Below are 220,601 nucleotides of genomic sequence, written 5' to 3'. Positions count from 1 at the left end.
GTTCACTCCACATAGAATGTGCATTGTAGCTTCATGAAAACAGAGTGTACTGGCCACTTCCGTACTTCCAGCACTTAACATAGGGCCTGGCCTAGAATAAATACCTAGGGGTGCCTGAGAGTGGTCACATTACCACCTGCCCTCCTGAGGCTCCCCATCCTTGAGCCAGATGTAAACTAGAGTCACAAATAGAGACAGATTCAGAGGCTCAGTCTGAAAGGAGAACAGAAAAGGCAGAGAGCTGCACGATGCACAGCCCTAGGATGGCAAAGATACGGATAGAAATGGGAACACACAGAGGCCTAGTGGGGGAACACTGGGGGCTGGGCCTGGAACCAACCCAGGCCGCTGACCACAGCAGGCTCTGCAGGGCTGAGCTTGCAGGACTGAGGAGTGACTCATGGGGCCCATCTCTGTGGCTCTGCTGGCAGCAAAATTCACTCACAGCAGCCTTTTCCACTGAGATCATAAAATGGGGTTGGGCCTCCCTCCCCTGCCCCTTGCCCAGCCTTCCCTCAGCCTCCCATTCCTTGCCAACATAAATCAATCAAAAATAAGATGGGGGCTGTGGGCCTAGTGATAAGAGACCCAAAGTCATTGCACGTACTCCACCCCAAACCTTGCACACTCTTCAGTACTGCCCCAGACAGCAAGGGTGATAATACCCCAAACTTTCCAGACTTTTCTCACTTTTGGCCTAAGTAAACTCCAAACTCCATACTGGCCTAGAAAACTCATCTGATCACAAATCTTGTCTCAAACGTGTCCATCTCCCCTGGTCAAAATCCTTCTTCCTTCAAAACCTGGTTGCAGCTTAGGTCACCCCGAAGGCCATGTCCATCATCTCATCCAGTCAGGTGGTGAGCCATGGATGAGCTCCTGACTTGCTCACTCTCCTGCATCCCACATGCCTGCCTCTCCCCCAGCTGTGTTCACCTGCTTTCTCCCCCTCCGTCTCTGACTAACCCTGTCTTCCCAGATGTCCAACTATCCTTAGTTACCCAGCACCAAACCCAGGAGCCCCTCTGCACCCCTTCCTCCTGCACCTTGAGTTGCCTGATTGTGTGGATTTCATTTCTACCACCTTTCTAATCTAAAAATTCTCGAAGAATGTCGTCTTTGTGATCTCCCTCACAAGGAGCCGCTTAAGATTACAGATCTCTGGGTCCCCATTGCTCTGCTAAGTCAGAACCTTGGGGCAGGCCCAAGGAATTTACATGGCTTTTTTTAAAGATTTATTTTTAGAGAGAGAGGGAGCGAGGAGGGGGAGGGGCAGAGGGAGAGGGAGAGAGAGAATCTCAAACAGACTTCCCGCTGAGTGCAGAGCCCCGACATGGGGCTCAATCTTAGGACCGCGAGATCACAACCTGAGCCGAAACCAAGAGTCGGATGCTTAGCTGACCGAGCCACCCAGGTGCCCCAGGAATCTGTATGTTTGACAGCTCTCAGTGATTGTGACCCTAAAGTCTGAGAATGGCTGCCTGCCCTCTCCAGTCTCTTTACGTCCCTAGGCTGCTTGAGCAGAGCAAACCTCCTGTCTCCAGCCTTCCCCTCTACCAGTCTATCCTCCACCCGGGGTTTCTTTCATTCCATCTGGCACCAACTGCCTTTGAGCTCCTTAAAGCATATCACTGCCCACACCACTCCCCAGATCACAGTTCTCCCAGGCCAGCTCTCTGCCACCTCCACAACTCAGCAGCATCCCCCCACCCTCACCCCAGCCTGTGTGTCTCTGGCTGGTTTCTCCAGGGCACATCACCCACTGCTCCTACCTTTTTGCCATGTGTGCTCTGGGCATGCTGCTCTTTCTACCTGGAATGCATCCACCCAACTTTGCCTGTATTGTCTGAACCCCTACACACACACATACACACACACACACACACATTCACACCCACCAGCTCCTCACAAAGCCTTCCCAGATCTCCTCGGAGTCCCACAGCACTTTCCTCGCTCCTTGCCTTGAAGTACAAGACCTGTAATGGTAAACATTAACGATCCCTTACTGTGGGCCATGCTGTATACTAGGTTCTTGTCGTTTTTTTATTTCATCCTGACAGCAAATTTATAAAATAAGTATACTTGCTATTCCGTCTTAGAGATGAAGACACTGAGGCTCACAGACAGTATGTAACGTGCCTAAGCTGCCATGGCTGGTAAGTGACAGCTGGACTGTTAGCTATTAGGTCCTGTCACTGTCAGCTCTAAACGATGTGAGGGCAAGGCCCAAGTCACTCCTCTTTCCTTCCCATTTTCCCATTCGTAGCCCAGAGAAGGTAAGTGCTTATTGACTACCTGTGTAACCTTCGCAGTGTCGAGAGTCCTTCAGATCTATAGAGACAGAAAGTAGGTTAGTGATTACCTAGGGCTGGGCAGGCAGGGGATGACGAGTGACTGCCAATGGGCACAAGGTTTCCTGGGGATAATGAAAATGTTCTAAACTTAGATTGTGATGAGGTTGTACAACTCTGTGAATATATTAAAAACCACTGAACTATACATTTTAAATGGTTGAGTTTTGTAGTATATGTGTTATATCTCAATAAAGATGGATGTCTTATTAAAAGTCCTTCAGACACAGTGGGAATTGAATCTGGGGCTGCTATTGTCTAAGGGTTTGGGTCCCTAGATGTTTCTGGACCCCACACTACCCACTTTATAGTGTAAACTCGAGTGGTAAGCAGCTCCCTTGAGATTGCCCTCCCACCTGCCATGGGCAGAGGACTTCTGTTTATTTGGCCTACACCTGCCTCCAGGTTTTCAAGGAAGGCTTATCTGATCCCAGTATGTGCTGGCTGCATCTTTGGGTACCTTGGGACCTATGTTCTGGGGTCTCTTTTCCTGCTGGCCTCCCTATTTTAGAGTGGACTCCCAGTTTTGTGACCCTGTGCCCATACAGCAATCCCTGGACAGCCACTGCAGGCCCCGCACTCAGGGGACCATGTTGGGAAGGTATGAGGGAGGAGGGAAAGAGGGCCAGAGGGCCTAACAGTCCTTCCCAGGATCCCCCTCCATTCTCTCTCCTAGAAGCCCCAGGGCAGGCAGTTATAAGGTTCTATTTCCCTCATTAGATACCCCAGTTGCCCCCGCACCCCTAGGGTCCCCAGACAGATGGACACAGGACACCCATTCATCCGAGAGATGTTTAATGTGTCTTAGGTTCAAGATACAAGACACAGGGCAGGTGCTAACCCCAGGAAATTTACCTGCCACCCAGTCAGCCCCCTTCCCACTGCAGCCAGGCATCCCAGCCCCCAGAGCAGTGGGACGGTGGCCCTTTAATACCTGGCTCCTTTCCTATTTGGGGAATGTCAAGGTGGTCGTGGCCCAGAGGCCACTATCTCCCCTCCTCAGAAAATCCAGACCCAGGAATCTGAAAGATCCAGACTTGGATACAGAGCAGCTGATCTTCAGAGTGACCCCTGCCAAGAAACAGCCCTGATCTGAAGCCTGGCCCAGCCCTGTGGCCTTGATCCTGGAAAAGGAAGAACTATGGCCCCAATAACTGGCAGCAAAGGGAAGGAGATAAAGCAAGAATTGGACACAGGTTCCCACTGCCCCCCCTGCCCCCCGCAAAATTGGCTGTAGAAGCTGACCCCACAGGGCAGCAAAGCCTAAGGTTGAGGCCTGCTCCACCTCCCACCCCCATCCCTCTGAGGACCAGCCCCTCGAGGAGCCTCAGTGCCAGGGCACTGTCCTTGAGCTGATGCTGGGGAGTGGGTGGAGGGCAGGAAAGACCAGCATCAGCTATGGAATGATGCCCTTGCTTTGGGGGCAGGAAAAGCTGCCAAGAGTGACCATAGGGGGACCCACTGAGGAAAGGGCATCAGCTTCCCAGTGGCTGGGCCTAGCCCCTAGAAGTTCTGGACTGGGTCTTGAGCCAGGGTAAGGGCCTTACTGAAAGGGAAGGTGGTGAAAGGGTCCCTGTGAGGACCAGTCCAGGATACCCTTCTGACCTGCCCCAAGGAAGCCCAGTTGCTAGTTCAGGCTCCTCTGGCTCCTTGTCAGGCTAAGTGGGCTCCTCTGCCCATTGCCCAGGGAAGACTTCCCATGGGCATCCAGCCCCCTGCTCCTCCTTGAGTCCGTGGGCTACAGCCGGCCACCTTTGTTGAACTGGATGCACCAGTGGGAGTTGGCTGCGCGTGGGCTAAGGTGGGTGCGGTCCTCGTGTCCCATGAGGGGCTGCAGCTCCTGCTGCTGGGGGATATCAGCGCTGCTCTCACTGCGAGAGCGGCCCGCTTTGGCCAGGCTTGGGGGAAAGGCGAAGCTAGGGCGTGGATCGTAAGGCAGGTCGAAAGGGGGCTGGGGCTCTTCAGCGGCCAGCGGGCAAGGAGGCAGGCGGGTCATAGTCGGGGCCTGGGTACAGGGCGGGGACGCCAGGCTCTCCAGGGACGAGATGCTCTGGTTCCAGCCCGCCTGCATGTCCACGGGCACAATCTTGGTGGTTTCCGAGGACACGTAGACTGCCAGATCTCCCTGCCCACTCTTCCAGGGTAGCTCCTTCTCTGCACAGGTTGGGGAGGGGGGGATGATGCGTGGGCTTGGGCACACCTCAAGGCTCCCTGGGGACAGAGAGTACATACGCACTCATTAGTAACACAGTGGAATCCTTTTCAAGTATCACCACGTTGTCGTAAATAAATTCATTCCACATTCGCCCTAATACATCCTTATGTGTGATTAGTTGATGAGGGAAAGCTCTCCATTGTATATCCCCAGCACCTGGCACAGGGCTGGGCACAGAGTAGTTGCTCAGCAAATACTGACTAAATGAATGAAGATAACTCAAGAGAAAAGAGGCGCCAGGCAGGAAGAAAGCCCATCTGTGATCAGTCCTCATCGACTTGCAGCGCTGGCCTCAGAAACCACATCCTGCCAGGCCCTGTCCCAGAGGAGACAGCATCGAGGGTGAGGGAGACCTCGAGGTGCCACGCCAAAGGCTTTGGTGCTGGACGCCCTGCCTGAGCGCCCACCACAGCCCTTTGGTGCGACAGAGCCCACGAGAGTGAGCTCATGCAAACCCCAGAGCAGGCGAGACGCTGTGCCGCAAAGAGGACCTGAGCCAAGGAGTCCCAGCACTGCTGGCAGCCGGCATGGGAGGCCGGGCCACTGTGTGACAGGAAGTCCGAGGTTCTGAAAGAGGAGAAGCCCCCGGCCACCTCCCGCACCCTGCTCTCCGAAGTCAATACAATGCCTTGCATATACCAGGTGCCCGGTCCGTACCTGCTCATTGATAAAGTCCTTCGCAGTCGCGTACATTATGAAATGTTTGGAAGTAAAACTCCCTCTCTTGAAAGACCTGGAATATTAAATTTTAACCACCACCACCACCACCAGACTAAAACAACAAAATTCAGTCTTCACCTTTGGAGGAGGCTTCATTGGTCTGAAAACTGTTACGTGAAAGGAAAAAAAAATCGAGCATTCATCTATTCTTTCCTGTATGAACTGCCCCTCAAAGTAATGAAGGCACTGATGTGAAGTTTTTTTTAGAGAAGAAGTGCTGGTAACGCAGATGACAAAGGAGATGGAGAGCATGACCACTGTGCAGCCCCGGATGCAGTGCGGGGTCAGGCGATGACCATCAGCGGCTAACGCTGCTGAACGGCCGCCGGCGGACTTCCCAGCGGGTGGGCCAGGTTAGCACCGGAGCCCAGTGATGGACAGCAACCTCACAGAAGGCAGACCCCGGAGGGGATGGGCGTCCCGCTGCGACGCGGTACAAAGTGCACCATCACCGCCACTCAAGGGTTCTTAGCAAAACATCTAAACTGACATCTGATCGAGATTTAATGACTGGTTTAAAGGAAATATAAGGCACAGTGAAACATATTAAAATGATGCTTTGGGGATTCCGTCAGCAAAATCCAGACAAGGAAAGACTGTGGGACAAATAACCAGACTATTTCCATAAATACATGGGAAGGAAAAAAAGGGGGGGACCTGTAAATCAGGGTTTCTCAAACTTGACATCACTGACAAGATGGAACAGATATTTTGTTGTAGGCTGTCCCATGCATTAGCGGACACTTAGCAGCGTCCCTGGCCTCTAGCCGCTACATGCAAGCGCGCCTCTCCAGTTGGGGCGACCAAAAATGGCTCCGGGTATTGCCAAACGTCCCCTGCAGGCAAAGTCACTCCACTACCACCCCCTTGAGAACCACTGCTGTAGGATAAAAGAGACTTAGCAACCAAATGTCATGTGTGGGCCTTGTATGGATTTTTATTTGAAATCTACTGTAAAAAAAATTTTTAAGACAATCAGGGAAATTTGAACATGTGACAAAGACTTTAGATATGATAATGATATTGTGAGTAATATTTTTTAAGAAGAATCCTTATCTTTTAAAGATACATACTTAAGTATTTATTGATAAGGTGATATGATATCTGAGATTTGCTTCAAAAGAACCCAGTGAAGAGAGGGGCATAGGTGAGGGGATAGATGAAATAAGATTAGGAGTAGGTAATTATTGAAGCTGGGTAATGGGTAGATGGAAGTTTACTTTATTATTCTGTCTCTTGTATATTTTGCAATTTTCTATAATAAACATTTTAGAAATGACACCTGAGGATGCTGGAGCCAACTAGCAGTGATATTATGAGTAAGTTAGGTCTCCACATACGGAAACACATATATATAAGTTTTTTATCCACAATAATGCCATTTTGATGAATTCAGACTCCTTCCCCAGGCCAGGCTGCCACCCTCCCCAGGGGCTCTACCTGAGGGCAGGTGTGCTGAGCATGGGTCACAACAGAGCCTGGTGTTTGGTTTGCTTGTCACCTCGTATGCCTCGCCAGACTGTAAAGGGACAGTGACAAAGCTGCAGGCTTTGGAGTCAGATGGGTCAGGTTCAAATTCTGGTACTGCTGTGGGATCCTGGACAAATCCCAAGACCCTTGGGCTCTATGAGCTCAGTTGCCCGATCTTGGTTGTTGTGAGGATTGAATCAGATCAGGCATGTCAGACGTCTGACTATAAAGGAGATGCTCAGTAAATGCTGCTTGGTGAATAAGTGAGGAGGAAAAGGGAGTTGTCTGGAGGGAAGGCCATGAGTGAAGAGGGAAGATGGCAGCTGCACAGCTCCAACCTGCCCGAGGGGGAGGGAGGCTGGGAGGAAAGCATTACCTGAGACCTTGCCCTCTTGAAGAACCTCACTGGTGGCCCGAGCCACAAAGATGATCCCCTCGTCGTCCTCCTTCTCCGTCTCTGAACTGTCACTCTCCTCCTCCGACTCCGACTCCACAGTTAAGATCACAGCAGCTGGACGGGGACAAGAACTGAGTGGGGATGGCCAGCCCGGCAGCTGCCTCTTGGTGCCGCATAAGCCCAAGCCAGCTGTCTACCCAGGCAAGAGCCCACGGCTGGCACAACCCCCCACCTTCTCCTCTGGCTATTTCAGCACTTGCCTAGGGGTTGGGGCTGGAGAGGAAGGGAGGTGGGGCTGCAGAGCCCCTCCTCAGAGGAAGCCAGTGGGGAGGTTCTACTTTCCAGCCCCTCCATCCTGTTCTCTCAACCCCGGAGCCCATCATCAACTGAAAACATGAGCATCTGGAGAGGTGGAAGGCCCATCAATGCTCAGCTCATCCAAACTCCTGGTTTTGCAGACAGGACACTGGGCTAGGGACACCCATCCTTCAAGCTCCCCCCTTCTCCATGATACTTTCTCCAAGTCCTCGGGGCCTATAACCTGTAGTTAGCTACCAGACACCTCCTGGCACAAACTGAGAACTGCTTAGAACATGGCCAACTTTGAAATCAAGTAAGCCCATCAGGTCCCTGAAGGGAGGAGCCTCAGCCTATGGCACTGAATGCAGCACAGAGGGGATCCTCCAGGTTTTGGTTGATGGGCCTCTGCCCTCCCACCCCATCCTCAGCCCCACCCCCCACTCCCTGCTTGCCTGTGTCCTGAAAGCCCAGGTCTCGAGGTTTCCCATTTGTGGCCTCAGTGTTAGCCAAGCCATCCTTCTGAGGACCAAGAAAAAAAACCCTAAGCCTCTGATCATGGCTCGAAACCCCAACCCTGTTGTCTGGTAGGGTCTCCCTGACACAGCGGGCCTGGGAATCTGTGTCAGTCTCAGTGGTTCCATCTGCCCGGGGCGCCCCAGGCAAGTGTTATGGAGTGTAAGTAACCTATGCCCCAGCAAGGGCTCTGGATGCCTCAGCCTGGGCTGAATTAGGGACTCATGGAGCTCTGCCTGCTCCTGCCCCCAGGAACCTGCCTTTCTCTTTCTGGGTTCATTTCTGGTAGGAAGTCCTGCTGCCTCCCAGCAGGTGACCGCCCACATGGCAAGAGGCAGATCTCCCCCAGAAGGCCTCACCTTACCCTTCTGGAACTCCAGGAAGATGCAAAAAGGAACACAAACTATTGCACCCACCAAGGTCTTGAGGATTATCCAACTCAGGGTCCCCCTGGGCTGGATTCCAATACTTGGGAGCTTGAAAACTATGCACCATCAGCCTCCAGCCCCAAACAGAAGTCCCAGAGAAAGCACGTGCCTTCTTGCGACTGGTCTTGCGAGGTCGTGGCTTGCTCTTATTGAGGCAGATGTTGTGCTTGGTGGACTTAAAGGACTCTAGCCGCCGCTTCATGTTCTGCTGGAAGATCTCCTTGTCCTGCCGTTCCTGAGCATCCTCTGAGATGAAGTGGCGGCTGCAGCTGGCTTTGTACTGGCAATGACAGCCCCGCCCTGCCATTGAGGCTGGGAGCCTTGGCCTCCCACAGGAACCCAGGCCACAGCACCATGTGCACCATAGGCCCTGCCAGCCCAGTTTTTCCAGAACCAACCATGGATTAAAAAAACAAAAAATACGATAGGAACCCAGCCAGCCACTCTGTATTCTCAATTCACCGGAGGAAAAACTTCTTTTTATCACGAACCCATTCCCCCCAAATCTGGCTGTCCCTATCCTCTACTGCCCTTCCCAAGCCCCTCTGACTTGAAGTAACAAGAGGCAGGGGACCCTGTATCTTGTCCCTCAGGGCTACTATGAGACTGTGGGGGACATTTCCTTCTTAGCACTTCCATTTAGGAGCCTGGTCCCTGTGCCTGTCCCCCCCCCCCCCCCCCGGTACACAGGATTCTCCCTCCACAACGAACTCTCCAGCCAGCCATTTCTGCAAAAACTTTGGACTTCCGGAACTATCTCTCCCGACACCCTGGACCCTCCTGGTCCCAACAGCCACCTGCACCCAATTCAGGACCACCCCTATCATCTGTTCCTTCCCACTCTTTCTCACAAAGACCAAGCCCACTACATAGCTACCTAGACTGCCAGATAGAAGTACTGCCATTTGGTCTGAATCATTTCATCTGGGCTCACCTCCCCAGTACGATCGATCTTTTCCTATGCCTCCTATTTTCTGATGCCCTGAGCCAGTTCTAAGAGCTCCCTTCAAGTCTCCCATCTACCCTCCTCTACCTAATCACCCAGAGGGACCCCTCTCTCCTGGGGGTGCCGGAATCAGCTCCCTCACAGGCCTCCCCCTGAACCCTGGCCCCTGTTTTGCTCAGCCCACTCCTTCCTGCCTCCATCAGCTCCTGGCTCCCTCCCGTTCCCCCTGCCCCAGCACCTTCCCTCCTCCCCTCACCACGCCCACCCCCTGCCTTTAAGCATGCGGCTGCCCATACTCCCCTGAAGAAAGCCTTTCCACTGAAGCCACTGCTTCCCTTTTGCTGCCAAACTTTTATACTGTGATTCTGACACTTTCCCTCATACCCATTACTTTCTTAAAAACAGAAATATAACTCCAGGGTTCACGAGTCCATGGTGCTGCCTTCTCCCTGGTCACCAGTGCCATGGCATGGCTTCTGGTTAGGCACTGAGCTGACCTCTGTGGAGCATCCAGCTGTCCTGCCCCAGGCCTCTGAGACACCACCTGCTACAGCTCCTCTCCCCTCCTTTGCTGGCTTCCCTTCCTTTTCTCCCATGTGGATTCCTCACAGTGTTGTCCTTGGCCCTCCTCTCTCCCCTCCAAATATTCTCCGCAGTGAACTGGCCCTTCCCCCAGCTTCAGCTAGCCTCATGATAGAGACCATGACGCCATCAGACCAGGTGCGTTTGAATCACCTGGACAATTTACTAAGCCCACAGATTCTTAGTCCCTTTCCATACTACAAAATCAGAATCTCCAGGAGGTGAAGCCAGGAATATGTATTCTAGCAAGCTCCCCCAGGGGATTCTGATGTTGCCAGGTGAGGAAACCTCTGATGATAAAGATTGCTTATAAATCGTTGGTTCTAGGGGCGCCTGGGTGGCTCAGTCGTGAAGCGTCTGCCTTCGACTCAGGTCGTGATCCCAGGATCCTGGGATCGAGCCCCACATCGGGCTCCCTGCTCAGTGGGAAGCCTGCTTCTCCCTCTCCCACTCCCCCTGCTTGTGTTCCCTCTCTCCCTCTCTTTCTCTCTGTTGAATAAATAAAATCTTTTAAAAAAATCATTAGTTCTAGCCCTTATCTCTCAAACTATCATCTCCTATTTGTAACTGCATACTAAACACTTCTGTCTCTTTCTGATGACATTTCTCTCTCTCTAATGACATTTCTGTGAAGAACACGAAGAATTACAGATTATGTTATGGTATAACTAAGTGGACTCAGAACTAGTTGAGTAACCATACCCAAAAATGCTTGATCCATGTCAGTCTGGAGGAAAGTCTTTGGTAGCATGCCACAGGGCTCTGTCCTCAGCTCTATCCTGTTCAACATTTTATGTTGATTTGGATGAATACAAAGTTAACAGGCTTAGTTAATTTTCACATGATGTGAATCTGAACAGATATTTGGTGCCAGACATGGGATCCAAACGATGGAATGATAGGCTAAATCAAATAAGATGACATTTAACAGAGATAAGCACAATCTTACTCCAGTTTTTTTTAATTGACTACACAAGAATTGCACCCATTGACCAATCTTACGTACACACATCCATAGACAACCAATCATTACATACATCCTGATGTGATACAATAAGAAATACATAGCACACCTACTGAATGTTCCTGAATCTGACCAGGCCTCTAGATTTAACTACCAGGAAATACAGGGGATGGAGGTACATGTTAAACACCACCACTGGAATACAATCAGCAAAATCCATAAAATGGGAAATTCTCTGAGACATAGTATCCAGTTTCTTCATAAATAAATAAGCAAGTGGGTGAAAAGGAAAAGGAACTATGAGAGATTTCGTCTTTAATAAAGAGACATATTTACCAAAGGCAAAGTGTGGACTTTATTTGGATCCTGGTTTAAACAAACCATCTGGAAAAAAGATGTTTATGAACACTGGTTGGATATTTCATGTGAGAAGGAATTATTGTTATTTGCTGTGAGTGATAATAGTACTACTATTATATATATATGTGTATATATATATAAAATATACATATACATGAATACATATAGAGAGTTCCTGCCACATAGAGACACATATTGAAATATTTAGAGGTGATATGATATGATATGTCTGGAGTTTGCTTTAAGATAATAAAGTGTGGATGGAGTGAGGTGGGGGTACAGCATGTTACAAGATTAACCATGCACTGATAGAGGAGCTGAGCAATGGATACATGAGAGTTATTTTATTCTGTCTAGTTTTGTGAATGAGTAAAATTTGCCTTGAGAAAAAAGTAAACAAAATGAAACACAAACCCCACAGGTTGGATAAGACAGAGTTTAACAGTCATTAACTGAGGAAGACCATGGAGGTGTGTCTAATTGTAAGGATAATATGGAGCCTCAGAGTGGTAAAACAAACCTGGGGGGATTCTGAGCAGCGGGAAGAGACTGGCAAATTCTAGAGCTAGAAATGTAAGAGAGCCCCTATGCCATGCCCTGACCAACCACAGCTAGAGGAGCCTTCTGGGCCTTGTTTCTTATGACCAGAGAAGACACACCAGGGAGAGGCGATGCTGACTTGAGGGCAAGAAGGCCTGTGTGAAAGGGAACTGTCTTGGAACCTTTGAAGGCTTATTCTGCAGAGCTGCAGAGAGTCAAATTAGGACCAGTGCCACCGAGTTAAGGGAAGCCAATTCCGTCTCAATGATAGAAATAACCTGGACTGTTTCAACTGCCAGGAATGGTAACAGCTGCCTTCCCGGTTCAGAAAAGTTCAATGTAATGGCTTGCTGCCCCCTTGTGGGGTTGCAGCAGATTCCCTCCCGGATAGGCTGGGCCGTCTAGCCCCAAAGCTTCCTGACCTGCATTAGACTAACATTATCTAAAAGAGATGCCTGCCTTCCCCATGCTAAGCTGGTCCCACAGGCTTCCTCAGCACTTCTGCTTCTGTCTGGGACCCCATCAAGCCCTCTGTAGTCTGTCCCCTCCTCTCCCCTTCAGGACAACCACCCAATCCTATGTGCTCCTCTCCCTTACCACCACCCAGCTCCGATCTGGTGTTTCAATCCAGCCTCCCAACTGGCTCTCCCCGTCTCTCACCTCACCCCTCCAATTTGGTCTGTGCTCTGCTACCAGAAGAAGACATCTTTAAACAGTGCTTGTATCAGGCCAACCCTTTCTCAAAAAAAAAAAAAAAAAGCTAAAAGTTATTACAACAAGATGAAGCCCACGCTCTTCAACTGGGTGTTTTTAACTCTCCACTAGCTGGCGCCAACTGCCTCTTGAGCCTGTAGTCATGGCCTCCCCAGACCACCCTTCCCCACCCCCCGCCCCAGCCCCCCTTGGAACTCTCACACCGTGCCTGCTCTCACCCGGCGGCGTGGCTTGTAGAGGCCTCCACAGAGCAGATGGTGCATCACAGCATCCTCACGGTCCCGGCCGCTGCGCACTGTGTCGATCACCTGCAGATCCAGACACGCTCCACTGCCACTCTCCCTCCTGCAGGAGGCAGGGAACATGTGTGCCGGGGAGGGGCCGGGAGGCACAGGCCAGGGGGAGGGCAAAAAACAAAGGCGTTCACAAATCTTCCCCAAAAGGGATGCATAGAGAGGGGCCAGTAGAGAGGAGCTTGAGGAATTGGAAGGGGGCTCAAGGACTTACAGCAGGTTGGTGACAGAGGTCTCTGCCACAGAATTGCGGCTGGGCATAGAGGGCAGAGTGAGCCCTGTGGAGGACAAGATATGGCCTCCCTGCAGGGGCCAAGACAGAGGTCAGACGGCAATCAGATGGAGGGTGGCCCAGTCAAAGGGTAATAAAAAGAACAACAGTTAACACTTATTCTGCTCTTTGATCTTCCAGGTACTGTGCTATGCACTTTAAATATTGAATCCACAAAACTCCATGACATAGGTATTCTTATTCCTGCTTTCTTACAATTAAGGAAACTGAGGCTCAGAGAGGGTAAGGGACTTACCCAAGATCACAAGCCTGTAAGTGGTAAGAATTGAACTGCATCTGCTGACTGTAGAGCCCAGCTCTTTCTCAGCTTTCTCTACTGCCTGCCAGACTCTGAATTTAGCATCAGGTCAGGCTGGTGCCTGCAGCTGCCACTTTACCAGACCATGGAGTCTGCTGGGAATTCCCAACTCCCTGCTCAGGTCCTGCCTGCTTGTCACCCCTTCCTGCCTTGCTCTGCTGGCTACCTGCCCACCCACCACTGGCTGCTGGCCCACCTGGTCCACGAAGCTGATGGCATCCCGGATGTTGAGTCTATAGTACACATCCCAGATCTGGTCCCGGATGCGGTAGGCTGACCGCCGCATCAGCAGCTGACTCAGGTACTTCTTGTCAAACTGCTCCCACCTACAGAGGACGTCAGGCCCAGCCCTGAGTGCCATCCCCAAAGCCCAGCTGGCTGGCCCTTCCTCAGATGGGGCAGGGGCACGGCCAGCACTGGCCTGGCTCTCTTGGTATGGGCCGCAGCCGGGAGAATCTCAAAGCTAATCCCGGCCCTTATGGAACTTACAGCATTAGGGGAAAGCCTGATATTAAATTGAAGTTATTGCAAACAACGAAAATTGCAACCATAACAAGAACTACAAAGGATAGAGTATGATAGGGATTTGTCCTAGTCAGGGAGGCCAGGGAAGTCCTCCTTAGAGAATTGATGCCTATGGTGCGATCTGAAGGATGAATAGGTTAAGTAGGTGAGAAGGAGGCAAGGGAATGTTCTAATACACAGAATATGGGCAAAGGTCCCAGCGGCAGGGTGGGGGAAGCAGAGTGGGTCCTGAGGTTCTAAACCAGGATCCGTGTAATTAGCAGGCAGAGAGTCAAAGGCAGAGCAGAGCACGATGAGGCCGGGGTCTGGCGCCTGCAGTACCACACAGGGCCAGGCAGGCCTCCCTGGGAAGACTTGTCTTATCCTGAGAGTACTGGGATGCCACTGAAGAGCTCCTGGCAGAGGTCACCCAGCCCAAGTCTGGCTGTGTCCCTTCTCAGAAGCGTGGCACATCCCCAGTGCTGCCCTGGCTGGTGGGGCTGCTGCTGCTGAAGGAGCCTTGGGGGAGCTCCCTCACCTGTCCCTCCAGTAGTGATAGCCATGGTGCCCCACAACGTCCTCCACTGCAGCCAGAATGTGGTCAAAAGTCTAGAAGGGGGTGGGTAGGGGGACTGGATCAGGACTCTGCTCAAAATAGAAGGAAGAGAGGTATAGGTGGAGGGATGGGGTTCTGGTACCCACGTGCTCATGCAGCTCCTGGTTCAGGGTGGGTTTGTGATGCTCACTCCTCTTCACCTTCAGCCACTTGACCAGTGGCTTGATGGTTAAGCCCTATGGACAGGCAGCAGGTGAGCCCTGCCCTATCCAGTTCCCTGCTGCCCTTCTCGCCCCATAATTAGACCTCAGCTTCTGTACCTCCACCTTACTGCACTCAAGGTCTGGGAAGTCAGGTCCCTATCCCCCAAAGAGAAGAGCCCCGGTCCCAAAGGCTCCATGCCTCCCCCAGGGCCTGCCGGACCCTCTCCCTACCCAGCCTCCTGGGCTCTCCCACCTGCACAATGACTGTGAAGAAGACCACCACAATAGTGGTGGCCACAAAGTAGTCCTTGGCAGGGACCTTGGTCCTGTCCAGTAGGATGACGAGAGCGAAGGCCACAGCCCCCCGCAGGCCCCCATAGGACATCACCACCTGGTCAATCTTGTCCAGAGGGACCAGCCGGAACTGATTCAGCACCCACGTCTGCAGGACTACGCCTACAGCAGGAGGGAGGCCAGTGGGAGCAGGGCGTTGGGAGTGGAGGACCCAGGAGTGGATGGCACCAAGTATCTGGGCTAAGGTCTGACAGGGGTTGGGAGGGGTGAGCAATGGGGCGGGAGGGGTGGGGCTTAGGAATAGACAAGGATGTGGACTCAAAGTGGGGGATGAGCTGGGGCAGGGCAGGAAGGACAGTGGGAAAGCAGAGGGTGCTGGCAATACCGAGGGCTCGGAAGAACAGGATGAAGAAGAGGGTGCCCAGCACCAGCCCAGAATCCCAGGCCCACTTAGAAGAGTCCACAGCCGAGATGCCAAGCAGCATGAAGATGACGGTCTCAGCACAGCTGGCTAGAGTCTTCATTGTGTATTTGACAGCCGTGCGTGACTTATGGGAGATGTTGGCCTCCACATACTTCTTACAGCCCAGGCCACACATAGTCACACTGGGAGAGGAATGAACAGACAGGGCAAGTAAGGAGGGGTTGCAGCCTCTGGGGTTTGAGCGTGCCGCAAGAGGGGTGTTGCCCATCACAGATGTCAGACCGTCAGAGCTGAAGCCCAGGGAGGCAAAGAGACTGTCCCAGGATAGCTAGTGGTGGGTGGTCTGGGGATAAGGGTCCAAATCTCCAGGTTCCCACTCAGTGCCTCCTGGAAGGGAAGCTGCGAGAAACATGCTCTGACTAGCATCCTCTCCGAGGCACTTTTTAAAGTGCTGTGGCCATTAGAGCTGGTGGCACCAGGACCTGAGGTCCACTTCTAGCTCAGCCTATACCCCAGAGAGTGCTTCAGGCAGAGGAAGATTGGGTTCTGAGGTGCCTAGGGCAGTTCTGGAGGCAGATCCTGAAACATTACCTGAGGTTTGCCGTCTCCCCAGGGGAGTTTGAGGCTCCCACTACCACAAGGGCTCAGGGAAGCCTATTGCCTCCTCAGGGTCCTGCTTCTGTCCATGTAAGGGGCAACCATCTCCAGTGCCCCCTCCCAGCTGCCTACATGCAAGGCCCCCACGACTCACGCAAGAATAGCAGAAAGCGAGGCCATTTCAGCAGTGAGGTAGGCTGCATAGGCGAGGAGGAAGACCAGCAGCGGCTCGATGATGCGGACCCGCTTGGTGAAGCGTGTGGTCAGGGCCAGGAGGAAGGCAAAGACTAAGCCCACGGCTGCCCCGCCCAGACTGACCAGAAACAGGGAGGCTGGGGGAGGAGTGGGTTGTCAGCATGACCCCAGGCCTGGACCCCACCCGGGCAGACAAGACTGCTGCCTGGCAGGGAGTGGAGGACAATGCCCACTGTACTCCCCGGGGGTCAGGATCCCAGAGCCAGGATCCCGGGAAAGCCCTTCCTTCTCAGGTTCTCGGGATCCCATTTCTCCATAGTGGAGGGAAGGGAATGAGGCAACTCAACAGCCTCCTCTGTCCTGATGCAGTTGGGGGCAGGGACTCAGAAACCCAGCCAAGAGGGGGAAATACTGACCGACTCCTTTCAGGTAGTCAGCAGCCTGCACGTTGGCAGAGCCCATCTCCACAAAGGAGTTGCAGACCTTGTACAGCACCTGAGTGAGAAGAGGAGAGTCAGAAGCAAAGAGAGGGAAGGCCCAACTGGGACTGCCAGGAGGAGGTGAAAACTGAGGCTGTATTTCTTCCCCAGGGGACCCAGGGAAGGGTATGAGCATGCTCAGACACCCAACTAGTCAGAGCATGGTAGCGGGGGTCAGGGAATGGCAGCCAACTGAGCACTCTCACCACGGTGACGGCATCATTGAGCAGGGACTCGCCAAAGACGATGATAAAGAGAGTGTCGTTGACGTGCACCTCCTCAAAGACAGCCAGGACGGCCACGGGGTCCACTGCTGAGATGAGGCTCCCGAACAGCAGAAAGTCCAGCAAGCTGGCCTGCACTCGAGGGGCTTTTGAGGGACAGATGGGGGACAGCAGTTGGTGAGGTATCTGGTCTCCCACAGCATTCCTTGTGACAAGCCCTGGCTCCCACCACCACCCCCCGCCCCCGCACTGTGGAAACAAGGATGCCCAGAGAGGACTTGGGATGGTGAAGACAGTGTCAGCCCGCAGGTCAGGAGACTTGAGCCTAAGGCCTGGCTTTGCCACTTACCAGCTCTGTGATGTTGGCGCTGTCACTGTCACATGACTTCTCTTAAGCCATGCCTCCTCATCTGCCTACCTCACGAGATTGCTGCAAAATCAACCCAGGAGATGGCTAAGAAAGTCTAAGTAACCTGAAAAGTTAAGGTGACGCTGAGAATTGCAACTGCAGTAACAAGAACCACTAGCAGGTGGAAACTGGCTGCTGACTGGCTTTATCAGGGACAACAACAAGAGAGTGCTTTCTCCCACACTTGTGGTTCTCAGCCTAAGGGATGTGACACAATTGTCAGCAGGAGGGGGAAGGGCTGTCCATCCACGAGGGCTAAGTATGATAGGAAAAGCACCCACCATGGGGAGAACTTGAATATGACATAGAATCTCTGTGAGCCTCAGTTTTCTCATGTATATATTGGGAATAATAACAGTATCTCCCTCAAAAGGTTCTTTATTTAGCCAGAGTCTCATACATAGTAAGCACCTAATAAATGTTACTTATTATTATTGTTGTTGTTACTGTTATTATTATTATTATCTGATGTTCTCCCTTCCCTTCCTGCCCCAAAGAGTTCACTCATCCATTCGGAAAACCAGGCTGGAGTCCTCAAGTAGAAACTGCAAACCTCCCCTTGTACCTTGGAAGAAGTCTGAATTATCAACGTTCAGAGTTGAATGGATTTGGGTACAGGAAATGAGGAAGAAGGGAGTAGGAAGGCAGCCTAAGGGCAAGGATCCCCAGTAAAGCAGACCTCTCCTACTAACCTTGAACCTGTTATCAAATGAGTTCAAGGCCTTCTATTTCCTCATCTATTAAGTGGGACAAATTATACCCCAACAGGGTTGCTATAAAGAGTCCATGGGATAAGTAAGGAGAGAACACTCAGTGTAATGTATTGCATTCTGTCGATGTATAATATAGATTTATCTATAATAATAATAATAACAACAGGGGTGCCTGGCTGGCTCAGTCATAAGAGCATGTGACTCCTGACCTCGAGGTCATGAGTTCAAGCCCCATGCTGGGTGTAGAGATTACTTAAAAAAAAATTCAGGGGTCCCTAGGTGGCGGTTGGGCATCTAACTTGGTTTTGGCTCAGGTCCTGATAGCGTCTTGAGATCCAGCTGCACCTCGGGCTCAGCGCTCAGCAAGTGTGCTTGATTCTCTTCTCCCTCTGCCCCTCCCCACTATGTACATGCTCTCTCAAATAAATGAATGAATCTTTAAAAAAAAATGTAAGGGGGTGCCTGGCTGAACAGTGGCTGGCTCAGTGAATGAAGCATGTGACTCTTGATCTTGGGGTTGTAGGTTCAAACCCCATGCTGGGTGTAGAGATTGCTTAAAAACAAAATCGTTAAAAAAAATCTTAATTAAAAAAAATAATAATAATAATAACAGAAAACCACCCTGATGTGACCTGGGCAGAGCCAGGATGGTTGGCCCTCACGGAACAGTGAATTGTGCCTCAGGGGAGCAAGACTGGCAAGTGGCAGTGTGGTAACAGAGGGCAGGAGGCAGCAGAGTAGTAATGCAGGCTTCCCAGCCTCGGCAGCCCACACACAGCTGGGAGCCAGGCCTCTGCTCAGCTGTCATGCTGCAGAAGCCCAGACTCAACTGGCAGAGACCTAAATGAAGGCTGAAGGCCCATCTGGAGTGTTGCCTTGCACTCCAGGTGGGAGGGACCTAAGACGGAGCTCTCAGGGCATGGCTCTTGCCAATATGGGATCTCCAGAGCTGGAGAAGGGACCTGGGTGATGAATCTGGCAAAGCCTCCCTCTGCCAGTCCAGGGCCTAGTGTCACTCACCCACAAGTCCAGCCTGCTGCAGGCCCCAGAGGGCAGCACCTGTTGTGAAGGCATTCCAGAGTGTGCCCACCACGGCATAGGTGAGGATGGCACCCAAATTGTCAAAGAACAGCCGGCTAGGCATGAAATAGCCCGAGTCCAGCACAATAGGAGGCAGCAGGAAGAGGAAGAATGTGCCTGGCTCCAGCTGGTACTCAGCTTTCTTGGCCACAGCCAAGACAATGCCTCCAAGCACCAGTCCCAGCAAAATCAGCAGGCAGCTCTCAGGGACCAGCGATGTCACCTTCCGCGACAAGTGAAACACTACAATGCAAGAAGAGGGCAGGATGTATCAGCTTATGGGACACACACACACACACACACACACACACACACACACACACTGGCCTTTAACCTCCCAGTCTTAAAATGTTATCTAAGGTCAGGAACCCTGACCCTGGGACCAAGGAGGAGAAAAGAACGGCAAGACTGCTAGAATCTCCAACTTGCATGGCTACAAGCCCTCCACTGCAGCTAAGGTTGTCTGTCTCTTGGTGCTTCTGTCATGGTAACCTAGGCCTTTCTTGCTCTTTCCATTCTGGAAATGCCCCCTCCTCTCTACTCTTATCCTCAGGGGACCTCACCTTTCTCTGATCTCCCCTATTCATAGCTATTATTTGAGCCTCAGCAAATGTTAGCTGGTATATTTTTATGCATAACATAGCTATTAAAATCAGGGCCTCTAGAGTCAGGCTGCCTGGGTTCGAAGACTAGCTCCTCTATTTACTAGTTCTGTGGCCTCGGAGCACATAACTTCACCTCTCTTTCAGTTTTCTTGTCAGCAAAATGGAAATAAAAACAGTCATGATCTCATAGAATTGTTGTGAGGTTTAAGTAAAACAATCTACTCGATAGCACTTAACCCAGTGCTCTATCACAAGCACTCAATAAACGTTACCTAATATATAGCGTCTTGCTCCCTAGCCAGACCATAACACGTATTATATCTCCTAGCAGCACTGTAGACCTCCTAGCCCAATGTGCTTCTCATTACATAGGCTCAACTAATGGCACAATCGCTTAAAAAACATTGGGTTTAGCAGTAAGAAGATCTCCAGTTCTTCTGGCTCCATCACTTTCTAACTGTGGGATCTCAAGCTATTTAATTTACCTGAACTCTGGGGAAGGATGCCTGGCTGGCTCAGTCAGTGGAGCATGCCACTCTTGATCTCGGGGTTGTGAGTTCGAGTTGTGTATAGAGATTACTTAAAAATAAAAGACCTTTAAAAAAATGATTCTGGGGGAAAATATTGACAGACCTGCCCCCAGGAAAAGAAGAGGAAGTATGAATTGGGTTTCTAGCATTATCGCCATTCCTATCTTTGCCCACTAAAATAAACTCTTTTGGCTTTCCCCTAGGCCCTGAGATCCTGAGTAAACACTTCTCCCCATACCTGGAGTGGCAGGTAGTGGAAGTGGCCTCCATGATAGCCTATGTGAGACCCAATGCCAAGACAGTGCCTTTTGGAAGCTATATGCAAAGGGCTTAGAACAGTTCCTGGCACACAGTGGGATCTACATAAATATTTGTCGAATAAAAGGGGAAAAAGGGCGCCTGGGTGGCTCAGTCGGTTAAGCGTCTGCCTTCGGCTCACGTCATGATCCCAGGGTCCTGGGATCGAGTCCCACATCGGGCTCCTTACTCTGCGGGGAGCCTGCTTCTCCCTCTCCAACCCCACTTGTGCTCTCTCTCACTATCTCTGTCTCTCTCTCTCAAATAAATAAATAAAATCTAAAAAAATAAAATAAAAATAAAAATAAAAATAAAGGGGGGTGGGGGAAATGTCCTAGCAATGAAGCTGAGGGAAGGTATCGCTGAGCGTCCTACTGATCTCTCCCATCCTCTGTGAGGACTTGTGTGTGTGTGTGTGTGTGCGTGTGTGTGTGTGTCTGATGAGGAGGCTCTCTTCTTCTACGTCCAGAGGATGTGACATCCAAGCTAGGCAAAGCACTACAATTTATTGGGGAAACTACAGTTGTTGCTACATAAACCCTAAATAAAACAAGAACTTTCCTGCAACTCATAGACTCCTCAGCAAACCCAATTCTCGGCTCCCAAATCTGGGCTCCTCCGTCTTGTTCTCATTGCTGCCAGGCCCTAAGGTAAATTCAGTCATAGATCTGCCCACACACATCCCTACCTTCAGTTCCCCTCTCCTCTCCTTCAGGGACTCCATTCCATCCTCACTTCCAGAGCATGCATCAACCCCAGCACTGCAATCCAAAACCCATCACCAAAGCCTGTTCTCAGGCAGAACTAGGTTCCCTGAAGGCCTTCAGGCCCCATTTTCCATTATTAATGGGCTGCAAGAACAGAGTGGAAAGTTCTGTTCCTGCCCAGCAACCCCACACCCCACCCCTAGCAGAGTCCCTGGGGGAGTTGAGGGGCAAATTCTAAGCTGTGTGATTCCTACAGGAAGACTGTATTGGTGAGATTGGAGTACAGCCTGTGCCAGCATAGCTGGGGAGTGAGTAGCAACGCTCAGCTATAATTAGTCACCCCCACAGCAGAGCCTGAACAACAGGGAGATGGAGGAGGGTCTCTGGCAGGAGGAGGGACCACTGGCTGCTCAGAAGTGGGGAGGAAGGGGCAAAGGCAAGGAAAAGCAGCTCTATTCAAGGTAAGGAATGTGAAGCACAACCTTTAATGCTGTGCAGACTGAAGGAGGTCGGATGTATGAAAGCACCCAGTGTAGGCAGCAGATAGTAAGTAAGGCCCTAAGAAATGAAAGGGGTTTTTGTTTGTTTGTTTTTTACCCTGAAATGGGAAGAATGTAGATCTGAATTATGGTAGGGGGTCCTGCTAAGCACACCTAAAGAACGGTGCATCTATAGGAGAGCAGAGGGGGGCCTAGAGGAAAAGTGGCAATCTAGTATCCCAAGAGAGTGGACACTTGTATGTGGTCTCCTGGGAAGACTGCTTCTGCAGATCCAGGATGCCTGGATTCGCTGGAGAACACTATCTCCACAACGTCTCCACACATCTTTGTTGCTGACAGAGGTTTCTAGGAGCCTGGAGACTGGTGGAGAAGAGGCCAGACCGAAGGGCTTACGGGGAGGAGGGGGGCAGAGAGGGCAAAGAGTGTAGGGATGGAGAGAGCTGGGGCAGCCCTCAGAGAAGGCCAATCCTCAGACCTCCCCCGCGGGGAGGGGAGGAGGGAGAGAGGGCGCAGGAACTCTGTGAGAGCCGGATTTGTGGAATCGGAACCTGAGTCCTGGCACTGTGCAAGAAGCCGGCCCAGATCTGGGCACTAGGGGTTGGGGGCGGGTCCGCTGCCGGCCGCCGGCCTGGCGCTCACACACACGCACTCACCGATTTTGGCCAGGCTGGCCACCAGGATCCACAGGGCTACCAGGTAGGGCGCCTCCACCTCGTGCCACTGCCAGCGGAAGAGCGCCAGCCCTGCGGGAGGCTCGCCCGGCGACCCCGGCTCCTGGGTGGGCTCTTCGGTGGCGGCCGCCCCCGCCAGGGGCAGCCCGAACAGCGGTAGTGCGGCGCGCAGCATCCTGCCGCCTGCCTAGCGGCCCTCCCGGCACCGCACGGCCGCCGGCCCCGCGTCGCCGCCGCGCCTACCGGCCGCCCCCGCGTCACAAGCACGTGGGGCCCGCTCCCCCCAATCCCAGCTCCGAAACCCCCAAGCCGGGTCCGGACTCCGAGACCGTGCCCCGGGCGTCCGGACTCTGGACCCCGCTCCTCCCCCCTCTAAACCAGTCTGAGCGCTGGAAATCCCCCAGTCCAGCTCTCCAAGTCCCGAAACCTATTCCTTCGAGTCCGCTCCCCCAAACCTTCCCCAAAGCTCCCCTGACCCGGTTTCAGAGCTGTGAGCGGCCACAGCCCTCCGGAGGCGCGGCGGCGTCCCACCCGCCGGAGTAGGTAGCCCGTCGCGGGAGCGGAGGGGATCTGCCGGGGGCGCGGTCCAGGCCGGAGGGGCGCATCTCCTTCACTGCTAGTGCCGACCCGCTGGAGCCGCCGGCAGCTGGTACTGAAGGCGCGGGCCCCGACGCTGCCCCGTGCAGACGGCAGGGGGCAGTGCGCCGCCGCCCTCCGGAGCCTAGGACCCCCTTCGGGCCCCCGCCCAGACCAGCGCTGCGCACGCGCACTGGGCCCTCCCAGAAAGCCGTGATGGACAACGCCGTCCTTCCTCAACGTCCCCAGAAACTCCAAGGCCCAGACTGACCCCAGCTCATTCGAGGCTGATGAGGAAGCTGTTCCTCTTTATCTCCCAAACCGAGGAGCACCCGGCCTCCCTTTCGGTCAAACTACAGGAAAGTCTCCTCACCTTTTCCATGAAAACAGAAGGGAACGTATCTTCTTTTCCTGAACTATGAGAAAACCCAGCCTATCGATTCCCTTCAAACTAAAAGGGATCCACTCACCTTTCCCCCCAAACCTGAGGGGCATTTGGCTTATCTCACCCCAAACTGAGGAAGACCGTCTCCATTTTTCATTCAAGCTGAGGGGCACCCATCCCACATCTTACCCCAAACTGAGAAAAACATGTTCTACCTCCTCACTCAAATTGAGTCATCACATCATTTTCCCAGAACTGAGGGGCACCCGTCCCTCTTCTTACCCCAACTAGAGGGAAATGATTCCACTTCTTCCTTCAAACTGAGTGGAATCTGTTTTCACTTCTTGCTCCAAATTGAAAGGGATCCATCTCCCTGCTTTCCCCAAACGACGGAATCCCATTCACTTCATCCCTCAAACTGAAGGAATCAGGACCATCTCGTCCCTAAACTCTGGGAGACCCGGCCGGCCACTATCTGAAGAAATTCCCGCCCCACCTGCCCGAATAACCCCTCAACAAGAACGCAGCGTCACCGCCACCAACCCCAATGAAAACCTCCCCGCTCTGGGCACGCTCTTGAAGGCGGGGGGTGGGGTGGTGGGGGGGTGAGCTCCGGTTTTCCCGCCGGCAGAGCCAGTGAACTAACGGGATCACGATCGCGCCCTCTGAGTGGCTGGCGGCAAGCCCCGCCCCCAGCAGTGGTTGCCCCTCCCGGCGCTTTCAGGGACTACTCTTGGCTCCACCCCCTTCCTCGGCCCCGCCTCCGCCTGGCTCCACCCCTCTTCAGCGGCGTCCGGTCAGCCCCGGCCCAGACAGCCGAGCTAGTTGAGTAGACGCCGCGGCGGGGCCGGGACCCTCCCGGAGGCGCGCGGCGCGAGCCAGTGACAGACGATGGCGGGCGAGGAAGACCGTGGAGACGGGGACCCGGTATCAGTGGTGACTGTGCGGGTGCAGTACTTGGAGGACACCGACCCCTTCGCATGTGCCAACTTCCCGGAGCCGCGCCGGGCCCCCACCTGCAGCCTAGACGGGGCACTGCCCCTGGGTGCGCAGATACCCGCGCTGCACCGCCTGCTGGCGGCGCCGCTGAAGGTGAGGGGGTCCGGAGAAAGATTGGGGGCGATCAAAGGTTCATGGCGCCATGAAAGCCTTTGGGAGGTATCCCTCGGGGAGAGGCTGGAGCGGGTGCGCTTCTGCGGGAAAGTCTTGGACTGGGGACTTAAGGTCCACGCTGCCCCGCTTTCGCGGGACGCCTCTCAAGTTGAGGGAAGCTGAAGAAGGGAGATGGGAATTTGTGGTCTGCGCCACTCTGGCTGCCCCCTCGAAGTGAGGCCCACCTGGGGAGATGTTCGGGGTCCACTCGCTGCCTGTCTGCCTGGGTAACCGATCTGGATAAGGTGACGGTAGATGTTTGGGTGGTAGCGGACTATAAAAGTTGGAGCTGGGGAAGCACCAGCTTCCACCTGCTTCAGGTGAGGTGGGGCGGGACCGAAAGGAGGGGCGGACCCGGGGCGGGCCACTGGGGGCGGCCAAGGCCTCGAGCGGTTTCTGGAGGCTGGATTAGGTCCTGCCGGATGGAGTGTTGCCTCTGTAGGTGCGGGCCCCGCTTGGGAGTGCCAGTAGAAGAGAGACTTCTCGGGGTGAGGTGAGTCTCCGGGAAGCGGTCCGGCCCGGGACACGCCGAGAGCTGGTGGCTGCACTGGTGGAAAAGCCCTTTGAGTCACCGCCCCCACCATCCCGTACTCCCGCCGCAGCCGGCCCACTGCTAGAAGGGAGGGGGCGGGCCGGGCTAATTTTAAACCGCCAGCCTGCCCTAGTTTGCCTGCGTCCCGGAGCCGACTCGTGCACAGTGCTGGGAGAGGCCCTTTTCCAGATGGTTGGCCCTACCTCCCCTCCGGCTCCCTGCGCTCAGCCCCCTGCAGGCAGCGCTTTCCGGCGCGCTGGGTTTCCGGACCAGGACTCTGGGAGGTGCACTACCACCCCCCAGGGTTCCCCGCCAGCCAGTACACACCGAGTGGTGAGGAAAAAGAGAGAGTTGGCGGGGGTGCCCTCCCCTGCTCCCAGCCTTAGCTGGGGGGCGAGTTACGCAAACTTGCCCCCTAGGCCCGGGGTCTCCCCTGGAATGTGCCCCGGGCGCCGGGCCCCCAGCCTGCATTCCTCGCTCTGCCGGCCAGCCCCGCCTCTGAGCGCGGGCGGGAGAGTTAGTGAGATTATTGGCGGGGGGAGTGGCGCGTGTCCGGGCAGAGCCCCGGCTTCAAGGCCACGGCTTGAAGGTTGTAAGTACACTGCCCACTTTAGTGTTTTGATGCAACCCCTTTTGTCCTGCCCTGTTCAAAGGGGCAGTCTGAGGTGGGCCTGGAAAGAGCACGTCCATCCCGAGGCCACCTTCAATTCAGGTTGGGCGCTGGAGAGGGGTGTTGAACCGAGTCTAGGTTCCTGCCTTCAGGCTCCTGGAACTCCTGGTGCTGAAATAAGCCTGGTGCATTACAGAGAACATAGTATTCCTCCCACCCCCCACTCTAGGACAGGACTTAGCCCTAACAGCCCTCTTCCCAATTAGGGGCAGATTTGGGAGGTCAGCAACAGAAAAGAACAACCCCTCTTCTTCCCCTCATTTAGGGACCCATCTCCCTGCTGCACCAGGTGCTCTGTACTCCTTAGCTAAAGACTACAGAGCTCAGATGGAGAATGTGTTAAGTGTTAAGTACTCCCCAGCTCAGACATTCCTGGTCTCCCCACCTTTAGGATCTCCCACTTGGTGTACCTCAGGACTACCATATCCCCCACAGGCAGGATATGCTGGTGGGCACACTGAGTTACCACTGTGCCTGTAGCCAGGATTCCCTGGGGCTGGCAGCTGTGCGAGGAATGGTCAGATACACTGTGATGTGCTCATCCCAAATATAAACTGTGACCACAGCCCCAGAATAGAAGGCTGGAGGAAGAAGAGCTGAGAATAGGGTAGGGGCAGGGACATCAGAGGGCTGAGAGAGGGGGAGCAGGGCTCCTCCTTGCAGGAAATGTCAACAGCTCGTCCCTCCCCTCCTCCTATAAGTGTATGCCCCAGGGGCACAGACATGACTCAAGCCTGCCTACATAGCCCTATAGAGGGGAGAGGTGGCCCAGAAACCCAGGCATTCCCATCCCAGGCCTAGAGCAGAAATAAGAAGGAGGGGATCACCACTCAATACATTATCCTCTGTACATCTGTCCAGTAGAGGAACAGGACACAGACAAGTGATGACATCTGCCCTCCCACTCTGGGCACTGACCTTCATCATCCCTGCAGACCCTGCTCCCTCCCTGGGAATTTAGGAAGGTCCAGCCTACTTTCTCTCTGGAGCTCCACCCCACATAACCCATTGGGCTGGGCCTAGCCACTAGAGTTCCCCTGGGGGCTTCCTTTTTAAACCGTTTAGAGCTTTCAGATCTGAGAAGGCCTGGCTCATTTCCTCCTAGTCTAGGAGGAAGCTCCTCGCCACAGCCTCTGACTCATCTCCTGGCCTTGGGTGGGAGTGGGAGGGGTGAAGGGGGTGGGGAGGGTCCTGGCAGTGCCTTGGGCCATGCCTGGTGTCCCCAGGGGAATATTAGGAATATCTGTCTTCCCTCTGTGCACAAGCCTCTCCCAGCCCAGGGACCTGCCCCTGTCCAGGGGAGAACCTGACCCTCTGGCCCTGCATTTCATCTCTTTACCCAGAGCTCTGCTACATTTTGGTCTTCTGGGCAGTGCCTCAGGAGCCCCTGTCTGACACCTAAAGGGCCTGCTACGTGTGAGATAGCATTGACTTCTCCCTGGGCTCTGGGCACAGAGACCCGAGTCCTGCTCTGACCCTGATGCAAAGGCCCGAGGAGCCCCCTACTTCTAGCAGCAGGGATAGCCCTAGAAATCTGTCTGTCACCAGTAACTGTTTCCCCAGCTGTGGCTAAAGATTAGAGGAGGACAGGGATGGCACTGTCCTGGGATGTTTCTTGACCTTGCACCCTCCCTACTCCAGCCTCAGTTTACCTCTCAGGAGCAGTTGTGGCAAGGGGGCTAAAGTGTGAACCTGATCTGCTGGGACAGGGACCAACTGGAGGGATCCCAGAGGAGGTTTAAGGGTAAGATGGGGTGCTCTGGTGATGAACTGAGCCCTTTATTTCCTTGATATGGAGGTCTTTTGCAGAGACTAGAAGTTTGGGATGTGGACATGAGTTATGGCCTTCTCCCAGCTTTCTCTGGGGCCACCATCCATGTCCAATTTACTGGTCATTCTGGGGTCAGGCTGGGATGCAGCCTGGTGAGGGACCCCAGGACCTAGATCCTTGCAGATGTAGGCATTGTGACCTTGGCGTGTATGATGCGTATGTGTTCATTTGTGTTCCCTTGCTACAACTGGGAGGACCAGTTCGGGGTATTTGCTGAGTCCAGAAAGCTGAGGGGTGGTCTTCAGCCCTTGGCAACACTACATGCTCCAGCCCCCCCCCCACCTCCCCTCCAGGGTTCCCTGGAGCACTTCCAAAGTCCATCCACCCAAGATGTAGGTCAGTTAGCCCTGGTTCCATTCCTGGTTGTGCAGCCTGGGGCATATTCACTGAGTTTCTGAGCCTTGGTTTCCTCACCTGTGAAAGGATTGTCAGGAGAGGGGCACCTGGCTGGCTCAGTTGGTAGAGCATTTGACTCTTGATCTCAGGGTTGTGGGTTTGAGCCCCAATTTGGGCACAGAGATTGCTTACGTAAATAAAACTTAAAAAAAAAAAAAAGGAATAGCAGGAGAATCAGACAACTAGGCAAGCTGGTATGTGACACAGGGGAGGCATAACTATTATGGGTTTCCCTCCTCAAGGCCCATCCATGGTGTCTCATCCAGGAAGTCATGGTCTAGTTGGAAACCCAAGATAACAGTAGAAGGAGGGTGTCATGTTTAAAGTTTATTTATTTGTTTGTTTGTTTGTTTAAGTAACCTCTACACCCAACGTGGAGCTTGAACTCATGACCCCAAGATCAAGAGTTGCATGCTCTCCAAATGAGCCAGCCAGGTGCCTCAAGGGTATCGGGTTTAGAGGACAGCAAAAGAAAAAAAAAGCAGTTAGCAAAATTATTTCCTAAAACGGGAGTCCTTCAGCATATAATTCTGCCCTCTTCTCCATCTTCTTTCCCTGCCCCTGGTGTGTTCATTCTCTCCTGATTTGCAGTTATGAAAAATATTGGGGAGTAGACACCATGGTCCCCTAAGTTTGGCCCTGCATTTAAAGCCATATGTAATGAGTTGGTTTAGGCTGTCAGAAGAGCCTGAGCCCAGAGAACCAAGAGAAAAGTGGGGTAGATGCTGAAGGGAGGGGCTGAGCCTGGGAAGAATGGAGAGGACTGTACTCCAAAACAGACACAGAGAAGCGTGCAAGACAAGAACCAGGAGGGAGTCAAGGATGTGGGCCTACACGGGCCCTGTGCTGACCCTCAGCACTGTCAGCAGGCTTATTCTGGCCTGGCCCAGCCCCAGGGTGTGAGAAACAAGCCCCAGAGGTTTGGCTCTCAGAAGGGTGACCTGAGCAAGGGGCCAGGGGTGAGGGACAAACACCACCCAGCTGGCAGGAAGTCTCTGTTCTTTGCTACCTTAGCCCACCCTCCCCCATCTCCACCCAGGACAGGCAGCTGGGTTGGGGGATACCATCCTGGAGGCTTTGGGCTGGCTGTTACCTCAGGACTCCTCTAGGGAGGCCACTGCTGCCACCATGGAGGGAAAGGGGTTAAACCTGCTCATCTGAGGAGGCTGGATGATGGAGCACTTGGCCTGCAGGACCTTACCCCAAATACATGCAGGCCTTCTGGAAGCAGCGGGCCGTTCTCTGCTCACTTGGGATTAGAGCACACAAGCGTGCTTGCAGGAGGGGAAGAGAGCCTGCTGGAGCCGAGCTTTCTGGGGATGTGCTTCTTGGACCTGTGCTCCAGCAGAGCATATATGTATACCGCAGACCATGAACCTGGGTGTGGAAGTACATACCAGGTTTAATCTGGTCACCCCTCCAGTGTTTAGCTTTACAGCACTCCACCCCTCTCCTTGCTTAGCACTCATGACCCTTGTACTTCTACATGTATTTGTGGCCTTTTTCTGAGGCGAGCCTGCCTGCCTCCCCAGCCGGGCTGGAAGGCAGGAAAAGCAGAAGCAGTATCTTCTTCCCCACTATGTCTTCAACACCTAAAACCAGCCTGGTTCATGAATGTTTGAATGAGTGAGCTAGTCTATGTATGTGTGATCTGGGGGATCCCTGAAGGAATGTGTTGCTCTGGGGCTAGGGCAGGGTGTGTGGAGATGTTTCTCTAGGGTCCCAGAATCCTCTAGTCCAAGGCGGAAGGAGATGCAGCTGTGCCTGGATGGGGGTGGGGTGGGCAGGCTGCTGAGTCATCATATGGGAAGAGGGATCAGGAGGAATGTGGGGCTGCCCTCAGCTGAGCTGGGCCAAGACGGAGTACCCCAGCCCTGGGGCCTTGCCTCCGCATCTCAGGCCTGTTCCTGTTAGGCCCTGGAGAAGATGACTCTGCTCCCAGGGAGGGGAGAGAGGCCAGGCCCGCCCAAGGCGCCCAAGGGAGGGCAGGCAGCCAGGCAGGAAGTGGGACAGAGAACAGGCTGGAGTGTTTGTCCTGTGTCCCATGTCCCAGGCGAGACAGGGTGGGGGAGGGGGGCAGGAGGAGAGGGGGTGTCACCCAAGGGCCTCAAGGCTGAACTGCCAGGAAGGAGGTGGGTCAGGCTCTCAGGCATGAGCAGGGGTGCAAAGCAGAAACAGGGGTAGGGGCAGGAGCTGGACTCCCTTCCCCCCCAAGGGACCAAATGCAGCTGGAAGCCCTTGGACTGGGCCCAGGGCAGGGCAGGGCAGGGCTGGCAGAACAGCAGGACGAATGATGGGATTGACTTCCCCAGTAAGAGGGAAGCCAGAAAACACCCTGCTTCTCCAGAGGTGGGCTCTCCCTGGGCCATGGTACGTCAAGGAGCAGGCCCACTCAATTCAAGGGGACTTTGTTGAGCCCTGCATACTGGCTCAGTGCTACAGGGGAGGTGTCTCGAAGAGGCACAGTGCCGCCCTCAGACTCTGGAGTCACTCCACTAGGGCCTCTCTACAGGTACTTCTTAAGAGGCCAGTGTCATGCCTGGTGGTGGTGGACGGGAGCCAGGCTGGAGGCGTGGTGGGGATACATGGGAAGCAGACAAGTGGATAGAACGTGTGCCTTGTACAATGCAGGTTTCAGGGACCCAGTGCAGACTGATGGAGTCAGACCCTAAAACCTGGTTTTCAACCTGGAGGCCTCTGAGGTCCAGCTCACTCGGGGCAGGGCAAAGACCCTTAGGCCTAGAGGGACTGACAGCCTATGGATTACCCAAAGCTCCTCACGGTCTCAATTCAGGGAGACACCATACACACACACACACACACACACACACACACACACACACACACCCTCCCAGCTGGGTTTGCACCAGCATTCGTTAACACGTTCTCCCTGGGCTTGACTGCTTTGTGGATGCAGCTTATCACCCCCAGGGCTGTGAACTTCCTCGAAAGCAGGAGCTCCCGCCCATCTTTATTCCCCTTCCTTATTCATGTTCATTAGCTCAACAGTGTTTAGTGAGCACTTTCTGTGAGCCAAAAGCTGTGCTAGGCTCTGCAGATACAGCATGGGGCAAGACAGACACGGTGCCTGAACCCAGAGAACTCATGGTTAGTGGGGAAGAAGAGTAGTGTATGGGACATTATCATGCTGTGTGGAAGGCCTCACACATGGGAGCTACACACATGGGGTGGAATGGGTCGCGTAGCATTGGCTAGAGGAGTCCAGGAGAGCGTTCCAAAAAACCATTACCTGATCTGAAACCTACAGAATGGGTAGGTGGTTAGCTGGAAGATATAGCATGTACAAAGGGCAAGAAAGCCTGGCCCCTGGGGTGCGTGGGCACTGCACATAGTAGGCCTGGGAGAGATGGCTGCCAACGGAATGCGTCGCTGCAGCGCACACCCCGTGGTATGCCACTCTGCCAGCTCTCTGAGTGGGAGGTGGGAGGGCATGGGGTCTCCGTACATACCCCTGCCACCTCTTTCCCCCAGCTGGAGGACTGTGCCCTGCAAGTGTCTCCCTCCGGATACTACCTGGACCCTGAGCTGTCTCTGGAAGAGCAGCGGGAGATGCTGGAGGGCTTCTATGAAGAGATCAGGTCAGAGCTGATGGGACCAGGAAGGCAAGGCTGGCCCCCACCCTTGCTTCCACCAGGGGCTGGCTCAGGTGTCAGCAGGCAAGACACCTGATCTCTAGCCTAGGCTGTGGGTTACCTCCTGCCACCCCAGGGGACTGTGCCAGGGGAATCCCAAGGCCTGGCCAGTGTTACCTGATGCCCGGGATGTGTGTGTGGGGTGGATGGGGGGCTCTTGCACATACCTGAGATACCTATGTTTGCACAAACCCTCTTGTTGGGGAGGAAGGAGTTGGGCCAGTGTTGGCATGTGGGGTGGTCTTTAGCTGCCCTGGTGTGGGGGCAGGGACTCTGAGGAATGACCTGGAAACTGCTGACTAGGCTGCTTGATTCCAGCAAAGGGCGGAAGCCTACACTCATCCTGCGTACTCAACTCTCTGTGAGGGTCAATGCCATCTTGGGTAAGTGTATGAGCGCATTGGAGTCCAGGAATCCCCCTTCCCACCCGTGCTGGCTCAGTTTCTTTCAGGCCTGTGCTGGACAGTGGACAAGGCACATGGGAGACAGGATGCGTGGCCCTCCCCATTCCTATCCTGACCTCTCTTCCCAGGGCCAGGGCTGATGCTGCAGCTAAACCGCGATGGGGGTTGCCCAGAGTCAGGGAGTGGAGGAGGAGGTTGGGGGTTCAAGAGTGCTAGAATATTCTTTGGTGGGGGATTGTGTCCCAGTAGAGGAGGGTGTCTGTGCCCCCTTGAGCTCTCCGTGCCCACCTACCCCTTGCAGAAAAGTTGTATGGCTCCAGTGGCCCTGAGCTGCGCCGCTCTCTCTTCTCACTAAAGCAGATCTTCCAGGTGAGGCCCAGAAGTGGGCTGGGGGTGGGCGTCCAGCCTGAGCCCTGCTTAAAGTCCCCCGTGGTGTCCCCAGGAGGACAAGGACCTGGTGCCCGAATTTGTGCACTCAGAGGGGCTGAGTTGCCTGATCCGTGTGGGTGCTGCTGCTGACCACAACTACCAGAGCTACATCCTCCGAGGTTAGCCCCGTCCCTCCCCCGTGACCCCTGCCTTCAGCGACCCCTTTCTGACCTCTTGTCCCTGTGTCCCCAGCACTAGGCCAGCTGATGCTGTTTGTGGATGGCATGCTGGGGGTGGTGGCCCACAGTGAGACTGTGCAGTGGCTGTACACACTGTGCGCCAGTGTGGTAAGTGGCCCTCCGCACGGCCAGGCACCCTTCCGCACTGCCTCGCGCTGACCTCCGCCGGCTCTTCTTCATGGTGGGCTGGACTGAGTGAGACTGAGGCTCCTCTGAGCCTAGGAGGCCCTCCAACACCTGGGCCTGGGGCCAGGGCCTTGCTGCCTAGACTCTCCTCTCTGGGTCCAGCCCCAGGAGCCCTTACCCCTCCCCAGCAGGAGCTAGCCCGAGTCTGGCCCAAGCCCCACTCATATGTGGTGACCCCTCCCCCAGTCCCGCCTGGTGGTGAAAACGGCCCTGAAGCTGCTGCTGGTGTTTGTGGAATACTCTGAGCACAACGCACCGCTGTTTATCCGCGCAGTCAACTTTGTGGCCAGCTCCACAGGTGAGAGACTGTCCCTTCCTCCCCCACCATTCAGAGCCCTCTCTCCTACCTGTCCCTGCGTGATCGCTCCCCTTTCTGTGTGTCAGGCTCTCTTCCTTGGGCCAATCTGGTGTCCATCCTAGAGGAGAAGAATGGCGCTGACCCTGAGTTGTTGGTGTACACAGTCACCCTCATCAACAAGGTGGGGGGGCCTTGAGAAGGGGGGAGAACCAGGTGCCAATTCTGGGCCCCTAAGGCTCCTAACTCCGGTCAGCCTTAGCCTCGCCCTCCCATCCCCACCCTCTAGACACTGGCAGCACTTCCGGACCAGGACTCCTTCTATGATGTGACAGATGCGCTGGAGCAGCAGGGCATGGAGGCTCTGGTCCAGCGCCACTTGGGCACCTCGGGCACTGATTTCGATCTGCGCACACAGCTTGTGCTCTATGAGGTAGGCTGGGCCATCTGGGCGGGACTGGAAGGGAGGGAAGAGGCGCAGTTCCCCAGCACCCCACCCTACCTATGCGAGTCTCAGCGGCTTAGATCTGGGTACACCTCCACTAGAATGCCCTGCGGTTGGAGGATGGAGACATTGAGGAAGCCGCTGCAGGTGGGCGGCGGGAACGCAGAAAGCCCTCTTCGGAGGAGGGCAAGAGGAGCCGCCGGTCTCTAGAAGGCGGGGGCTGCCCTCTTCGCTCCTCCGAGCCTGGGTAAGAACTTGCCTTTGCACAAGAGGAGGGGTGGATCCGCCTGCAGTGGCCTTGTCCGTTAACAGGCCCCGCCTCCAGCCCTGCAGGCCCTGCCTCTAGCCGCACAGGCCCCGCCTCCAGCCCTGCAGGCCCTGCCTCTAGCCGCACAGGCCCCGCCTCGCCGACAGGCCCCGCCTCGAGCCCCGCGGACCCCGCCTCAATGGTAATCTCCACCTACTCCGCTCGCCCGGCCCTGTCGACCGGCCTGGCTCCCAGCCCCATGAGCCCAGCTTCTGGCCTCTGTACCTCGGTGAACCTCTTTCCTGCCATCTCCGTGGGGCCCTCAGCCGACAGCTCCAGCGAGAGGAGCATCTACAAGTAAGTAGGGAGATAGAGGCTGCCCCTAGAGTCCTCTCTCCAGCTGTCCCTCCACTCTGAGCCCCTCCACAGGCCCTCCGCCTCCTCTGCCCAAACTCCTCTGCCCAAACGCGTGCTTTCTCTTTCTTTCCAGACTTCACCAAACTGCTCCTGTTTGGTAAGTGACTGCTGGGGGGTGGGGTTCTGCTCTGACTGGACCTCTTCCTCCTGCTGCTTGTCTTCATCTCTTTCTGGCATTCTGCCTGTCCTTGCCCCTTTGTCATCTATCCCCTTGCCCCCCTTCTTTGTTTCTCTGCTGCTATCTCTTGACTCTCTTGTTCTGCTCCGTCTTTGTCTCCTACTGCACCCTGTCCTGCTTCATGTCCGTCTCTCCCCTCCATTTCCAGTTTCCTCACGTCCTGCCTCCTCCACGCCTCCCCTTCCCACTGGGGCTGGGAAGGAACCCCTGGTACTACTGCCCAGCTCTGTGTGGGTACGAGCTGCTGGGCTTTGGAGTGGAGCAGGCACCACAATTACCATCTCTTCCTCTCATCCCCCCCCACCCAGGGCCCCAGAGAGCCCACCTGTCCCTCAGTCCCCTACTGAGCAGGCCAGGCTGGAGTAAGTACAGAGGCCAGCCTGCCAGGCTCGCCATGTGCTCAGGGCTTCAGCAATGCTTCGCTCCAGCGGGGGTTCCATGTGCCTCATGCAGCCAGAGCTGGGGGACTCTCAGGCCCTTCCTCTCCCAGACATATGCCTCCTCTGTTATCCAAGGGGAAGGGAAGCAGCTCATTGGGGTCATAGTGGTCCCTGTGCTTCAACAGTGACACCTTAACAGCTTCAACCAAAAATGAGGACACAGACTCCCAACCTGGGGCCCAGTCTCCCAGGAATATGGCGGGGGGGGTATCCAGGGTGCTGTATGGTGTGGGGGTAGAGGAGCAACCTAGGACTGAGGGCCAACAGAGGCTGGAGGGGTTGAAAAAAAGACACTGGATCACATTCATTATTTTAACATAAACTGAGTGCCTGTTGTGGTAGCTCAGTCAGTAAAGCATGAGACTCTTAAGCTAAAGCCTGTTGTTTACCGGGCCCTTTTCTAGGCATGGGTCATAGCTCTCAGAAGCTGCCAGACATGGGACAGCCTGGTGTACCCACTGGGACAGCTGTCCCCTTCCCCTGCTTTGAGGGTCCTTGTCTAGAATCAAGACAGTGAACATGAACAGCAGCAAGGTTGCAAGTTAGATGTTAAGCAGAACTTCTCTCCATATGTTGAACTGGGGATGCTGGGTTGGCATTGACCCTCCCCAGATATGGAGGATTGAACAGGGGCTGGCCTTGGGGGGTAAGTCCTGGGTCTGCTCAGCGCATGGACTGCTCCCTGTGTGTCTGTGTGTGCCTGCAGTTTGGGGCAGTGCCCAGGGCCCAGCAAGGCATGTACACCACCCTGGGCTGGGGTGTGTCAGACACCCTCACTGATGAGCGCTTCCCTCCAGAGCCCGGTTCCTGGAGAATGTGGCAGCAGCAGAAACAGAGAAGCAGGCTGCACTGGCCCAGGGCCGGGCAGAGACATTGGCTGGGGCCATGCCTGATGAGGCCGATGGACACCCAGGTGAGTAGGTGGGTGGGCAGAATCCACTCAGGTTGCCCTTTTGCTCCACAGAGGGCATGATGCTGACAGCTGCTTCTCTTTTCTAGATACCCGGGAACTATGGGGCTCCCCAGAACCAGGCCCTGCACCCAGAACCCCCGAGTGCCCTGCCCCCCGAGGTCTGCTCCGGGCCCAGCGGCGCCTTGAGCCAGAGCCCAAGGCGCCACTGGCCCCACCAAGCGCCAAGGCTGAGCCCATTCAGGAGTTTCCTGTCCGTGTACCCAAGCTCTGCATTGGAGACCTGGACTTCTCAGACCTGGGGGAGGACGAAGACGAGGACATGCTGAATGTGGAGGCTGTGGAGGCTGTGAAAGGGGTCCCACCCCCACCACCCCCACTGCCTATGCTCTCTGGAGGTCCCCTGCCTCCTCCGCCCCCACCTCCCCCACCCATCAAAGGCTCACTCCCACCACCTCCACCTCCAGCCGCCCCCCTTCCTCCCTCAGCACCTGATGGTCTAGCCCTCCCCACCAAGAGGAAGACAGTAAAACTCTTCTGGCGGGAGCTAAAGCTGGTTGGGGGCCATGGAGGCTCTGGGAGCCATTTTGGGCCTTGCCCCACCCTATGGGCCTCACTGGAACCTGTAGCGGTGGACACAGCCCGGCTGGAACACCTGTTTGAGTCCCGTGCCAAGGACGTGCTGCCTTCCAAGGTAAACCCACCCTCGTCTGCAGGGTAACCCCAGTGGAGGCAGGAGGCAGTCAGAGCTTAAGGGTCTGAACTGCCACCCATTTCCCACATGGGGGAACCGAGGCAAAGAAAGGCACCGAGTCTTGTCTGAGGTCTCTCAACAAGGTATCAGCAAAGCCCTAACTAGAATCTCAGCTCATCCCAAAGCCTTACACATCCCACCCCAGGTTGTGGGGTGACCGCACCATCTGGCCATTTCAAAGGGGGCTTTAAGAGTGCCGTCTTATATTGTTGCCCCAGCTAGTTCCTTTCCCAATCTCATACCACTCTTCTCCCCAACTTTAAAGAAAGCCGGTGAGGGCCGCCGGACAATGACCACAGTGCTGGACCCCAAGCGCAGCAACGCCATCAACATTGGCCTAACCACCCTGCCACCTGTGCATGTCATTAAGGCTGCCCTGCTCAACTTTGATGAGTTTGCTGTCAGCAAAGATGGCATTGAGGTGGGGATACCAGCTAGGGGTATTGGAGGGAGGTGGGAGGTCTGGCCCTCTCCTTTGGTCAGTGGGCACGGGCTTGGTATTTCTACAGAGCAGTCCCCAGACCCTGGGGATCCCCCAGATGACCTAGGGATGAGTCCAAACCAACTCCTGAAGCCTCAGGCCAGGACTGAGGGGACTATGTGGGGTGGTGGCTGCATCCTCAGAAACTGCTGACTATGATGCCCACGGAGGAGGAGCGGCAGAAGATCGAGGAGGCCCAGCTGGCCAATCCTGACGTACCCCTGGGCCCAGCTGAGAATTTCCTGATGACCCTTGCCTCCACTGGGGGCCTGGCCGCCCGCCTACAGCTCTGGGCCTTCAAGCTGGACTATGACAGCATGGAGCGGGTACTTGCATTATGGGGGGGCGGGGCAGGAACAGGGGCAGGTGAGCACAAGGACCAGGTAGTTTGAGAGTCCCTCATCTCCCACTCCAGGAAATCGCAGAACCACTATTTGACCTGAAAGTGGGCATGGAACAGCTGGTACAAAATGCCACCTTCCGCTGCATCCTGGCCACTCTCCTGGCTGTGGGCAACTTCCTCAACGGTTCCCAGGTGAGTAGGAGCGCACGAGGGCTGGCGGCCAGGGCTCTGGAGCCAGCCAGGCCCAGGCTCAGATGGGGTCCTTTCAGAGCAGCGGCTTCGAGCTGAGCTACCTGGAGAAGGTGTCAGAGGTGAAGGACACAGTGCGCCGGCAGTCACTGCTGCACCACCTCTGCTCCTTGGTGCTCCAGACCCGGCCTGATTCCTCGGACCTCTACTCAGAAATCCCTGCCCTGACGCGCTGTGCCAAGGTGAGCGCCAGCCAGAGGCTTGGCTGAGACCAGCCGCGGCAATGAGGGAGCGCTGCTTCCTGGGGCTGGCTCTCCCTCCCTGTCTGGGCTATTGTGCCAGAGTGTGCCCAGCTAGGTGTCTGCGTGGGCTGTGTCCTTGGCCAGAAACACTCTTTCCTCTGCTGGCCTGGCTACACACACCTACTGTCTTTGGGTCTCCATTTAGCCACCACTTCCCCCAAGAAAGCTTCCCTGTTCCCCATTGTCTCCTGCATTAGACTGTGAGCTTTTGGAGGGCAGGAGGCAGGTCTTGGCTAGCTGGGTCCCTAGGGCCCAAGCTGGCTGGCCTGGCAGAGGCAGCTCAGGTGGTGCCCTTCTGTGGGGGGACAGCATGCATACCCCCTGCTTTTCCAGGTGGACTTTGAGCAGCTGACTGAGAACCTGGGGCAGCTGGAGCGTCGGAGCCGGGCAGCTGAGGAGAGCCTACGGAGCTTGGCCAAGCATGAGCTGGCCCCAGCCCTGCGTGCCCGCCTCACCCACTTCCTGGCCCAGTGTGGCCGCCGTGTAGCCATGCTGCGGGTGGTGCACCGCCGTGTCTGCAACAGGTGGGCACACGGACCAGAGGGGCAGGAGCGCCACCACCGTCACTCAGACCCCACGCGGGACTCACCACCCCTCCCTACCCCGGCCTGCTCAGGTTCCACGCCTTCCTGTTGTACCTGGGGTACACGGCCCCGGCGGCCCGCGAGGTGCGCGTCATGCAGTTCTGCCACACGCTGCGCGAGTTTGCGCTGGAGTACCGCACTTGCCGGGAGCGGGTGCTGCAGCAGCAGCAGAAGCGTGCCACGTACCGGGAGCGCAACAAGACCCGGGGCCGCATGATCACGGAGGTGGGCACCCTTCCGGGTTTGGACTGCCACCCCCTGTGGCTTCCTTCCCCCGCTCCCAGCTCATCCTTCTGTCCTCTGCAGACAGAGAAGTTCTCAGGGGTGGCTGGGGAAGCCCCCAGCAACCCATCTGTCCCAGTGGCTGTGGGCAGTGGGCCAGGGCGGGGTGATGCCGACAGTCACGCCAGCATGAAGAGTCTGCTGACCAGCAAGCCGGAGGACACCACACATGGCCGCCGCAGCAGAGGTGGGACCTGGGGCCACTGGGAGCAATGGGCTTTGGGGTCACCTTGACCTGACTTCCCCATCTGGTCTCCCTTAGGCATGGCCCAGAGTGGCTCCCCAGTCATGCCGACAGCAATGGGGCCCTCCACTGCACCCCCAGAAGAACCCCCAGGCTCCAATTTACCCAGTGACACTTCAGATGAGATCATGGACCTGCTGGTGCAATCAGTGACGAAGAGCAGTCCTCGTGCCTTAGCTGCTCGGGAACGCAAGCGTTCCCGGGGCAACCGCAAGTCTTGTGAGTGCTCCCCAAATTCCCACTACCCGCCTTAATCCCATCAACCCCCTTCCAACCCTGCTCTGTCCCTGCAGTGAGACGGACACTGAAGAGCGGGCTCGGAGAGGACCTGGTGCAGGCACTGGGACTGAGCAAGGGTCCTGGCCTGGAGGTATGAAGGCGCCGCCTCCAGGACACCTACCTGTCGGGGCCCCAGTCTGCAGTACAAGAGACTAGAGAGTGAGGAGGGATCAGCAGAATTTGGGCCTCTTCTCAACCCCAGGGCCACTCTGTGCCCAGTGGACAGTGCCTTGAGCAGTATTAGCTGTGCGTGCGTGCGTGTGTGTGTTTGTGTGTCTGTGTGTGTGTGTGTTTGTGTGTGTGTGTACACGTACTTGTATGGGCTCCCTGAATACGTGGAGTATAATAAAGTTTTCCTAGCCAACCCAAGAGCATTTTCCTTCCTTCGAGGTACCCACCACACTTGGTCTGGAGCAGGAGGCTAATACTGGCTACAGTACCGCAGGACTGGCTCTCCCTGCCTCGCCCTGCATTATCACCCGCACAGCCGTTAGCCACATTCTGAGCCATTTATTCAACAATCCTATACCTTAGACTGCTTTTGGGCCCTGGACTAGGCAGGCCCTCCCTGCTCCTGGCATGGGACCATGCAGCCTGTGACCCAAACGTCAGGGGCTATAACCGCTTCATCTGCCGCCGCTCCTGTCGGCGCTGCCGTTTCTCATTGTGCTCTGGTGCCGGGGTGCCACCGTCGGCTGTGAACCAAGGGCCCAGCACATTCACCCAGAGGAGGTAAAGGGCCCGGCCCGGAGCCTAGGACAAAAAAGGTAACTTGAAGCCAGGTGCAGGAAATGAAAGAAGAGAAGGGTTAAATGCTCTAGCCCCTTCTTGGGAGCCCTACAGTCCACGCACCAGAAGCCAGAAGGACCAGATGTAGAGGGAGAAGCAGCTGAGCACCTGCACGATGGCTGTCAGTAGGATCACATCCTTAAGGTGCCTGTGGATAGAAGGGAGGCTGCAAGGGCCAAAAATAGTAGATGGGCCCCAGTTCATCTCCCTTCTACCCTCTTTAAGTTGCGGGCAGTTGTGGGTCTTGGGCTATCTGGGCCCCAACACCCCAGCCCCGGGGCCGCTCACCTGGGCTGGCAGCGGGGGACACTCACTCTGCCATGCCCTGCTCCATGTTGAGGTCCATTCCACCATCCATCAGGGCCCCATCCTCAGAAAAGGCTGCCCGTGCCATCGAGCTCATAGAGTGGTAGCTGGCCCCATATACTGCCAGACTAAAGGCCAGGGCCATCTGCAGAATAAGAATGGTATCAAAGGCCAGCCAGTAATCCTATATGCTTATCCACTTCCCAGGATAGGGGACACTTACCCAGGCCCAAAATGAGGCAGATGAGTAGAAGAACACCAAGGTCACAAGACAGTAAATGGCCTGTAAACAGATACATGATCAGGCTGGGATCAAAAGCTACCCTAAACCACAGGCCTTCCTTGACTCTGACCAAAAGTTAGGCCAGCTGGTGGAAAGAGACAGGCTGTTTCTCATAGGGTTGGTGGGAGAAAGGGGTCTGTTCCCTGAGTCCCTGAGTCCCTAGACTCCCCTCTGACGTGTCAGCCCAGGAAAGAAGGTCCTGTGTATCTGTGATGGGAAGGATGGGCTCAAGTCCATCTGAGACTCAAACCCTCCTTTCATTTTTGGTTGTTTTGTTTTGACTACTCAGCACTTTTGGGGGGCCAGGATCCATTCTCATTTTTTTTTTTTAATTTTTAAGAATTTTTTTAAAAGATTTTATTTATTTGACAGAGACACAGCGAGAGAGGGAACAGAAGCAGGGGGAGTGGGAGAGGAAGAAGCACGCTTCCCGTGGTGCAGGGAAGGACCCTGGGATCATGACCCGAGCCAAAGGCAAACACTGAGCCACCCAGGTGCCCCTCATTTCTTTTTAATTGTAGTTTTCTTCTGGAAAACTACACATGACTGTCACATACCACCACGCCCACCCACCCCCACCCCCACCAGAGCTGACTGTGGGATCTCGGGTGGGCACAGAAGCAAGGAGGTAGGTACTTACATTGGCCCCCAGTATGATCCGCAGATAGAACTTCAGAGTCTCTCTGTTCTCTTCAAATATCTGCTTCTTCCCTCTCGTGCCCACTTTGCCCTTGGGCTGCAGAGGAATGGTAAGATGCTGTCAGAGCCCTCCTCAGCCAGGGTCCTCCTTACCCTCCCCCCAAGTCTGGTCAGGTACAGAATTACACCTGCACCTGAGCCAGATCCCCACGTACTCAAATCAAGCACAATCCTTGGGATGCCCACCCCTCCTCCCGTCCATCCTGCTTAGGGCTGACACCATCTGTGCAACACCCCTACCGATGATCGCCTCCTGCTCACCCTGGAACAATCCAACACTAGGCTATCTCCTGGCTCCCCTGGTAAGGTCCAGCTTTGGGCTGACTACCCCTTCAAGGGGGACTCCTGAGTGGCGCTGAATGGTGCGCGCCTCCGGCCTCTGCTGGAGTAGTCCAGATCTCGGCTGACGCCCACCCCTTTCAGGCCCCTAAGGTCTCCGACCAGGTCTGGTACAGTCTGGTACTGACGCCCACTCCCCTCCCGCACCACTTCTGGTATGGCGGTGCGCCGCTCCATTCCCCCGCGCTAGCTCTAGTAGGGTCTGGCCACTGCATGGCGCCCCCCTCTGGCGGACCGCTTCCTTTGATATCCTTCCTCTGTTTCCAGTCTCCCGGCCCCGGGAATCCTCTGCCGTTGCGAACCCCGCCCTACTCGCCCTCCTTACCGCCATGGCGCGACGCAAACACCCAGCAAGGAAAACAAGGGAGAGCGACCGAAACCGCGGTCAGTAGGTACCACATCGGCAGCAGAGGCACTTCCGGTGCAGACCCAAATCGTCACAACTGTGACGGAAGTGGGGGGGGTCCACTTCCCTCCCAAGGCCCTCCCCCCCCCCAGTCGGTAGGACTACACTTCCCAGAAGGCCTTGCACGGGGGCGGAGGCGGCGGGGATGCGATGGCGGAGTCGCTGCCCCTGGAGGTGAGAGGAGGCCGCCCTCAGGCCTGGCTTGGGACAGGCTCCGCCCCCGGGGTCCCGGACTGGGGGGAGGGGCTGTCAGACAGCTCGCCAGGCTCCCCCCGCCTGGCGGAAACGACCTGCCCGAGAGATCCCAGGACCTGCAGGCTATGGGTAACAGCCCTGCCTTTGGGCCACCCCGTACCCTTAGCTTGGGGGAACCGTCCTCTCCTGCCCCGTCGGCCCCAGGAGATGGCTGCCCTGTCACCTCAGCGAGGACAGGGTCTCTGCCTATTCCCTTCTCTAGCGATGGCCGCCCCTCCCCCTCAGTTCTGGAAGATGACCGTTCCATCCCCTCGTCCCCGAAGGGTAATCGATCTTATCCTCCTTGGCCCCTTGAGATGATCACTCCATTCCCTCTGCCCCGAAAGACGGCTGCCCCCTTCCCCTGGCGGTGGGAGACAGATTGCCCCTCCCATCAACTCCGGCCACAGTCGCTGGATTACTTCACCCAGGACAGGTCTGTTCCCACTCCCTCGGTCCCTAGTGATGGCTGTCCCTACCTCCTTCACCCCATGGGATGTTTGCTCCTTTTCCTTAGCCTGGAACAAGACCACTCTCCCGCCACTGGCCGGAGAGAGAGAACAGATTTTGTTCCCAGTGGCCTCTTGGGATGGCCTCTCCGTCCCTTTTGCCTTGAGAGTTGGCAGCTTCCTCCCGCTGCCCACGGGAGACAAGCCACCCTTTCCTCATTGGCCCTGGAAGGTGCTCCTTCCCCTTAGCAAGAATAGGGCAGCTCCCACCCCCTTTAGCCCCCTACCATGCATCCTTTATCTCCTAGGCCCCAGAGGATGTCTACTACATAAATCCCAGGAATGACCAGTCATATCTCAGTTGTAGCCCCTTAGGATGGGGTTCATGGATGGTGACTCCATCCTTACCATTGCCTCCTCTTCCACCTAGAAAAGCCACCCCCTTCTCAGCTCAAAGAATCATGCTCCCTCTCCTCAGTGAGGACAGGTTTATTGTTTCGGTTGGTAGCCGAGCCCCAGAATACAGGATGGCCACTGTCTTAACTTGGCTCAGACAGGCTTCCCTGCCTCCCACAGGGTGGGGGCTTAGTCAGTCCCAATCCCATCAGTGTTCTCTTCCCCCTGTCTAGCTTTCCGGCCCCGAAGGCGGCTCTCCCCAGGCCTCTCAGTAATGATCTGTTTTATCTTCCCCACTCCTTCCCTGAGCAATCCTTTGGTGAAAATTGAGGTAGAGGGCTTTGATGAAAATAGAGATAGAGCACTGTCCATCTTTAATTCAAACCAGTAAGTATTGGCTGAGTACCTTTTGTGTGCTAGGGATCAAAGAAAGGAAGAAGAGGTTAGAATGGGCTGGTGAGGTCAAGGTTAAGAAAGGGCATTCCTGGAAAAAGGCCTACATAGGCAAAAGGTAATAGACATGGTATGGTTGTAGGACGTGGGAAGACTGAACTGAGGAAGCTCTGGGATCAGGGGTCCCGTCAGGCATAGGGCCTGGCAGGATCTTGCTTAGGGTCTTGCTGACCCAAGAGAAGAGATTTCGTCCTGAGGGTACTGAGGTACCCTGAAGGTTTTCATCAGGGATGTGCTAAGACTAAAAGCTGTTTTTTAAGGAAACTAACCTTGTTACAGTGTGCAAAATGACTAGCAAGGCTGAGCCTGGAGGCAAGGAGGTCAGGTGGGAGATTGTAGAAAGAATCCAGGTCTGGGGTGATAAAGGTCTGGGCTACTGAGGTGCTAAAATTTCAAAGGTAGAAATATTAGTAACAGCAATCCAGCAACCATTTATGGAACATCTACTAGGTATCAAGCACATCGTAACTATTATATATAGTATGGAAACTGAAGCTCAGAGAGGTCAGTTACCTTGCCTGAGGTCACATAGGTCACACAGCTTGGAAGTAGTAGAGCTGAGATCTGCATGAGTCTTAGTTACCCTGGCCTAAGCCTGTGCCGTACACCTGTATCTGACAGCAAGGGACAGAAGAGCATGAAGAGTACAAAGTATTATCAGGATCTTCAGGTGAGATGCACTATTGGCATTGAAGCTCAGGTGCTGGAAAGTTGGGAGGAAGGGATGCTTTGGACTGAGAATATGAATTTTGGTTGAGATGAAGGTGATAGTAAGACATTTAGATAATGGATCCTGTGGACGATTGGCAACACCAGACTAGCACATGAATGATGAGACAATATGCGGATATTGAATTGTTGCTTATTGCTGTAGAGGTAACTGTTGAAGCCATGCAAATGAATTTACTATCCTAGGAAGGAAACAGATTGAAAGACCCAAGTCTGAGCCATGGGAGCCACAGAAGAATCCAGAAACGGGGCAGTTGGAGTTGGAGAGTGGAGCCCTAGAAAACACAGTGTTACAAGAGTCCAAGAGAGAAGATTTCAGAAGAAAAGAATAGTTAATATTAGATCATTCTTGGCCTCACCAGTGACTCCCTCCCCAGTCCTCTATAGGGCCTCCAACCTCATGACCCCCAGACTCCTAGAGCATAGGTGGAGCGAGGGCCTGAGCACCTGGGCTGGGTCCTGCTGGGATCATATCTTAACAGCCAGCTGAGAAGGCGAGTTGACAGTGGAGAAAATGGGGAAAGAGGGAGGACCCAGAGCCTGACCTGTGAGGGAAGGAGGAAGGGGTGTGGTTTCCGAAGATCAGAGGAGGACACCTGATTTGCTGTCCTAGGTCTTATACTACGTTTTTGTTTTTGTTTTTAAAAGATTTTATTTATTTGAGAGGGAGAGAGAAAGAGCGAGAGCAGGGGGAAGCAGACTCCCCACTGAGCAAGGAGCCCAATGCAGGACTCGGTTCCAGGACCCTGAGATCATGACCTGAGCCGAAGGCAGACGCTTAACCGACTGAGCCACCCAGGCACCCCGACACTTTACTACGTTATTAAATTCTCAGCACAACCCATTTAAACCTCACTACCATTGCCATTTTACAGATTAGAAAAACAAGGCTCGGAGAGGCCAGTTGATAGAGTAAGGATTTGAACTTGGTTTATCTGGTCCTAATGCCCAGGCTCTTTTTACCAAACTGAGCGGGAAGTTTGCTTTTTATCAGTCAGTACAAACCTGCATCCAGGCGAGGCTCAGGAATGGTTTGTTCAGAGTAAAGATGCCTGGGGGCTGGAGAGGGGAAGTGAAGACCCCATGAAGCTTAGGATTCAAGATGAACTAGAAGCCAGTGTTCCAGTCCCCTCAGACTGACCGCACTATCAGCTGCAGAAGGTACCAAAGGCCCCCAGCTCTAATAGTTCCCAATGCCCTGTCTTTTTCCCTCAGATGCTCACATATATTCTGAGCTTCCTGCCTCTGTCCGATCAGAAAGAGGCCTCCCTCGTGAGTCGGGCTTGGTACTGTGCAGCCCAGAATGCCCTTCGGGAGGTAAGGTGGCCACCCTCACCTGGCCCATTCTCAGCCGTCTCTCACTCCAGTTTGCTCATGGCCCTGCTTCCACATCGTCCATTCATCCATGCATACATATACATACGTTACATTCATACACACTTGACTGTGGGTACAGTGCTGGGACTTTACAGATGAGTAAGATAGAGTCCCCTGCCCCAAGGAGCTCACAGTGCAGTGAAGGAGAAAGACAAGTACATGAGTGATGGTGATGTCGTGTGCTTGGTGCTGTGACACTCGAATGAAGGGTGCAACAAGAACAGGAAGAAGGACGTCCAGAGGAGACCAGCAGCATGAGGGAAGGCTTCCTGACGGAACAGGATGAGGCGGAAGGTTGGTCTTCCAGGACCGGTGGTAGGACAGGTAGAGGCACCAAGGTGTGAAATGGCTCTGTAAACGGCCACCCAAGTTCTCTCTGGCTAGAACTGAGATGTGTGTAGGAGGGGTGGGAGATGAGGCTAGAGGGGGCTCAGACCACAAGCTGGCACTGGTGCCAGGGCTCCATCCTGATTACCATCACGGAGCCTGGACAGGAATGTTAAGGCAGGGGAATGACGTGGTGTGATGTGTCTTAGAACTCCAGTGCCGAGGAGACTGGAGAGGGTGAGTCGGGGTGTGGGCAAACAGCCCAGCTTGGAGGTGAATGCAGACTTCTGCAACAGTTTGAAAGGCAAGCGGTGACAGCTCCTTGTTTTCATTCTGACTTCTTTGATCACTACTGAGGCTAAACAGTTTTCTCATTAGCTGACCATTTATATTTCCCTCTCTTGTTTCTGTTCTTTATCCATTTAACCATTGGTATCTTAGTATTTTTCTTATCCGTTTGTATGAACCTTTTATACATTAAAGAGATGGATCTTTTACATATTTATTGAAATATATTCCTAATATATTTGCCTTTGTATTTGATTTGTAGATATGTGCTTATTTCTGAGACACAGAGGTTAAATTTCTATGTTGTTGATTCTGAACATCTTTTGCTTTCTTATTTCTTCCACTGCTTTTTAAACTTAGAGACCCCTTGCCTCTTCAGTAATTTGATGTACACTCATATTTCTCTTCTGTTTTTTTTTTCACTAGACTCATTTTTTCAGAGAGGCTTTAGGTTCACAACAAAATCGTTTCTTCTGTTTTATGGCTTAAATTTTTATAGTAATTTTTTTAATTGGTGAAATTTATTTTAATCTATTCTTGCAGGTAAGAAGCTAAATTGATTAGTTTTCAAATAGCCCTAATACCACTTATATATAATCTTTCCCTTCCCTGCTGCATTGGACTCCTCCTTTGTCACATATTAAATGTGTATATATAAGTAGGGTCTACTGTCATGTTATCTATCCAGTGTCATTGAGCTTAGTGTCTATAGAAATTTGATTTGGACTTGTTGAAATTTGAAGCGTGCGGCTTCTAGATGGTGAGATGCAGTTGGTTGTTTGATTTCTGAGTGAGGAATTCAAGAGAAGTGTCTTGGTAATAAATACAGAGTTGGGTATCATTCAAGAATGGGTGGAGGTTAAAACCATGGATCCAAGTAACATCCCCCAGGCAGCACATGAAGAGCCCTAGGAACAGCAGGCCACAGAATGCCCCAGGGGAGTACCCCAGTCCAAGGGCATGGAGAGGAGGAAGCACCTACAGAGAAGGTCCCGAGGATCAGAAGTGGAGAGCATTTACAGTGCTGACTGGATGACTAACAGTGTCAAATCCCATGAAGAGTCCAGAAAATAAAGAACAGGTAGTGCCCATGATGTCTGATGTCCAGGGAGGTCCCCAGTGACTTCAGCAACATTTGGCATCTGAGGGGAAAAGCCAGGTGGGTGGAAGAGTGAATGAGATAAGAAGGGCCTTGTAGAGAGTGACCTATTTCCCCACGAGAGGAAGGAAATAAATAGGGCAATAATGAGAGGTTGAAGGGGACTCGACAAAGGATTTTCATTGGGAGAAATTTCAAGTGTGTTCATATGCTGAGGAGAGTCAGAGAGGAGTGGGTGAATGTGAATGCAGGAAGCAGAGACAGGAGAAATGGCGGAAATGGCGGATGCGGCCTGAGGTGATACAAGGCGTGGCCTTGGAGAGGGTGGAGTGGATGTCACCTCTCCTGCTCAGGACGTGGAGGGGAGCGGGTGGCAATGTGGAACGGTTTGCTGAGGAAGTTCCTCTGAGGCCAGTGGCCTCTTTGCTGGGTGAATTTGGAGGCCACGTTGTCTTAGGGGAGTGAGAAGAGAGGTAGAGGCCAGGGCCTCGGCACAGAGGCTTGCGCTATTCACAGGCAGAAGGCAGTGGGAAGGTTACCAGAGCTGCTCAGAGAGGCCTCGCTCACTCAGATAGGGATGTTGTCTGTCTGCCTAGCCCTGTGCTGGGCACTGGGGCTGCAGGGCCGGGGGAGGCCCAGCACTTGACAGTTGGTAGTGAGAGGTAGATAAGCATAAGCTAAAAGGAGTGAGTAGGGGTGCTGCACCGGGAGTCTTGTGTGGGGGATGCAGAGAAGATTCAGAAAAGACTTCATGGAGAAGGGGTTGCTTGCGCTGGGCCTAGACAGAAGAGTAATATTTGCTAAATAATGGGAGTAGGTGAGGGGTGAGACAGCCCGCCTGCCCTCCGCCGCCCCAGCACTGTGACCAAAGAGAAAAAGCAGCCAAGCGGAGGCATGGCAGCATGAGACAACCATCAGAAGTTGCCATGCCCAGAGCCAGGGCCGGGGAGGAAGGAGGGCGGGCATGGGAAAGCTGGGCTGAAGAAGGGCTGGCCCGGAAGCTCTGCTCCATCCCATGGAGTGGAGAACCATCGAGGGGTCCAAAGAGCATGGTCAGTTTGCCTTTTGTAAGGATCACCTGGTGACAGTACCAAGGCTGGATAGGAGCCAGAAAGACCGGGGGCCGGAACCCCCATAAGGAGGAAACTGCTGTGATGTATTTCTGAGAGACAGTACGGGCACCTGAACTAGGCTAGGAGCAGTGAGGCGGGAGCGGAGGGACATGCTGCAGTGTGTCAGGGACATGAGATGCAAGGGACTTTGGTCACTGGATGTGGGGAGTGAGGGAGGGGTCTAGAATGGCTCCCAGATCTCTGACTTGGGTGACTTGGTAGAGGGCACTGAGAGTTTAAGAGAAGGCCCAGTGTTGGGGTAAGACAGTGAATTCAGATGTAAGTATGTTGCATCCATGTATCTGGCGAGGTCCCTCAGGTAACTGGTTCCCAGGGTCTGCGTTCTGGAAAAAGATGTGGACTGCAAATAAAGCATTTGGAATGAGATGAAGTGCAATCTGCCAGGGTGCACATGAGGGCAACAGGGAGAGAGAGAGAGAGAGAGAGAGAGAGAGAGAGAGTGTGTGTGTGTGTGTGTGTGTGTGTGTGTGTGATGGGGTGGAACATACAGTTGAGGAACTCACTCCTCTATGGACTGGGTCTCTCTCTTCTTTGGTGGCCCCAAAAGAGGTTGATGGGGAGCAGGCTAGAAGGTAGGAGGAGAGCAGGCAGGCAGAAGCACAGAACCCCCAGTGGGAGGAAGCAGGGGGAGACTGGCCACCCACAGCAGGTGGCATGGCAGAAAGGACACTTGTGGGAGGTCTGCAGAGGAGCCCCAGATGTTGATGGCCTTGCTGGAGGGGAGCAGTTGCCAGGAATGAGAGATTCTGTGGGGGCAGTGATGGAGGGGTGAGTGGGTGAGGCAAGAGGTCTAATAAGGCGGCTAGCACCGTATGGGCGTGCCTACGTGCTTCCAAGAAGCCTGAGCGCAGAGGAAAGGGGAGAAGCAGGAGTGGTGGTGGTGGGGGGGGCAGGATCAAGGGAGGCCTTTTGTTAAGTTATGACTCTGAGGTATTTGTAAACTGGGGAAGGAGCTGTGGGAAGGCAGGGACTGCGGGTTCCTATGGGAGAAGGTGGGGGCAGGCCCAGTAGTTGAGAGAAGGGGATTAGGAGGAGGAGAGGGAAGGAGGTTAGGATGGGTCCTGCCAGGAGCTGGCTGGTGGACTGAACACAGCAAAGGGAGGGCCTTCCCACCGACGGCTGTGGCTTCTTTTTGAAACAGAACAGGTCGTCTCTGAGGTCGGAGTAAGGGGAGGCTGCTGCACTTGCGTCAGGGACTGGAGAGAATGGTAGGCTTGGAGAGAACCCTTGAGGGCGATGAGAAGAGAGCCAGGGGAGCAGGGGGGCAATGGGGGAGGCAAGAGGGGAGACTGCGACTTCCATAGGCGGAATTCTGTAGCCTCAGCACAGCGCCCTCATCATCCCTGGCAGGGCAAGAAGAATGGGCACAGCAGCGTGCCAGGGCCAGGGCCACAGGACCCTAGGGAGAGGCGATCAGCAGAGAGGTTCCTGGAGTCCAGCCAAGAAGGAGAGGAGAGAAGCGAAGTGGGCAGTCAGGAGTAGATTGGCACGGGGTGAGAGTGAGAAGGAGGCCACGGTCAGAGTTTGAGATCTAGAGTCCACCGTTTTAGCACCGGGGCTGCTCCAGCTGCGAGCTCCAGATAGGACGCTGACAAAGACCTGTTTGGTGTCTCTGCAGAGCTCGGCCCCACCTGGGCCGGGAGCCCTCGAAGGCCACGCCACAGGTACATGGCATCAGGGGCTCTGCTGGCGTCCCATCCCCACCATGTCCCAGAGAGCAGTTTGCAGCATTTATTAGCAGGAACCATCTCCCAGGGCCCCGACGTGGGCAGGTTGATAAGGAAGTCGTGCCCCTTGCTAGTAGGCGCTACCGAAGATTCTGGCTCGTGGCTGGGGTTTATGCCTCACCAGGCCAGCCTGGGATGCTGGATCGGTGACTTCTTATTCCCCCTGACTTGCTCCCACTTAATCCTATCTTTTCTCAAATAAGAAGGTAGACAAAGGCAGAAACCCCCCCCACACACACACATACCCAGGCTCTGCCCATTTCGGGGAGAGCCCTGGTTGCCACTGGGCTGGTCACCGTGAAGAAGCTCAGCTTCTGCCCTCCATGCCTTCTCCTGCTGGGGTATTTATAAAGGCCCAGAGGAGCCTCTGGAAATGACCCCCGAGGTCTAACTCCTCTCTAGAGACCAAAGCCCCTGGGTGTCAGCGCAGGTATTTTCTTCTGGAGAACAGGCATGTTAGCTTTGGATTCCTGTGCCAGCAGACAAGGAGAGCCATTTCTCCATCACGTGCTTTGCAAGCTGGCACCCAAGCCTGCAGTCTCAGCGCAGGGCTTCATGAGGTACAATGGAATCCTGGCCTCTCACAGTCAAGGGATATGTGTCCCTTTTAGCAGATTTGGGGTACTTCCCAAATGACTTGGCATTTACTCCTAAGAGGCCAGCATTGGAAAAGGAGGAGATGGGGGCTGGTTGGCTCCTCTGTGGATGGGACAGCTGAAGCTAGAGCAGATACCCTTGCAGTCCTCCTTTGGACCTCCAGAAGCATCTTCCTAGGGCCTAGGGAGGGGGACCCTCCTACACTGGGGCCAAAAACCATAACCCAGGAGCCTGCTTCTTCTGCTTGCTGCTCTGCTCCTCACGGATGACCAGTATCCCTAAAGGGCTGCGCCTGGGTGCTGCACTCTGAGTCCAGGGCAGACCACCTGGGTGATGGCTTAGAGGCTACCCCCTCCCCATCAAGAAAAACAGTGGGGAGCAGGGAGGCAGTCTCAAATCTCAACACACACACACTCTCACACATCTCCCAATAGCTGCTGGAAGTCCTTCAGACCAGGCCCTGCCCCTGTGTTTGGTGGGTTTTCCTGCTGCCAGTCGGCCCTGGACTTGGACTCTAGGCTGACTGCCAGTGTCCCTGCCCCCAACACACACACAGCTGTTCATCTACCTTGTTCATAGGGAGGCAGTGGGAGAAGGGGAGAACATGAGAACATTTCCTGGCCCCCAAGGCTCAGGAAGGAAGGAAAAGAAGGACTGTGGCTGCTGGAGCCTCGGGGGGGGGGGGGGCGGCCATGACATGATGGCAGGGGTGGTCCTGCGTCAGCAACGGGCCCTGCTCTGCACTTGTAGCCACAGCTCACTCTCCATCCTCAGATTGGCCCCTGTCAGCAGGGCCTGGAAACGGCTGGAGGTCTGCTTTAGCCTTCCTTTCTAAAACTTTTCCTCTCTGATCTTTTCATCACCTTGAATCACCTTCCCCACCCACTGGGATCTTCCCCCCTCCTTAAATCTGAGAGAGGGAGCCAAGCCCTTAGGGTTCCCACCACCCCACTGCCTCCCAGTGTCCACGAGGGGGAGCTGCGGGAAGTGCTCCTCTCATCCACAAGGACCACATCCCGGGAATGGGAATTGACCCCTGATTCCTGTGGAAGCGGTCAGGAGCTGGCCCCCATTTCTTACCACACACTCCTTCCCATGATGACAGCCATAGGGAGCTGCTTCTCTCTGTGGCAGAAGTCAGCCTGGTTTCTCCACCCAGGAATGGGTTTCATGTGTCTTCCTGGGAGAATCCTGTTGATAAGTATCTTGCCGGAGTGCATCTTATGTGTCATTCCTACTTTTCTGAATTCCTTTTGATGATGATCTGTGGGGCAGAAGCAGGGGACGTCAGCTTGTTCTTGCAGTAACTGACAGGACAGGTTTTTTAGAGGGCTTGCTTTCCTGCATCAGGATCATGTTGATATATTAAAACAAGAGCCTTTGGGTACTGCTTGCCTGCAGCCTGGCCATCCATCAGGGGTAGAGAAGAAGCCAAGCCTTCCTCTCCCTCCCCCACACCTGATATAACTTCCCTTTGGCACAAAATCAGGGACGCTTCTATGAAAACGGGGGCTCCCCAAACTCCTAGACAAGCCAGGCTGTCCCCCCACCAATCTAGCCCTGGGCTCACCTCCAGGCTCCATCCCACACCAGTCATGGACCCCCCACTCTCGTTCCCCTGTTGCCCTACAGCGGGGCCAGCCCCACACTCTTGGCACCTCAAGATTCATTCTCTTAGCAGAGTTCTGCCCACAGAAATGGGAGGCCTCTTCTTCCTTACCTGGACAGACAAGACAGACCCCCCCGGAGATGAGCCCTGAAGATCACAAGCACATCTTGAACTCTGGAGCCTGCAGGGCCCACATGCATTGGGGTACACACACACACACACACACACACACACACACACACACACAAAACACCCTTTTGTAAACACTCAAGTGGCTGAGCTACGGAGGCCGCCAGGGGACCTAGGCCTCACTGCCCGCCCTAGACCTCTGGCACCTGGACCACCCATGGTGGTGGTGAGTGACAACTGCTTCGCTTTTTACAGCCTTCAGCTGTTCTGAGGGCTATTTATATTCTCTTGAAAAAGTGGGGGAGGCTGATTGCTTAGCTAATGCTGAGCTCTGACTCCCTGGAGCAGGAGCTGAGTCCATGGGTCTCAGGGCCACCTTCTGAAAGCCCCAAAGTTTGGGATCCAGCATACTTAGTCCTTCTGCCCCCTGGGGGCTTCGCTGGCTCTCCTCCAGGCCACCTCAGCCCCCTGTGCCCAGCAGGCCAGCTCCCCCCACCCTGTCCCCGCCCCTCCATAGGCATCCAGTCCCATCCATTGCTAACCTTCCTGCCCTCCCCTCACGGTCATCCCCTTTGAGCCCCAGAGTGACTTGTCCTCCCACCTCCCACTTCCCACCAGCACCCCCTCAACCACACAGGACACCACACACCACAGTGGGTCCCCATCGGGACAGGGCCCTTCCCTGACCTGCCAGTGACTGGCCACCAGACATGACGGCCAACCGCCTCTGAAGCCAGAGGGCTGAGCCCAGTCCTGCTGCTGCCCCTTAGACAAACGTGCAGTACAGCATCCCTGTGTCCTCCGCCTCGCTCCCGGCCATCAAGAGCCTGGGCCTCAGGGGCATCACCTGCATCAGCCTGACCAACCTGGATGGCTCGCCAGCTTCGCACCAGGTGCTGGAGCCTGTTGCCTACCACCTGGGCCCGAAACCGCAGAGCTTGTGCCTCAGTGGGGGCAGCCCCACGCAGGCCTCCTTTGTGGCCTTGATCCTGGGCTGCCCGGCCCTGCGTATCCTTGACCTCAGTGGCTGCAACAGCCTCTTCGCAGGCGGCACGCTGCTAGCCCAGCCCGAGACAGCACAGCGGGTCCGGCAGGTGCTGCGTGGCCTCTGTGAGCTCCACTTGGCTGGCCTGCGGGACCTGACCGACCTCAGTTTCAACCGGCTCAGCAGCTGTGCCCCCGACCTGGAGCGCCTCTCCTTGGCCTACTGTCACCTCACTTTTGAACTAGGCCCAGCCCGGGGCTCCCTTGGCCCCCAAGACTCCTCCCCCTCCCAACTCTCCTTCCACAACCTGCTGCAATTCGTGAAGGAAAGGGCTGATAGGCTGCACGCCCTGGACCTGAGTGGCACTGGCTTGCTCCCCGAGGCCCTGAAGGCCCTGGGTCAGGTGGCCGGGCTGCAGCTGCAGGAGCTGAGCCTGCACGGCTGCCAGGACCTCTCCACAGAGGCTGTGGCCGCCCTTTGCCGTCTGCAATCGGGCCTGACCTCCCTGGACCTCAGCGGCTGCTCAGAACTGGCCGACGGAGCACTCCTGGCCATCAGCCGGGACCTGGGGCACCTGCAGTGTCTCCGCCTGAGGAAGCTGCAGCGGCTGACGGACGCAGGATGCACAGCCCTGGGGGGCTTGGGGGAGCTGCACAGCCTGGACCTGGCAGAGTGCTGCCTGGTGAGCGGGCGGGGCCTGGCCCAGGCCCTGGGTTCGGGGCACAGAGCTCCAGCCCCCTTGGCCTCCCTCAGCCTGGCCTACTGCTCCTCACTCAAGGTGAGCACACCATCCCCTTCCTTCCTCTCCAGGGCTGGGGCTGGGGGTGCTGCACCCGTGGCGGCAGAGAGGCCCTGCCCAGTGTCGGTGTCCAAGGAACAGCAGGGAGAAGTGAACTGAGGACACAAGGGGAAAGGAGCCTGGAAATACAGTGCTCCTGCCAGCACTCCTCCCCTTGGCCCCTACTGTGGGCCCAGCTAGAGGGAGGCCCAAGAGACCAGACCGGCCCAGCCCACACCTCATATACCAAGTGCTCTGTGCCCCCTAGGTGGGCTGGGTAGGGGCACTAATGGCAGGTGTTCTGGAGGCAGGGAAGATGAGAGGGAGGGTCTGCAGAGAATGGATACTGAGACTACACAAGGAGGTTGCTCGACAGGGTCTGACAAAGGTAATGTGATGTGGGAGTCATGGTCATTTCTCGGCTGCAGCCAGTCCCTTCAATAGGGCTCAGCCCTGTCCCTCTGGGTGGCGTCCCTAACTTGGCAATGACAGTCTCTCCCTCTTTAGTGGGTTATTCCTTCAACCTCTCAATGTGCCCCGGGCATTCCCAACCTGAAAACCGTCTCTCAGTCTCCTCCACAGGCGCTTTCCTTGCCCTGCTCCCCACTCCATCTTCCCAATAGCACAATGTGTCTCTTAGCTGCTCTCCCCGGAGTCCGGGGCCCGGGGCTCGTGTTCTTGTGTCTCTCATAAACCTCTTTATAAACCAGCTTCCTCTACTCTGCCTTAGCTCCTGCTCCTGGCAGGTGGCAGCCCTACCCCAATGGTGACCTCCCAGTTCTGCTTCAAATTCTAGAGGAAGCATACCTGATTGGCTCAGCTAGGGTCAGATGTCCACTGATGATCCAATAGGCTATGGTCAGAAGGCTGCCTCCGCCCACACCTTCAGCAGGGTCTGGGAGCACTAGCAGGACAGATACTTTAGAAACTTGCACCTGCATCCTTCCCGCCGTGGTCAATCTAGGCCTTAGTCCCCCAGCAAACTCCTCCTGGTGTCCCACCCCTACCTTTTACCAGCACAGGGACATTGTTGCTTCCCTCCGTGGACCATCTGGTGGCTCCCTCCTGTCACCTGTGGGGCTGGAACCTTGGCAGAACCTTCCTGGGGACCCCTGCACAAGCCACCTGCCCATTGCTCTCTCCCTTCTCCACTTCCCTCCTAGGATGCCTCAGTGTTCTCCCTGATCCCAGTGCTGGGCCTGAGCCTCAGGGTGCTAGACTTATCCTCCTGTGTGGCCCTCACCAACAGGACCCTGCAGGCCATCTGCGCCTACCTCACTCACCTCTCAGTCCTGCGTATGGCCTGGTGCAAGGAGCTCCAAGACTGGGGGCTTCTGGGGCTGGGGGAACCAAGTGAGGAGCCGATGCATGAGCCCCAGGTGCAGGTCATGGAAGGGGGGAGGGTGGTCCCTGGGCTCAGCTGCCCTCCTGCCCCTCCTAAGTGTCTCTCTCTAGGAATATTCGAGGGCCAAACTCAGGAGGAACCTGAGAAGCAGGAGCTTCTTCCCACAGCTACATCAGGAGCTGGAGCATCAGGCCTCAGGCCCCAAGGACCCTTCTCCCCATCCACAGGGCCCTTCCCTGCTCATGCTGCGGGCCCTGCGGGAGTTGGACCTCACAGCCTGCAGCAAACTAACTGACGCCAGTTCGGCCAAGGTGTGGGGCCGGGGGTGTGGATAGGCTGAGGAGCCTGGCACCGGCGTCAGGCCCAGGCCAACCCGCTTTTTGCGTGGAAGATGTTCCATGCCCTTTGGCTCCTGCTACTTATGGCCATTCCTCCAGCTGCGGGTGGGAGAGCCTGGAAGGGCCCTGGGCTCCAGCACCCTACCCCCCCACCCCAACTCCTCAGCCCGGTCCTTGCAGGTGCTCCAGTTCCCTGAGCTGAGGCAGCTGTCGCTGAGCCTGTTGCCAGCACTCACAGACCAGGGCCTGGTGGCCAGCACTCACAGAGCGCTTGGTGCCGAGTCACTGCAGTCTCCTCAGTGACGAGGGCTGGGCCCAGGCGGCCAGCTCCTGGCCCAGGCTGCAGCACCTCAACCTGGCCAGCTGCGGGCAGCTCACCGAGCAGTGAGTTGTCCGATGATGCCACGGTCCAGGGGCTGGGCTGGGTCCCCATGCCGGCTGGCGCTCATCGGAGGCCTCCCGCAGAACTCTGGATACCATCGGGCGGCATGCAAGCAGCTCTGGATGTTAGATGTGGCCATGTGCCCTCGTTCAGCATGGCGGCCGTCAGGCACTTCCAAGCCCAACTGCCCCAGGTGACCTGTGTCCAGTCCCGCTTCGTGGGAGGTGCTGACCTGACCGTAACACTCTAGGGCCAGGTCAGTAACCAACCCTGTGCCTCGGCCTCCGTTGCCCACCCCCACCCCCGAGTCCCCAGCCCTGGCCTCTTGACCTGATTCGAGTCAGTGCCTTCTGCCCGCCTCTGCCACATACACCAAAGCCCCCTCCCCAAGCTATAAACCCCTTTTTCTAGGACGGCGGGTAGGGCTAATCCGGGGCAGCCAAGGGGGCTTCCTGCCCCAGTCTGCCCTAGAGCCCAGCAGGAGCCTTTTCCAGCCATATGTCGCTGCCACAGGCCTCTGGAAATGCCGGCTCCTGCTCTCCTGGCCAGGCCTGGGTCCGGAGGCCAGGCCCACAGGTGGGGTGCATCTGGGGCTGCGGAGGAGACCATGTGCCTCCTGACCTGCCCACTTCTCCCACCTGAGGCCTGTGCCTCGCCTTATCCCCTATAAGGAGCTCTCCCGGCTCTTACTGGCACTGAGCTTCGGCAGCCAGGCCACAGACTTTGTTGTAAACCCAAACAAAATTAAAAATTCCAGATCTTACCTCCTTGTCTGAAGTTCTCAGACTAAAGGGCCCCCTCGTCCCCTCGACCTCAGTTGAAGCAGCCCAGCCTAGCCCAGGGACAATGTGGACAAAACACCAGACGCACATAGACAATTTCTTCCTTACACCTGACCCAAAGCCCCACAGGTGCCCCCAGCAAGTCCTAACTTCCTCCCCAGTATGGTGGGAGACTAGAAGCCTGGAGGACTCTCCCTGCTTGAGCCTCCAAGCATGTCCTGCAGCAAAGACACGTGCCAGCCAGGCCCTAGGAGCACAATGATTAAGGATGCAATGAGGCTGTCTTCAGGGAAAAAAAAGAAAGAGGACAGTATCTCTGGGTAGGGTCATTAGAGGTCCCCTAGTCCAACCTCCTAAACAGTGCCAGTGACTTCTCAACAGCAGCTCTGAGAAACTATCTGTCCACTCTCTTTGTCCATCTGCCCATCAGTTCTAGGAGCAGCTAGCATGGCTGCCTGAGTGCCCCCCAGGCACTGCACTTTATGTGGGGTTCAGAGGTGCCGAAGTTCTCCCAGCCCCCAGGTCAGGCAGGGAGGCAAATTAGCCGACAGACAGGGACAGTCCAGTGTGTGGGGTGTGCGTAAATAGAGAAACAAGCAGCTGGAACTGGGAGCCTAGGAGAGCAACGAACAGAGCCCAGAGAGATCAAGGAAAGACTCGAGGCAGTGAAAAAGGGGCAGAAGGGAAGAAAGAGGGCAATGAGAAAGGACCAGGGAGGTACACATGACAGGCCCGAGCTGGTGCTAGGAGGGCAGGGCGGGGCCCCTGGGCCGCAGGGAGGATGCTAGCTTGGATCAAGCACAGAGAACTCTGCAAGCCACAGGCCTTTTGTTAGACGTCCTAAACCACAACATGTCTCCTACCCATCTAGCTCTACCGCTCAGGCAAGTAACCGTGACCCTCATCCCACGAACAGAGACACTGAAAAATGCAGGATGGGGGTAGTGTGCATGTGTGTAATCAGATCAGCTTCATGTTTGAAAAAGCACTTGGGGTGTTAAGGACTGGAGGGGCAAGACAGGAGGCAGGAAGTCAGGAGATTCTTGCCAAGATGTTGGTGGCCTGGACAAGAGAATGGAGACACTGGGGAGGAAGAACTGATGGTATTAGAAGAGTTAACTGCATCTGGGATCCCTGCTCCTGATTGCCATCTTGAATTCAATAGCAAGTTGAACTTGAACTATTCCAAGGTGAGAAGCCTCTGAATACAGGGCCCCCTGGAGGCCTGAGTCAGAAGCACATGCTCCCCCAACACATTCTCCAAAGGAGATGCCATTTCATCAGTTTTCAAGGTAACATGTTGATGGTTAACACTGTTTAAAAAGGTATGTGCGAAGGTGTTGAGAAAGAGAAGTAGTGAGAGGCATGGAGGAGGTCAGAGAGGTGGCAGCTTTCAGCCTGCCCTGTGGGGCCTGTGGGTTCGTGTGCTAGCCTCTGAAACTGACCTCCAGCTGGGCCCAGCACCCCTAGCCACTTCCGTCCCCAGAGGCCTTGCCTCTCTGTGGCCCCCACCACACCCATGCTCCAGCAGATTTGCATCAGAATGCCAGGCTTCCGGCACTGAATTCCCTCTTATCAGCATCAGCCCTATCCTCCCAGCACCTGGGGTCATGTTTGGAATCTTAAGAGTTTGCCATTCAGCACAGAACAGACCCAACTTCACATCTGTCCCTCCAGACCTCTCACCAGAGGGCCTCCAAGTCTTGAAAAGGACACCAGGCAGGGCCAAGCAGGACTGAGGACTGGGCCAAGCAGGACTGAGGACTGAGTTCAGACTGTCAGGAGCCTTCTGGAAACTAGGCCCCTGTTAATGCGGCCCAGGAAGGCATCCACTTAGGGCAGTATCTTCTGCCCCACGTCCCTCAATGGGCTGCTACCCAGACCAGAGGACATCCCTCTCTGCAGGCCCAGCACCGAGGAAGGCTGAGGACTCATCCTGTAGAAGGACAATAGGGTCAGCTTGTCTCCAGCCCCTCCTTCACAACACCAGCCCCTCAACTGCGGCCGCCCAGGTTTGTGGCCCCAAGCAGTGACCTTGGCCTGATGCCCCATCTCATTTGCCAGCTAAATTTGAAGGCAGGCTTGGCCCACAGTTGCAGAACTGGCTCGACACACACCCAAGAGTCAAGCAGACTTTATTTCCGCAGCAGCCTCTGCTGGTCAGGGTGTCTGGGTTTTACCACCCTCCACCCTTCACGGTCACCAGTGCCAGCAGCTGTGGCCCACGGCCAACCTCACTGTCAAGGCTCAGTGATGCTGCAGTCATAGCAGAAGTTGAAATTGGTGGGGGGCGGGGGGATGGGAGGCGGCTGCTCGGGAATGGGCACATTCTCTAGCTCCAACAACCGCAGTTTGGTCTCCATCGTCAGCAGCTGTTCCAGGTCCAGCCGAGTCTGCTCACTGCCCATGGGACCGCCGAGCAGGGCGCTCAGCCCATCTGTCCACAGGTGGAACTGGGGACGGGGCCAGCTCCATGAGGGCCTGCCCACCTCTTCCCGAGCCTGTCTGCCCCACTTGGCTCAGCCTGGCCCAGACACTCACCTCCCGTTTGGATGGGGCGATGAAGTTGAGGTATGCCTCCGTCTCCCCGTGGTCATAGCCGATGGAGAAGGCTAACTCATAGAGATCCTGGGGGAGGCAGGCAGCGGACAGTGCTGAGTGGGGAACAGAGCAGGGCAGGTGCGGGGGGGAAGGAGCCCCTGGCCTCCACTGCACTCACCTTGTTCTGCTTCCCTGAGCCCTTCTCCCGGACGTGGGGGCAGTCTTTGCCTGTGAGCAGTGCCTTGATATCGGCCACAGCGACTGCGGGAAGAAGGCCGGGCTGACCACTGGGACCCAGGCGGTCCCCGGACAGGGGGTGGTCTCGGGAGGGCAGGTGGCTGACCCGGACCCCTGCCCCGTCCTCCTTACGCTGCTCAGGCAGGCTCTCCAGGGTGGGTGGGCTGGCGCCCTCCTCCACGTCCCCGTACTGCAGCACCTTGTGGTTGGGGGACAGGCAGCAGAACCACAGCTTGTCTGTGAGCAGAAAGGGAAGAGGGAAGGAGTGACGCGAGGGGCCCTGATCCCAACCCAGCCGCTCTCTGCCAACCCCTGCCCATTCAACCACCCTGGCGCCTCCGGCTGCTGATTTTGCGGAAGAGTGTCCCCTCGCAGAGGCGGAGCAAACGCTGCTGGCGGATCAGGCCCATGAGCTCTGGCTTCAGCTTTTCCCGTAGCTCCCTGGGTTGGGGGGCGGAGGGGGCAAGGGGAAGGCTTGCTGACTGGGACTGAGCTGGGGCAAGGCCCGTGGGGCACCGGGGCAGGTGGGGCCAGGACTGGGACCCACTCCCAGCAACTCACAGTATGGGAGGGGCCAGCGTGCCCTCCTGATGCAGCCGCTCTGTCTGCCGCAGCCGCAGCACCTCCCCATAGGGAAGCGCGTTCACCTTGGTTCGGAAAAGCTCCAGGGAGCTGGGCTTCAGGGCCAGCGTCCGGGCCAGCTGCTCCCGCACCACCTGCATGACCTGGAGCCACCCAGTTCCGCTCAGGGCTGTGCTCGGGGCCCCCACTCAGAATGGCCCCCGCCCTGGCCCGGGTCTCCTCCCTTCCACCCCAGCCACCTTGTCGAAGTCCTCCTGGGTGGCTCGCATCTCCTTCCAGGTCTTATTCAGCAGCTGGATGCTCACACAGAAGAGCTCATGGAAACTCTGGTCTTGGCCGAAAAACATGGGCGAAAAGTCCTGGGCTGTTTCGGAGCCTGGAGCAGGGGGGCAGGAGGGGCTCAGGGAGAAGGCGTGCGCAGCCCCTGGCCCTCTCTGCCCTTCGGCCCCCGCTCCCAGCCGCGCCGCGCCCAGGCCCGCTCACAGGGCTCCCCGACGCGGAGCAGCTCGCACAGCAGCACGGTCAGCTGGATGCTGCTCCGGGCAAAGGGGCACTCGTGCTTGTCCTCACGGCTGCTGTTCTCCAACACCAGCTGGGGAGGCAGAAAGAGTGAATGCGACGGGGCGCTCAGCTAAGGCCATGGGGACCCGGCCATATCCCACCCACCCGATTACCGACCCGGCTGTAGGCACTAGGTGCGTGTCTGGAGAAGTAGAGCATGTTGTCCAGGGCCAGCAGGCCAGGGGGCACGCGCTCTAGATCCTGGGCAGGGTTGCTATTCTGGGGGAAGCGGGACGGGCAGCTCAGTAAGGGCCCCAGGCCTCTGGAACAACAGCAGCCCTGGGTTGAGGCAGGGGTGGGGGGCTAGGGAGGGGTCGCTCACAGAGAAGCCCAGTTTTCGGAACTCGCGGGCACACAAGGAACGGCGGCGCTCCGCACTCAGCCCAGTGCCCAGAGACTCCCCCTCCGACTCAAAGGCAGCCTGGCGCAGGGCCTGCAGCTGCTCCCGCTGTTCCTGGGGTCGTTGTCGTGGGGTAAGCGGGTGTCAGGATCATAGACTCAAAGCCACGCTCTAGCTTCCCCAGCCTCGTGTTCCCCAAAGGCACCCACCTGGCTGTAGGGGTCCAGTGGCGTCCTCATGCGTGGCTCCAGCAGCCCCAACGTAAGGGCCTGCAGTACATACAAATGGTGAGCCATCTCGTCGCCCAATGGTATTGCACTGTGGATGATGTTCTGGAGAACAGCCAGTCCAGAGGTGTGAGCGGAGGCTTACTGGGGGAGGAAAAGCGGGGAGGGGTCTGCCTAGCCCAGTCCTTCCTACCTTATAGATGAACTGGCGAAGGTTTCTCTGCCACAGGTAGCCAAGCATGTGCTGAGGTAAGTGGGAAGGGGGCTTAGATGATTCAGCCCCACCACGAGCAGCCCTCCTGCAGTCCCGGGTTGGAGCGCAGTGCCCACCAGCTCCTGCGCAGGCTCCACCCCCCCACCCCCCACCCCTGCAGTCCAGCCACCAGATGGGACACTCACCTTGCGTTCAGCAGGGTTGGCCCCCTGGAGCAAGGCTGTCAGCAATGCCATAGCCTTGGTTTGTAGCTGCTGGTTCATCCTGGGGCAAGAAGAGGCGGGCTCAGCGGGCTATCCAGGGTCTGGCTCCATGCCCCTCACCTGTATTCCACCCCCACCCCCAGACACTTACACCTGGAGGTGGACCAGCAGCCTATCCAGTGGTACCTCACTCTTGACCAGCTGGCCCAGGGCAGGGCTGCTCAAGGTCACACTCTCTAGCAGCCTGAGGGCCAGGGGCTGCACAGATGCATCCATCAGGTTCATGTTCACGTAGCACACCACCTGTAACAGGGGTAGGGGCTTGCTACCACTTCACCGCCATGGAAGGCCAGATCCTGACACCACTCCACTGCCCCCACCTGCTGCCCTAGAAAAGCCAACCCACCTTCCTAACAAAGGGGATGCTGAGCGTCTCCCAGGACACCATGCCGTGTTCCATGAGCTCCAAGAAGGCCCTCAGTGCAAGGGTCAGCACCTCCCCTAAGCTGGGGGGACATCTGGGGCTGAGCAGGGCCAGACTAGGACCCCCAGCCCCACCATGTCCACCACAAACCACAGTCCTGTGCTCACTCATCCCCATCCTCAATGATGGTGCCTAGTCTCTGAAGCCCATCACGGCTGATGACCTCCTGGGCAAAGGTCACGTCCGGGGCCAGCAAGACGAGGTGCTGCAGAGCTTCCCGGCGCCTTTCACGACTCCCACTCTGCAGCCCACCCAACAGCCGCTCAGCCTCAAGGTCCTGGGCAGGGGTGGGAAAGGTGAGGAGGCTGGGTGGAAGTAAGGAGCAGGAACTGGAGGTGTAGGGACTCAGATGTCCACTAGGTGGGGCACTGCGGAGCTGGGGCCGGGGCCCTCCCGAACTGGGCAGAGAGGAGGGTGGGCGGCAAAGAGGCATAGAAGAAGGGCAGGGAATGCGGGTGGGGTCAGGAAGGGCATTACTGGGGCAGTGCTGAGGCACAGGATGCTGCCATTCTTGATCTCTGTGCGGTTCTGGAGAAGATGGAGAGAAAGGGGGAGAAGTCAAGAAGGGCTCTGAGGATTGGTTAATCCGGGTTGCTGGTGAGGGAGGGTTCGGGAGTCCGGAAAAGAAAGATCACATTCCAGACAGGGGGATGAGTCTGAGGGATCAAGATCAGGTGGGTTAGAAATGGCGGGTGTCGCACAGTGGGATATGGGCCTGGCGGGGGCGGGGGCGGGGGAGACTCACGTTCTCAGTGATGTAGCTCCTATGTCCATCAGCAAACTGCAGGGCGTAGCGTTCCGAGTGAACCAAGCTCCACCTGCGAGGAGCGGAGGCTCAGTGAGGCCGGTAGAGGGCGCCCCTCCGTCCTGCCCTCCCATCCCCCACCCCCCTCCTCGGCCTGGCTAGCCTGCACTCACGCGTCGCACACCTCCTTCAGCACAGCGGCCAGAGGCTTTGCCTGCAAGTGGACAGGTCACTCATGGGGCGGGTGTGGGTTGCAGTTGGGGAGGACCCTGGGGGTTCCGAGGGGAAGGGGGCCACCCGGAGGGGGGTGGTGCGGTGAATGGAGGCCAGACAGGCCGAGTGACCTGGTCCAGCTGGATGAGCTGCGGGATGGCGTCAGGCATCTGGACCGCGATCTTCACCACGTTCCGCGGGGGCGCCATGGTCCAGCCAGGGCAGGGGCGCCTGTAGTTTCCAGACCGTCTAAGCTCCGGCCAAGGGCGCGCCTGGTCTGGTGCCTCCGAGAACGAGGACGTCCCTCTGTTCAAGTCCTGGACCCCGTGGCCCGCACTCAGGGGTTAGGGTCCCGCTCCTGGCTAGGGGCCGCGGCCTTCCCAAGGGAGCCGAGACTAGTTCCGGGTTGGAGTCCCGTGGGTAGGCGCCTGCCCTGCCCCGCCCCACCCCGGCGGCCCGCCCAAGGTGCGCCAGGTGGGGGCGGGGGGGCGGGGGGGGCGGGGCGGGCGGGGTGCCAGAGCAGCCACACCTCCCTTTCCAAGAAAGGTAACCCGCCCGGTCCCACCACCAATCCAGCCGAATTCCAGGGAGGGGCCCTGAAAGAACGAGGTCAGAGATAGCCTTAGGCATGGTCTTTATTCACTTGGATACTGTACAAATATTACAATTTCCTTTTGCTGCAAAAAGTATAAAAATAATCTTTATATAGGAATCCGTTCGTTACTGCAAATCTTTCTAAATCTCTGCAAATGGCTCTAAATGAGGGCAAATGAATAAACAAGGGGGGGGCTACAGGGCAGCAGGAGATTGGGCCAATCCTCAGGGGCTCACCCGTCCAGATTTCTAGCTAAAGACCTCTCTGTTCCTTCCTGTTAGCAGCCCCCCACCTCACCCCCCACACCACCTATAGGTACTCTGGGCTAAGGGCCCAGCAGATGGGGGGTACAGGGGAGAGGTCCAGGGGGAGCTGCAGGGTCAGGGGTGGGGAGAAGTGAAGGAGGCTAGGGGTGGTGCTGGCAAGTGTCTGGCTCCACCCTAGGCTTCCCTCCTCAGAGTGGGAGGCATTGGCTGCAACAGGGCAGTGGGGCTGGACAAGCTGCCCTATGCAGATGATGGCAGGTCTTCAGTTCTGTGCCAGAGTGGCAGCCGAGCCTGGGCTCTGAGAGGGCATGAGGTGGGGGAAAGCCCCCGAAAAGGAGAGGCAAACACTCTGGCTCTATGGTGAAGGGGGCTGAGCCCCTTTCCCCTGCTTTCCTAGCACGGTACAGGTGCTCGTGCAGGAGTGGGAGTCGTGGTCAGAACTGCAGTGAGGGAAGACTGGGGAAGCCAGGAGTCTGTGGCTCTCAAGCTGTGCAGGGGTAGAGTGGGGGAGGTCCTCAGGCAGCCCCCAGGTCACACAGTCTGTGTCCCAGCCACACAGGGAATGTCCCTGTCAGTCAGAGATTGAGAACAGGCACATCGAAGAGGTCACAGACACCTTCACTCTCGTCCAGGTTGTAGATGTAATCGTGGTCTCCAGGGGGTGGAGAAAGGCGGAGGAGGGGGGCAAACACTGCAGAGAGCACCAGGCTGAGGCTCTGGGCCAAGGCCGCCCCCCCAGCAGTTGCCCAACCCCCTTGCCCACCCCCACCTCCCACCTTCCTGGGCTACCCACCTTCTGAGGACATCAGCTCCTCCAGCAGCTCTGAGCTCATGCATTCTGGGGAGGGAGGGAGAGCTCAGTTACATTTTGGCTCCTGGCTCTCCACCCACCAAAGCCCATGAAGGGGACCCCCCTAGCCACCCATCAGGAACTTTACTCTTTGCCCAGGTACCAAGCACAATCATAGGTCCTCAGAAGTGCGAGAAAACAACCGTAAGACCCAATGAGCTATGCCCTTACCCCATGGAAGAATGCAGACCTACCTCGTGTGGGATCAAAGATTTCTGACAGCTCTCTGGGGAGTTCCAGAACTGAAAGACAAGGAAGCCATACTCAAGGGCACAGAGATCCAGTCTGGTCCCACTCTAGCCTCCACCTTCCTCAGATGTTATACCACCTGTCTTGGGGCTCCACACAGCTGAGGAGATGGAGGCCCTGCCCCAGGCCAAGCTGGCATTGTCAGTCTCCCCTGCTAGATGTGAGTTCCTTAGTGCTGACCCCAGGGTACGAAAGGCCCATCGTAGATGACTGATACAGCCCTTCTAACTCAGAAGTTAGAGGGCAGTAGACCCTTCCCTTGATGGGCTCAGTAGGTATGCCCTGTCTGATGGTCTCTGTCTGGGAAGACTGGGGAAGCCAGGAGTCTGTGGCTCTCAAGCTGTGCAGGGGTAGAGTGGGGCTGGAAGCCAGCTCGGTATCCTCCTGGGGCTGGAAGCCAGCTCGCCTGTCTCCTCACTCACACCTGCCCTCGTTGAGCACCTGCTCAATGCCAGGCTCAAAGGCCACACCCTGGACCAGGGCACTTGGCAGAGGAGGAGGCAGACACTTAATAGGGGCTGGTGCTATGGGGTGACAAGTCTGCTACAAACGTCTGACTGGGAGGAGGCACATGGGAAGCAGAGGAAAACGAAACTGGAGAGGAGTGCTGGCGCACGAGGATCTCATATACCAGGTGAAGGGGCTGTGGTTTCATCCAGCAGGCCTTAAGAAGCGTTAAAGGTACTTTGCAAACACAGAAATGCCACACTCAACCTGTGTTGCAGACAGATCCCTATTAGTCGGGGTAAAGAGGAGGATGCTGAAGAATTTAGGGTAGAAGTAGCCAGCAGTGACCCTGAGTGTTGAGGATACATGAAGCCAGTGATGGGAGATGTCTGAGACAAAACTCAGTTAATTAATGCCAGATGGAGAGCAGGAAAAGCGAGGAGATGGAAGTGGAGAGACATGCGGGTGTCAGGCCTGAGGGACCAGGGCCAATAGGAGGGTACACACAGAGATAGCAAAGCAAGCTTCAGTTAATGATACAGGAATGAAGTGCCCATCAGATGTGCAGAGGAAAGCACACGGACACAGGTGTGGAGTTCAGACAAAGACCTAGGCAAGCCAGAGGCTAGGGATTCATCTACCCAGAATGGGGGCCCTCCACAGGTGTGCAATAGACAGAGACCTGCGACGCACAATGTTTATAAAGGCACGCAAGGGAGAGGACGGAAGAAGCCGGTGAGAGAAGAGCCAAAGTTGGCATCATAAATGCCAAAGGATCTAGAAAGCAACACCATGGAGCAAGAGAGCGCCAGAGCGAATCACCCAGAAACCTGCTGGAGGCAGCAGTCAGGGCGAGGCAATGTCTCCAGAGCAGCACCAGCGTCCCGGGGGGTGGGGGTACAAGGGTCCTGAATGCTGGAGGGGGACGAGGAGACCAAGACACGGAATGGAACAGAGATGACCTGCCCAAGGAGTCCAAACAGAAACAACACAGTGAACGTGAGAGAGGGAACACAGAGGACAAAGCGTCACTTAGTGAGAAGAGACTGAGCAGTGCTTGTGGGCCAAGGAGAACAAGTCCTGGAAGACGCAAACACCCAAATCGCAGGTTGGAAAGAAGACTCCAGGCAGATGATGTCACCTCCCCTGGGAAGGCACTGCCCCCACCTTTGGAGCCTGAGGGCCTTTACCACAGCCCCCTCCCCAGGATGGCAGTTATGCCTTCCTGACCCCTGAGTGCAAGGGGGGGGGGGCGGGAAGGCTTTGGGAGGGGCCCAGGAGTTGTGGGTAGCTCGGGAAGGGGGGCAAAGGGGCACCGGTGCTGAGCTGGCAGCCAGGCTCCTCACTCAGGCTGGCAGAGCTCTGGGGTCAAGGCAAGGGTTGCTGGGGGGCGGGGGGCGGGCTGGCCAGCTCTGGCCGAGGAGACAGGCGAGCTGGCTTCCAGCCCCAGGTGTCTCTGACCTAGCAGTGGCTGCGGCTGGGTTCTCCCTGTCCCTCAGGGGCCACACACTCACCTCCTGTGGGGTCTGCCTTGATGGGCTCAAAGGAGGTAGAAGGGTTGGGTCCGGATGGGCCGCTACTGCCGTCCAGCAGGGCGGAGGACTGCAGTGGCCGGGTGTCCAGGGCTCCCAGGCCTGGGGGCAGGGAGCCGAGCTCCCCACCGTCCTTGCTGTCCGGTCCAGGGCCACCGCTCACTGCAACCAGATCCCCCAAACCCAGTCACTTGGGAGCAGGAAGGAGGATACCGAAGCTTTGTGCTAGAAGCCACAGTCGGGATGACAAGAGCCCGGTTCCCAAGGAGAGAGAGGCACCGCCAGTCCCCCACGCAGAGGTAACCTAGAAATGAGCCCCTGAACACAGAGGCATGAGGCCTGCAGGAGCGAGACTCAAGGATGACGTGGCTGCTGTGCCAGGCTTCAAGACGGGCTGCCAGGGGAAGAGAGACCCAGGTGGACCCGGGGAAAACTATCCCCACTAATACCCCTTCATACATTCAGAGCTTCCCTGTTAAAAAGGGCTCATTCACGACCATAGCAAAGGGAGGCCAGCTGGAGACCAGGAAAAGGACAACCCCCACAAGGTCTCTTCCAACACTGAGTACAGAGGTGCTGCCTTTTGGGCCCCAGAAGTCACCCATCACCAGCTGCCTGTTATACGTCACCTGTGATCTCAGCTGCTGGACCGGGCACCCCCTGGGCTTCGGTGATGCCAGGGACAGGGGTGGGGGTGGTCAGCTGGGGACTGCTTGGGCGTGAGGCGTCCTGGGGCTGGGCCAGGGTAGGCTTGGGCAGAGGCGGAGGGGTAGAGACGGCAGGAGGGCTCTGGAGCAGATCCTCCGGTGGCGGCACGGGCACTGCCACAGGCGGGGAGCTCCACGCCTCCTTGTTCACCAGCAGCACCTCGATGGGGCCACTCACACTCTTCAGGTGAATCTGGTACTTCTTCTGTCCATTGAGGCCCTGGAGGTGGGGGATGGGGGACAGGTGGAATTAGAAGCAGGCTTGGCTCCTGCCTGACCCTGGGCCAGGGCTGCAGTGTCCTCTCCCACCCTAGGCTGCCCGTTCTTCTAGATAACCCCCAAACCCAGGCCTCCCCCTACCTGCCCCACCCGGGACTTATCGGGCTCCACAGCTAGCACCCGCCCTCAATCAACCCCGCCTGCCTGGGCTGAGCACCCACCTCTGGGATGGGCACCTCGAGGCTGGTGCCCGACGGGGCCCGGATGGCCAGAAGGGTATCTCCTAAAATGACAAGGATGGGTCAGGGCCCATGGGCTCAATCTAATCTGAGAATGGGGATGCCTATCCCTTTGAGCAAGGAAGGGAATCATGGTGTCTTAGGACAGTAAACCTCACCCAACCCCCCACTGGCTGGGGCAAAAAACTAAAGCTTTTCTCCTCCCAAGAGCCCAAGGGTCAGTAACCAGAAAATCTGGGTTCAAACATGTGGACTGAAGGATTGCTGGGCAATCTCACTTCTTGATTGATGGGGCTGCTCCCTAGGAGTAGATGTTCAGGCCAAGGCCAATTTTCCTTCCCCAAACCAGTCTAGAGAATGCAAGATGGAGAAGGAACAGTTCCTATATCTATAACGCAACTAACAACAGGTTGCAAGTGAGCACCATTGTTCTCTGGATACAAGCATGCAAGAGCGTACACACATGCTCTGTCCCCCTTATGCCTCTGTCATGCCTGAGAAGCCAAACCCAGGAAACACTGCAGATGGGGACTGACCCAGGGACCCAGCCCAGAATTCTTGTACCCTTTCAGTATGATTTGCCTCCATGGGGTCCCAATGACCCTCAAACCCAGGACTTACCCTGCCTGGTTCCTCTCTGGGCAAGCCCAAGGAACCCTCTTAAGAGACAAAACTCTCCTTGGGCACTGAGCCCACTGCTCAGGGCTGTGGCTCAGTCTAGCCCCACCCCCATTGCCCCCTACCCAGGCTCTGCTCACCAGCAAAGCATCTGCAGATGTCCTCATGAGTCACGTAGGCCAAGGTGTGGGGGTTAAGGAGAACGGCTGATGCCCTGCCTATGGTGACAGATGGCAGACCACAGAGAAAACCCAGCTCTTTAGCAGAGATCTGACATACAAGCTCTCAGAGAAAATCCTGGGGCCTGGGGTCTACATGGAGAAGGATCACAGGCCAAGAATGGTTGGGGAAGGGGCTTTGAGTCTGAGGAGGGAGGCCAAGGCAGGGACCTGGCCAGGAGCTGCAGGATCATCCTCCCGAGCAGGATAGTGTCTAGGGTACCACAGAGCAAACCCAACTGGACTAGAGGGCCCCTCTCGCCCACTCCCCGGGAGCAGGGACCACCAGGAGGATATCAGCTGTTCTGCACGTCCTCTGTGACATTCCGGATGCTCTGCTGCACCCACACCTTGTGCTTGTCCAGTTCTTGCTCCCGCTGCTGCAGCAACTCGATCTCAGCCTTGAGCTCAATCAGCTTGTCCGCAATCTCCCGGGTATTGCAGCCAGGCCCCACACCCCTGAGCCCAGGGAGTGAGGCTGAGAGGAGCTACCAGGAACTCTGGGTCCCATAGCCCCTGCTCTCTCCTGTGTCCTCCTCCCCACGCCCCTGACACTTCTGGGTAAGAGATGCCACTGCCCTCCCAGGCGCCCCCACTCACTTCCACTGGATGCTATTCTTGGATTTTTTCTCGATCAGCCCGATGCCTTCCAGCACGTTGGTAATGTCGTAAATCCGCCGCTTCTGACGCACAGCAAGGGTGTCAGCTGCCTGGCAGACAGAACAGAGCACAGGATACTCAGCCCCACTCTCAGGTGTCCCCCCAGCTACCTTGAAATCTGGTCTGGAAGTGATCTGAAAAAGGGGTGGCCTGAGTCCCAGCCCTCCTCCCAGGCGCCAAAGATCAGGACCGCGGGGCAGGAAGAGGCCTGGCACAGTCTGAACTGATGTTCTGATGCCTTCCCACACCAGCCGAGGAGGGCCACGAGGACCAGCACCTGCAGCCCAGAGCCTGGCACATAGCTGACGCCCAATGGCCTCGGCCGAATGAATGAAACAGTTCCCGGCCTCCCTCCTGTGAGAAAGCACACCAATGGCGGCTTGCTTCCTGAGGGCTCAGCTGGACGGCCCCAGGGGTTCCCACTACCGGTCCAGGCCTGCCTGGTCCACCATCCTCCCGGTCGCCTCTTAGCCCAGGCCGCACCAGCTTGAGGTCAAGCACGCCGTCCTTGGCCTCCTGCAGAAGCGACACGAACTTGGTGGTGAGAAGTCCCAAGCTCTTCTCGTGCCGGCTTGGGGTGCCCGGGGGCGGCGGCGCCTGTGGCCCGGCCTCCGCCATCGCTCCCGCCCGCCGCCTCCCCTCAGCCAGGCCAGGCCAGGCCGGCGCCGCCGCCACTTCCGCTTCCGTTCCTGGCCACCCGGCCGCCGGCGCCAGCGTCGCTGTTTCCGCTTCCGCTCCGCGCCCTCCCAGGGAACCCGGCGCAATTCCTCTCTGCAGACACGGCAGCAAAACTTCGGGGACCATCAGCAAATATCCAACCGCCGAAGAGGACGAAAACAATCCGTGGATCCCGGGAGAGAGGGCAGGGTGCAGGGAGAGGTGGAGGAAGTCGGTGGGCAGCCCCGGCAGTAGAGAAGGGAGAGCCACCAGAACCTTCCTGGCTGGCCAACCTGTCCCCATTTCAGAAGAGGAGACCACGCTGCCTGATGAACCCAATGTGTTTCCCCAAACCTGCTCCTAGAAGCTGTCCCAGTGTCTTGGGTTTACTGACCCTATTCCTGTCTCTCACTTCCTGCCAAACAGCAAGCACTAACTACATCGAGCTTGCCCACTTGTCTCCATTCCCATTCCCCTTCCCTGATCCCAGCCTCATCTTTCTCTTGTCTCAACACTGCAGTGCTCAGAGACCAGGGAGTCTAACAATTTTCCCACCAAGGCAAACATGCTTACCTAGGTGTACATATATGTAAAGCACTTAGAGCAGTTCCTGGAAGGTAGGAAAGATTATGTGTTGGCTAGTACCACGTTGTTATGTTTGATACCATCATTATTTATTATCGTTTATTTTAGGTCAAGATCTCTGGGAGGCCGACTTTGAGACAGGGATCTGCCTGCAGGGAAGTTTAATGAGGATCCATCCTTGTAAGGGAGTAAGACATGCAAAATTGGGCAGAAGGGGGAATTAAACTGTGATGCAGTTATAAGAGAGGCCTCAGGCCGTCCACTGAAACTGGGGTGGGCCTTCCAAGGTGGTCCATGTTCAGGCAAGTTTACCAGGCCTTTGTGCCCTAACTGTGACCGAGAGACTCAGCTGTGACACCTCAGCAACCTACGCTCCTGGCAGCTAGGGGAACAAGTGGTGTTGTCCTGAAGGGTGGATTTGGGTGGTAACCAGCGTCCACTATATTATTACTACCCGGTGGTCCTCTCCATGGCCCCCTTTAACTCTCAAGACAAACACAGCTTTCCTAGCCCTTCTACCCCTCCCTCACCATCACCCACCACACGCCTTCCTCACAATAGCCTGTGGCCTCTCACTTCTCTGCAGAAGTGCATTACCCTCCTCTGAGGAGCCATCAACACAGTTTTCCTACTGTGATGTTGTCTACACCCATATTTGCACACCGTTCTCCATCCCAAGTTGGGGCCGTCTAGTTCACGCCTGTGTCCTGAGCACGAAGAGGTCCTGGATGGGCTGGGCAGGACTCAGGGATTACAGGGAGCACACCCCCTCCCCCCAAGGAAGCTGCGCCCAGCCCTCCCCACCCCATCCCACATTGCAGATGCACTTTCCTGTTGGGAATAAAAGGCCAGAGACTCAGCTTCCTTCCTTTCTGGGCATTTGGCCTTGGATGGAGGAGGGTGCTCCTGGGCGGGGAGGTGGTAGAGAGGCTTCCTTGGGGAGAAGAATTCTGCTACATGCTGAGGTGTGGGCTGGAACCACCCAGGCCTCGTGAGCCAGTGAAGAGAATACCCAGCTCTGCCCTGAAGACTGGGGGAGAGGGCCATCCTCAAGGCCAAGACTATTTTCAAAGGAGAAAGAACTGGATGCCTGGCCAAGCCTGGTGAGTTCTGTACCAAACTGTCCTCTGCAATTCAGAGCAGGAGCTGGGGCCAGCAGAGGTCTGTGCCTACCCTGCCTCACTTGGTGTCTGCAGGGGCAAAACTGAGAAACCCAGTCTCCCCAACATTTCCTGAGGGGGCTGGACAAGAACCCCCCTCCTCCTTCTCAGAGGGGCCTAGCCTGAGGCTACCGCTCACAGGAGCACCCCCACTCCTACCTCATCTCCAGCTCCTCGAGGGACTGCCATGGACTCAGCAACGAAGGACGAAATGCAGCCCTCACTTCCCCCTGGTATGAGCCCTCTGGGTGGGCTGAGGGAGGGATGGTGGCAAGAAAGATGGGAATGGTGGGGTTGGATCCTCCTTGCCAGGGCTGGCCGGAGCTCTATAGCGCAGCAAGAGGAATGGGTCGGACTGCCCTAGGGGACAGGCTGAGAAGTAGGAAGGGGAGCAGGTTCGGGCCACTTCCTGTAGGCCCTGCCCAACTGACGAGGCTGCCCAGGCTCTTCCTGCCCAGGGCCTGAGTGGCCAGAGCAGGAGAGGGCGGAGCGGCTGGCCCGAGGAGCAGCACTCAAATGGGCCTCGGGGATCTTCTACCGGCCGGAGCAGCTGGCCAGACTGGGCCAGTACCGCAGCCGTGAGGTTCAGCGTACCTGTTCGCTGGAAGCACGCATCAAGGTGGGCATCAGGCAGGGGAAAGGAGTGCCGGGGACAGGCTGTAGGACTGGCCAGGCCTCACTGGCTGCCTCCCTCCCACAGTCGGTGGTGCAGTCCTACCTGGAGGGCGTGAAGACGGGTGTGTGGCAGCTGGCCCAGGCTTCTGAGGCCGTGCAGGGCGCCCGTGAGGCCCTGGGCCAGGCCCACGGGTTGCTTCAGGGTGCGGCGGAGGCCACGCAGACCCTCAGACCGCTGCGGGAGCAGGTGGCACAGCACAAGCAGCTGCAGGTCCTGTCTCAGCTGCTGCCCCGGCTCTGGGCAGGTGAGTGTGCGGGGGCCCTGGGCCTCAGCCCCCCAACCGTTAGTCAATAAACACCCATCACTGACCGAGGGGCTGGGGCACTCGTGGGAGATTGCATGGAGGGACACACCAGGGACCTTCCAGAGAGTACTTCAGGCTTCAAATGGCGTATGAAGCAGGATACAAATTGGCTCATTCTGGGATTCTCAAGTATGAGTTGTGTGAATCAGGACTGAGACTCAGCCAAGTGGCTCTGACCGCCCTGGTTGCTAACTTATTGAAGTATTTAATAGCCACTAGCATGGCCCTGCGAATTCCACACTGCCTTGCCTCCAGGATCCCTGGCTTTCTCTTGTTCCATCAGCTCAAAAATTTACACCTGGCCCGCCGGTTCTCTAGGCCCTTCCCTGGGTCCTTTCAGATTAGTCAGTGCTCTGCTGTACTGGTTACTGAACACTTTACACCTCACTGCAGCCCTAGGGCCTCAGCACCCACCGCTGCACCCGTCGTATTGGGGGGAGGTTTGAGACTCAGGGCTGTTTCCTCTCCTCCCTGTTTAGTGCCAGCCGCAGTGGCCCACGCGCGGAGCCTGATTGATGCCAGGCAGCTCTTGGAGGCATATGTGTGCCTTCGGGAGCTGGAGCAGCTGCAAGAGGAGACGTGGGCACCTCTGGGGGGCCTGGAGTTGCCAGTCTTCGAGGGGCTGGGCCCCCTGGCTGAGGCTCTGGGCCAGGCGGTGGAGGCGGCTGCAGGGGCCGCAGGGCGGCTGGCGCGGGAGGACCCAGCCCGGCTGGTGGCTGCCGTGCGTGTGGCGGAGGTGGATGCTGGCTACACAGCCTCCCTGGAGCTGGCCCCCAGGGGCTGGCGGCAGCGCTGTCTGCAGGCATTGCAGGAGGGCCTGGACAGGACCCACTTTGGGACGCCTCTCCTGCCTGAGCCGGGGGCCCTGGCAGGGTGGCTGGAGGCTTTGCGGGTGGCTTTACCGGCCGAGCTGGCCACAGCTGAAGCCCTAGTAGCGCCCTGCTGCCCACCGCACTACAAGGTGGTCCGGCTGTGGGCCCACACCCTGCACAGCGGACTGCGCCGCTGCCTGCAGCAGCTCCTGGGAGGGCCTGAGCTAGGGGCTGCTGAGGCCTTCACCCTGCTGCACTGGGCACTGCGTGTGTACCTGGGGTCAGTACCCTCGGGCCATCGGGAAGTGGGTGCCTCAGAGGCTGGGGGCTCACAGTGACACTGGGCTACCCATCTGCAGGCCAGAAATGATGGGGAGCCTAGAGTTGGGGCCCGAGGCTGACGTGTCTCAGCTGGAGCCCCTCCTGACCCCAGAGAACATTGAACAGCTGGAGGCAACATTTGTGGCCCAAATCCAGGTGAGTAGTTGGGGCCCAGGCACAGAGAAGCTCTGCCACCGGCTGTGGGCCTGTATCTGCAGAGTTGCATGTCTACCTGTCTCTAGCAACTGCTACATCCTGCCCCCCTTTGCCCCTTCCTCCAGGCAAATGTGGCCCAGTGGCTGCAGAAGGCACTGGATGGGGAGGTAGCTGAGTGGAACCGAGAGCAGGAACCTGGCACAGACTCTTCTGGCTTCTACCACTCACCTCTGCCGGCCATAGTGCTGCAGGTGGGTGGGAAGAGGCCAGGCAGGTGGGAGGCCCCCAGAGGGAAAGGGGAGGAGAAAAGGACTAGGACTCTGCTGATGGCCACCCGTTGCTGCCTGCAGATCCTGGAAGAGAACATTCGCGTGAGCAGCCTGGTCAGCGAGTCACTGCAGCAGCGGGTGCAGGGCATGGCGCTCTCGGAACTGGGCACATTCCTGAGGAGGTCTGCCAAGGCACTGACCCACGTCCAGCCCCTAGACCTGCTCCTGGGGCAGCCCAAGGGGGCTCTGAGTGAATAAGGCACACCAGGGGGAAAGGGCTTCTTCAAAACAGCGTCTTGGGTTTCTTGGAGGTGGGGCTGGAGTACCAGGGACTCAAGTTGTGGGGGCGCCAGAGTGACAGGTACAGGAACTACCTCTGCCCTTTGCAGCTTTAGTGATGCTCTGATCCGATTCTCCCGAGACCACGCCAGGGGGGAAGCAATGGCCCCTCATTATGTGCCCTACCTACTGGCCACCCTCAACCACCAGTCAGCACTCAGGTACCAGAAGCCTCCCCCACAGAACCCCTGACTGAACCCCAATTAGGTATGGACCCAGCCCACACTAGGTCATCAGAAATTTTAGACTCACATGGCTCTGAGAGTCCAATCCTAGTTCCACTAATTGCTAACTGTGTGACCTTGGATGAGTTACCTAATCTTTCTGAATCTCGTTTTTCTTATCAGTATTATGTGTAGGTAATAATGGTACATTCTGAGAATCATATAACAGGTGTGAAGTACCTATCAGTGCTTGCCTGACAGTACCAATTATTCATTCATTCATTTATCCAACACATACTTATCAAGGCCCTACTCTGTGCCACGTAATGTCTGAGGTTACAGTTGTGAACAAAACAGAAAAAAATCCCCTTCCTCTTGGGTCTTATGTTCTTTGGGGTGGGGGCAGAGAGAACAAACAAGTTAATGATGAGTTTGAATCCCTCCTGGCTGGGATTAAACTCTTCCCTTACCCAAACAGAAACCAAAAGACCTGATTTGCTCGAAGTCACACTGCGAACTAGAGGCAGGTCTGGTTGGGCTCCTTCTGGCTGTCTGAGCCCACCACTCCCATCCTCAGTCCAAGCCCCAGATCTACAGAAGTGCAGAGAGCCGCCATTCTTGCCCCCTCCCGCCACACACTTGCACCACTAGGTGGCGTCAGAGTGGCTAGACAACGGACGACCGCGAGGGCCTTGGCCTTGGTCCTGAAGCCTTAACTTTTGGTCCGTCCAGCTCCTCCGTGTCGGTCCTGCAGCCCGACGGGGCGGCTTCAGGAGCTTTGGCTCCGGTGGAGACAGCGCTGGACGAGTTGCAGAGGAGGATCTGCCGCCTGGTGTTGGAGGCGCTGCTGGCGGAGCTCCAGGTAAGGCTTCAAGTGGGGATTGGGGTGGGGGGAGGAGATGCAGCATATATGGGTGTGCATCTCTGCAGGGGGAATGCTAGTTCTGGATCGTTCCTTCAACCCCATTTCTGCCCCAACCCCCAGCCCCTGTTCGCGGCTCTGCCCTCACGCAGGTGGCTGTCGAGCCCAGAGCTGCTGGACGATGTGTGCGAGCGGACGGCGCGCTTCTGCCAGGATTTTAGGCGCGTGAGGAATCCTGCGGCCCAGGTGCGTTTAAGGGAAAGGCTGGGGAGTAGGGAAGGCCCATGGGAAAAGCATGCTGAACCCACTGCGCTCTCCGCAGCTGCTCCTGGCCGAGGCGGAACGTACGGTAGTACTGCAATACCTGCGTGCGCTGATGCAGGGCCGCCTGGTGTGCCGAGGAGCCGACGAGAGGACCCAGGCGGCCGAGCGCCTGCAGCAAGACGCGGCCCAGCTTCGGGAACTTTTCCTTGGCTTGGTGAGAGTTCATTAGGCGAGCAGATGAGCGGGAATATCAGTGGTTGGGTGGAGGTCGAGGGCGAACGCGAGACCTACCCCGCGGTGCTCAGGGCCTGGAGGAGAGTGTTCAGTGCGCGCCAGTGCTCCTCGCTCTGCGGGATCTGCTGAACCTCCGCGACCCCATGCTGCTTGGCCTCGAGGTGGCAGGCCTGCGACAAAAATTTCCAGACGTGAGGTGCGAAGAGTGGTTCTGGTGCGGGGAGGGGGGAGAGGGAGGGGAGGATGGATTCGGGAAGAGCGGGGCGGAGCTGACACACAGCTCTCTGGGGTCCCCGTAGCGAGGATCACGTCTCTGCCCTCTTGGACCTGCGCGGGGACGTGTCGCGGGAGCAGCGCCTGGCCGCACTCAGCTCCTTGCAGGTGGGCCCACAGCCCTCGCCCTCTGCCGGTCGCCGCGCACTCTTCAGCCTCGTCCCAGCGCCTGCTCCTGCGCTGTCCTCCTGCCTTCCCTCGGGGCCCTGTGCCTGACGCCCGGCTGCCCTCCGGATACAGGGACGGCCCCCGGACGCCTGAATTGTGTATTGGGGGAAGGGGGGATAAAATAAAAGTGCGATGATTAGGGGGTCCACGCTCAGTGAAACGCCTAAGGTATCCTGGCTCCAGTCCTCATATATGGGCTGCACCTCACCTATCCTGACATCAGCCCGGTATGGACTGGGTTCCAAGTAACCGAGCTTCTGCCGCCATAGGTGGACTTCAGCCCCATCTATCCGCGCCAGGGCAGTGAGCTTGTGTGTCGAGGCCCTGACTTTGAAGGCCGACTAGTACCTGAAGCGCTGAAACCCGCCGGGTCCTCGTGGAGGGGGCGGGCTTAAGATAACGCCGCGCCCAGGGGCGTGACTTTGTGGAGGACACCGCCCCCCTCTGCTCTGCCTGGGTCCACCCACAGCTGTGTTCTCGGGTGCTCGCCGCCGCCGAATTTGACGTGAATAGGCGCGCCTTCGCGTGAGCGTGCGCGCGCCCGAGTGCGTGCGTCACCGGCGATCGGCTCCCGCGGGCTGGGCGGCTGGCGACTGGTGTTGCGGAGCGGGAACGGCGGTGGCGAGAAGGGGAGCGAACAGGTGGGGGCGCGGTACGCGGACGGAACCCCCCCACCCCCTAGAGGCCGCGAAGGCACGCGACACGACCCCTACTCATCTAACCGGGAACCCCCCCCTCCATTGTCCTCTGGCTCCGCCCTCCATTGGCCACGCCCCCTGCCCCATCCTCCGCCACTTATTGGCTGCAGGTCACGCCCCTCCTCTATCTCCCCGTCCCCATTGGCTCCTCTTCCACGTTACCTCTCCGAGAGTTTTTTATTGGCGTAGGCCACACCCTCTCATTTGTCACCAGACTCCGCCTTGTGTCTGGGCTCCTCCCCAGCCATCTTTCATTCATTCCGCAAGTAGAGCTGGGTGCTCGGGACATGGGGGTCAAACAGATCCGTCCCTGCCCTGAGGCAGTTAAGGGGGTGGTGTGGGGACACGGATGTAGGCTCCGACAGTGACAGCTTAGGGTGGTAAAGAAGCCCCCTAGACCCTGGGAACCTCCAAGACGCCAGGAAGGCTTCCCGGAGGAGGTGAGACCTAAACCGAGCCCTGAGGAATGGTTAGGAGTTTGCTACAAGGAGACATTGCGAGGGCATTCTTGGCAAAAGAACCTGAGACGTGAAAGAAACAGGCGTATTCTTGGTAATTGCGAAGAGGTAGGTCGAATGAAAGAAGGGGGGTGGGGATGAAGGGAGAGGCGCAGAGACCAGTGAGGAGTCCAGAAAAGTGTAGTTAGTTGAGAAGAGTGAAGTCTGAGGCCTGAACTTTTCAAACAGCTGGTCACTAGGCAGAGGGAAGGGAGGTGGGGGCAGGGGATCAAAACTAGATATGGAAACATAATGCGGGGAAGGAATGATTCCAGTTCTGAGAAGGAGAAGTGCTCTTGGGTTCATCCATTTAGTGAGCAACTGCTCTGGGTCGGGTACTATTCTGGGATCTGGGGACACAGCTGTGAATATTCGAAAGGAGAAAGCAGATAATAATGACATATACTGTACTTCAGGTGGTGACAACTGCTTCAGAAACCAATAATGTGGAGAAGGGAAGATCGTGGTGGCGAGGAAAGAGGAGGTTTACTATTTTATAGAGAGTGTGTTAGGGAGACTTGTTTAATAACATATTTGTGCAGAAATCTGAGGAAAATGGGAGAGTGAGCCCTGCAGTTATCTGGGGGAAAGCATTCCAGATAGGGGACATGCTCAGTCTGAGATGCCTGTTAAGTACATTCAAGTAAAGATGTTGTATTGAGAACTGGCAACACTAGTCGGAAGTTTATAGAAGTCTGGGCTGATGTACTTAAAATCATGAAAGCAGATGAGATCACCCTGGGAGTAAGCATAAATGGAGAAAAGTAGAGACGTTTCCATAGAAGTTTCCAAGTCCACAGGAATGATGAGCAAGAAAGACCAAGAACTAACAGCCAGTGAGGTAGGAGAATATGTTTGAGTGTATTTGAGAAGCCAAGTGGAGAACATGTTTCCAAGATGACATGATTAATTATGTCAAGTGCGCCAATCAATATGAAGATCATTGATGACCTTGGTCAGATCAGTTTCAATGGAAAGTGGGGACAGAAGCCTAACTGGAGTGAAACATAAGAGGAAAAGAAGGAATCAGACTGCATACAGATGGATGTTGTGCTGCAATAAGGAGCAGCTGGTGGGAGATGCAGTGGGGCTAGAGGAGTGTGGGGTCAAGTGAGGGTTTGGTTTTGTTTTTTTTTAGGACAGAAATAACAGCATGTGTTTATGCTGCTGGAAAGAATCCAGTAGAGAGGAAGAGATTGATGGTGTTGGAGAAATGCTGGAATTGTGTCCCTGAGCAGGCAAAGGAGTTCAGATTCTGGAGCCTTCAGTCAGTCCCTGGGGAGAGACTGGATTGTTCTGAGCCCTAGTACAGAGCAAGGGGTGAACGTGCCAATGCCGGCCTTGGATGACCATTAGAAAGAGGCCTCTGATAGGAGACAGACCAAGGATTGGCTTGAATGTGCTGAAGTCTCCCTCTGCTCCCCCAAAAGCTGATTCTAATTCGGATTTAAACAGATGACCCAGAGGGGAGAGAGATCGTTCCAGGTGGAGGGACTAACATAAGCAAGGGGCATGCAGGCACTCAACCTGACTAAGGCCAACTGAGCTGGAGGAGGTGGTGGAGCCAGGTGGGAGGGGAGGGATGAGACTGAGAAAATGCCATAGTTGGAAGGCAGGTAGAAGGTAGTGAGGCCCCCTCATCCTTCATCCCAGCAGCTGGGGCTACACTATACCAGCTCCCAGTCTAGATGGGTGCTGAGCACAGGGATTAAAATCATGAGTAGGGGCTCAGGCCTTGCTCTCAGCAGCTCATAGTCCAAGGGGATTCCAGTACCACCATCTAGATGAGTGTATAAATTCTGCCTCCTCCTTTCCCCCAGTCCAGCTTCCTTGGGTAAGCTTGCTGGAGGGAATGGACACGGGGATGGGGGTGAGGGGCAGCTACCCAGACCCCTGGTGGCAGGCCCCGAGCCCACTAAGCACCCAGCCAGGGCAGTGTGGAGCACAAGGCCTGTTGGTGCTCAGGCCACACCCACTCATACTGGCCTCCACATGCCCTTCTGTGTTCCCAGAAGTCGACAGTGTGGGGAGTTGGAGTGACCCGGCTGGATGTGACCCCCAGGACAGAATGGTGCTGGACTCAGGGGCTCAAGTGTATGAACAGGCACCCCCCAGCCCACCAAGCAGTCCCTCATCCTTGGGCCATAGGCTGAAGCCCTCAGACCGAGATGGGACACTGCTGTACCCCTGGCCTCAGTCCCTGGCCTTGCCTCTGGCTCTGTCAATCCCCTCAGCCCTGCGGCCCCAGCCTGAGCTGCAGCCCTTCTCAGAGCTGCACTTGGGCCCCCGTGGCCACATGCGTCGCAGTGAGAGCACCTATACTGTAAATAGTACTGGCCGGCGGGGGGGTGGCACCCAGGGTCGGGGCCCACCTGGACGGGGACGGGACCCAGGCGGGGGCATCCTGCGGTCTGCAGCCTCCCTGCCTCACATTGCTAAGACTCGAAAGGATGCGGGCCATGGTGCCAGCAAGAGCCCTTGCATGTTGGTGGCCTTGAGGCCAACCAATATGGACCGAGAGCGGGACAAGTTCTTCCAGTCCCACTACACCTACAACCCACAGTTCGAGTACCAGGAGCCCATGCCCACGGCTGTGCTGGAGAAGTACTGTGAGGCTTCTGGACAGTTCATCCATCAGGTCAGTCCAGCCTGCCTGCCTCACCCTGGTCCTGATCACCCAAGAGGCCTGGTCTGACCAGCCACCGCAACCCTATGTGCAGGCAGTTGGCATCATTGAGGCTGTCCTGGAGAAGTTTGGTACCTATGAACACTTTGAAGCTGCAACGGGGGGCCAGCTGCTGACCAAGTGCCAGATCTGGTCCATTGTTCGCAAATACATGCAGAAGGAGGGCTGCGTTGGGGAGGTGAGCTAGCCCTGTCTTCGAGGCCCCTCTTCTGTGTGCCCCAAACCAGGCTACCAGGCCCAGCTCCACACCTGGCCAGCTCGTGATCCCAGGCAAGCCCCTGTCCCAATAAGGTGGCAGCTGGCTCTGAGCAAAGGTGGTGAAGGGTGTGTGGCCTGCCTGCCCTGTGGCATCAGTGGGTCCACCTGCATCCTGGTCCCAGGGCTGGTGCCCACGGCTTAGGTTCACTACCACCCGCAGGTTGTGGTGCAGCTGAGTGAAGACCTGCTGTCCCAGGCAGTGATGATGGTGGAGAACAGCCGACCAACATTGGCCATCAACCTGACTGGAGCCCGCCAGTATTGGTTGGAGGGCATGCTGCGGCACGAGATAGGTCAGGGTGTGGGTAGGTGGGTGGGTGGGTAGGATGAGAGGGGGGCTGGGACAGGGTGGGGGGCAGCAAGGGGCCCCAGTAACCCCACCCCCTCTCTTTCTTCCCCTTCCTTCCGGAGGATGGGCCCTTTCCCTTCGTGAGCAGCTACCTCCTCCCTCTGGCTCACAGAGGTAGGCCAGAACATGCCTGCCCACTCTGGGCTCACCCTCATCTCTTGCTCCTTTTGGGTATCCTTTCCTCCCTCTACTTCTCTACTTCCTCTCTGATTTCCCTTGACAGTGGGGACAAGGCTGCTGAGGCCCGGACAGGCCAGAGGGAGTACTCTGAGGGTCCCATTAGCCCCGCCAACACGGAGGCCCTCCAGGGTGGGTGGAAGGCCAGATCCTAGGAATGGAATTAGTTGAGGACACAAAGCCAGGTTTTAGGAGGGGATAGGTTGAGCTGAAAAGGAGAGCATGGGACATTAATTACTGTTCCTTTCTGTCTATCTCTCCTCATCAAGAATCCTATAGCTCTGGGCAAAAGGTGTTTTCGCTGGGGTCATCAGCATGACTGTCAAATTGATAGGGGCATGCAGGATGTGGGGCTGGGGTGGTTTGTGAGTTCCTGCACCTCTCCGAGGGACGTGGGGGGCAGTGTGAGTTTGGAAGAGTTGTTTGTGTGTGTAGCCCTGGATGGGTGGGGAGGGATTCTGGTGTGTGGGACTCTCAGTCTTTGGGTGTGAGTTCACCTGAGGAGGGTCTTCCCACTCCTGGGGTTGGGTGAGTATGTATTGGGGGCGGGGAGAACTTGCGGGAGAGCCTGAGTTGAGGGGCTGGAGTATGCGTGAGTCACCATGAGTCACCGTCACTGTCACCGGTTAGAGGTTCTGTAGGAGGTAGCAGGACATGGCCGCAGGCTGGTCCCCTGGATGGCCTACCCAGTGCCTCCTTCCCCTCGCCTTCCCCGTAGGCACTCACTACCTGCGGGGCGTGAACAACGCGCGGCAGCCGTGGCACAGCGCCGAGGGCCGGCTGCAGTACGGGCTGCGGCCGGCGAACCCCACGGAGGAGGGCTTGGCCAGCCTGCACAGCGTGCTGTTCCGCAAGCAGCCCTTTCTGTGGCGCGCCGCACTGCTCTACTACACCATCCATCGCGCCTCGCGCATGTCCTTCCGCCAGCTCTTCCAGGACCTGGCGCGCTACGTGCAGGACGCCGACGTGCGCTGGGAGTACTGCGTGCGCGCCAAGCGCGGCCAGACTGACACCTCGCTGCCCGGTGGGCGCCCGCGCCGGGCTGGGGGGAGGTGCCCTGAAGGAGGCCTGGGGGCGTGCGGGATGGGGGGGAGTGCCCTGAGGGGCGGGGCCCTCGGTGGAGGGGGGGGGCGCTGGCCTAGGGGCTCACAGCCCTCCCGTGCCCCACAGGCTGCTTCAGCAAGGATCAGGTGTACCTGGATGGCATCGTGCGCATTCTGCGGCACCGCCAGACCATCGATTTCCCATTGCTGACCTCACTGGGCAAGGTGAGGGGCCACGGACCTCTAGAGATCCAGCCAGCTCTCCTCCCGGCAGTGTTCCCTGAGCCTCTGATGGCTGCCCGACTGAGGATTAGGTGCCAGGCTTCTCTGGTGGGGAGACCTGGGTGGAGGTGAACAAAGGAGAAGTGACAGCCTGGCAGCCAAAAGTAGGTACTTGACCTAGACTGCGGGTGTATGTGTAGATACCACATCTCAAAGGAGGTGAGCATTCAGGCCAGGGGAGCAGTCAGGAAAGTCTGGGGGAGGAGGCTGGAGAAATGGCCAGGGACCAAGTCTCTGGCTCTGGGTGTCTGTGCCAGGCTGAGAAAGGTGGACTTCACCTGAAGCAACAGGGAATCTGCAGAGCTGCAGAGTTGGAGGGTGACATATTCCACGTCCCTTCCCTCAAGCTGACCTAGAGAACCGTGACGGGGGAACTGTGGGGCTGGCAGAAGCTGGCACCCCGGCGTTCAGCGGTGGGTGTGGGGTCTGCGGTGCCTGAGGGAGATCCCAGGGAAGGTGTTCAGGAGGCAGCTGGATACCTAGGTTTGGAGGTGAGGGAAGAAGCTGGGTTGGGGTTAGGAGAGCAGACACACCCAGGACTAAGCCTCAGGGTACATAATACTGGGAGTGGATCCAGAGGGAGGCATTCCAGGAGCAGAGGCCCATGAGCCATTGGTGGAGAGCTGGGGCCAGCTACCTGAAAGCCATGGCTACGTCTGGCTGCCCCTGAGGCCCAGCTTCCTTCCTGCAGGTGTCCTATGAGGATGTAGACCACCTGCGGCCCCATGGGGTGCTGGACAATACCCGGGTGCCCCACTTCATGCAAGACTTGGCGCGCTACCGGCAGCAGCTGGAGCACATCATGGCCACCAACCGGCTGGATGAGGCAGAGCTGGGCCGCCTGCTGCCTGACTGATGCTGGCGAGGGCCACAGGCAGAGGCCCTGGACGAGGGCTCCAGATCAGCTCCCAGAACATGAAGCTGACTTCTGTGCTTCCATGGCCTGGGTGTTTCTTGGGGAATTGGGAGGGCAGGAGCATCCCAGGAGGTAGGAGTGGCAACATCAGAGGCTTTGTGTCCCTTGCTACCCTCTCTGGTGCCCAGGGACCAGCAGGAGCATGCCAAGCAAACTGAGTCTGCCCTCCTACCTCTAGCTCTTTGTTGAGCGGAGGGGAAGCCTGGGGGCAGGAGGGAGGCTGAGCATGATGGGGATGGGGGGTGGTTTGGGAGTAGAAACTTGTTCTTGCATGAGATGGCTTTGGGTGTCTGCATACTCCAGTCTCTCCCTTCCCCCACCTGGCCCCTTGGTGCTCCTTCAGCTTTCACGCTGTCTACCTCTCAGTGGGTCCTGGTGGGGATCTCCCTTCTCCTGGGGTGACTGCCTGGGTCTGAGGGCCTGGCTTTCACACAGACTCAAGGGGCAGGGGTCCTGGTGGTAGAGACCCAGCTGGGCTGGGGTGTGCTTTCTAGCATTTTGCCTCTCCCACTGGCCATGTATTTATACCCTATTTACGTGCTCTGCTTCCTGGGGCTGGGGGGCAGCAGCTTCTGACGGTGTGGTGGAGGGAACAGAGCTCCTCTGGAAGGCACGAACTGCTCCTAGCCCCACTCTCATCTCTGTCTCTCTCTCTCTCTCTCTCTCTCTCACACACACAGTCCTTTAGGCCTTGTGGGTCAAGCCCAAGAGCTCACCTGGCCTTGCCCCCGGCCCTCCACTGGCCCGTGCTGTTCCTGTCTTTGCCCACACCCTCACAGCTGGCCTCTGGCAAAGGCTGGCAGAGGCTGGCAGCAGCCACACTTGAGCCTGGGGGGGCAGGCCCCTAGCTGTTGTCCCAAGTCCTGAGCCTCCCCAGACCAGGATGGTGTAGAGGTGGTTGTTGCTTCCGGTTTCACCTCAGACTCAGCTGTGTGATGCTGACCCATTCCCACTCTCACCCTTGCCCTTGGTTTTCCCATCTATAAAACTCAGAAATGCAACTGGAAAGTCCTTATTCATTTAGCCAGTGACTATGTGTAGAGCACCTTTGTGTGCCAGTTACTGGTCAGAACCCTCACGGAGTTCCCAGTCCAGAGAGAAACCAGACAATTAAAACAATTAGAATGAAGTGTGTGGGCTCTGTCTACCCAAGATCCCTTCCTCTTCCTCTCTCCTAATCTCACTTCCCAAGGCTGTGAGCTCTAGCCTGCCCTAAGTAGAAAGAAGTCTCCCTTCCCTGGCTCTCTGCACCAGGCCCAAGGGCTTCCATAAAGTGGGGCAGGTGACTACATAGCCCTCCTCCCCCCAACTGGTTCATGAGGGGGAAAGGTCTGTAGGGCAGGGCCCAGGGGTCTGGCCCTTGTCCCCCGGGGTCCTGGGACTGAGGGCTCCAGGGGGGTGGGGCTTGGGCTACTGAGGATGAAATGGGGCTAAGAACTGGACAGCGGGGCACAGAGCTTCCCAGGTTGCTGAGCCTCAGGGGCACGGACCCACACCCTAGTTCTGGGCAAAAAGCCAGAGTCACACAGAGAGCCCAGGCTGACCCTCCGGAGTTTATTCACTTCTAGTGGTACTGGGTCATATGGAGACTTGGTGGCAACCCCCTCTCCCCCCCCCCCCAATGCCAGGGCAGGATCCCAGGTCCTATCCGGCTTGGGCAGGGGCGGCCTGTCAGTGCTCAGGCATTCAGGAATCTAGAGATGATAGAGAAAAAGTGGTCAGTCAGGTGGGGCCCAGCCTCCCACCCATTCGGCACCGGGTTTGGGTAGCCTCACACCTTCAGACTCGTCATCCGCTTCGTTACCCGCCTCAGGCTCTGGCTCGGGTTCGGGATCTGGCTCGGGTTCGGGATCTGGCTCCAGTTCAGGTTCCAGTTCTGCCTCTGCCTCTGCCTCTGGTTCTGGTTCCAAATCCTGCCCAGCCTCATCAGAGGCCCCAGCTTCCAGCTCCGGATTGAGTTCCTCAGGCGTTCCGGATTGCACTGCCTCAGAGCCCCCGGGAACCCCAGCCTCTTCGCAGTCTGAAGCTCTGGGCAGTTCGGGGCAAGTGGTCCTCAAGCCAGGTGCCTCAGGTGTCCAGTGGCCAGGGCATGGAGTGTCGTAGCTGCGTTCCCGGTAGCCTGGGGCGGAGGTGGGAGTATCCGAGGCTCATTTTACGCCTCTGCGGTATCCTTGACACACACCCATTTGAGGGGCGGGGAGACTGCTACTCGGTTCCCCACTCTACCCTTCACGCCACGCCCCGTGCTCTGGCTCGGGCCCCGCCCCTGCGCGCTCACCGGTGCCCACGTGCTGCCAGTCCCAGGCGGGGTCGGGCGCCCGCGCGGTCCGCTGGGCGCAGTGCAGCAGCTCCTGGCAGGCGGCCTCGCCCTTGCTCTGCACCACCAGCAGCAGGCGGCGCACCCTGCGCTCGGCATCCGGCAGCGCGTCCAGCGCCTCGTACTCGGGCCCGGTGAGCACGCCCCGCGCCAGCAGCGCATCCAGCAGCAGCCCCGAGTCGGCCTGCAGCGTCTCCACCAGTCGTTTCCGCTCGCGGTCGATCGTTTCTGAGGGCCGCTCCTGCGCATTGCCCATGGTGGGGGCTGCGTGGGGGAGGGGGAGAGAGGTAGTGGGAGCCGGGACTCCCCGCCCTTGACCTCTCTCCCAGGCTCTCAGTGAACACTCGTGGTTGGGATTTAAGTTCACCTCGACCCCAGCAGCCGGACAGCTCCTCAGCAGAGGGCTTGTCCCAGTCTCCTCCCCAGGCTTCTCCTTGGGCCCCTAAATGTCAGCTGTGGCTGTCCTCTCCTCTATGCTCTCCCTGGGTCCTTATTTATTCTCTACTCCTCTCCCCAGTCAGCACGTCCCTCCTGAGCCCCGCGCTGCCTGTGGATCCTACATTCTATTCACACCCAGTTCATCCAAACTAACTTCTTTTTCCCAGCCTGCTTCCCCACCTTAACAGGCAGAAAGACCCACAACTGATCCCGCTGCCCAACACCCAGCTTGCAGTCGGGTCCTTTCCAGTCTATCTGCTGAATATTTCTGTCATCCTAACCTCTTACTTAGTCTAGCGTTTCATGTCCAGCTTAGACCCTGCGGAGCACTGAATCCCCTCTGCACCCAGAGCACAAGTGCTGAGAGCCTCTCCTCACCGACCGAAGTCCAGCCTCCTTACTCTGACCCTGAGGCTCATCTTTCCAGGACAGGCTCTGCCCCTGCAGCCTCTCACCAATGCCACCACTATGTCCTGGTTTCCTAATACCTGAGCAGGGTTACCTGAATTCTCTTGAGTCCTAGCTCTGACCAAGATCTCCTGACAGATATCCAACTGTCTCCTGCTGCCCTGGGAATCGTCTCTTGCTTCATCTTTAAATACCACGGACCTAACTCATAAAAGCTGCCAACAAGTGCTTGCTGAACTTTTACTGTTTTCTTCCATGGACCTTCCCATTTTGAGAGACTGTAGTAAGCAGCGGGTGTTAGGCAGAAATTAATCTGCTTTGTCCATTTATTAACAGCCAAGGACAATGGCCCATCACTTGTGGGGTGACCTGACCCAGGCAGCAAGGCCCCTGGCATTAAGGGGCAAAGAGGTCAGGCCCTAGACCACTCCCTCTCTCAGCCCATCTCCCCTAGCCTTGGCTTTGTCCACACAGCACCCTCCTGGGTTTCATCCTCCTTTTGAGGTCACTCCTCTACTTCTCTACCTGGCTCTAGGTCTGGGAGAGTGGCTGTGGTCCTAGCCCCCATCTTGCCTCCCAGGTCTCTCTCACTACCACCTGGTGTCATGCTATGCCTCCCTGGTCATTTCACCACTCCTGGCTATACTGAATTGTCAGCGCTTCCCCCAGACTACTGAGCAGAGACCAGAACTACCCCCTGCCCCTCCCTCTCCCTTCAGGTGGCATCTCTTGACAAATGCCATTCCTCTACTACTCAGTGGGTCTCCATCAGCATCCTCCCTCAGCCCCAGCATCATCACCTCATCTCCTATGACAGTCTCTGTAAGTACCTCTCACTTCCATCCCATCACCCTCACAGCACAGTGACTTTGACAAGTCTCTGGGACAGGATTTATTGTCCCCATTTTACAGATGAGGAGACAGGTACAGAGAGACCAAGTGGCAGAATTGGAATCTGACTTGCTCTAGCTTGAACTACAAGATCTCCTGCCAAGCAGAATATCAGCCCTAACTACTTGTCTCCTTTCCCCACTGCCCATCAGAGAGAATCAAGATTATGTGGCCTGGCCACTCAAACCACCTCCCACCCCTCTGGACAGCCAGGATTCCCCCACCTACTTCCCTCCACCGCACAGTGCTGGGAGAACCGTTCAAGCCCCTGGCACATCAGAACATTTGCAGATGCTGTTCCCTAAGCCTGGAATACCCTTCCCCTTCCTCCATGCTGTGGACCCATCCTCCAAGACTTAAATGTCCCCTTGTCCACCCCAGTGCCTGAGTGTCCCAATGATAGACTAGTCCCTTCTCTTGTGTGCCCCAGTAACAGCATATACTCTCACCACCACGCTGACATCACTGCACTGTGTTCATGTACCCTCTGCCCTCTCCAGCTGAGACGTCCAAAGACTGTCCCCCCAGTCAGGGGTGCAGGACCTGCTCAGTACAAGTGCGGGGGAGGGGGCGGAGGGGGGCAGATTGCCTTGGCCCCTCCTTCTCCCTCATTGCTCCGCAAGTTATTTTCATGGTAGCCTCCTCCCTGCAGTATGCCAAGTCCTGCACTTTGTCCTGTCTGGGGTGCAGAGACCCCAGCTGCAAGTCAATGCTCAGAAGTGAATACCGACGGAATCCCGGCCAGTCCTTCAAGGGTCACAGCCCAAATCCTTCCCGGAGCTTCAGGCGGCTCCAGGTGCGAGTCATCGAGGGAGGTCTCGGCCTCCCTCCCCGCCCCCCCCCTTCGCGGTCTCTTATGCTAGGGAGCGAGGGTCGTGGGAAACTGCGGGAGCCTTTGCGAAAGTGCGATCACAAGGCTCCCCTTACCTCCCCTCCACCCAGTCCCACTGCTTGAATCCCGCGGAGGGGCGGTGCTCACAGACCTCCTTCGAGCGCGACTGGTGGTGGGGGGGTGCGGATTCTGCCCAATCTCAGTTTCTCTTCCCTCCCCCAGCCGGGTGGGGTGGGGCTCCCGGTTCTATGCGTTCCGGGCGGCCCCACTCATGGGACGAGCCTCCGCGGGGCAGTAGATGACGAGGCAGAAAGGGCTGGGCGGGGTGGGGATGGGAGCAGCAGCTGCGGCGGGGGCGGGGCGGCCAGGGCTGCCGGGAACTGGGAGGGGGTGGGGAAGGGGAACTGGGAGGGGGTGGGGACCCGGAGGCAGGCCTCAGGGGCCGCGCACCCCTGCGCTTCTACGCGTAGTCCGCTTTCCCTCCCCACCCCGGGTGCACCGAATGAGTCAGGGAGGGGGCAGTTGGGCCTGCTGGGGCCTGGCAATTCCCAGGAGCTTTACATCCATCTTCTCTTTGAGCCCTCTCTGCTTATCCCAGATAAGGCTCAGAGAAGGGGACCGGCTTACCCAGGATCACAGAGCAGATGCATTGTGGAGCTGGATGTGACCCCAAAAGCCCCTGAGTTCCGGACGCTGCAGCGGCCACGTGCTAGCCCTGGATCCGGCCAGAGGACGGGAGCCTAAGCAGAACTAGGGGCTGGTTCCCCAAGCACCTCCACTCTCCAGGGGTTCCGCTATTAAAGCCTTAGCCTCTGGAAATTTCTATGAATGCAAAGTCGACCCCCCCCCCCCCCCGGCCAACCCATGACTTCTGTGCTCCCTGGTCGGTAGAGAAAAGAGACCAGAAACACAGAAAAAAAAATGCAGTTTATGTGCAGGGCTCAGTAATGGAGGACTGCAGAGTAGCAGGGTCTTCGTTCAGCCTCTTCCAGGGGCACCAGGAAGCCCCGAAGGGCGTGCTGCTGCAGGCCAGCCCCTCAGCTAGGCTGGCGTCAGAGTAAAGCGGCTCTCAGGGGGAGGGATTGGCCCCGGGGCCTAGGTAGGAGGCTCGGCTCTCAGGGGTGCTGTAAATGGTTAAAGCTCCAGGAAGGCCAAGAGCTGGGCCTCCCAAAGCCGCTTGGACATCCAGCAGGAGTGGTGCCCCAAGTGTGGAGTCCTTCCCTAGGAGGATTGGGCTGTGCTCAGCAGGGAGAGACAGGAGGGAGAGCCTCACCTGTCCTGCCCTCCGGTCAGTCAGGATGAAACATCCATTCTCAACCTGCCCACACTCACCCAATGGCGAGAGGATGGGTAGCCTTGACAGCTCTCCCAAGGGCCGCCTGAACTCTGGGGATTTCCCTCCAAAACACAAACTGCCCAGCCCACCCAATCCTGGCAGCTCAGACCAAGGTCCTGAGTCATTACAACTTACCTGGCCCCGGAGAATTTAACCCCTTGACCGCCAGCTCAGTCTCACTCCTCTCTGGACCCAAGGGCTGCATCTGCAGAGGAGAACCTCAGGAAGCAGCTGGGTGGGGGGAGTGGAGGAGGGGAGCTGGGGCTCTGGCTGAGGGCTTGGTTCAGTAACTCTAACCCCCTGCCCTCCCCCACCTTCATCTTACCAAGGACAGCTCCATGTCCAAGTCCATCAGGGTCCATTCTCGCCCTTGGTGGCTGGGGCCCAGCACCTGGGGGAAGCACTCAGTCAGTGGCGCCCTCCCCTCGGCTAAACAGACCCCACCGAGGGCCCCACCCCTCGCCCCATGCCCCTGCCCTGCTGAAGGTGTACTCACATCCAGGGGCCCTGCAGGCTCCACACTTTCAGGGGGGGCCCGAAGCAGCATGGGAGGTAGCAGATGCTCTGGGCTCCGCCGCCCCCTCTCCAGGCCCAGAGTTCCCCTGCACACAGAGAACAGCTGTCGGCCTGCAGCCCCCCCCCCCCCCCCCGTCAGGTTCCTAAGGAACCTGGATACATCAGGATCAAAATCAGACATCTACAAAATGGTAGGAGAGGATACCCCACACAGAGGGTGCTTAAAGAACGCCTCTGCTTCCTAGCCTCGACCTGAGGTTTGGATTATGGAACTGGGGTCTTGGGATATGTCCCTTTGCTTTGGAATTGTCAACACCACTGGTTCTTAAATTACTGTGGACTTTACAGTGTTTCCAGTCACCGAAATGAACTCCGTTACAATACAGATTCCGGGGCTCTACCCTAGATAGACTGATTGACCTGATAGGAGTTTCTACTTTCCAGGGCACTCTGATGCTGGTACTCTTTAGAGCAACTGAGAAATCTGGTCAGATCATACTGCCCCTCAGCCACAATGGGCAGGCAAGGCTGGGAAGTTAGTTAGCGGTGTTCTATCTGCAAAAGTGACCCACAGGGCTCACAGTCAAGAATGGACTCTGCTTACCTGTCAGGTAGCTCCCTGGGACCCCTTGGTTCAGGCTGTTGGGCATTCCTGGGCCCCTCGGGGCTGAAGTTCCCTTTCCCTTCCAGGATGGCCTGCACCACAGCCACGGGCAGTGGCGGGGGGGCTGTCACGCAGAAGTCACACTCGTTTGGGGCCAGGGCCAGCCCGGCCTCGCCTTCCCCCCCTGGGCTGGCCGGCTCTTCTTTGAGCAGTGCCAGGCCCTTCTCCCTGCACCAGAGAAAAGCTTCAACCAGACCCTGGCACTGACCTCCCCCCCTACCCCCACAGTTATCTGGGCTGCCAGGCCCTCCCCCACAAGCTCCCCAGAGGGCAGCCCAGTCTGTCTTACCTCCTGCCGCTGCTGCTGGAAGGAGAAAGCCTGGTCCCATCAGGGGATGGAGAGTCTTCGTGGATGTCAGAGATGATAGGGCCCCTGGCCCTGTGAGAGCTGCTGAGGCCCAAGGTGGTCTCTGGGAGGGGCTGTAAGTAGAAGACTAAGCCCAGTCCTTTCTCTCAAGCAACAGGGTGAGACAAAACCCAACCAGTACCCACATGGACCAGGTCTAAGGAGTAAGATTTGAGGGGGAAGGCTCAGTCCGTGCTGGGGAGCCTGGGTCTTGGGGGGGGAAGGCTAGCCTCCACCTTCTCTTCCTGTTGGGGAATGGGGGAAAGGAATAGGCTCTCCATAAGCCTAATTTGTGCCCTAGGGAAGGGAGGATGAGCAAAAACCTACCGACTGGATAAAGTAGGGGTCCTGCACGAGGGCACCAGGTAGAGGACAGGCATTGAATTTGGCCGGTGTTGGGCACGAGCCCCCCTCATCCAGCATCAGAGACCTGTGCAGGGGGCAGGGCAGGTTCATCCCCCATGCCTCTCAGCCTGCACCTCCCTCCCTCAGGCCCCAGCAGCCAAGTCAGCAGAGCTGAGGCCTGTTGCCAGGGTATCAGTCACATGCTGGAGGCAGAAGGGGCTCCCCCCAGAAATGGGGGCCCTTTGGGGATGGAGAGGGGAGGGAGAGAGCATGGTTTGAGCCCCAGACCCTCTGCTGTTGGGATGGTTTGGGGTGAGGGGGAAGGGGCTGCTGGAGGGGAAATTTGGGGCTAAGGTCCTGGAACACAGGGATCTGGGAATGGGGGTATTTGGTGGTAGAATTGAGGGGAGAGAGGGAAAGTCCTGGAGTAGGGACCTTGGGGAGATTGCCATGGGTTGAGGAAAACTATAGTGCAGGGAAGAAGAATGAGGATTCCTGGTGAGGGAGAAGGCTTCTGGAGGAGGAGTCCCTGCATGAGGCCTCTGGGAGGGAGGCTCCTGAAAGTGTGTGTGTGTGGCGGGGGAGTGAGGGTGGACATCCCTGACTTTCTCACTCACAGCTTTCTCTTAGCTCCTGCGCTGCTGGACCCTGTCTGAAGTGGCCCAAAGAGGCACTGGATCAGCTAAAGAGGAAGCAAAGTGTTAATTCATATTTTAGACCTTGTGCCCACCCAACAAACTTCCAGGTGGATTTGCCGCCTTGGGCGGAGGAGGTGGGTGTGTTCAGGAGTGGTAGAGAGAAGGGGGGTAGGGGGAGAGGAACACCTTGCCAATGACCCGGTGCTGCTGACCGTGGCTCTGCCGCAGAGTCACCACCTCCCTCCATAAGATCTCGTTCTGCCTGCGGGGAAGGCGTGGGAGGGTGCTGAGGCATCTGAGAGTCCGCCCAGTCACCACCCCCCACAGAACGGCAGGTCTAAACCCACGACCACTCTGATGAGCGTCCATCCACGCAGAACAGAGTTCCACAGCTCAGCCCATTTGTCTGGATGGAGGCACCAAGACATGAGCGAAGAAGGAGCTGTCCAGAAGGAGTGCCTGGCGGCCAGTGTCCTCCCGCCCAGACTCCCCCTCTCCCTCCCCACCCTCCTACGCCCCCTCCCCCGCACTGCCTGAGTTCCCGCAGCCGCGCCTCGGTGCTCTCCTGCACTCCCCGCAAAGCCTGCACCTCGCCCAGCAGCCGGCCCAAGTCCTCGGGGCGCCAGCGGCCGTCGTCGGTGCGCAGCGCAGGCACCTGCAGGGGGGAGGCACCATCAGTTCAGAGTCATCTAGGAAGGGCCAGCCGTCTCGACACCTCCACCCGGGTTTGCTAGTTCCTGAAGGCCGCCCCCACCTTGCGCCGCACACGTTCCAGTAGCTGTTCTCGGCCGCGTACGAAGCTCGGGTGCTGGAACTCGACGTGGTCGCGCTCCGGCCTGAGCAGGCCGCCCTGCTCGATGCTCACCACCTTCCGAAAACCGTCTGGGGAGGAGGAGCGTGGGGGCGTAAATTGCCCCATCCCCGCGCACCAAGGCACTCGCACCCACTTCCCGCCCCGGTCCTAGGGACTCACACATGTTGAGCTGCCGCACAAAGCTCGCCATGTTGCTGTGCTTGAAGTATTGGGGCAGCACTTCCTTGGCGAAGCGGCTCTGGTCGCTTACGAGGAAACTGGTCCCGCTCTGCCAAGAACGCCGCCCGCCCACCCACCGTGCGGGCGGAGACCGGACGACACAGTGAGCTGTGCCCGCCCACGGCCAGGCCCGCGCTCTGGGGACCCGGCCTGCCGCTCATGGAGACATGGGGCAAGGCCAGGCCAGAACCGGCTCCGAGGCCTAGCCTGGGGCGGCCACAGTGAATCCCTACCCTAGCCCGACCCAGACTCCGTACTCGGTTCTCGGAAAGAAAGAGCAGAAACCAGACTTGAGTCCCAGCCCTGGACGGGTCCCAGACCCAAAATGCCACTCTGAGCTAGCACCAGACCCAGCCCTTCCCTTCTCCAGGTCTCTTGTTTTCCTATCTGTCTGTTGGGGTGGGATGGGAACTAAATGACCTCGAAGATCCCTCAGGCTCTAGGTCTCCAGAAGACTCCTACCCTTTCCTCGGTCCGGAGGAAGTCGCCTCACCTCCATCTCGCGCACACCCCCTCCAAGGTAAACTACACTGGACAGCTGAATCGAGGGACCCACAGCCCCGTCCCAGGCGGGGGTTGGGTGGGCGTGGATGTTCACTGACGTGGAAGGGTCCCGGGGACCACTGGGGAAGTCGAGGGGCCCCAGCCCTCACCGGGCTCCAGCGGATCAGGTGGTCGGTCCCCGGGTCGCCCACCAGCGCCCATAGCTTGCCGAGGAAGGCTGGCACGGAGCTGGGGCCCGGCTCCGTGGGCAGCGCGGCTGGCGCTTCCTGCATGGCGCGGTCTCGGCCCGGCTAAGCGCTCGGGCCGGGCGCCGCGGGGCTTGTGGAAGCCGTGGAAAGTGCTGCGTTTGCCGCCCGCCCCGCCCTACTCCGCCTCCGGGCGCCGGGTCAGGTGGGTGCCACGTGCGAACCCGCGGGGCGGGGCTCAGACCGCGGCCGCAGCAACAGCGGACTGAAAGGGAAGGCTGGGATCGAATGTGCGTGGAGGGGTGCGGTGGGGAGGGAGACCCGGGTTCGAGTTCCACCCTTCTCAGGCCGTTTCCTCCTTTGTTCTTCGGGAGCAATCACCCGTGCGCGGCCCGGTGTGGGCTGGTAACGTCGTAGAACGCGATGGCCATTGCCTGGATGGAGAGGGCAGATGGGAGCGAGGGGTGTGGAGAGCGGGTGCGGAGGGGAGAAGCTGGCACTCTTCCGCAGAACTCTGGGGCGTTGTCATTCCAAGGATGCGGAGTGCCCCGCCCCTGACCTCCGCAGCCGCATCGGTCAACTGATCTCTCCCACGCCGGCCCCGTCGGGTCCTTGGGCCTCTGAGGGTTCCCCGACCTCCCCATTCAGAGCCGCCCCGCCTTCCAGAGGACGCAGTGTTGCTGCAGGATTTCTTTATTTCACACTCACACCTGACTCGCCACCTGAGCCAGTGTCCTCCCTCCCCCCTCTCCCCCCTCCCACGCCAGGGCCGCGGAGCTAGCGTAGCGTCCGCAGAGGAGTGGAGTTGGGGGGAGGATGATCCCATTACGGAGATCCACCCGGTGGACTCAAGACTCCCTGGGATGGTCCCCGACACTATCCCTATCCCACAGGCCCTAATCTCCCAGAGGCACAAGACGCAACAGAGTCCCAAAGGAGCGGGCTAGCCGTTGGCGCACGCCGGGGCAAATGCATCCAGCAGCTTAGAGGCCACATGTCTGCCAGAGAGGCGACTACCCCGTCACGCCACAGGCGTGGGCAGCCAGGGATGCGGCTCCCGCGTTAGTTTGAGCGTGTAGCTGCGCAGGCGCGGACACTGCGTGCGGAAGGCGTGCAGCACAGAGGGTCGTACCACGCAGAAGCAGTGTACTTCACGCAGGCCCGCGCAGCGCGCCGCCAGCAACTCCAGCGCGGCGTCCAGCTCAGCTGAGGCAGCGGCGCGCACCTCGAGCGCGCGCAAGGTTGCGGCGTAGTGGCGCGCTGCAAAGCACACCGGGCCTACCGTGTCCCCAGAGAGGCTGAGGCGTAGCGCAGCCACCGGCACGGCAGGCTGCAGGACGCGCGTCACGCTCTCTGCAGGCAGCGCTGGCTCCAGCTCCAGCTCCACGGCCAGTCCTGGGTGGCGGCGGCGCACCGCGGCCCAGGCTTCCTCTGGCAGGGGTGGCGCGCGTGCGTCCTCGGGGCACGCGCACCGTAGGGCCAGGAGAGCGAAAGGCGCGCGGTCCGGCGCCGCCAGCACCTGGAGGGCAGTGCCCGACAGGCTGGCTAGGTGCAGGCCGAGGGCGCGCAGGCGCGGGCAGGCTTCTAGTAGCTCGAGCACGGAGTCGGGCCTCACGCTGCCCACCAGCGTACAGTTGTCCAGGAAAAGGCTGCGGAGCTCGGGGCAGCCGCGTGCCGCCTGCAGCACCAGCGCGTCGTCCAGTGTAAAAGGCAAGCGCCGAAGGTCGAGGTGGCGCAGCGCGCAGGCGGCCCGGCAGACGGCGTGCACGGCGTCCAGGATGTCGCGGCCTGCGTCGAAGAGCGGCTTTTCTCCGCGGCACTCCAGGCGCAGGCTTCGAAGCCCCGGGGTGCGGCCCGCCAGTGCGGTCAGCAACTCAGTGGCCGCCCGGCGGCTCGGCTCCCTCGACGGCTCAAATTCCAGCCGTAGGTTGTGAACGTGGTCCAGGCAGGCAGTGAGATATGGTAGCAGCGTGCCTTCTCGCTCACAGTCGCAACTTCTGGTTAGAACGGTGAAGAAAAGGCATTGGCCGCGAGAAGCCTCTGCCCATCCCTTAGCCTAGAGTACAGCTACCATAGCCACTTCCTGACACCCTACACATATACCTCCCAGTCCTGATCATGCCAGGTTGCCCCCAAATAGCCGCTGATACTAGGAGGGAACTCCCACCCTATCCCTTTGGAAGACGAACGATGCGTCTGCCTCGAGCTGAAGCCCTGGCAGGGAGAGCCAATGATATTTTAGGAACTGAGCTTTCTCAGAGGTCTCTAAGGAGGCGGGGCGTGGCCTCTAGACTGTCAGGTTCCCATTCTGCCTCTGCCACTACTTAGCTGAGTGACCTGTAGGAACTAATTAAATCTCTCTGCCTCAATTTCCTATCTGTGAGATAATTCTACCTATCTACCACATAAGGTTTTCGTGAGGATTAAATTAATATATGTAAGGTACTTAGAACACCGGTTGGTACATAGTAGGCGATCAATAAATGTCAGTAATGATTATGCTTTTAAATCCAACCCCCGATTCCATGGAGAAAGGGAGAAGGTGGGAGGGCGTCAGGAGAGTGAGGAGCCCGCTCACCTGATGGTCGTGTCGCGCCACACGACGCTGCACGCGGCAGCAACAGCCCAGGCTCTGCAGACCCTGGCGGCGGCAACACGGTCCCGCAGGGGCAGGTGGCGAAAGATGAGCACCAGCACCTCCTCTGGCAGTTGCTCTCCGGGCTCGGCCATGGCCCTGCGCGGGGTGGGAGCTCTGCCGCTTCCAGAAGCTCTTGTCTGGAGAGAGAGGGGCGTCTCTGGGTTCCAGAAAGCCAAAATGTTGACGGGACCACCGGGGCCTATATGTGGAAAGGCTTGTGGCCCAGAACTTGCTACAAAATTTGCAGAGCCCAGTGCAAAATGAAAATGTGGGACTCTTTGCTGAAAATATTATTAATAATTTCAAGACCGTGACAGCAAAACATTTAAGCAAATTATTAAACCAAGCATGAGGCCCTGTTCCACTTACTGCACAGGTCTCAGACCCATGATCGGCCCTAGTTGCTGAAAGATTTCTGATTCTCCTTTACACTACGTTCTCACTTGTTGAACAAATCTGCATTTTATGATATACTAGAAGGAATGCAACCCACGACCTGTGTGCGAGGTTGATAAAGCCGAATATCCGGATTTGGAAAATGCTATCGGATCTTTCTCCTAGCCACTAAAGTTTTCCCTGGGGAAGGTGGAGGGCGGCTGCACCTGCCATGACTTGGGACAATCCTGTACTCCCTTCCTCCCCCCACCCCCCAGCTCAGAGAGCTTCCTGCCTTCCTATACACTCAGAGCCACCAGGACCACCCAGACTAGTCTTCCAGACATCTTCTAGAACTGCTTTCTTCCCAACTTCTACTCTGAGTTCCAGGTTAGGACTGGACCCAAGCCTCGCCTCAAGGGCCATTGAAATGAGGGTTTCTCAGACGGCGGGGGGTATCAGAATCACCCGGACACTTGTTCACAATACAGATTCTACCGCCCCACCTACTAAATCAGGCTCTCCGGAAAAAGTCGGGCCCAGGAATCTGAATTTCAACAAGTGCCAGTTGACTTCACAGGTCCCGAGTTGAGAGCCCGCATCCCAGCCAAGCCAGTGACTAGAGAGTGACGACTGGGTTAATAGGGCGGGGGCACTGGAGAAGACTTTTAATTGGCGGGGGCCACCAGCCAATCAGGAAGCAGGGGGGCGGGAGGGGCACTGCCGAATCTGCTCCGAGAGGGGAGGCTCCTTCCTTTCCTCCACCTCACTGGGGAGACGTCCCGGGTGCTTCCAAAAAAAGGCCGGCTGAGCGGAGAAAAGCTTCGGGTTCTGGGGCCAGAGGAGCCCTGGGTTCAAGTTTCAGTCCTGACTCTGGATCAGTCCAGGCTCAGGTTGGGCAGTTTCGGTTCAGCTGGGATTCTGCAGACCCATTCCGGAGCGCGGCCTTTATTGGAAAGTGTGCGTCCTCTTCAAAGTTGCCCATTTTATTTTAGGGTGCTTGAAGGTTTTCCTACACAACGTTTCACACCACTTGCCAGTTTTCTATTTCCCCATATTTTCCAGGCTAACGGCCCCTTGCTGCAATTTGCGCCTCATATATCCTGGGGCTTCAGATACCCAGGGCCAGGCTTGAACTTGGACCCACCGGCACCCCGTTCTGAGTGTCAGGGAGTTGGAGAGGTCAGAGATCATCGAGCTTAAACCCTCCCCACCCAGACGTCATAGAAAATTCTGGTGTCCAGGGGTACCTCTTTGTTGATCCGTCCGCTCCCTGCTTGAGAAAGCGGGGCAGCTCTCACCCTGGGGCCCCCCGGGCTCGTAAGAGCCGAAAGCGCCCGAAGTCTTTTACCGTGGGCAGTTCTTCGTGCCGTCTAACCTCGGGCGCCAATGTCTTACCTGCTCAACGGACCAGGTGGGCTTTGCCCAGGGGCTGGGGACTGGCGGCGGAGGACAGTGGGCGGGAAGAAACGGCTGGGAGCATTGGGGGCGGGACGCCGGGGCTGACGGGGCTGCTCGGGCTGGGGCACCGCCCCTGCGCTTCGCGCACACCCGGAAGCGTCCTAGTCCAGTGGAGCCCGGCGGGCGTGGGAATCCGGGCTGGGCCAAGGCCGCCAGGTTAGTGCAGAGGGTGGGTGGGCTTCCCGGTGCCGGCGGGAGCAGAGGCGGATCCTGGCTCAGGAGCGTGGGCGAGGCGCGGTTGTCACCCGCGGCTGCCCGGGCCAGTTGGTGGCGGCGGCCTGGTGGGCTGTTTCCGTGAGAGGCGACAGAGAGCCTACGGACGTTGGCACTCGCAGGTTCCTTGTCCCAGCTGAGGTCTTTGGAGGGGGTGTCCGATTCCTGCTGGTGGGAGGGCGGGGCGGGGCTGGTTCTGAAAGTGTCTGTGAGCAGACCTGTTCCCGCCCCAGCCAGGTGAACATGAGAAACCCCAGCATGAGGGTGGACACAACTGGAGTCTGGGGAGCTTCCCTCGAGAGCTCGGGAGCGGGCCAGCTGAGTAGGGGGCGCTCCAGGATGGATGCAGTCCTAGAGGGGCCACGGCCGCGGGCCATTGGCGGCCACCCGGCCGGAGGCGGGGCTGCCCGGGGACTGTTAGGCTGTATTAATGGGGCGCGGCGCCTGTCTGGCCCCTGGTGGTAGGGCCCTATTTTCTTGAGTCGGTACCCGCTAGTCGCTCACAGTCTCAGCCAAGAGTCCCGAAGGACCCATTCGGGTCCCACCCTCAGAGAGGCGGACTGCCAGTGGGTGAGGCGCGGGGCTTCCCGAGGAGGGGCTTCTGTAGAAGGACACGTAGGAAGGAGTTCCCCAGCGGACCACCCGAACCAAGGGTCCCGGTCCTGTTATCTGACCCTCTCGACCTCCAGCCTGGCAGACCTGTTTGACTTCTCCCGTTTGTCCACTAGTGAGTGTGATGGAGCATCCCCTCTTCCTCCAGGATTCCAGTGCCCGCCCTGACAGTCCCAATAGGCAGACTCTGACCCCGTCCTGCCCTCACTTCCACCCCTGAGGCCGATCACATTCATGGGGTCAGCACCCTCAAGTCAGGGGGCTAAGAAGACATGGAAGAGGAAATGTTTCAGGACAGGTTCCCACTCTCCTACCCTCTGGGCCATTGCCTTTGGGCTCCTACTTGTCTCACTTGCCTTGTACCGCTCTTGGTCCCACTTATCACCTCTAGAGTCTTACTCCGTTTATGTTTTATTTTTTGCTTCAATTTTATGTTGCCTTTTAATGCAAAGGACATATGTCAACTTTACATAAAGTAGAATGTTGCTAAATACAGTGAAAATAAAAATCTCCCCTCCCCCCACTCTCTTCCTCAACCCTCTGCAGAGGTAAACAATGCTAGCTAGCTTTCTGTTAATTTCCAGACTACTGCTTTCGGTAAATACACAAGTATTAATATGTTTTCTACCAAAAAGTTATGGGGGGGGGCGCTCAAAAGGCATGTCCTCTGTGCTCAGACAGAGGGTGGGACGGACTGTCACCTGAAACCATTTCTCTTGCCAGGTCTGGATGATACTGGGGGGCCGCTGCCCAGTTACTGTTCCAGCTTTGGCTCTCAGGTTAGGGTGTGGGGGCAGATCTGAAATGCAGCCTCTGCTTTAGCTCAGGATCCCTACTCCTTCCCCACAAAGGTACAAGGCTGTGGTCCTGGTTCCCTCTGGCAGCAATCCCCCCCTCCCTGTCCCTCAAGTAAATGGATGCCAGCTGGGGCCACCCTATCTGTTCTGCCCAGAGCAGTGACATCCAGGGTGCTCACAGCTAGGGCTCAGCAGCCCCTCCTAGCCTACTGTATATAAATGCTGGAGATCAGGGATAAAGAAGTGACTGGTGGGGCAGTAGGTGGGGTCTTGAGCCAATGTTTCTAGGACAAGGATGGGATGTTGCCTCAGGTGAGGTGGGGAGGAAGAGGCAGGGCAGTTCTCCATCTGCAGCCTCATGGGGCAGTAACTGGGAGGCAATTAAACTGAGGAGGGTCAATGAAGTGGTGTCCTGGCTGGGAATTTTGCCCTCCCCCCGACCCCTGGTCTAGGGCTAGGATTTTGTCAGAAGATAGATGGAGGAGATACGAGCACCAAGGGGCCCTGCCTCTGCACAGGGAGGAAATCTGTAATAGAACAATTTGAGTGGCATAAGACAAGAGCACAGCTCCAAGGACTTTAGAACAAAAAGGAATGATTTAACTCACATAACTGGAAAGTTCAGGGTGCAGCTAGAGCCCGGGCCATAGTATGGTTAGGCATACACCTCCTCATCTCTTGGCTCTGTATCCTTCTGTGTCAGTTTTATTCTCAGCCAGGCTCTTTCTAGGCAGCGGCTGAGGAGTCCTATCCTTTCTTCCAGCTCAGTCCCATGGGAAGGGAAACTAGTGGGTCTCTCTTATTGGTCCAGCCACAGTTGCAGGCTGATTCTGATTGGTCCAACCTAAATCTTATGCCCAACTCTGAACTAATCACTTTAGAAAGGGGAGTGGAATATGCAGGTTTGGCCAGGCCTATTTCACTTGCGCACACCTGGAATTAGGGAGTGGAGTTAGCGCTCCTAACAGGCACATGGATTGAGAAGAGGGAAGACCCCAAAGGTCAGTCAGGAGTGGGAGAGGGAACCTGGGCAGGTGAAAACTACAGTTGTCTTTGCAATGAAGCCAGGAGGTATATAATAGGAATGCAGGTGAGAAAACCTAATGGGGGCTGTTGTCCCAAAGGGATCGTGGAAGCTCAAGTTTAAGCTGAAGGCATACCAGGATATGGGTTCCGTTGGCTGTGGGGAATGGGCACCATCCAGGATAAGGATGTCTCCTGTCAGCTTTGAAAGAGAGACATCCTGGCCCGAAGAGGGGGCAGAACTTCTCTGCCACCACTGCAGGATAGTACCTCCCTTTTTCTGCCACTGTGACCCTGGGCTTTCTCAGAGAAGATAGTGGAGGGACAGTCCTCACTGCAAGTCTGGGCTGAGCTGGGCTGGGCTGGGCTGTGCAGATTCAGAAGCACAGGGGGCTGCCTGTAAGATGATGAACTTCCCCTCACAAGTGTGCCAGCTGGGTGGGGACAGCTGAGCCACGCAGGACTGGACTGTTGTCTCCAGGGCTGGGTTGGGGGTTATCTGGATGCCTATCTGCGTCTCCAGGAGGCAAGATGGCGACTGGGCCAAATGGGCTCGACGAGTGGGTGGGCAGCGCATACCTGTTTGTGGAGTCCTCGCTGGACAAGGTGGTCCTATCTGATGCCTATGCTCACGCCCAGCAGAAGGTTCCGGTGTACAGGGCTCTGCGGAATGCACTGACAGGTGTGTGGGTGGGCGGGTACTTGGAGAGGAAGGGGGGGAGCTTGGGCCTTTTGTGGGCGGGACCAGGGGCTGAGGCCCCACCTCCTCAACTCTGTGGGCCTGCGCTTAACCAGCAGGTTGTAGAAAAGATTTGACGGCGAGGGGGGAGGAGAGGAGAAGGATGTCTGGTTTCATAGGCTCTGTCTTCTCTGTTTACGCATGTGTGCCCTTGGGTGTAGACGTGTGTCCCCGTGTCTGTGTATGATCTACCTATATATACACTAACGCCCCCACCTCCGCTTGATGCCCGCCCCCAGACCAGCCAGCTCACTGCTTTCTACTAATCACGCCTTTCTCTCTTTTCCTCTCTCACTGCAGCACTCCTTGCCTAAGACCCCTCCCCAGTACCTACCTTTCGGGGGGGGGCCCCCTTTCCTATCTCAGGGCAGAGGCCACAGGAAGCTGAAACGTGTTGGGGGATCCGCCTCCTTCCTGGGCAGCAGGAGCCACAGTTGGTAGAGGCCGAAGACCTGAGACCTCTTGTTCCTCCACTGCCCCGCGGGCCGCCTACCCAGACGGCTTGGCTGCCCTGGGCACACGCCCCTCTCTGTGCTGCAAAGCCTCTCGCCACGTCCCTTTTACCTACCCTCATTTGGGGCTTCAAGGATGGGGCTGGGGTGGCATCCACTCCGTCTTAGGGTGCTCCCTGTGGTAGGTTCTGGCCTTCATTTTGGATTGTTGCTGTGTGCATCCCAATTTTGTTTCCCAGCTGGGAGCTAGGGTCAGGGAGGGAGTCTGCGTGGGCTTCACTCCACTATGGCCGCTTGGAGAACGGCCCCGCATGGGGACCGCCTGTCGCCTGACTGTCCGCCTCCTCAGAGAGTGGCGGGAGCCCGGACGTGCTGCAGATGCTCAAGATCCACCGCAGCGAGCCGCAGCTGATAGTGCAGTTACGTTTCTGCGGGCGCCAGCCCTGCAGCCGCTTTCTCCGCGCTTACCGCGAGGGGTCGCTGCGCGCCGCGCTGCAGGGGTGCTTGGGGGCGGCTCTCGCCCTGCCCTCGGTGCCGCTGCAACTGGAGCTGCGCGCCGGCGCGGAGCGGCTGGACACCTTGCTGACGGATGAGGAGCGCTGTTTGAGTTGCATCTTCGCCCAGAAGGTGCGGCTGGGCTGGGGCCGGGTTGGGGTGGGGCGGGGATCCGCGGCTAAGACGCCCACCGACGCCGCACTCCCCTCCCTAGCCTGACCGGCTCCGGGACGAGGAACTCTCTGAGTTGGAGGACGCACTCCGGAATCTGACATGTGGCTCGGGGAGCCAGGGTGGCGACATGGAGGTCGTTCCAGCGCCCTCGCAGTCCCTGGCCACCTCTCTCTCAGAGGAGAAGCCACCACCGCCGCCGCCGTCTGGCCAGACTTTTCTGTTCCAGGGTCAGCCCATAGGTGAGGCGCACGCAGAGGCGAGGCGGGGTCCTCGGGAAGATGGAGTTTGGGGAGGAGCAGGGTCTGGGCCGGGTAGTCGCCGGGCGGGAATGGAGGGGTACGGGTCTTGGTCTCCCCGAGCTCACTCTGCTTCCCACTCCCCCCCCCCCCCCGCAGTGAACCGGCCGCTGAGTTTGCAGGACCAACAGACGTTCGCGCGCTCAGTGGGTCTCAAATGGCGCAAAGTGGGGCGCTCCCTACAGCGAGGCTGTCGTGCGCTGCGGGACCCGGCGCTCGACTCACTGGCCTATGAGTATGAGCGCGAAGGGCTGTACGAGCAGGCCTTCCAGCTGCTGCGGCGCTTTGTGCAGGCCGAGGGCCGCCGCGCCACGCTGCAGCGCCTGGTAGAGGCCCTTGAGGAGAACGAGCTCACCAGCCTGGCAGAGGACTTGCTGGGCCTCGCGAATTCCGATGGCAGTCCGGCCTAACCTGAGTACCAGAAAAAGGGGGGATCGGCCAGTTGCCCAGCAGCGTTTGGAGCACCCGGATGACCCTAGGGTCCCTTCTGCTGCTATTGCGGAGCTCCTGTCCATCCACGGGACTCTGAGACCACACTGATAACCCCACTTAGCCCAGCTGTTGGAGCTGCTGGGTAGTGTTGACGGCTTTCTCCAGGAGTTGGGCAAGCACCCACCATTCCTGTTTGGGTGCCATTGGGGATTTGGCCCCAGATACTGTGATATGGACAAAGTGCATGGGTGACCTGCTCCAGCGGTCTGCCTACCCCAAATGAGGGGCTTCTGGCCAGCCCTTACCTCTTCACTCATTGAACAACTAACTCGTTAAGCACTTGCTGTGTCCTAGCCATCATCCTGGGTGCTGCAAATACTGTGGTGAACAAGATACACGAAACCTGCCTGCCCCCAGTTCATACTCAGTGTTGGACTGCAGATTTTAAGCAACAGCAATAAAATATTACCCGTTTTTTTTTTTTATGTATGTGAAAAATACAAAAAGTTGTGGGTGCTCTGAGCAGGGGCCTAACCCAGGTTAGGCTTCCAGGGAGAGATATGAGGGTGGCGGGTTGAGGGAATGGCAACATTCTGGACATAGCCAGTCTTGGGTGAGGTCTTGAGGAAAGTTAGAAGAACAGAGGATGTTAGAAGAACAGAAAATTTGGAGTGGCTGGATCTAGGGGTAGTGGGTGGGTTTGCAAAGAGAGCTTTTGGTGAGTGTGGGAGGCAGATAGCTCAGGGTCTGGTAAGCCATTTTACAGATTTTGGGTTTTACACTGAGGCCAGTGAGAAGCATTTAGAGAGTTTGGGGAGTTAAGGTGGGGAGGCTGGTGAGGAGGGAGAAGAAGAGGGAGAGGTGGAGGGAGGGAGGGTAGGGGTGGAGGCCCAGGCTAGGGCAGTGGCAGCAGAGATGGAGGGAAGGGATGAACACTGCGAACTGTTTAGGATGAAAGGTAACAGGCCTAGTGACACTGGATGAGGAGTGAGAGTGCAGGAGGACCTCAGAGTTTCTGCCTTTTTCAGTCCGATGGAGGGCGGGGCTGCCTGCTTAATCGAGGGGGCCCTCAATCTCCAGAACAACTCTCTGCCCACTGGGATCCCAGATCAAACCCTTTACTCACTGGCCAACTTCAGGAATCCCTCCAGCTGAATCATCCCTGCCAGTCCAATCTGGCCTGCAGTGACACAGGCTTGGTTATTTCTGCCTGTAGGAGGCTATGCTGGACTATGCTGGTGTGGGGTACTAGGGCCCAGGGGGCCCAGAGGTACCTCTGGGGAGACAGACTGAAGTGCTCCCCTGTGAAGTTAAAGCAGAGAGGGTTGGCCCCTGTCCTGTATCCTAGTGGATAGATGCGGAGAGGGTCAAAGGAGGACAGAGCAAAGAGTCCCAGACTGAATTCCAGAAGACCTAGGGCAATGCTCTGCATTTCTGCCTGTATGATGCTGGGCAAGTCACTTAACTCCCTAAGGGGCAGTGTCCCCATCTGCATGAGCAATGAGAACTGCTACCAGAGTTGTGAGAATTGAAACTTGTGGGTCCGTGTGTGTTTGCTGGGGTGGGAGGGAGGCATGGCAGAACCAGGAGTAAGGAGGCAGCCATATGTCCCCGGCCATTTATGATTATAGGTCCTGCCTGGTTGAACCTGGGTTGCTGGTGAGCTGAGGAGAGGCGCTTCCAAGGATAGCCTGGGATGGTGGCCAAGTAGATGCCTAAGACGCTCAGCCTCGGGGATTTGGGACCCGCCAGCCCTGGGCTCCTGCCAGCCCAGGCCCTGCCTCACTCCGGAGAGGTGGGGGTGCGGAGATTAACCAGAGAGGCTAATATTTCTTCCTACCCCGACCAAAAGGCAGAGTTGGGGAGTTTGAGCCCACACCGAAACCAGAACCCACCGCCTCCGGCCTTCCCAGAGAGAGCTGCCCGTGGGGATCCCTCTCAGAGATTAGTCTTCACTAGGAGACAGCGCTCCCCGCGGCGCCGGGGCGGAGCTGAGCTCCAGATGTCCAGGCGCGCACAGCTGGAGGGTCACGTGGCAGCGGCCCCGGTCCCCCCCCCCTTCCTGCCAACGCTGCATTTGGCCCAAGCCCCGTCCATGGCTGCCCTTGGGACCCTGCGCTGAGCCCCGGAGGCCCTGGCGTCCGGGGCTGCGCCGCTCCCAAGGGATAAGCGTGAGTGTCGGGATCCCAAGGACCGACGTGGTGGGTAGGGAGGGGGTAGAAGGGATTCGGCTTCAGCACGGGAAGGGCGGGCGGGGAACGGGGCCGAGCTCGGCGTCTCCAGGCCTTAGGGAACCGTCCGGCGCTGAGAGGGGTGGGGATTGGCTACTAGGAGAAACTTCCAGCCTCTTCAGGGTACCCAACCCAGTGTGTGGGGGTGTGCCACGGCCCAGAGCAGGAGAACGCCGGAGGGGGATGAATGGCCGGTAGCGGAGACCCTCGGCGTTTGGCCTCCACCCCCTCCCCTCGGGGAGACCGAGGCCGGGAACTCCTCCCGGCCAATGGCTTCCGCGTCGCGAGCCCCTGACTGAGTCTTTCTGCAGGGGGCGCGGGCGCCAGCCACGCGGACATGAGGCGGAGGCTGCGCCTTCGCGGCGACGCGTCGCTCACGCTGCTCCTCGGCGCCGCCCTCGGCCTCCTTCTCTACGCACAGCGCGAGGGCGCGGCCCCGACGACAAGCGCCCCGCGAACGCAAGGGAAGGCAGCGCCAGGGCCCACTCCGGGACTCCGCGTCTTCCAGGCGCCGGATGCAGGCGCAGCCCCGGCCCCGGCCCCGCTGGCCTATGAAGGGGACACACCGGCGCCACCCACACCCACGGGGCCCTTTGACTTTGGCCGCTACCTGCGCTCCAAGGACCAGCGGCGCTTCCCCCTGCTCATTAATCAGCCGCACAAGTGCCGAGGAGATGGCGCACCTGAAGGTGGGCCCGACTTGCTCATCGCCGTCAAGTCAGTGGCGGCGGACTTCGAGCGGCGCCAAGCCGTGCGCCAGACGTGGGGTGCTGAGGGTCGCGTGCAGGGGGCGCTCGTGCGCCGCGTGTTCTTGCTGGGCGTGCCCAGGGGCGCGGGTACAGACGGGGCAGACGCGGAGGGGGAGGGCACGCGAACCCACTGGCCTGCCCTGCTGCGTGCTGAGAGCCGCGCGTACGCGGACATCCTGCTCTGGGCTTTCGACGACACTTTCTTCAACCTAACGCTCAAGGAGATCCACTTTCTCGCCTGGGCCTCGGCCTACTGCCCCGACGTGCGCTTCGTTTTTAAGGGCGATGCAGACGTGTTCGTGCACGTGGGGAACCTGCTGGAGTTCCTGGCGCCGCGGGACCCGGCGCAGGACCTGCTTGCGGGCGATGTGATCGTGCAGGCTCGGCCAATCCGTGCGCGGACCAGTAAATACTACATCCCTGAGGCGGTGTACGGCCTGCCCGCCTACCCGGCCTATGCAGGTGGTGGTGGCTTTGTGCTTTCGGGGGTCACGCTGCGTCGCCTGGCCGGCGCCTGCGCGCAAGTTGAGCTTTTCCCCATTGACGACGTCTTTCTGGGCATGTGTCTACAGCGCCTTCGGCTCACACCCGAGCCCCACCCTGCTTTCCGCACCTTTGGCATCCCCCGGCCGTCAGCGGCGCCGCACCTGCGCACCTTTGACCCCTGCTTTTACCGGGAGCTGGTTGTAGTACACGGGCTCTCGGCCGCCGACATCTGGCTCATGTGGCGCCTCCTGAATGGACCCCAAGGGCTAGCCTGTGCCCGTCCGTGGCCTGTCGCTGCTGGCTCTTTCCAGTGGGGCCCCTAGCCACCTTCATGGCCCCAAGCTCCCCTCACTCAGACCCAAGATGATTATCGCCGTGTATGTAGTTCTTTCCCAGAGGCGGAAGATTTCAAAAATCTAGCCCATATCACCAGAAGTCTGCCTCCACAGGTCCCCAGGGAATTAAGACTGAACTTGGCTCCTGCTGGCCTACCTTATTCGGAGCTGATCTAGAACCACTTGAATGGTAGCCCTTTGAGACAGCCAGGGCTGAGGCCTTAGAGCACCAGGCTCTGCCAGACAGGTGGACATGTTTGGCCCTCCTACTACCAAGTAGGTTTTTGGGGGTTGGGGATGGGTGGTCGCAGAGGCTCATGGAATCTGACCATACTCCTTGATTTGCAAGTCCTAGACTGATGCAAATGCAGGTCTCTCTCAAGGCTGGAGGAGGTGTGGGGTCCTGGAACTGGCAGGCATTTTGTTACAACTCAATCTGAAGGTAGGCATTTTGCTTCCCACCTGCCCATCCAAATTGGATTTTCAGCCCTGTACTGATCTTTAGATCTTCTGAGGTCTCCCTTCCCAAAGCCAACCCCTCCTGGGCCCTGGTCTGGCTGCAACACCAGGGATGGACGCACACAGGGACAAACAAGTGCATGGTCTTACCTAGAGTCTTTCCTCACCACATAAGAATTTACACACACACAACAATGCCAGTCTCCTACTAGAGGCTGTGCTGCCCCACTCAGAAGAGCCAAGGAACCTAAGATGACTCCACTATAAAATTTCCCATATCTTTCACCCACTTTCTTAAAAATCAACACCTCCATGCTTATTTTAGTACAAACATCCCAGCAACAGCACATGGTGAGCAGCTGCTGAGGGCATAGGTCTTTATTGGAGGGGTATGGGCAGGGCATGAAGAACGTGGGGATAGTCCTGGCTGCCCCTACAGGGGGATGTGTGTGTGGGGGTCTCTGGCCAGGCCACAGTCCAAATGGGAAGACACCAGTCAGTCACAAAATTATGGGAACGCCACATAAGCCTGGCTATAAGCCCAGGAACCACCTAGAAGCCTAAGGCAGGTCCCCTGCACATTCATTGTTAAACTCTACAGGATGAGGCTGTACATGAGTTAATTACAAAAGAGTCATATTTACAAAAATCTGTACACACATTTGAAAAACTCACAAAATTGTCATCTATGTATCACAAGTTGCTAGACCAAAATATTAAAAATGGGATAAAATTATACATTTCTCTTCTCAATTCTTTTCAAAAGGATTATTTTTAAAGCACATATGCTACTTTCCTTAGCAAGACCCATGAAAAGACTGAGCAGCCCAGCCTTCCTTGAGCCCCCAGAGGCCTTGAGCCATGAATGGGCCTGGCCAGGGGACATTGCCCAGGGTTGGGGCAAGAGAGCCAGCCCACAGTGCAGAACAGAATGCTGAAACAATAAAAGGAGGAAGATGTCTTTGGCTAAAACTTTGGCATTAAATAAAAGAGGCAAACAGGATGGAAACATGCAGCCTGCCAGCCAGGTTGGGGCAGAGCAGGGGCACAGGTGACCTTGAAGGCTGGCTCCAAGAGGGGTACGAACCAGGCCTGGGCACATACCTGGATGGTAAAAAGCTGTGTTTCAATGAGTTGGGCGTGCCTACTGGGCCTGGTAGGGAGCGCGTGCAAAGAAGGAACAGGGAAAGGCAGGTGGGCCACCTTGGCCACAGCCAGCTCATCAAGTAACTAAAGTGGATGTAGTGCAAAAGTCGCAACCAAGTACTATGGACATGCTACCTGCTTGCCTTAAGGGTCACGTGGCAATGATGGGCCAAAGGCAGGACGTCGTCCTCGTCCCGGGTGCCTGTGTCCTCAGCCACAGAAAGAGTCCCAACTTTTCCCAATGCGTGTGGAACAGGAGAGACAGAACTCTGCCTCCATATGTGTTAGTTGAGGTCGCCTGGGTCCAGGTATCAAGGCTCAGAGTTTGTGCTTCTCTTTGCAGTCTGTGTCCTCTGTTGGCACCAGCAGGCTGAGGACGGACAGAGGAATATTTGGGCCTCTCACCCCATGGCAGAGCACCCAGTCTGAGCCCCACCTCAGAACATCACAACAGCCTTTCAACACTGGCAAGGTGTCCAAGAAAACCCACAGGGTGGCACATGGAGGCCCGCTGAATAGGATGCAATGCACAGCTCCACGGGGCAGAGGGGCATGGGTGGTGATGTCCTTAGGGGAGCTCCGCTGTTCTCAGGTGGGTACCAGGCCTGGGGGGGCCATACAGGGTCACCGAGGCAATATGGTTATTCTGCATGACCTGGTGTGAGAAGCGGACAATGAATCAAAGGGGAGGAGTAGAAGGGATGCAGGCATGGTAGGCAATCAGATCCATAAAAACCACCAGTACTAGGGCTGTGACTGCAGACAAGGGATTTGGGGCAGCTCCTGTGCACAAAGGATGGATGTTGTGTGTGCAACACACCTGCACACAGGGCTGGGCTGATCCCTCAACATCCCCCAACTCATGCTAGGAGTCATCCTGGCCCAGCAACTGCCTGCTCTTCATGGGATAAACTTCACTATACCTATTTATCCAGTCCTTCTGGAACTGCTAGGGGCCTAGTGAAGGTGTAGCATCCAAAAGGGAGAAGAGGGACAGCCCATTCTTCTCCCAAGCCAGTGGGGCCTCTATAGCCACTCACCCATAGCACATTCTTTCATATGGCATTCAAAGATCCCCAACACTCCCATGCTGAGCCCCATTTGCTCCCTGGGGTTTCCTTTCCTACCATATTTACGTTTTCACATATGTGGGCTCCCCGTTACTTCTCATCTTGTTGGATAAGTCTACTGCTTTAGCCTCCATGACCTAGAATTTCCCCAACATAGTTTCTGTACTCTTACTGTTCAATGCGGGCAGGTCAGATTCTTAGCAGACAGGGCTACTGGGGAAGGATTAACTCACCGAGCAGGGCTGTTAGGCCCTCCCCAACCTTCCTCCATCACTTGCCTGTCCCTGCCATGGCCACCGGCCCCTCAACCCCCAGGGCTTACCTCAAAGATCATCCGCTGAAGACCAAAGCAGAATGTAGAGCCAAATGGGTTGGTGTTATTTGGGGAGGAGGACCTGAGGCCAGGGAAGCCAGAATTAGAGGTGTAGACAGAAGCCGAGGCCAGGCAGGGCATCCAGTCCCTTTTGGGATGGGGGCTACTGGCCAGTGGTCTCTCATGGCTGTTTCCAACACAGGCCCTTGAAGTACCAGAGGTAGTGACAGGTATCATTCAACCTCTGAATCCTACACAGCCCAATGAGGCACAGGAAGTTATTACACAGTTAGATTGGAGTGGCAAGTTAGGAGGGAGGAGCCTCAGGCAGCATGGCAACTGGGTAGGAAGCTGTAGACTACAGCATGTGGCAACTTTAATGGGAAAAAAAGAGCCCAGGACAGTGAAAAGTGCTTCTTTTTCTGAATAACTAGGGGTGAAAGGCCCCCCTACCTGGAGAGGGGAGCTATCCCCAAGGGGGAACCTCTCTGGTGCAGGTAAACATGCAGAATAGCTGGCCCAGTGGTAATGTGCAGGGTGGGGGACGAGAAGTATATTTGTGGCAACAACAGAAACTTCTGTCATTTCTAAGCCATAGGCACAGCTAGGCTTCCCTAAGTCTTCTGGGCTGTGAGCAGCAGGATGGGGTGGTTGGAGATAGCAACCTCCCACTCACCTATGCAGGACAACAGGCTTCTCCACAGGGTGGCCCAGGAGATCCTGGATGTTGTCCCACTGCAAAAGGGATGGGGGCGGCAAGGGGTTAGCAGGGACCTGATCGTGACCAATGGCTGGCCCAGAAGACATGGGCCCCAGACTGTTGGCAGGCTCACACCCACCTCATTTTGGGGCTACATGAGGTGGGAAAATAGCTCACCTTGCTGTAGGTTGTGCATGTTTCTGTCTGACCATCAGCATTTTCTGAAAAGAGAACACAGAGTGGGTTGGTAGCTAGTCCAGCCCACCTGTGACCCTAGCCTAGGCAGAATCCAGACCTGGCCACCCTGTGCATTGGGGTTGGAGTACAGAGGGAGGACAGATGGGCTATTTCAGAGTTGCTGAATGGAAGAGGGTAGAGACAGCAGTCACAGGGCTGACATGGGAACACCTGGATAATCATGTGTAGGAAACTCTCCATCATGGACCAGCAATCCCATGATCATAGGAAAAGACCTTGAGAGCCTCCAGCAGACTACAGGCCAAAAAAAATGCAGCCCCAGAACACAGAGCCCAACCCAGAGGAGCTGAGGCTATGGGCAAAGCAGGTGGGCAAAGGTTCCTGCTACCATTTCTGTTTGGATCACTGTGTCTCTGCATCATGAAAGACTAACTTCAAAACCCTTTTCTTACTCTGGGGATATTCACTACTCACCTTTCTTTATGGCTAGTGGGATCTTGAACTCACAGCGGTGATAACTAGAGAGAGAAGCCAGATGGATAAAGGCTGGGCCCCCTGAGAGGCCTGACCACGCGCACATCTCAACCCCGCACCCCAGGAAAACACAGAATGAACCCACCCCCGAAGCCCTGCTCTGGGGTCTGAAGACCCTGTCATCCTGGATAAGATACCAGGCTCTCTGAACCTACTTCCCTATTTGTAAAATGGGTACAAATGGAGAGACGTAAGGTATTGACACTGTACCAGGAACAGAGCAAACACTCAGGAAATGTTCATTTCCCACTAAACTGTAAGAATTCAGGTACAAATTAGTGAACATTCAAAGCCACAGGCTCTCTTTTCCTGGGAATTTTCAACCCAAAGCTCAGTTCTTGGGAGGGGCAGGTACAGGTATACTCACATGTTAAAATTATAATGCCCAGGGTAATTGGTGTGCAGGACAAACTTCTTCACTTTGTGTGTATTTGCATCAAAGAGGATATCCTGGGATAGAAAACAAGGATGTCCAAGTAGTGAAAGTTACTGAGGCTGGGCAAGGGCCTTTCTAAGGGCATGTCCAACTCAAAGATAGCCACTCCACAAGGCGGATGCGTCTGGGCAATAGCTTTCTCCCAAACAACAGTCAAGCGGATAGCTGAGGCCAAGCAGCCTTAACTGGACGTTTTCAGTGAAGGGGGCACCCAATTATCTGCAGGCCCCTCATTCCAAACTTTGTAGCAGCAGGCCCAGCAGACGCATGGGCTACAACTCCTACTGCTTGGGAACTCAAACACATCATGGAGACCTTTCCTAACAAGCACCTGATTATAAACTCTAACTGAGCACAGATTTTGGCTTAAAGGCTGCCAAGAAGATTCAGGGACCACCTGAATTTCCAGCGGCTCAAGGCACGTAACTATTCTGAATGCCATGACTGGCCATTAGGCCCTCTCTATGGGAGTCAGCAACCCCTAGAACCGAAGGTCCAGCCTCTCACCAGGACTCAGACCTGGATTTGATGCTGCCCACCGAACACTTCTTCCTATCCCCCATGCCCTCCCCAAGTTTCACATCCTGCCAGCCTTCTGGGCCTGTGACCTCAGTTACCTCTGACTCCAACCCTACATTAGCTACATAAGTCCTATTAGGGTTGGTCCATTTGTTCCATCTTCCTTGTCCCTTATCATCAGTGGCCCTTGAACTAGAGAGGTTCTGCTTACAAAGTGCCATTCCCTCCTGCTACTGTCCTACCCTCAAGAGTTTATGACCCCACTGCTGTTCCCCCACTACTCCTGGCTCCACTGTCTTTTTTTTTTTTTTGACAGAGAGAGAGAGAAGCAGGCTTCCCGCCAAGCAGGGAGCCCGACATGGGGCTCGATCATAGGACCCTGGGATCATGACCTGAGCCGAAGGCAGACGCTGAAGCAACTGAGCCACCCAGGAGCCCTCATTCCCACTGTCTTTGACCCTTTTTTAGTCTCCCTGTTTTGTGACTCCAGAAGAGGCTCCTATGTTCTACAAATGGGCAGATCCCAAACTATGTTACCCGGAATGATTCCCACGGCCTCCACCTGAGCAGCATGTTGCCCTCAATAAAGAAGCCAAGACATACCAGGGACCCAGTGTTTCTGAGCAATCTCAGTGCTAGGGAAGGCCCACTTTAGGGTACCAATGCAAGAGCACTGGGCAAAGCCAGCTGGGGCTAGTTTCCCTGCTGCCAGGCATGGTTACAGCTCCATGTGGACACAAAGGTGTGCCCAGGTGCATGGTCCACCACCACAGAAATGAAATATTTCTCTAAGGAATCACAACTTACCACTCCAAGAGTGAAGTAGTTAAAAAAGTAGTCATTGCACTTGGATGGAACTTGTTTATGAGGGGAAGGAGAATGAATTTTCATCTGTTGGGAAGAAAATAACAACAAATTAAAATCCCAACTCCTTAATACAATTCTCAGATTGACTAAAAGTCTACAAACTGTGTTTTGGGTATAAGATTAAGCTGTTGGGTAAGCAAGAGTGTCACAGTCCCTGCTACTGGTGCTGAACAATGCAGCCAGCTTTGGCTGACCACAGACTGGGCCCTGGTCTCCCAAAAAAAGGCAGGATAATCTGACCAACAGTATCAGGAAAGAGCTTTCAATTTAATTCTTTATCAGTTTTAACAGAACAGGTTCTATGGAAAAATAATAAACAATTTATATTTACTTGATATTAAGTTAATATTGATAAAAAAGAAGGACGCCTGGCTGGCTCAGTCGGTAGAGCATGTGACTCTTGATCTCAGGATTGTGAGTTCGAATCCCACCTTGGGGGCAGAGTTTACTTAAAAGGAGACTGCCTATTTGACTTTATAAACACATTTCCCCTACCTTGTCTTCTGACTTATAGAAGACCTTGTGCGGAGAGCCAAGCATGCTAAGAACATCTTGGCAGGAATCACCAAAATACACTGAACGTTCAAATACCCGCATCTTGGCATCTGCTAATAGGCCAGGTCCACAACCTGCAGAGAGTAAGTGAAAGGTGGTCAGGTTCCCACCCAGAGCCTGAGATCCTGCAGCGTCGGGCCAAGGCGGCCCCAGAGAGGCACGCTGCATTATTAGCTCTGGCTGAGGAGCAAGACTGCATAAAAACAGAAATACCAGGTCACAAGGGCTTGCGATGCTACAAGAAATCACTATCTACTTGAAATAATCCCAGAGAGGGGCGCCTGGGTGCCTCAGTCGGTTAAGCGTCCAACTCTTGATTTTGGCTCAAGTCATGATCTCAGGGTGGTGAGATTGAGCCCCGAGTTGGGCTCATGCTGGGCGTGGAGCCTGCTTAAGATTCTCTTTTTCCCTCTTCCTCTGCCGCTCTCCCCTATCTCCCTCTCTAAAAAAACTTAAAACAAACAAACAAACAAAAAAACTGAAAAGGAAAAAAAAAAAAATTGCAGAGACTCATTCAATCCCACAAAAGTGATGTGGAGCTCTGAAAACTTCATTCATTCACTCACCAAATATTTACTTATTGACTACCATGGGCTAGACACTTTGTTAGATATTGAAGAAACATGCTGAGCAAAACAAGTGCAGTCTCTGCCCATATTGGAGCTTATGGTGTGAAGATCCCAATCTGACCCCACCCAGCTGTGGTACAATACACAGCAGCATAGATGTTATGGAAGTATATAATGAGGTGCTATTATCTCTTGCCACTTTCCAGGTCCTGACAAGATACAAGAATTTATGTTAAGAGGGGCTTCTCAATGGTAACCCCCAACCAGAGACTGGACCTCAAGATCACTCTATAGAAAAGCCAAGAGTGAAACATCCATTAACTCACTCCCTAATTCTACAAACACTGATAGACCCACTAACACTCAAAAATGACAAACCAGAAAAGTGGGAGGATAAGAAAATTCAATTTGCCAAAAGTTTCTTCTTTGGGAAGAATCTTTAAACCCTGACTCTGTCTAATACATTTTGGAAACAGTTCCAGTTAAACACACACACATAGCAGTAGATGTGGAATAGCAACAGACACACCAACTCTGTGGATGGGAAGACAAAGTGTTTTACTTCCCCTGCACACACACACACACACACACACACACACACACACACACACGCAAGAACCTGAGGAAGACTGCATTTCCTGGTACATGATAATCACCATCACCTTACTCTACGAAGAGCTTTATAGTTGACAAAGCTCTTTCATGAATAACAATCCATTTGTTATATAGGGAAGACCTCAGGGATCCAACATCTGAAATAAATTGGTACTGAGTTCTTCAACTAACCCAAGAGTCTTTAGTCACAGCACATATACACCGAGTGGCAAATAAAGGTTGTGTTTAACTAGGTTGCAGGAAAAGCACAGCCCACGTTAACCTCTGTCTATAAATCTTGCTGCTTAGGCAAGCTTGGGTAACCTACAGAACCCACCAAAAGTCCTGTCAAGCTGGACTGTATGCCCAAAGTCTCCAAGTACCAGACACTTGCGAATGTCCAGATGGGGCCACAGGGAAGGCACGCTTCACGTGTGAGTCTTCTCTCTTGTCTCACCCTATCTGAAGCCTCCCAAGGGAAAAATACCCTTAGTTTTAGGAGACTATTTTAGGTTCTGATTTCCTGGAGTGAATCTTCCTATAAGTTATTGTGGGGACCAAGACAGGTGAACTGACTTCCTATCTTAAAAGCATCCCAGTAGCTACACCCCATAAGGAAACATGTGAGAAATGGGTTGGTTGACACAAGCTACCTTTCTGCTTGCCAAAGGAAACTCTCAATGGGTACTGGATTGGACAGTAATGTGGTGCGTCCCTGACTTCAAGTGTTTCCCCCACTGACCCTGTGACATGTGACCACTGGGAGTGTGCTGTACAGGACGGCAGTCACAATTGGAGGAGATCCCCCACCCCTGACAGACTGCTCCTGCTGTCACCTGGGACAACCGCATCATCCTTGACTACCCTGCTGTTTCAAGGTGTGATCCTCCTGACAAGAGAGACCCTAAATCACTTGACCTTCTACATCTCAATTCTCAATCTCAATTCTCTCAAACACTATAGCTCAAGTGCAACATTCTTTTAAGTAGAGTTTTCTTCCTTGGCTAGAAAACCACATTTCAAAAAAATTCCTAACCTGGAGGTTGTAAACTATCTCATTGTTCAGGGGAGTGAGCTCACGGTTTATATACCAGACTCTTCATAGGTAAGAACCAGTGCCCTAGAAACTGATATAAGACCCCAATTTATGAACAAACACTGGCTAGACTATGAGCTCCATAAAGGCACAGCTCCTGGGGCCCCTGGGTGGCTCAGTCGTTAAGCATCTGCCTTCGGCTCAGGTCATGATCTCAGGGTCCTGGGATTGAGCTCCGCATTGGGCTCCCTGCTCAGTGGGAGGCCTGCTTCTCCCTCTCCTACTCCCCCTGCTTGTGTTCCCTCTCTCTCTGTGTCTCTGTCTGTCAAATAAATAAATAAAATATTAAAAAAAAAAAAAAAAAAAAAAAAAGGCACAGCTCCTATGCTGGCTCCCAGGCCAAAGACATGGCCTGTACTACCAAGCATGGCCCAAGGTCCACAGTAGCTGAAACTGGTCACATACAAGGAAATCACAAATAAGGCGTGGATCCTGGCGAGACCAGCCACTGAAGGCAGCAGCTTTTTTTTTTTTTTTTTTTATTTGACAGAGAGAGACACAGCGAGAGAGGGAACACAAGCAGGCGGAGTGGGAGAGGGAGAAGCAGGCTTCCCGCAGAGCAGGGAGCCCGATACAGGGCTCGATCCCAGGACTCTGGGATCATGACCCGAGCCAAAGGCAGACGCTTAACGACTGAGCAGCTCAGGCGCCCTGAAGGCAGCAGCTTTTTGTTCCTAGTCAGCAAAATTCACAGCAGGGTCTGGCCAAACCACAATTCAACAAGTCCCTGCTGCCGGCCTACTGAGAACTTGGCATAAGGGTGGAAAAGGGAATGGGGCACCTGGGTGGCTCAGTCGGTTGAGCGTCCGACTCTTGGTTTCCGCACAGGTCGTGATCTCAGGGTCGTGGGAATGAGCCCCATGTCACGCTCCGTGCTCAGCGTGGAGTCTGCTTGAGACTCCCTCTGCCCTCCCCGCTGTGTGCTCTAAAATGGGTAAATAAATCTTTAAAAAAAAAAAAAGGTGGAAAAGGGGAGAACAGACCAATATCGCAGCCCATAAGACACATCTCCAGTAAACAGCCTGGGAAGCACTGCAAAACTACATAAGCACACAGAAGGCTTATGCACATCCTAGGGGAAGCAGTGCTACTGTCATTTATTAAGATTTGCCAATGATAAAACTATGTCTTGTCCCTTCACAAATTTAAATCAAAGCTTTAACCATAAATATCCATGTTGTCTTATACCAACTATCTCTAAGCATGTGGGATTTTAGATTGTCTCAACATGGATATAATGGAGAATTCACCACCCCAAGGCGAGTTAACTGACCTGCAGCAAGTAGCCGAAGTCGTAAACCTGAGGGTCCAGTTCCATCTCGAAGAACATCCACACTCTCAGCATACACGTTGCCAAGGAAACAGCTGAGGGGCATCACGGGAGCCCTGGAGGCAGGCACAGAATGAGCAGAGGCTTTGCCCTCCCTCCCAGGGAGCCCAGGGACCGTGAAGTTTGTGCTCCCTACACATACTTTGTATCCTGTAAGCTGTTTCCACTATAGATGTACATTCGTTTCACAGTCGCCCCGTGGGGTATCTGGAGAGAAGCTAGACCGTGGGCAAAATTGGGCTGCAAACATAAGACAACAGTTTTACTAAGAGCACACTGCAGGCCATGGGAGCCAGGCTCTGGCATTTCCCCAGCCCCCTGGGCCAGGTCAAAGCACACAGTCAAACCCGGCTCCATGTCAATCAACTCCCCCCATCATAGAGGTTCATCTTTAATTTTACTTAGTTTTTCTTTCTTTCATCAAGAAGAAATTACAGGAATGCTTTCTTTAATAAAATGGAAGCTTTACAAACATCTATCATTTCACGACCCTAAGGATGTTGCTACCTAAGGATGAATGAAACAATTTGCTAAAAACCACAGTGATTTGGAATTTTAAACCAAGGCACAACTGAGTTTCTCTCTGAAAAGGGAGCCTGACCTCACTCTGCAGTGGGAAGTGCCCATTCCTGGGAATGCCGGCTTGGGCTTTGTTCTTGCTATCAACCCCACCCACTGTGCCCATCCTGGCCTCTGAAGACCTGAGAGATGAGGAAACCAAAGAAAGGCTACCTATCCAGCGTCCCCAGTGGCACTGTCTGTTGGGTCCATATTACCTGGATACTGGGTGACAAATACCATAGGAAGGGAAGGGCTAACCTCATACTTGGGAGCCTCAGTCCATGAGTCTAACTGAAAAGAGAAAGACAGTCCTCTGAAGTTGAGGTGGAAGAGCTGCTCAGCGGAGTTGTACACTGTGGGAATGGGAAAGAGAAAATGACATGGTTGAATGGCATCAGAAGATGTGAACAGACCAGCTTGGCAACACCTTCCTTGTGTCTGATTCCTGAACTGACCTCCTAGGCTGAAAACAAAGGGGGAGGAGCTTTCCTTCACACCCAACTATCAACCCTCAAATTCTACAGGAACCTGGCTTCAGGGGTGCTGGGGCTGGGATGGGATCACTTGCTAGGTTTATCATTATGGGCTGTGACAGATGATGAAAGGAATCAGATGGACTTGGGCTTACCTCCAGGATGGGTTGCACCGAAAGACTGGTCAATCTGCTCAATGGTGGGAGCTATGGCCTGAGAGTTAAAATGCACTCCACTGAAAAACAAAGATGCTTTTCAAATCACTGAAGATGGTGGCTGGAAGAGTTATTCTTTTTTTTTTTTTTTTTAAAGATTTTATTTATTCATTTGAGACACAGAGATACAGAGAGAGAGAGAGAGAGAGAAAGCATGAGCAGGGAGAGAGGCAGAGGGAGAAGCAGGCTCCTCGCTGAGCCAGGAGCCTGATGTGGGGCTCGATCCCAGGATCCTGTGATCATGACCTGAGCCGAAGACAGACGCTTAGCCATCTGAGCCACCCAGGCGCCCCAAGAGTTATTCTTAAAACATAGGCAGGTGAGTTTACAAGTATGCCGAAACACAAGTTTAATTAAAGAACTTTTATGTGAGGAATAATTAATGAAGTCAGAACAAGTCAAGTCTCCTGAGGCTGACAGACAGAATTGATCCTTAGGGCCTCCCAAGACATGTGTGGTCATCGGGCAGTTTAGAAGGAAATAAATTCAGTCTCAGCCCCATGGCATTTGGACTTGAATAAAGAATGGCCACAGGAATAAAAAGTGTTAATGTGTTTTCCTAGGATGCCTACTAATAGTTTGGCTTCAAAAGGAACTTTCTTAAAAGGGGATAGACATCTTAAAGGAACAGTATAGCCAAGCAAGGCAGCTTGTTTTCTTTCTTTCTTTTTTAAGATTTTATTATTTATTGGAGAGAGACAGGGCGAGCAGGGAGGGGAAGAGGGAGAGGGATAAAGAATCTGAAGCAGACTCCACTCTGAGTACAGAGCCCCACACGGGACCTTGAGATCATGAGCTGAGCCGAAACCAAGAGTCCGATGCTTAACCAACTGAGCCACCCAGGCGCCCCAAGCAGCTTGTTTTCTTAACAGCCAGCACTCAAAGACTGGGTGAATGGGGGGAGGGGGGAGAGATGGATCCCATGCAAAGGGGAAACACCTGAGGGGGAGGGGCTTGGGAATGAAGAGGAGCATGTGATTTCAGATGATGAGCATGAAGATATGGCATGTATGACTTTAAGAAGAATGCATAAGGGGCGCCTGGGTGGCTTAGTCCTTAAGCATCTGCCTTCAGCTCAGGACATGATCCCAGGGTCCTCGGATCGAGCCCCACATCGGGTTCCCTGCTCGGCGGGAAGCCTGCTTCTCCCTCTCCCACTCCCCCTGCATGTGTTTCCTCTCTGGATGTCTCTCTCTGTGAAATAAATAAAATCTTTAAAAAAAAAAAAAAGAAGAAGAAGAATGCTTAAGGTTAAGAATATTTTTTTAAATTAGCATAATTCATGGAACACCTCTTTTTTTTTTTTTAAAGATTTATTTACTCATTTGGGGGGGGCAGAGGGAGAGGAAGAGAGAGTCTCAAGCAGTCTCCATGCTCAGTGCTTAATCCCATAACCCTGAGACCACGACCTGAGCTGAAACCAAGAGTTGGATGCTCAACCGACTGCACCACCCAGGCGCCCAAGAATACCTCTTTTTTTTTTTTTTAAGCAGTAGGTTTTTAGATTTTTTATTTTATTTGCTTATGGAGAGAGAGAGCACAGGCAAGGGGGAGCGGCAGGCAGAGGGAGAAACAGGCTCCTCGCGGAGCAAGGAGACTGATGTGGGGCTCCATCCCAGGACCTGGGATCATGACCTGACCCGAAGGCAGATGCTTAACTGACCGAGCCACCCAGGCGCCCCAGAACACCTGTTTTTTAACCAGGCACGGTGCTATATGCTTTGCCAGCAGTGTCTCATGTCCTCTTCCTAACCCAGCAGCCATATTACTGGCTTCATTTCTCTGATGGGAATACAAACTCTGAGAGGTTAAATGACTCCACAGGTCACAGAGGTAACAGAATGCTGAACCCAGGGCAGGCTGACCCCAGACCCCATGCTTTTACTTACCACTAACTCTTAACAGGGAAAAGAGATGGGGGTGCCTGGGTGGCTCAGATGGTTAAGCGTCTGCCTTTGGCTTGGGTCATGATCCCAGGGTCCTGGGATCGAGCCCCACATTGGGCTCCCTGCTCAGCGGGAAGCCTGCTTCTCCCTCTCCCTCTGCCTGCTGCTTCCCCTGCTTGTACACTCTCTCTGTCAAAAATAAATAAAATCTTTTAAAAAATAAAAAAAAATAAAAAAGAGGGAAAAGAGAAACCAGACCTTGAGGTACAAAGGCTCCAACAAAACTGAAAGACAAAAAGAGTCTGCAGGGACCAGTGCTATTACACATTTGCTTGATCCACTTCTCTTTCGGTAAATGCTGCTTGAGCCAGCCCCAGGAATTGGGCCCTTTCATGCCCTCACAAAGGGAAAGGGAAGCCTGTTAAGGAAGCTTACTATATGGAGTATTCTGGATGCTAGCACAGTGCCTTTCCATAATGGGAGCTCAAATATTTGTTTTAGGATACAGACTATTCCCATTTTCATTCTAAAAAGTAGATTTTGGGGGCGCCTGGGTGGCTCAGTTGGTTGAGTGTCCAACTCTTGGTTTTGGTTCAGGTTGTGATCTTGAACCCATGGTGGGTTCCATGCTCTGCACGGAGTCTGCTTCTCTCTCTCCCTCTGCCCCTCTCCCCCAGTGCTTGCTCTCTCAAATAAATAAATAAAATCTTAAAAAAAAAAAAAAATGGAGTGCCTGGGTGGCACAGTCGGTCAAGCATGTGATTCTTGGTTTCAGCTCAGGTCATGATCTCAGGATTTCAGGATCGTGAGATCGAGCCCTGGGTCGGGCTCCACGCTCAGTGCAGAGTCTGCTTAGGTCTGTCTCTCTCTCTCTTCTGCCCCTCCCCACTGCAGGAACTTGCTCTCTCTCTAAAATAAGTAAATCTTTTTTTTTTTTTTTTTTTAAGATTTTAATTATCCATCTGACAGAGAGAGAGAGAAACAGAGCAAGCACAAGCAGGGACAGCAGGAGAGGGAGAAGCAGGCTCCCCACCTGAGCCACCCAGGCGCTCCAATAAATCTAAAAAAAAGTAGATTTTTGGCCCCCAAACAGCAGTCCCTTTGGCGTTCTCTTTAGCATTCATAGGCTTTGGAGTCAGACCTATGGTGGGGGGGGGGCGGCAGGGAAGGACGGCAGCTGTGACCCACAAGACAGTCATATCACCTCTAAGCTGAGGCCCTGCTTTGTTGTGAGGATTAAATGAGCTGACATATATGAGAAGTGTTCTACACACAGCATGTCCTTAATAAGATTTCCTTCTCTTCCCCGGAAAGCTGAATAGGTTTGGAGGCTGCCTGAAGAAATCATGGCACCAGGCTGTAATCCTAGAACTGCTATGGATGGGACTCCTTTACTAACTTAATGAGGGTAATAGATAAACTCCATTTGTACCAATCCTGTGACATATACCAGTGGGGGAGTAAACTTACCAATATTTTAACTTTACTTTAGTCAAGTCATATACTTCAATCACCTAAAAAAAAAAAAAAATCAAATGTTTAAGCATTGGTAATGCTTTGCAGTTGAAAAAGACTGACTAAAAAGACATTTATAGAGGGACGCCTGGTTGGCTCAGTCGGTAGAACATGTGACTCTTGATCTTGGGGTTGTGAGTATGAGCCCCTTGTTGGGTGTAGAGATCACTTAAAAATAAAATCTTTAAAAAAAAAGATATTTACAAAATAGTGAAGAAAAAAAAATCTATCACTAGTCAGAATTCTCCTGAAGCACCACACATTATATTTTGTTCTCATTTTTAAATCTGGAGGAAAAACCCATACCACACACACAGCATAACCTCTCCTTTTCCTTCTTCCAGTGGATCACTCAACAGATGTCCATGGATGCTGCAGGTGAAGGTTCCTCTATCTAATCTACTACTGGGTCATACAGAGGACAGCACATACAGAACCATGAAACCCTCCACAGAAACAAATCACGTAGCTTAAAGGTTAAAGCTGTACCTTTGGATACTGAGCCCTCTTCCCTTTATTCCACACTTTGCTGTATTAGAAAGACCCCAAATCAATTCACTTTAAAAAACAGCTTTAAAATACTTTAGTTTACAAAATAAAAAGATTGGGGGGGGGCGGTATATCCTGCTAGAAGTTATATTACATTAGGTTAGGACAAATGTGACAATATTCATATATCTACATCTATATCTATATATAACTATTGAAGGGCACCTGGAGAACCTCAGGACCCTTGTGTCTTATCAAGGGGTTCAGCCTTGGATTAAATGCCAAGAACTCAGGGCAGAGACAAAAGTATTGAACACTCAGTCACTAGTGGTGCCAAGTAATGAGCACTATGAAGTCTTCTATGCTAATGGTGTCAAGGGCTTGGTAGCCAGAAGCATGGCTGGCTGGGGCCTAGAGCACCAGCTACTATCCTCCAGTTGGGAGTCCTGGCCTTCACTGTAGAGGAATAAGCACAGCTGGTTCAATGTCCGCTTGCCCTGAGGGCCTCATCCTACAAGGGGCCATGGGGCCCTGTGTGTAGAAGCATCTGGCACTGCCACAGAAAATGAGACATAATAGGCAGTTTACTCTTGGCCAGACCTCATCCCTAACTTTGTTTAATGATCCTAACACTGAACCACAAGCAGGGCACCTCTTAATTATAATGCAGCTATTCTGATCCTACTTACTGCTAAGAGTTAACTCCCTCTGCTGGGCCATCACAGCACTTCAATCAACTCTCCTATGCTACTTGTGTATGCTGTTCACCAGTCCCACAGAATTAAGCCCTTTAAGGTCTGGCTTATTATTTCACACAGGAAAGGTACTTAAAAATTCTGTCAAGTCTGACTGTTATGAAGCTAGCTACGGGCAATATGAAGCTAGAAAGCATGAAAAGAGGTGCCAAGAGAGGTCATAGAAGGAAGGACAGAGGAACAGCTGGGATTCATAAGATACCTAGTGTCCCCTTCAGAAAGCCTGTATCATGCCAAACTGGTATGCCATTTCACCAAGGCCAGGGCCCCATGCTGGCAGAAAGCCTCAACCTTTAGCCAGAAGCCTTGCTTATATAGCAGGTGCAGGCACTCTGCCTCCCTGATTGCCACCCCCACAACTGGCCAATGATGACCCACCACTCACCCTGGGGGGTAGGCCTCGAAGATACTCCTTCTGTCTCATTATTACCCACCTGCCAATAATCCAGACCAACATTTTGGGTGTTTCAACCCTGCCTGCCTAATGGGAGAACAGTGGCCCACAGTTAATCACAGGGCCTATGTATGACAGCAATTGTGGCAAGAGACCCATCTTGGAGTCCTTCATGTCACCAGGAGAATCAACAAGCAGATTTTGGCCCATGGAGCTTGCTGAGCCACAGGGACAACCAGCTGGGGAAGTCTGAAGTCCATGATTTACCATCCTCTCGGCTGGAAAAGGCCTTGAATTCCCCAGAGGAGAAGCCACGGCAGCAGCCAAGACAGGAAATGAAGAGACAGGTAGTTGTAAAGGATGAGATTTGTGAAGCCTCATTCCACAGGGCTTTCTCACAGACAGGGAGTCAAGGCATCAGGGAGAGGTGGATTCTTAAGTGCTCAGATGGAAGGGCAGGCAGATGGGGTAGGTCAAATCTGATGCTGACCAAGGGCACCTGAGAATTGCTTCCCCAGTTTCCAGAGGCTCAGACAGGGCCCCAGCCCCCTCTCTTCATAGGGACCCCACAGAAAGCAGAAGAAACGGTTCTATTTATTTCCTTTCCCATTCAAATGTACTTCCCATTCCTCACATTTCTCCATAGTGTGCTCAATTTTCTTCAGCTTTTATCACATTTATTTCCCAAACCCATCAACAGAAGCTAAGTCATTTCTATTCCCAAGGGCCACCACACACTGGTAATTCAGGGTTAAAAGCTTAGCAGACCACTCACCCTCTGTCCCTCTATTGTCTCACTGGTAAACAGTATTGCTCACAAGCTTGTTAGGTTAGGAAATGTATGGGAAGCACTTAGCCATGTGCCTAATCCGTACCAAGTACTCACTAAATACATGACACTGTCCTCACCAGGCTGTGATTCTACGATGGGCTGCCTAGCCATCCCCCTTTTTTATCCACTTAGGTTATTTCCAGCCTTTCAGTGCTATGAAAAGCCCTGTTATAAATACCTGGCAATATTACCTTCCCCATAAGCTTTTGGGGTTATGTTTCCTAAAGTGGACTTACCAAGCTGAGACAAATAACTCTTTGTAAAGGTGTTTCCAGATTATTTCCCCCCCAATTTGTAATGAAGCCACACTAATGACCACTGTCTTCCCTTTCCCACTGTGAAACTTTTGGTCAGTGAAGACAGAATGACTAAGTCCACAAGGAGAGGCAAGGTAGTTGTGGGGCTAAGAACATTTGCTTTTTGAAAAATAATCATAATGAGGAGTTCTCATTCAATGTACAGATTCCTTTTCCATGTTCCATCTTGTCTCCTTAGCAGCTCACTTGTGATGGGATGATGAGAACTAGGAAATACCCAAGTTTTTGGAAAGGCACAACCTAACCAGGATAACTGCTCTGGTATGCCACTGCCCAGAACCACATTCAACCTTGTGACTCTGAGGCATGAGTCTGGTGTCACATGACTAATCTGTGAAGCTCAGGCATTCATAAATAGTGTATTAAAAACATCCTGGACTGAAAACAGGTGTTAGTAAACTGCACTTGAACAGCAATTAAGACAAACCCTACACAGCACTAATTTGTTTGTTTACATATCCTGAAGGGGGTTAAAAAATCAACTCATTGCTGGTGGTGTTAAGCCCTAAGCCCCAGCATTTTAGGAAGAACAGTTCCATTTTTCATCTTCCAAGACATACTGTTTGACCTAAGAATGAAGTAAAACAAGATACAAAAACAAGTCTTTTGGTCCTATTCTGCAGTTAGGCCCCATTTTTAGTATCCCTTTTAAGACTTGGAATAATCTGTGCCAGATAACTTAGCTCTTCTCTCGCTTTCCTTAAGTTGAATAACTTAAGAGTCCCCTCCCCATAGCATATTCCCCAAATCTTCAACACTTTTTCCCTTTCACCTCTGGAGCCTCGGGTTGGAGTCCTTTCCAGCCTCCTTCCAACCACCCCACCCCACCCCACCCCCAGCTTTCCTCTATTTAGGGGAACAGGTACAGCTTCAGTCCCCTAGACTGTGGGGGACTCTGAATCACAGGAGTCTACTCTGACTTATTAGTTTCAGAAACATCTCACAATAGCACATATTAATCAGCTTGACATGCAACTTTAGTTGTCATTCATAGTCACCTTAAGTCTCTGATTGAAAGCATCAAACAGCAGTTTGATCCCGTCCTGAGTCAGGTTAAGGATGAGGTCATGGCTTAGAGGAGACTGCAAAACAAAAAGTAAAGCACTCTGAACAACTTACTCAACAGCAACTAAAAAACCTTACAAATCTAAATGCAATGCACAGAGATTATGGAAGTGCAGATAGCCCTCCCTCGCCCAACTAACAAACTGTTGTGTGAATGCAGTGTCCTCTGCTTCCAGTCTGAAGCTGCTGCCTCCTAATACTGGATGAAAAGAGCCTCTTTCTTCTAGGCTTTGAGTAATATTACCTGAGGGAAAGGGCCAAGATTATGTGAATATATAGGCCATTTTCTTCGGGAGGTCCAGAGTCCACATCTATAGCATGGGTTTACCTATCAAACCTACAGAGCAACCAGTGAGGAACAGAGACCAGGTAAAAGGGCCTCTCTAGGACCCAAATTTGTCAGGTAATGTTCAATGCATGTCAGCTGAACCTATGTCCATTCACTTCCAGGCTGTTTGTGCCATCCACAGGAAATCTATTCTATACTTTGACTGCTTTAAGCCATGTTCCAGGACAAAAAAATACCTTGTGCTGTTTATATATGAGATGACACTCTTACTCCTTCCTTCCCTCTCCCCACCATCCCATATCACATGTGCTTCTTTCTGAAAAGCCTAAATCTAAGATCTAAGGAGTCATATTTCTACATTTGCCTCTTCTGAGTCTGGGGGGAGGGGAGTAGCAGCACAAAGCAGTGGACAGAGCCAAGCCTTGAGTACTGGTGAGCTGGTGACCTTAAGTGACTCTCAAAACTTCTCTGAGCTCTAGTTTCTTCATGGGAATACCATCATCCCTTCCCTCCAGGGTTGTTGTGGGAACAGAGATAGATCTAGATAGCAGGAGAAAAGGGCACCAAGCACAGCACTTAGCATACAGCACTCTTTCATCATGTCTGTATCACTAGCCTGCTTCTGCTCTAATGCAATCAATTCAAGGACTTGACATCTGAAGCCATTCCATAGCCCTGAACCAAGCTGCCCAACAGAAAAAAAAAAAAAACAAACCCAACATCCAAAACCCTGTCCCTCCTTTAAACTGGCACATAGCTCTCAAAAGAGTTTAGAAGTTTCTTTATAGAGCCACCCAAGGTAGGCACAGTGAATGACAGAAGTGTGGCTGTCAGAGATAGAGGTGTAAGCTGGAAGGCCAGGTGCCACTGGTGTGGGCCTCACTGGAAAAATTCTCTCCAGGGGCGCCTGGGTGGCTCACTCGGTTAAGCATCTGCCTTCGGCTCAGGTTATGATCCTAGGGTCCTGGGACAGAGGCCCGCATCAGGCTCCCTGTTCAGTGGACAGCCTGCTTCTCCTTCTCCCTCTGCCACTCCCCCGGCTTGTGCTCTCTTGCTCTTTCTGTCAAATAAATAAAATCAGAAAGAAAGAAAGAAAGAAAGAAGAGAGAGAGAGAGAAAGAAAGAAAGAAAGAAAAGGAAAGAAAGAAAGAAAAGAAAAGAAAAGAAAAGAAAGAAAAGAAAAATTCTCTCCAAAGAGCCTTCTGGGATTAGCTCAGACTGTCTGTTCCCTTCTACGCCAATAATTTTCACAAGGTAGCAGGCCCAGGTGGCACCATCATGCCTGGCAAACACTAGAAGAAAGAATGCTGTAATTTTCTAGTAGGTCTGTGTGAATGTCTAAAACCATTAGGCCTCAAGCAAGATAATACAACAATGAACCCTGACGTTAGGTCACTGATTCTCAACCCAGAACACATTTCTGGGAGGGCTATTACATGGCAGTAAGCAGGATGAAGCAACATTTTAGCATCCTTCAAGATCTTTGCTTGGAGGAGGAATGATGGGAGGATCTGAATTTTCTTACACTCTCCCAAGATCTGATCATTTTTCTCCTGACATGGTTACAATTCAGGACATAATGAGATAATTTTCAAAAGCAAGCAAATCCTCACAACCATTATTTTATTAGTATTTTATATCTCCAGAACCAAAGTATACCTGTACTATGTGATGTTTAAGCAGGCCCTTTCAGTGACCCAGAACTATACAGTCCTCCATATGAAACAGTTAGTAAAGCTGTTTGCTCTTAGTTGTTAACACTTTTCCCTCTAAGAAAGATGGGACCTACTTGATATACACATTTAACTTCCAAGGTGTGATATGCTAGAGACAAGAAGATATTTCTGAAACATTTAATGGGGCCAAACTATTCTTCACACTTGATGGGAGCAAGGAGACAGATGGGAAAGGAAGGGAAGGAGGGCAGAGGAGGACAGGACCCAATTTAAGAAGCATTACATCAGAATTCTGAGAGACCACCTCCTCTTGATCATCAAAAGGTTATTCTATTCTAGGGCACCTGGCTGGCTCAGTCAGAGGAGCATGTGACTATTGATTTTGGGGTTGTGGGTTTGAGCCCCACAATGGGTGTAGAGATTACTTAAAATAAATAAATAAAACTTAAAAAAAAGATTATTCTATTACAAGGAAACTATATCCACATTACAGAAGGAGAACCAGACTGGTTGCATGTAGATACATGCAGCATTATATGATAGGGGTTAATTCCTTGCACAACTGACCAAAAGTTGCACGGCTAAGAAATAGGAAGAGCAAGGATCCGAACCAAGGTTTGGACTCAAAAACCGTTTTCCAACTGATTCCAGTTGCTTAGAAGATATCAGGGGAGGGGTGCCTGGGTGGCTCAGTCGTTAAGCGTCTGCCTTCGGCTCAGGTCATGATCCCGGGGTCCTGGGATCGAGCCCCGCATCAGGCTCCTGCTCCGCGGGAAGCCTGCTTCTCCCTCTCCCACTCCACCTGCTTGTGTTCCTGCTCTTGCTATCTCTCTGTCAAATAAATAAATAAAATCTTAAAAAAAAAATAAAATAAAATTAAAAAAAAAAAAAAAAAGATATCAGGGGAAATGAGCTTAATGCTAAAACTACTATGTGTACCTAAAGATTGGAACAACAGACAACAAAGGTAGTGAAATAAGAAATAAACTTCATTCTTAAAAACCAGTTAAGCCTATTTTCAAATGTATCTAATTTTGGGGTGCCCAAATCTGATTTAACTGAATATGCAGGAGCTATAAGCTCAAGAAGCAAGCCCATTATCCCTGTTTGGATGGTTGCTAATCGTCATGAGTAATTCCCTTATGGTCTAACACTGAAAGTCAGAGTAGGTTAGGGATCATTCGAGTACGACAAAGAGGAAAAGTCACCATCCATCACTTTATAAATGAGAAACCACTTTGACACTGTGGCTCAAGGAATCCCCTGGCCCACTCTTAGAAGTCCCTTTTTGCGTGGTAGGCACCACAAGAATATCTAAGCACTTGCTTGGAGATTATGCATTCCCTGTTTCAGGAAGACCCTTCACATAGGGTCTCTCTCACTGGGCTGGAAGGGGAGTATTGTACTGCAGAGTGTAATGTCTGGACATGCATGAGAGGCTCAACCCTGACACTAGGCCAAACTGGAAAGCCTCACAGAAATCTCACTCACCTCTAATCCACAACATTCTTTTTTTTTTTTTTTAAAGATTTTATTTATTTATTTGACAGAGAGAGACACAGCAAGAGAGGGAACACAAGCAGGGGGAGGGGGAGAGGGAGAAGCAGGCCCCCCCGCCGAGCAGGGAGCCCAATGCGGGGCTCGATCCCAGGACCCTGGGATCATGACCTGAGCCGAAGGCAGACGCTTAACGACTGAGCCACCCAGGTGCCCCTAATCCACAACACTCTTCATGTCAAAAATAAACTGTCATTTGCTTTAGGATCTGAAACTAATTGGAACAAAGGGAACTAAAATCATCAAAACAGTACGTAGAAAGTCTCAGAAAAGCGAGTGAGGACATGCAGTAGCATGTATAGGCTCAAAACTATTTACTCCCTGGGGTGCCTGGGTGGCTCAGTGGGTTAAGCGTCTGCCTTCAGCTCAGGTCATGATCCCAGGGTCCTGGGATCGAGTCCCGCATCAGGCTCCCTCCTCAGCGGGAAGCCTGCTTCTCCCTCTGCCACTCCGCCTGCTTGTGCTCTGTCGAATAAATAAAATATAAAAAAAAAAACAAACAGCCAAAACCAAAACAAAACAATACAGAATCTATTTATTCCCTGAGGTCTGTGACCCATAGGGCACCATAAAGGCTACTCCACACAGCAACACATGGTCTGTGTCGCAGAAGAATCACAGGTTTCAGAGAGTTCAGTAGAAGGTAGGTTGCATTTTTAGAGAGATAAAGAATCCTATTTCTAAAAGCCCATAAAAAATAGTCTCTAACTTTACATATAAAACCAAACACAAAAAATCCTAATGTTCAGAAAGTACTCTGGTGTAACATATATATTCTTTCTGGAAATGGAAAAGGTCTTTGTAGATACATGCAACATTATATGATAGGGGTTAATTCCTGGCACAACCGACCAACATTTAATAGAGACCACCACAAATCAGACCAAAAAAAAAAAAAGCAAAATATGAACTATGTCCATTAATTTGGAGCCAATATTTTGACGTATGATCTCATGTATCAGATCATTCTCACTAAAGTAGTGAGCTATACCTGCTTCTTTTCAAGTCTGGAGTGCTCTGCTGGCTAGAAATTTGCACTGCAACAACTCTGAACACAAACCAATCAACAAAGCAGAAAAGACTATTTTAAATAAAAAAGTGAAAGGCAAGCACCCTAGAAGACAAGACAGTCCCTGAGGTGACCTCCCACTGAAATATCCCTGTCTAAGGACCAGTAGATAAGCCAAACACATCAAAAAACAAGTTCAGTTATTAGTGCTCTTCCAAACCTGGCAGCACTAGATCATCAAGACGAAAAGTTTCAGAATCAAAGAAAATGTACTTGGTGACTGACCAGTGCTAGAGATTCTCCCATTCAAACACAATGACCGAGCAATCCCTGCCAGTCTGTCTCTCCCAGAGCATCAACCTCTGGATGTGACTCAACGATGAGGAATGCTATTTCAGTAAACAAAGCAGCTACCACTCACCTGTTCACTGTAGAGAACCTGGACATTTTTGATGATGCGACAGTGCTTCTGAAGAATGGCTACTGCCTGAGCCAGAGGCATTCCTGAAATAAAGCAAGGACACCTGTGTGGTTACTTGGGCTATCCATTTCCTGACATCTATCTTCATACTAGGCATTAGACCGTGCAGTAAAGCCTGGGGTGGGAGTCGGGGGCCACTAAGGTCTATAAACATATGAGTAAATAAAAATTCAGTAGCAGCAAGAGCTAGAATAAAGTTAGCAGCAAGCACTAAGGGAACAACTGGATTGTATAAGGGGAGGGAGTGAATATATAAAAGAGATTCCTGGAAATGAGAACTACTGTCCTGATCCCAAGCAGGAAAAGGGCTCAGAGAAGGCAAAGTCAGCATGAACCAAAGAACAGTGAGAAAAGCACTGACTGCATGACTGGATCTGGAGACCAAGGTTCTGGTTCTCACTCTGCCATGAATTACGTATTACCTAGGGCAGGTTCCTTCCTCTCTCTTTCTGGCATGTCTCCTCATCTCTCAAATGAGAGTCTGCAGGAGCACATGACTTGTAAGGGCTCATTTAAAAAGTCAAAAATCACACATCTGGGCACCTGGGTGGCTCAGCTGGTTAAGTGACTGCTTTCGGCTCAGTTCATGATCCTGGAGTCCCAGGATCGAGTCCCGCATCGGGCTCCCTGCTCAGTAGGGAGTCTGCTTCTCTCTCTGGCCCTCCCCCCTCTCATGCTCTCTCTTTCATTCTCTCTCTCTCAAATAAATAAAAATAAAATCTAAAAAAAAAAAAAAAAAAATCACACATCTACCAGAACCAACTTACTTTACTAAGAATTTCACTGGATCCTTACTTATCAAACCACAAATCCTCTAAGTCTTAATACTTGATCTTTGAACTCATGGCCCATTATAAACAAATTTATATATGTCCCCAATTTAAGAAATCCAAATCCCAACAATATCTCTAAGATCCCAGGGACTACCAAAAAGTATGTTTTCAGAGTCCATTATATTTCAAACAAGAAGAAACTCACAGAGAGACAATCCAAAACAAAGTCCCAGACAAAATCCCAAATCAAAGACTCACAGCTTTATGACTCCAAGGGCATTGTTGTATTATTCACCACTCTCTGGATCCCCAGCACCCAGTACAGGGTTGACCACATAGTGGCTGTTGAATATTTATTCAGCCAAGCTGACGGATAATGGAGTAGGTAGTAAGAGAAAGGGAGAAGGAGGGACCACCATATGACCTCAAGTAAGCACAGTGGCTCACATTCAAGATCACTTTACCTCTGATTCTAGGAGAGATGTGCAGAAAAGAGTTTACACACAAATAACAGAAGGTTATAAAAACACATGGTCTATCTACATTTAAACAATGATCTAACCTTGCCTTCATTTGATGGTCCATTCTACAGTTTGAAGAAAGTTGGAGGAAACCAGACCTTAACACAAGGCACTTTCCCGCCTTCTATAACATAGGGCCTGGTACATAGTAAGGCTTAATAAATGTTTGTTGAGAATATGAACAAATTGGACGCATCACTCAGCTTTGCCATTCCTGAAATGGAGGAGCATCTATGCTGTCTCTCCCAAAAAGAATGGGCAAACATCCATGTGTTAGGTGCTGAGAAACAGAAGGCCACATGGCTTCTCTGACCTACATGGCATAAATCAGTTTCTCAAGGGAGGATTCTTTTCCACTTAACCACATCAAATCCCTGGCCTTGGAATCTTCGGGTCCTCAGGTCCTGAGTCACCTGGGGAGGAACCCACCTGGAGGAGACAAAGCAGCTACAACGACCAGTTGTCACACAGCTGCTGATAAAGGCAGGCTACAAAAGTCCTCTAAAGGGAACCAACCATATATATGGCAAAGAAACTAGAGCACTGTCCCAGTTCTAACAGAGCTACCTAGCCCCAAAAAGGGTACGGACTGTATGTCAGCCTTCTAAACTGTACACATCTTATGTCTTATAGATCTCATCATTTATCTGCTTATAACCCTCCAAGAGTTTCCCATTACAGGGCAATAAATCTCAAAACAACAAGCCATCACCTAAAGTCCCTGAATATTCTGGATCTTGTCTACCTCCATCTTTCTTTCCACTGCTCATCATGCCTCCCTTTGTTGCCAGCACATGTCAAACTCCTTCCTCCTTTAGGCCTCTGTGCTAGCTCAGACTCTGCTGGAATGTTCCTCCCATAGTTGGTTTCTTCTCATTCTTCAGGTCTTACTCACATCTCACTTCCCCAACTGCCTTATCTAATAAAGCCTCCCATCCAGTTTACTTATCTGTTAGTCTCCTCTAAACCTCGAGGATAGAAACATTATCTGTCTTACTCACTGCTGTATCCCCAGCACCCAATCACTGTGCCTGGCACAATAGTAGGCGGTCCTATGTATCTGTTGGGCTCTGATGGAGTGAAACAAAGCAATTATGCGACACGTAAATCCTATACCATAGACCCCGGTGACCACACTCTCACTCTGAGCACTCTCATCCTGTCTCTACTAACATCACTCTTTCCTGCTGTTCCTCTAACTTGCCAGGTCTCTATGATGGGCAACATTTCCTTCTGCCCATTCCTCATTCACTCATCCAACCAACCACCTAGTTTCTGACTCACATCTCAATCTCTTTTCTATATAAACCTAAAGGCAAATATAAAGTTGACAGATTGTAACAGTGACTTTTTCATCTTCTTTTCAATCTGAGTTCTCTTCTGTATTTTGGGTCTCAATACCTCTAACATCTACCCAGTCACCTCTAGATTCCTTCTCCACCTCCCCAAATCTAGTGTCTAACTTTCTTCCTAAACCCATGTCCACAACACACTTCACTAATCTTCACTTCACCCTCTTTTCCATTGGACCCCAAACTCCTTGGTAGTGTCCCCGGCAGCTACCACCAAAGAGTATTGGGAATTTGGAGAACCCATTTTCTTCTTCCATTAGTACATCACGCTCTAATTAGAATACCAAACTGCTTATAGTTCCCTACACACACAATCTTTCCCATTGTTTTGTTTTGTTTTGAATTTGACTGGAAGATTTGTATCTATAGAGACACTACAGAAGAGAAATCTGGCAGATTTCTGATAGGGCTTTCCTGGTGCTCACTGGCTCCAGGAATGGTACTGACTACTGCAGGTAGACAGAAAGCCCTCCCTGAATCCCCAGGTCAGCTCGAGTCTTTTCTCCCCTCCAAAGCACCCTATACAGCCTCTACCTCATTTTAATATAATGAACTATTTCTATAACCCTTCCCTCACACTAAACTCTTCAGGGTATATGACCATTTCTTATTCAATTTTTGATGTTTGTTTGTTTTTTTCTAGATTTTATTTATTTATTTGACATAGAGAGAGACATAGCGAGAGAGGGAACACAAGCAGGGGTGGTGGGAGAGGGAGAAGCAGGCTTCCCCCTGAGCAGGGAGCCCGATTCGGGGCTCGAACCCAGGGTCCTGGGACCATGACCCGAGCCGAAGGCAGACGCCTAACAACTGAGCCACCCAGGGGCCCCCAATTTTTGATGTTTGTAAGCAGAGTCCACAAAGGTCTATATGCTGCCTTAAACGAAGTGAGGCTTCAGTTTATAACAATTCAGACACATGCCTCCACACCAATACATTCTCCAAGCCTTACTGAAAACATTTCAAGTTTGTACTGCCTTTATTCCACCACTAGTCAAGCCATCAGTGGCATTCTCAGAGATTCCTCTTTGCCTAGGTTTTCCTGTCTGTGTTGTTGGCATTTCCCTCATCTCCCAACATGACACAAAGGTCAGGAAGGAAGCCAAGAAGCTGGATGCAGCTCCCCACTGTGATGCCAGGCAGATGATGGCAAGGGCTAGATGCATCTGCATTTGCAGATTCCAAAAAGAACAGAGACAAAGCTGAGCCAATCCTCAGAAGGGCAGAGCAGTGGGAAGCAGGATTTCCCTGTTCAGGTACCTACTTTTCATCATCTCTACCTTTCTGAGCCTGCTCCTCATGTGGCAAATGGAGATTACCTTACAGGGTTGTGGTGACTTTAGTTAAGCACTGCCTAGTTCTCTAGCCTAGGAATGTAATTCTAAAGCATAGATCCACTTCTTAGATCTATCCCTACCTATCAGCCCCAATTTCAGTTTACATGTGTTGAGGGTTGGGGAGAAGACTGAGAGAGAAGAAAAAAATCGTTTTCTTTCTTTTTTAAAAAAAGCTTGAGGAAATTAAAATAACTGTAATCTTTCAGGCAGACACGCTTTAAAACCGCAGATTTTTTTTTTAAAGATTTTATTTTTAAGTAATCTCTACACCCAAAGTGGAGCTTGAACCTACAACCCTGAGATCAAGAGTCACATGCTTTACCAACAGAACCAGGCTGATTTTTAAGACCCACCAGAGAATCATCAAGGCCGAGCCACCTCTATGAGGCTTCCCTCAAAGTTCAATTCTGGGCCACTGTACAGAAATGCTCTTTTCACTGTTGTTGCCATTTAGATATTTAGACAGTTTGAAAGAACTACCCAAACCCTTGATTCCTGGAAACTGGCAAAGTTAGGAGTGGTGGTTAAGGTATCTAAACAACAGCTGACAGAAGAAGCCTTGCTCTTCCACCCAGCTTTTTTGGGAAATCCTGGCCTCAACTGACATTCTTTTTATTTTTATTTTAAGTAAACTCTACCCCCAGTGTGGGGCTGGAACTCCCAACTCCCGAGATCAAGAGTTGCATGCTCTGCCGACTAAGCCAGCCACCCACCCCTCAAATGACATTCTAATCACTACTTTTGGCCAAGAGACTCTGTACCACTGAGATTCACAAACTACATGCATGCACCATCAAGCACAGTTTGAAGTTATGGTTGTGGTTCTCTCTCTGCCCTGTGAAGTACTGGTATGAGAAGCTGTGTGTAGGGGAGGTTCTTTCTTAAATAGAAGGCAAACAGCATCAGCATATGAACGGGTCTGAAGGCAAATGTATTACTGGCCTCCCAATCAAGCTCTTGGTGCTTCACAAGAGGCCAAAGTGTTTCATACCAGCTAAAATTTTGGGAAGAACTCTGCAGGAGTGGTGTAAGTTATGAGAGAAACTGGCTAAGACCTCTCTATAAACCTGGCTCCTGTAACCCAGAGGCTTGTAGTTCAGTTAGTTCATGGAGACACTGAGCACCAGCAGAGTCCTACCAGCCTCTATTGTGCAGTTTCTCATCTAGCCTGTCTCCACTGACAAGAGTCTTCCAGATTCAAGGATGAGTTAATAGCCCAAAGGAGCAGGTCACTCAGTCCAGTAGCCCAAAGTAGTGGGACAAAAGTTGAAGTCTGCACAAAGAGCACCAACATCTGCTCCACACCCCCTTTTCCTAGTGCTGGATAAGTGTAAACATACACTGGAGTCACTGAATGCACATACTTGTATATATAAAGGTAGTGACGTTGGGAATAGTTAATACTGGGCCAAAACCACCAACATGGCCAAACTGCATTTTATACAAACTAAATGTTACTCTCCCTGAACTCTTATTTCATTAAACCTTCAACTCTCTCTGCTAAGGTCTGGGTTTAGGATTACACCACACATCGACCACACTGAAAAGGAGAAGGAAACAAGTAACAAGTTCGTTTAATACACAAACTCTTCTTACCTCCCTTGACTAGATCCCTAACATGTGATTATGGGATCTGACCCTAGCTTTCCCCTACGGACAAGGCAACCTACAGCCCAGAAAAGGAAAAAGAGACGTACTACTGTGGCGTTTAAGGGTGTCAGTCACTTCTTAGCTATTAAGTCTGTAAAATGGAAATAGAAAAAACAACAGTACGGACCCTCAAATCCCAAGGAGGCATACTTGAGATAATTACGCAAAGAAGCAGGGTCTAGCCTTGAGTAAGTGTTTGGGGCGTGTCAGCCATTGTTGTTATTATTACTACTGTACCACTGCCCCAGAAGGAGCCCTGCTGAGGCGTGAGGCGAGGGCGTCAAGGTCAGGACCAGCGACAGACTAGCGAGTCTGGCCGGTAGGAACGGGTAACTTAGTGCCTGGAGCCCAAAGAGCCGAGAGGACGGAAGAGGCGAGGACCCGCGGGCGCAGGGGAATAAGGGGCAGAGACCAGAGGCAGGAAAGGCCTGGAGGTAAGTAAGAAGCAGAGTAAGGTTCTGAGGTAGGATCCCACACTCACCCAGGGTGAATTCCCATTGCTCGTTCCCCAAAGAGCGTTCCGGCACCACCTCCAGATCCAGCATTGGTTCAGCTCGCCGGGCCGGGGCGGCCTCCCTGCAGCAACGCAGACGGGACCGAAGCTGGGGAAACAAAGCAGCGACTGACCTGCCGTCCCCGCTGGCCCGGCTCTCCACCTACTCCTCGGCCGCCGGCGGCACCAGCCCAAAAACACACCTCAGGTCAGCAGAGCTCAGCTCAGCTCAGCTCACCTCACCGGCAAAACCCTCGGCGGCAGGGGCAGCGGCGGCAGTCGGAGCGTCTGCAGCAAAACTGGCGTGCGGGGTCGTAAAGCGTGGCGGGGGCGGGGCGAAGGCGGGATAGCAATCGCGGGGGGGGGGGGGAGGAGCCCAAAGAGGAGTCGCGCACGCGCAAGATGGTGTGCAAGTCGAGGCGAAGGCTGAGGGAAATCAGACTGTACCGCTGGGAAGGGTGGGCGCTGGTGGAACGGGGCCTCCGTACTCCATGAATCACCACATTTGCACACCCCACTGCACACGTTTCACATCTCTACACAAGGATGTGCACACCACGCAACACACAAATGTGACGTGTTCTACAAATCCGTCTGCCCTTTACACGTACGTACGCCCCCTCACATTCACTGGGTGCAAAAGGCGAGTTCCGAGGGTGCAACGTCTGAGGCCCAGCGGGGAGGGAGGACACCGACGTTCAAGTGAGTGCGGAATGTGCTCGAGTGTTTGCGTAGGGACAGGGGGGAGTTGGGGGAGAGGAATAGGTAGAATGGGGAGCAGCTAGGCCAGACCTCAGCTGACCTAGTCAAGATGTGTACAGCCCCCTGGGGCCGGTATCCAGAGGTCGTTGGCAGCAGCTCAGCCTTAGGTGAGTCAGCTTTGCCCCCAACACTGTGTGGTCTTGACCAAACGTCTGGCGCCCTTTGTGCCTCATTCTCATTATCTACAGGTCGGGAGAGGGGCTCCTCTAGCCTGTTCTGCCTGAGCTTTTGGCCCATGGCATGGGGCACTCAAAAACTAAAAGGGAACCAGACCTCTTTTAGAGCTAAGCCTTCATGGAAGCAGACTCTTGATTCTCACAACCACCCTGAGATGTCAGATTCTACCTCACTTTATGAGTGAAGAAAACGAGGCCCAGAGATGTAAATGGCCTGTGGTCCTCAGTGGTAGAATCCAAGTTCTTTCCATTACATTCCCCTCCGAGGAAGGATTTTAGCAGGGGAGAGAATGACATGCTAAATTTTCGAACTGGTTTGGTAGGAATGTAACTTGGGAGGCTCCATCAAAACTTGAAGTCACTGCTACTGGCATTAAAACAACACGGGGAAGGATGTCCATTGCCGCATCATATGCCAAACAATAGAACTGAGTCATTGAGATGTCCACCGGTAGGGAAGTGGCTGACTAAACTGTGATATATGTAATAGAATACGTTTAAAAAGCAAAGTATATCCCTGTATGCTGATGTGGAAGGAGTGCTAATAGAAAAAAGCCAGGTGTAAACTGTATAGTAGTATGTAAAAACAGAAATAAAAGAAACATTGTCCATACCAAAAGAACCTTTCTGGAAAGATAAACCAAAAAATATCAATAATACCTAATACAGGGAGTGGGGATAAGGTGGATATTTACTTCTTACTATGCATGGCAAGCATTAAAGATGTGGATAGATTACCTTATATGTGGATGGGATCAGTTTAGGATAGGTCAGTTGGGCAGCTGGCCTAAATAGCATGGGAGTAGACCTGGAAAGAAATCTAACATTGATGAGGAGTAATCTTAGTTGATCTAAAATGTTTGAATTGAACTCAAATCCAACCAGACTAGGACTGGTTCTTATATTCAAAAAACACTTGGAGGGACTTATTTCTGGTGAACAAAGAGGTTGGGGCAGGTCACGTGGGGGTGTGGGAGAGGAAAGACAACAGAGAAAGCCACACTGGATAACAACATGAAAAGGATTTTTAGTTTGGAAAATCCAAGTAACAGGAAGAACAAGGGTGGGAAAGCCCCTAAGAAATTCCCTGGGGGGGGTGGCACCTGGGTGGCTCAGTTGGTTGAGCAGCCGACTCTTGATTTCGGCTCAGGTCATATACTGGGGTCATGAGATCAAGCCTTGCCTATCTCTGCTTGAGATTCTCTCCCTCTCCGTCTCTCTATGAACTCTTTCTCCTTCTCTAAAATTAAATAAATAAGATCTTAAAAAAAAAAAAAAAAAAAGGAAACTTTAGAATGGAAGCAGGAGACCAGCAGGGGGAGCTCAGACATCCTACTCCTGGTGGTGGACTGCATACCCAACAGGACCAGATGTGCCTTGTAAATCCATATTAGGATAGGATTATTAGGATAGGATAGTACTATTTTACTGACCAGCCAGGTGGAAGAAAGGTTTCCTCCTCTGTGGGCAACAGCCCAGCCAAAGCCACTATACATTGAGCTCCCATTTTACTCCAATTGACTTTTTGTTTATAATAGCCTTCCCAACTTCCCCTTTCCTATATAAGAGCTGTCCTCTCCTTTATTCTGGGGGTTTACTTATGGCTTTCCTGTATCTTGTTTGTTCTGGATTAAAATTCTCTATTCCTAAACAAGCCCATTTTTGCTGGTAAAATAACTGGCAGACTTATTTTGAAGGTTAACATTGGTTAAACACGTTGACTGGAAGTTTGAATCCTAATTCTGCCATATAATGATTTTGTGCCTTGGGCAAGTTACTTAGCTTCTCTGTGTCTTAGTTTCCTCATTTGTAAAATGATCATACCTCACAGCTTTGTAGCACTTACAGGTAGATGGTTTTTGACCTACAGGTGAATGGTTTGTGTGTAACTAACATTTTTAAATAACCTGATAGTGACAGAATTGATGGAATCCTTTGGCAGGATCTATAGAATGAATGCGGAAGATGAGGGAGAAAAAGATTAAAGAATAAAAACACAGGTTTCCAGCTTCGGGTAGCTGAATGGATGATGGTGTTCCTCAGGACAACAGCTGGGGGAACTGACATTGGAGGGCTGGAAGGATACCAATCCTATTAAAACGGTCATATGTGATAGCTTAGAAGGCGGGAAATGTACACGTGGGTGAAAAGCTTAGAAAACAAAATCTTAGTACCATGGTTACTATTGGTTGCATTTGTCAAGAGAAGAACAGCCAGTTTGAAAGCAGATTTGAAGGGTAACTGCATCCAGCAAATCAGGAATGGGCCCAAGAGTTGTGGAAAACAATGGATTGGGGAGTCCCTCCCAATCAGCCTTACAAAGGACACTCCTCTCTCTCAGGGTAGAAAGCCCTCAGTCTCTCTCCCCAGTGACATTTCATAATTGTTAGTACAGTGGCTTTATTCTCCCCTTTTCTGAATGGAAGTGTTTCCTGCAGTTTTCCTGTTCCTATTCTACCATTGTAACTGACCGTGTTAAGGGCAGATAATGACATATCCTACAATTTTACCTCAGTGCTTGGGACTTTTAGGTTCTCTACTATGGTAGATCTATTTTCTTGAGGAAAGGAGGGTAAAACAATATTTAATAATTGAGAGGGCGGCCTATGATAGTCATTGGTGCTATGCACAAATATTCTCTTTGTAAGATTGCAGTTCTCAGGTGAAGTCGGGAATAGCCCTGTGGTTTGCTAGGTCCAATGATATGTAAAAGAAGTCATATGTGTCAAATTCCTGTGAGTTTTAAAAGCTAGTGCCCTTTTCATTACACTGTCTTCTTGGCCCCGCTGCATGGTTGGCTATGTTCCAGTGACTGTACGCCTAAGTCAACCAAGTAGAAAGTTAAGTAAGAGATTAAGTCTTCAAGTCAATGAAATTTTTTTTTTAAGATTTATTTATTTGACAGAGAGAGACACAGCGAGAGGGAACACAAGCAGGGGGAGTGGGAGATGGAGAAGTAGGCTTCCCGCTGAGCAAGGAGCCTAATGCGGTGCTCGATCCCAGGACCCTGGGATCATGACCTGAGCCGAAGGCAGACGCTTAACAACTGAGCCACCCAGGCGCCCCAAGTCAATGAAATTTTAAGGCAACACAACCAGCCTGATAAGAAAAACCGGTAAAATCGTCAATTATACCTCCTGTACTTTTTTCTCAGATTTGAAATGTCTCCAGGCCCACTAAGCTATTCTTAAACTCTCTACTGGTTCATTGTATGATCAATGGGACTGACTTTCTGCTTCTTCTCTCCAACCACAGTAAGCTTTTTCAAGCGCCCATACCCTCAAACTCACAACCCCTCAGTGGCTTCCTGTTTGCCCATGGGAACAGTCCCAGTGTTTTAACATGGCTGAGAAGTCCATCCAGCACTGCTTGGGCCTCTGCTGATCCTTGCATATTTCTCCACAGCTGCAGCCTTCTCCATTCCATGTTTTGGTTTTACTCAACTGCTCTGTATCTCAAACTTGCCATGCCTTTACCTGGCTGCCTGTAATACTTTTGTCACCTTCTCTTTGCTGGGGTAGTGTCTCCTTCCATCCTTGAGATTTCAGCTCAAATGCCTTAAGGAAGCCTTTTTTGACGACCTAGACCAGGTTAGATGTACTATGTAACAGCCAGTCCTTCTTTTTTTAAAAGATTTTATCCGCGTATTTGACAGAGAGCGCACAAGCCCGGGGAGCAGCAGGCAGAGGGAAAGGGAGAAGCAGACTCCCTGCTGAGCAGGGACCCTGGGATCATGACCTGAGCCGAAGGCAGATGCTTAACTGACTGAGCCACTCAGGCGCCCCAGACACTAAACTTTCAAGGGCTAAAGTGAAATAGTCTTCCAGAACAAAGTTTTGTTTAAGAGAAAAATATTTAGTACTGCCTCAGCTTTTAAATTTAAAATTTAAAAAATCAGATCTAGTAGTTCCAGCTACAAGGTCAAGCATCAAGGCCTTAGCCTTTAGCTCTCCTTCTGCTTAAAACCCCTTAGAACTTTCCGATTGGCTCACTTGTTTAGGTCCCAGCAAAAACGTTACTTCCTGTCACATCTTCCCTAATTCTTCCTTTATTTGACCTAATCACTATTTATCCCATGATGCTATTTTAGTTAATTCACAGCCATCTATCACTTCACCACTTAATTACTTATTAATTGTTCATCTTCCCCAGGAGATGTAAACTTCACTAGGAGAGGAACTTCGCCCATTTTATTCATCTCTAGAAAACTGCCCTGCACATATTTGGCTTACAATAAATACTTGTCAAATAAAAAAATAAAAATTTAAAAAATTTAAAGATCAGTTTCCTGGTTGTACTCACCACATTTCAAGTGTTTGATAGTCACATGTGGTTAGTATCTACCATACTGGAGACATCGTGGATATAGATTATCTTCTCTAATCAAAAATTTCCCTCTGTATCTTATCTCCTCACATTTCCTAATGTTTCTGAAACCCAAATAAGGCCAATAATGACCCTAAATTGCTTAAGTTTTTTTTTTTTTTTTTTGACAGTGAGTGAGCACAAGCAGGGCAGGGGGTTATGGGGGTGGGGTGGGGCAGAGGGAGAGGGAGAGAATCCCAAGCAGGCTCCACATTCAGTGTGGAGCACAACGTGGGGCTCAATTCCAGGACTCTGAGATGGTGACCCGAGCCAAAATCAAGAGTCGGATGCTCAATCGACTGAACCACCCAGGTGCCCCAAAGTTGCTTAAATTATTTTAACCAAAAGTTGAGATTTAACTTAAGACAGCAACTGTTTTAAAAGCATCCTATATTGAAAAGAGCCAAACTACCATTTCCACCTATGATCCCACCCTACAATTTTAATTTTCTGGCCTTGACACATTTTTGAAATGCCATATATGGCACTTGGGTGGCTCAGTCGGTTGGGCATCTGCCTTCGGCTCAGGTCATGATGCCAGGGTCCTGGGATGGAGCCCCGTGTCAGGCTCCCTGCTCAGTGGGGAGTCTGCTTCTCCCTCTCCCTCTGCCCACTCCCCCTCCACTGCTCACACTAGCTCACGCTCTCTCTCAAATAAATAAAATCTTTTTAAAAAATGCCATGTATGTACATGTGGTGGTGCTGCAAGAAAAAAACTGATGCTATCTAGGGGTAATCATGCCTTGAAATATGCCTGCAAAAGACAAATATTGGGAGATCAAAACACCAATGTTGTCTTGTAAATACACACACACAGATGTGGCAGTGTGCTGTGGTGGTTTTAAAAATATGTCCACAACCCCTTTGACACACCACCCTTGAAGAGATGAAGCTTAATACTCCTCCATTTGGGTGTGGGCCTGACCCTGTGACTTACTTCTAACATAGAATATGGCACCCCAAGATTAGGGTTTTTTTTAAGATTTTATTTATTTCAGGGGCGCTTGGGTGGCTCAGTCGTTAAGCGTCTGCCTTCGGCTCAGGTCATGATCCCGGGGTCCTGGGATTGAGCCCCGCATTGGGCTCCCTGCTTGGCGGGAAGCCTGCTTCTCCCTCTCCCACTCCCCTTGCTTGTGTTCCCTCTCTTGCTGTGTCTGTCAGATAAATAAATTAAAAAAAATCTTAGGGGCGCCTGGGTGGCTCAGTTGGTTAAGTGACTGCCTTCAGCTCAGGTCATGATCCTGGAGTCCCAGGATCGAGTCCCGCATCGGGCTCCCTGCTCGGCGGGGAGTCTGCTTCTCCCTCTGACCCTCCCCCCTCTCATGCTCTCTCTCTTTCATTCTCTCTCTCAAATAAATAAATAAAATCTTAAAAAAAAAAAAATCTTAAAAGAAAAAAAAAAGATTTTATTTATTTCAGAGACAGTACGGGCAGGGGGAGAGGAAAAGGACCAATCCCTGCTAAGCATGGAGCCCAAGGGCGGGGGGTGGGGGGCAGTGCTCCATCCCAGCACCCTGAGATCATGACCTGAACCTAAGTCAGACACTTATCCGACTGAGCCACCCAGGCGCCCCCAAGGTTAGGTTTTTAAAAAGACTGTGGCTTCCATCTTGAATCACTAGCTCTAGGGAAAGCCAGCTGCCAAGCTGTGAGCTGCCCTATGGAGACACCCACATGGCAAGAAGCTCAGGGTCTCCATTCCAAAACCTAGCAAGAAATCAAGGGCTTTCACCCAATGGTCTCTGAAAAACTGGCCAGTCAATGACCAATCGAGTGGGCTTAGAAGGGGATCTTTCAGCCACAGTCAAGCTTTGAGATGACTGTAGCCTGGGCTGACAACCTGACTCTAACCTCAGGAGAGACCTTGGACCAGACCACTGAACTTAGCCTCTTCCAGATTTCTGACCCACAGAAACTGTGAGATGATGTTTACTTTTTAGGCTGCTAGGCTTTGGAGCACTGTGTTATCCAGTAATGGATAAATCATACAAGGGCTTATAGCTTGAAAAAGCTCCCCATTGCCAAATCAATTAAGGTATTTGTTTTCCCAAGCAGCCCCAAACTAGCATATCCAAATACCTGTTTCTAGAAATGATATACTTACTAAAACCATGATGCTATTGCTGAAACCACTTGTGAAATTAACCCTCAGAGTATGAATCTTATTCTCTGGAATTTTGCTTAATGGTGCCAATTCACCATTTATATTTGTTATTTGCAGTAAATATGGTGGTGATTAAGTAAATTTTTTCATTATGAATCAAGCTTAAGGCATGTTTCTAAAGTAAAAAGCTGGTATAGGAAAAATGCCAAGGAAAATCCTAAGTATGTTTTCTTTCTTTTTTTTTTAAGATTTATTTACTTATTTGAGAGAGAGAGAAAGCATGAGCAGGAGGGGCAGAGGGAGAGGGAGAGAGAATCCCAAGCTCACTCCGTGCTGAGCACAGGGTCTGGCGCAGGGCTTGATCACAACCCTGAGATCACTACCTGAGCTGAAACCAAGAGTCAGACGCTCAACCTACTGTGCCACCCAGGAGCCCAAGTCCTAAGTACGTTTGATATTGTGATATTTACATTAAAGGTTTTCTTTGGAATCAGCGGAAATGACCACTAGATGCCACTGTTGTTGTTTTTTTAAGGTTAAAAAAAAAAATGAAAGAACATTTTGGAAACAAAAAAGTCAATTTTCATATCATAATGAGCACCAGAACAGAAATTGTTGGGTTATGTCAATGAAGAACCAAGACCTTTTTTTCACTACAGAGAAGTTTATTGTGAAAGTAAATGAAACATACAAACATACAGTATGGCTAATGGTGGCAAAAGCAATCTGGTAGCTTAAGGCAAGTTTTAATGGAGATGAATTTAGAAAAGATGATGCAATGATGTAATTTTGTTTAAATATAGATTATGGAAAAATATCAAATTGCATCAATAACTTAATAAAAGTTTTCAAAGCCTGCACTACTGGAGAAAAAGGGCTCATGATCTTAATGCCAGCATTAAGACAGACGGAAGCAGCACTGAGCTGAATGACAGGAAAAATCGAGTATTTACAGAAGGATGGCAATATGAACATTTAATAACATTTGATCTTAGTTACTGGTGGAATGAAAGCCCTTAGCTAGAAGCAATAGAGAAAAATGTACCATCATCATCATGTTATTAAAAAAATTAAGTGCAGAAGTCAAAAACCAAGGAGCTCTGTGATAAAGGAACCTTAAAACACCACTTTAAGGGCCACTTAAAAGGCGATTCCCTCAGGGGAAGTTAGGGCACTGAGTGTGTAAACATGTGAGCTGCACAACACTAAATACCAACCAAATTCATTCATAGTACTTAGTTACACAAGATCAGCATGGTCTTTTATGATGCATTATTGTTTATAACAATTTAAACACACTCCTTACCATGCATGACTTCAAATATATAACAAATATTTTTATTCTGAGATACAGGATATGTTTGTGAATTATAAGACCTATATACAATGAAAGTCACACCTCCCTCATCAGTCAAGTATATATATATGTGTGTGTGTGTGTGTGTGTGTGTGTTTTAAATGCAATGACCTTATTCAGACTTCAGTTTCTTTTCTGAATTGACCATGTCAGTTTTTCAAACTCTTTAAAATAATGCCATTCTATTTTGATAAAATACATTTTTGCAAAAATTCAGAAATGTAGTAACATTTAATGAATGTGACACGAAAAATATTTGTAAGGAGGTGCCAAATGACTTAGCACTTTTTTCCAGTCTTGTATTAAAAAAAAAAAAAAGTTGCATCCAATTTGACAGTGAGCCTATTTAAAAAATATTCTCATACTAATTCATCTCAAAAGGTTCTATTAATAGTCCTTTTGGAAAATACCATATATATAACCTGTGAGTTTTTTTCCAGAGTAATTAATGAAGAAAATGTATCCTCTGCACAGATGAACATTTTCTCTCTAAGACTAATTTTTCATCACCCAGCATTGTTTTTACAAAAGCATGCATTATAAAATACACATAAAAGCAGCTATCTTAAACATGATATTAATACAATATTACCTTGGTAGCTGATTCATCACTGTCTCCAGTTTAATATGCTGTTACATACATGAAGAAAGCTCCAGTATCCCTTTTCTGATTGACTTAAAAAAATAAAATCCCTGAATAAAACAGAAGCCAGCCTGCGACTTCTTTAGGCATTTCAGTAGAGTATTATTACCATCTGTGGAGAATATCTCCACACAAACTCATGATTACAGAACAGAATGTAAAAGAGATCTGGGGCAGATTAGAGTTAATACCAATTAAAACATTTTATGTTTAAGGAAAAAAGGAAAAGGAGCTGATTATCAACATTTAAAAGGATACTGCAACTTTAACAACTGTAAACTTTGTGTTAAAAGGCTGTGGCAGACAGCTCTATGCTACAGGTTTTTAGCTTGTTTAAAATAATGCAAACACATCAGCAGTTTTAAAATGCCATAAACTATAAAAACACAGAAACAAAACAAATAACCACGAGTGTCTATCTAAAATGAAGCTGTGTAACCAACACATGTAAAATTCCAAAAATAATTAGAACAACTGATTAGGGGGAAAACCCTCTGATAGAAATTTAAATTTCCTGACTTGTTCTTAAATGACATAATCTTTTAAATTAAAATGGAGGAAAAAAAGAGCTTTACAAATGGATAGTTTCAACTCACTAAAATAATGCCAACAAGGTAAGCTTGCATAGAAAAAAATTCAAATTACTGGCTACATGCATACAAAATTAGAAATGCAGGTATTATATAATCATAGTGCAAAACCATGGCAGTTTGTGATGTCTTGTTACTGCCTAAGGTTGAGAAATAGACCGCAGTACCTCCAGTTATCACAGTTTCTGGTCTTTTAATGATTATTTCTGCCAACTAGAAACAATGTATATGTAAAGATGGGTGGGCACATCTGCTGTGCTGCTAATTAACGAAGTTTGAGGTCATCGCCACCACCTAAATTGGAACCAGGACTAGGGTCTTGTTGTCTTCTTGCCTGCAACGACAAAATCATAATTGGGGGTCAAAACATGTTTTGAAAATCAAAGTGCTAGATAAATAAAGTATAAAGTAGCATTAAAAAAAAACAGTTTACAACTAAAAAATTTTCAGCCACTATCTCCATATGTAAGAGGAAAAAGAACAATTTAAATTAGGTATTACATATTTTGCTGAAGTTTCCATAAAAACCAAGAAAAAAATCTCATTATATTCAAAAGAGCATTATCAAAATATGTACTATGCATAAAAGAACAACAAATCTACATTTATAGTTCTTGGACTACAGGGTTAAACACATCATCCGTTCACCTTAGAATCAAAATTTCCCTTTTAATAGTACCTGACATTTATTGAGCACCAACTATATGCTGGGCACTGTTCTAAGCACTTTCCATGGATGAACTAATTAAAACCCTGTCAGCGGGACGCCTGGGTGGCTCAGTAGGTTAAGTATCTGCCTTCAACTCAGGTCATGATCCCAGGGTCCTGGGATCGAGTCCCGCATCGGGCTCCTTGCTCAGCGGGGAGTCTGCTTCTCTCCCTCTGCCTGCCTCTCCCTCTGCTTGTGTGCTCTCTCTCTAATAAATAAATAAATAAATAAAATCTTAAAACCCTGTCAGCAACCTATAACATAGGTGCTGTTTATTTTACAGTCACACAAAAGTACACAGTGTACTAATGGTATGATTGAAAAATGTAGTAGTGAATTTCATCTTACAGTATGCCATCTCTGCCACACAAGTTTTAAATAAAAACCTCTACCTCATGTAATAAAATCATTACTATGGATAAAGTATTGTCTCAAAAGCAAAAATGGATGCTCTTAGAGCTTCCACTAAGAAGAACCACTTCAGGGAGGCCACCATCTAAGAGCAAGAATAAACAGAACTTTATTTTATTTTATTTTTTATTTATTTATTTTTTTTAAAGATTTTATTTATTTGACAGAGAGAGCACAAGCAGAGGGAGACAGAGGGAGAAGCAGGCTCCCTGCTGAGCAAGGAGCCCGATGTGGGACTCGATCCCAGGACTCTGGGATCATGACCCGGGCCGAAGGCAGCCGCTTAACGGACTGAGCCACCCAGGTGTCCCAAGAATAAACAGAATTTTAACTGCTTTTGGTTATATACATAAAAGTTAAAGGCCAGGTTCTATTTCTCCAAAGTAGAAATAATGGACATGACTATACTTTACAGATACCTTTATTGCATAATTGCATAAATATGGAGGGAAGAAAGACCTGGAGTACAACACAAAAATTTGTTACTTAACAAGTGCAATTCTTAGAAAACAAACAAAACCCTCCCAAAAAACCAAGAGCAATTCTTAATAAATAAATTTAGATAAAACCTTAAAAAAAAAAAAAAAAAAACTGGGGAAAAAAATTGCAGTCCTTGATCCACTTACATAACCAGAAGTATTTTTACGACAAAATTAACGACTAAGAGGTTTGACAATTATAGACACTGAGGTTTTCAAGTTCACTTTAGAATAAACATTTCCAGTTAAACTACCGATGGCAAATTTCTTAATAGAGAACATCTAACAACTAACAGGTTCTGTGTGACACTCTCTGCTACTATAAAGTTTTTCTTTAAACAAGTGCCCCTTTGGTCCACGTACAACATTAATTCTCAGTCTCTTTTACAAATTCCAATGAGTGTTTCTTCCATAAGCTTTCTTTAGTGACTATAAATGGGAATCAAACACAAGCATCTGATCGTTTACAGATCCTGGCTCTTTTAGCAATGGTTTTCCTATGTTAGACAATGGCGAGTCCATTTTACCAGTAGTTCAGGCAAAAAAGCTTGAAGTCACCCTAACATCTCTTTCTCTCACACTCAATGGTGGGCTCTGACAGCTCTATATTAACAATGTCCTGAATCTGAGCGCTTCTGACTGCCTCCACCCCTAACCCTAAGTCCACGCCACCACCATTCTTCATCGGGATCTCGTCTGTAGTCACCTCTGATAATAGATATATATATCTGCCAGTAATTGAGACCACCATGAAATCACCTGTGCAATCTTAAGCTAAATGGAATCATGTATTATAATCACCAAGTGATTCTTCATTGTCTATGTCAGTTTTCGGAAACAAATCTAACCAAAGATCGAAATATTCTGGTTTCAGTTCTTAAGATCTGACACGGTTGTTACAGAAAAAGCATTCTTGGGGCGCCTGGGTGGCTCAGTCGTTAAACGTCTGCCTTCGGCTCAGGTCATGATCCCAGAGTCCTGGGATCGAGCCCTGTATTGGGCTCTCTGCTCAGCGGGAAGCCTGCTTCTCCCTCTCCCACTCCCCCTGCTTGTATTCCTTCTCTCGCTGTCTCTACAATCTTAAAACAAAACAAAACAAAACAAAAGAAAAAGCATTCTTGACCTTCAAAGAAACATCTCAACAAGTCATACTTGTACTGCATGATCAAATTTGGTCAGAAGCTCCAGCAATGTTGTCATTTCTCAAGAGCATTATTGTTGTTTAGATAAAAAGGACACTGCCTTGTTCACTTTGAAACAAATCAAGTAAAACCCAACACTAACTTCTGTACTCATAAATATTGATACATTCCTCTAGCAGATTTTAATTATTTTTATTAGCATACTGCTCACTAACTAAATTTTAGCATATTTCTTTCAATTACTAGTCATGTTAAAGTTATGCTGCATGGTATGGACTGAAAAAGCTATGGAATGCATATTCATAAAAAAAAACCACCCCAAAAACAAAAACAACCACCCACCCAAAAACAAAAAAGCCACTTTAAGTTCCATACAAAATCAATGCTAAATGTAGTATAAGGACAGATCAATTCTGCAAAATCACAGATGGCGATATAAGCATCTGGGTTCAGTCAATGAAGGTTAGAAAGGGGCTGAGCAATGAAGAAACAGAGAAAAATCAATCCTAATTATATATTAACAAAACACTATTAACCTACCAATAATATTTTGTCAAAAGGGTATTTTAGCTTTTGTCTTGGGATAGGAGTAATTTTCAAATTACTTTAATAATAATGGGATAACTTCAAGTGAGTGATGGCCTTCATAAGCAGTAATCAGCAGCTGGAGTTCTCCCTTCTGTTCATGGCTGTGCCGAAGTTGCTATGGGTTTATTTGTTTAAAATGTATTTTGGTAAAGGCATAGAGAAGAGTAAAGTTGTCTTGTTATTTACTTGTGTTTGCAGTTTATTTACACTGTGAAGAAGGAATTAGGAAGATGTAATGGAAGACAGTGTGAAGGAAAAACAAAAATAGGACAAATGAGAGAGCTGGGGAAGGACTTCAACAGAGGGTGAGAGCAGAAGAGGGAGGAATAAGAGCTGGGAGACTGGGAGGAAATTTATTGTTCGGAGGGAAGATGTACAGACTGTCACATGAAGGAAACAAACAGAAACAGACTTAGGTTCACTGAAATAGCTTCCACAGGACTGGTATTCAACAACTGGATGAGCTTTCTAACGAAAGCAAGATGTTTTAGAAGGAATTCTATGAGTAATTGGCTAGACTGGATGGTGGCTAAGAAACTCTCTGAACCTGATTATTATAAAAGCATAAAGTCCATGATTTCTAGTTTCTTTTCCTCGGTCAATCCACATGGGCCCTTGATTCTAACTTATTAACAGCTATTTCAGAATAGGGGTTTAATATAAAGCAGACACCCACAAGCCTGTTCAGAATATAAATCTGTTTTTAATATTTATAAAGAATTTGGGACGCCTGGGTGGCTTCGTCGGTAAGCATCTGCCTTCGGCTCACGTCATGATCTCAGGGTCCTGGGATCGAGTCCCGCATCGGGCTCCTTGCTCAGTGGGGAGCCTGCTTCTCTCCCTCTGCCTGCTCTGCCTGCCACTCCCCCTGCTTGTGCTCTCTGACAAATAAATACAATCTTTAAAATATACATATTTTTAAAGAATTAATCTAGACATTTTAAAAAAGATTTTATTTATTTGAGAGAGCGAGACAGCACAAGCAGGGGGAGTGGCAGAGGGAGAGGGAGAAGCAGGCTCCCAGCTGAGCAGGGAGCCCAGATGTGGAGCTCGATCCTAGGACCGTGGGATCGTGACCTGAGCCAAGGGCAAATGCCCAACAGACCGAGCCACCCAGGTGCTCCTCATCTAGACATTTTACTACAGACCTCTTACTACCAGTTGCTCCTGTTTTCTTTCTTTCAATATACCACTGTCCAGAAACATGGCAAATCCAGTTTTGAGGAGGCAGTCATGAGATGAGCCCAAAATAGAGTGACAAAGAACAGTCACCTGGCACTGAGTTTTCCCTACTGGTCAGGGCTGTGCAGAAGTAGCCAAGAGCAGGGATGCCCAAATGAAAATGAATAAAACTTCTTTTGGTTGATTTCCATTCTTTTGGTATCAAGATTATCAAATTGCTGAAAACTCTTTACGAGAAAATGTTCTAATACTTAAAAATAGCTCCAACTTACTGAGTATAATATACTATTTTCACACACTATGCTTACACTTCATGTCTGACACTTGACTAAACGTCAGAGCACAGAATTACAGATTTTTAGAGTGGCAAAGTCCATCAGAGATTTAGCTCAACTCTAATCTTACAAACTGTGAGCCTGAAGCCAAGAAGGTTAAGTGATTCCCCAAGGTTTCATCATTAGCTGGTCCCAACCGCTAAAGCTGGAGGAGTCACAAAGTAGAAATTTTAAGTCCTAATATGACAGAAGGGAGTGTACTTTCTCCAAATGCAAAAAGGTAAAAACCAGGTCAGCAGACAATCATAAACACCTGTCAGGTAAGGAGACTGCAAGAGCTGGTCTAACAGGCATGTAAAAAAAAATAGTTCTTATAAAGTATACAACTTCAGGAAAACTTTACATATAAAGTGTTATTTCAAAATAAAAGAGATAGTGGAAATAATCTACATTTCCAGATGTAGACTGGGATGGCTCTACCACTTTAGCTATGTGATCTTAGACAAGTTTCTTACTCTCGTTCAGCCTCAGTGTTTTAAGAACCAAATGTGAAACGAATACTGTAGTGTATACTGCCTGGCATATAGAGTTAAGTACTCACACTGTCGTTATTACAACAAAGCTGCTCATCACGTCCCAATATATATGTATGAACATTTGAAATGTTAAAAAAAAAAAACAAAACAACCCTGCATCCTGTCAATAAGATGTAATTTTTACAAACTAAAACAAGGTTAGGACAAAATAAATTTTAATGAAGCTTGCATCTCCTATGATAGAGAGCAAAGACTTTTAAAAAAAAAAGATTTTACTTATTTGAGAGAGCGAGCGAGAGAGCACAGGAGCAGAGGGACAGGAAGAGGGAGAAGCAGACTTTCCTGCTGAGCAGGGAGCCTGACATGGGGCTTGATCCCAGAAGCCTGGGATCATGACCTGAGCTGAAGGCAGATGCTTAACCGACTGAGCCACCCAGGAGCCCCAAAAAGACACTCTTTCTTGGTATAGGAGCAGGCAGATCTAGTATCCTCTTCCTCCCTCACCAATCCTCTTCCGGTTCTCATTCTTAGTCTGAGTTCATAGTCCCGCTTCACTCTCATCTATTGCCTTTACCCAAAAGACATGTTAGGAAGGCCCAGTATAGACAGATTTTTATGTTAATTTGTCCTTACACAAAAATGAGTGTTGGTACAGTTAAAGTGATTTGAAAACTGAAGTCTGCGGGAATTTAAAATAGTGGCTGCGATTGTTTTTTTCTCGGACCACACAGAATCGAAGGCTCCAAAAACATACAAAACACAAATACAAAAACCACATAAAGCCTTTTGCCTGTTTTATTTCCAAAAAGTTTCCACCTAAAACTCTCCTATGATTTGCTGAATTGTGTTAAAACTGCCTATAGTAAAATAAGCAGTAATTATTTACCCATTCTCTGACATTAAAGATAAGAAACTAACCAGATGAAAGCATTTTCTGCGTAATGACAGAGAAAATCTCTTTCAGCACCCTGTCACCATGCAGCTGAATTAAGAGCCAACAGTACAACGTTATAGTTTTAGAAAGTGAAGAGGCCAATCAAGCTGAAGACAGTCTCTAGACATAGGGAGTGTACATGAGCTGCTATCAATAACACAGGCATCATTCCAATGTATTTATGACCACAGCACTCATTCTGTCCTTTATTAACCTCAATTTTTCACAAAATCCCAAAGTAAGGCATTAGAATTATAGTTATACAGATGTGTGACCTGAAGAGAACTGCCATCAGTAATGCATCAAACATTTTCAAATCAGGGAAGGAATCCCAGGTAAAAAGACACTTGGCTACTACTATGTGGCAACAGATAGCAATGGGCAGGCACTTCACAGAAGAAATTTGATTATTTTTTCTTTTTTAATGTCTAATTTTTTATTAAAATACAGAATAGTGCACAGATCATAAATATGTAACTTGATGAATTTCCCATTAAATGAACACACCCAGGTAACTAGCACCCAGATCAAGCAATATAATACTACCCAAACTTGGGAAGTTCCCCTTGTGCTCTCCCCTCTCCCTCGTCACTACTCACCCCCTGGGTAACCACTACCTCCACTTCTAACAGAACCCAGAAAAATTCAAAACCCTTTACTGTTGTTAAAAACCAAACCAAAAACAAACAAACAAAACAACCAATACCAGAATATAAAATATCTTGGCAAAATATCTCTGGACTTTCACATTCTGAAGTTAGGATATGCCTGCTTTTACTGCCACTCCAGATACATTGTGAGCCAAAGTGAATAGAAAGAGGAAGTGAGCCCATTTAAGAGTCAGACACTGTGCTGGCAGCAACCTGGGAGGTAGGACCTTAGCCCTGATTTTACAGATGAGGCTCACAAGGATAAGTAACTTTCCTAATGTCACAAGACAACAAATAGGAGAGCCAGGATTTAAAACCAGAGCAATCTATTACAAACCTCATGGTCATTTTACTACATCAAAGGTTCTTACGTTACATTCTGTCAGCTACTGGGTTCCATGAAAACACCCCAGGCACTACAGAAGGAAATCAGAGTAATTCCCACCCAGAGCAGTACCCCTTTTCTCTACCATATACATTGGGGTTCTCTATAAAATTTCAAATGAAGGAAGGATTTCACATTTATAGAAAAAACCCATATGCCAGAGATAGATAGTGAGTTCTAGAATCTAGAATCTTCTAGTTCCATCATTTTGTGTTAACACTAAAAACAAATTTTATTTCTTTTCTAAAGAGGTAATAGATATACAGGATACAAAATTCAAAAGGTCTAAAAGATAAACAGTGAAAAGTAATCACCCTCCCATGTGGCCCCCAGATACCTGATTCCCCTCCACAGTTTTCAGTTAGTTTCCTACATTTCCTACTAAAGAGAGACAAATATGTGCATGTATTCCTTTTTAAAAACTACCCAGAGGGTAAATATATTATACACAGTGTTATGTAGCTTTTGCAGACCATTTTGTTGTATACCAAAGATTTAACAGTATTTCAACAAGGTTACTAAAATAAACAATGTATCTTCATTTCACTCTAGTTTTTCACTTGCCAAATTAACAATAAGCTGCTATCGCCTCTGAAAGGTAGCAGCTCGATAATCTCAAAAACCTTGGAAGTGGTCTCATGACATGGACTTAAGTATTTAATTGAAGCAATGTACTGAGGGTTGCTGGAGTTGGGGGTGGGTGGGAGGGATGGGGTGGCTGGGTGATAGACATTGGGGAGGGTATGTGCTATGGTGAGCGCTGTGAATTGTGCAAGACTGTTGAATCACAGATCTGTACCTCTGAAACAAATAATGCAGTATATGTTAGGAAAAAAAAAAAAAGATAGCAGGAGGGGAAGAATGAAGGGGGGGAAATAGGAGGGGGACACGAACCATGAGAGACGATGGACCTGAAAAACAAACTGAGGGTTCTAGAGGGGAGGGGGGTGGGAGGATGGGTTAGCCTGGTGATGGGTATTAAAGAGGGCACGTTCTGCATGGAGCACTGGGTGTTATGCACAAACAATGAATCATGGAACACTACATCAAAAACTAATGATGTAATGTATGGGGATTAACATAACAATAAAAAATTAAAAAAAAAAGATAAAAAAAAATTGAAGCAATGTGTGGCCATAAGCCTATTGCAGAGACTGAAAATGAAGCTCTCTATTAAAAAAATGGTATTTGTTTTTCTTTGTTAGAAAGAATTCAACACTACCTAGTCACTAAGGTAGACGTGGAAATGAAAGGTTGTACTTGCCAACATCCTGTTTGAGTCTCCATATTGTCTTTCTGCCTAAAATTAAAAGATTTAAAAAAAAAAAAAAGAAAAATATCATACTACTAAAATACCTTTTTCCAGAAAATCAGAGAAAGAAAATGCTAAATCCCTACCATGAATGATGGATTGAAAACTTTCTAAATTTTACAGATGGTAAAATAGACACATGCTCAGGGAGTTTTAGAACTGACTTCAGGTTCAAAGACACGGGCACAAATCAAAACCTTTAGTAACCTTAACCTTACACACGTATTAAATGCTCAAGCAGCACCACTACAAGGTTAGCACCGTGGGGCCAGAGGCCTCAGAGGTTATCCAAACAGGGGTGGGACATCCCTAAGCCGCTGAGTTGCCAGCATCTCAAGCTTCCAAGGACCATTTACTGGGTTACTGCCACCCACGAGTTACCACTGCTCCTCGGTCCTCACCTCCAGTCAGGCATCAGGACCACCCACTGGAATCATTATTACTCTTTTTTGCCTCAGCTTTTTCTTTTCCAGGCAAAATGGTTTCTAACCTCTCCTGGCAGGTTTTATTTTTCAACTTAATCATCTTTATGGGTGATGTGGAAATTCATTTCCCAGTGCTAGGCTGTATTTGTAGAGGCCTTTTGGTTAGGAAACTGGTTTGTCTTCACTCTTCTTTCCATTAACCAACTACTTGAAAGAGAGCAAGTCAATTTTTCTCGGAGTCTCAGGTTCCTCAACTATAGTAAGAATGTTAGAGTATATGGCATAATGTCCCATATAGATGTCTGAATTATGGCGGGGGAGGGGACTATAATAATTTTTCCTAGTGTTCTCCCCTTTTAGGAAAAAGAAGGTAAACTGTAAGAAAATAAGATTAGGAATTTCTTGTGGATTTATTTATTTATTTTTAAAGGTTTATTTATTTATTTTGAGAGAGAGAAAGTGCAGTGGTGGGGGGGCAGAGGGAGAGAGAGTCCCAAACAGACTGGGCGGGGAGGCTTAAGTGGGGCTCAACCTCACAAACCTGAGGTCACGACCTGAGTCAAAACCAAGAGTTGGTCACTTAACCAATTGCACCACCCAGGCTCCCCATTATGGATTTTTTTTTTTAAAGAAAAGCAAAATATACATGCACAAAGTACCAAAAGACATGCATACCCAAAACTTCCCTAAGGGACTGCCAGTGCAAGCTCTGGAGTCAGATTCCAGCCCAATTTTATAGATGACAGTTCTCTGTAAGAGCTGATGTTTTAAATTACTGCCTCAGGGACTATGGAATCTTAAATCATTGATGACAATCTAACCATTTTTTCTATGCTCCAGGTCATAATGTAGGGAAAGTGCCCTGATAACACTTCAGAGAACTAAAAGGACAATTCAATTAACTGGAACCAGCACTGTGGTAGAGCTTTTAGTGCTAAAGAAGTACTTTAGAGCTATTATTTCCTGTAGGCATACACCAGCCAACCACCATACTAAGTGCTTTTACAAGCATTTTCCTCTTTAATTCTCACAACAATTTCTATGAGAAAATAAGCTTAAGAGAGACTGGCAGGTGATAAAGCAGGAATCTCAACTAGGCCTGACTACAAAGTCCATGCTCTCAAATCACTGACATAAAACCGACTGGAAAACAATCTACCTGAGCAACAAATTATTTAACACCTCTATCAACAGACTATGCTTTTGTTCATACACAAATATAAACACACACGTATATATATAAATTCACACACCAGAATGTTTTTCAAGTAGCATTATTTATAAGAACAACCAAGTTAGCATTTAAGACAACTCTTAGTGTCAACTAATCCATTTTATTTAAAGCAAAACATATACAAACACTTCTTAAGTAATCGTTCCATTAATTAACAAAGTTATTCTTCAAATGTAATGTAGCCAAAGAGCACTTTTTATAAAGCAATTCTTATATTCATTTAAAGCCATGTTGGCTTGTTCCCAGAAAGACTGACCAACCACATTCTCAGACATGACAAATGACAAGATCTCTTACTGCTTCATGCCTTTACACACACTGTTCTTTCTGCCCAGAATGCCTTGCCTAGCTTGGGGAACACTCCCACTCTTCTTTCAAATCCCTGCAAGGGTATTTTCCTGTGAATTCCCCAGGCAGAGGCAGACATAAGCGCTCATTCCTCTACACTGTTCACTGCTCCCCTTCTGAACCTCCATTGTGTGTGGCTGCTGTTAAAGTAGTCTCCAATTACATGTTTATGTATCTCTCTTCCCTCAAGTCTGACAGTTGCTCAAGGACAGAAACCATACGTTTTCTTTTTTCTTTCTATCTTTCTTCCTTCCTTTCTTTTTTTAGAGAGTGAGAGAGAGACAGAGAGTGTGAGAGCAAGCGGCCGGGGGCGGGGGGGGTGGCAGAGGGAGAAGGAAAGAGAGAATCTTAAGCAGGCTCCATACCCAGCAGGGAGCCTTACTCAGGGCTCTATCCCACAACCCTGAGATTATGACCTGAGCTGAAATCAAGAGTTGGACGTTTAACTGACTGAGCCACCCAGGTGCCCCTGTGCATTTTCATCTATATATTTACCAGTCCCTAATGCAGAATCCAGCACAACATAGTTGGGGTTCATTACTTAATATAAACCAACAAATTACAAACATTTAAAACCTTTCCAGAGACCAGTAACATGTATTATTCTACTTTAACTAACCTCTAGTCTACCCTGTAACTTTAGTTTTCAGATAGCCAGGATAAGAACTGTTTTCTGAAAATCTCCATTAGACAACTAAACAATGTACAAAACACTGTGGTGGGTAATGTGAGGATTAAAAAATCAGGGGCCCCATCTCACTGGGAATCTACAATAAAGGACAGACATGTTTTTAATTGTTTCAACATACTGTTCTGTAAGAACAATAACAGAAATAAGTGCTCTGGAAACGACAAAGTGGAATGGCTAATAACAGTGAAGCAGGCTGGAGAAGGGACTGACCGAATGTTTAAGCTGGGTTTTAACAAATGGGTGGAAAGGTACATTATCAGTCAGGGAACAAACAGCATGAGCAAAAAGGTTCAGAAGTATAAGATAAATGCACACTATAAGTTTAAAAACTTCTTACTACTACAGATACAAGCATTCTGAAAGAAAATGTCATGGGAAGTCTGATCACAAGAATTGAAAAGCTTCAAAGAATTACAAATGCATTGCATAATATCCCTCCTGTCTCTTCTCCTAGCTAAAAAGTACTATATTCTTGGGGGCACCAGCAGTTGCTATCAGCCTAGTAGATTAATTCACTCACTGACAAAGGGAAATCTCAATCATTAAAAGATAATTCTATTTTATACACTAACCACTACGTAGCTTTTTTTCATTTATTCTAAAATATATATGTTGGCACATAGAGGAATACACACACACACACACACACACACACACACACAATAACACTAATAATAGCAGCTGACATCTACTCAGCCACAAACTCAAGAGGTGCTTTCATATGTATTTGCTTATTTAATCCTTAAAATGACCTTATGCGATGCGCACAATTATTAGCCTCATTTTTTTTTAAATGTTTTATTTATTTATTCATGAGAGTCAGAGAGAGAGAGAGAGAGAGAGAGAGAGAGAGAGAGAGGCAGAGGCAGAGGGAGAAGCAGGCTCCCCGCCTAGCAGGGAGCCCGATGCGGGACTCGATCCCAGGACCCTGGGATCATGACCCCAGCCGAAGGCAGACACCTAACCATCTGAGCCACCCAGGCGCCGCTATTAGCCTCATTTATCAATGAGGAAACTGAGCCACAGAAAGATGAAATAACTTGTTCAAAGTGACAAAGTAAGTGGCAAAGCCAGATTCAGATCTTGCAGGCTGGCTCTAGTGTCTGGGCTCTTCACCAATATCTCCATACACACACACACACTTTTGTGTTAATTTAAATAATAGTGTACATATAATTTTGTGCATGGAAAACCCACAAATTTTCTGCAACACCGATTAAAAAAATTTTTTAATGTGTTAAAATACACTTAACATAAAAATTACCATCTTAACCATTTCTAAGTGCACAGTTCAGTAGTCTTAAGTATTAAGTACATTTACAATGTTATGCAACCAATCTGCAGAACTGTTTTTAATGCCTGAAAATTATTCTATTTAGTTCACGTACTATAATTATATTTTAATTCCATTTCTTTTGATTATCAAAGATGAATGTGTGCTTTTTCCTATTCTTGTGTGAAACGCTCATGTTGATAATTAAGCTTATAAACTTGAAGCATTTATTAACATTTAACAATATTCTTTTCAAACACATTAGTTCTCATCTTGATTATTTTTGTTTTGTTAGAGTATACAATTTGTAGAAATTGGGGTTTTGAACAATGTATACATACTTTAAATATTAGTCTTATAATTAAAGTCTCCTTAAAGCAGGGTACAATTTTATATAGAAAAAAAATCCATGTCAATTAAAAGTCTTATCAAATTTAAACACTGGGTAAGACTAAACTTCAATGTTGAAGACTGAAGGAAGCATGAGTAATAAAACTAAAGACACAAGGAAGTGATTACTATAAAAACTGAGGTAATGAGTACTTTTAAGGGGAGGGAGAAGGTCATAATGAGATGCCCACATGGAGGGGGCTGCCAGGGTAGCTGTCAAAGTTTGACTTTTTTTTAATCTGGACAGTGTTATTAGGGTGTTAGCCTTACAGTAATTAAGCTACATATTTCTTCTGTGAGGATTTCTATCTCTGTACCATAAAAAGTCAAAAGAAAAATGGTTTAGGTTAATTTCATTGAGTAGTTTGAAAATATTAAATTTTCCTCTAGTAAAGAGAATACACAAATGGCCAAACATTACACTGTTACAAAATCAAGACAAACATTCATTAAAAAATATAAAGTAATATAATTTCCAAAGAGTTTTAATAATGTTCTAAAAATATGTATTCTACGATAACAAAGTAATTTTTACAAATAAACAAGACAAAAACGAGGGAAGATATTTGGATCAACGAATTAAGAGAATATATACATGACAGTAAATGATTTTTATGAGGACCAATAAACAGTGAATTCATGTACAACCTTAAAATTAAGACTAAGTCTCTTTAGAGCAATTACATTTAATAAACACAAAGACGCAGTATAACTTTTGACAAATGAAAGACAAAATGAAACTATTTATAAAAAACATTATGCACAAACATGACAAAGAGAGCCTGAGAGGTTGGGGGAAAGTACTAACCAGTTACTGCCAGCAGCTGTGAAACTCTCACCTCCATTTCCTCCCGATGAGACCTGTCTCTGTCTTCAAATTCACGCGTCCTTCTCCGGGCCTCTTCAAAGGCCTGTTGTGCTAATGCATCCTCCTGCTGTTGGAATACATGAAAAGGGTATTTTAATTGTGATTTAGAATAAAAACTTACAATTTGACGGTGTTTGTTTCTTGGAGGAAATGAAGAACGGAGTAATTCTAACAACTGAAAATGCTCTTCTCTTTCCTTACCTCATCCTATTCACCAAAATAAAATCCTGTACAAGTCAATATTTAAACCACAGAGGTATATACTTCTATAATTTGGGTGTAAGACAGGCCAGGTCCTCTAATTAGGACACGAAAGCCAGAAATATAAAAGAGAGTATTAAGAGAATTGATTATACAAATGTGAGAAACTGTTGAACAACAGGAAGTAAATAAAAGTCCAAGGGATATTATCAAGAAAAAATATTTGTAACATATAACAAATCTACCTAATCCTTTCCCAATTAATGAAGATCTGCACATGAAGAAAATCCAGATACCTCAAACTCACTGTGTCTGAGGGACAACTGATTTAAATGTTCTTCTTTATTCCCCTTTAGTTTCCATTCGTGGCACCACTCACTCATTTCTGCCAGAAGTCTGAGCCACCTTTGACTCTTCACTCTTCCGTCTCCACAGAGCCTATCAACCACCAAGTCCTAGCCCTTTGACCTCCTGAATATTTTTGGAATCTTCAAGTCTCCTTTTATTTCCTACAGTTTCTTAGTTCAGTCTTCTAAGATCTCTTATTAAAATCACTGCAAAGCTCTCCTACACAGCCTCTCCCTGCTTCCATTCTGTCATCCCCGATTTACCACACAGCCATCAGAGCATGCCTGAGGCACAATCTGACCATAATACCCCCAACTTAAAAAAGCTCCCTCATTGTCTACAGCACAGGATGCTCAACCTTTGCAGTCACGCACTTTTCAATACTAGGATTTTTCGATGGTACACTTGAAGAAACTAAAAGATAAAAATATCCAAAAAGTCATCAATATTCACCTTCCTAGATTCACCGCAGCAAGGGGTGACCAGTAACTCAGTTCTAACCAATCAGACAGAGGCATAAGTCACCTAATGGGGCTTCTAAGAAAGTCATTTAAGAGACATTTCAGCTTTTCTCCCTCCTATGAGCTGATGCAATGCCCAGAGATACAGCAGCCATTGTGCAAACATAATAATGCAGATGCAATCCCACACTGAGCACAGCACAGCAGGAAGACAGAAGACCCAGGACCCCTGTAATATAAGTTAAGTGCTATACCTACCTGGACTATATCTATACTGCTTGGTGTTGTGTTCTGTGGGATGCATGTTTTATTTGTCACTATTAGTACGGCTGTTTAATACTTAAAATTTTCACTGACAAGATGTCTATAACTTAAATAAAACTGAAAGGTGTAGGGGCGCCTGGGTGGCTCAATCAGTTAAGTGGCTGCCTTCGGCTCAGGTCATGATCCCAGGGTCCTTTGAACCCTGCATCGGGCTCCCTGCTCTGCGGGGGGCCTGCTTCTCCCTCTCCCTCTGCTGCTGCTCTCCCTACTTGTGCTCTGTCAAATAAATAAATAAAATATTTAAAAAGTTTTGAAAGGTGTAATCAGATTTCTATCCTTTGATGCATTTACCAGCTTTATGACCGAGGGAAAGGCATTTCATTTCTCTAAGCCTCGGTAAACTCAAATGTAAAATGGGCATAGTAGTAATACCTACTTTATAAGACTGCTGTAAAGATTAAGTAACATATAAAACATGCTTAAGCATATTAACGGACAGCATTCAGTAAGTGCTACCTATTATTATTATTATTTTTTAAAGATTTCATTTATTTGACAGAGAGAGACACAGCGAGAGAGGGAACACAAGCAGGGGGAGTGGGAGAGGGAGAAGCAGGCTCCCCGCGGAGCAGGGAGCCCGATGCAGGGCTTGATCCCAGGACCCCGGGACCGTGACCCGGGCCGAAGGCAGACGCTCAACGACTGAGCCACCCAGGCGCCCTGCTACCTATTATTTTATAAGCATTTACAGATGTATCAAATTTACACATCTAACTAAATATCATTACACATTCCTACTGTATTCTTAGAATATACCATATAACCTTGAGGTACCTGCAAAAGAACACTGTTCCCAACTCCCAAGGGCTTTCTATTGTTTAGTTAGCTATCAACTGGGACACATCTACTGATAACAGGGTACTCCTGTCCTGTGCATTCATTCACTTTTTCATTCATTCCACAATGTTTGAGTCTTTATTATGTCCAAGTCACTGTGCTAAGGTGCCATGGGTACAATGTGAGGGAACAATGGTCCTTCTCCTCACAGTCTGGTCTAGTGGGGCAGGAAGATGGTGAACAAATAATTACAAAAAATCAATATATAAATGTCAGCTGTGATTAAGTATAGTAGAGAAATATTACATGATGAAATGAGAGCATATAACATGAAATGTGATCTAATTCCCTAAGGAAGTTATTAGCCACTAATGTGTATTCTAGCAATGGTCACCGATTTTTATTTCATTAAAAGAAAAAAGTATTATTACTAATAATTGTAGTAAAATAAGCCAAGAGATTTGGTAGCTCTCCGCTTTCTAACTCCAGCTTCTGTCTTGGTCCTTTCTAGCAAGATGTGAAATGTATGTGCAGTGAACAGTTTGCACTTTAATCTGAAAGACGATTGGCAATGACCAGCGTTATCCTTAACTAACACCTACCCCCTTCCAGGGCAGCATAAAGGGCAACTCCCGATAAAACGATATACTCACCCATAAAGTATGCTCAAGATGGCTAGGGACAACTAATTCCAACCAATCTCAGATGGCAGTGGGAGCAGCTGTAAACACTCTCGTCCCCGCCAGCTACTTGTTACACTGTGGTCTTAACCATGATCTGCACAAAGGAGTCAGGTGGGGTCATCATAAAAGGTGGGTGCAGTGAAACCCATGTGGCAAATAAAGGCTTTGCAGTCCTGTCATGGAGCATATATAGAATATCCTGACCATTCTTTTTTTTTTTTTTTTTTTTAAAGATTTTATTTATTTATTTGACAGAGAGAGAGACAGCGAGAGAGGGAACACAAGCAGGGGGATTGGGAGAGGGAGAAGCAGGCTTCCGGCCGAGCAGGGAGCCCGATGTGGGGCTTGATCCCAGGACCCTGGGATCATGACCTGAGCCGAAGGCAGACGCTTAACGACTGAGCCACCCAGGCGCCCCTATCCTGACCATTCTTGCTGCAGTGATTTTATTATATTGCCTAAATCTACAACTATATTTATTTTATGGTTTGGTAATACCTTTCTGCAGCAATGAATTTAAAAACTGGAAGTGCCTGTTTTATGAAAAATTAAGAATCAAATTCATTTCCAAGAAAGTTGATGATGGAACACGTAATTTGCACAAAATAACGACATTTACTATTCTCTGTGAGGACCAGAATGGTATCACTGATCACATGAAAACCAAAAGAAATAAAACTGCTGAAGAAGCATCAACATATACTTCAAAGGCGACAATTTAACACGAGCAGCTGCAACCGGTACATTCAACATCATTCTGCAAAACACAACTTCATTTAAATCAAGTGATTTAATTCACTGACAAATGACAAATGATTCAATTCACATTATCATACACATATAAAAAGCAAAGCTGTTTATATGCTGATTTCATTAACAAAAACCTTGCAAACAGCTAAGGGACATCAGTTTTACATCAGTGTCATCAGGGATGTCAAATAGAAAATCTGTTAATTCAAATAATGGTTCAATTTTTCTAACTTGATCATAGAACCAAAATTAAACTATTGAAAAGTCATTACATTAAAAGTGAAACTTTTTTTTTTTTTAAGATTTTATTTTTAAGTAATCTCTACACCCAACATGGGGCCCTAACTCACAACCCCGAGATCAAGAGTCAGGTGTTCCAATGACTGAGCCAGCCAGGCCCCCGAAACATCTTTTTTTGTGACTGCCAAAGCAAATTAATTTAAAAAGTACAATAGTGAAGATAAAATTATTCCCTCTTATATTGATAATACAAATGCTGGTGGAGCACACACTGTATAAAAATTAACATTCCCAGGGCGCCTGACCGGCTCAGTCAGTTAAGTGTCTGACTCTTGATTTCAGCTCAGGTCATGATCTCAGGGTTGTGAGATCCAGCCCCAAGGGCATGGAGCCCGCTTCTGATTCTCTCTCCCTCTGCCCTTCCCTGCTCGCCTGTGCTCTCTTAAAAAAAAAAAAAGAAAAAGAAAAAGAAAAAAAAAGTAACATTCTCAGTGAATTTTTAAAAACAATGAAACAGAAGGGTGCCTGGGTAGCTCAGTCGGTTGAGCCTCTGGCTCTTGGTTTTGGCTTGGGTCATGATCTCCCAGTTGTGCGATCGGAATCGAGCTTGGGCTCCGTGCTCAGCAAGGAGTCAGCTTGGGATTCTCTTTCTCTCCCTCTGCCCCTTTCCCCACCCTCAAGCACAGGGGCAATCTCTCTCTCAAATAAATAAAATCTTTAAAAAACTATGAAATAGAAATTTCTTAGGAACAAGATGTGACACATGTAATTCATAACTGTATCCAAAGAAGATAGTCTGCCAATCATTTAGAAGTTATAGCTGCATAAATTAGAAATATATTTATGTATCTACAAAGTAACAGAACTATAAAATGTGACAAAGCTGATGCTGAATATAAAAAATTCATCAGGACAGTACACCCACACCTTGGATTTTAGAAAATTAAGCCTTTGAAGTACTACTCTGAAATCAATATAGGTCCTACAATGGCACTGACCTTTTTATGGTAAATGAGTCCTCAGTTACACCTTGTTCAAAATTAGTTGGAAATCTCTGATTAAAGTATCCAATGGTGAAGTGCCAAAAATCTTTTAAGCTTTTAGAGAGAGTTACAATTATTGAAAACCAAAAGCATAAAGACATTGAATTTTATCCCTACAAATTACAGAAAATAAACTGAATGATGAAAATATAATCAGCAACCATGATTTAATTATTCCTACAATTATGCTCAGAATTATATTCATTTGTGGTAAACTTGTAAAAACATTTTATTATTGTAGTATATTATATATACAAAAGTGTACACTTGTATTAAGGCTTTCCTGTCCAATATGGTAGCAACTAGCCACATGTGACTACTGCACACTTGAAATGTGGCTAGTCTGTGGGTGCCTGGGTGGCTCAGTAGGTTGAGCGTCTGACTCTTGGTTTTGGCTCAGGTCATGATCTAGGGTCATGAGATCGAGCCCCACATTGGCATCCTCACTCAGCAGGGGTTCTGCTTTAGGATTCTCTCCCTCTGCCCCTCCCTGTATGCTCTCTCTCTCTCAAACAAATAAATCTTAAAAAAAAAGAAAAAAGAAAAACGTGGCTAGTCGGAGTCTGTACATGGAAAATACACACTGGATTTCAAGTACTTGTTACAAAGAAAAAAATGTGAAACACCTCAGTAAATGTTTATATTCATTTTATGTTCAAGTATATTTTGGATATACTGGGTTAAACAAAATATAATATAAAAATTAAATAATTGCTTTTTATTTTTTTAATGTGGCTTCTAGAAAAACTTGTATTATGTGGTTCACACCTGAATTCTACTGGGCAGCACTGTCCTAAACTGAACCTTCCATGTAACTAGAATCCATAGGAAGAAACAGAACAGTAACAGCATCTCACAAGTATCCTTCTGCCCCATTCCAGTACCTAGCCTCCTCTCTCAGGGATAAGCCATTATCCTTATTTCTAAAAACACTTAATTAGTTTTGCCCATTTCTTTACTTTCAGATGAATGGATTCATACAGCATGTACTTTTTGGATACAATCAAAATATCTGTGAAATCCATCCCTATTGCTGTGCAAGTTATAGTTTTTCATTGTCACTGTATTTCTTTGTGTGAGTGAGCAATTTATTCATCCTACTGTTAATTGACAATTGAGCAGTTTGCAGTTTCTGGCTATTACTAGTGCTGCTATAAATGCCTAGTACATTTCTCTTGATGAATATATGTATTCAATCCCTTTGTATACCATGACTTAGACTAGAATTGCTGGATCACAGGTATATGTCATTTGCAGTTTTAGTATGTATTGCCAATTTTCCAAATGTGTCAATTTTACATAACCACCACACCAACTATTGTTCCATATCCTTGCCAACATTTGTGAAAAGTACTGTGAATAAAGGCAGAAACACGATACAGGTGAAAATACTTTAGCTGAAATACTTACAAACTTCAATTAAAATGGAATTGTAACCATACTGTTTATCTCTTACCTTACCAGGTACCAGATACCTCAGTGTCTGTTAGTGAATACCATCCTCATATAGCAGAGAAAAAGAATGAGCAAGCTCTCTTGTGTATCTCTTATCAGGACACTAATCCTATCGTATCAGGGCCCCACTCTTAGGACTTCATTTAACCCTAATTAACCCCCCCATAAAGGTCCTATCTCCAAATACAGTCACATTGGGGGTTGAGGCTTTAACATATGAATTTGGGGGAACAAAAATATTCAGTCCATAACAGATGTAAGCAGTGGGGCTAGGATTCACAATTATATGACAATGAAGCCCCTATTCCTAACTTCTACATATCTTACAGATGATTCTGGGATAGGGAAGGTTATACAGAAGTACTCATTGCTGATGGAATGTTTGGAGTCCCCTGCTTTAAAATTTTTACATTATGTAAGACCTATTATTATATGAGTTTATGATCATAACAGATGGTACTAACTTTGTAGTGATAAAGCTCAATTTATAGACTGGGGAAACAAGACTTGGAAAATTCTAAGTATGGAAGATACTGTGGGTTAAACTTAAAACTTTTATCTATCATTTTAATAAATTATTTCAGTTTTAGACATCAATTAAATCTGAAATTTTACCTTATATAAATGTAATCTGCTGTATCACTTCTCACAGAAACAGCCTTCTAAATTGAGGATTATTTACTATTTTTCTGAAAGAGTTGGTAACTCCTTATCTTTGCGGAAATCAAGGTAGCAGGGATTCTTTCTTAAGAATTTTAATTTTGTTGCTTATTTATTTACTTACTTAAAGTAATCTCTATACCCAAAATGGGGTTTGAGCTCACAACCCCGAAATCAACAGTCACATGCTCTACCAACTGAGACAGCCAGGCACCCCAAGAATTTTAATTTTTTACTAGGAAGGTTTTGGGTTTTGATTTTGATAAGAAAATTCTCATGTTTCCATATGTGGAGAGCATAGAAGAGACAACAGAAAGAAACAACAAAAAAAAGAGCGTTTTATTCTTGTCATTATTTTAACTTTATTAAGAGGATTAATATAAAACAATCGAAAGAAATCAACACCTACTAATAATCGGATATTTTTATATGTTCTTTTTAGCATTTTGAAGTCATTATCATCCCACTACCTTCTGGCTTCCATAATTTCAAAAGACAAATCAGTTGTTAATCTTATTGTGGCTCTCTTGCATGTGTTGAGTCCTTTTTATTGCAGCTTTCGAGATTCTTTGTTTTTCTTTTTCTTTTTTTCTTTTTTTAAAGATTTTATTTATTTATTTGACAGAGAGACAGCGAGAGAGGGAACACAAGCAGGGGGAGTGGGAGAGGGAGAAGCAGGCTTCCCGCAGAGCAGGGAGCCCGATGCGGGGCTCGATCCCAGGACCTGGAATCATGACCTGAGCCGAAGGCAGACACTTAACGACTGAGCCACCCAGGCGCCCCGAGATTCTTTGTTTTTCAAAATTTGACTGTGATGCATCTAGGTGTGGATTTGTTTTTATCCTACTTCAAGTTCACTGAACTTCTTGGATATGGAGATGAATATTTTCAATCAATTTGGAAGTTTTCATCAGTTATTATTTCTTAAAATAAACTTTCTGCTTCTCTCTTCTCCTTCTGGAACTTCCATTACATATACATGTTGGTATGCCTGCTGGTGTTCCATAGTCTCTACGACTGCTTTGTTTTTCTTTCTGTTCTTCAGACTGGATAATTTCTATTAATCTATGTTCAAATTCACTAACTTCTTTCTTCTACCAGCTCAAATCTGCTGTTGAGTGATCTCTATTGATATTCTCCATTTGATAAGTCACTGTCATTTTAATTTTCCTTTAATTATTTAAAGGAGGAATTTTCCTTCAATTCTTTGAACATACTGATAAATAACTGCTTTCAAGCCTTTGTCACTAAGAACAAACAATTGGGCTCCCTCAAAGGTAGTTTCTTTCTTTTTTTTTTTTTTTTTAAAGATTTTATTTATTTATTTGAGAGAGAGAATGAGATAGAGAGAGAGAGCATGAGACAGGGGAGGGTCAGAGGGAGAAGCAGACTCCCTGCCGAGCAGGGAGCCCGATGCGGGACTCGATCCTGGGACTCCAGGATCATGACCTGAGCTGAAGGCAGTCGCTTAACCAACTGAGCCACCCAGGCGCCCATTTTTCTTTTTTTTTTTTAAGATTTTATTTATTTGACAGAGAGAGAACGTGCACAAGCAGGGGGAGCGACAGGCAGAGGGAGAGGGAGAAGCAGGCTTCCCGCTGAGCAGGGAGCCCAATGCGGGGTTCAAAGGACCCTGGAATCATGACCTGAGCCAAAGGCAGCCGCTTAACCAACTAAGCCACCCAGGCCGCCAAAAGTGGAACATTTTTAAATAATATGCTGTAGCAACTCTGAATTCTGACTCCAGCCTCCACTGTGTTGTTGCTATTTTTATCTGTCTGTTTAGTGACTTACCTAGACTTTTTTTTTTTAACCTGGACTAATTCTGTAGAATTTGTTTCCCCAGTAATGTGCAGCCTCTGGTGTTGCTGCTTAGTTTTGTTTTCTTTTCTTTTTAGGCCTAGCTTTCTAGGCCTATGCCCTGGGTTGGCATAACTTAGTGGTCAGCCAATGACTGTTCAGGGGTTTTGCTTAAACACCTTGAGCCAGAAGGCTTGTCTTTTGTTGTTGGATCTGTGTGCAGCGGGAATACTTTCAAAGTGCAGGGAGTTTATCACTCCACCCTGTGTGCGTGAGTAGCTTGCAAGAGCCTGCTCTGTCTTCTCCTGGGCAGGTGCAGCCTCACACATGCACATAGTCTTCTGGACCACGAGAAGTATTTGTGATTTTAACAGGGCCCACTTTAGCGGCCCATTTCCCTAGATCTCTGAAAATTTCTGGCTAGTCTGCCATTTTGTTGCTTCCCACAACATTTGCCTTCTTGGAGGGTTTGCCAGAGCCCTCTGTTGTTTTTGATAACATCCCTGGGCATGGATTTTTTTTCAAATGTTGCTCTAAATAAAGTCAGCTCCCTCTGACAGGACGGTAGAGCTGCCAGTCTTCATGGCTTGTCCTGCCTGCCTAACCTGAGACGCCACAGAACTGAGGGAAGGGATGGAAGCGCTTCCTACTGACTAAAATGCCACAGACTGTCAGGTCCTTACTGAAATTCAACCTCTCAATGTATGGCCTTTGGTTAACTTCCAGAGAATTAAAAAAAAATTTTTTAAACAATTTTGTCCAGTTTAATCACTGCTTTTCGGGGAGAGGATTTGTCAAACTCCTCACCGAGCCACTCCAGAAATGCTACATTTTATTTTGAACTGTTTCTCCCTCCTGATAATGTTCTAAAGATCAAGAAAAAATATTAAAAAGAACCACTGAGTGGACTTTGAAGTGCCCCACTGAGCAGACAGGAATAATCCAATGAAATTTAGAACCACCGAAGGAAAAATTTTCCCCAAACCAGGACCAGAACGGGTCTCAACATCTATCTTCAGAATTCCTCAATACTACTTGAACATAAGACTTTTTATACTTACTCTTGAAGACGGGATAAAATAGATGCACAGATGAAGGCAAGATTAAGGGTACAGAAAGAGACCATGTCGGTAGAGCCTGATGTCACCCTACCTGGGCTCGCTCCTCATCAAACTCCAGGCAGCCCATACCATCCAGTCTCTGGAGGTCAATCCAGCCTTTCCAAATAACACAGACTCCATTCAGAATCATGGGAGCCTTCAAATACACCTAAGACACAGAAAAAAAGGATGAAAACCAATGATAAGCCATCACACACATGATAAATGAAGAATAAGCTTACTGAGGAAACCTGTGGTTTTCTTAGGGGAAAAAAAGATGAATACAATTATAGAATTAAGAATTGTAGGGGCAGGGGTGCCTGGGTGGTTCAGATGGTTAAGCGTCTGCCTTCGGCTCAGGTCATGATCCCAGAGTCCTGGGATCAAGTCCCGCATCAGGGAGCCCGTTTCTCCCTCTGCCTCTCTCTCTCTCTCTGGCTCTCATGAATAAATAAATAAAACATTAAAAAAAAAAAAGAAAGAATTGTAGGGGCATGTGGGTGGCTCAGTCAGTTGAGCGTCCAACTCTTGGTTTCTGCGCAGGTCATGATCTCAGGGTTGTGGGACTGAGCAGTGCGTCAGGCTCCAGGTTCAGCAGACAGCCAGCCTGGGATTCCCTCTCTCCCCCTCTGCCCCTCCTCCCTCACTCGTTCACACACTCTCTCTCTCTCAAATAAATAAATAAATCTTAAAAAAAAATTGTAGGAAAGTATATCAACCATAGCCTCTGACCAAATTCTGTAAGTTAAGTTAATCTGGTTTACCAGGACTTTATTTCTAATCACAATTCTTTCAAATTGGTTTTATTTATTTATTTTTTAAGATCTTATTTATTTGTTTGAGAGACAGAGTGAGTGAGAAGAGAGACAGAAAGAGCACAAGCTGGGGGAGAGGCAGGGGGACAGGCAGACTCCCTCCTGGGCAGGGAGCTTGACACGGGGCTTGATCCCAGGACCCTGGGATCATGACCTGAGCTGAAAGTAGACACTTAACTGACTGAACCACCCAGGTGTCCCTCAAATTAGTTAAAAAAAAAAAGTTATGCAGATTTTATACAAACTATAGTAAAATGATACTTGAAGTAGATTATCATTGCTCTTCCAGCTGAAGCTAGGACAATCAGGTACTTTGCCTTGATTTCTGAACCTGGGGCAAAAAGACAGAAAGATGGAAAACTGGAATTCACCGGCCCCTTAAGACAGTACACACAGTTTCCCTCTATTTGGATACCCAGAGCCACCCAGGGTCAGGCTCTTCATACTTCCGAGTTTTATAAGCTACCTCATAGCTTCCTGTAAAGTAATGCTGCCTTTTTTTTTTTTTTTACTTCAGTTGGCCAGAGTTGATTTCTACTGCTTTTAACCAGAGAAACTTAACTGATGTAACATTTATTTATTCACCATTACTTGTCAAGTAAATATAAATAATTCTAGAGCAAAAGTCACTTTCGGTATGATTTCTAAATTCAGACCAGTTTCATTTTCAATCACTAAATTCCCGTAGTACCTGAAAATATTTATTATTTCAAATATTGAAATATTATTGAAACTACTATTGAAAATAATAGTTATTCTCAAGAGCCATTAAGGATCCATCAAGGAAGGAAAGGTGCACATACTAGCACCTTAAGGTAAAAATTTATTGTAAGAAATATAAGAAATTGATTATACTTCTCCCCCCGCATCCCAATACTGCACTATCCTAATAGTAACTTCAGAAAAAAAAAAAAAAGGTCTTCTCTACCTCATTCAACATGCATTTCAGGATAAAAATCAGCATAGATTTTTTTCATTTAATGCCTTAATAAGATTTTTTAAATGCAGAGGAAGCAGGACTTCTATGACTCTTCAAAATATCAAATATATCTTTATAAATAAGGTTCTTCATTTGTCTGTACCAAATATATTTTATTTGGATAATCCAAGTGCTTCTGTGAGCTAAAATTAGCATTATTTATTACCTGTAATTATATAAAATTGGTTAAGATAGTCTTCATTTTGAGGAAAAAACTGGAAGCATCACCTTTTTCTTTATTCAATTCATCAGCTTCTTCAACAATCTTGGGGCATTCTTGTTTTTAGAGAGGTTTAATAAGAATAACTGACTGTCAATAATTACCAATATGCTCAAAAATAACAACCGAGACACTTGTAAAATAAAAACTTACAGGATTCATGCCATCTTAGTACACATTTTTGTCATTCCCCTCTACTACTAAACATAACCTCTTTTCCTGGTAAAAGGCTCCGCACTGAACTAATTTCCATTTATAATGGGAAAAAAGCCCAAAACATAAGGTTCCATTTCTCCTCCCATTTGGACCAAGGGAAATAGTCTACAGTTATAGCTGAAACCGTTTAACCACACATTTCCTTCTGTTCTGATAAGTGCTCATTCTCTTCCACATTGTGAATTTAAAACTCCACTAATGTGTACCTCGTCAAACAAGTGACTATGACGATCTCATTTTCGACACCTCACAAAACCTAAAAACAATACCCCTCCTCGCTGCCTATCTATAACTCCACTTAACACATCTTCTAATCAAGATCTCCACCTACTCTTTCTAGCAGGGGTAGGGTGCCACACAGTGAGGAGTGTAACGTTGCACCTACCAAGTACTTCATTATTTTAAAATCTCACACTAATCAAGAAGAGAATTCTTTGATTCTACCTTCATGATCAGATTCCATGTTTTTCATCAGTGATTTATACCATTTAGAATCCAATGATTCCATAATCTAGTTTATTCACATTAATTCTATAATAAAAAATATTTTCCTAATAAAATTACTGAATTTTTTAAAAGCCCATTCATTACTTCTTTATAATAAAGTTCTCTCATGACAAAGAAAACCACTGATTTTTTAAAGATTTTACTTATTTGACAGAGAGAGAGAGAGGGACAGAGAAAACGCACAAGCAGGGGGAGCGGCAGGCAGAGGGAGAGAGAGAGAAGCAGGCTCCCCGCTAAGCAGGGAGCCCAATGTGGGGCTCAATCCCAGGACCCTGGAATCATGACTTGAGCTGAAGGCAGATGCTTAACTGACTGAGCCACCCAGGCGTTCCAACCACTTATCTGTTTTGGGAAACTCCTAAACGGATTCAGAAAATGACTACAGTTCTTAGTCAAGGCTAGTGCCTGGAATCATAATGTAAAATAATATTTAGATGAACCTGGTGATTTATTTAGATGTTCACATTCAAATAAATAGTTTTATGGTGTAGATCTTCAAATGTTTGGCATTTTCATACATTCATGAATAGCTAAACTCAAAGTATGAAGAAAATAAAATTCTGTCTCTTAACAGTTTGGCATTTTGTAATGTAATTTAATAATGTCATTTAAACACTAAGATAACTTTCACTGAAAAGAATTATTTCCAACAGTGAAAAGAAAATGTATTATTAGAATGTGACCTTGGGATTAAACCCATTGTCCTTGAACAATTAAATATTTTATACAAAATATATTCTATAAAGCCTTTAAAAGTATTAAACAGATTCAGCTGATCATACACAAAAACAGCAAAAAGCCTGCTTATGTTTCCAAAAGTAAAGTATCAGAGAATGTGAGACTTCACAGAAAGTTAAAAGTGAATACAGCCCCACATTCTGTGTTCTTGTGGAAATAAGATAAAAGTTAGTATTATTCACATCGAGCTCTATTTATCAGTAAGTGCGATGTTACATTCAATCCAAATTATACATAATATCGCCTTATTTTCACATTCTGTAGCTTTAAGTACATCATCACTGTAGCAGCAGAGCTTCAGCAAGAACATGCATGTACTGTCAACTGTGGCATTATCCACACACTGGGATACTACTCAGCTATAAAAAGGAATAAAGTACTGATACATGCTACATGGATGAATATTGAAAACATCATGCTAGGTGAAAAGAAACCAGAAAAAGGCCACATATTACAGGATTCCATTTATTTGTAAAGTCCAGAACAGGCAAATACAGAGAGAAAAAGAAAGGACAGTAGTGATTGCCAAGGGCTGAGGGCAGGGGGGAATGAGTGATTGCTAATGGTACAGGATTTCTTTCTGGGGTGATGAAAATGTTTTGGAATTCGAGAGTGGTAATGGTTGTACAACTCTGTGAATATACTTAAAATCCCTGAATTGTACACTCTAAAAGCATGAATTTTAGGGTATATGAATTTTATCTCAATAAAGCTATTACAAAAATATCTATAATAACTTTTTTGTTACAAAGGTGATATAGTAAGATATAGAAATGGATTTCTGAGTAGGCAGTTGCATATGGGATTCTAGCACTCTGAGAAGATATGGCCTGATGATACAAATCTGGCAGCCATCAATCATACAATGGTATTTAAGTCCAAGAGAGAGGAAGAGATTCCTCAAGCAATAAGTAGAAGGAGAAAGGAAGGGGGCCCAGGAAGAACTCTGAGGAAATCCAACTTTTATATGCTGGGTAGAAGAAAAGAACCCAGCAAAGCCGGCCGGCTATAAATAGTCAGTGAGGAGAGAGAAAAACATTTAAGGAACCTAGTGGCTAAAGATTAAGTTATAGGCCCCCAAGTAAAAACTTCCACTTTGTTGGATGCATCAGATATCTAAGTATTGTGTTACAGGATCTTAGGTCACTCATAACTTTTAGCAATGTTTTTATTTAAGGTAGGAGTTCTTAGTCTGGAGTTCAAAGAACGTATGGGAGTTTGGGTTTATGGCTAAGTTTCAAAAAGACTAGAAACATCTTGAAATTCTATGTAAAAATGTATGTATTTGTTTGAACCCATGTGCATTTTTCTTTTCTTTTTTTTTTTTTTTGAACCCATGTGCATTTTTCTACAGAAGTTCATTACTTTCATCAGATTCTCAAAAGGGTGTACAAAGCAAAAAGGATTCAATCATGGCAGTAAAAACTTCATTCTTCCTCTTCCCTCATAGGCAACAAGATCTTTGTAGCACAAAGCCTGTGAGATGATAAATACCCTTCATTTAGTAAATGGACCCAACTTCCTAAATAGGTAAAAATTAGTTAACCTGTGTTTTGAAACGTAAATGTCAGAGAAAGGGTATGAGAGAACCCAGCCCTCTCATTTCTTTTTTTTTTTTTTAAAGATTTTATTATTTATTTGACAGAGAGAGACACAGCAAGAGAGGGAACACAAGCAGGGGGAGTGGGAGAGGGAGAAGCAGGCTTCCCGCTGAGCAGGGAGCCCGATGCGGGGCTCGATCCCAGGACCTGGAATCATGACCTGAGCCAAAGGCAGACGCTTAACGACTGAGCCACCCAGGCGCCGCCCCCAGCCCTCTCATTTATCAACTTGCACAAAACAGTTCTATCTCTGATATCTTGAGTCTGGAGTCTACTTATTCTGAGAATATATAAACTTGGAATAAGAAGTGGCATCCTCAATTGCCCTTTCTTCTACAATACTATATATTTATAGCCGTTTAGCGTTTCTAGTTCCTAGGTAGCTGTGCTGGGAATAGAAATTGAGGATACAACCGAACAGCAGAAAGAGCTATCTTTTCTGAGAGGTTCTAAAGAAAATAATTTCAAGGTAATTAAAACAGAAGAACAGTAGATTTGCAAACAACACTCCCATGCACAGGAGTGCTAAGCCATAAAATCAATATAGACAGCAACTGTCTAAAGCTATTAACAAAAACAGAAACAGATACTTGACCATCAAAAACCCATTTCTATTGGAAAGACTATTTCACTTCTCTGTAATAAATTTCTAGAGCTTAAACACTTGTGACTCTAATCTAGAAATTAAGTTATTAGAGAAAACAGTAATAGAGAATAACCAGCCTCTTAGGTCCTCAGTAAATATTTGAATAATGATTAACAGAAAAGCAGAAATAGAGCTGGAATTTAGAAATGGTTTCTTCTGGCTTCCCTCTAATTTCAATTTAAAAAGATCCACCTACCCAACAAATGTTTACTACCTATCATTTTGTGTAGGGTATTATCATCCAAGGCGGTGGGAATATACCAGGAATTTTAAAAAGGTGTACATCCTACCACCCAAAAAAGATTCCCACATCAGTTAACAGCCTTTAATGAGGAAGAGCTGAATACATAAAAAAAGAACTGTAAGAGTTAAAATTGAATTCACTCCTTACATTTAAGTAGGACTCACTTAACTCTGAAGGTTACTGGAAGGTACCAATGATAGTAAAATTGTAAGAAGTCTGAATCTATCAGCTTTCCAACCTCCTTTTAAAGACTACAGTTCTAACAAACTTGCATATAAATGTGACTGAAGATTATCTACCTGAAAAATCCGAAATACTCAACTGAAAAACTAACTGAATTAATGAATTCAAGAAAGTGGCCGGTTATAAAAACAATATAAAAAAACCAACAACTTTCTTATCTTACAATAGTAACTCTTTAGAAAATAAGATGAAAAAAAGCTTATTTTAAAACAGCAATAGGGGCGCCTGGGTGGCTCAGTCGTTAAGCGTCTGCCTTCCGCTCAGGTCATGATCCCGGGGTCCTGGGATTGAGCCCCGCATTGGGCTCCCTGCTCAGCAGGAAGCCTGCTTCTCCTTCTCCCACTCCCCCTGCTTGTGTTCCCTCTCTTGCTGTCTCTCTCTCTCTGTCAAATAAATAAAATCTTTTTTTTAAAAAAAAAGAGCAATAAAAGTATCAACTACTAAGAATGAATTTTATAAGAAACATGTACACTCTATAAGAAGATAATACCTAATTTTTGAAAAACAGAAAATGACTTGAATAACTAGTGAGATGCGATATTTTCTAATGGTATGACTAAAAATGCCAATTTACCTCAAAGTAATACTTATTTTAATAAAATTCAAATGAAATCTCAAATTAATGTTTTCTGGAACTTGAGAATTAAGTCTGCAGTTCATACAAAAGAACCAGACTAGCCAAGAAAATGTTAGAAAGTATTTTTCTGCTGTTTTGGATATTAAAACATGTAACAATGCAATCAGTACCCATGTACCAGTGCTATGGCATCAGGAAAAACGTACTAGAATAAACAAAAAATTAAAAATGAGTATGTAAGTCTTTAATAAATGGAAAAGGCAACATTTCAAATCAATGGTAAAAGAATGTTTTATTTAACCAGTGGAAATGAGAAAACTGGCTAACCATTTGAAAAAAAAATGAGTTTAGGGGTGCCTGGGTGGTTCAGTCGGTTAAGCGTCTGCCTTTGGCTCAGGTCATGATCCCAGGGTCCTGGGATAGAGCCCTGCATCGGGCTCCCTGCTCTGTGGGAAGCCTGCTTCTCCCTCTCCCACTCCCCCTGCTTGTGTTCCCTCTCTTGCTGTGTCTCTCTCTGTCAAATCAATCAATCTTAAAAAAAAAATTCTAGCTCTATCAGTGTGTCTGAGACAAATTATTTAAGTTTGCTAATAAGCCTTTAATTCCTTACATATAAAATCAGGGCTAAATAATACCTGTTTCGTATGTGATAGTAAAAATTAGTTAAGATAACATACATAAAACCAGGGCGCCTGGGTGGCTCAGTTGGTTAAGCGACTGCCTTCGGCTCAGGTCATGATCCTGGAGACCCTGGATCGAGTCCCGCATCAGGCTCCCTGCTCGGCAGGGAGTCTGCTTCTCCCTCTGACCCTCCCCCCTCTCATGTACTCACTCTCTCTCATTCTCTCTCTCTCAAATAAATAAATAAAATCTTCAAAAAAAAAAAAAAGATAACATACATAAAACTTATGAAACACATAGAGCACCACAGAAACACTGACTGCTTGCAAGCACATTTCCAATGTTTTACACAGTGATTTCTTTGCAAGCGAAAAAAGCCCCCCCCCCCTTTTTTTGAGAGAACTGAACAATTGTTCTCACCAATGAATCAGCAGATATGCAGTAATACTGGGATGGCACACACACCAATGAAAACAAGATATTCTGCTAATGAAGCGTGTACCCTGCCTTTCAGTTGTAATCATTTCTGTAGTCTATTTAACAGATTCCTTTAGAAGATACTTGGTTCTGACTCATCTTCCTTTAGCCACATGATCCTCCCTGTTCATAAATGCACAGTCAACTGCTTGCCTGCTGGATAATCACTAAGACAGTCATTCAATCTCACTTGCCTCTGAATCATAATTCGGTTGCATGTAAGTGTGAAAAATAGCTTCTGCCAAAGTGATTTAAGGTAATTTACCAATCTACTCCTTACAGTTCAAAAGAGAATCATAACATGAATTCAGAATGTACCTGTAACTTAATAGATTGTATATATACACACACACACATATTCAATAAATGGATGTGTTAACCAAATAGAAAAATCCATTTTAAAATTCATATGGAATCTCAAGGGACCATGAGTAGTCAAAACAGTCTTGAAAAAGAACAAAACTCGAGGACTCCTAATTCCTGACTTCAAAACTTACTACAAAGCTTCAGTAATCAAAAGAGTATAATACTGGAATAAAGACAAACATATGGACTGATGGAATAGAATAGACAAAGCCCAGAAATAAACCCTCTTGTATATGGGCAAATGATTTTTGACAAGGGCGTGAGAACAGTCTTTTCAACAAATGGTGCTGGGAAAATGGATACCCACATGCAAAAGAATGAAGTTGGACCCTTACCTAACACAATATATGAAAATTAACTCAAAAAAGGGGCATGTGGGTGGTTCAGTCATTAAGCGTCTGCCTTCGGCTCAGGTCATGATCCCAGGGTCCTGGGATCGAGCCCTGCCATCGGGGGGGGATCTGACAATGATTTCTTGGAGATGACCCCAAAGACACAGATAACAACAAAAAATACACAAATAGAACTTTATGAACATTTAAAATTTTTCTGCATCTAAAGACACTTCTGGGGTGCCTGGTTGGTTCAATTGGTGGAGCATGCGACTCTTGATCTCAGCGTCTTGAGTTTGAGCCCCACATTGGGTGTAGAGATTACTTAAAAAAAAAAAAAATCTTAAAAAAATACCAATACTATCAACAGAGTAAAAAAGCAACCCACAGAATGGAAGAAAATATTTGCAAACCATAGATCTGTTAAGGGATTCATATTCAAAATTAACATAGAGAACTCCTAAAACTCAACAACAACAAAAAATTTAATTAATTCAATAAAATTCAATTATATTTATTCCCTTGCTTTATCATTTTATTCCTAAGCATGTGTTTTTTTCCTATGCATGTATTTCTAAACAATGCACTGTTTAGTTTTTTTTTTTTAATTTTATTTATTTATTTGACAGAGAGATAGAGAGAGAGCCCAAGTAGGCAGAGAAGCAGGCAGATGGTGCGGGACTCGATCCCAGGATCCTGGGATCATGACCTGAGCCGAAGGCAGCCGCTTAACCGACTGAGCCACCCAGGCGCCCTGCACTGTTTAGTTTTGAAGACTGAACATAAGCAGCACAGACTTCATGGCAGTGTCAGTAAAGGACTGTAATGTCACTTTTAACATGAAAGCTCCTAGGAGATAAGCTGACCAGAGTCTGAGAGTCAAGTCTGGACTTTCAGCTTCCCTACAAATGTGAAGGGACCCTCTGGGGAAGTTTGTGAGGAGTCATGAGTAGGCTGCAGCAAACCTAAGGCTCACACTGGATTTGGGGCCTGTGGCACAGTGTGAGCCACTTCTCAAAGTTTGCTGGAGATCTGGAGGAAATAATGGTCAGAGGGAGTGGGCTGCTCTGTATTTTTTATTCTATTGTATGATTCTACCACCTTTTCACAAGAGTTTCTCCATAACTCTTTTCATTTTATAAAACTAAAACTCTAAACCCATTTAACAACAACTTCCTATTCTCCTTTCCCCCCAGCCCTTGGTGTCCACCATTCTGCTATGATGTGACTACTCTAAGTACCTCATCATATAAGTGAAATCATACAGTACTCGTCTTTCTATAACTGGCTTATTTCACTTTGTATAATGTCCTGAAGATTCATCCATCGTGTAGCATATTGTAGAATTTCCTTCCTTAGAAGGCTCAATGATATTCCTTTGTATGTTATATACCACACTTTGCTTATCCATTCATCTATGGATGGACACTTGGATTGTTTCTATTGTGAATAATGCTGCTATGAACATGGGTATACATATGTCTTTGAGATCCTTTCAGTTCTTTTGAGTGTATACCCAGAAGTAGAACTGCTGGATCATATGGTAGTTCTGTACTTTTTTGAGGAACTGCCATACTGTTTTCCACAGCGGCTATACTCTTCTGTACTCCCACCAACACTGCTCAAGGGTTTGTTTTTCACCCTTGCCAACACCTCTTCTGTTTTTTTGACAGTAGCCATGCTAATAAGTATAAGATAGTATTTTTCATTGTAGTTATATTTCCTTAAGGATTAGTGAAGCTGAACATCTTTCATGTGCTTATTGGCTATTTCTGTATCTTCTCTGGAGAAACATCTATTTGAGTCCTTTACTCATTTTTTAATTGAAGAAGTTAAAAGTGAGAGATATTGGGGTGACTGGCTGGCACACTCAGTAGAGCATGTGACTCCTGATCTTGGGGTCGTAAGTTCAAGCCCCACATTGGGTGCAGAGATTATATAAATTAATTAATTAAAGTAGGAGATATTAAATAATTCACTTGCAGAAGGTCATAAAGTTAGGTGGCAGAAGTTAGCATCCAGAACTCCTGACTCTATATATTTACTTAAACCATAGTGGCATTAATGAACTGCATTATTAATGTTTTCTAAGTATTTCAGGGAGTGTGGAAATAGACTATTTCCCTAAAGAATAAACAGAGACTGGATAGTCAATAAATCCGTAACACCCAGAATATCATGAACACTTTATATGACTATAGAACATATATGAATACTTCCCCCTACCCCCAAAATAACTTACTAGTTCTGCCATTTTCGTTCTATGATTCAAAATAAACAATGCATGTTTAAGAGAGTTCTGGAATGTTCTGACCAAAGTGGCACAATTTCAAGTAAAAGTTTATAAAAATAAATGACAAAATTCTTCACTTAAGACCAAAAAAACCCCAAAAAGGTAATGAAATGAAAGAGGCGGATACTGTTTATTGTAATCCATTCTCGAATCAACTCTGTAAGAATTATTTTTTAAAATACTGGAACTACTTTTATTAAATTATGAACATACTATTAATACAGAAAAATTATGTGTAGTTGTCTATCAGCATAACTGTCCATAGTGACATCATTCGCACTGGAAATTAGAAAAACAAATCAAGGGGTGCCTGGGTGACTCAGCCTTTAGGCGTCTGCCTTCGGCTCAGGTCATGATCCCTGGGTCCTGGGATCGAGCCCCACGTCGGGCTCCCTGCTCGGTGGGAAGCCTGCTTCTCCCTCTCCCATTCCCCCTGCTTGTGTTCCTGCTCTCGCTAACTCTGTCTCTGTCAAATAAATAAATAAAATCTTTAAAAAAAAAAAAAAAAAAGAAAAAAGAAAAACAAATCAAGGCAAAAGGTTAAAAAGAAAAAGATGAAGGTTAAAAGTTGTGAAGTCATCAAAATGAGGTCTAAAGGGACCACTACAAAATATTAGTGGTTATTCAGAGTAATGGAAAGAGTAACTTAGTGGGCTAAAATAATATAAGCCATTAGAAGGTAGGATGTGGAGTTTCTGGCAACTTACCTAATGATTATTTATTAGCAGCAGTGTGGTATGTTGCAAACAACACAGATTTCTGGGGTAAAAAAGACCTAGGTCTGGATCCTGGCTCTACCTAGGAAACAGATTGCATGACTTCTGAAGATTTATTTGACCTCTCTGGGCCTCAGGTTCCTGAGCTGTAAAATCAAGCTATCACCAAATGTGTTCCAAAATCAAATAAAAGATTTCACTATATAGTGCAGGGTTAACAGAATCAGTGATAATGTAAATCACCTACCACAGTGCCTGGGGGTGATCACCTTAAAATTGGTCTGCAGATTTTCAAAACATATTTAAAATCAGGGCGCCTGGGTTGCTCAGTCGTTAAGCGTCTGCCTTCGGCTCAGGTCATGATCCCAGGGTCCTGGGATAGAGCCCCGCATCGGGCTCCCTGCTCGGCGGGAAGCCTGCTCCTCCCTCTCCCACTCCCCCTGCTTGTGTTCCCTCTCTCACTGTGTCTCTCTGTCAAATAAATAAAATCTTAAAAAAAAAAAATTCTGAAAATGTTCTGGAATTAGATGGTGGTGAAGGATGCACATGGTGAATATATTAAAAACCACTGAATTGTACACTTTAAAATGGGTAAGATGGCAAATTTTGTTATGTGAATTTTATTTCAAATTTTAAAATGGCCCAGAAATGTTCTGGATAGCAAAGGAATGGCAAGCCAGGACTGAAAAGCTGCTATCACGAATAAGCAATACCCTAAGAAATTTGGAGGATTCTTCAAAAGGGCCATTATTTAAAGCAATATTCTCTAAGTGAGGTCAGATACTTATTAAAAATTGTCACTTAATATAGGCAGAATATTGTTTGCTTGAAAAACATCTAAATTCTCCTAATGGAAATGTTGAAGTCACATAGTTCTAAGCTATCCTTTCGTTTTAATCTGAAGATTAACCTGCCTTTACATTTGAAGTTTTAAAACACAAAAGGCTCAGTATTGGTTGTATACGTGGAAAAAAGGTTTTCATCCACAAAAATAGCCTGTCAAACATTCCCTGACTTGGCGCTTTCCTTCTTCAGACACACAGTATAGCACAGCTCCAGAGTACTAAAAGCACCAAAAGGCACATTTTAAGTATTATCTTAAATTCTTGGTTCCTAAATATACATCAGTTTGAGAGGGCCCATCCTAAACTGAAAACCTTATGATATAATAATTTTCAAATGTGTACATTGTATACTTTCATAAAAGAAGGTAACAATAATTAAACTCCCTACCATAGCACCATCTATAATGTCTGGTCTATAATGTCTATAACATCTAGTCTAGAATATCTATAACGTGAAGAACTTGTTAGCTAGGCCGGGGCTTCTAATCCTTTGTAGAAAACGAAGTATCCAAGAACTGTTATGAAAGAAATAAAGTCTCTGAGCCTGCTCAAGCTAAACAGTATTAAAATTTACAAATGTTTTCTTACCAGTAAAATGGAAATTATAAAAGTATCAGTGTATGTTATCTGTGTATCAATTAAAACAGCACCTGGCATATAGCCAGTGCTACAGAACTGTTTGCTATTATTATTCTAATTCTTTTTTTTTTAAGTTTTAATTTAAATTCCAGTTAGCATACAGTATACTATTACCTTAAGGTGTACAATACAGTGATTCAACACTTCCATACAACACCCAGTTCTCATCACAACAAATGCACTCCTTAATCCTCATCACCAATTTAACCCATCCCCCCATCCACTTCCCCCTTGCTAAAATCACCAACACAAGAAACAACAGGTGTTGGCGAGAATGTGGAGAAAGGGGAACCCTCTTGCGCTGTTGGTGGGAATGCAAACTCGTGCAGCCACTCTAGAAAACAGTATGGAGGTTCCTCAAAAAGTTAAAAATAGAACTACCCAAAATTCTAGCAATTGCACTACTAGGTATTTACACAAAGAACACATACTCATTTGAAGGGGTAGATGCACCCTGAAGTTTATATAGCAGCATTATCTACAATACCCAAATTATGGAAACAGCCCAAAAGCCATTAATTGATGAATGGATAAAGAAGATGTGGCATAATATATGCAGTGGAATATTGCTCAGCTATTATTCTAATTCTTAAATGAGGAAATAAAAGTACACAGTAGCAAAGGGAGTCCCATCCATTCAGAGGTAGTTATAAACTTTCTGCCCTCCCAAAATGCCTTTACTAGAATACTCAAAGTGTTTTGTAGGAGTGAAAGAGTTTTCATGATCACCACCTGTACGATAGGACTACTGTTTTCTAGATTATTTTGCAAAGGTTTCCTAGATGGATGGAAACTGTGTGTGTACTCAGTACATCAACGTCGACATTTCTCATCTTTTTATTCTAAAAATTAACACTGATAATCATTTTGTTGCTTCTTTCTTATACAAAGGTATCTACTTATTTCTAATTTTTCTATTCTTTCATAGTTAATAACAGTAAGATGAGAAAGATAACAGGGGCACCCAGCTGGCTCAGTTGGAAGAGCATGTGACTCTTGATCTTGGGGTCGTGAGTCTGAGCCCCAATGGGGTGCAGAGATTATTTAAATAAATAAAACTTAAAAAAAGACAACACATTTTTTCGTAAAGTCAGGTAAAAAAAAAAAAGTATCCAACAATTACTAACAAGATGTGCAGAAAATTCAAAGATAAAATAAAAACTAAATGCTATATCAAATAGGTCTTAACACATAAAAATTCCTTTGGAAATTTTCTTTATCTCCCCCTCCCACACAGATGTATGTTGGCAATCATCCTCCAAGCATATGGCCCACTGATATAAATCTGAAGGGTAATCATGACTAGGGTTTTATTAGACAGTAAATAAATGACCTTTTTTTTTTTTAAAGATTTACTTATTTTTAAATGTAAATTCAATTAATTAACATATAATGTATTATTTGTTTCAGGGGTACAGGTCTGTGATTCAGTCTTATATAATACCCAGTGCTCATTACAACACATACCCTCCCCAATGTCCATCACCCAGTTACCCCATCCCCCACTCCCCTCCCCTCAGGCAACCTCAATTTGTTTCCTAAGATTAAGAGTCTCTTATGGTTTGTCTCCCTCTCTGGTTTCGTTGTTTCATTTTTTCCTCTCTTCCCCTATGATCCTCTGCCTTGTTTCTTAAATTCCACTTATCAGTGAGAACATATAAATGACCTTTTCCTAACAATAGCTAGCCCCCTCAAGGTCCTGGAAACCTTGCTTCCAAAATTCCTTAGAGACTTACACTATCCCTAATCCCCTCCCAACTTGAAAGTATATAATTGGCCACTCATCATGACCCCGGTGCAGCTCTTTCTGCCCACGGATCCTGTCCCTGTGCTTTAAAAAAACCATCTTTTTGCACTGAAGATGTCTCAAGAATTCTCTGTTGGTTGTTTGCTCCAAACCCCAACATTTCCTATACCAATTAACAATGACTTCGTAAGTGGTACATTATGGATGATTTTGGTATCTTTTCTAAAAAGTTTATTTTCCAAATTTTCTCTATTTCCTTTGTCAGGAAAAAAGTTATTTTATTATATTTTTAAAGATTGTATTTTTAAATAATCTCTGTACCCAACATGGGGCTTAAACTTACAACCCTGAGATCAAGAGTCGCATGCATTTATATCAACTATAATTTTGGGGTAGGACTGCTATATCCTAATTTCACTGCTTCCCATTTTCCCTCATAATTGATTTTTTTCAATTGGTATTGAGATATATATAAAAAACAAAGGGTGCCTGGGTAGCGCAGTCGGTTAAGCACCCAACTCGGTTTCGGCTTGGGTCGTGAGATTGAGTCTCAAGTCAGGCTTCGCACTCAGCACTCTGCTTAAGACTCTTTCTCGGGCGCCTGGGTGGCTCAGTTGGTTAGGCGACTGCCTTCGGCTCAGGTCATGATCCTGGAGTCCCAGGATCGAGTCCCGCATCGGGCTCCCTGCTCAGCAGGGGGTCTGCTTCTCCCTCTGACCCTCCTCCCTCTCATGCTGTCTCTCATTCTCTCTCTCTCAAATAAATAAATAAAATCTTTAAAAAAAAAAAAAAGACTCTTTCTCCCTCTGCACCCCGCCCCCCGCACTCAAGTGCTCCCTCTATCTCTCTCTAAATCTTAAAATATATATATATATGACCATATATATATATGGGCAGTGGCACGATTGGAACATTTCCATAACCTCAGAAAGTTTTCCCATGCCCCTTTGCATTCAGTCAGTCCTCTCACTCCCTGGTCCAGGCAACCACTGATCTGCTTTCTATTACTATAGTCTTGTCTTTTCTAGAATTTCATATAAACAGAGTCGTACAGTATACAGACTTTTGTGTCTAGCTGTCACTTAGCAACTTGCTTTTGAAATACATCTATGTTGTGTGTATAACAGTCCATTTCTTTTTATCACTGAGCGGTATGCCATTGTGTGGATATGCTACATTTTGTTTACCCATTTACCAGTTGTTAGCCATTGGGGTTATTTCCCCTTTTTTGGTTATTACAAATAATGTTGCTTTAAACATTTACATACAAGTCTCCTAGGTGGACATATGTTTTCATTTCTCTTGGGTAGATACATAGAACTCAGATTGCTGGGTCATCTCATTATGATAGCTTTTTAAGAAGTTGCCAAACTATTCTCCAAAGTGGCTGTATAATTTTGCATTCCCATTAGCTGTATATGAGAGTTGCAGTCACTTTACATCTTTATCAACACTTTGTGCCATCAGTCTTTTTCATTTTGCTACTTTAATGAGTATATAGTGGTATTCTTTGCTTTTAATTTGCATCTCCCTAGTGACTTACAGTGTTTAGCATGTTTTATGTGCCATTTGTATATCTTTGGTGAAGTGTCCATTCAAATCCTTGGTCCATTTTTTTGTATTAGGTTATAATTGAGATGTAAGAGTTTTTTATGTATTCTAAATATAAGTTATCAGATATTTTTGCAACTGAAGTTTTATTATGAGTCAAATTTAAAGTTGAGGTAGCCTTGACATTGTGCGAAACATTGTATTAGGAAATACACAGGGGGTGCCTGGCTGGCTCAGTTGGTGGAGCATGTGACTCTTGATCTCAGGATTGTGAGTTTCAGCAGTCTTTATCCTTGAAGTGTTTGAATTAATCATTAAAAAATACTGGGGTAAGCAGCAGAAGGAAGGGGCGCCTGTGTGACTCAGTTGTTAAGCGTCTGCCTTCAGCTCAGGTCACGATCCCAGGGTCCTGGGATCGAGCCCTGCATTGGGCTCCCTGCTAGGCAGGAAGCCTGCTTCTCCCTCTCCCACTCCCCCTGCTCGTGTTCCCTCTTTCACTGTGTCTTTCTCTGTCAAATAAATAAATAAAATCTTAAAAAAAAAAAGAAAAAAAGCAGAAGGAAGGAGGGGAAGAATTAGGATGTTCCTCTTAGACATATTATTTCTGTCTTCTTTAACTTGGAATATATAATTCAGATAAGGCCAAGACTAAAATTTTACCTTAATGCTAAAAGGTAAATTCAGACAAATAATACAATTCAAGAGAAGGGAAAAAGAGAACACACAATCTTCAAATACTTTGGAGATATATTTACATATTTGCAAATTAATGTAACTCTAACTGGAAGGTAATAATTCTTAAACCATCTTGTTTATGCATGAAGTCGGTCAACTCTCCCTCCTGGATTTAAAAATTATTGAAATAAAACCTTTTCTTTAGGGGGCGCCTGGGTGGCTCAGTCGTTAAGCGTCTGCCTTCGGCTCAGGTCATGATCCCAGGGTTCTGGGATCGAGTCCCGCATCAGGTTCCCTGCTCCGTGGGAAGCCTGTTTCTCCCACTCCCCCTGCTTGTGTTCCCTCTCTCGCTGTCTCTCTCTGTCAAATAAATAAATAAAATCTTTTAAAAAAAACAAGAACCAAACAAACAAAAAAACCCTTTTCTTTAAAAAATATAAGCGTAAGGCTGCCAGTTCTAAACTTTATAATTCAGTTATTTAAATATTATAGTAGGGGCACCTGGGTGGCTCAGTCAGTTAAGCATCTGCCTTCTGCTTAGGTCCTAATCCCGGGGTCCTGGGACAGAGTCCCACATCAGGATCCCTGCTCAGCAGGGAGTCTGCTTCTCCCTCTACCCCTTCCCCCTGCTCATGATCTCTCTCTCTCTCTCAAATAAATCTTTAAAAAAATATTATAGTACACTTAAAATATATTTTAGAAAACCAGACAAACCAAGAGTAGACTCTTAACTATAGAGAACAAACTGACAGTTATCAGAGAGAAAGGGGGAAGGGGGATGGATGAAACAGACCATGGAGATTGAAGAGTATACTTACCATTATGAAAAAAATAAATAAAATAATATAAATACATAAATGTCTGCTTTAAAACAAGCAAACAAACAAAAACAGATTACTTATTCCAACGCACCAAATTGCCAATAACTAAACACTGGAAAATATACTTCATATTTTAGTTGAGTAGACATATTTAAAATCTAGATCTGACAAACTAGTTGTAAAGTTGTCTCAATTTCTCTTGAGGAAAATCACATTCCAAAGCTTTACCACAGCTATCTTTTATTTGGAGTGACTGGGCTGTCTGAGGAGGAGAAGGAACTGGTTGAGCTTGAATAGGGATTTCTCAAAGCTAACATCAAGGAGTCCTCTACACCCTGCCAAATTGTGGATGGTATATAAACAGACACAATATTTACTTTGGGACAAAGATCCTGCAGGCAAGTAAGCAAAATGCTCCAGAAGCAGCAGAATCACAGACCTCTGGAAAAACCATTTAAAATAAGAGTCTGTCCTCATTCATTAAATCAAATGCTGTTAAATTTTGCTTTACTTATGCTCATGAAAATGAATAATAAAAGATTTCAGTTTTAAGTACAGAAGTTCAGGGAAGAAAAAAATAAGACACCAAAATTTCTTACAAGCATCTGCTCTAGGGCACCTGGGTGGCTCAGTTGGTTAAGCGACTGCCTTCGGCTCAGGTCATGATCCCAGGGTCATGGGATCGAGTCCCACATGGGGCTCCCGGCTCAGCGGGGAGCCTGCTTCTCCCTCTGACCCTCTCCTCTCTCATGCTGTTTCTCTCTCGCTCGCTCTCTAATAAATAAATAAATAAAATCTTTAAAAAAAAAAAGCATCTGCTCTAATAACATATACTTCATAACTACTTCTCAATGTGTGCTAGTAATGTTATTTGACTATCAACTAAAATCAGAAGTTATAAATAGAAATGCAACTGCTAAAAAAAATTTTAACCTCTCTTTCTCTGGGGCCAATGTAGTAACACTAGATAGTATACTCAATTTCTACAGAAAAAATGATAACAGTAGCACTATAAAAGCTTATTTTTTTCAGTTTATAAAATACTTTTCACACCCTTTATCTTTATACTCAAAAACTAGAATCATGTAGTAATCATATACAGTAATTAATTTGAAACCCTAACCCAGGCTTTATAAAACAAAGAATGCATGCAAAAACCATTAATCTGACCATTCAAGACTAATAACTTATGGTGAAACATAATCATTTGCATTTGTTTGAAATAAAAAGCAATTGGAAATGGGTCCTAAGAGGAAAGATCAAAGGAATTAGAAGTTGCTTGGCCTACAAAAATTTAACTAAGAATGACTTAAATTCCAATTGGTTGCTTTCCTTGCCTTCTGAAAGCGAAATGAGAGAAAAGCAGTTTAGATTCAGGCAGAATTACGAACACTTTGGCTGTCAGGGTTTATAATACACCAGGATGGACACTTGGGAAAGATGTGGTGTTCCAACACTGTACAGTTACAAGTGAAGCTGACCTAAGGCACACCATAGCACTAAAACTCCATAATTAAGTTACCTATAATTTCACCCTACAAAACCATCAAACAGCCTAATTTTGGATGGGGTATTACAATTTAAAAGGCATTTTCACATATTCTAGTACTTTATTTAATCCTCACATGAGGTATAGGAAGAGGACAGACATTCTGATTCCCATTTCCAGGTTAAAAAAAATAGCTATGATTGTCTTTTGACAGACAGCTCTTTCTACTACATTGTTTTATTTTAAACCTCTTCTAAAAAAGATTGTTGTTAAGAGCCAATGCAGACAGCTCACTAGACACCTGGGTGCAGAAGTTTCAAATATATTTGAGAGACGGTATAAACTTGAATGCTCTGATTTGATCTTACATGAAATACCTATTTATGGTCAGTTATCCATTAACAGGCCTTCCTTATTGAAGACCTTTGGTTTGAAAATATTCCTATAAACACAAAGGCAGAAAGAATGAATAAAAGGACTGACTTTGGTGAGCCCATTTTCTTAGATCATAAAGCCATATTTCAAATCAAAGAGAATATGCAGCTTCTGTCTCCTATTAGCATTCTAATATTTCAGAGTTCACTAAATTTAAGTGAATATTGCAGTAGCCAGCCTCCAAGATAGCCCCAATGATCCCAGTGTCCTGGTATTCACACACCCATATATGTGAATAAATACTCCTCCTTCCCTGTCAAATGCGGGCTAGACTTAGTGACTCCTTTCTAATGAACGGAATAAGACACAAGTGATTGGAGAATAGGTCATAAAAAGCATGGTGACTTCATTCTTTTCTCTCTCTGTGGAGAGGCACACATGACTAGCAAGTGAAGCCACCTACCAATAGTCACGTGAGTGAGCCTGGAAGTGGATTCTTCAGCTCCAGTCAAGTCTTCAGAGACTGCACAGTCCCAGCCCTGAGCCAGAACCATCCAGCCAAACCACTCCCAGACTCCTGTAAAAGGGCACAAGGGAACTTTTGGCGGTGACTGAAACACTATCTTGATCGTGGGTAGTGTTTACATGGGTGCGTACATTTGTTAAAACTCAAATTTATATAATTAAAGTGGGTGCATTCTATTGTCTGTAAAGTATACTTCAATAAAGTTGATTCTTTTTAACAGGCCACTGAACCCTTGGGATAAGCAGATGAAGGATCACTTATGAGAAAGCAGTGCCCTAACTTAAAGAAGTCAAGGGTGGGCGGTAAGAAAACAGAAGTGCATTAACAAGCCACCACCACAAACACACATGTCCTAAATTGCTCCTCAAAATTGCTCCACCCACAGTCTTTCCTATCTCAGATGACAGCAATCCCATACTCCCAGTTGCTCTTGCCAAAAACGCTGGAGTCATTCTCGACTCTCACACCCAACATCCAATCCATAAGCATATCCTGTTGGCTCGATCTCAAAATATATTCAGACTATGATCACCTCTCACCACCTCCAATGCTACTACCCTAGCCTCTCGCCAAGATCACAGCAACAGCCAAACTGGTCTCCCTACTTCACTCTTGCCCCACTACAGCCTATTAGTAACCCAGCAGCTAGAGTGATCCTTTCAAAACCCAAGGTAGATCATATTGTTCATCCGCTCAAAAACCTAAAACTACTCCCCATTTCACTCAGAATAAAAATCCATGTGTTTGCAAGGTCACATAAACTGGCTCCTTGTTATTTCCCTGATCTCATCTCCTATTACCCTCCTCCTTGCTCAGTCTACTCCAGGCACACCGGGCTGCTTGCTGCTTATCAAACACACGAACATGCTCCCACTCTAGGACCTTCACAGTGACTGTCTCCTGTCTTTCCACCGATACCTACATGGCTCATCATTCCCTAACCTCCTTCAGGTCTCCGCTCAAACATGACCTTCTTTACCCAGACCAACCTATTTAAAATTGCAAACATTTCTGGTCCTCAATCATCCTCATTCTATTCAACTTTTTCTTTTCTTCCAGAGCACTTACCACTTCGTAAAATACTACATAACTTATTTATTATGAATACTGTCTATCCTTCACTCCTTCCATAAAACAATCTCTAGGGGAGGATCTTTGTTTTGTTCACTGATGCATCTCAAGTGCCTAGGACAATGCTCAGTATACACAACAGGTGTTCAACAAGAACCTTCAGAATGAAAGAATTTTTGAGCAACTGTGTCAGATACTGGGCTAAGCACTTTATACACTATTTAATCACTAGGGCAATCTTGGGAAGTATGCATTAACCTCATGTTCAAATTGAGGACCACAAAGGTTAAATAACTTGCACGAAGTTATATAGTAGTAAATGAAGCCAGGACTTAATTATGCCTAACTCTAAAGCCTTAACCCTAGGTTCCTCAAAGTTGGGCGTGAATGGGGAAGAGCACTAAGCTGCTTCAGAAAGTAACTAGGCTGAGAGTACGTGGAAGAAAAGATGCTGATCTGCGATCCAAAATAAGAAGCAGAGGCAAACAATTAACATTTGGGGAAATCCCTTCAATTTTTCCTTGCTTTTAGTCCTAGTCCTAGTCCTGTAGGGACAGAAATACAAGCTAATGACTATCAGAAAGAGACCATAAAAAAGGAGTAAGAAAATTAAAAGACCCCATAGCTTGAGCTCCATGGTTGAGAAAACGTGGGTCAGTACCTTTTGTCTAAATTCACTGGTATCCTTTATCCCACTGGAAAGGAGCAATATACTAGCAGTTTCCTGTTTGTTTTTGGTTTTTGTGCCTTAACATGTTTTTTTCTTCTGGATCCTACTGGCGTAGTACAGGTGTTGAAAAATTATATTTAAAGAGTACACAATCTACACATAAACATTTACAGATTTAAATCTGAGGGAAAGATACTGAGTTTGCCACTGTTACTATTCTTGGAACACAGCCACACTCATTTGTTTACATATTGTCTATGGCTCCTTTTCCACTATAACAGCAGACTTGAGCAGCTGCAACACAGACCACATGCCTGCAAAACTATTTGATACGTGGCCTTTTACAGAAAAAAACCTTCTAAAACAAATATTAATAAAATGTAAGTGTCCTGATAACTTGCATCAGTTCTATCAATTGTATTTGAAAACATACCTTCTAAACACTAAAATAAGTCATACAACATTTTTGTTATTGTTGGTCATGTAACTAAAAACATGTCAATGGCTTAAGTCCAAGAATAATGTGGTCTTCAATCTGGTAAACAGTTATCATTACATTAATTTAAGCAAACATACTTTCTAGTAGAGTTAACACCCATTTATTAGCTATTAAATACTGGTAAACTTGGGTAACATTGAGATGTCCATTTTGAAGTGTTAAAATAGTTTAGCATTAAAGTTGAGGAAATAACTTTTTTTGGTTTATGTCTGTAGTATTTGAGCCACCATGTTAAACGAACGTTAAGAAAGTGTTTTGAACAAGGAAAAAAATAATTTCTTCATTGACTTACACATACATGCACAAAACAGACAAAGCATAATCCTACAGTGACTTCCCAACTTCTTCCTTATATATAAGAATTACCAAACAGTAAAACTTGGAACATTTGCTTTTAATCCTCCAAGCAAGCAAGCTAATACAAAGAAAAGCAAATCACTTATTACTCTTTTTAAAAATTCTGTAATCTATTTTCCCCTCTCCCTCTCCAAAGATTAGTTAGTTTGTCGCCCACAAAAGATCGAATCCGGGGGTGCCTGGGTGGCTTAGTCGGCTAAGCATCCGACTCTTGGGTTTGGCTGAGGTCATGATCTCAGGGTTGTGAGATCGAGCCCTGGGTTGGGCTCTTGCTCAGCAGGGAGTCTGCTTGAGATTATCTCCTCTCTCTCTCTCTCAAATACATAAGTAAATCTTAAAAAAAAAAAGCAAACCCACCTATTTCTTTTTTTTTTTTTTTTAAAGATTTTATTTATTTATTTGAGAGAGAGAATGAGATAGAGAGAGAGAGCATGAGAGGCGGGAGGGTCAGAGGGAGAAGCAGGCTCCCCGCTGAGCAGGGAGCCCGATGTGGGACTCGATCCCAGGACTCCAGGATCATGACCTGAGCTGAAGGCAGTTGCTTAACCAACTGAGCCACCCAGGCGCCCTCAAACCCACCTATTTCATAAAATTTAAACAAAAAGTCTTCATTGTAATATACAAAACCAGGAATCTTTTTCCCAAAACAGGTTAATACAAAAATCTTTGTATTATATATGTATTATGTTTTGCAAATAAAGTGAGAGGTTATGTTATTCATGACGATACTTAGAAGAGTAAGTGAGCAAGTTGATCAAAATGGGTACAGAAACACAAAGGGAACAGGAGAAATACTGAGCATAAGATGAAGCCAAAAAATATTTTTCTTTAATATTTTATTTCAATAAGAGTCAACTTCTACATTAAAAGATGAACCAATCCAAAATATTTTTTACTAAATGTCACAAAGTTATCTAAGTTAGCATTTAATAGAGCTCTCAGCTTAAACATTTCGTATCTTCAACCTAAACTTCCAATATAAAAATTTTAAGGCATCAATTTCTTTTCCCAGCTTTTCCTCAAAACAAAAAAATTATTTCCAAGTTAAAGTTTTCACACTGTTTTTTAATCAAAATTAAATTTGCAGTATTAACAGAAGTAGAAAGTTACCCATGAGCTACTTCTTATTATTAAATTTTATACCTACAGAGCCCTCTCCCATTTTTCTCTTAATTTTATTTTTTTTACAGCACCGGAATCACTTGGGTTAGTAAAACAAAAAATAGCCTGTCAACACTTTTAAAGGAATTAAGTTTTAAATATTACATGTAAGAAAGCACACTACTCTCTTTAAGGGCTACAAGTTTCTATGATGAATATTATATACATGAAATTAGTAATGGAATGATACCAAAAAAATCTGACACTGATTTAAAAAATTGTATTACATCCTTATAATATGAAAACAAATCTGACCATATATGTATATAATCACACCTGAGATCTCTTCATTAAACTGTAAATCTTCCGATAGTCTCTAATAGAACAATCCACAGTATTTCAAATGCAAAGAAATGTTTCCTACCTTGCCTGCTTCTCTTTCTAAGTCGACATACTCCCGGCTAGGTGTCTGTCGTTGTTCTCCCTGCCAGCTGGCCGGAAAAAACTGGAGAGACAGATTGGTTCCTGTGGCCACAAAAGCCTTTTAGAAAAATCAATACAAACAGGATCAGGAGCAGGACATTACATAAATTATGCAGGCAGTCATTTATTTTTACATCAGTTTCTGTCTTAAGCCAGGCAGCACCAAGAATACTTAAAAGTAAAAAACATGCACTCATCATTTTTCTTAAGTATTAAGTTACAAACATCTGATTCCATTTTGAGGACATTTGCCATTGGCTGCTTAAATATAAAATCAGACATGGAATCAATACTTTCTTTCAGGTCATTTTTTGCTGACGTTAGGATCTCGCATTGCTAATGTCTAACCAGAAGCCATCATCCCTGAATTTAAAAACTTCTATTTTTAAATGTGAAAATCACTTAAGATCTAAACATTTTGAATTTTAAAGCATACTACAATTTCAAGATGTGTAAATGAGGCATTTTAATTTCTCTTGATTTCCCTCGCCTAATGGAACACTATGTTCTAAACCTATGTTAAAAATGCACAGGACTGTCTCTTCTGATAAATGATACATTAGCATGTGACAGAACTTCTCATCTCTCTAAAACCCTAGGTGACTTAAAAAATACGCATTTTCTGAAATTTAACTTTAGGAGAACTGGATCTGACTATACAAAAGAGTATTCATCTAATATTTATAATAAGATTTGGATGCATGGTTCAACAGACAGAACAATCTAAAACCATTTCAATAAAGTATTCTGTGTAGCCCCTAAGCCATTTAACTATATTTTCTCCAAGTAAAAAAATGGAAATAGCATTGTCCCTCTTCCCAAGGGAAATTCAGAAAGAAACAAAGAAATAAGTAAAAAGCATTCTGAAACACACACACACACACCATTTTTCATCACCTAAATGTAAACTCTTCTTTTTTTGTTGAAATGAGAAAAGGTTTTGGTTTGTTTTATTTTACTAATTAAAGTTCCACAACATACTTTGTTTCCAATCAAAGAGTCTTCAACTGAAAGGAAGGGGTTCACATTTAGGGCAATTTGTTTAAAGCCATCAGCTGATTCAACTATCCACCAGCACCCCTGGTGATTAACAGCTTAGATTCTTTAGAGATAAAAATGTATTCTTCCTAGTTCTATTATTGGTACTGGAGGTACAACTGTCAACCTAACTGCTAAATCTCTATAGAAATCTTTAATGGCATTTACCTAATCAACTGGGATACTCTTTCTTGTGGTATTTTATATAAATAGGGACTGAACAAACGTCAATATTACAACATTAACTTTTAAAAAAAATCTTTCCCCATTAACACAAAGTTTAAAAGACAAGTGGAGTGAAATGAACCAACAATAGTTCAAATGAAAAGCAGACTCTAGAAGGCACACTGCCTAGGCTGTATGACGAAGCAAGTTACTTAGCTGTACCTCAGTTTCCCCACTAATTATTTGTAAAGTGCTTATAATAGTACCAGGTAAATGCCATTTAAGTATTTGCTAAATAAGAGAAATAGTTTTGAGCTGGATAAAAGAGCTAACTTTTTCAGCCTCAGATAATAAAATAAATTCTCAGCGTAGAGTGGTGGCAGGTAAGAGATTCAGTCCATGAATGAATGCCTTGTATCAAAATCCCCAAGGCATGTTTCTTTAGTATTCACCTAGTAACAAATCCTTCCACCCCCAGAGTACCCCAAATCAGCTCCCTGCTAAGTAAAAACAGTCTATAGATCTTATTACCTCACCTCCTGTCTGAAGACCAACCTCAGAAGAGATTTCCTGCTTCATCACTTCATGCCCATTATCTCATCAAGATCCCTCTCTCTGAGAGAGAAGTGGTAAAAACAGATCATTCTAGTATAGCATTTTGCAAATTTATTTGACCACAGAACTCTTTTTTTAATGGAATATCTACACACGCATAACAATTGGGAAAATTCTGTTCAAAAACATAAAAATGATACAGTGGTATCATTGTCTATATGTAAGATTTCCAGATTGTCCCAATGATTATTCTACAGGTTTCACTAATGGTAAAATAACACACCTTATGCCAATCCAACATACCTTTACCCTTCTATCTTCAGGATTAAAAATATATAGTTTTTACGGCTGTCACAGTCATCACCACACCTGAATCCTTTTCTTTAATTTACCATTAGTGTTGAAGACTTCTCCAACACTCTTACCACAATAAGAACTTACGTGAGGAATAAAACAGACCAAATAGATTCTACCCCTTACCCATAATCATTTTTATTCATGCTATGATAAGGAGTCTGGGTAAGTTTTATAGTTATGATCTCATCTATCTAAATACAAAATAAATTCATTAATCTCAATCTCAATGATACACTAAGGAGATGTTCAAAATTAAAAGAATAAAAAGAGGGGGGAAGGTTGATAATAGTTTTGGTAACTATGCATATTTTTACTGTATATAGCTGCTGTCAAAACAGAGGCAAAATAATGCCTTCTACACACCTATTTTCCACAACCAAATAAGTAAAAGCCACAGCCTGTTCCTAACTAAAAAGATAAATTTTAGGCATTATATTAAGTAACCTCTAAATTCAATTAATCAAGAACCTATAATACAATAAGCGTTATGAAGAGTACCTGTTTAGAGGAGAGTATATTAATGTATACACCACAAAGTTAATGTGGTCTCCACCCTCTAGGAGCTAGGGATCCTGTAATTTAAATGTGAACAATACTGAATCAAAGGGGGAGGGAACTAGAAAAAGTGAAATTCCTTCCCAAATACAAAGTTACGTTATTCAACAAATTAAGACACATATGCTATATTAACTGCAAATCTTTTTTTTTTTTTTAAGATTTTATTTATTTGACAGAGAGAGAGAGCGAGAGCAGGAACACAAGCAGTGGGAGAAGGAGAAGCAGGCTTCCTGCCGAGCAGGGAGCCCGATGTGGGACTCGATCCCAGGACTCTGGGATCATGACCTGCGCGGAAGGCAGACGCTTAACGACTGAGCCACCCAGGCGCCCTATATTAACTGCAAATCTTACACAGAATTCAACCTACCCTCCTTTAACTTTTAATACTTGTCAGATATTAAGAACTTATTAAAATTTGTAGGATCAGGTATCTGGAAGAGGAAGGCCTAGAATATCTGATTTATCCCTGGAAAGAAACTTACGATAAATACAAGCAACCTATAACACTGCTATAATATTACAGTAATATTATAATAGAGCAAAAAAATTCAGATCTACTGTGGGTTAAATTATACTTCCAATTCATAATTATATGCAGTAAAGCCCCTGATGTGACAGAAAACCACCTAATAGCTATACTTCATTAGGTTTCCAAAAAAAACCCTCAGCTCTAAAAAATCATGAAGTACTTTGTACCTCATCTTTCACACTTACATCAATTAACTTCAGGAAATCCATTGGTTAGGTATACCATCTACCTTTCGCAAAAGGAAGCCCAGACAAAGAATGATATAATCACTGGATCAACTAATAAATGATTCTTCTACCACTCAAGGCCAAAACCGAAAGTATGTGTCTTAGACATTTTAATCATGCAACTATTATAACTACTCAAGAAACTTGGAAGTGGGCTAAAAACTGGAGATTTTCTTTCATAACATGCACTAGTGACCTAATATTCTAGAGCTCCTAATAAATTTAGCTAGTTATCTTCACATCATCTGTAATACAATTCTAAAAAGTCTTCATTTTAAATAGCAAAATATTCTTAGGGCACCTGGGTGGCTCAGATGGTTAAGCGTCTGCTTTCGGCTCAGGTCATGATCCCAGTGTCCTGGGATCGAGTCCCACATCGGGCTCCTGGCTCAGCGAGGAGACTGCTTCTCCCTCTTCCTCTCTCCCTCCTCATGCTTTCTGTCTCTCTCTCTGTATCTCTGTGTCTCAAATGAATAAATAAAATCTTTAAAATAAATAAATAAATAAATAGCAAAATATTCTTAACAATAAATTTGATTTAGGGGCGCCTGGGTGGCTCAGTCGTTAAGCATCTGCCTTCGGCTCAGGTCATGGTCCCAGGGTCCTGGGATCGAGCCCTGCATCGGGCTCCCTGCTCTTCAGGAAGCCTGCTTCTCCCTCTCCCACTCCCCGTGCTTGTGTTCCCTCTCTTGCTGTGTCTCTCTCTGTCAAATAAATAAAATATTAAAAAAAATAAAAATAAAATAAAAATAAATTTGATTTAGGTGATGAAAAGGGAGAATTTTATGGTATTTGCATTGTTTTTCAATAAAATATATTCTCCATGAAGGAGGTGGGAAAAGTAAATGTTCCAATATGTCCTCCTATTGTTAACCCAAATTCAAACTCCACCATAGCTTCAAGTCTCTGCAAATGAAATGGGCCCAGTTCAGAGTAGATAACTAGATTCCACTATACAGTACTTCAACTTCTTTTTTCTTTTTTTAATTAATAAGATCTCTTTTCTTTAGCTTCTTCCTACTTACCCTTTGGCTTTTTCATTCCCTCCTCGTTAGCACCTCCAATAGGACAAACCAAAAAGGAGATGAGACACTTGAATTTTTTCCCCCCACGGTAAGGTTTGGTGAAGGCGAAGCACCAAATTTACCACCTGAAACAAGGCCTCATGATCAACTGTAGGTTTCGCAAATCCATGCAATTCTTTAGGAACTGTGGCACTAAACGGGAGACGTTTTTGAGGTTTGAAAAAAGATGATAATGGTTTCTTTCTGTGTCTCCTGAGCCTTAACATTCTAAGAAAATAAGATGGCTCATTCTTTAGGGCTTGTCTTTCTCTATTAGGACAATAGGTAACTGGTATAAAGATTCTCGGCTATACTGGCGGTGAAACAGCTTCACATACAAATTTACCAACAAACCTAGCGTCCTGAGAAACCAACTCTCGCCCAGGAATCAGATCCTTGAATGAAGCCCAATTCTTTTTCCGAATGGGTGTTTTCTCCCTTACAAATACCCCAACCCCTTAATCCGTGACACAGCCTGTACAGGGACCTCTCCTTGTTTAGTTGGGCTCCGGTGTGAGTTCCACTCGCGGCAAACTGTTTGCCGAGTCGCGTCTGGGAAACACAACCGGCCCGCAGAGGGCCACAGAGAAGCGTGTCCCCGCGAGGACGCGGCCCGCCAGTGTCTGGTTTCGCATTTTGAATCCCGAGTAGGAAGTGAGACGGCGCCCGCTCAGTTCCGGGAGCCGCGGCGTCCGCGGCGCCGTCCGGAACCGGCCTGGGCCGCGGCGGCCGCCGCGCAACAAGTGACCCGCGCGCGCCTCCGTCCCCGCGCCCCTGCCCCGCCGACTTACGATTTCCGAGCGGCCGTCGCGGCAGGCGTTCTGGAAGCGCGCCTGGCGCTCCTCGTGGGGCCGGTCCCTGAAGCCCGTGTACTTAATCTGCAAGGCAGAGACGGCCCGAAATCAGGAGCCAAATCCGCGACGCCGCCTGCGCGCCCGCCCGCCCCGCGCGGCGCAGATAAGGGCAAGCAGAGTCTGCGGGCAGGCGGCTGCCCGGGCGAGATTGCCCCTCCGCCGGGCTGCCCGGGGCCGCGCCGCCCAAACTTTTCTCCGCCCGGGCCCACTCGGGGCGCGCCGCGGCCTCCGCGCCGCCCGCCTGCCTCACCTCGCATTCGCGGCTCAGCTTCCTGAAGAACTCCTCGTTCTCGAACTTGCTTCTCTGGTCGGGCACGACGCGCGGCATCTTCCCGCTCTGAGGCCGCGCCGGCCGGCCGGGCTCCGGGTTTGCGCGGCACCCGCTGGCCGGCTTCGCGCTGACCGACTGACCGCCCACCCGCGGCGCCCTGACTCTGGCTTCCCTTTGTTTCAGGCGCCCGCCCGCGTGGGCTCCCAATCCCGGGAGTCTGAGGTGCAGCCGCCCGCTCGAGCCCAGCCCACGCCGCCGCCGGCGCCGCCTCAGCCGTTGCCTACCGCCCGCGCGAACCCAGCACTCGCCGCCCCCGGCCGCCGCCGCCGCCACTTCCTCTCACCGCCCACCTCGCAAGCCCGCCCGTCCGCCCCGCCCCGGTCGGCCCCACCCCTCCTCCTCGCGCGCCCGCCCGCCCCAAACTCCGGCAAACAAAACGCACCATTCACAACTCTGCGACCCGCGCCGCGCATGCGCCGCCCGCCCGCTTGCGGGGCGGCTGGGCTGCAGCGAACCAGAGCTCCTCCCGCGGCGCGGCCCTCTTTCCCTCGCCCGCCCGCGGGCTGCTCGGTGCAGAACAGCTCTGCGGGCATCTGCCCGGACCTTGGAGACGGAAAGCGGCCCGCGCGGATCCTTTCTGTCGGCTGTATGGAACTTTGGGGCTCTTCAGCTGCTCGGAATGACCCCAAATTGTCACCTGAACGTGAGGAAACTTAAGTCCTTGGGGACTTTGTGTCCCACAACCGATGGGGAGGGATGTAGGCTGTTCCTATCAAAGACTAAAGACCACAGAATCCAACTGAATCCGCATCATGGTGGAAAGGTCGGAGTTGCTGGGAGTCAGACGGGCCTTGGCTGGGATCTCGCTCCGCTGCTTACACAAGCCTTACACAAGCCCTGGATGCTAAGCCTCAGTTTGCCTGTTTGCAAAACGCAGACACAAGCTCTCACGGTAATGAGCACTCAATAAGTTTAAGTCTCTAAAGAAGAAAAGCTGAATTATATGTAAACCTAATGCCAGTCCATATATTTACCCAAATGTGCAATCAAACCGTAAAAAAGATCCACAAGTTTTAGGGAAGTCATTTGGCCCAAGCTGGAGAGAGTTTGACATGGGATTTATGGCAGAGGTTGACTCAAAGTTGATCCTCAATAAATTCTGATCCTTAAAATTCCAGCGTGTCAAAAAATCAGTGCAAGGTTGGCAAATAGGTGCTAACTCTGACTGACAGTAGCTGGCCATATTGCAAAGGATTGTGAGGATACAAAGTCGGCCTGAATGCAGGGTTTGGCAGAATTTCCTACCCCTGCCTAGTTCAATCTCAGTTTTGCAGATATGGAACGGAGCTAGGGTGACCAAGTGTCCAGTCTTCCAGAGACTATCCTGGTTTTACAGTGAAGGTCCCATGTCCTAGGAAACCATTGGCTGGCAAACTGGGATGGTTGGTCATCCTGAGGTCCAGAGATGAATCAATTGCCCAAGGTCAGGGAGGGAGTTTTCAGCAAAGTCAAACCTGTAGGCTGGTGGTTTTAACAAACACACTTTCTGAATAGCAAACATACAATCAACTGTCTCCAAGGGCATTCTTTCCCAGTCCATATGAAACCTGTGTGAATATATGAGTATGCACAAATAGAAAGGGTATAGATACGGATGTCAGCAAACACTACCATTGGGCCTCCATCTATCTCAGAATCTTCCCTCAGGTCTCTCTCTTTTTTAGGATTTTATTTATTTATTTGAGAGAGAGAGAGTGAGAGAGAGCATGAGAGGGGAGAGGGTCAGAGGGAGAAGCAGACTCCCCGCTGAGTTGGGAGCCTGATGCCGGCTGGATCCCAGGACCCTGGCATCATGACCTGAGCCGAAGGCAGCTGCTTAACCAACTGAGCCACCCAAGCGCCCCCCCCCCCTCAGCTCTCTTTCAATTGCAAGTGACAGAAACCCAATTCAAGCAAACTTAAAGGTAGAAAGGGGCCTGTTTTATTGTAAGTAAATACATCACACAGAGGGAGGGATAGTCTCCTTTTCTTTTCCATTTCTCCATTTCTTCTCACTGCTTAACTTTCTCAGGCTTTCTTCATTGGCAGCCATTTCCTGGCAAAGGATGGGAGCAGCCACTTCTCCATCTCTAAGTCATAAAATTTCTGGGAAGGACTTTGATTGGCCCAGTCTGGATCACATACTCTTCCCTCTATCAAATCACCATGTCCAGGCTGATATGATGACATGGGCCAGCTTATGTCACATGCTCTCCCACCAGGGGTTGGGGGGCCTGGGATAGGCAGCCTCAGATAGAACCTGATGGATTGAAAGAGGGGAAGAGCAGTTTCTCCAAAAGGGGGGAAGGAGAGTGCGTTGTGGGCCCATTGAGCAGTTTCTATCAGCTACATCTGGCAAAGGATACCATCTTTATTTTGCTGCCTAAAGGTTCTGATGAAACTGGAGAGGGAAACTCCAAATCAGCACAGGCAAAGCGCAGGCAAAACCAGCCTTAAAACATGTGCAACTTATGTTGAGAGGTGGGTGAGGCAGCATTCACCCCAAGGCACCAAGGCAGAACTAAGTCCCTCACAAGGAACAGAAACTTTCATCCATCTGCTGTGTCTACTTTAGGTCTTCCCCAGTCCAGCCAAGACCTTTGGACGTTAGGACAATGCAGCCATTGTCTAAATGAGAGGAAAACGATGTGGCCTTCAGACAGTCAACAGGACCATCTGAAGGCCACTGGTCAGGGGAGCAGAGTTCCTGACGTTCGCCTCCGTGGTAGGAAGAGAGTATATCCCATGTCACAGCATTTGGCACCACCATATTCTGTTTAGATAGGCATTAGTATAAAATTTTCCATTTCTGTCTTTAAAGAATGATCCACAAGGCAGCACTCTTACTCCAGCGGGTCCAGGTAGGGTTCATGGACCTGCAGCCAATCTTGGCGGAGGGGTGGGAGTACAGAGCAGGGCAGAGTACATGAATTGTCAGCCTCATGGCGGTGGGGAATGATGTCCTGAGGGAAAGGGATGAGAAAGCCTGCCAGGCAAATCCAGAACAGCAGCACCACAGACAGCCTTTGGCAACTCCAGGCCACAGGATAACCCACTGGGCATTGTCTGGCGTCCAACCAGCCAGGACGACTGGGAAACCAGCCGCAGGCTGGAGGAGGCCATCTCCTCGGCTGACCTCTGTATGCCTTTTTTGTTGTTGTTGTGAAAGTTTTTTTCACTTACTTTAAAAATGAGATGAAAAGAAATTAATAAAGGAAAAGTTCACCCTTGTCAGGTGTATTTAACCCTGTGTTTCTGTCTGGCTGGGTATGGATAGGTCCAGGCACCACCCTATGGAGGGGTTTGCAAAGAGCCAGCTCTAGCAGGGTCGGTCCATAGATGGAAGCCTGTGGGTATCTGTTCTTTGCCTAGAAACACCCTTCCCACTCCAAAAACCTGGCTGAATTCTCTCTGAAGCCCTGCCATTTGGAGCCCTCCTTTCCCAAGTATTCAGCCAGCCCAGGGCCTCTTCTTTCTTATCTTCCTGGGTGGGCAGCTGCTCCTACAGGACTCCCTGACTGATCTTGAATGGGTGGGCAGAGAATGCACAGTAACACTGAGCAGGGGATGAGAACTCTCAATTGTTCGGCTCAACTGTGAAGCTGTGAGTTGGGTGCTTTTATGTCCCTTATCTCAGTTAATTCAGAGAACCACTTTCTAAGACAAGTTTTCTTGTCCTAATCGGACAGATGAGGAAATAGAGACTCTGAAACAACAAATAAGTGAACATAGGACGGTGACAAGACCTTGACTCATTAGAGATAACAAAATGGCACTGGGATAGATCATCTTCATTCGCTCTTCACCACAACCCTGCATTTTGGTATGATTGACCCTATTCTACAGATGAAGGAACTGAGGCTCGGAAGGGCTGGCAATCCCAGGGCTGTGCTTTTAACTGTTCCACCCTAAGACATCCGCTGGTAGAGCTGCCAAAAGTGCCTCTCGTCTCTCTAGCTGAACTGCAAACCGTTGGACAGTTGCAACTGGGGTCATTCCTCCTGGAGCACCCGACCATGCTCCCAAAGGGTCCCCAACAGGCTGAATGAAGGGATCCTATTGTGGGCCGTGTGGCAGGATGTGTTTCTTGACCTTGACGGTTGTGCATTCCTGTCCCCTGAGCCCAACTGTTTGTCCTTCCCTGGCTTGGAAGGTCAAGGCCTAGACATCCTGCCTCCTTAAGTCCAGCAGAAAGGATGGCTTTATCCAGGTCTGGTGGCGGCAGCTCCCCACATCTGCCTCTCCTCATAGAGAGGGTGAGGTCTTCCCAGGCCCCTGAGCCTCTAGTGCGTTTTTTTTTTCTAAGGAAACAGTTTCCCTCCAGTTACTGAGGAAATATTGTGCCATCTTGAAGCTGAAATAGGATCTGGAGCCACAAATGAGACTTGATGGTGGTGGGAGAGAAGGGAAATTAATGGCTGGCACAGCTCCTAAAGCCCCAGCTCTACCTAGCTTCTAGTTTGGGGATGGAGATGGGCCTAAGTCCAGAATGAGGGTGTCATCTGCCAAATTAAGCTGTTTCCTGGGCCCTGAAGAATTCTTTTTTGAGATATAATTTATCTACACCATAAAATTCACCCCTAGGCCCTTAAGAATTTCCCCTCCCAGGAGGTTCTCCCCCTTCTTAGCTCCCCTGCCACCCTCCCCCACCAGCTCAGCCATCCCAGAGGGAGAGGAAAACCGAGAGGAGCAAGTTTCCCTAGAATAGCATTTCTTCAGTGTTGGGATCAATAAACCCGTTTGCTTAAAAGGAACCAGATGATTTCATCCTTGTAATTACAAGTTTGACGTTTGCAAATCTTGCCCAGGCTCCAAATGAGCCTCTTTGTCATGGGAGGCGGAGGGGTTTTGTCTGGATGCCTGGGGATGGCGACCGAGCCTTGAATCTGGGAAGAGGGCCAGACTGGGGTCAGGAGGCCTGACTGACCAGTCTTCGAGGGTTATTTGGGACTGCTCCTCTTCTCCTCCCCTGCTCTCCAAGTTTCTGGCTGGTGATGGGAAACAGACGAGTCTAGGGGACTAGAGAATGGCAGTGGTGAGCTCTAACCGCACTGCCCCTCCCCCCAAACCCCTCCCCCAAGCCTCTGATTTGCCTATGGCAGGAAGGCTAGGGCCCTCAGCCCAGCATTCATGACTTCCTTTCCTTTCCAATCCCATCTCCCATCATTTATCCCCATTGGCATGCTGCAATCCAGCCATTCCGACCTGATTACCTTCCCACATGCCTCAGAGCCTTTGCTCTTACTGTACCTTCAGTCTAGCACGACTTCCTCCCCTTTCTCTGCTGTGAAAACTCACACTTTTTCTTTAAATACAAGTTCAGGAGCCTTTGATTGTCCTCCATAGACTGACTACCCCACTGGGTCCCTCACTCTATCATTTGGCTCCATACGATGCGTCGATGCATTGGGGTCAGCCCATGTAGGACACAGCAGCACCCTGTGAGGATTTGGCTCCCACTAATTTATGTTCATTTTACTACTGTGCAGCCTTCATATGAGTGTCTCTCACCCCACACTTCCATTTTTTTAATTTATTTAAAACTTGCACATATTTTTGTAGAAAATTTAGGAAATACAGGAAGAGAGTCTCACCACCTCAGAACAATCCTTGCTACATTTAAGTATATGTTCTTTGGCCTCTCTCCATCTACATTTCTTCACATAGTTATGATGTTCTATAGGAACAGTTTTGAATGCTCTGTTTTCACCTAACATTATGGCATAAATATTTTCCCGTGTAATCCTATAAAACTCCTAATGACATCCTGGCTGATCTCCTATTGTTGGGCATTTATTCAGGTTGTTTCCTATTATTTGCTGTTTTAAAATAGGCTTCTGTGAACATCATGGTGCTTACTGGTTTTTCTTAAAAGTTTTGGATAGTGTTTTTAGGGTCAATTTCCAGAAGGAGGACCACTGTGTCAAAAGGTATGGGAATTTTAAGGTTCCTGGTATCTGTTGCCAAATTTCTCTTTGGCACTGACTCTTCTTTCTTCTTGAGTCTTAAAAACCCTTCCTCCCCCCATTTCTCTTCTCAATGTCTCAGACACAGGAAATGCCAACCAAGAATAAACCAAGACCTGCAGATAGAGATCAATGGATCAATAAAGGAGGTTGAATAATTCAACATTCACTTCTGGCTCATTATCGACTCTTGAATCCAAATGCATCCTCTCTTACCTTCTCTCCTTTTGTCTCCGTGCTGATGATGCCTCGACACCATGTCCTGTTCTTGGATTCTTCCCCAAATTTTCCAAGCTCTAAACCATCCTAGCAGGCAGGGTTTCCCATCATGCTGTAATATCGTCTTGCAAATAGGCAGACAGAATTACTAGCCCATAGCCTCCTCACCAGTCCTCCTTCCCTCTAGGAACACAAGAGGGACAAATAAAGCAGACAATAATTTTCTTCTTCTAGATGATACTTCTGAGTGAATGGGCAATGAATTTGGCTTCAGACTGTTCTAGTCCTGGTTAACTTCCTCAGTGTAGCTTGTTTTTTTCCCCCTTTCTCAGCCAGGCAAATTCATACTCTTTCATTAAATGTGGGGTCTGGGACGCCTGGGTGGCTCAGTGGGTTAAGTGTCTGCCTTTGGCTCAGGTCATGATCCCAGGGTCCTGGGACTGAGCCCCGCATTGGGCTCTTTGCTCAGCAGGGAGCCTGCTTCCTTCTCCCTCTGCCCCTCCCCCAACCCCTCTCACGCTCTCTCTCTAATAAATAAATAATCTTCAAGAAAACCCCAACAAAACATGGGGTCAGAGGCCTCTGAGAACTGTGCTGGGAGAATGACTGCCCCACACCAATGCCTGACCTGGAGACTGGACCTAACCTCCTCAAAGGCACCGTTGATAGCTTCCCCAGCCCACCTGATGCTAGGGAAACTTGCTCCTCCTGCCCCAGGGGAGCTCCCAGGAAGCCTTGCAGCTTAGGTACTGTTGGTGATTGAGATGGACACAGAGATGAGCCACCTAGATCCCTCTTCAGTGAAGGACTGAGCAGCTGGGATTGCTCTCAGCCGTTTCTGGGATTCCCTGAGCTACAGAGAGCTACCTGCAAGTCATTCTTTCTTTCTGGGCAGCTTATATCCAGTGACTGGTGAGGGGTGTGTAAAGTCCCAGCAGAGCAATGCTGATGGGTCATATGAGCTCTAGGGCTCCCTAGAGTCACCTGAAACTGCTGCTGGGCTGCAGTATAGCTTGACTTCTTCCTCTATCCAATTCTGCTTTTTTCCTCTCCCAGCAACATGTTTTGATCCCAAGGGCACTCCTTTTTTTTTTAATTTTTATTTTTATTTTTTATTTTTATTTTTTTTTAAAGATTTTATTTATTTATTCATTAGAGACAGAGAGAGAGAAGCAGAGGGAGAAGCAGGCTCCCAAGGAGCAGGGAGCCCGATGTGGGACTCGATCCCAGGACCCTGAGATCATGACCTGAGCCGAAGGCAGACGCTTAACCATCTGAGCCACCCAGGCGCCCTTTTTTTTAATTTTTAAAAAATATTTTATTTATTTATTTGACAGAGAGAGTGAGAGCACATGCCAGGAGACAGAGGGAGAGGGAGAAGCAGGTTCCTCGCTGAGCAGGGAGCCCAACATGAGACTCGATCCCAGGACCCTGGGATCATGACCTGAGCCTAAGGCAGCCGCTTAACCGACTGAGCCACTCAGGCACCCCCCAAGGGCACTCTTTAATAAACATCTTGCAGGGCGCCTGGGTGGCTCAGATGGTTAAGCGTCTGCCTTCGGCTCAAGTCATGATCCCGGGGTCCTGGGATCGAGTCCCGCATCGGGCTCCCTGCTAGGCGGGGAGCCTGCTTCTCCCTCTGCCTCTGCCTCTCTCTCTCTCTCTGACTCTCATGAATAAATAAATAAAACATTTTTAAAAAATAAAAAAAAAAAAAACATCTTGCAAGCAAAACTTTCTAGAGCACTTGACCTGTAACAGTGCCAAATAGTTATTCCCAAGAGAGCTTCACCCGGTGCCATCTCCCTTAGTATACCTGGGTCTGACCTGACTTAGATTCTGGCCAATGAGGCGCTGTGGGGAGGTCACTTTATAAATGTGTTTTACGGTCTTTTAAGTTTTATTTATTTATTTAAAGATTTTATCTTTTAAAAAGATTTTATTTATTTATTGAGAGAGAGAGAGAGCGAGAGCACAAGCGGGGGGGAGGGGTAGAGGGAGAAGCAGACTCCCCATTGAACAGGGAGCCCGATGCAGGGCTTGATCCCAGGACCCTGGGATCATGACCTAAGCCGAAGGCAGATGCTTAACCGACTGAGACACCCAGGCTCCCTAAAGATTTTATCTTTAAGTAATCTCTACACCCAATGTGGGGCTCAAACTTATAACTCTGAGATCAAGAGTCACATATTCCACTGACTAAGCCACCCAAGCGCCCCTGTTAAATTTTATTTTTAAAAGCCTTTAAAAATTTGTTTTGGAAGAGACATGAGCCATTTGGGGACAACAGTGGTTATCTGGTATGAGTTGAGATGCCTCACTTGTAAAATATGGACACTATATAACATTTGCTTTAGTAAAAGTAAATTTCCAAACACTCTCATTGGACTTTCCCAAACTCCTTCAAAGTAATGAGAGAAGGAATTACTGTCCTATTTTGCAGCTCAGAAAATCGGGACTCAGAGCAAGTGACTATCTCATTTAAGAGCGTACAGCACAGAGAGAGATCCCAGAAGAGCAGAGGTGTCCTGAAGTTGAAAAAATTCAGTCTCTTTATTCTTTGTTAGAGTAACCTGATGTCAGAGAGCTTTCATGACTTGTCTAAGATCCCAGAGCTGGTTACTCAGTTTTTTAATCTGTAAATTGAGGACAAAGTCATCTACTTGTATCTGTCAGGACTGTTTTGGGGACAGAAACCCAATTAAAATTGCCTTACACGGGGTTGCCTGGGTGGCGCAGTCGGTTAAGCATCCGACTCTTGGTTTTGGCTCAGGTTGTGATCTCCGGGTTGTGGGACTGAGCCCCACGTCAGGTTCCTCACTTAGCATGAAGTCTGCTTGGGTTTTTCTCTCCCTTTCCCTCTGTCCCTCCCCCCTAAAATAAATAAATAAATCTTTTTAATAATTGGCTCACACAAAAAAGGGAATGTATTAGCTCATTTAGCTGAAAACTCTGGGTGTATAAGTGACTTCAGGCATGGCTGGATCCACGTGTTCAAGCACTGGCACCAGAAATCTGTCTATGTCTCTGTCTCTCTCGGTCTCTTGGTTCTGTTTTTCTGTTTTAGTTTTATTCACATGCTGACTTACCCTCCAATGGTGAGAACTGCTCTTTCCTGATATTCCCACAAAAATCCTGGGTTGACTTTAATAGGCTTTAATAGTTTGGGTTACCTGCTCATCCCTGAACTGTGGACATTGAATTGCTGTCGAGAGGGTAATATTGCAAGAATGGATGAACTGGGCAGGCAAAAACACCAGATGGTACCTGGGTTAGTGCCTGGCACAAGGTTACAAGCTCTGAAAGAATGGTGGCTATGACAATCTTAAAGGTCCCTTCTGGCTCTGAAATTCTAGGATGTTTACAACTCTATGCTTTGATACAAATCCAACTATAAATGTTGGCAGTCAAGGGAAGCCTGGGATAACAGTTTGAGTTCATACAAGGTCTAGTTAAAATACCATAAAATGAGCTGAGAAGGGGCCTGAAAAGGAACACATGCTCTCCTACAGCAGCGGGTAGCTGCCTGTGGCTTGCCTCCTGTCGTAGCTGAGCCAGGGGAGAGGCAACGACAGAATCAGGGTGTGACCCCGGAAGGGATTCCCTGAGCCTCTGGGGGCTGCTATGTCCACAGCTCTCTCAAAGGATCTTGCTTCTTTTAGCATTGAATGACTTGGCTGGACCAGCTCTGGGAGCTGAAGGCCGCCCAGGATGGGCTGGCGGGAGTGCATTGGGCTGCAAAGACTGCCCAATGTGGCTGCTTTGGTTAGGTGGTGACCGAGCAATCCCCCAGTCAGAGGCATGTGTGGTGTAAGGGTTGTGTGTAGGTGGCAAGCCCAGAGGAGGCAGGGCTGGAGCTCCGGGTCCAGCCAGGCTCTCATTCACATGGTAAACCAGGTAAGTGGTGCCCCCTGGAGGTTAGTGCTGCAATAGCTCGTCTGTCTGCCCTACCTGGACACTGTGGGAGGGAGGCCTGTGCCACCTGGGACAATGGGTTCCTGGCTGTTTCCCGGCTTCTCACATTAGATTCCCACTACCAAGAGCTGTTTGGGTATCCTCCTTCTTTGAGAAAATTATTCTTTTCCCAGATGTGCTGAGTATTGTAGGTGGATTGGTCGCCTGGAAGCTAGGCAGTTAGGATTTCTCCTGGCAGGGAGGATCAGAGAGGCCAACTGAATTTCTGAGGTCACACAGCAGAGGAACAGTTGTATTAAAACTCAAGATCCCTGCCCATCAGTGGCCTTTCCTAGCACAGCAGAGTTCCATGTTTCGGGAGTAGCAAACTGACGGTGGTGTTCCTGGCAGATGCTGAGAGGCCCAGCAACAGAGCCAGAGTTTTAGAGTCTTGGGCCCGGGGTCTCTGAAAGGACCTGGAAGCCACAGTCCTTCCTCCAGGCCAGAAGAGCTGCTCCTTAGTTAAGAGACATAAATCAGCCACAGGCGTCTCCACCAGCTTTTGATGAATTTTTCTGCCACCGATGCTAATTTCCGGAAAGGCTTTTCTTCCACCTTCAGGTTCCCCCTCAAAAGGGTTCTTGCTCCTTAACAGTAGATCCATAATGCAGTGGCTCCTTGGTGAGGTCACTGGCATGCTATTCCACCAGCACCTGTGGCTAAAAGCTGGGAATGGATAAGTCCTGGACCACAGCTGGAGGAGACTGGGGCTGGAGTAGGGTCCCACTGGGATTGTTCCCAGATGCACAGATGAGGAGAAGCAGGCCCAGAGAGGCAGGGGCTTGCCTGAGGACACACACAGAACAGGCCCAGATAAGAATATTCATCCGAAAATAGGTATGCTGAACTCTGCTCTGTGAGACCATCTGATCTTGAGTTCTTTCAGGCTTCAAATGGGTCTTCCTCTCCTTCCCATTTGCCCCACAGACCAATGGGCCCAAACCCAGCTCCTTGTGGCCATGAAGTTATCATTGTGATTTTAGAGAGTAGGAGGCCAGAGTCCTGTCCTGACCAGCTTTCCATGGTGGAGAGGAGAGAAGGGTCTTCCCCAGCAACACTGGGCCCTACCTATGTCCCCACCCTGGACAGGACATGCCTTTGGGGTTTTTCCTGGATCTGGTGGGTAGGGGCTGGGGTCCCCCAGGCCCTCGGAGGGGGTGATGAGTTCCCAGGCTGGGCTGGGTGGGAGAGCTCTCAGCCAGAGTGCCCCAGGAGCCCTCCGGTGGGGGAGAGGGGGAGTGGTCAGAGCTGGCCTCCTGCTTTTGTCTAAAGCTCCTTGGAACAACAGGACATCTAGGAGACTCTCTCAACTTCTACCTCCCCTTCCCTCATCTGTCACCAAGTCCTGTCCATCTGCTTTATGAACTTGCTCGCTGTCTTCTATGAAGGACTCATTGTCTAGTTCTGCATTGCCCTCCCCTGGTTCCTTCAATTCTACTCTCCTCCTTCGGTTCCTCTGGATTCTGTAATCTCAAAGATCCTTTTGGAAGGTGAATCTGACCAGAACATTTCCCTCCCATGGCTCCCCAGTGCCTCAAGATAGAGTCCATGCCCTCTCCCAAGCTTACAAACCTGGTGCCCCAGCTCTGGGCCCGTTTCCCCTCTTAGCCTTCCTGTATGGGCCACACTGACACCGAGCTGCTGGGATAGAACAGGCTAATTCCTATCTCCAAGCCTTTGCTCCTGCTGTGCCCTCTAGCTGACATAGCTTCCCCCCCCCCCCCACTGCCTCCATACCCTCCACTCTTTCCTACTGGTCCTTTCAGATGCTCCTCCAGAAGACTTCTCTGACTCACCACGTCACCCAAGTTACATCAGCATCTCCACTGTGCTCCCATAGCCTTTCCCGCTGACCCTTTCTGTCATCCACCCAAGGTCTCAGTGGCCAGGCAACTGGGATGAGAAACAGATCCCTGCCTACTGCCGTCTGAGTACCCAAGTACTTCTCTTTCGCAGCCTGAACAGCCTCAGCACTGCCCTGGCTCTCTGTCCATTTGCCTGTCTGCATGTGTGTCCACCTGCTTCTGTTTCTTCCCTCCACGCCCTTGACTTTCTGGGTGGATTGTTCCCCTGTCTCTTTTATCTGGCTCTGTTCTTCCTCATGCTTTAATATACTTGCACCTCATTTCATGAAGGACTCAAGGTGGCGTCTTTGTCACTTGTGTCCCTTCCTCACTCAGTCCCCATACGCCAGTTTCTCACAGGTGCTTTCTCTCTCCACACAGTTAATGAATTTGGTATATGGAATGGGGAGTTCTGACTCCTTTAGAAAAGTGATGTCCTCTCCCTCACAGGAAGTGGGGCCCTTCAGGGCCCACAGCAGGTCGCCAGCCCCTCCCTACCAAGGCCAGATGTGAGAGGGCTGGGGGCAGAGGGCACAGAGAAAAGGCCACTCTGAACCCGATGCCACTGCATCCAGCACTGGTCAGGAGCCTCAGCACCTTTAACCCAGGCCCCTGTGGCACTGATGGGGCAGTCCCACAGAAGAATTGTGAACCTTTCTCCTGAACCCTCCCCCACCGCATCTTCCCTTCTAGAAACTTGAGCCTCATCTAGTGTGTCTTGGGCATAGGCTTCCCTTGTCCCTCACTACAGGGCTCCAGTATGTCCAGCTTGGGCTGGGAAGGGGTCAGTTGGGGAAGGTGAAGCCTTGAAGTGGTGGCACCTGACCCTACTGCTCCTCTTCCAGCCCCTGTCCTTCACCTGATGCCTCCCTGGACCTCAGAGCTTCTATAAGCTTGGGATCCCGGCCAAGCCCCTGGAGCATCCCCCCCCCGGCAGCCTGTGGGCTCTTGGAAGGCAGGATTGATCCCTTTTGGGTCTCCTAGAGTCCACAGGTGGCCAGTCACGGCACGGGACCCTGGGGAGGAAGTCCATGACTCATCCATCGGTGATGAGCGCCTGTGGCCCTGTGCTGCCCACCCAAACTCCTGCCCACCTCCCGGCCACGGGGGCACTAGCCAGCATGGGCTTCCACGGCCACCAGCAGGGAACTGCTCTGGGCGCGGCCAGCCCAAGCGGGGCCCTGGAGAGCCTGAAGCCAGGAGAACCGCGAGACCGCAAGGGCCTTGGGCAGAGCCCGCCCCTGCCCGGAACGCCTGCGTCGCCTGCCTGAGAACGGGGTCGCTCCGTCCCACCGCGCCGCCTGCCGCCCGCCGACTGCTGGCTGGCGCAATGGGCACGGGCCGTCAGGGGCGCAGGAGTCCTCCCCGGGAGGGAGGCCCCGTTCCGCTGCCCGCCCCTGCCTCCCATCCCCCCCCCCCCCCCGCCCCCCCTTCCCCCCCCCCCCCCCCTCCCCCCCCCCCCCCCGTACTCACGCCCCCACGGCGGCGAGTTTCAGCTCCTGGCGCCCTCGCGTCCGCCCGGGCTCTGGCCCCGCGCCAGGCGACTGGATCCATCACTGCCGCTAGCGGGAGGCAGGACGGCGGGTCCCCCGGGGCTCCCAGGCCGCCGGCGCTGTCTGCCCGGGCCCGGAGGGCGGCGGCGGCGGCGCTGCGGGGGCTGCGGTCAGCGCGGGCACCCCGGACGCGCCGCGTCTCCCGCACTAATTGGCCCTCCCTCCGCCGCCCTCGCCGGTAATTGCTGCTTCGCGGGGTGGGGGCGGGCGGGGTGTCGGAGGGGAGGAACGGGCGCCGCTCCGGAGCCGGGCGTGAGGCTCAGCCCGAGCTGAGCCGCGGGGCTGGCGGGAGCCGCGTGTGCGCGCTGTTCTACGGCGGCTTTGCGTCCGTGCGCCTTCGTCCTCGCGGCGGCCCTGGCACGCCGCGGTCAACCCAGGGAAAAGCCTCTCAAGTGCCCTGGGGCCTTCTCCAAGATCTGAGAACTGCTCCCCGCGGGATGGGGCCTGGCAGGGACTTTAGGAACAACTCTGGGTGGCCGTCGGAGACTCGGGTGCAGCTGGGAAGCCGAGGTGGGCGCAGGCCAGTAGGTAGCCTTCCCCGCCCAGTGGTGGGGGCGGGGGGCAGCAGCGCACAAGAAGAGGGGAGTCTTCCTGAGAGGACAGGGTGGATGTGGGGCACGGGCTGTGGGGGGCAGGGGGCCAGCCCACCATCCTGGCTGACCACTGGAATTCCTCCAGGCTCCAATTCCGAGAGAAGGTCCTAGGTATCCCTGGGAGTCCTTTATGAGCCTGGCATCTGCTGCAGCCTGGCTGAGCCCTGACTGAACCCTAGTCCCTCCTCAGCCGCACACCCTCCGATCTGGGAGATAACAGCCTCTGGGCAGGTGGCTCTTTGGAGAAGGTTCCTTCCCCAGACATGTGAGAGAGCCTGAGGAGGGAACTGAGGGACCCTCAGAAGCAGGCCTGGACCAACCTGCAGTCAGACCTCTGGACCTCCAGGTCAGGGTATCCTGTCCGCACTCAAGCCCAGCTAGTCCCTGTGGAGCTCTGCACAGGTTGCCCAGGACCACCCTCCAGGCGGCTGAGACCAGGCCAGAGACCCACTCTGCCACTACTAGGTCATGACCTGGAGCAAGGCCTTTTATGTCTTGTGTCTGTTTCCTTATCTGTAAAATACGGATAATAAAATCCATGACACGGTTGTTGTGAAGATAAATATTTGCTTGAAAGGGGTTTTGTCCTCCTCTTCCCACCGTCCCTTTGCTTTTGGGGCTTAGATACTGGGGCATGGAAGATTGGGGGCCTCTGCCCCCCCACACTCTCTGCAGCTTCTAGTTGTCTCAGGGACTCAGGAAGCCCTAGGAATAGAGACTAAGCAACATGGTAATTTGGGGCATAAAACTGTGGGACACTACACTATTGTTTATAATAGCATTATTCACAATAGCCAAAAGGTGGAGACAAACCAAAGGTCCATCAACAGATAAATGGATAAACAAAATATGGTGTGTATTATTTATTTATTATTTATTCAGTCTTAAAAAGGTATGAAATTCTGATCCATGCTACAACATGGATGCATTCTGAAGACAGTATGCTAAGCAAAATAAGCCAGACACAGAAGGACAAATATTGTATGATTGCACTTCTATGACGTACCTGGGATAGTCAAATTCACAGGATAGAAAGTAGAATAGTGGGTATCAGGGTTTGGGGATGAGAGGAAATAGGGAGTTAGTGTTTAATAGATATAGGGTTTTCAGTTTGGGATGATGAAAAAATTCTGGAGATGGATAGTGACAGTGGTTACATAACAACATGAATGTACTTAATACCATTGAACTGGGCATTTAAATATGACTAAAATGGTAAACTATATGTTATATATATTTTACCAACAAAAAACTAAACTAAACCAAAAAAACTTGTGGTACAGGTTGGGGTATGCCCAGGTCGAGTTGTAGGAGAGGCCAGAGTGAGGAGTCTGGATGCAGCACCAAGACCTAAACCCATGGACAAGTGAGCATGGGGTATGGGTGTCCTTGAGGGGCACACTTGAGACAGTGAAGAAAAAAGCCAGGTGTTTTGCAACCCAGGCAAATTGCCACAGCCCCTGAGTGTAGCAAAGCAGGCTCAGCCCAAGGAGGAACAGGCAGCAATGCACCCTTCCTCTGAGGGCTCAAATCAAGATGCCATTTGCTTTGCTCAACCATTTTACAGATGGAGAAATTCAGGTCAAGTCAACATGTTTTTATTGAGGACCATTCCTTGGTCCAGACTTTGGAGGGACCTTGGGGGGAGGTGAGTAGGGGAGGGAGAGAAGATCCTAAGCTATCAAAGCTTCACTACATGTAATAAGTAACCTGCCCAAGGCCTCAGGCCAATGTGATGTGAACAGGCATAAGGTTGAGCAGGATGAATGGTAAATGACAAGCTGGGTGCAATGCTAGGGGCAGTGGCAGTCTGGGTGGATTTCCCAAAGAAGTGGCTTCAAGTTGACCTTGAAGGGTGGGAGGATTTGGAGAAGGAAGAGTAGGGTTTGCCCTAGGGCTGGGCACAGCATAGCAGGAAAAGGACCTGGCCTAACCTGATGGCATCATTGAGACAGGGGGGCATCAAGGGATGTCAGGCTGAACAGGGTAGTGCAGGGCCCCAAACAACAGGCTAAGGCTCTAGCTCTGGCCTGGAGATAGGAGGGAGCCTCTGCAGGTCTTACATTGTGGAAGGCAGGACGCTTGTCTCAGATGTGTCCATGGTCAGTCTCCCCAAGACTTAGGTGGTGGGACAATCCCTTAGGCTCCCTACCTGCATAACCACCCTCAAAAATGCCTCTGCTTCTCAGGTCCTCCATGGTGGTGCAGTCTCATCCGAAAGGCCATCTTCTCCTCCTTGAGCTTCACACCCACCCTCATGGTGAAATCCATCCACAGGTACTTCTCTTCCTTGTTGTATTGTGGCCAGTAGGTCAGCTTCCCAACATTGGGGTTTCTGCCCAGAAGGAAGAAGGAAAGAGAATTGTTCACACTTGTTTCACCCTGCCTTCTTCTCTTACCCTTCCCTGATTCACCTTCCCTTTGGGAATTGGGGTCTAAGAAGTCTTTACAGAGATGATATATAGACGTAGACCTTTAAGAAAAATTAGAAGACTATGTGGTGGCAAGGGCCTTCCAGGCAGAGGGAACAGTATGTGCAAAGGGTTGGAGGTATGAAAGACCAGGGCTTTCGGAGGAAGCAAGTGTAAGGTTACAGAAAAACATGGGGTGTGTGAAGAGGCTGGATGTGGAAAGAGGATGACACAGTAAAGATTTTGAAGATTTTCATGCCAAGAGGCTAAGGGCTTGGGACTTTAGTCTGGGAGTAGAGGGAAGCCATGAAGAGTTTTAAACAGGTGAGTGGCTTGGTCTGATGATATTTCACAAAGATCCCTTGAGTGTCATAAGGGAGATGTATGGTAAGGAGAGAGAATGAGGAGATGAGAGACTAGTCACAAGGCTAGCCAAAGCTCAGCCCACGTGTCACCTCTGCCAGGAAGCCACTCCTGCCCATCCAGGCTCAGTCAGACACCTTCTCTGTGCTCTCAAAGTACCTTCTGCTCCCCCCTCCCCAGTACAGCAACTTAATGTTTTTGCTATAACATTAACAAGCCGCTAGAGGATGCGGGTCATGTCTGCAAGATTCTTGAATTCCAGCTCCCAGTATAGGGCTGGGTAAAAAACAGAGCATTATGAATGCATGAGTGAATGAAGAGTGTGGTCATGGGACAGAGAGAAACACATCCTAGGGATATTTAGGACCTGGTGACTGGGGAAAGGTGAGGAAGAAGGAGCAGTCTGCTTGGGCTGATGGTGCATTTCCTTTGGGACACGCAGGGACAAATACCAGAAGCAGCTGGCCAGTGGGTCAGATGCCCAGGTGTGTTGGGGGACTAGACTCACCCTGTATGGGCAAAGTTGGCCCTGTATTTCATCATCTGGAGCTCAGCGCCTTCTCCTCAACTGTGGAATGGCTGGGGGTCAGAATATGATGTGACATTTGGAACAGAACGTGGGGGGCTAACATCCCACCCTGCTCCTTCCACTATTGCTTCCATACCAAAAGGCTTTCATTTTCGGGAACATTCTAGATTAGGAACTGCCTAGCTCCTTAGGGTCGGTCAATGGAGAGGTGGCATCCCTCACCCTCCACTATCCACCCAGCCCTAGGGGCCTTTCCTATCCCACCTCTGCCCACCCGTCTACCCAGCTGCCCCGAGGCCTTTCGGATGAGACTGCACCTGTCCATCTGGCCTCATGCATCCTTCTGCAGCAACCTTCCACTTTCCATTCTTCCTGCCTCTGTTTCAGAGCCGGCCCTCATCATCTCCTCTGGGATATACCCCACCTTCCCTCCTAGTTGGCCTCCAGGCCTCTGCTCCTATTTCTTTCTAACCCAGTTCAGCACACTGAGCCATCTCTCTAAATGCACATCTGGCTGTGTCACTTCCCTGCTTCAAATCTTTCCCAGGGTATGTTGAATAAAGCTGTTTAGCTTTTCTGAGCCTCAATTTCTTCATCTGCAGAATGGAGAAAACTTCTCTTTTTGTAGAACTGTAGAAAGAGGAGACTTCCCTTTCTGGATTGTTGAGGGAATTGAATGAATACACAGAAACGGCTTAGAAGAATGTCTGGCACACAGAAAGTGTTCAAGCGTTTCAGTATTATTACTGTGGCGGGTAAAGCCCTGTGTGATGTGGTCCCAGCTCACCTCCCAGACGTGGCCCTCAGAGGGTACCTGACCTTACACCCCCACTCCAGGCACACTCCAGGTCAATGGTTGCTCCCCAGTCTCCAACCCAGGCCCCTGACTCCCAGGCCTGGTCTGGGCCCCAGCCTTGCCCACAGAACAGATGGTGCACTCTGTTCAGGGGATAGAGCTTTGGGGGAGGTAGGGAGGCAGGAGGTGCTGGGTGACAATGCTGAGTATCCCTACTCTCAGCATTGTCCTCTCTCTTGGACTGGCTTGGTTTTCTCATCAGCGCTACCCCTGGCCAGAGTGGTACCCTTGGCCGGGGTGAGGGCAGGCCTGTGGACCTGCGTGGTCCTGTACACGCATCTGCACATGCATCTGTGCAGTGGAGGATGCACTCAGGGATTGCGGACCT

General features: G+C 49.9%; 15 protein-coding genes and 1 long non-coding RNA gene across 30 annotated transcripts; 6 read left to right on the top strand and 10 right to left on the bottom strand.

The window, feature by feature from the left end:
• Positions 1-3,138: 3,138 nt before the first annotated feature.
• On the bottom strand, positions 3,139-23,090 carry SLC9A5 (solute carrier family 9 member A5). 2 transcript variants are annotated; one of them, XM_032424416.1, is made up of 16 exons: positions 22,354-23,090; positions 19,002-19,304; positions 16,842-17,005; positions 16,573-16,651; positions 16,116-16,293; positions 15,326-15,546; positions 14,900-15,102; positions 14,590-14,679; positions 14,426-14,496; positions 13,580-13,709; positions 13,008-13,096; positions 12,719-12,845; positions 8,504-8,674; positions 7,906-7,972; positions 7,133-7,267; positions 3,139-4,562 (listed from the first exon to the last, which is right to left on the bottom strand). In XM_032424416.1, exons 1-16 carry the CDS (start codon positions 22,544-22,546, stop codon positions 4,090-4,092), a joined length of 2,694 nt encoding a protein of 897 aa, XP_032280307.1. In that variant the 5' UTR covers positions 22,547-23,090; the 3' UTR covers positions 3,139-4,089. The 2 variants fall into 2 exon arrangements, with proteins under 2 accessions (XP_032280307.1, XP_032280308.1); XM_032424417.1 differs by having other exon boundaries at positions 7,906-7,969.
• A 1,042-nt stretch (positions 23,091-24,132) lies between these two features.
• On the top strand, positions 24,133-39,552 carry FHOD1 (formin homology 2 domain containing 1). Its single transcript, XM_032424467.1, has 22 exons — positions 24,133-24,424; positions 31,406-31,512; positions 31,885-31,949; positions 32,272-32,339; positions 32,413-32,518; positions 32,592-32,686; positions 32,951-33,062; positions 33,149-33,243; positions 33,349-33,492; positions 33,606-33,751; positions 33,893-34,108; positions 35,584-35,699; positions 35,786-36,390; positions 36,716-36,871; positions 37,075-37,257; positions 37,347-37,466; positions 37,544-37,705; positions 38,099-38,289; positions 38,382-38,574; positions 38,656-38,818; positions 38,894-39,094; positions 39,169-39,552. The coding sequence occupies exons 1-22, from the start codon at positions 24,224-24,226 to the stop codon at positions 39,249-39,251; spliced, it is 3,528 nt and encodes a 1,175-aa protein (XP_032280358.1). The 5' UTR covers positions 24,133-24,223; the 3' UTR covers positions 39,252-39,552.
• Positions 39,553-39,649: 97 nt separating this feature from the next.
• TMEM208 (transmembrane protein 208) lies at positions 39,650-42,011 on the bottom strand. 2 transcript variants are annotated; one of them, XM_032424465.1, is made up of 6 exons: positions 41,896-42,011; positions 41,173-41,268; positions 40,473-40,532; positions 40,258-40,394; positions 40,007-40,091; positions 39,650-39,907 (listed from the first exon to the last, which is right to left on the bottom strand). In XM_032424465.1, the coding sequence occupies exons 1-6, from the start codon at positions 41,899-41,901 to the stop codon at positions 39,770-39,772; spliced, it is 522 nt and encodes a 173-aa protein (XP_032280356.1). In that variant the 5' UTR covers positions 41,902-42,011; the 3' UTR covers positions 39,650-39,769. The 2 variants fall into 2 exon arrangements, with proteins under 2 accessions (XP_032280356.1, XP_032280357.1); XM_032424466.1 differs by lacking the exon at positions 41,896-42,011 and adding an exon at positions 41,493-41,763 and having other exon boundaries at positions 39,770-39,907.
• Positions 42,012-42,099: 88 nt separating this feature from the next.
• Positions 42,100-57,083, top strand: LRRC29 (leucine rich repeat containing 29). Its single transcript, XM_032424480.1, is given in 9 exon segments — positions 42,100-42,150; positions 53,294-54,286; positions 55,799-55,942; positions 56,150-56,232; positions 56,234-56,353; positions 56,435-56,451; positions 56,454-56,495; positions 56,498-56,607; positions 56,763-57,083. Coding segments are annotated over 8 exon segments (1,527 nt in total). The 5' UTR covers positions 42,100-42,126; the 3' UTR covers positions 56,602-56,607; positions 56,763-57,083.
• A 2,022-nt stretch (positions 57,084-59,105) lies between these two features.
• ELMO3 (engulfment and cell motility 3) lies at positions 59,106-63,843 on the bottom strand. Its single transcript, XM_032424328.1, has 20 exons — positions 63,612-63,843; positions 63,441-63,481; positions 63,268-63,340; positions 63,000-63,050; positions 62,630-62,799; positions 62,445-62,544; positions 62,190-62,341; positions 62,021-62,099; positions 61,815-61,865; positions 61,604-61,726; positions 61,377-61,508; positions 61,172-61,273; positions 60,977-61,085; positions 60,733-60,869; positions 60,473-60,636; positions 60,240-60,352; positions 60,044-60,148; positions 59,853-59,935; positions 59,675-59,761; positions 59,106-59,586 (listed from the first exon to the last, which is right to left on the bottom strand). The coding sequence occupies exons 1-20, from the start codon at positions 63,687-63,689 to the stop codon at positions 59,374-59,376; spliced, it is 2,163 nt and encodes a 720-aa protein (XP_032280219.1). The 5' UTR covers positions 63,690-63,843; the 3' UTR covers positions 59,106-59,373.
• Positions 63,844-64,081: 238 nt separating this feature from the next.
• Positions 64,082-70,737, bottom strand: E2F4 (E2F transcription factor 4). Its single transcript, XM_032424536.1, has 10 exons — positions 70,564-70,737; positions 70,021-70,130; positions 69,718-69,879; positions 69,343-69,386; positions 68,567-68,628; positions 68,049-68,346; positions 67,402-67,581; positions 65,386-65,433; positions 65,135-65,179; positions 64,082-65,032 (listed from the first exon to the last, which is right to left on the bottom strand). The coding sequence occupies exons 1-10, from the start codon at positions 70,696-70,698 to the stop codon at positions 64,917-64,919; spliced, it is 1,200 nt and encodes a 399-aa protein (XP_032280427.1). The 5' UTR covers positions 70,699-70,737; the 3' UTR covers positions 64,082-64,916.
• Positions 70,738-72,091: 1,354 nt separating this feature from the next.
• Positions 72,092-77,450, top strand: EXOC3L1 (exocyst complex component 3 like 1). The gene is made up of 14 exons (XM_032424332.1): positions 72,092-72,425; positions 72,519-72,715; positions 72,926-73,101; positions 73,183-73,402; positions 73,942-74,554; positions 74,634-74,751; positions 74,877-75,002; positions 75,102-75,202; positions 75,410-75,520; positions 76,256-76,385; positions 76,509-76,631; positions 76,708-76,863; positions 76,955-77,079; positions 77,183-77,450. Exons 2-14 carry the CDS (start codon positions 72,670-72,672, stop codon positions 77,370-77,372), a joined length of 2,235 nt encoding a protein of 744 aa, XP_032280223.1. The 5' UTR covers positions 72,092-72,425; positions 72,519-72,669; the 3' UTR covers positions 77,373-77,450.
• A 404-nt stretch (positions 77,451-77,854) lies between these two features.
• On the top strand, positions 77,855-85,345 carry KIAA0895L (KIAA0895 like). 3 transcript variants are annotated; one of them, XM_032424481.1, is made up of 7 exons: positions 77,855-77,965; positions 80,532-81,157; positions 81,240-81,383; positions 81,624-81,756; positions 82,708-83,013; positions 83,160-83,257; positions 84,006-85,345. In XM_032424481.1, the coding sequence occupies exons 2-7, from the start codon at positions 80,588-80,590 to the stop codon at positions 84,168-84,170; spliced, it is 1,416 nt and encodes a 471-aa protein (XP_032280372.1). In that variant the 5' UTR covers positions 77,855-77,965; positions 80,532-80,587; the 3' UTR covers positions 84,171-85,345. The 3 variants fall into 3 exon arrangements, with proteins under 3 accessions (XP_032280372.1, XP_032280374.1, XP_032280373.1); XM_032424483.1 differs by having other exon boundaries at positions 77,855-77,976; XM_032424482.1 differs by lacking the exon at positions 77,855-77,965 and adding an exon at positions 78,151-78,588.
• Positions 85,346-85,757: 412 nt separating this feature from the next.
• On the bottom strand, positions 85,758-89,801 carry NOL3 (nucleolar protein 3). 3 transcript variants are annotated; one of them, XM_032424487.1, is made up of 4 exons: positions 89,744-89,801; positions 86,509-86,811; positions 86,008-86,349; positions 85,758-85,924 (listed from the first exon to the last, which is right to left on the bottom strand). In XM_032424487.1, exons 2-4 carry the CDS (start codon positions 86,801-86,803, stop codon positions 85,917-85,919), a joined length of 645 nt encoding a protein of 214 aa, XP_032280378.1. In that variant the 5' UTR covers positions 86,804-86,811; positions 89,744-89,801; the 3' UTR covers positions 85,758-85,916. The 3 variants fall into 3 exon arrangements, with proteins under 3 accessions (XP_032280378.1, XP_032280377.1, XP_032280376.1); XM_032424486.1 differs by lacking the exon at positions 89,744-89,801 and adding an exon at positions 89,212-89,271; XM_032424485.1 differs by lacking the exon at positions 89,744-89,801 and adding an exon at positions 89,268-89,429 and having other exon boundaries at positions 85,759-85,924.
• Positions 89,802-90,031: 230 nt separating this feature from the next.
• HSF4 (heat shock transcription factor 4) lies at positions 90,032-94,853 on the bottom strand. 4 transcript variants are annotated; one of them, XM_032424253.1, is made up of 13 exons: positions 94,648-94,853; positions 93,935-94,043; positions 93,716-93,843; positions 93,492-93,616; positions 93,148-93,223; positions 92,941-93,005; positions 92,306-92,408; positions 91,922-92,066; positions 91,573-91,696; positions 90,949-91,054; positions 90,778-90,843; positions 90,588-90,657; positions 90,032-90,337 (listed from the first exon to the last, which is right to left on the bottom strand). In XM_032424253.1, exons 1-13 carry the CDS (start codon positions 94,768-94,770, stop codon positions 90,186-90,188), a joined length of 1,392 nt encoding a protein of 463 aa, XP_032280144.1. In that variant the 5' UTR covers positions 94,771-94,853; the 3' UTR covers positions 90,032-90,185. The 4 variants fall into 4 exon arrangements, with proteins under 4 accessions (XP_032280144.1, XP_032280141.1, XP_032280142.1 ...); XM_032424250.1 differs by having other exon boundaries at positions 91,573-91,800; positions 91,922-92,052; positions 94,648-94,852; XM_032424251.1 differs by lacking the exon at positions 93,935-94,043 and having other exon boundaries at positions 91,573-91,800; positions 91,922-92,052; positions 93,716-93,829; positions 94,648-94,852.
• Positions 94,854-95,369: 516 nt separating this feature from the next.
• Positions 95,370-99,168, bottom strand: FBXL8 (F-box and leucine rich repeat protein 8). The gene is made up of 3 exons (XM_032424260.1): positions 99,095-99,168; positions 97,262-97,458; positions 95,370-96,680 (listed from the first exon to the last, which is right to left on the bottom strand). The coding sequence occupies exons 2-3, from the start codon at positions 97,411-97,413 to the stop codon at positions 95,705-95,707; spliced, it is 1,128 nt and encodes a 375-aa protein (XP_032280151.1). The 5' UTR covers positions 97,414-97,458; positions 99,095-99,168; the 3' UTR covers positions 95,370-95,704.
• TRADD (TNFRSF1A associated via death domain) lies at positions 98,943-104,882 on the top strand. 2 transcript variants are annotated; one of them, XM_032424261.1, is made up of 5 exons: positions 98,943-99,110; positions 102,326-102,484; positions 103,343-103,620; positions 103,703-103,901; positions 104,058-104,788. In XM_032424261.1, exons 1-5 carry the CDS (start codon positions 99,086-99,088, stop codon positions 104,366-104,368), a joined length of 972 nt encoding a protein of 323 aa, XP_032280152.1. In that variant the 5' UTR covers positions 98,943-99,085; the 3' UTR covers positions 104,369-104,788. The 2 variants fall into 2 exon arrangements, with proteins under 2 accessions (XP_032280152.1, XP_032280153.1); XM_032424262.1 differs by lacking the exon at positions 98,943-99,110 and adding an exon at positions 99,232-99,313 and having other exon boundaries at positions 104,058-104,882.
• A 1,599-nt stretch (positions 104,883-106,481) lies between these two features.
• Positions 106,482-108,272, top strand: B3GNT9 (UDP-GlcNAc:betaGal beta-1,3-N-acetylglucosaminyltransferase 9). Its single transcript, XM_032424258.1, has 2 exons — positions 106,482-106,561; positions 106,933-108,272. The coding sequence occupies exon 2, from the start codon at positions 106,959-106,961 to the stop codon at positions 108,177-108,179; it is 1,221 nt and encodes a 406-aa protein (XP_032280149.1). The 5' UTR covers positions 106,482-106,561; positions 106,933-106,958; the 3' UTR covers positions 108,180-108,272.
• Positions 108,273-108,296: 24 nt separating this feature from the next.
• CUNH16orf70 (chromosome unknown C16orf70 homolog) lies at positions 108,297-138,516 on the bottom strand. Of its 4 annotated transcripts, none has more exons than XM_032424255.1 (17): positions 138,456-138,516; positions 138,206-138,326; positions 132,032-132,114; positions 127,013-127,096; positions 123,183-123,226; positions 119,767-119,846; positions 119,397-119,491; positions 118,720-118,817; positions 118,521-118,633; positions 114,929-115,062; positions 114,374-114,457; positions 112,979-113,061; positions 112,552-112,595; positions 112,057-112,100; positions 111,856-111,914; positions 111,189-111,261; positions 108,297-110,451 (listed from the first exon to the last, which is right to left on the bottom strand). In XM_032424255.1, exons 2-17 carry the CDS (start codon positions 138,267-138,269, stop codon positions 110,365-110,367), a joined length of 1,269 nt encoding a protein of 422 aa, XP_032280146.1. In that variant the 5' UTR covers positions 138,270-138,326; positions 138,456-138,516; the 3' UTR covers positions 108,297-110,364. The 4 variants fall into 4 exon arrangements, with proteins under 4 accessions (XP_032280146.1, XP_032280145.1, XP_032280147.1 ...); XM_032424254.1 differs by having other exon boundaries at positions 138,421-138,515; XM_032424256.1 differs by having other exon boundaries at positions 138,206-138,300; positions 138,421-138,515.
• Positions 138,517-146,098: 7,582 nt separating this feature from the next.
• On the bottom strand, positions 146,099-202,233 carry CBFB (core-binding factor subunit beta). Of its 2 annotated transcripts, none has more exons than XM_032424081.1 (6): positions 201,926-202,233; positions 201,613-201,699; positions 196,270-196,386; positions 171,941-172,057; positions 162,018-162,113; positions 146,099-148,548 (listed from the first exon to the last, which is right to left on the bottom strand). In XM_032424081.1, the coding sequence occupies exons 1-6, from the start codon at positions 202,001-202,003 to the stop codon at positions 148,480-148,482; spliced, it is 564 nt and encodes a 187-aa protein (XP_032279972.1). In that variant the 5' UTR covers positions 202,004-202,233; the 3' UTR covers positions 146,099-148,479. The 2 variants fall into 2 exon arrangements, with proteins under 2 accessions (XP_032279972.1, XP_032279973.1); XM_032424082.1 differs by having other exon boundaries at positions 146,101-148,548; positions 161,987-162,113.
• A 1,635-nt stretch (positions 202,234-203,868) lies between these two features.
• On the bottom strand, positions 203,869-215,684 carry LOC116644488. The gene is made up of 3 exons (XR_004301768.1): positions 215,442-215,684; positions 212,122-212,910; positions 203,869-208,353 (listed from the first exon to the last, which is right to left on the bottom strand). It is a non-coding gene; the product is annotated as an uncharacterized LOC116644488 (long non-coding RNA).
• Between the last annotated feature and the right edge of the window lie 4,917 nt (positions 215,685-220,601).

The sequence above is a fragment of the Phoca vitulina genome, unplaced genomic scaffold (genome assembly GCF_004348235.1).
Source record: "Phoca vitulina isolate PV1807 unplaced genomic scaffold, GSC_HSeal_1.0 scaffold30, whole genome shotgun sequence".
NCBI classification, from domain to species: Eukaryota; Metazoa; Chordata; class Mammalia; order Carnivora; family Phocidae; genus Phoca; species Phoca vitulina.
This window is presented reverse-complemented; position numbering and strand designations above follow the sequence as displayed.

Excerpts from the sequence above, each read along its gene's own strand:
- NOL3 (XM_032424487.1), bottom strand. The coding sequence starts at position 86,803 with ATGGGCAATGCGCAGGAGCGGCCCTCAGAAACGATCGACCGCGAGCGG. Across the intron at positions 86,350-86,508 it reads CTGGCAGCACGTGGGCACCG|GCTACCGGGAACGCAGCTAC; the intron begins GTGAGCGCGCAG and ends CCTCCGCCCCAG.
- KIAA0895L (XM_032424481.1), top strand. The coding sequence starts at position 80,588 with ATGGTGCTGGACTCAGGGGCTCAAGTGTATGAACAGGCACCCCCCAGC. Across the intron at positions 81,384-81,623 it reads AGGAGGGCTGCGTTGGGGAG|GTTGTGGTGCAGCTGAGTGA; the intron begins GTGAGCTAGCCC and ends TACCACCCGCAG. Across the intron at positions 83,258-84,005 it reads TGCTGACCTCACTGGGCAAG|GTGTCCTATGAGGATGTAGA; the intron begins GTGAGGGGCCAC and ends TCCTTCCTGCAG.
- ELMO3 (XM_032424328.1), bottom strand. The coding sequence starts at position 63,689 with ATGGCGCCCCCGCGGAACGTGGTGAAGATCGCGGTCCAGATGCCTGAC. Across the intron at positions 60,149-60,239 it reads CAGCAGCCGGAGGCGCCAGG|ACAAGCTGTGGTTCTGCTGC; the intron begins GTGGTTGAATGG and ends TTCTGCTCACAG. Across the intron at positions 59,587-59,674 it reads TCGCCCCATCCAAACGGGAG|TTCCACCTGTGGACAGATGG; the intron begins GTGAGTGTCTGG and ends CCCCGTCCCCAG.
- HSF4 (XM_032424250.1), bottom strand. The coding sequence starts at position 94,770 with ATGCAGGAAGCGCCAGCCGCGCTGCCCACGGAGCCGGGCCCCAGCTCC. Across the intron at positions 90,844-90,948 it reads AGCCTGCAGGGCCCCTGGAT|GTGCTGGGCCCCAGCCACCA; the intron begins GTGAGTACACCT and ends TGCTTCCCCCAG. Across the intron at positions 90,338-90,587 it reads GTTAAATTCTCCGGGGCCAG|GGAAGGACTCCACACTTGGG; the intron begins GTAAGTTGTAAT and ends CAATCCTCCTAG.
- TRADD (XM_032424261.1), top strand. The coding sequence starts at position 99,086 with ATGTCTTACCTGCTCAACGGACCAG. Across the intron at positions 102,485-103,342 it reads TCTGCGGAATGCACTGACAG|AGAGTGGCGGGAGCCCGGAC; the intron begins GTGTGTGGGTGG and ends CCGCCTCCTCAG. Across the intron at positions 103,902-104,057 it reads GTTCCAGGGTCAGCCCATAG|TGAACCGGCCGCTGAGTTTG; the intron begins GTGAGGCGCACG and ends CCCCCCCCGCAG.
- E2F4 (XM_032424536.1), bottom strand. The coding sequence starts at position 70,698 with ATGGCGGAGGCCGGGCCACAGGCGCCGCCGCCCCCGGGCACCCCAAGC. Across the intron at positions 69,387-69,717 it reads GAGGACGTGCAGAACAGCTG|CTTGGCCTACGTGACTCATG; the intron begins ATATCCTCCTGG and ends TAACCCCCACAC. Across the intron at positions 68,347-68,566 it reads TCGAGGTGCCCATCCCAGAG|GGCCTCAATGGACAGAAGAA; the intron begins GTGGGTGCTCAG and ends CCCCACCTCCAG.
- TMEM208 (XM_032424465.1), bottom strand. Across the intron at positions 40,092-40,257 it reads ATGGAGCAGGGCATGGCAGA|GCACCTTAAGGATGTGATCC; the intron begins GTGAGTGTCCCC and ends TTCTATCCACAG. Across the intron at positions 39,908-40,006 it reads TCTGGTCCTTCTGGCTTCTG|GCTCCGGGCCGGGCCCTTTA; the intron begins GTGCGTGGACTG and ends TTTTTGTCCTAG.
- FBXL8 (XM_032424260.1), bottom strand. The coding sequence starts at position 97,413 with ATGGCCGAGCCCGGAGAGCAACTGCCAGAGGAGGTGCTGGTGCTCATC. Across the intron at positions 96,681-97,261 it reads TGGCGCGACACGACCATCAG|AAGTTGCGACTGTGAGCGAG; the intron begins GTGAGCGGGCTC and ends CGTTCTAACCAG.
- FHOD1 (XM_032424467.1), top strand. The coding sequence starts at position 24,224 with ATGGCGGGCGAGGAAGACCGTGGAGACGGGGACCCGGTATCAGTGGTG. Across the intron at positions 35,700-35,785 it reads TGAGGCCGATGGACACCCAG|ATACCCGGGAACTATGGGGC; the intron begins GTGAGTAGGTGG and ends TCTCTTTTCTAG. Across the intron at positions 38,575-38,655 it reads GGGGCCGCATGATCACGGAG|ACAGAGAAGTTCTCAGGGGT; the intron begins GTGGGCACCCTT and ends TGTCCTCTGCAG.
- CUNH16orf70 (XM_032424255.1), bottom strand. The coding sequence starts at position 138,269 with ATGCTGGATCTGGAGGTGGTGCCGGAACGCTCTTTGGGGAACGAGCAA. Across the intron at positions 115,063-118,520 it reads ACTTCGGCTACTTGCTGCAG|GTTGTGGACCTGGCCTATTA; the intron begins GTCAGTTAACTC and ends TACTCTCTGCAG. Across the intron at positions 114,458-114,928 it reads TCTATAAGTCAGAAGACAAG|ATGAAAATTCATTCTCCTTC; the intron begins GTAGGGGAAATG and ends TCTTCCCAACAG.
- SLC9A5 (XM_032424416.1), bottom strand. The coding sequence starts at position 22,546 with ATGCTGCGCGCCGCACTACCGCTGTTCGGGCTGCCCCTGGCGGGGGCG. Across the intron at positions 7,268-7,905 it reads CCTGGGCTTTCAGGACACAG|CTGCTGTGATCTTAACTGTG; the intron begins GCAAGCAGGGAG and ends GTCCCCGTCCAG. Across the intron at positions 4,563-7,132 it reads TCAAGAGGGCAAGGTCTCAG|GGAGCCTTGAGGTGTGCCCA; the intron begins GTAATGCTTTCC and ends CTCTGTCCCCAG.
- EXOC3L1 (XM_032424332.1), top strand. The coding sequence starts at position 72,670 with ATGGACTCAGCAACGAAGGACGAAATGCAGCCCTCACTTCCCCCTG. Across the intron at positions 74,752-74,876 it reads CATTTGTGGCCCAAATCCAG|GCAAATGTGGCCCAGTGGCT; the intron begins GTGAGTAGTTGG and ends CCCTTCCTCCAG. Across the intron at positions 75,003-75,101 it reads TGCCGGCCATAGTGCTGCAG|ATCCTGGAAGAGAACATTCG; the intron begins GTGGGTGGGAAG and ends TGCTGCCTGCAG.
- B3GNT9 (XM_032424258.1), top strand. The coding sequence starts at position 106,959 with ATGAGGCGGAGGCTGCGCCTTCGCGGCGACGCGTCGCTCACGCTGCTC.
- CBFB (XM_032424081.1), bottom strand. The coding sequence starts at position 202,003 with ATGCCGCGCGTCGTGCCCGACCAGAGAAGCAAGTTCGAGAACGAGGAG. Across the intron at positions 196,387-201,612 it reads GCGACGGCCGCTCGGAAATC|GCTTTTGTGGCCACAGGAAC; the intron begins GTAAGTCGGCGG and ends TTTTTCTAAAAG. Across the intron at positions 162,114-171,940 it reads TTGATGAGGAGCGAGCCCAG|CAGGAGGATGCATTAGCACA; the intron begins GTAGGGTGACAT and ends GTATTCCAACAG.